The following is a 279,610-nucleotide window of genomic DNA, read 5'->3' as shown; positions in this document are numbered from 1 at the left end:
TGTAAACTATGCATGAACTATGCATCAAAACCCATGATTTTGAACATTGTCCCTGTAAAGGATAAATAAAGCATAAACAGCTGAAGAGTAGATCATTAGCCGAACCCCATGCAGGCACCACACTGACAACTGAAACCTTGAATGCATATACTGGGAATCTGCTGCACATTTCCCAGTGCACATTGCCATTAACATTCACAACTTTTAACTCAAGAAACATTAAGGGAGAAAAAGACCATAGGGCCCATCCACATCAACTGCTTCGCTCTCCAATCCCCACCGCTCCGTACTTTCTTGCATTCAGATGCTGTCCTTGTCTCCACTGGGAGGCTGTTCCATGCAACCCCCACCGTTTCTATAAAGAAATACTTTTCTTATATTATTCTGGAGTCTACTCCATTTTCCCCTCTCATCCCATGAAAGACACCTGCCTCCTGTGCATTGATACCTATATCATATCTCCCCCATCCCACCTTTCCTCTAAGGTATATACTGTACGTTTGGATCTCCAAGTCTCTTCTCATATGCTTTACAATGAAGATCACTGCGCATGGGCTGTAAGGGCAGGAACTGGGCTTCCTGCAGGGCAGCATAGTACTTGCATCTGGGCATCACATGCTGTCTTCCTGGGTGAGGAAGACATGGCTTGCCGTCGATTTCCCCCATTACCCTCCCTTCCTACAAGTACCCTATTGCCTTTCCTCACTTTATAGAAACTCGGGGCGTGCAGGGTGCCATTATTATTGTAGCAATAGGATTAAAAAAAGATGAAACCAGTGAGGATCAAGAGGGTCAGGGCAAACAGATGGGGGGAAAGGAGGATAATGCTCCTTGGAAATTAAAAAGGGCAATTTTAACTAGTAAATACTGCAGATCCGTGCTTAAAGGAACAACAGCATGACTTTTGGTTGGTGCTGACATTTTAATGAATAACAGAACACTGGGAATGTTTAGCCATGTGATGTGACTGGCTGAACAGCCCACAGTACTTTCTCATCTATGACCCTCTTTTTTTCGGTTCAATTCACCTTCTTTGCATTTTTCCCATTTTCCCCCTCATCCCAGTAAAGAAATGCTGACTGTGTAACTTTGTGCATTTCTTTTGCTAACAGATTAAATCAAGCAGCACAGATACCGTCCTTTGAGTGTCAGTTTAGCAGAATCCACCTCCCTTCCTACTCTGTACTGGACACAGACATGAAGGGCTGTTCAGCTTGGAGAAGAGACGGCTGAGGTGGGATATGATAGAGGTGTTTAAGATCATGAGAAGTCTTGAACGAGTAGATGTGACTCGGTTATTTACACTTTCGAATACTAGAAGGATTAGGGGTCATTTCATTAAGTTAGCAAGTAACACATTTAAGACTAATCGGAGAAAATTATTTTTCACTCAATGCACAATAAAGCTCTGGAATTTGTTGCCAGAGGATGTGGTTAGTGTAGCTGGGTTCAAAAAAGGTTTGGATAAGTTCTTGGAGGAGAAGTCCATTAATGGCTATTAATCAATTTTACTTAGGGAATAGCCACTGCTATTAATTGCATCAGTAGCAGGGGTTCTTGTTAGTGTTTGGGTACTTGCCAGGTTCTTATGGCCTGGTTTGGCCTCTGTTGGAAACAGGATGCTAGACTTGATGGACCCTTGGTCTGACCCAGGGTCCATTAAGCATGCTCTTATGTTCTTATGCTAGTTTGGGGGATTGCAGGGTTGATTTCAGCCTCTTCCTCTGAAATTATAAAAATACTTTCCTTCCTCGAGTCTGCGTTTTAATTCTTTGTGCTTTATTCATACTTTTCTTTAGCCAGTGTGACAGCTGCATGGGGCTTGGATGAAGAACCCATTTTCAATAGGAGTGTGCAGGGCCGGATCCAGGCTAACTGGCACCCCCCTCCCCTGGATAAAACCAAAAATATTTATTTGCAAAATAAATAATGAAACCTCCCCAAAATAAAGTACAATTGCATTTAAAGGAGTCTTGTAGGAATCTTTTTTTTTTTTTTAAAGGAATATTACATGAATCTGCTTGCTGCTGCTGAGGTACTGTCAACACTATGCTAATTAATTTAATTAACCTAGTACCCATTTATCCAAGGGGCTCTCTACTATGTTTACAAGAAATATGGCAGCAGCGGTTTCCTGGTCCCCCACTCAAGCAGCTGCAGCTCTGTGGTATTGCGAGTCAGAAGTGTTTGAGGTGGGGGCCAGCGCCGGCGCAAGCACTAGGGGAGCTAGGCCTGGGCCTAGGGTGCTGAGCATTAGGGGGCGCGGGTGGCAGCCGCAAAAGGAGGGGAAATTCAAATCCCCACTCCTCTTTGTCGCTGCCGCTGGTGAGAGGTAGGAGTCAGGGCTGCGACCGGGGGAGCAGGGGGTGGCTCAGTAATAACATAAACTTTCTCCATTACCAGAAACTCTTGTGTCGAACACAAAATCCTGCAAGAAGCATGCTTAGCACCTTTATAGCAAACTTTCCATTCCACACCAGACCGACTTAACTCCCAGGGTTCAAATAACAACAACCCTACTGATGAAAAGGCAGCACTGCAACACCAATCTGCCTTCTGTTAGGAAAACAGAAGGCAGACTGCTATAGAGCCCTACACCAAAATTACACACTCACAGGCCGATCGGTGCCCGTCAAACAGGCATTCATGATTGAGTGCCTGCTCTCCAAACATGCGCCGATGCACCGCTCCTGGGCCCCCTATTAAATATTAAAATTAGCTGCTGCAGTAAAAAGGAAGCGCTAGGGGAAAGGGGGGCATTGGCCGCGCGGGAAATTTTTGCCACATAAGGTTTAGCTAACAGCCTCACCTATATGTACTTGTGATGAGCGCTATTAGCTCTGTGCTTGATTGGACTCACGTTTTGGACGTGTCAATCCCTGTTTTGCATCAGGGGTTATGGGCGCACGTCCAAAACGCACATCCAATCGTGTGTTGAGCTGTGCGCTGGTATTGCATTGGCCTGTCACAGGATACCTCACCTCAGTCATACATGCAGAACACAGACCGACCCTCACCAAATACAGTACAAACACCATAAAGTATAAATAGAAATGTGCAGACAAATACCCATTCACTTGACACCTCACTATGCATTGCTTCTATCTATGGAAGCCGTTACCCGGCCGAATTTCCTTGACAACGGAACCCGTCCAGTTACATACCGAGGAATTTGAACTACTAGCATTGGAGAAATCCATCAGCAGCATATCAAATAAAACCCATTAAAACTAGTAAGGAAAATTTGATTCCAGTCAGCCTGAGATTGTTGTGGTGTAGTCATAGATTGGGGGGGGGGGGGGGAATGTGCCCAAACTCTCTCCTCTCGCTTATATACACACGCTCTCACACACATTCATTCTCATTCACATTCTTATGCTCATTCACAAGCACACACTCATGATCTCACACATTCTCCACATACACACACACTCATGCTCACTAACTCCCACGCACATGCATTCTCAGATGTTCACAGACACATTCCTTGACTTTCAAGCTAATTGACTCACACATGCACACACATGCTCTGACTCACATTCTCACACACACATGCTAAGTCACATGCAAGTCTCAGATGCGCACAAATACAGTCCCTGACTCCCATGCTCCTTCACACCCTTGTACACACACACTTCCTGACTCACTCACACACACACACACACACTCTGACTGCCTGACACACATTTTCACACACACTTCCTGACTCACTCACACACACACACACACACTCTGACTGCCTGACACACATTTTCACACATGCTTCCTGACTCACACATTTGCTCTCTCTCACTCTTTTCCCTTCATAAAAAAAAAATACATATTTTTACTTACCTTGGGGGTCAGGAGGGGCAATTCAGACATGGTGGCCCCAAAGAATAGGATCTGGTTTGACTCTGCTGCTCCTCCAGACTTGAAGGTGGTGTCCCTTGGCGTGGGAAGGAGAGGAGGGTGTTTGGGGGGGGGGGGGGGGGGTTACTAGAAGGCCTCTATAAACAGGGGATTAAAAAAATAAGTAAATAAATAGAAACCTGTGTCCTGGAATGGTGTTGGGGACCTGGGATGTGATGATGGAAATCCAGGCTCTGGGGCAATGGTTGGGGCTGAGCCAAGAGGACCAAGAAGCATGGGACTGGCTCCTTGAGGTGGCTACTGGAGTAGACTGGAGGGCACAGAGAAAATGCGTGCAGGAGCTGGAGACAGGGGAAAACTGCTCTAGTGGGGAAGGGCCTGCTCGAGAGGTCAAGCAGCATAAGGAGGAGGCAGTGGAATAGCTGCAGGCCACGTTGGGACAGCTGTTGGAGCAGGTGCCATGCAGGCCAAAAGGGGTGGCTGTAGGCTGTGACTGTGCAAAACCTGCGGGAGCCAGTGACAGGGCTTCCTGCAGTCTGATGGGGATGCAATGTCGACTGCAGGAGCCAGAATAAGCCCTCCTCAGCCTGAAAATAGGAACAATGAATATGGTGATCACATTTGCCATGACCTGGAAACAGGAACAAGTGAGGCGACCAAATTTGCCGATAACACTAAATTATACAAAGTTGCTAAAAAAAAAAACAAGGATTGTGAGAAATTGCAAGAAGACCTTGCAAAACTGAGAGACTGGGCATGCAAATGGCAAATGAAATTTAATGTGGACAAGTACAAAGTGATGCACTTAGGGAAGATTAACGCAAATTATAGCTCACATTAGGAGTCACCATTCAGGAAAAGGACCTATGCATCATCATTGATTATTTGTTGAAATCTTCTGCTCAGTGTTCAGCAGCAGCTAAGAAAGCAAATAGAATCCTAGGGATTATTAGGAAAAGAATGGAGAATATCATAATACATTTGTATCGCTCCATGGTATGGCTTCATCTTGAGTACTGTGTGCAGTTCTGGTCACCACATCTCAAAAAAGATATTGCAGAATTAGAAAAGATATAGAAAAGGGCAACCAAAATGATAATGGGGGTGGAACAATCCCCCTATGAGGAAAGGCTCATGAGGTCAGGACAGCAGGGAGATATGATAGAGGTCTATAAAACAATGAGTGGAGTGGAATGAGTAAACAATAAGGTTGTTTACTCTTTCAAATATTACAAAGACCAGGGGACACAGAAAGGTGAATTTTAAAAGCTTGGCATATGCATCAATTGGGGGCTGTGCGAATAAGTTGGGCTCATGTGTGCTGCGCAGATTTTAAAAGCCACCCAGATAATCACGTAAATTCCGCAGCGCGCACATCGCGAAAGTTTTCAAAAAGGGGTGGGGGATGGGCATGGGCATGGGCATGAACCTGAGCTGTGCGAGTAAATACTTACATGATCTGGCCCCCTACCACTTAACTTTACTTCTGCTCTGGGTGATGCGTCATTTAAAAAATAAAGAAAAAGAGCCTGATCTGCAGGGTTTTAAGGGTCGCGGATAACCTGGGGGGAGTGATGGCTATTAAACTACAGAGGTATGGAGGACGTTTCTCTTAAGTAGGTGAACTGGGGATGAATTGGTAAACCTGGAAATAGCCCAGGTATCCTTCCAGGCCACTTACCTTCCGGGTCTGGACAACGTAACGGCGGCCCGCCTAAGCAGGGTTTTTCACCCACACGAATGGACTTTAAATCGAGAGGTGGCCCTCACCATTTTCCATCAGTGGGGCTTCCCAACAATCGACCTCTTTGCCATGGAAATAAACCGTCAGACATGGATCTTTTGCTCAATCTACCTCAGCAAACTTCGATACGCCCCGGATGCCTTCCTCATCCCGTGGACGACGGGCTTACTGTATGCCTACCCTCCCATTCCGCTAATATCAAGAACAATTCAAAAATGCATTCAGCACATAGCGGACATGATCCTCATAGCTCCAGAATGGCCGAGACAACCATGGTTATGCGTATCTCATGCGACTTTCCATACGCCCACCAATATCGCTGGAGGACCATCCGCAGCTGTTAACACAGGAAGGAGGCTCCCTCCTCCATCCAATGAATCAATCCCTACATCTCACGGCGTGTCATTGAAATCAAATATTAAACCACTTGGGCCTACCTTCACAAGTAGAAGATATCCTCATTGCATCCAGGAAGCTTTCAACCAGATGTAACTATGCTGGCAAATGGCATCGCTATCAGACCTGGTGTAAGCTACAGAACCTAGATCCGTTCTCCTCCACCGCCCTACAGTTACTAGAGTATCTTCATGCTTTATACCTTTTCCTATCTTGAACACACCAGCATTTCTTCTTTGACCATATAAGGTATTTCCTCTGCCTTTCTTTCAGGCCAATACAGTAAAGACCAATACAGTAAAGGCCACTCTCCTGTGCGCGCGATTCAGGGGGGGACAAACATGCAAATTAGGGCCCACGGTAAAAAGAGGCGCTAGGGACACTAGCGCGTCCCTAGCGCCTCTTTTTTGATGGAAGCGGTGGCTGTCAGCGAGTTTGACAGCTGACTCTCAATTTTGCCGGCGTCAGTTCTCAAACCCGCTGACAGCCACGGGTTCGGAAACCGGAAGGCGGCAGGCGGCAAAATTGAGTGTCCAGTTTTCAACCCGTGAGCTGCGGGCCGATTTAACATTTATTTTTTTTTAATTATTTTAAACTTCTAGGACCTCCGACTTAATATCGCCATGATATTAAGTTGGAGGGTGCACAGAAAAGCAGTTTTTACTGCTTTTCTGTACACTTCCCCGGCACCGGCAGAAATTAATGCCTACCTTTGCATAGGTGCTAATTTCTAAAAGTAAAATGTGTGGCTTGGCTGCACATTTTACTTACTGAATCGCGCAGGAATAACTAAAAGGGCCATCAACATGCATTTGCATGTTGCGGGCACTATTAGTTTTGGGGGGGTTGGACGCGCGTTTTCGACGCGCTATTACCCCTTACTGAATAAAGGGTAGAGCTAGCGTGTCAAAAGCACGCGTCCAAACGCAGGATAACAGTGCGCTTCATATCTTAATGAAGGAAATCTCCTGATTGTTCAGCGTCTGAGGTTCAATACACAATCCTTCAGCATTTCCTCATTAGGAAGAGAGAAACAATACTTAACTTATTATTATTCCTCAGCACCCCCTTGCTCGCCAACCCCCGCATTTTATAACATGCGGGTGCATGTTATAAAATCGGGCATACATGTGCGCCCATGGGCTCTTTTTTAAAATTGACCCCTATATATATATATATATATATATATATATATATATATATATATATATATATATATATATATATATATAGTAAATTTCTATTGATAGATATCAATACATGACTGTGAATACCTCCGCTGTAACCAATCTATGTTTGTTTCTTGGTTGAGTTATAATAATGAATGTCACCTTGTAAACCATTGTGATCTACATATGAAATGACGGTATATAAAATGTCTAAATAAATAAATACAGTAAAAGTTTTAACTTGCCATTTCAGTCACTGTTAATGTTTTTTCTGCTGCTGATTCCTTGGATTTTTTATGTGAAACATGCTAATTTTTTCACTTCTAAAGTCGTTACTCTCTGTTCCTCTTTTCCACAGACACATGATTCTTTGATCAGTAACGACCTTAATCCCAATATACTTTGGGATCATTTCACTGAAACCTCCTCCTAGAGCAGTATGACTGGAGCCACTGTGGTAGCATTCACATCCTGGTCCAGCTTGTTCAGAGCAAGATCTAGAACAAAACTAGAACATAAGAACATGCCATATTGGGTCAGACCAAGGGTCCATCAAGCCCAGCATCCTGTTTCCAACAGTGGCCAATCCAGGCCATAAGAACCTGGCAATTACCCAAACACTAAGTCTATCTCATGCTACTGATGCTAGTAATAGCAGTGGCTATTTTCTAAGTCAACTTAATTAATAACAGGCGCACTGCCTCCATAACATGCAAATTTTCTCTCTTGCATATTCATTGTGGATATCCTGAAAACCCGACGGGCTGGTGGGCCCCCAGGACAGGGTTGGGGACCACTGCCCTAGAGCATTGCTTTTATTGTAAGGTTTCTAAACTAATTTCTGACCAAATACCTATTACTCCAAAAGCTCCAGTTACTAGAATACTGCCTTATATCCCTTGTTACTATGAATGCTGGAGTTGCCATTGCATGAATGGGTATGTCATCACTGCAGTCTTCCTAATCCTGCAAACCCCTTTTGGAGATGTGAAAAATGCTATGTACTGTAGAAAACAGCTGCTTTGAACTTCACATGGCAGGCCCAAAGATAGCAGCAGCCAAGATGGACTTTCCTCAGACAGAGGAAAGCGTGAGCTCACCCACTTACAGCATAAGGTTTTAGACACTGACATTTAAAAGAGCTCTTGGGATTTTAGAAGCCTTTAAAGTTGAAACTCTAGTAACTGGGTTATAGTTGCACTCATCTGATGTAATATTTTCCTTCCAAGAAAGTCTGCAACATATTAATAAGTGAACGATTTTAAGAAAAGAATTGTGATCCTTTGAGTTGTACCTAGATGTTTATATAATGCTGAAGCTGCTTGTTGAAACCTGTTAGAAACAAAAAGGGACATTTTGATTCTTACTGATAATGGTAACCGCATGGCTTCATACAGTGTACAATTGAAGTCAGTACTCTTATTGCTATAAAGGACTAGAAGTTCTTTACTGGTTGAGTATTGTTTAGAAAACTGTTAAATTACCTGTCATCCTGATTTGACTTACACCTATTGAAAGGAGGAAAATAAAGTAGCTTCAGTTATTCCTTTGGATTTTTTTTTTTTTTTTAAACTGGTACCTTTTTCCCTGCCTCTGGAAGACGCCTTAACATGGTAGGATTAACCATCATTTAAATAATTAGTAGAGAGGTAGGATTGTGGGAAGGAGTGGTAGGGCCTTCTCCATCAATTTTATGTGCACACCAGGTGTCATGGAGATAACGTCGAACCTCTAGCCCCCAACTAAACCTTTGGCACTGTGCAGCTGGGGTATCTGCTGGCCCTGGGATCTCACAGGTAGTCTGGGATTTGCATGAGAGGGCTTTAACTTCTAGGCACATTGCTGTGCACGAAACTAAGAACTTAAGAAATTGCCATACTGGGTCAGACCAAGGGTCCATCAAGCCCAGCATCCTGTTTCCAAAAATGGCCAATCAAGGCTACAAGTACCTGGCAAGTACCCCAAAACTAAGTCTATCCCATGCTACTGATGCCAGTAATAGCAGTGGCTATTTTCTAAGTCAACTTGATTAACAGCAGATAATGGACTTCTCCTCCAAGAACTTAGCCAACCCATTTTAAACCCCAGCTACACTAACTGCACTAACCAACAAATTCCAGAGCTTAATTGTGTGTTGAGTTAAAGAATTTTCTCTGATTAGTTTTAAATGTATTTCTTGCTAACTTTATGAAGTGCCCCCTAGTCCTCCTATTATCCGAAAGTGTAAATAATCGATTCACATCTACCCATTCTAGACCTCTCATGATCTTAAAGACCTCTATCATATCCCCCCTCAGCCATCTCTTCTCCAAGCTGAACAGCCTTAACCTCTTCAGCCTTTCCTCATAGGGGAGCTGTTCCATCCCTTTTATCATTTTGGTCGCCATCGCAACTATATCTTTTTTGAGATGCGGCGACCAGAATTGTACACAATATTTAAGGTGCGGTCTCACCGTGGAGCTGCATCAGCAGTAACATTTGTGTACAACTGTGGGTTAAATTGTGAGATCTGTCAAGCAAACTTTAGTACATCAGCTCCATAGTCAGGACCGGTGCAAGAGTGTTTAGCAACCTAGGCCAATCTTTGGTCATGCACCCCCCTCTCCAACTTACCTATTGGTGGCAGCTCCAGCACAGCACTCCCTCCTACCTGTGACAGTGGCTCCAGCACAGCGCTCCCTCCTACCAGTGACAGTGGCTCCAGCACAGCGCTCCCTCCTACCAGTGACAGTGGCTCCAGCACAGCGCTCCCTCCTACCTGTGACAGTGGCTCCAGCAGAGCGCTCCCTCCTACCTGTGACAGTGGCTCCAGCACAGCACTCCCTCCTACCTGTGACAGTGGCTCCAGCACAGCGCTCCCTCCTACCAGTGACAGTGGCTCCAGCACAGCACTCCCTCCTACCTGTGACAGTGGCTCCAGCACAGCGCTCCCTCCTACCAGTGACAGTGGCTCCAGCACAGCGCTCCCTCCTACCTGTGACAGTGGCTCCAGCACAGCGGTCTCTCCTACCTGTGACAGTGGCTCCAGCACAGCGCTCCCTCCTACCTGTGACAGTGGCTCCAGCACAGCGCTCCCTCCTACCAGTGACAGTGGCTCCAGCACACTGCTCCCCGTTTTTAGCAGCATTAGATCTGGCACAGCAGCCTTCTATGCCTTGCGCTGGCATGATTTTGCCGCCCCTGAAATTTTGGCACCTTAGGTGACTGCCTAGTTTGCCTATTGGAAGCACCGGCCCTGCCCATAGTCTGTTCACGCCTCAGTGCCTGAAGGACTAGGTTGTTAGCAATCAAAGATGCAAAACCCACAAGACAGAATCAGAACCGGAATCTCTCTGTGATTGCTCCTGAAAGAGCTCTGGCCTGATTTCTCAAAGTCACATTATACAGAGAAGCAGTCCAGAAATAATAGCAAATGGCTAGGGGCACTTCCGATATCCCAACCCAGTCCTGCAGGCATCTTTCTCAAGCTGCTCAGGGGGCTCTCTCTCTCACTTTGCACATGCTGGCTCCCTACAGCCTCTCTCTAAGCTACTTTCACTCTCAGCTCCCAGAGGCAGAAGAGTGTAGTTCCTCAGATAGTCTAGATAGCAATTACTATTGTTACCATGTTATTATTTAATGAATTTTATGGCTGTTTACAGCGAGGGGCTATAACCTTGACTAGACTCAGGCAAGGTACATAAAACCACTTACAATGCTTCCAGAAGTTTACTGAGGCCCACCCTGCAGCACTACCATTGCAGTCCTGAGAAAAGACTTACAAGGACAAAAGACCACCAGGACCCAGCTTCGGACTTAGGATGAGACCACCACATTCAGTTTATATGCAATATTAGCCAGGCTCTGAGCTCTGATCTTCTGGCATTCATTTTTCACTAACAATAAACAATAGCTATGTATTCATTAGGTTTAATAGTGAAGTAAATACACACTGATGTATGTTTTACACTCTGGCTTCTTAGAAGAATAAGGATCCTATTTAAAAGAAAACTCCTGAGGGCCAGTTGACAGGAGACTTCAATTTGATTCCCAGACCAAGCTTCTATTTATCTAGACCGCAGGAGCTGGGCAGGTAGCACTCACAGCCCCCATGGGGCAAGAAGAGGGGGAAAGGATCCTATTGTCAGCACAACAGTGACACCTGTGGGTGGGATTCAGGGTGTATCTGTACCAGGTTCCAGGGGGAACTGCAGTCTGCAGCCCTGCTTTCAGGACAATCACTGTTAGGGCTGGGTTATAGAGGATGGAAACTGACCCAGGAAAATCCCCTTTCAGCCACAGATGACGGCCTATGATACCTCAGCCTCAGAGCACAGAATTATCAGGCCTCCCCAATTTTCAGGCATTGTCCCTAAATTAGAAACATTGACTTGGACTGATCCATCTTCCCAAACTGGCTGTTCAGGCCCGTCAAGTTCCTCCAGATTAAAGATGCTACTAACTGTAAAACAACAACAAAAACCCAGACAACCCACAGGTCTTAGCACCTGCTCTGTCCTCTGAGGTAACAGATGGGAGGCTAATTGTGGCACCAAATTGGCCAGGTCCTTATAGAGCCTTTTGAGGAGGTAGAGAACTAAGGGTTCCAGGCCCTGGAGAAGGCATAGAGCTGCAGATCCAGCAGGGCAAATGGGGGAAGCAGTTAAGATGTTAAACTGTTGTCTGAGGCCTGTAAAAGTGGATCTACTGCAGCTAGGACAGAAGGTACTAGCAGCAAGAGGATAAGAGCTGTGCCAGGCAGGTTAAGATCCAAACATGAAGAGACAGATCACAGAGATGCCAAATTATCCAGTTCCAGGAGGGAGATTTTAAACCAGTCCTGGATTTCTGACAATCCCATTCTGATGTGTTATGGAACCTGCAGCACTTAATTCAGTGGGTAGATTCAGGAACTACAAATACAACACAGCTTTGGGATGTGAGTTCAAAATCAGGAGTGGCCAAAAAGTCTCCCTCCTAGAACTGGCTAACTTGGCAGCTCCGTCTAGGCCCATTGGCGTAGGAGACCCAGCAGAGGAGACAGATCTGTGGAGCTTGCCCATAGACTTTAGTTGTGCAGAGGGCATGTGGAGCGTGATTATCTATCTCAGTTTCTGTGGGGCTGATGTAATAAGGTGCGCTAAAATGTTTTAGCATGCATTCTTCAGCGGAAAGTTAACTCTAGTATGTAACAGGAATTCTAACTCCTAAAAAATGTACGTTTAAACCAGTAATAAAAACCAACGCTAAAATTAGCACGGGGTCCTGCAGATCCCATGTAAAAGAAGGCATTAGCTGAAAGAACTGAAAAATGAAATTGCAGACCTGCTTTTGGTGATTTGTAAACTATCATTAAAATCTTTTGTCTATGGTACCTGAAGACTGGAGGGTTGCCAAGGTAATACCTATTTTTAAAAAGGGATCCAGGAGTGAACCAGGAAACTACAGACCAGTGAGTCTGATGTCTGTGCCAGGCAAAATGGTAGAAACTATCATAAAGAAAAAAATTGCTGAACATATAGATAAGCATAGTTTAATGGGACATAACCAACATGGATAAAGCCAAGGGAAGTCTTGCCTCACCAATCTGCTACTTTTTTGAGGGTGTAAATAAACATATGGATAAAGGTGAGCCAATTGATAAGAGTATCTGGATTTCCAGAAAGCATTTGATAAAGTCCTTCATGAGAGACTTCTTAGGAGTCTAATTATAGGTACATGGAATACTTTTCCTGTTATTAAAGCCTTTCTGTCGGGATGCCCTAACTCTAATGCTTCATTAGTATCCTTCGAAGATACCTCCCTCCAAAGCATGTGCTGCCGAGCGACTGTCGGCTTTCCCCTTTGTTCTAGTTTAAAAGCTGCTCTATCTCCTTTTTAAAGGTTAGCTTAGCGCTAGCAGACTGGTTCCACCCTGGTTAAGGTGGAGCCCATCCCTACGGAAAAGACTCCCCCTTCCCCAAAAGGTTCCCCAGTTACTTATAAAACTAACTCTCTCTTCCATGCACCATCATCTCATCCATGCATTGAGACTCCGGAGCTCTGCCTGCCTCTGGTGACCTGCGCGTGGAACAGGGAGCATTTCAGAGAATGCTACCCTGGAGGTTCTGGATTTCAGCTTTCTACCTGAGAGCCTAAATTTGGTTTCTAGAACCTCCCTCCCACATTTTCATATGTGGTTGGTGCCCACGTGTACCACGACAGCCGGCTCCTCCCCAGCACTGTCTAAAATCCTATCTAGGTGACGCAAGAGGTTAAAAGATAGAAAGCAGAGAATATAGAATAAGTCTAAATGGTAAATTTTCTCAATGGAGTGGAGTGCCCCAGGGATCTGGTCTGGTACTTCTGCTTTTTAACTTACAGTATCTATAAACTACCTGGAAATGGGAACGAGTGAGGTGATCACATTTGCCAATGACACAAAATTGTTCAATGTTAAATCACAAGAAGATTGTGAAAAATTGCAAGAGGACCTTGCAAAACTGGGAGACCGGACATACAAATGTCAAATGAAATTTAATGTGGAGAAGTGAAAGTGATGCACTTAGGGAAAAGTAAACCAAATTATAGCTACACAATGCAGGGTTCCGTATTAGGAGTCAACATTCAGGAAAAAGATCTAGGCGTCATCGTTGATAATAATTTGAAATCTTCTGCTCAGTATGCAGCAGCAGCCAAGAAAGCAAATAGAATGCTAGGAATTATTAGGAAAGGAATGGAAAATAAAACAGAGAATTTCATAATTCCTCTATATCACTTCATAGTGCGACCTCATGTTGAATACTGTGTGCAGTTCGGGTCACCACATCACAAGAAAGATATAGCAGAATTAAAAAAGGTACAGAGAAGGGCGACCAAAATGATAAAGGGGATGGAACGATTACCCTATGAGGAAAGGCTAAGGAGGTTAGGACTCTTCTGTTGCGCTGGAGGTGGACACTTGGCCTGGTACGGCCCTCTGAGGAATCCCAGAAGGCGCCTGCTGCCAGGAGGCAGAGCACACAAGGAGACAGAGCAAGCTGGAGCTTCACCAATAACGACCTGGGGTCTTCACGGGTTGAGCCCTTCGATTCCCGGGCTGCCTGGGCTTAGGTGGGCCTCTAGGGGTCTCCCGGAGAGATGGTGGAGAGGTGTGCCCACAAGGAATAAGGGTGCGCGGCTGATGTTGAAGAGGCGAGCTAGGCTGGAACAGAAATCACCGGAGACCACAAGGACGTAGCAGGAACAGAGGGTCCTCCGGTCAGAGTAGGCAGCGCCTATTGGCCCAGCTCGAGGATGGCCTCTGGTAGCGTCAGAGCAGGCGGACCTGGTGGTCACAGGAGAAGCAAAGAGAGTGTCTGAACATAGCGCAAGGGTCAAAGCCAGGGTATCCTTCTGAGAATGGTCAGCCAAAGCAGGAGTCAGTTCCAGGTATCAGTCCAAGCGAGGTCAGAGGCAAGCCGAGGTCAGTACAGTGAATCAGTCCGAGAAGGGTACAACCTGGGATGCGGGAAGAAGGACCACTCAGGACGAAGGAAGACAGGAACAGACGCTGGAACTCAGGAACACTGGAACAAGCACGAAGGTGGCAACTAGCTCACACTGAGTGTGATGACCCGTTTGCCAAGGCGAAGAATGAAGCGTTGAGCCCTGCCTTTTATACAGGGCTCAGGTGACATCACTGCTGGGCGCAACAGAGCAGTTTTCTGCCACGGTGCCTTTAAAGGTTGGCCGCATGCGCGCCTAGGGGCCGACTGTAGGAAGGCGTGGCGCAGGCCTCTCCGCACCATGAGGTCCGCAGAGCACTGAAGCAGGAGGGAACCGGATCCAGAGTTGTGGAGGCCGAGGAACTGGGAGCCCGAGGGCACAGGCGGCTAGCCACGACCGCGGGAGAGACCGGAGGAGCTGTCAAGGCTGGGTCTAGAAGGTGAGCAGGGTCGGCCGCAGCCCTAGCGCGTGCAACATCTTCACCTTGAAGACGAGATGGCTGAGGGGAGATATGACAGAGGTCTTTAAAATGAGTGGAGTGGAGTGGAAGGGGTAAATCGGTTGTTTATTTTTTCAAAGAGTGCAAAGACCAGGGGACACAGAATGAAGTTACTAGGTAATACATTTAAAACTAATAAGAGAAAATATTTTTTTACTCATTGCATAATTAAGCTCTGGAATTTATTGCCAGAGCTTAAAAAAGGTTTTAACAAGTTCCTGGAGCAAAAGTCCATAAACCATTGTTAAGGTGAAGTTGCAGAAATCCCCTGCTTATTCTTAGGATAAGCAGCTTGGAATCTATCTACCCCTTGGGATCCTGCCAGATACTTGTGACTTGAAATGGTCACTAATTGAAATAGGATACTGGGCTTAATGGACCTTTGATCTGACCCACTATGGTAATTTTATGTCATGTTATATTATGTTATTCCCTAGCAATGTAGGAAAGTGCATTAAAGGGCAGATAGTTTAAAGCACATTTTCTTACACTGGAAATGTATCTCCTGGCTAAGAGCAGGATTAAAACTTAACTCACATTTCTGGGGGCTATATTATATTATACTATGGCTGCGACCAGTGTGGCAGTGTCTAGCTGTTTCTACCAGACTGGGCACAGCAATAGAATAACTTTGGCCACCAGAAATGTGAGTTTACTCCTTCTCAGACCCAGGAGTTTAATTTCCAGTGTAAGCTCTTGGGGCGGGCACCTAAAGGTGAATAATACACCAATGCTGTGCATCCCAGCTTTGGTAGATGCCCATCTCAGAGATCTTAAACTTTGTTCAACCAGCTCAGGGGTGGCCAACTCCACTCCTCAAGAGCCACAAACAGGCCAGGTTTTCAAGATGAATGTGCATGAGATAGGTTTGCATACAATGGAGGCAGTGCATGCAAATCCATCTCCTGCATATTCATTGTGGATATCCTGAAAACCTGGCCTGTTTGTGGCTCTTGAGAACCAGAGTTAGCCACCCCTGAACTAGCTGTAAGTGCCCACCAGAGAGCAAATTCTTGTGTCCAAGGCCATTTTGCATGGATTGGAAATTAAAATCAAAGCATAAACTCTCTTGGGCGAGCATCTGCAGTTAAATAGGATGACAAAGTTGGATGCACGGTGCCAAAGTGCACACTAGTTAGCTGAAGATGCCTTCCTCAAAGAGCTTCTGCTTTGATTTTTCTTGCCATGCCTTGCCAAACTGACACTGTATGTGAGGTTGGTGCTGTGGGAACATTCTCTCTCTCTCTCATTCAAGGCCATTTTGACAAGGAATGGCAAATAAAAAAAAAGAATAAGCTCTCTGAGGAAGGCACCTACAGCTAGATGAACAAAGCATAGGCTGTCTGGGTTGGCACCCTCAGCTGAACAGTACACTCTTCAGCGCTGTGCACAAACTGTCCAGCTGTTCAGGAAAACAAAGAAAGCCTGTAACTGGAAATGTAACTACTGGATCTGAGGTGGTGTAAGCTCTCTGGGGATGGAACCTGCAGCTGAACAGTACACCAAAGTTGGGATGCACACCTCCAAAGTGCATACTATTCAGCTGAAGATGCTTTCCCCAGAGAGGCTATGTTTTCCTCGGTTGCAAACCCCAGAGAGCTTACAGTGGAAATATAAAAACTATTTTCCTCTTAGGTGGAGTAAACTCACATTTCTGATGGCCAAAGTTATTCTATTGCTGTGCCTAGTGTGGCAGAAACAGCTAAATTCTATCATGTGGGCACAGCCAAAGAATATCATGGCCACCAGAAATGTGAGTTAACAAAATACGGGAATAAGGAGGTAAGTACTTGAAGTTGGAAGGAATGTGACCAAAATGGCCTTGCATGCAAGACTGGCAATGGTCATCCCAACTGGGGCATAATCTCATATACAAGTCCATTTGGGCAAGGCATGCCAGGTGAAATGAAAAGGTTAGCTCTCTGGAATGGGCAACTATAGCCATTAGGGATGCACAGCACCAAAGTGCATACTTTTGGCTGTAGGTGCCCTCTTTAGAGAGCTTATCCTTTGATTTAACTTGGCATGCCCTGTCCAAATGGTCTTAAGAACATAAGAAAATGCCATACTGGGACAGACCAGGGGTCCATCAAGCCCAGCATCCTGTTTCCAACAGTGGCCAATCCAGGCCATAAGCACCTGGCAAGTACCCAAAAACTAAGTCTATTCCATGTTACCATTGCTAATGGCAGTGGCTATTCTCTAAGTGAACTTAATAGCAGGTAATGGACTTCTCCTCCAAGAACTTATCCAATCCTTTTTTAAACCCCAGCTATATTAACTTGCATGCAAGACTGTGACCAAGTCAGGATGCCCAATGTCAATATTGCATGCAAGATCATTTTGGTCAGACTCCTTCCAGCTTCAAGCACTTACCTCTTTATTCCTGTTTAAAAGCACTTTTTTTTTTGTATTAGTGCAGATTTTTCAGGTTAACTCACATTTTAGCTTTTTTTTTTTTTTCACTTAGCCTGGTTTTTGTTTTGGTTTGTATTCCATTATCCTGCAGGGACCCCTATTTTTAATGCACTTTAAGTAAACCCATACTAAAATGTATCTCCAATTTTAGCACAGGTTTGATTACATCGGCCCCTGTATCAGATATTGAAGGGGTGGGATGATGAGTGGGAGCGGCAATGGAACAAGAGAGGTGATTAGTGGACGGGGGAAGATGGGCAGTGGAACTGGGGAGGAGGCAATAAAGGAAAGGAAAGGAGGCAATGGAACAGGGAGAAAGAGGCTGATGTCACACACTCGTTAGCCCTTCCCACCCTCTCCCTGTCCCAAAACAGATATTCACCCCAGCATGCCTTCCTACCACTCCCAAATACACCCTGCCCAAGAGCCTGGCCTGCTGTTCTCTCCCTCTCACCAGGCTCTCCTCCCCCCCCCCCACCCCCCCGAAAAAAAAACAAAAAAACTTCAAGCACTACAGGTACTAAGGAGAAGACGATTCCCACATTCATCCACCAAAAATCCGTTAACTTGTCAGGGCACGAGCGGGGCTAGGGCAGCTTGCAGCTGGATGGGAGGCTCAAGTTTGAGGGAAGGTCAGTAAGACAAAAAAAAGGATAGAGGACAAATCTCTTCTGACCCTGTTCTTTGAAATTCCCTAAACATGGATGGGACAATTCATGTCCTGCATAAAAGGTGGGAATGTTTCTGAAATGCTTATTCGGAGAGAACAGAGGTGGATATACCTTCTAAACAGTTTATCCCCTCAGGGCCTCAATAATGAAATTGAAGGGTGTTTCTTTACTTAAAATTGTGTGGAATTTTTGCTTCTATATGTGATCTACGTTTGCACGGTATTTTATTGGTTCGCTTCACGGAAATGCTGGCTTTTGATTGGATCCTTGGGTTTCGCGCTTTTACATATCAGCGTTTGTCTGCTTGGCTTGCTCTCCCTGTACACCTTACATAACAATGAATAAGGATGGCAGCTCTGTATTTTGAATGTATTTATTCCCCAATTTTTGTCCTTGGTTTTGATAAATGTCTTCTGGTTCATTTTAGATTGTAAAGCCTTGCTTCTCTGTCCCTTCCGAGGCAGCCTACGGGCAAAACACGGGACCCGTGTCGGGGGACCTGCCATTTAAGCCTGACTTTTGTTAACACAGTGGAGCTGCCGATTCTCATTTAAAGTATTAAATATATTATGGAAATACAAGGGCACACTTGATACTGCATCTTTCTTGCTCTGATGTGTGTTGACCTTTCGGTGCAGTGAATTACTCCGTTTTTCTTTGTGGATTCTACATAAAAGTTTAAAATGTCCCCTTGACTGTCATTTTTAAGCTTCTTTAAGTTGTTTCCCTTCAGTTTGTCAGGTGCACTGAGAATAGTCATTGACCAAGGAGTCACACATGATATCGTACAAACCAGAATTGATTGGTCAGTGTTGACAGCATAACTCACAATCACACACTACATCCAAACGTATCTGAGGGTGCATGAATTCATTTGTGACATTTGCCAGCCCAGCTGCACGTAGTAAAAAGGACATTTAATGTATACAGAATAGGAACTCACAGTGTTAGCTTTCAAAACACATACAATATGTGATAAGTACATTTATTTTACTGATATTAATTTTATGGCTTTAAGTCTACAGCCTGCTAAAAATCAAGCCTTACACACCCATACAGTACACACTGGATACACATTCAGTACCTTGGAAGCACTTTTGACTGTGCTATACAAACTTAGGGATATGATGGATGGGACTCCTGCCCCCATCCCCTGATTATATACTATTAACATGAGCATTTCAGGGAGGCAAGCAGTGTGCACCCAAGCACCTTAATAAAAAAACCCAAAACAAAACCTGGCAGTATATTAATGTCCAAAACAGTTAAAAAGCACAAAATTTCAAATGTTACTGTCTGGTGCTTGAATAGATCTTCATTTTCAGCTCAGGTAGCCTGTACCTCCCCCATCTGAAAAAGCCAAACCCTATTTTGAGAAGATAACCATCATGAAAACAGAGAGAATGAAGATGGCCAGGATGATGGCAAAACAGATGCGCACATTTTCTGCACAGGAAGTGGGTGGCGCGAGGGGTGGCTGGGTCTCGGACAAGGCCAGCTGATGTGGGATTGATGCTAGGTGGACATTCGGAAACTCCTGCATGTGCAATCCAACCCTGACCTGCGAGGCGTTCTGGAACCTGCCGCAGTAGGGAGAAACCTCGTTGCTGATGGTGAAAATGGAGGGCTGGTGGCTGGCGCTGCGCTGCTCTGCCTCCTGGAAAATGCGGAAGCTACCAGAAGAGCAGCTGAAAGTGTTGCCGGATACGCCGTCCTGGCCGGAGCTGGGGCCCAAGTTGGCTCTCGTGTTTCGCTTGGACGACATCCACAGCAGCTCTTTGTCCGTTCTCAGCGCTTGGAGTCCCTCCTCCGGCACCAGGGTAATGGTCCTGCAGAAAGGGCAGGTGATAAAGGAAACCACCATGTTATGGCACACCAGCTTCCTCAGGCAGGCGAGGCACAGGCAGTGTCCGCACAACAGCGCCTTGGGGGCCCTCGAGTGAGAAACGTCTTCATAGGGCTCGTAACATATCCCGCACTCGGTGACCGCCACATCCTCCAGGGCTTCTTTTCGTGGAAAATCCATCCTGAGCAGAGGGTCCTGAAGTTGTAGATGGGGTCTGTCTCTGCATAACCCCGCTGAAGACCTCTGTGAAAACAGGACAGCTTATCGGGGGGGGGGGGGGGGGGGCCTTCTCGCAGTACACAATGTGACATTTACATCAAGAATCCTTTAGTCCTGAAACGATGGTACTCTTTAACACCACTGAGCAATAAATTCATTGGCATTGCATCATGTTTTTTGTAATTTATCTTCCAAGCATGATTTTCCTGGTTTCAAGCACTGGAATCTCTCACAGAATGGCAGGACACCTTACAGACACAATGTCTGCTGCGTCTTCCCCGGTCTTTGCAGACAAAGAGCCAGCAGCAGAGCTCTGAGGGGATGTAGCCCATGCCAAAGTACAACAGCATTATTGGGACTGGCACAAAGGGTGCAGGAAGGCAAGAGGTCTTCCGAAGAGACGGAGCTTAAATATGTAACTGGCTGACAGGAGGGAGGCAGGGCTGCCTTCTTGTGCAGGTGGACTTGGGATCAGGAAGAAGTGTTTGCACTGAGATAACAGCTGGGGAACAGGAAGAGGTGGCCACCGGGTTAAAGAGGCTGGAACAGCCTGAACTTTGCTCATTCTGTTTAGGAATGAATATCAAATGTGACTTGGTAACAGCAGGTTCAGACTTGCTGGTCTCTCATGCCAACCCCCTTTGCCAGGGACTAAAAATCAAAACAAACTGCTCGCTGGTCATTCTTGTGTGCAGGTGAAGTGAGGAACGACAACCTTTCAAGTATACTGGACTCCAAACCATTCAAAGCTTTAAAACCTAACATAAAAATTGTACACTCAGAAGGGGCACCCAACTAGCAACTGCTATAACTTTAAGAAGTGGACTAGCTCTGTCCTTTTGTCTACTTCCCGCCACAACCCAGGCAGCTGCAGGTTTTCTGTATATTCTGCTTCACTTGGAAAAACATTGAAAATTAGTTTTTCCTAATTTGTGCGTTTATTAAAATAGGAATAATTTTCAGTGAGCGATTGTGTATCGTAGAAAATACCAAGGAGACCAAAACAATCAAATACTTATATATTAAAAAGATGTACCTTTCATTTTGTTCTTTAACATAAGGCACGGGGGTAACCTGCACGGAGCAGCAGTTGCTGCCGTGGGAAGCTTGCTGGGAAGACTGGATGGACAATTTGCTCTTTTTCTTTGGACAATACTATGTTACTATATGTATAGGTTCAGGATTAAAAAAAAAGTCCTCCCTTCTCCACCCACATCATTTAAATGGATTTCAATGCATCGAGTAATCATTAAAAATGTAGTCCATTGCATGTTCTCTGATGTAGGGCTTTGCTTTTCCTTTGCCTTGACTTATCTCTGGATATATCTAGAAACAAAGGAGCCACCTCAGACCTAATTCTGACACCCTTAGCACTGTCTCCGTCCTGCTGGCTTTTTGGCTGAATTAATTTCTTTCTTTCTGATGCTCTGGAGATTACCAGGCCGATGCAATACCGTGCGCTCAGTCTGCTGCGCTGGTTAACCTGTGGTTGGACGTGCGTTTCAAAACATGCGTAGCCAATCGTGCTCATCACGTGTAAATTCATGTCGATGAAGCTATTAGCTATTATCCACTTAAGTAAAAAGTAAATGCGTGCCTGACGCGCACATTTTTAACTCTCAAAAATTATTATGCCTTCCCTGGAGCAGGCACTGAGTCTTGAGGAGCCCCTAAAGTTAACAGAAAAGCAGAAAATATTGCTTTTCTTTAGTTCCTCCGACTAATTATCGTGACTATATTAAAGTTGGAGGAGCCAAAAAAGGAGTAAGGTAAAAAAAAATAAATCTTTTTTTTTTTAATAATTAAAAAAAAAATGTCTTGCCAGCGGTCAAGTTGGGAAAACAGACGCTCAATTAACAAACGTCCAGTTTTCCTAACCCATGCACGGCCACTTCCCCCAGCACCTCCTTTTTAACGCAGTGGCTCATTTGCCTATGGCATCGCACGCCCGGGAGAGGTGGATGGGCGCACGATCACGAGTGCCCGTCCTTTGTGTGCTGATACTGCATTGGCATCAACCAGGCCTTTATGTGCATTGTGCTTGTATCATTAACCGCCTGCTCTGAATTCCCTTTGACAAAGGTGATAGCTTTTTATTTATCTGGCTCAGCTAAGTCTATGCTACTTATAGCAAAGACTTATTCTAAGGGAAGAAATGAAAAACCTTTGCCAGTTTTACGATTGTCTGGAGTTGTCCAGGGTTTTCTTTTATTAATTGGTCAGAGATTGATATAGTTAGGGAGAAGAGTGACTCTGCAATTTGTACTGAAATATTAACAATGTATTGCTGATCATTTTTTTCCAAGCAGAGAAAATTTTTTTTTTATTTGAACTATGTTTAAGCTTTTAATAGTTGAAAATGCAAAAGATAAAAACTTTACCTACTACTGTCTGTGGTTAACAGGCCCTTTTCAGGAAGGCTTTTCCCGAAAAGCACAGAAGGGGAGAATCCCTCCTATTAGAGAGCGGCCCTTAGAGGATTACGGGTTTTTTTGTGACTCTGCTTATTAATATTTCCCCTTTGTTTTCTCTCCTGTTATTTCTTCTGTGCTTTTGATGAATGGCTTATGGTGAAAGGGCTTTGAAAGCCCTCTGAGGATAGGGCTATACCTACAGTGCCTGAATGTCATCTGTTCTGAAATGCCAAAAAGTGGAATATATATAAAAATAAATTTAAAATAATAAAAAAAAAAATGAAGTGAGGGAGTGGACAGAGAGAAGACATTCTGTCAACTCTTGGGCATGAAATGCCTTTTGTGGCATTGGCCTGATAACATGGGGTTATCAGGGTTAGGGTTGGCAGGGGGGGGGGGGGGAACATTCTCTCTAAATCTCAAAATATTAATAAATATTATTTACCTGGCCTGTGGCTGTGGCTGTGGGTGCAATTCCTGGATCGGGTTTTCCACTCTCAGAGTCACCTGGAGATGCTGCAGAAGCAGTGGGGGAAGGCAGTCTCAGTCACTGGCGGCACCTAGTGGCCAGACTGAGGAACCGTGATCGCAGGGTTACAGAAGGAGCCCTGCTTCATGGCCATGGACTGGTACTGCGCGGACTAAGGTAAGTTGGGAGGGGATATCAAATAAGGGAAAAATCCCTGGGGAGACATGGGTAAGGGCTCCTGGTGGCAGATTACACCCTGGAACTGAATGAGCTAGAGATCCAAAGGAGGAAACTACAAGGTCAATAAAAAACCAGAAAAGAATAAAAGACTGTAGTGTGACAAATTCTTCGGCACTGTAGGATATAATGTGGTGAAGCAGGATAAATGTTACAATATACCAAGGTATGCATTAACTTTATCCAATTACTGACCTTGCTTTCATTCCATGCATTCACACTGATGTACTACATGCAGTTAGTAAATGAGTATACTTACATATGTATTTGGGGAAGCTTTTAATGTGCAATTTGTATTTTATTTGTTGTAATCCCCCCTGAACAGACTCTGGTAAAATGGCAGACTCTAAGTATTGTAAATAAATAATAAATAAAACACGTTCTGGGAACATCTCTGCTAACTCCTTTCAGATGGATTTTGCATTGTGTTGCTGTATTTTGAACCAATAAATCTTTCATTACTAAAAGGGTCACAATTTCTTCACATAGTTAAGAACTCAACTTGAAATATTTCCGAGGTAATTTCAGAGTTGAAAGTTACTGTACGCTATTCACATACATAGCTAGAATGCAGTTGTGTTTTGTTTTCTTAAACTCTTTATTTATTCAAACTTGCAGACAAGCAAGACACTAATCATAGAAAAAAGAAACCACAATGCTCCCTGACAGTGCCAGAAGGTACAGGTGTACAGGTGTACAGACAGGCTTATGTAAAGAAAGATACAAGCTGTTATGACCGAAGCCTTTCCAGCAGTACGTTTCCATAAACTCCATGCATGTAAACTACTAAGAGTTCCAGGCGAGAAGTTAAATAACTACAGCAAGGCCTCTTCTCCTCCCACGGGCCCATATTAGCTGTTCCAATTTTATCATACTTAGACATATTATTACCCAAAGCAGAAGTCTATTTCTCAGTTAGCACAAGTTTGTGAACTTGTCGTTTTCAATGGGATTTCAAAGGTATGGATTTCCCATGTGAGGCACTGGTGAATCAAGCGGTAGGTATAAGTGAAAACCCAGTTTCCTCTGGTATGCATCCCATTTATTAAACAACCCCACCCCTAACAGACATATCAGGGCTGTAAGTTTAATCGGATCAGTTAGAAATCCTATGTCGTATCCTGCCCCAAAATATCCTAATGTGCACACAAGGTCACCAAACATGCAGGTATGAGCCCTCTTCTCCGCATCCACACCAACACAGACATGAGAACCGAGCATAATAGAGCGGGTACCTATGTAGCCACCACACTAGCTTATACATTAATTCCACCCATTTGCTACATATAGAGACCCTGTGAGTGACCTTCCCTAGCCTTTTCCAGTCACCTTCGCTGAGCGAGATCCCCAAATCTGCATTCGTGTAGCTTAAGAGGAGTGATGGGTTCCTTCACCTCATCCATTAAAATAATACTTCTATACAGGGGCGATAGCAATATCACTCTGCGGCGCTCTTGCGCAGACATCAATGCCAACTCAACCTGCATGACAAGTCTTCTAATTACAAATTCCACTTTCCACCCTACAAAGTTTAGTATGTATATCATTAAAGATCGCCCAAGAGCCCTCATCTAGCTCAGAACTCCCATTTGAAATCTTCAAAGGAAATCCATCCCTCCTCATCCCAAAAACAATCCAGGAAACATAATCCATTTTCTCACCATACACCCACTATATCAAGAAAGGTTGCTTTTATCAATATTGGGATTGTCCTTGATCAGTGATAATGGCAAGGCTGGTCTCTGGCATTCCCAATTTTTCATAAATGACTTCTAAGTTTTAATGGTTTGTGCTACGATAGGATCAGACTGCAACACTCACCTGTAGAATTAAGCAAAACTATTTTAGTTGGTGACTTTAATTTACACATTACATGCCCTACCCCAGTTACAAATGAATTTCTGGACTCTATGATTGGTCTAGGCTGGGAACAACTTATCAAGACTCCAACTCATATTAAGGGTCAAATACTTACTTTAGTATTTTTCAATCCTCTTTTTGCCACACCAATTATAAAGGAAACATTAATTACTCCCATTCCCTGGTCTGATCATTCTAAGATTCATTTTTCTTTGAACATAGATCATAACAAACATAAGATTAGAAAACAGTCTACTATATCTAAGAGGAAATTCATTAGCACAGATTCCTTCATAGAAGCTGTTATACCTAACTTGCCAAATACTCTATCATCTAATATTGAAGACTCAGTAGCAAACTGGAACTCAGCCATTACATCAACGTTAGATATAATTGCCCCACTTAAACAGATTTGATTTAACAATAATAAAAGAAAATCAACGCACCATGGTATACAAAACCCTTACACTCTTTTAAAACACTTCTTAGAAGATTAGAACGTAAATGTTGATGCAAAAAAACACCTGAAACAAAAACCGCTTACTATTGTACCCTATGTCGTTACAACAAGGAAATAAATCAGGCTAAGAAACTTTATTATGCAAATAAAATTTCTAAAGCCAATGGAAACCCTAACACATTATTCAATATTGTAAAATCTTTAACTACCTCTCACATTGAAAACTTCATTGATTATGACACTACTTTTTGTAACAAAATAGCCAATCATTTCAAAACAAAAGTCGTCAATATATTTACAGAATTCTCACAATTACCTATCCAACACACACCAATAAGGAACCCAATTATCAATGGTCAGAATTTACGCCTGTTCTTGAAAATACGATTCAAACTACGAAAAAACAAAAACCTTCTAACTCTCCTGAAAACCTCTGCTCTGGAGCTTTCTTCAAAGCTATAGGTCCTCATGCTTGCACTTTTCTCAGTTTATTAGTAAACCAGTCACTAGAAACAGGAAAATTTCCACATAGTCTGAAAAAAACCTCTATTCTACCCATCATTAAATCCAAAACAAAAGACGCAACTGATCTCAACAATTTCAGACCCATTGCCACTTTAACCTCATTAGCTAAACTTATTGAATCAGCAGTTCTATGCCAACACTCAGATTTTCTATCAGAAAACAATATCCTTCATATCAATCAACATGGCTTCCGAAAGGGACATTCCACTGAAACCCTTCTATTAGCTTCCTTTGATACTTTATTCCGTGCTACATCATAGTCTTTCTTGATATTTCAACAGCATTTGACACGGTTGATCATCAAATACTCATCTCAGGTCTTAAATCCATAGGGGTAGATTTTATAAATTTGCGTGAACATGAACAAAAGTACGCTGGATTTTATAAGATACTCGCGTAGCTGCACGTATCTTATAAAATCCGGGGTCAGCGCACGCAAGGGGGTGCACATTTGTGCAACTTGCGCGCGCTGAGCCCGGCGCGTGCTGCCTGTTCCCTCCGAGGCCACTCCAAAATCGGAGCGGCCTCAGAAGGAACTTTCTTTTCACCACCCCCCACACCTTCCCCTCCCTTCCCCTACCTAACCCACCCCCCCGGCCCTATCTAAACCCCCCCTACCTTTGTTGGCAGATTTACGCCTGCTGAAAGCAGGCGTAAATCTGCGCGCGCGCCAGCGGGCTGCTGGCGCGCCATCACCCGACCCAGGGGCTGGTCCGGAGGCCTCGACCACGCCCCTGGGCCGGTGCCATGCCCCCCAGTCCCGTCCCAACCGCCCCCTGACATGCCCCGGACACGCCCCCGCCCCACCCCTTTTACGAAGCCCCGGGACTTACGCGCGTTCTGGGGCTGTGCGTGCGCCAGCGGCCTATGCAAAATAGGCGCGCCGGATTTACGAGCGCAGGGCTTTTAAAATCCGGCCCATAGGTATTACAGGTACAGTTCTAAACTGGTTCTCATCTTTTCTCACTGGACGCCCTCAACGAGTCAATATTAATCATCACTCTTCCAACTCCTACACGATCCCGTCCGGAGTACCTCAGGGTTCATCACTATCTCCCATACTTTTCAACATCTGTCTGCTTCCCTTAAGTTATATTCTATATTCTTTAAATCTACAATTCAAAATCTATGCAGACGATATCCAGTTTTTAGTTCCATACAAAACATCCTGGTCCGTTACTCTATCTATGGTTTCTCTTTATCTATCTAGTATTAGTTCATGGCTTTCACACAATCGTTTAAAATTGAATCAGTCAAAAGCTGAGATTGTTCACCTAACTTCTATTTCAGATTCTTCAGTTGGTCCACCTTCACATCTGGTTACAAATGGTACTTCAATTCCGATATCACATTATGCTACAAATTTAGATCTGTGTTTATGATAACTCCTATCAATGAAACAACACATTTCTTCAGTGACTAGAAAATCATTTTACAAATTACAACTTTTAAAACATCTCCGCCCTTTGCTTTTTCATCATGATTTCCGAACTATTCTACAGTCACTAATTTTCTCTGGCCTGGACTATTGCAATGCCCTTTACCTAGGTTTACCTGATCTCTCTTTGAAATCACATTACACCAACTCTGCAATCCCTCCACTGGCTACCCATAAAATTCAGGATACAATAAAAAGTACTCCCTATTATTCACGGCTTAATATACAACTCTTCTTCTACTTGGCTCTGTTCTATGCCCCGTATCCACAAACCCGTTTGACATTTAAGATCTCTAACACAAAATCTATTAGACATTCCATCACTACAATTAGCAAGACTAGATATTACCAGAAGGAGAGCATTTTCAGTAGCAGGACCCTCCCTCTGGAATTCATTACCTAATCCACTCCATTTATTATCAAATCCATTACATTTTAAAAAAATCTCTAAAACCATACCTGTTTCAATTAGCATTCAATATTCCATCAAATACACAGTAATAATTACGCAACCCTACCTCCCCCTTTGTACTTTTCCCCCTTCCTCCATGCTTTCTCTTAACACTACAAAATTATTCACCCCTCCCCCCTCTTTTTTTCCTTAGATAATTATTTACCCTTCCCCACACACACACACACACTTTTTTCTTTCCCTATTTTTAGGGTAATTGACTGGCACAAATCTTTCTTTTCTCTATTAAGAGTCCTTTTAATTTTATAAAATTTCTTTACTTTGATTGTTTACTATACAGATTTTGTGTAATTTTTATTCTTTTTTAATTTATGTTTGGTTTTACATTATCTTTGTGAACCGTTTTGATAAAACTTCCATTTGAAAAACGGTATATAAATACTTTTAAATAAATAAAATAAATAAAAATATAACAATGCATATTTTAAGTCATGCTGCCGCAGAACTCTCTTAATAGGTGCAAAGCCCTCACACTTATTTTGTAGGGCCACCAAGAAGTCATGGAAGAAGATGATCCTACTTTGCCGATATAAAACTTCTCCTTTGGCTCGGGCGGCCTCAAGAATTTTCATCTTATTAGGATAATAGTAAAGCTGCCTAATGACAGCTCTAGGCCAAACTCCCGGGCAGCAATGTCACCCCTCTACCTCCCTGTTTGGCCACAGATTTTTTGGGGGGCAGCCAGCGACCCTTTAAGACAATGGTGGCCCTGTGAGGTTGGGAGCCACCATCGCGTTAAAGGGCTGCTTGCCACAGTCTTTTGTGTCGCAGTATTTAGCCCTGACACAAAAGAACGCGCCATCAAGCCGCAATGTTTTTTTCAGGGAAGGGCCCCCCCCTATTGCATCAACACCCGGCCGCACTTTTAGATTTTTTTTTTCCTCTTGCTGCATTTTAAATGTGCGGCAGGAGCCTTGGGACCCGCGATAGTAGGACCCCCTCCTGCAAAAAAACATTGCATTTTGATGATTCTAGGCCTTAGATGGTAAGCACTCAGGGGATTGGGAAATATCTCTAGTAGCTGAATGTAACTCGCCTTGAGCTAATAATGAAAAAAGGTGAGCAATTAATATAATACGAGGACAGTGTGGAATGGGGCTTGGGATATTACAGAAGCAGACCAACATATGGCAGAGAAAATGTCATCTTTTGTATACAGTAAACACATCACTTAACATATTGAAAATGGAAATAAATGAAAATGCAGATGTTCAACGACATTCCAAGTAATTTTTATTAGTTTTGGTAGCTTTCAGGGTTGAAAGTCACAGTGCTGCCCATGCGAAGGAGGAGTAGCTATTAGATATTCTAGGAGACATCTCGATACACAAATACACATTGCTAATTTATATACATTCAGGATTCATAAATATGTTTTATGTCAGAATCAACGTGACAGCGAACGGTTAATAAGGCAGTCGTAGCAGCAAGGTAAATGGGAAACTTATTTATCATTTCCAGTTAGCTGTAATTGCAACACAAAATATGCTTTGTATAACAATCATGAAGAAACAAGTATCACATCTGCTATCCCTCAGTTTTGCCACTTCTTGCTTGCTAAAACCTGGAAATCTTACCATAACAAAAACTTACAAGGCGGCTAAACTCTGTACTGGGAAGTGTGTTACAAATAACCACAGCAAGACAACTTACAAGCTTTAAGTAGTTGTTGAATGACTGTACAAAGATGATGCAGCTCTCCCGTGAAAGCCGCAATACAACATTCAGTCTAAGACTTGTAAGACATAAGGCGAGTATTATCAACATTAGTTGCATGTTCATTTGACAACAGTGTGTTGACCTAATATTTTGCAGGGACGCAGGCAGAACACCATAGCAGAAGCCCGTGAACAGGCACTGGAGCTGCACATCCCGTGTTTGGTACATAATGACAGAGAACGTTAGCACTGCACCATCTAACCAGACCTTGCTTTTCAAAAGGAACACATGCAGGGTTGGTAAATGGGAACATGAGACTCTCTCTAGGTTATCAATCTTGTTACCTCAGTGCTACTTTCTGCTACCTCTTCTAGCAGACCCTTCTTTTAGCTTATTAACTGTGGGTGGGTTTTGTTTTTTACATTTCACATGATAGTTTGAAAGTTTTAGAGCCCAGATGTGCACACTGCAATAGCTTATGTCAGTGTGCAGCAGCAGAAGTATGCAAATTAAAGCCACAGAAACAGCAAGAAGGGCCAAACCTGTTATTTTTATCCGATGTGGTATCACAACTGTAAACAAGTGCCAGTGATGTTCAGACTTCCATGTTACCAACCCTGGCAGCGTCTCTAACATTGCAGAAAGGACCTGCTCATGATGTAGAAAGGCCGTATATCAAGACGACAATAAATTAAACTAAAATAATGAACATGATAAGGCACAATGCACAGTATAAGGCAGACAAATGCTCAGCTTTAGTCAACTGACACTTCTTATACCATAAGAGCCTTTACTTGCAGCACTCAAATTTTAAGGAAACTGCTGGTGCTTATTATTTACCAACCCTAACCAAAGTCATAGAAAAAGTGGTCCTGGCACAATTAACATCTTTTTTTTTTTTTAAACTGAAAATCATATCCTTAAACATCATCAAAGTGGCCATAAGCACAGAAACTTTGTTAGTTTCTGTGCCTGATTTTGTTTTTCGAGAACTTGATGCCAATCATGCAGTGACTGCTATATTCTTAGATTTATCAAGGACATTGGATACTGTTTCTCATGCTATTTTATTAACTCAGAAGAGGAAAATTTGGATAGGTGGGCAAGTCTACCAATGGTTTTCCTCCTTTCTCTCGGGAAGGAGTTTTCAGGTAGACAGGAGATGATGAGTCAACACTGTATGATTTGGTAGTGGGCATTCCATAAGAATCAACTTTTGTCAGTAAAATTGTTCACATTTATCTTCATCCTCTTGCTCAAATTTTAGAACAATGTACTCCATTCTTTAAAATCTATGCAGATTATATCCAGGTATTTTGTCTTTTCTGCTCTGATGTTATTACCACTTCATCTCCAATTAATTTATGTTTAAGCTAAATAAAAACTTGGATGATAAAGCCATCAATTAGTGCTGAACTTAGACAAGACTAAAGCCATGTGGATCTCATATAAATGTCGGCACCTGTAAATTGTTGAGGAATTTTACTTGAGGCAGTTCAATTCCTCTTTGTTGACTCTGTACATAATATCTAGGGTTCTATTTTGATTCATTTATGACTTGTAATTCCACACATCCAAAAGCTTTTACGAGCCAGCTTTTATAAGCTGTAACTTTTTAAAATATTTAAGATATTTGTTACCTCATAACCACTTCAGGACAATTGTCCAAGTTTTCCCTTTTGACAATGATTGACTGTGGCAACTTCTTACTAATCGGACTTCCAAAATATAGAATAAAGGTAATTAAACTACTTCAAAACACGGCTGCACATTTAATTGAAAATGGAAGACCATTTGATCATATTATACCAATGTTTGTTGACCTCCACTAGTTACCAGTAGCTCAGCATATCAAATTTAAGGTATTAGTTCTGGTATTTAAAGGAGTTAAAGGTGAAGGTTCCTTTTATTTGTCAAATCTAATCTCTCAATATCAAATTTCTCACCCTTTGCGATCTGCTAATACTGTGAATGGCGGTCCGCGGGCATGTCCTGCAAATGGCTGCACTTATCTCCGGGTCCAAGGCTGTACCAATGCCACCTGACACTGGGGTAAAGTCCCAAGGATGGACGCAGCACACTTCTGTGCTTCTCCTGCTCCTACCACCCTGCCTGATGCTGATACGGTCCCCCTTGCAGGACATCATTCTCCCTGTGCCTCCAATGCCGCAGCTGCTCATGGCCCTCCCTAGGTGCATGGCAGAATGTGCCTCTCATAAAGGGCCAGTGGTGGGAATGGAGGAAGGATGCCCTTGAATGACATCACTGCCTGGGGACTATTTAAGGACCACTGTTGGAGAAATGCTTTTCCTCTGCGTACTTGGTTGCTGATTCTGCTGTGTGCCTTTTCTGAGTTCCTGTGTCCTATTCCTGGTTTCTTGGCAGTCTGGTTTGTCTTCTGAGTTCTTGTCTTTGTTAATAGTTTCCCCTTCCTCTGTCTTCTGTGTCTCGTCTTGCTCCTCTGGTTCCTTGTCCTCTTTCCTCCTCATCTCATCCGATTGGACTTCTGGCTTGACATTGGATTGGACATCTGGCTTTGCTCTTGGAATAGACCTTGACACTGCTTGATCTCCGCCTGCCCCGACTAATGCCTGCTCACCATTACTGCTTGAAATCTACCTGCCCTGACCACTGCCTGAACCATGAAACTGAGTGACCTCTACCCACCTCTGACCATAGCCTGAACCTGTCTCCATTGCCTGCTGCCTGTTCCGACCACTGCTTTTTTCACCGTGCTGGCCTGCAGCCTCTTCTACATGATGGATCTTCACCTCCACAGAGCCCCGCACCTAAGTCCAGCTGGTCCCAACACCCAAAGGACTCAACCTAAGGGGAACAAGGGCTGGTACTGGTGAAGCTCCAGTTGGGCCTCTGTTCCAGACAGTTCTACCTGCTGATAGTTGTGACCTGCATGGCTCCTCCCTGCAGGTTGTGCCAACTCCACCTCGGCTTAAGGGTCCACTTCCTGAACAGATTGCTGAGGCCATGTACCTGAAGGATGTCTCGGGCCTCCAGGCCATTCCAGGCCTAATACAGAGGATCCAGCAACAGCAGCAGTTTCTTGAGCTTCTGGCGAGTTCCATGGAGCATCTCACCATCTGTCTAGATGCCACAGCGACTTCCGCTGCTTCTTCAGCTGCAGCACCTCCAGCTGTACCTACTCCATCCATTATCCACTTACCGTCTCCACCCCGGTATGCAGGGAACCCAAAACAGTGCCGGGGATTCCAGAACCAATGCTTTATGCACTTTTCTCTTCAGCCAGTACTGATCCCCAATGACTCAGTCAAGACCACCTTTGTACTCTCCTTATTGAATGGGAAGGACTTGGCCTGGACCTCCACAATATGGAAGAGAGTGGACCCTTTTCTTCAGGATCTGCAACAATTCATTAAGGCCTTCAAACTAGTCTTTGATGAACCCGGCCATCTAGCCACAGTATTTATTTATTTATTTATTCATTCATTCATTCGACTTTTCTATACCGTTATACAGAGAACCAAGTCTCTAACTCTATGGTTTAACACAATAATAATATCAAAAACAATGAAAAAATAAAAATAAATTAGAATAAAAATTACATAAAACCAATCAATACAAATAAAATCTTACTAAGAGTATCTAAAATCATTACTTAAATAGAAACAGTAAATCAAACAATAAAAGCAAAATCACATCGTTAACTCTCGGTCTGGAGTTTAAACTGCACTTTGTGAATTAATCCCATAAGCTTGCTGAAAACACCAGGTCTTTAAGTCCTTTTTAAATGTTCTCAGTGGGTTAGGATCTCCTTCACCTTTGCCAGGGTTCCTGAACCGTGATGGACTATGCAATTGAGTTTCAGACCATGGCTGGGGAGAGAACACTGTCCGTAGTATTTTCATGGAGGATTTATCTTCGTGAATCTAAGATAAGCTAGCTGCACACGAGCTCCCCAAGTCCCTGGATGGCCTTATAGACTTGGCTGAGAGAATCGACCACCACCTTCAGCAATGGACTAGAGAGCTCGTCCTCCCATTTTTAGCATCCTCTCTCTCCACCACCAACCGCAACCATGGTCCCAGCATACCCAGATGAGCCGATGCAACTGGATCACGGGCGCCTCACCCCCGAAAAGAGGCTTCGCCAACATTGATTGGAAGTCTGTTTTTATTGCGCCGGGACTGGGCACCAGCTCACACGATGCCCACAGAGGCCGGGACTACCAAGCCTAGGATCTAGTGAAGAGGTGATCCTAGGCTTCATGACTCCAGCTCCTCAACTGACACCCCCAGTAACTTTTGCAGTGGGCAACCAGGAGTTTCCTATGTTAGCCTTGGTTGACTTGGGTGCCGGAGGGAACATTATTATGAAAGCCTTCGTCAACCATTTGCAGCTTCCTACAGTGCCCTGGAAGACACCCCTTGTCATTTCATCCATTCATGGGGCACTTCTGCCCTGGCGGATCACTGTTGTTACAGCACCCCTGCGCATGCGCACAGGCTTACTGTATGTAGAAGACATAGTTCTCCATGTTACTGATAAAGCAGTACACCTCATTTTGCAGTGCCGTGCCTTCTGTGGCTAGGACTCCACTCTCTGCAGTTTGATTGGGCTTCACTACAGCTGTCCAGCTGGGCCATCATTATCGCAACTCCTGCCTGCAATGAATAGAACCACCCCTCCATTTGCCTTTAGCAGCCAGCCTAGTGGAGTTGCCCCCACCGTACATTGACTACACAGACATCTTTTCCAAAAGGTTAAGATACCAACCAGCCACCAAGAACGTTCAAACTGATGCCCTATCCCGGTCCTTCCTGGCAGAGGACACTCCAGAGCCTCCCAGACATATTATTGATTCTGCCCAGATTCTTCTGGCCACCACCATGACTGTCCCACCAGGGAAGATGGTTGTTCCACACAAACTCTGAGAAAAAGTGTTACAGTTGTCCCATGACTTCCATGTTTCAGGTCACTCTGGATAGGCCTGAACTCTCACGATGCTCCAGCAATACTACTGGTGGCCCCAGATGCAGAGAGATGTTCGGGTCTATGTGGACTCCTGTTCCACCTGCGCTCAGCAGAAACCGTTGGAGGGATGACCCTGGTGGTTGTTACAGCCATTGCCAGCCCCCAGAGAACCCTGTCCCATTTGTTTACTGACTTTGTGATGGACCTCCCTCTCTCATAAGAACATAAGAAATTGCCATGCTGGGTCAGACCAAGGGTCCATCAAGCCCAGCATCCTGTTTCAAACAGAGGCCAAACCAGGCCTCAAGGGCCTGGCAATTACCCAAACTGCTGCATAATCTTTTGGGTCATAGTTGACCAGTTCTCAAAAATGGTTCATTTCATCCTGTTTCCTGGACTTCTCACGGCCCTGGAACTGGCCCGACTATTCACGCATCATCTTTTTCACCTGCATGGTCTTCCAAAACACATTATCTCTGACTGTGGGGCCCAGTTTACAACCAAATACTGGCATTCCCTTTGCAAAAAATTTAATATTTCCCTGGACTATACAATGGCATATGATTCCCAAGTTAACAGCCAGTCTGAACAGACCAACTGCACTTTGAAAAGCTTCCTCAGCGTCTATGCAAATGATCATCAAGATAACTGGGTCTCCCGCCTCTCGTGGGCAGAATTTTCCCACAACTCCCACATCAAAACCACAAGGGAATCACCCTTTCAGATCATGCATGGGAGACAACAGTCACCACTGTTGGCCATACCATTTACCATCTCTACACCGGCAGCCCAGATGACAGCTCAAGAGCTCCAGGATCTCTTGGTTCGCACTATGGAAATGCTTAAAAAATGCAGCCAAAAGTGCCAGAACTATGGATGCACACACTGTAGGCCAGACCCACAATTTAAGCCAGGGAACAAAGTCTGGCTCAGCACCCACAATGTTCGACTCCAGATGCCCTCCATGCGACTTGCTCCCTGCTACTTTGGACCATTCCCGGTCTTACATCAGCTGGGCCCAGTAACCTAGCAGCTACGCTTACCAGCCTCTCTCAGAATCCATAATACATTCCACATTTCCCTTCTGAAACCTTTAATCCTCTCATGGATCACAAGGAGACCACTGGAGCTTCAAGAAGTCTCCTCGGAGGATAATGTTACTTATCAAATGAAAAAGGTTCTTAAAGACAACGCAGCAAAAGATGGGAGTATATTATTTTTTGGGAAGGATACAGCCCAAAGGAAAACACGTGGGAGCCTGCCTCCAATATACTGGACAAGAAGGAAGTGGGCAGTGGAGTGCCTCAGGGATCTGTATTGGGACCCTTACTTTTCAATATATTTATAAATGATCTGGAAAGAAATACAACGAGTGAGATAATCAAATTTGCAGATGACACAAAATTGTTCAGAGTAGTTAAATCACAAGTAGATTGTGATAAATTGCAGGAAGACCTTGTGAGACTGGAAAATTGGGCATCCAAATGGCAGATGAAATTTAATGTGGATAAGTGCAAGGTGATGCTTATAGGGAAAAATAATCCATGCTATAGTTACACAATGTTGGGTTCCATATTAGGTACTACAACCCAAGAAAGAGATCTAGGCGTCATAGTGGATAACACATTGAAATTGTCGGTTCAGTGTGCTGTGGCAGTCAAAAAAGCAAACAGAATGTTGGGAATTATTAGAAAAGGAATGGTGAATAAAACGGAAAATGTCATAATGCCTCTGTATCGCTCCATGGTGAGACCGCACCTTAAATACTGTGTACAATTCTGGTCGCCGCATCTCAAAAAAGATATAATTGCGATGGAGAAGGTACAGAGAAGGGCTATCAAAATGATAAGGGGAATGGAACAGCTCCCCTATGAGGAAAGACTAAAGAGGTTAGGACTTTTCAGCTTGGAGAAGAGACGACTGATGGGGGATGTGATAGAGGTGTTTAAAATCATGAGCGGTCTAGAACGGGTAGATGTGAATCAGTTATTTACTCTTTCGGATAATAGAAAGACCAGGGGGCACTCCATGAAGTTAGCATGTGGCACATTTAAAACTAATTGGAGAAAGTTCTTTTTTACTCAACGCTCAATTAAACTCTGGAATTTGTTGCCAGAGGATGTAGTTAGTGCAGTTAGAATAGCTGTGTTTAAAAAAGGATTGGATAAGTTCTTGGAGAAGTCCATTACCTGCTATTAAGTTCACTTAGAGAATAGCCACTACCATTAGCAACAGTAGCATGGAATAGACTTAGTTTTTGGGTACTTGCCAGATTTTTATGGCCTGGATTGGCCACTGTTGGAAACAGGATGCTGGGCTTGATGGACCCTTGGTCTGACCCAGTATGGCATGTTCTTATGTTTCTGAGAGACTTCCATACCACACATCCTAAGAACCCTAAAATCTTGGGGGGAGGGTTTGAAGAGAGGGTACTGTTGCGACTGGTGGTCCTCCAGGCCCAAGGCCACTCTAATGCCGCCCAATGCTAGAGTAAGGTCCCAAGGATGGACACTGCAGACCTCTCCTGTTCTTGCCGCCCCATCCAATGCCAATGCGTTCCCCCTCGCTCTCACAGCAGGCCGCAAAGCTCCCTGTGCCTCAGACACCGCAGCTGCTCACAGCCTTCCCTAGGTGCATGCATGCCCGAATGTGCCCCTCTTAAAGGACCAGAGGAAGGGCACACTTGGATGATATCACTGCCTGAGGACTATTTAAGGCCCACTGCTAGTCGAGTTCTTCTCCTCTGCAATAGGTTGACTATGTTCTTTGTTCCATGTCTCATTGGATTGGACTTCTGGCTTTGACCTTAGATTAGACCTTGATGCTGTCTCTGTTGCTTGCTGCCTGTCCCGACCACTGATCGTCCTGACTCTGCTTTCTTCACTATGCTGGCTTGCAACTTCTACGTGACAGATCTTCACCTAAACAAAGGCCTGCATCTAAGTCCAGCTGGCCCCAGCACCCAATGGCTCAACCTAAGGGGAACAAGGGTTGGTATTGGTGAAGCTCCAGTTAGGCCTCTTTTCTAGCTAGCTCTGCCTGGCAACGGTGGAGACCTACAGGGCTCCTCCCTGCAGGTGGCGCTAACTCCACCTCGGAGTACGGGTCTACTTCTGCCACAGCTAACTCATTACAGTTATTTGTTCCATCATTTAAAAACACTCGACTTGCTGTCACTTGTGTCCATGCATTTTCTATCATTGGACCCCTTCTCTGGAATGAGTTGCCTAATCAATTACATCTTATTTCAGATATAAAAATTTTCTGTAAGTATCTGATGGCTTATCTTTTTCAGGAAGCTTTCCCCAGTTGTTAAATAATACTATTTGTGAATTTACTGTTTTGTTTGTTTATGTGATTTTGTTAATCAGAATGATTTACTTGAGTTAAGCGATTCATAAATATTGTAAATAAATACATAAATTTGTTCTTTATTAATCAGCACTAATTTTGTGGCTTGAAAACTAAGGAATCTGAAGGATCTGTTGAATGTTCACAAGTGCTGAGGACAAAGGCACTTTGGTGGGACAAGGTTAATTTTAGGGTCAGCATTGTCTAGTAGATTATCTTGATTGAATCATGACTCATGTTCCTGTTCCTCAAGAAAGGGATGAGTCATGTACTGCTCTTAGAGGGACATATAATGGATAGTAAATGGAAGAATTAAATGTAGGGAAATGTGTCTTCCTCCTCTGCTCATAGGAAGTCGCCATATTTTATTTATTTACAAAAATTTTTTTAAACTGCAATCTTACCATACTTGTGCTCAAAGCAGTTTACAGCATCTATCATCCATACACAGATAAATATCATAGCATCTTAAAAAGCAAAATCTTTAAAAAAAATTAATTTAGCCTCAAAATGGGAGAGGAAATGTAAGTGAGAATAATGAAAAGTGTACATGATGGCCCCCTGATGACAGCCATTTGGGAAAAATGAGGTTGTGCATTTTGGCTTACTGATGAGAAATGGATGGGAAGATGCACTCTGAAGTCTTACTGGTGACAGCTAGAGGGGAAGCAGTAAGAGGAGCTGCCTGATGAGTGCCAGATCAGAAGCAGTAAAGACAGAGGTCAAGATGATGCTTCTTTCTGACGAGAGCTGGTCAAGAAGGTGGAAAGGAGCTGCTCAGAATGGCTTTCATTCAAGAAGCAGATGGTAAGACAACAGTAGTGAGCACACTTGATGATTCCTGTCATGAAAGCCAAATGAATGAAGACAGCTCTCTAAATTTAGAATTTTATTTTGAGACAGATGCGTTAGATTCGTATGAATTATATTAGGATATAATTGAAATGCTGCCAATGTTACTATGAATTGTTATATCTCTGCACAAAAAAACAAAAGGGAAGTCACAAAGAAAATTTGCATGATAGCTCCCTGATAGGAGTCAAATGCAAGTTATGAGAAGAGAGGCCATACAAGATAGTTCCCTGATGCCAGCTGTGCATGACTCCAATAAGATTAAAACTGGCTGGGTAGGGCAGAGAGGATAAACTGAAACCCAAGATTAGCAACCTTGCCTTGAGAATTTCTCATGAAGATTCATTTACATAGACCCAGTATCTAATGCTTGTGAAAGTGAGAGGTCTATAAGTGAGCTGAAAGGAGACTGGAATGGTAAATTTCTAACGGGCGTATAGGCGCATATTTACACGAGTGTGTCAGCGAGCGTCCAGAAACACTGCCATTTTATAACATGCGTGCTATTTATAACAGCAGAAGTAAAGTTACATAGCACTGGACCTGAGTGCGTGCATGTTATAAAATAGCTGACGCGTGTATATGTGTGCACCTAATTTTAAGTTTGTGTGTGCCCAGCAGCATAAGTAGGCTTATGGATGCGCAGCTGCCTATATTTTAAAACAGATGAGCGGCCAGCGAGGACCAGTTTCACCAGTTTATCCACCAATTTGCCCAGTTCTCCTAGGTCCTCCCAACCCCCAAGCTTATACAGCCTGCACTCTCCACCCCCCATAACCCCAGATCCCTCAAACCCCTCATGCCTGTATTTTCTTTCTCCACAGCAGAAGTTATGTGGCACTGGACCTGGGAGCACGCCCAGGCACGTAGATGCTTGCATGCACATCTCTTAGCCATACCCCGGAACACCCCATGCCCTATTCCTTTCTCTTCCAATGCGAGCTGTGTGTATCTACCTGCTTTATAAAATAGAGCAGACATGCACTAATGCTAGATGAGTGCCCATCTCCTGATTTCGGCATTCAGCCAGCTTTTAAAATTCACCTCATAGAATGTAACTAAGCTCTCTGCTTTGCTTTATGAGAATCTTACCTTGTGATATAAAACCTTGACCCTGTCCATGGTTTACAGATGGAACATGATAAAGCTGCAGAATGGTTTGAATGGCACAATCATTAACCGTACCATTTAATCTAGCAAATATGTTCCTCTAATTACTGAAACTGTTTTTCTTTTCAACTTGGCTGAATCTTAATGCGTAAGCAGGTGAGACTAATAGCCCTGACTGGAATCTGGCCTCTCAGAGCAAGTTTTCTCCTCTCTGCTACCAAATTCCACACGCACAACTCCGTCAATGCACCTGAATCCTGCTCTGTAGCACCCCCGTTATTCCACTGCGGAGCCTCAAACAGTTTTGTCCATGCGCCCGAATCCTGCTCTGCAGCATCCCTGCTAATCCGGTATTGAAAACTGTACAGCTCTGCCAATGCATCTCCGTTCTTGCATGAACCCTACTCCAGAGTTGTAGCACCTTTTGCTATTCTAGGACCAAGACCCTCACAAATGGCTCTTTCAATCTACTTCAATTCTTACCTGTTCTAATACCGACACCCACGCACTGCTCTACCAAGCTTGATTTCATTAGGAAACATTCTGATACAGTATAGTAATATTTAGAAGTCCTAGCAAAAACGCAAGCATTCATATAGCCAGGTCTGTCTAACAGGCTACGCAAGGGACCAGATAGACCCTGCAGTTTTCAGCCTCCTCTCTGCTACCATGTTTGTAAAGGGCAGCTGTGAGCTTGCTTCACAAACGTGGTAGTAGAGAGGAAGATGGAAACTACAGGCCAGTTAAGCCTTGCCATGGTAGCGGGAAAATTAATGGAGATTGCCAAAGGAAAGGATAGTGAACCATCTACAATCCAGTGGGCTGCAGGATCTCAGGCAACATGGTTTTACCAGGGGAAGGTTGTGTCAAATGAATCTGCTTTTATTTTTTTGATTAGGCTGATTGATATGGTCCCGCTTAGCAGGCTCATGAATAAAATGTATTTATCTATTTAAAATGCCTTATATACCACATATAGGGGTAGATTTTCAAAGGGTTACGTGCGTAACCCTCTAAAAACCCTTCTGCGAGCGCCGAGCCTATTTTGCATAGGCACGGTGGCGCGCGCAAGCCCCGGGATGCGTGTATGTCCTGGGGCTTTGAAAAAGGGGCGGGGGCGAGGCCTCCGGCACAGGCGGCCAGCGCACACAAGGTATGCCTGCCAGAGGCAGGTGTAAATAGTGAAATAAGGTAGGGAGGGGGATTTAGGTAGTCTGGGGGGGAGCAGAAGAAAGGTTCCTTCCGAAGAGGGAACGGGGAAAGCCATCGGGGCTCCCCTAGGGCTCGGCGTGCACAAGTGTGCACCCCCTTGCGTGCACTGACCCCAGATTTTATAACATGTGCCCAGCAGCGCGCATGTTATAAAATCGGGTGTACATTTGTGCACGCGGGGTAGCGTGCACAAATGTACTCCGCGCGCGCCAATATGAAAATCTGCCCCTCAATGATGTAACCTAAGTGGCATGCAGCATAACATACATAATAAACAATAAGACAAACCTACCAAACACTGTAAAACAGATTAAAACATAAGGCAAAACAAAATAATCTAAGGGAATTGGCTTAAAGTATCAGCCAGAAAAAAATATCTTAAATTGCTCATAAAAACTCTTGTAATCAGTTATATAGCACAGCTCTTGTGACAAGGTATTCCATGCAATAGGATCCACTACCAAAAAAGCCCTGTGGCAGGTAGACTGTAAATGTATTTCCTTTATAGTAGGGACTTTGAGCAAAGCTTATCCTCAGAGTGCAACAAGCACAGTGGAATGTATTTAAAAGATGATCAGTTAGGTAAGAGGGAGTTTGTCAGGGAAAGCTTTATAAAGTATCATTAAAAGTGTAAACCCCATGTGCTGGGCTATAGAAAGACAGTGTAAGTCTTTAAGAACAGACAGAGGGGCCGATGCAATTAAAACGAGATGAAAGTGGGTGGGTGTTGAGTGTTCAGCGCCCGCTTTCCTAATGCGCTGCCAGGCAGCCCTCCTGGGGGCGCCATGCAATATTTAAATTAGGGATCGCATTGTCAAGGAGGTGCTAGGGGAGCTTGTGCACCCCTAGCGCCTCCTTGACAGCGGAAGCCCGCGAGCTGTCCGCCAGTTTAGAAAACGGACGCCAAATTTATCGGCGTCCATTTTCCTAATCGGTGCATAGCCAGGGGTTCGGGAAACGGGTGCTTGTTAACTGAGCATCCGTTTCTCCAACCTGATAGCCGGCACTTTATTTATTTATTTTTTTTACTGTTTCAAAGTCTTTGTTCCTCCTAATTAATATCGCAACAATATTAAGTAGGAGGATGTACAGAAAAGCAGTATTTTTTGCTTTTCTGTGCAACCTTTGGGAGTGCTCAGTAATTAATGCCTGCTCTAGGCAGGCGTTACTTTTTGAGCATAAAATTATGCATTTTAGATGCACTTTTTTGTTGCATTGCGGATGATTCCCTAATAGCCTCATCAACATGTATTTGCATATGATGAGCGCTATTAGTTTAGCTGCGCGTTGGATGTGCATTGTGGAGGCGCTAATCTCCTTATTGCATAAGGGGATTAGGTAGTGCCTATATATCCTAAGTCCAACTGCAGTTAAACAGTGTGCTCAGCTGAGCACGCTGTATTTCATTGGCCCCTTAGTATGTTCACGGACAGGACAAGACATAATCAGTCACTTCAAAACGCCACAGTGCATTTGCAGGGCCCTATTGTGACAAGATAAATGACTGAAGGCCTGGACAAAAGTTGCCCGCTGGGAGAAGCCCGGAGTGGGTCCTTCGGAGTGGAGAAGGAGCCTTGTGGTTAGAGGAGCGGGCTACAAATCAGGGAAGCCTGTATTCAAGTCCCACTGCTACTCCTTGTGACCTTGGCAATTTACTTTACTTTCCATTGCCTCGGGTACAAACTTAGGGCCTGATTTACTAAAGCTTTATGGTCCCTTTTTTTGTTCTGTAATTGGTGAGGGTCTGACTGTATTCTGCTAGCACAGGAATGGCCAACTGGCTTCTCATGAGCTTTATGCACTGTCTGTGACATCAGTGAGTCTCCTGGAGTGTGGGTGCCAAAAGTGTGCACATGTGTATCTGTGTCCGAGAGCTTGTTTGTGCCCGAATAGTTTAAATAAATGTGCCATTTTAATGAATACATTTTTATGTGTTCTGTAATCCATGGAATTTCAGGCATTTTGCATCAAATTAAGTAGTGCTCACAGGGTAATGTATGCAAACATTTTTGCTCACAGCAACCCAAGGCTTAGCGAGAATATTACTGGTGACCCTGCAGCAACGGTTTCCCCCTGAAAAGTGCTGCATCAGGGTGTGGTTGGTTCTCTCTCCTCCTGATGTAGCTTACAAAATTTAGCCCTCCCCCCCCCCCCCCAACTTTTCATGGCAAGGCCTGACGGATAGCACAACCGGAGCAGAATGGGGAGTTTTTCCCACGCTCTTGTGCAGATATCTTCCGCCAATTCAAACACTTACCAGGCTCGCAGGAATGGCTAAATTGTCAAATTCCTGCCCCGGTCCAGCACAGTCCCCACAGTTGCCTCGATTCATGTGCTGGCAATCCAAAAGGCTCTATCACCTGTTTGTTTTTTTTTTTCTTTTTACACAAACTTTAATCACCCAATCATGCATGATATAGAAATGAGAAGGGGGAGGAGGACAAAACTAGGAGAAGCCACAGAAAGAGTGTGTGGTGGGGGAAGAGTTCTCACAGTGCAACAGCACAGATCTAGATCCCAAAGGAAACCCCCTGGTCATAAGGCTAAGCTCCACTGGGGGAGGAAATCACAAGATAGCACCCCCAAGAGCCACTCAGCCAGGGGAGGGAAAAGACTAAACACCCTAGGAGCAAGCTAAATCCAGCTTTCCTCTTTGCCTGGCCTAAGACCACAACCAGATCTCAGAGACAGCACAGGTCTCTGCTGCAGACAGAGAATACTGGCAGGCCAAGTGCAGCACAGGATCTCTGTAAAGGTGATGTCAGCAAGCCTTTTCTTCTCTATCCCCATACTCTGGGGCTGGGGAGCCTAATCCATGGTGGGCCTGGATAATGAGGAAGAGCAAATTAGAACCTAGAAGTGCTGTAACCATCTTCTCCATCTGCTTTACTAGTCAATCAGACAGGCTCTTCCAATCCATCTGCTTTACTAGTCAATCAGACAGGCTCTTCCAATCCTAGCTTTGCCTCATTTAATGTATAGAGCTGTAGTTCTGATTTTCCTATGGAAATCAAAAGGAAAATTGGAACAACAAATCCATGCATGCCATGGGGGCAAAACCAGTCCTGGATCAGTCTATTTGATTAATCCGGAGTGAGGTGGCAACCTTCCTCACCCTCGTGTGGCTCCTGTCTAATAAGGAAGAAAGAAAATTCCTCCTGTCCTGAATTTTCACTGGGGAGCAGCACTGCTACCCTGAGTCTGAAGGAAGCCATGGCCCACTATTCAGGGATCAAATAAAATGCCTAAAATAAAAAGTCACTGTGCCAGTGGCAATGGCGAGCAAAAAGTGTAAAGACATTGGTTTCTGGTTAGTAAAGTGAGCAGAGACAGTGCAGGATGTATGAAAGCTTCAGGGAGCTCCCTGCTGGTCCCAGGTCTCTGCAGCTTCTTAGATGTCCATACTGCAAAAGCTTCAAGTCCGAGAGCAGTCACAGAAACCAGCAGCTTTAAGGCCATTTTTAACATCTATCAACATAGGGACCCTCTGAAATATTCTCATTGCTTTCTGGAAGCAGATATTTCCGGAATCAGGCCAAGACCGAGAAAGGGACAAAAGTGGAGCAAGAACATTGGCCAGGAGAATTTGACTCAGCCAACCTGTGCACCCCGGTGAGAGCACCTGCCATGCTGGATTGGTTTCTGAATCTGTTCCTTAAAGTCCAATATTCACGGCGTCACTCGGCTCAAACAGACTTTGTGTGCAACTAATCCACAGCGACTACTTTAAAGCATGTATACCCAATGGAGTCACAGCATCCTGCTTTTAAGCAGCAACTTAAAAACCTAGGACTTGATTTACCCAGAATTAGTCTCTATAGGCTCAAAATATGAGAAAGGCCTTAGCAGCTCAGGCTCTCAGTGCCCAGCTAGGCAGGCTCTCTCCCCTGCCCAGACGAACAGTGAAGTCAGAGTGTGAGTAGGTGATAAGGGTGCACCTGTCCTGTAGCTGCACATCTATAATGTGAGCCGGGCAGGGGGGAGTATCCCTGATTATGATGACAGATTTACACCTCCACCGTGGATAAAGAAAGTCAGAAATATACTAAGTAATTTCTACTGTGTTTCCAGATTTAAAATAACATGCAAATAATTAGAACAATTTAAAACAATGATGTGAACTGTAACAAGTGACTGATCTCCCTTTGTTTCCTAGTGACACTGACATTCAGACACACACATTTTAATTTATATATTTATTTATCTAGATATACACATACACACACTCGCTCATACATTCATATGGAAAATTTTACCATTTCTTCCCTCATAACAATGTTACAATGAAATCGGATGAAAAGGTTTTTTTTGCTAGAGAGATTGATCTTCTGTATACTTCTGAGGTCCAAATGCCCATGACAAACTCTTTCAAACAAGATTATATCTTCATGTTGCAAATATACAATTAAGATCCTACTTATATTATGGTAGAGATCTAATAGAGAATTCACAATTTGTGCAAAATCACAATTAGTAGGACAAGATCAACTCTTTCCTGAAATTTTTTTCTGTTTTGTCTGCTATTCAATCACAACTATTTGAGGGTCATTCTGCAATTTAGGTAAGACTATGTATAACATAATTTGGGCATACATTTTGATATATATATCTCAAACATTTTAAAACTATGTACTACTACTTAATTTTCAATTTCCCTCACTAAAACATCTTGGTTTTATTCCTGCATCAAATACGGTTTTCTTTTAACTGCCTCTGGAGCGATTACTGCCATGGTATCAGCAGTGTTAACATCCAAGGATAGGGAACTGAAATAGCAGGGGACTAGAATCTGGGGATAAAATAGTTAACAGCTGAAATGATGTCGGTGGTGTCTTACTCTACTAGAAGACTTTGAGTTAACTTGTACCAGTCTGAGGGTGGGATTTGATGTAAACGTCTGGGGATTTTACAGTGAGCAGGTACATCAGTTTGCGGCCCTAGCTTAAAACAATAAGAAACCTGGAAGCTGGAGGAAAAATTTCAAAGTTTCCCGTCATATCAAGAATGTTCCCATTCTTTTCCTGACTTCTAGAGCTCTTATTATTTCAATTCACAATCAAAATAAAGACAAATAATTGGTTTACAGGCAAAGTTTTCTGATCATCTCTAAGATGATCTGCTTACAGCTGGGGAGCCTGAGAAATAGGGGAAGGGAGGGGAAGGGAGGGGGCCTTTTCACAGCGATTTCCGTGGGTAGAAAGCAGTATAGCCGTATTAATCAGCCGTCTGAAACCCACCCTATCTCATCGTTCTGTAAGGTGAGTACACATTAGTCACGCTGACAGGAAGTCTGCATACAGGTGGCATTTTCAAATCTTCACCTGCTCTGTTCCAGCAACACTCTAGCTGCAGTAAAAGCAGGCGCGAGTATCTGTGTGTACTTTGTGCATGTGGCAATTTTCAAAACAAAAGTACAAGCGCATCTTTCCTTTGGAAATTGGTGCATAGCTTGCAGGTAAAAAGTCCAAATGGTCTGCGTCCCAGTGCGGACAGGTTGAAAATTGCTCACAAATGGGTAGAATTTTAAAGAGTTGTGCCCTCATATATGCGCATATATGGGCGGTGAGCGAGCAATGTGGATTTTAGAAAGCTGCAAATTACGTGCATATGTACCTGTGCGAATGTGAGGAATAAAGGGGCAGGAGAGAGTTGTGGCATGCGTGTAGCATGGGCGTTTCAGGGTGGGGCCAACACGTATGCGCGCAACTCCGTATTTTAAGACCAAAAAACCACAGCGTGCATACGCAAGATGTCCGAGTAGCTTTATCGCTGCTCCTGATGAGGAGCAAGTCTGTAGATCTTGAGTTTTAGGGCTTATAGGATAAGGAGAGTGTGCTCCAGGTCAACTGGGCGGCATGCAGGATGAAGAACCAGAGGGGTATGAAAGACCTCAGTATTAACTGGACAAACTGGTGGACTAACTGGAAAACTGGTGCGCGTGAGCATATTTTAAAATCCGCTTACATATTTGCCTAAAAGCAAGTGCGCATACGATTAAACATTCCGGTGTATCTTCACTTGCGCACCAATACATACATGTATGGGCACACACGCTCTTGTATTAAAATGACCATCAAAGTGAATTGCTCATGGTACCATGTCCATGGCAGAGGGACTTTGAGCCAGAGGCCCTTAGGTTCTGCTCACCTGCATTTCAAATCTCGAGCCAGTAAATCCCAGCTCATTCTGGAAGAGCTCTTCCTGGGCTTTCAAACTAAGAACACAGCTCACTTCCTCCGCTAGAGGCATTTCATTACAAATACACAAACGCTTGCAAAAAGAAAATTGCAAATGACCAATAAAGAACATGTATTTTATGCAACAAAACATGGCAGACACATCGATTTAAACACAAATTCAGACTTCCCAAAGCCTGCCCATTAAATTTTGCCCTTTGGTATGTAATGTGGAAGTCAGTCAGTCAATATAAAGTAGGATAGGAGGGTTGAAAGATTAACTGAATGCACCTCCACACCAATGATAAACAAAAAAGCTCTCCACAAGAACAGTCAGACATCTTGGAACAGGCACTAGGCATTTAAGCAGCAGTACCTCATATCCAGTAAATACTTAGGCTGAGCCAGTTTATATTTTCACAACTCCAAAACACATTGGCTAAATCCTGATTAGTAGGGATGGGTTAAAATGGCTGACAGCAGGCCTTTCTTTCCTCTCTCCCCTTCTTGAACTCATTATGCTCGCTGCCAACCCATAGGAGGCTATTTCAGGCCTGAGGGGGTAGGTGCAAAGGGGATCCTTTTGTTGCTGTTTGTGTTTTCCCCTAATTTTTCCCTGTCTTTGAACATCCCATCCACAGACAGAATGCCAAACCAGCACTGGTAATCCTCACTAGCTTGAGGGCTAGAGAGTCATCTCCTCTGGGTGCACGCTCAGCACTACCACAGTAGTACCTGCCTTCCCTCCTTCCAGGGCCGAGTGTGCCTGCACCCGACTGGCCGTGTACATCCAAACCCAGATCCCCCTGCATCACAACTGATGGCCAGAGCCACAAAGTCAGCCCAAGCAGGATCTTTTCAAATGAAGATTAAATCACTTCCAGTATCGTTCCCTTGAGTTTGCTGCAAATGTAAATTTTACAGTGAGTGAGAGAGACTGCTGCTCTCAAGCTGAGGGACACACAGTCTGAGCTCCATTCTTTAGTAAAACAATCTCACATAATCGGGATAAAAATACAGAGGGAAGCCTATGTGCAAGGCTGCTTCTTCCCATCCTACCTATTCTGACACTCTTCCCAGTGTCGTCCCTATCAGAATCCAGCCACACAGCTGCTAGTGCAAGTGCAGCTGTCGCTGGAATCCATGGGAGGACTCTCACAGATCCAACAGTCTCAGAACCCACCACAGGGCTCCGGCTAGACGCTGTGATAGATACGGATGCGCTGTTCAATGTCTTTGCGGCAGAGGGGACAGGTTTTCAGCAGGTCGCTGCAGGTGCGGCAGCAGCACACATGTCCACAGCTGAGGAAAATCATCTCTGCCTGAAGTGGGGAAGAGAGAAACAGCATTAGATAGCTTTAGTATTAGGATCACTTGAAGGTACTAACAGAAGTAAAACTGACAAGAAATTAAGCTCTGGAGATCCAGTGTTAAGATAATGAAGCTGTGATTTTTAAGATTTCTTTTTTTTTTTTCTTTTAACAGGAAACTAACAGGGAAACTTTCATGGAAGAAACCTGGATCATTATTTCTTGGAATAAAGATTCATCTTTCCCCTGCTCCAACAGCCACTCAGGTGACAGAGAAAAGTTACTGAGTATGAGGCAAGAGGTTGTGTCTATTGGTGCTAATTTTAATTTGCATTATCCATCTAAATGTAAAATTAAGTTTCAAGAATTGATATATTTTTCTTTTGTGATCCTGACCATTTTGGCTAATTTTTTGCAAAAGCAGAAGGCAAAAGGAAAGGAATCTGTTAATCATTGGAATTAGTATGCCTTGTGCTCTTATGACTACTGATGCCATGTATATATGTATATAGTTTTATATATGTTTATATTTACAGTTTTCAATATTTATTGATCTATTAATTTGCATCGCCTAATCCCCCTGTTATTCTGTACTATTATTTCGGTTTTATGTAAGGGCGCCGCCCAAATGTTTTTGTTCTTTGTGAACCGATACGATGTGCGAACGGATATCGGTATATAAGAGACCTTAAATAAATAAATAAATAAATAGATTCTTATTGTGACTCCCTCATTTTTAACTTATTTTTCTTTTCTTTGTACTGCTTGCTGCTGTTTTTTTTTTCGTTTCATTATTATTTGTAGTAATGGACCTACTAGTATCTCACCTCGACAAGAATGACCTTACTTCTAGGTCCACTAAGCAAATAAATGCATGTTATATCTTCTCTTTCTTATGTATATGCATTAAAGGTTCACTTTATTATTTTGTTATGATAATTTTGCTTATTTTCAAGATTTGTAATGTCTTCAATGATGTGAAATTTAATAGAGTGAACTTAAAAAACAAGTTGCTAGCAGGAATTAGAAAGTAGGCACAACATGATCTATAGACTACAGTTAAGCTGCCCACAGACAGTGCTAAACGAATGCGGCCTTTAAGATTTTTACTACTACAAATTTCCCTTCATTTGGATTTAAATCTACTATTCACCTCAGACCCGACAATATACTCTCCTGTATATGGATTTACACTTTCCATTCTTCTCAACCTGTTATCTCTACCCCTTTGGAATAATTTGGTGTACATGGCATTACATTACTCTCTTCCATGATACAAAACTGTGTTAAAAACATTTTGACCTTTAGACAGATGATTGACTTTAAAGGCTTACAAGATAAATACCTCCTACCGGAGTCAGATGTCTTTTATTATCTACAGCTGCGCCACTTTATGCAGAGGGAACGGATGGAATATGATTTAGCAATGGGAAAGACTCAATTGGAGCATTGGTGTGCCCAGGCAGACAATTTGAAAGGGGCAATTTCGCAAGTTTATAGTTATATGAACAAAGACCCCAAAGACAAGCCAGCCTTTATGAGGGCTTGGGAGGAGGATTTGGGAAGGTCTCTATCGGAGGCTGACTGGGACGCTATTTTCCTTGGTACAAAGAACAGCTCTCCCTATGCTGCTTTGAGTGAGAACAGTTATAAGGTGTTATTGCGGTGGTATTTGACTCCTCTCCGCATCCACCGTTATTCTAAGATTAAGGATCCACAATGTTGGAGGGGTTGTGGCCATATTGGGTCCTATTACCACATGTGGTGGTCATGTCCAACCTTAGTACCATACTGGCAGTTAATAAATACCACTATAAATCAGATAACGGGGCTACGGTTCACTTTAACGCCGGAACAAGCATTATTAAATCTGCCAATAGAGGGTTCACGTGAGCAGGGAAGAATCACGTCATTGCTACTTATTGCGGCTAGATGCGAGATAGCCAAAAGTTGGCGGTTGAGTTCTGTCCCTGCAATTGCTGATCTTAAATCCCGGGTGAATAAGCTTCACTCACTACAAGCTAACATTGTTGAGCGGCAGAAGAAACGGATGCAATGGCAACCGCTGAGAACATGGCTGGATTCCACCGAGGATTAAGGAGGGTGTATTACCCATGTTTGATATATAGTACTGGCCCTTTGTCTGTGTTCAAGGGCTATCTGGCGGACTAATTCCCAGGGGGTCCCATACATACTTTCTTTTGCTTGTCTTTTACCTTGATTGTGTTCTACTAGATGGTTGTGCAGGGGGGGGAGGGGGGTCACTGAGGAACAGACAGTTCCATAAATGTTGTTGTTTTATATATGGGAGCAGTTTATAGTTCCGCAGCACGATATTTACAACTTGGAAGAAATGTATGTAATTAATATAATGTTTAAATGCCCATATCGCTGTTTGCTCTTATGTATTTGTATTTTGGATTAAGTGGAGGTTGTACACTGTCTTATATAAATTTCCAATAAAATATAAATTACAAAAAAAAAAACCATTTTGACCTTGCAATAAGACAAAACTTTCTTATGTAAGCTGTTCCTCCCGATGCAGCCCATGTGAAACATGGTCCCTTGTCGGGGGACTGATTTTCCAATAAAGATTGCTGTGTACGCATCTTAAAGGCGATATTGCATTTTGTTATTTGGTTTATTACCTACATTGTCAAGTTTGTGGACCATATGCAACACACCTTTTTTCTTTGTGTTGACCTAGTGTGTTTGCTCTCCTATCTGCAATCCTTCATGGCATTTGCCAAAATATAGACACAGAGTGACACCTACAGGCTGATGGCAGGTGCACCTGTTTGCTGGTCATGTCCCTCAATCAGAAGGCCACTACTGTGACATGTGAGCTACCTTCCCAGATAGGCAGGCTTATGTGGAGTCAAACAGCAGACAACTAGAAAAAATATCCACTGAGTCCCAGCTCAGCAGTCCCCATCGACATCGCAATGAGCAATATCTGATTAAGTTGAAAGATCAGAAAATAACAACGTATTATTAAATAATCAAAAAATGATTACCTCCCGTTCCATGCACACCACACACTCGGACTTCCTGTCCTCCATGTGAGGCAGTGGTGCTGTAGGAACCACAGTGCTGGGTTGATCTTCGAGAGGCGACCTTGGTTCTTGAGCACCAGCAATGAGCATATCAGTGGCCTCTGGCAACTCTGCATAAAGCAGAAAATCCTCCATAATAAACGTACAATGACATCACATTAACACCATCAAATCTAACTTGGGGTTCTCTGTTCAGCAGGGACAAACCAGGAAGTTACAGTACTTGCATTTGCTATGTTCTTTAAAATAAGACCATGCTCGTTTCTTGACTTTATTTCCCTTTTTTCGGAGGGTTCGCTGTACCAGAGCTACCAGCAGTAGGAGCAGTTGACAGTAGATGTCAGATGGGGGTGAGGACCAAGATTAAAGATTCGTTTAGGATGCCTAATAACCTTGTACTGGCCCTAGCCACCAACTGCTCTGTGAAGAAATATTTCTTCATGTTACTCCTTTGGAGCCTCTTATCATGACTTCCTCTTCTGTAATTTGCTTTCCATCGAAAAATAATTCTTATGCATTATTTACCACATGAAGTATTCAACTGCCTCAATCATAGCCCCCACCTCCGCACTCTAGGGTATACATATTTAGGTCCTTAAGTTTCGTTTTATATGGCTTTGGGCACAGAATCTTTCCCTCTGGATTGCTTTTATTGTACCCAGAGCCGTTCAGAAATATGGACTCCAGAATACTCCACAAGAGGTCTCATGAATGACCTGCACTCGGGCATTATCCCCTCCTTTTTTCTACTGATTATGCCTCTTCCTATGCATACTGTATCTGAATGTAATCCGCTTTGAAATGGCTGAAAGGCGGAATATAAATAAATTAAATAAACACATGTAAATAGTATTCCTCTTGCTCGGGCAACTGCTCCTTTGCACTGCTTTGCTACTTTGAGATCAACAAATTTGATCACCTCAAAGTTTCTCTCCTGAATGGTGCACATTATATCACTGCCATCATACACTGCTTCCTTGGATTTCTGCATGGCAAATGCATGAATCTGCATGTTTTTGCCTTGAATCTTAACTGCCAAGCACTTAAATCACTCCTTAGCTTTCTTAGATTGCTCCTCATTTTGTCTGCTCTCTCAGAGGTGTCCACTCTCTTGCAGATCTCGGTGTTATCTGCTAAAAGGCAAACCATCCCTAGTAACCCCCCCCCCCCCCTTCTAATGATGCTCATGAAAATGTTGAACAGAACTGGTCCCAAGATCGATCTCTGAGGCCCCTCACTGATAATCCTTTCCTTGAAGTAAATTCCATTTTCCACTACCTTCTGTTTCCTATCACTCAACCATCTCAGGGATTACCCCTAGGCTGCTCAGTTGATTTATAAACTCCTATGTGGGATAGAATCCAAGCAATACTACATCCAGCATATACCCCTGATTTAATCCTCTGGTCACCTGGTTAAGGAAATTGATCATATTCATTTGACATGGTCACCCTCTGGTAAAACCATGTTGTCTCGCAACCTGTGGGATTAAACATACTTTACTATCCTTTTCTTTAGCACAGTCTCCATTAATTTGCCCACCATGGTTTTGTTTGATATAACAGACAACTGAATTATCTAATCATTATTTATTTTGGTAGTAGTAATATTTTAAGCTTGGTCCATTTGATTTACAGTTCTCCCAGAAAGGCAAAATAACAGTTATCTTCACAAAAAATTAATGGTAAATGATTTTAAGACCAAAAATGATCAAACTTTCTTGCAGCATAAACAAAAAAAGTCTCCTTGTATTAGATTCCAGGGGTCACACTGGACCTATTTCTCAGACTTTTGCCACAGGCAAAGAATTTGAAAAACTCTTTGAAATAGCTTGGAACTACAGAGTTACTTCTGTTTGCAAAAGAATAGAATTGTTGAGTTTTTAATCAAAAAGCTTAAGGAAAATAGGGACATTTATCTTTATTATATGTAATTCCAGAGAATAATCTGATTATTCTCTTAGGTTACTCTTGCATATCATAGAACACATACATTTAGTATACATTTTGAAATCCCTGTGAGTATTTTACTCTGTTTACTTAGGACTTAACATTACCTACTTGCCCCTCAATTTTCAGAGGGAGGGAGTTTCCTCCTGAAAATTCACTTGCAAACCCAAGGATACTGCCTGCAAGCTCCCCACACAGACTGAAAATTATCCCCCAGATTACAGGTTATTGGTTATTTTAATTGGCCTGCCTGCCCCTTGTGCTGCTACACAATTATTCAGCACTCCCAGCACACCTCGTCCTCACTTGAACAGTGGAGGAGAAACAGATAAAACCCATAATACCTGCTTTCATCTGAGTCCTGGCCAGTATTTCCTGAGCTTGTCTGAGGATTTTATGCTGCAGTCCAGTTTCAATAACTCCTATCTGAGGCAAAGAGATATTTTTGTTAAGTTGGCTTTAGTGTGTCACAAAGTCCTAGATTCAACTGGGTGAATAAGAACAAATGCCCAGCTTAATATTCATGCCATGCAAAGCCCTACGAGAAATACAACTTCAGCAAAGCTCACTCCGTTCGGCAGGATCTATGCGATGTCTAATATTCACACCTAAATCTGTGCTTCCAACTGCTATGCATGAGGCTTATCCCCAACCCCCACCAGACCTCATGCTGACCTCACTGCCCTCCTTCATGGTTGGCAACCTCACATTTCCACTTCACTTCCAGCCTGGTACCTCATTCTGCAATCAGTTTCCCAGCCAAATTCATGCTGTTCCCGCGTGTTCCGTTTTCAGCAAAGTTCTTAAAATGATAGGGTCTCGCCTGTCTCTCTCTCTCGCTCTCTCAGTTTGACTGGATTCTCGTACTGGCTTTCATTTTCTCTGGCACGCTGGATAAAAATTCTTTATAAATGCATGTGACATAAAAGAAATTTAAACCCGAGACAGGAGAGCTTTTCTTATCTATTAATTTTCATTCCATGAATCCTGCTATACCAGTCCAGTCCAGTCCAATCCAAACAGGCAGGTTATTTTCCCCTCCATCAGCAGATGGAGGCAAACCACATAGACTTTCTCCATGACATCACTTATACTATGTATAGATGGTGCAGCACAAAGAGACTTCACTATATCCTTGACAAAACACTGAAAAGAAATTGCAATAACAAAATAAAAAAACCCAAAATACTTCTAACATATTTGGAGAGAACAAACCTTAAGCATCACTCTCCTGTTCAAGAACTGTTAGAAGAACGGCAACAAGAGAGAAAAAGGATGGCAGCAACAACAGATAGAGAGGAAGATCTGATCTGCAGATATACATCCACACAGAAGACGACAACTGAGGACTCACGACGACTCAAAGCAGGCCCCAGGAGGGTCCTGGACTGGTGCAGCAAGATTCATGGAAAGAAAATAGGTAAGGAAATGTCTTCTTCCTGCTGCACCAATCCAGTCCAGTCCGAACAGATGGGAAGCACCCAAACCCCACTAATGAGGGGGGGGGGGGGGGCAGTTAAGGGCTGCTTTGAGGAAATGAGCTCCAAACGCTGCATCCCTCTTAGCTAGAGCATTCAAGCAGTAACGCTTCACAAAGGAAGGCAGGGATGACCCAAGCTGACATCCTGCAAATGTCCTCTGACGCCACAGCAACCGCTTCTGCCTAAGAAGACTGAGCCCTGCTGGAGTGGGCATGAATAAGCTGCCCCCTAAACAAACATGCAGAAGAGATTTTGTCCTTAATCCACCAGGCTATAGTAGCCTTGGAGGCCGTTTTGCCCTTAGAAGTCCTGCAAATTACACAAACAGAGAGTCAGTCTTACGAAACGTATTGGTCACCTCCAAGCAGCAGAGGAGAACCCAGCAAACATTCAGAAACCTTGAGCCCTGTGCACCCCTTGACACTCTTCCTTAGAAAATGCTGGCAGAGTGATAGACTGATTCAAATGAAAGACCATCATCATCTTTGGTGAAAAGCAGGGAGCAGGACAAAAAGACATTGAATCAAAAGCTTTACCAAGAAAGGATCCCTGCAAATCAGAGCCTGAATCTCTTAAATACAGCCAGCAGAATAATTTGCCTTCAAGGTAAAATCCTTCAGAGAAGCCTATTTCATGGGCTCAAAGGACGAAGAGACTGGAGTCTTTAACACCAAACTGAGGTACCAAGGGTCTGAAGGGAGGACGCAACCTCTTAATTCCCCAAAGAAAATGGACCACATCTGGTTGGGCTGCTACTGAAACTCAATGATCTTATCCCATAACAGGAAATAGCCGCAACTTGAACCTTCAGAAAATTTAAGGCCAAGCCCTTCTCCAACCTTGCCTGAAGGCAGACTAAAATGCAGGGCGTATCAGTTTGCCATGGAGAAGTTGATCAATGCTTACAGAATGCTTTGAAAATGCACCAAACTCGAATATACGCCAGAAAAGTAGATTTATGAGCTTTCATTACATGGGAAATTACAGAATATGTCCTCTTCAAGCATGACCTCTTCAAGAGCCAAGCCATAAAACGGAACAGAGACAGATCGAGCATGATGATCAGACCCTGCACTAAAAGCCCTCGAGTGTCTGAAAAGGGCAAAGAAAGCCTTATCAGATCTGTGCACCACATCTTCAGGGGCCAATCCAGTGCTACAAGAATCACATGGACTGCTCTCAGCTTCATCCTGTGCAGAACTCTACCTATCAATGGCCAAGGAGAGAAGACGGAAAGGCAGCTTCCCTTTGGCCAAGGCTAAACCAGAGTGTCTATGCCCTCAGCGCTGAATTCCCTGCGACGACTGAAGAAGCAAGGTACCTTAGTATTCTTGTGAGTAGCCATCAGATTCATGTCAAACAAACCCCCACCTGTGAACCACTCATTGAAAGGTGTCTTGGCTCAGCTCCCATTTTCTTGAGTGCAGAAGACTTATAATCAGAAAGTCTGCTTGAACATTCTCCTGGCCCGCAAAATAAGCTGCCGCTAAGAGTTCCAGTTTCTCTTTCACCCAAGGAAACAAAAGATTAGTCTCTTTTGACACTCCCCGAATTCTGAGTCCACCCTGTCTGTTCACGTACAATACTGCTATTGCATTGTTGGACAACACTCTAATCGCTTTTCCCTTGATCAAAGGAAGGAAAAGGCAGAGGGGCAAACTTATCTTTTTGGTTTCCAAGTGATTGATGGAGCAGGACACCTCCTCTGGAGTCCAGACTTCCTGGCCCATCTGCCCCAGACAATGGGCTCCTGCATCCATCATGACTAGAATCCAGGAAAGAGCCGAAAGACTGATACCCCGCATCAGGTTTCATGGAATCATCCATAACAGAAGATTGTCTTTTACTGACACTGGCAACAGGAGATGCAACTTGTAATCCTGGGAGGTGACCAATGAGACAAATGTGGAAACTGCAGAGGTTTCATGTGAGCTCTGGCCCATGGAACCAGGGCTGGAACTAAAATTACTGTGCTGTCCCACACTCCACACACTGTTCATTCAGTCTCTGACTGGGCCAACCACAAAAATTCCCAGCTCCTTCCCATAATATAAATTTTAAAACTGTCATCTCCTCCAAGCCCAGGGTCTTCATTCTCTCCCCCGCAACCCATGGCCAACGCCTTAGGCGAATATTATAGCTTGTACATCCCCCTCCCCCAGTCCTCTCCACACACTCAGTTATGCATTTATAAAAGACTTTATATGAAAAAGATCAAAATAGAGTATGCTGAGGTAAAAATATTACATGCACTGCTGTGATGCCAACCAGAAATCCCTGCAAAAAAAGACACCTGGAACCCATATGGTACTAGGCCTATTGTAACATCTGACCCTCCAAAAGCTCTAAAACACTAATATTCTTCCTATTGAGCTGCACATGTAGAACACTAAATACAGAACAGAGCAACCATAAAGTACAAACAGCAACATGTAGACAAAAACTGAACTGGAAACCACAAGGAATCAGACTCTGTATGTAGTTCGACAATGGAAAATACCATTCCTCAAATATCAGATTAAAGAAATATAATAAATACATAATCAAAGTAGTAAAAACATACTAATAATATTTCAAAAACAGGAAAAAAATAGAAGAGCAAATAATTAAAAACCTGTCTATAATTTTTTTTAAATGTCCCAAACACCAATAAAATATTTCGAAACAGCAGACACATCTAATAACACCCCCAAAAAAGAAAACTAATTAGGATAAAAAAAATTTCACATTCTCCATACCTGGGAACTTTTGATTTACAGTCACCCTGAGATTGTCATGGATTAGTGGGAGTGGGGTGCACAAAATTTCTCCTCACACAAGTTCATGCACATCTATGTTTCTCCAGCTTTTCTTTGGTTGGGATCCACCAGCAATCCCAGGCCCCCCTCTTCACTTCAGCTACTGGCATTTTGGGATCCGCTTACAGCCACATTCTCATACACACAAACAAGGCATGCTTCCATTCTCTCTCTTTCTCTCTCACACACACATATACACATACACACAAAACATACAAACATACACACACACACAAAACATACAAACATACACACACACACACACACAAAACATACAAACATACACACACATCCCAGCCAGGCTTCCATTCACCTTCCCCTCCAGACAGGCTTCACACCCACTCAAATCCCAGGCAAGCACACACTCACCCATCCCATGCAGGTTCCCATTCACATGCACACACACACTCCCACCCATCCCAGGCAGGCTCCCATTCACACACACACACATACGCAACCCAGGTTGGCAGAGTCCAAGGAGCCTCTTTTTCCTCCACTGCTGCTGCCACCTGGTGCCTCCTTTGTTGGGGAAAGAGAGCAGGAGTTGTTCTAGAGCTATAGCCTGTAGGAGTCCGCTCTGTGGCTCCTCCTCCGTGCTGGCACGAGATGAGCACAAAGACGTTTTAGCAGCATGGGGCTGGCACAGGAGGCGGAGCTGCAGAAGTGCCTCCCCTTTTCTTCCCCTCCCAAGTCATGTGCATGCTCTGAGTCGTGGCGTGCAGGTCTGTCCTCTTTTCTGCCACCGGTGGGATCAGGTCCACCAATGGCCACAGAGGCCCTTCACTTCTTCCACAGCCAGTGGGATTGAGTCCATCGGCAGCTGCACAGTCCTCTTCCTGCTCCATTTAGTAGGTCCTTTCTTCACTTTCACTGCCGATGCCTCCCGGGTGTGCCATCCCGTGTAATTGCAATGTTTGCACATCCGCGGATGCCAGGTCTGCATACAACAAGATCCAGAGCTGCCACTATGGAGCCGAGGAGCTGCAGATAATTCTAGGTCCTTGGGCTCGCCAGAGTAACAAACCTCTGCAGCTGCTAAATTAACTTGTCCACCCTTTCTGACATTAGGTATACATGACCCAACTTTGTATTGAAGGGCACCCCCCAGGTTTTACAGAGATTGAGAAGGGGTAAGATGGCTCTTTGTGACATTAACTACCCAATCCAAGTTTTCTAAAACTTGAACTACTCTGCTGGGCATCTAAACACCTTCTTTATAAGACGTTGTTCTGATCAACTAGTTGTCCAGGCAGATATGGACCAGGACACCCTTCTTGCTGTAAGAAAGCCACCATCACCACATTCATTTTAACATCTATGGAGTGATTGCTAGATCAAAGGGGAGTGCTTGGAACTGAAAATGCTCCTGCAGAATACAAAAACAGATTCCTCTGATCTTGCCTTACAGAAATATGGAAATAAGCTTCAAACTGGTTCAGTGAGGCAAGATATTAACGCTGATGCACCGCCATAAGCAGGGAGTGAGGAATTTCCATCCTGAAATGAAAGATTTTGAGACAGCTATTTACTCTCTTCAGATCATGAATGGGTCTTTAAGAACTGTCTTTTTTGGAAACTACAAAGTAAACTGAATAGCAGCAAAGGCCCCTCTCTCTGAGGAGAACCAGAACCACTGCTTTCAACAGCTGAGCCACATGAGAACCTCGTGTATTGCCTTTTCCTTGACGGCTGAAGTGCAGGGAGAAACCATAAAGGTGTTTGGAATGGGCAGATAGAAGTTTGAGGGCATAAGCGAGCCAGATCACCCACTGATCTGAGGTTATTCGGGTCCATTCCTGGTAAAATTGCTGTAAGCAGCAGAGTGGACCTGCTGAGATTCGCTGAGAAGACTAAGCAACGACTGAGACAGGGGCTAAATACAATCTTGGTTTATGGAAAATGAGACAGGACTGACCTTGCCCTTCGAATCCTGTGATCCTCAAAAGGAATAAGAGAAGGACTGCCTTCCTGCCATATAGAGCCTACAGTCTCGAAGCTGATCTCAATCTCTGTTAGATTGGAAGAAAGAAAGAGTGTGACTTATTCTCAGTAAGCTTCTGGGGCTTTGGATCCATCAAATTCTTAACCAGCTGCTCTAGATCTTCCCCAAAAAGAAGGTTTACTTTAAAAGGGAGCTTCCCTAGCTGAGACTCGACCAGGAATCTGCAATCCAGTTACGAAGCCAGAAAAGCCTCCCGGCTGCCACCGAAGAGGAAGTTTGAAGAAGATCATAAAGAGCATCAGCTAGGAAAGCTGCTACAGGTTTCATTCTCACTCACCGTTTCCTCACTCTCCATAAGCTGCAGAATCCAGAGCAAGACTACCCTGACCACAAAGCTGCCACTAATCAAAATCTGCACTGCCAGAGATTTGGACATAAACAGATGCTTCAGCTCTATTCTCCAATCCTTAAGAGAAATGCTGCCCTAGACAGGGTTCGTAGTCTGTCTCGGGACTGCTGCAACCAGAGTATCTACTTGAGGCAATGAAACAAGCGTTGCACAATATTCCTTTATTTTCAGATGCTGTGCAATGCTTGTTTCAGATGCCTCAGGTAGATCCTCTCCGGGGTCTTCCATTCAGCTAACACCGTCTCTTCAGAATGGAGAGGAAAAGCTCTGTAGGACTTGTAGACCTCTTTAATAATGGGGTCCAATCCTGGTGCCTCTTCCACTATTGAATCTACTATCTGGAGACAAGAAACCACTTGATCAATCAGAGGCACAATTTTGCCTTAGCAAAATATTCAAACAGTGGCATATTCTCTATCAAGAGAGACCTCACCTTTCTCTCATGCAATCCACCTGATTATCAGGAGCCCTTTGAAACTCCTCTGGGACAGGAGAAGGTGAATCCACTGACCTTCTGGGCCTCTTGGGAGGAATTCAGCTCCCTATCTGAGGTTAGGGGCTCCAGCAGAAGACCTGCACTTGCCATCAGGCTTCTGTTTTGCACAGAAAGCCCGATGCAAAACCAGAAACAACTCAAACGAAAAATCTCCATACTCACTAGGCTGACATAAAGCAAGCTGATTCTGAAGTCTCTCAATGATATCCAGAACCAGGAGAGCCTCGAAATATACCCCTGCCCCTCAAAACTCAAATGTCTGCTGAGGGGCTGACACATCCACAGGAAGCTGCCCTAAATCAGCCAATGCTCCCGCCAAAAACGGCACTCTAGAGACCTCCTCAATAGCCTGCTCATATCATGGAACCACTGGGGATGGAACTGTGGATCCAGCGCTCCACCAGCAGGGAAGAACGCTGGTTCCACAGGCAGCTTGTGAGCACTGCCTTGGGATCTCTCTTCAGCATGAATGCACCACAAGCAGAGAGGCCCCATGGCACACACCAACCTCGTGGAACTGCATGCCCTACAGCGGTGGCTGCTCTCCAATTTGTCCATATAGGCCCCGTTTCCTCCTAATGCCGTAGCAAAAACTCAGTGCCACCAAAAGGGGCCCCCACCTCCTCTGTGTAATACACAGACCCCGCGGAGCAGGGAAACTGCGATTAGGTCTGCCACTAAACCTGACGACTCCTCCTGAGAGGTCCTTAACAGGCAAGGCTCTGTATTGCAGAGGCCTTTTTTATTTTTCAATTTTGTCTTAAAGCTGCATGCAGTCAGAAAGAAGCTGGGGGGGGGGGGGGGTGGAGAAGGTGGGATGAAGAATTCTCTCTTCAGCACACTGAAGCTGTAAATTCACAGCCTGTCCTTGAAGATTAAAAAAAAATTCCCTCCTTTTTTTTTATTTGAGAGAGAAATTCCCCTCACTGCTCAGGCTCTACCAAGTCCCCTCTGGGTCTTGGAATCTCTTCAGTGGGCTTGCTCTCCTGGACGAACCAGGAGCCTGGCCCTTAAAGCGTTAGTGCCTTCTGGAAATCCTACTGCACCACCAGTCCTACCATTTGGTGAAGGCAGAGTATACTGGAGATTCTCTGTGCTATTCATAATGGTGGTGATGTGATGGAGAAAGTCTTGTGTGCTCTGCCTCCACCTGCAGGTCGGGGAAAATAACCCACCTATTTGGACTGGACTTGTGTAACAGGATAAAATGACATGAAGCTTATTAATACTAATAATGATAATTTATAATTAATACAAAATGAGTATATGCAATGCTGTAGAAAACAAGATGTTCCACCTAGAACTATAGGAGCCTATTTTCCAGGATGTGTGTATGCACGTCAGCAGTCCAAACAAATGTGTGGATCCCCCCAAAATATATATACACCCCCCATCAGAGACTTCATGTCACATCTATCCATCCCCTACTCCCCCATATCTCCTGAAAGACTGGTGCGGATAGGACACCAAAGGTAATAGAGGGTGACACACAAACTGAAAGACACAGATCTTGTAAGCTTTTTTTCCCCTTCCTTTGGAAAGTAAGACTAAAAAGCACAAAATTAGAAGCTCCATGCTTGTCCATGTTTAATTTTCCCTTAAAAAAGCTCCGCCCATGCTTAAGGCTACCTTTTTTCCCCTAAGTTTTGATCACACAGACAGAAAGTATTTCTTCATGGAGAGAGTGGTGAATGCCTGGAACGCCCTTCCGGAGGAAGTGGTGAAGACCAAAACTGTGAAGGATTTCAAAGAGGCGTGGGATAAACACTGTGGATCCATAAAGTCTAGAGGATGAGAATGAAGTGAAGAGGCATGGGGGCAGCTTGCGGGAGTGATGGCTACTACCTGGAGATTAATATCCTATGTCAATAAACATACACACGGTTAATGCAACTCCAACATTGCTGTATGCTTCAACGGCAAGAGGAAATGTGAAAAAAAAGGATTTGCATCCACAAAAAAGCAGGGGAGTAGCATGCTTGATACGCTGTTACTACTCCAAACCAAATAAGCCTGATACTTCACTTTCAATATCCAGCATAGTTCTCTGCTTCAACGGCAGGGGGAATGTGAAAAGATGATTTATATTCGGACAACAACCAACAAGGACTGAGTTGCACAGGCTGGATAAACATGCGTGGGACTGGCTTGCTATGATGGCGGTTACTACCCCTAAACAATTAGCTAGATACTTCACTTAGATGCAGCTCCAGCACTGCTAACTACATTGATGGCGGGAGTGGAAGGGAAATGGATCGATGGTGGGGGTGGAAGGGAAATAGATCGATGGTGGGGGTGGAAGGGAAATAGATCGATGGTGGGGGTGGAAGGGAAATAGAACAAAAAAGTCACTTACAAGGGACAAGAGTAACATAAGTATGGGGAGAAAAAAAGTGAAAGCTTGCTGGGCAGACTGGATGGACCGTTTGGTCTTCTTCTGCCATCATTTCTATATTTCTATGTTTTAACTTGTGGAAAAGAAACTTCAATAAACCAAAGACAGTGCAACCTAGCCAGTAGTGAATTGCCAACATATTATTCACCTGGGTCCGGCTTCTTGAGGAGGAGGTTGGCAGAGGGGACCTACTCATGCATTCCCTACCTTTTGGAGGCTGTCTGGCGTCATTCCTTTCAGCATTTCCAAGGAAATACGATGATGGGCAAAGATTGGGAGATACTTTTCGGCTGAGAGTTTTCTTAGTAGATTCATCAGCTCTTTCTCCAACCCTTCTTCCTACAAACCATGAGCACAGTTCTGTTGCACAAGACCCTCAGAGTACATAAATGTTATACAGAGCAATGTTCAAAACACATCACTTATTTGCATAATGTATTTAAGCACTAACCAATTACAAAGCTGTTTTTACAGTGCTTGATGACATCACAAAAACCGTTTAAGCTGCACATACGTATTCAATGTAATCAGCTGAAGCTCCTTATTTGATAAATATATTAACCATTTTCCTATCCTCTTCCCCCTATGTAATAAATGCCAATGCAGTGTTTGTCAGCCTCTTCTTTCTTCCATCAACCATGCTTTTCAGGGCTTTCAAATATTCCCATATGTGGGATTTCAGAAAAATGTATAAAACATATTCAGTCACAAATTATGGGTTTGATCCTATTTATGCCTGCTTATTAATTTGTAATCCCATAAATAGGTCCAACTGACGACAGAGACAGATGGGGGTCATCGAGATGTAAAAATGCCAAATATGAATTAAAATACACCAAGTAAATTACTGTAAGATAGAAACTAAACTAAAAGCGTTACCTAGAGCAGGAGCAGTTTAGGGGCACAGGGAGGCTGAGTACTATAGATTAGGTAATATAAAAGTTCAGGAGTTTAAGATCAGCCATTTGGGAGATAAAAGGAAACGTGACACCATGGATGAACTAAAATGAGCTCCAGGCTCTGACTCTGGCTGGCTGGCTGGAGCATCTTATTCCCTGAAGGAGGGAGTATTAGCTCCCAAACGTTCATCAAGAAATGTATTCAATTAGTCCAATAAAAAGGTAGCATCTTTTTTTTTTTTTGTTTCAACTTTTATTTCCACGCATCTTCCTGTTAGGTGGGGATAAAGCAGGGCAGTGGGAAGAAGCAGCAGAAAAATCTTACCGCTTTCTCATTGCTGTTTTACTCTGGAGAAAATCTGTGAATTTATCATGAACAGAAGTGGAATCCATAACAAAAGGAATTCCACCATTTTTCCCCCTCCATTATGCACATTTTCAGTGGCCCTTCCCTAGTACATCATTGCATTCAGTTCCTGGGTTCACATCTACAGTGGCAGCTCCACGCACAGGATATGATGGCACTTGCTTTGTATGAGTCACAGCATTTCTTACCTGCAGTTTAAGAGACAGGGGCTTTTGGTTTAGTAACCGCTGATACTGTATTAACCAGTAATTCTCCTGTTTTGCTTCACTTTTTTCTTCCATCTCCAGCTGCAAAGAAGCAGAAAAATTCTTCATTATAAAAATCTGCGTGCTGATGTTAGAACATGCTCATAATGTCTTGTGAAGGGAGCAAGAGTATTTGGCGCCCTAGGCAAACCTTCAGTCATGTACTCCCTACCTATTGGCGAGAGCTACAGCAGAGCATTTCCTCCTACTGGCAGCAGTGGCTCCAGGTAATCTTCCTTCTTTGGCAGTATTGGCTCTGGCCATAGCACCCCTATACGTCCCTCTCTGGTAGGATTTTGCTGCCCTCTAAAGTTTGGCGCTCTAGGCAACTGCCTAGTTTGCCTAATGGAAGCACCAGCCCTAGGCAGGAGGCTCCTGCTTCATGGGCTTGTACTATGCATTCTCATGGAAATACAAAGACTCAACACAGAGGAGTAGCCTAGTGGTTAGAGCAGTGGGCTATGAACCAGAGAAACCAGGATTCACATTCCACTGCTGCTCTTCATGACCTTGGGCAAGTCACTTTATCCTTCATGCCTCAGGTACAAACTTAGGGAGTCATTTACTAAAGGTTTTGATCCATTTTGAATCTAGGGGACAAATGCTTAGTAAATAGTACCTTTAGATTGTAAGTCCCCTTACAGTACATGAATGTAATCTGCTTTGAAGTGGCAAAAAGCAGGCAAATAAAAATAAAATAAATAAATGTTAATGTTTCAGGACTTGGGCTCAAACAGCATGCTGTATTGGTCTAAATAGTAGTAACAGGCCCGGGTACTTTTCAAACTTCTATGGGACAGTTTTTTTGTTTTTTTTTTTGACCCAGCAGTTTTCTCCTGCCCTGAATCAGGAATAGGATCTGGTGCTATAAGACTTCATACGCAACTAGCCAGAGATTTTTTTTCCCTATTTTATATCCTCTCCCAACTTACTTTACAGGCATAAGGGCTCTTTCTGAAACCTTGCAACCATAGGCTCTCAATCCATACATTAGGAGTCGCTATTGTGTGAATACCATGACTCTCTATGTATCTGCAGTACCCCCAAGTCCTAGCCAATGCAGAGAGCGGAAAACCTGTGCTAGGTATCGAATCCAGGTTCCTCCACATGGCAGCGAACTGGGACAGTTTTATTAAGTGTCATTTCTTAACATTGGTCCTCGTTTCTACCATTTTACTTAAAAGATGTACAGGATACCCAGCCTACCACTAAGCATGGATAGTAAATCAACCTTCATGCCTGATCACCTGAACCTACCACCATGAGATACTTTACTCTTTGGTAAATCTCAAGCTCAAAGTTACTAAGGTGACTTGGACCATTCTTAGGTTTACAACTTCTACTCCAATATGCACACTCTCTTAATGTGTGGCTGCCTGTGTCAACCTAAAGGCCATCAAACGCACCAACAATTCTTGCAGTTCCTCTTCCCTTTGTTGCTTCTCTTTGAGAAGTTGCTGTAGGAGGTAGCCAAGTGCTCTCCGCTGCTCTATGATCACTTCCTACAATAGAACAGCAAGAAAATAACTTTTGTTCCAGGATATATACCCAAATTACCATTTGACAACTGTAGATCATTTTACCCCAAATATTCAAGACTAATTATAATCCAGCAAAGCAGGTACAATTTCATCTTTCATATGAATTTACAGCTAGGAATTTGGTTATTATATTCATCTATAGATAGTGGCTCTCTTCAGAACTTGGTGCACAGCACCCTGAGCCTAGGCATGAGGCGGCACTGTTGAGTAATGGCTGGGATTCTCTCCCTTCCGGGGGGTTGTGACAGGTACCTCTGCAGTATCCTGAGCCCCTATCAGAGAACCAGGAGTTGAGTATGTGAACTGGAGTTTCTTGCATGGCAGTGTTGTGTACATCTATTGGACCAATGGACTGGCCCAAACTACTATTTGAATGATTTAACATAGTAACATAATAAAGTACGGCAGATAAAAGACCAAAACGCACATCTAGTCTCCGTAGTAGAGATTTTGTGCGCATCTTCCCACCCCCATTTCAACCATGTCCCCTTCAGAGTTGCAACTGCTGGTTTATCCAGATTACCTCATGCCTTCCAGGAAGCACAGTGCAGCCATATTACTGCTGCCTTGGGCTGAAACTTAAAGTGATCAAGCCTTTCATCTCCTTTACCATGAACAAGCAATACATCTGAAAGTGCTACTTTCTACCCTGTGACTTGGCCAATCGCTGAATATCCTGGACAAGTTAGCAGGTATATTTATCTGGCTGACTTGTTCAGCTGGATCGCGACTGAATATGGACCTCAAATAAATTAAAGAACCCTCCATTAATACACAACATCCACAAAATTTCCTCCAAATGAGCCAAAAAAACAGAAATAGATTGTTTCCAGCGGGTTCTAATAGGACAGACCCATTGCACACAGACATCCTCCTCAACTCAATCCCTTACAAACAGGGATAACTGCACAGCGCGGCAATTTCTACCCTTAAGAGAAACATGGGGGTAGCCTGCACAGAGGGGCAGTTGCTACCTAGGGAAGCTTGCTGGGCAGACTGGAAGGCTCATTTGGGGTTTTTCTGCCATCATTATTAAATTGCTTTCACAGCATTAGAAAAAGATTATACTATTGATAGATGAGTTGAAAAATGACATCCATTGTTCATAGAAACTGAAAAACACTGTTAAAAGATCTCAAAATAGAAAAATCATTCTTCTGGGGGGATCCATTATTAAAGGCATTAACATGGAGACAAACTTGAAAGGTTACAAATATGTCACATGCCTACCAAGATCCTCAGCTTGCAAGAATACAAACCAGATTCTTTGTACTATTACAAAAGAAAGGAATTCTGACACTGATCTCAAAGTCCATTTGGAAACCAATGACCATAAATGGAATCGATAAAGTAGAGAGTGATTTCCAAACTTTAGGGAGTGGGCCTCCCTAAAGTTTGATGCTTTTATCCTCAGCTTTTATCTGGCTAAGTGGCGCCAAACATCGGGGTCTTTATTTCTCAAATCCAACAGTTTCTTACACTGAGGGGCATTTCTGCGAGTTATGAATCTGCAATTAAAAAAAAAAAATCATAGAACCCAAACCAGCTTATCAAAACCCACTTACAAGTTTCAATATGGAGTCAACTCAAATCACAATCAATTTGATTGTATATATTTGGAAGTAGGAAAGATTTATCTCTATAAAAAAATGGTGTGTGTACCACTGGGACTGCTACATGCTATAGAAAATAATAAGCCTTGTCTGCGTCCACTAAACTAGGGAAACTCTCATGAGACTTTTGGTAAAGGAGAAACCCTAGGGTACTATTTTCAATGCTTCCTCAGGGATCTGGATATATAATAAACTCACGGTGCAGATAAAACAATACGAAACCAAAGCCAACAATTTAGAACAATCTTGTACATGAATGTTTCACAAAGTGCATTAAGTCTTGAACCCTACTCTGGTGGAAGAGTTGAAGATGTGAAAGATAACTGTGGATGGCAGGATGAGGAAAATATTGGCAAACGAGTGGATGCAACCATCAAGCATAACTGAAATTTAAAAAAAAGTTAGATACATCATTTTGCCAACTCAATTAAAAAGTCAAAACAATATAAAGCAAGTTTTCTTACCATAAATGGTGTTTTCTGTATATAGCAGGATGAATTAGTCATGACCTGTGGGTGATGTTCTCTTGTGGCGCCGAACAGACTCATCTCTTCAAGCTAGCGGAGCTTTGAGCTCTATTGAATATATGCAGGAGTTCCTGCATAGTTATTTCCTCAGAGCCTCCTCTGTTTTTTTCAGAGCTTGTTAGGTAAAGTAGTCTACTCTCCAGGAGAGAGGGAGGGCATCTCCTGGCTAATTCATCTTATCTACGGAAGACACCATTTACAACAGGGCTTCCCAAACCTATCCTAGGGACACCACAGCCAGTTGATTTCTCAGGATATCCACAATGAACATGCAGGGGATAAATTTGTATACCATGGAGATTCAGTATATGTACCATTTATTTCATGTATATTCATTGTGGATATCTGGAAAACACAACTACCTGTGAGGTCCCCAGACAGGTTTGGGAAGCCCTGGTTTACGGTAAGAAAACTTGCTTTTTCCATCGATAAGCAGGCTGAATTAGCCATGATCTGTGGGGAGTCCCCAGCTGAGGATTGCAGTTTACCTTGTACACAATCCAGACTCCACCGTGGAGAGGACAGTATTGTGAAAGAATATAATGTACCACTGCCTTTCCACTATACTGTCAGATGCTATAAGAATGTCCAGGCACTAGTGAGATATGAAAGTGTGTACTGAAGACCATTTGGCAGACTTGCATGTCTTTGAGAGGTTCTTCTCTTAAGTGAGTGAAAGAGGAGGCCATAGCTCATATCTGGTCAGCTTTTCCTGAATTATCAAGACTCGTTTTGCTACGGAATAACAATGTTGGATGCAGTTATTTATCCAGTTTGACAGGGTGTGCTTTGCCACTACAATATACAGTTTGTTGGAATTGTAGGAATCAAATAGTTCTGATGACTTACGATGAGGATGAGTTCTGCTTTTGTAGTATGAGTGTTCTCTTGCAGTCTAAGATGTGAAGTGACTTCTCCCCTTTGTGAATATGCAGCCAACCTTCTCATGAATTTGGTCACTAATGGATATTGTGAGATTAGTGTATTGTCTACAGGTTCATGGCAGGCCGCAATTGCACTTAAATATACATTGACAGAAAAAGTTGCTAGTCTAGAACTGGATAATAAATGGACATAAGATAAGAGATGTCAAGGCTTGCATGAGAAGGATCTAGGAAATTTTGGGTGCACCAATGAGTATATCTTCACCATTTGAAAGCATAATTACATCTGGAGGAAGGTTTCCTTGCTGAAATTACATCTTCCATTTTTTTTGGTAATTTTTTGTATTATTGAGCATTCAACATCCATGCTGTCAGGTTGAGGGATGGTAGAGACAGATGAAGGTAGTTTGCTATTTTCTTGTGTTAGCAGAGAATGGTTAGACTCCAAATGAATTGGAGAATGGAGCGGCAGTTGTATCAGATATGGGTACCAGATCTGTCTTGTCCACATTGGAGCTATTAGAATCATTCAATCTCAGTCTCAAATAAGCTTTTACACATCCTTGCTATCAGTGGTGGAGGCAGAAAAATGTATACAAGGTCTGATCCCCTAGAAGGAAAGCGCCTTGTGTGACCTGCAGAGGACTTGGAAGAATGGGACAAAATTGATCTAGTTTTCAATTGTGTTCTGATGCAAAGAGATTGTTTGCCAGACGACCCCACACTTTGAAGAGTTTGCTCACCGCTTACTTTCAGAGTGTCACAGGTGGAGCTGAGTGGAGTTATGAGTAGGCGGAGTCAGAAGAATACAAGTAGGAAAATTACCTGACCCTTCTCCCTGGTACAAATAACAAATATAATATAGTAACAAAACTTGCGCTTATGAGAACGCCAGTGGAACTACAAACAAATTATATATCAGCACAATAAGCAAGAGTAAATATCTTAATTCCCCAATTAATAGGGAAGATTTTATTTTTTCAAAGGCCTAGCAAAAGCTGTTTTACGTTCCTGGTAAAGAAGAAGCATCTCCAGGCTCTCCCTAACTAGTGAATCAACTAAGCAGTTCTTGTTTGGAGACACATCAATCAGCGCTGGAGACTCCTGGCTATAGCAGAGATTTGTCTTGCTATCTTATCAGCTCTACGCAGGGAATCTGAATCTATCATAGGTTTTGTTGGGGTTATATGCCCTTTGAAATGGGACATGTGCGTTTGGTTTTCTTTGTGTAGCCTTTCATAATATATTGCCAAACTACTGATAAGAGAAACTGACTGCGTATGTTTCGGGACCACTCATAAATGGTAAAATTCTTAAGTTTTGTGCATATTCCTTATTTCTCATGTGTGTTACTATGTGACTACTATCTAAAATATTCTTTAAACTTATCATAATCTATAATCAAAATAATATCTAGAATAATATCTGCTTTAGTATTAAGTGGATTATATAATAAATCAGATAGAAACACTACTATGAAATCACTATAAAAGTAACTGTGAATACTGTATGTAATTCTATAATATATTTCTCAATAAAAAATTTTACTGAAACTAATCTGCGTATATGCCAGGTGCTTCCAGCCTCAGCTCTCTGCACAACCTACTGATGCAACCAGCCAAGGTCAAGATTTAACTCTCAATAAGCTAGCTGGTTTTAAGTAAGTAGCAGTCTTATGCTATTAATTAATTCAAGTTTCCATTTTGTGCTCATTAATGCTTGTGACCTTGGAGCTTTTTTTGCAGACTTCTTGTTTGAAGAAGGGTATGCTAGGGGAAAAAACTTTGAAGGCTGTGTGTAGGCAGTAAGATGTGCCAGAATGCTTTTACTAGTTCCTAGTGAAGGGAGTAAAAGAACTACTTATCATCCCACATTGTGTGTATGTGGTATCTCTCATAGCAAAATATTCAGTGTTCCCTAACAAGCTATGTAATGATCTTGTCCACAAGTTGCTTACATCTTCATTCACCATTCAGAACATACTTTTACCATCACATCTTGTCAGTTCTAACCTCTGATCATACTTCCACACAAATTTGGGGCCTATCTGTTCGCTTTCACGTACATCTAGAGTCTTTGCGTCCTCTGTCACCTCATGCTAATACACTGAGTGACTACTCGTGTGGATGAAATAATTTGCTGAAATAGTCCGCCAGCAGGTTGGACAGCCTAGAAAGATACAGTATGTGGCTTGAAGAGTGGCTTGATGGTCAATCGCTTATTGCCATATTTGAAGTGTTTCCTGCCATAGTAGCCAGGAATCCATACTCCTAGAACATGGCTACCTGATTGTCAGTTTGGATAAGAATTATTTTCCCAATAAGATGAGTAAATGCTAAGAGCGTGCTTTTGATGGTTCTGAGCAAGAGTAGATGGATTTGAAAAGGTTTTCCCGAGGGAACTAGGTGTCCTAGGTCTGACAGGTTTGCATGTGCACAACCCAGCCCATAGTTGAAGCATCTATTGTTAACATTGTCTGATCGGAAAAAGGATGGAGTGGTGTTTCCTCTACTTCCACTCAGCTTAAGATGTAACCAATATTAACTCTCTTTGAACTATATTTAATTGTATTGTATAAAAAAAAATATATATATATAGATAGATAGATAGATAGATAGATAGATAGTTAAGTTATGGAACAATATGAGAGGTCTAGATCGGGTAAATGTGAATTGGTTATTTACTCTTTCGGATAATAGAAGGACTAGGGGGCACTCCATGAAGTTAGCATGTGGCACATTTAAAACTAATCGGAGAAAGTTCTTTTTCACTCAACGCACGATTAAACTCTGGAATTTGTTGCCAGAGGATGTGGTTAGTGCAGTTAGTATAGCTGGGTTTAAAAAAGGATTGGATAAGTTCTTGGAGAAGAAGTCCATTACCTGCTATTAATTAAGTTGACTTAGAAAATAGCCACTGCTATTACTAGCAACAGTAACATGGGATAGACTTAGTTTCTGGGTACTTGCCAGGTTCTTATGGCCTGGATTGGCCACTGTTGGAGACAGGATGCTGGGTTTGATGGACCCTTGGGTCTGACCCAGTATGGCATGTTCTTATTTTCTTAATGCAGGTTTGAAGCCACCATCGGAACTCCTTCATTTCTGGAGTGGCTACAATTACAGTGTGCAATGGTTAAAGCACCTGGTTCTATTGATTCCATAGTCCCCATTGAAGACAATGCATGTTTAGGTGGGTTAATGGGCCAATATGTATTGCTGCTGCCATGTGTACAAGGGCTACAAGTACTTGGCATGCAGTGGAAATTTGAATCGATAGAAGGTTGTTGATTAAAGAATGCATATTTGCTCAATCAGAGGGAAGAAACACCCTGTCCTGGGTGGTATTGATCAAGGCTCCAATGAACTGAAGGCATTGTGTTGGAACCAGATTGGACTTTTTGTACTTGATGAGAAACCCAAGGGTCTGGAGATGCTTGATTGTTTGTTGTAGCATGTGAAGCACTGTGTTGCAGCATTATGAACCAGTCATCTAGGTATCAAAAGACTTGGATTCCCCCCGTCTTAACATAGAAATTACAGCAGAAAAAGACCAAACAGCCCATCCAGTCTGCCCAGCAAGCTCTCACACTTATTTTCCCATACTTATCTGTTTCACCGACCACCAAGTTCAGGGCCCTTGTTGGTAACTGATTCGAATTTCCTGTCACCACCTGCTGTTGATGCAGAGAGTAATATTAGAGTTGCATCAAAGGTGAAGCATAAGGCTTAATGGTTAAGGGTAGTAACCACCGCATCAAGCAAGTTACTCCGATGCTTGTTTACACAGACTGCACAGATCAATGCTTTGTTGGATGTTGTCTGAATTTAAATCCTCTTTTCCACATTCCTCCCCCCCCCCACATTAAGATGGGCTTCTACTCTTATAAGGCACTTGGGAAAAAATCTGGGGACAGCTGAGAGTCCAGATGGGAGGATCTTGTATTGATAATGAACACAGTCTATCTGGAAGTGACTAGTGCCAAAAAGATCAAAGGATGGAGGAAGCAGCAGGAATGCTGCTATTATTTATGTTCTTATATTGTGTTTTCAGTTTGTCTTATTAAAATATGAATTGTTTTAATAGATTTTGTTATATAATGTTAATTATATTGTATCTTTTGGATTGTATTATACAGGATTTTATATATATTTTGTTTTATTAATTTAAATTTATTTTGATACTACTTGTAAATTGCTTTGACCTTTGGAATAGTGATCGATAAATACTGTAAAATTAACTAAATAAATGTGTGTATATGTCTCCTTGAGGTCTAGAGAGCACAGTTATTCCCCCGGTTGAATGAAAGGAAGAATGATGCTGAGGGAATTAATTCTGAATTTCTTCCGATATAGATACATGTTCAAGTTCCAGAGATCCAAAATGGGTCTCAGATCTCCTGATTTCTTTGGAAATAAGAAATATCTGGAATAGAAGCTTGTGTTGTAGTCCGAAGTTGGGATCTGCTCTATTGCTTTTGTAGGAAAAGGTGTTGATTCTCTGCAAGAAGCTGAAGTAGCTGTGAGGGGTCTACCAAAGAAATAGATGCGGCAAAAGCAATAACTGGGAGAAGTGAAATTGGTACCCATGCTGGATTATCTGGAGCACCCGTTGGACAGTGGTAATCACTTTCCAAGCTTCCAAAAACATTTAAAATCAGCACCCCAATGGGTTCATTCTTCAGAACCGGAGAAATAAATTTGGAGTTGACTTAGATTGAGCCTGCTGAGTAGCTTTCAGCTGGCGATGTTCCCTCTGACGAGGTCTAGCAGGTGACTGTTGAGATTGCTGCCTGTGAGGCTGTAGAGAACAAAGGTGATCATGTTGGAAGGGGCAGTAGCTACGTCTGTTATAGTAAGGCTTTTTGTATGAATAGAAAGGTCTCCTGTCTGTAGTGTGAGGCTCCGCTAATGTAGATAAGACATTTTGTTCTTTGATCTGGGAAACAGACTCCTGTGGTTTTTCCCTCAAAAGAGACTGTCTCCCAAACAAAGGAAGTTAGAGTTATCATGAACATCTTCACGAATGGAGCTCACATGTAGCCAAGCTATATGTCATGCCCCTATTGAACAGACTGAGGTCCTGGCCAAGATATCAAATGATTCATAGATTGCCCTGAGGAGGTGTCTAATTGTTTCCTCTAAGTCTAAAAGAGGCTGGGGAGTGAAAGATGAAGGATTTTAGATCTTGAATGCAGTTATGAATATATTGGACCATGTGGAACTGGTGATGTGCTATTTAGGAAGCCAACATGGATCCTTGAAATTTTTTTTTTTAACCAAAGTTATCCAGCAGAAAATAGTCTTTGCCAGGTGGAAACTTAAATGTAACCTTGATTTTTTCGCTTTCTTAAGCGATGACTCCACAACAGATTGATGTGGAAGCTGGACTACTCCATAGCCAGGAGACTTCTGTATTTGAAATTTTAAATCCAGCTTTTAGGTTGCCATGGTGCCAGAGTTGGGAGTTTCTCACATCTTCATCTGATGAACATCTAGAGTTGCATGAGTCGGTAGAGGCGGTGGCTCAGAAAGAACATCCAAAATGTGCAACAACCCCATAACATCTTTTCGAGGCTCTGGGTCTTTTCATATGTGAATGCCAGGAATGTCCCATTTTTTTCAATAAATTTGTAGTACATCAGGTCTTCTGGAGGAGACGTATGAGCTGGCAGATGGGTGGTGGTGGGTTAGAAGGTATACTCATAGAACTGCCTGGGTACTCCCCAGGGGATGGCTGTTTGGAATAGCAAGGTGACGGTGATCGAGAAGAGAGGTGCTGGTAGTGTGGCTGAATCAGCGATGGTGGAAGGAGAGACCTATCATCCAACCGGAAAGAATCTGACGAGATGAATTAGAGGGGGTAGAAGTGGAGGGGCTCCTGAGACCATGCATGGTAGCGATTGAGTCACCAATGGATGTGATGGAAGGGTAGAGTGTGGAGGTAGGAGCTGATATGAAGCGCATGGTTCAGACTGAAAAGTGGCAAAAAATCCCCACAACTATTTTGGAGAGTTGCGGGTTACTAAAATTGGCTGTTGCTGAATTGTGGATGGTCTAGTTGATGTCAAGGATAGTATTGAACAAACTGAATCTGGGTTTTCCAGTTGTAGTCCATGAGTAAGAGACAACAGCGCCCTGGAAAAGGAGGCGAAAGTTGGAGAATCTCTTCTGGGTGGAGTGGTCACCTGGCTACAAGATAAAGAAGCAATGTTGCTCTCAAAATATCCCACTCAGCCTGCAGATGTTTGCGAGCTCTGAGGCTACAAGATAGCAGGTTGTTTTTATTTTGGTAACCTTTAGGAGCTGTGATGCGAAGATGAGGTAGAATGAGCCAAGGATTGGTGACTTCACTGTGGAATGTGTCAATGATAATGCTGATGCACCGTGGGAATGCCTTGATGGTGAAGGGCTTACATGTTTCGAAGTATTGTGCATCACTTTTATGTTCCTTGATACGATCAATGCTCACTGCTTTGTTTCAGGTGGTGCAATGCACCTTGCAATATATGCTTTGATGTGCCATGTGTTGGGTGCTTTGATGCACCGTGCATCGGGCACTCCAATGCAGTGTGTTTGGACTGCTTCAATGTTTGATGCATTGGTCATGTGGATATATTGGTAGAGTGCAGCATAATATGCTTTAACGCACTGGTCTTGGATTGTTCCAAAGTTGTTCCCAATGCAGGGAATTGTTCCATGTTTCTTTTCCACTTTGAATTTGATGCATTTTGGTCCCCTTGCCCCGCGGTAACCCACTGGGCCGAAGAAGGTGTTTCTGAAGAACAGTCACTTGAAATGCTGACCAGGGAGCCAGCCAAAGCTGCACTTTTGAGAGGATGATTTGCTTCGACTTTCATGGCCCTAGAATGTTGGGCACAACACAATGCAGGAGCAGAAGCCTGCACTTCAAATATTCAACGCCAAACAGAGGGAAGTGCAGGTAATGCAATAAGTCCCCTCAACTTCAGATTCTTTTCATCAAAGGTTTCTTTTTATTTTTACATCGGCAACTCCATTGCTTAGACAAGCACAGAATTTAAGAAGGGTCCCCCAACACGGACCCGTGTTTCGCCAAACCCGGCTGCGTCGGGAGGGACAAGCATTTAGAGACAGGGATTCTTCAACTTTTAATCGCTGTGCTTTGCTTGTCTCTAAATGCTTGTCCCTCCCGACGCAGCCGGGTTTGGCGAAACACGGGTCCGTGTCGGGGAAACCCTTCTTAAATTCTGTGCTTGTCTAAGCAATGGAGCTGCCGATGTAAAAATAAAAAGAAACCTTTGATGAAAAAAATCTGAAGTTGAGGGGGACTTATTGAATTACCTGCACTTCCCTCTGTTTGGCCTAGAATGTTGGGACCACAGGGACATCCAACCATAGACCAGGCAATTAGGCTGGTCAAGGTCTGGACCCAAGCAGTGATAACAGAGATTGTGACTGTCTGGTTATGGACATTATCTGTCTATTGCTGCATGATTTGAAACCACTTACTGTGCGCTTCTTTTTGGCAGGCATTGATGTTCTGTAAAAAAAAAAAATCTTCTTTCCTTGTAGATGTTCTGCCTTTTATGGTTTTTTTTTTTATAGTGGCACTTACAAGTGCTGTTTTGGTTATGCTGCAAAGGCAGAGAGGCAATGAAGAAATTACAAAAAAGAGTTTCACACAATTTTGTGAAGAGAGAATGACAATCCGTTCGTATATCAGGTTGGACAAAAAAATTGACTGAGGCGGCTCTGAGACAATGCCTGCGTATGCTTAAGCAGAGAGCTCAAAGCTCTACTGGCTTGAAGAGATGAGTCCATTCAGTGCCACCAGATCATGGCTAATTCAGTGTGCTTATTGACAGAAAAATAAAAAAAGAACACAGTAAAATGGAGCATATTTCAAGTGATTGTGGCTGGAGTTATTTACTATCCCTTTATTTAAAGTCCAACTAGGGTTTCAAGAGCCATAGTCTTTCCATCATAGGCTCCTATCGATCACATCCCTTGCCCTGTCCCTGGAATATAAAACAGCAGAGTATAACTTTGCCTATTCCTCTGGGGCCAGAAAGCGATGGCATTCCATAGGTCCTCATTTACTGCAGACTTTCTCCCAGTCTATGGCTTGGTAAATAGTTTCCATAAATAGGGAGCATCATTCATTGAGCAAACAAATGTGAAAATGCAAAAAGTAACATGACATGGTGATAGTGCATTGCAATGGCTATTATGGGAAAGAGCAGGAGACCTACTGGATGCATTTGCTCTCCTCTAGGTTCTGCATGGCGGACTATGGGTCAGTCTGAGTACAAATTCATGCAAGACCTCAATAGCATGATACTAAAGGGGAAAATGGTTACAAGAGTTATGGGAAATCACTGCCTGTGGGTACGAAGAGGACTTATTTACACTTCCCTGGGATGCACAACATTTAGGAGGTAACTTTCAAAACTGTACGGGTAGGTGCAAAGTCTGCAATTACTTTTACCTTTGCACCACTTCTCAAAGGGAAAGTATGACCACTCTTTCCCTTTAAAAATTGTCCAGGGAAAAAGTACCCACAAAGATTTGCACCTGCTTTTTCTGCAGGTACTTTTTCCGGCCAAAACTACGTGTGTTGTTGCCTCCCCCCAGTCTAACCCTGCCCTGGGAATGCCTCCACAAAAAATGCAGGTAAAATTAGGCACAGAGTAGGCAATTTTCAAATAGTTTTTTTACCTGGGTACATGGATTTTGTAAATTGCCCTCTTGATAACCAGGGAGTCATTTTTTTCACTGAAGCAATTCTCCAAGAGCCTTATTCCAACCTGCTCATCTTTTAACAAAAGTCTAAGTTGTGGAAAAGAGTTTGAGGTGTAATTTGAAGACACCGAAGGTTCTCAAACTTTGGCTACTCTAGTGTGCACCCTAGCCTGGAGTATCCAGAGAAGCCAGGAAAAAAACAAAACCTGCAAAGAGAGCCAATGGAACTAAGTAGCCTGCTCTTCACTGCCCAGTGACAAGACGGAATGTCTTAAACAGAGGGAGGAAGCATTGAGCCCAATTATTGGAGCCCTACATACCTGTAGTGTCTCTGTGTCCAGTTCTTGCCTCCTTAACTCCAGCTGTGTCAGCTGCAATAACTCAGTTTCTATTAATTTAATCTAAACAGAAGATGAAACAGGGATTTTTACTTACATTTTCAATTACTTCATTTACTCTGCTTAGTCTGGACTGCAAGCATTTGATATCCATCTGCTTCACAGCACTTTCCCTGGCAAGACTGGTAAACATTAAGGATGTTTTCTTATGTTTATAGCACAAAGTTTTCTGGAAAATAAGGCCTTTCAACTTTCCATACCTTTGCTTTTGGGGTCTATCTTACCTTCTTTACATCTAGTCATTAGTTTGAAAAGCACTAAGCAAAGTTTCTTTCGCACCCATGTTCCTTGCTATGATAATTTACAATACTGCTCGCATCCACCAATTAAGCATTAAAGGGTCAGAGACTTAAAATGGACACAAAACTAAATGCAGCAAGTCTGCAAGTCAGTTTGCTCTGCATAATTCTGAAATAGTATATCGCATGCCCGAGTGTTTAATTTCCTACAGCTTTTAGAAGGGAAAACAGTTGCCACACAAAATCTTTGTGGACTTTTTGCCCAATCCTTAAAGTTTGCCCCTTTAATAGCAAAAGATGCACAGGGGATTTTGAACAAGTCCCTCAATTTCTTCTTTTCTAGAAAATTAAAGCCTTGGGAGAAAAATGTGCTATTTTGAAATTATGCAAGGAAACGGACTCTTCTTGCTCAGTTCTTAAATCTGGCTCTAGGATCAAGGTCTTGTCATTCCACTGACGTGACAGATCTAAGTCAGGCAAAGCATTTGGTCAGCTTGGCTACATTTCTGAATCTCAGTTCACAAATGCAGCAGAGCATATAGTTGGAGTCAAATTCAGTCATTCATATCTTAAAATTACAATCCCATGCTGTACTACCTGAAACTTACCTGCAGCTTCTAAAGTCAGTGTGATATTTCTCTGGGCAGTTGGCAGGTTTGTTCTGTGGACTGGGTGGCCATCCCTGAATGGCTAAATGTCTGGGAAAGCTGCATTGAGAGCACCGAGGCTGCCTATGGCTAGCGCTATGATCACTGGCTCTACTCATGGGAATGCTGCAGTGGGGCTGTGATTCTCTCCAGTTCTGCTCGTTATTAGCTGGCTCACATTTATCTTGGACCTACCCCTTGCATCTCTGGTTTGATCGTTAGAATGTTTTATACATTTGCATAAAAAGGGCTTTACAAGTTGGAAAAGCCCAAATCGGTCAAGAAAGATGGCTAATTCAAGGTATTTCTCGCAAGAAAAGCTCATCACTCTGCAGAGCAAAATAAGAATTAGGCTCTATGTGAACTTAAAGTAATATAATAGTTGCCTGAAGATAGAAGTCATTTGGATCACCTAGTCTGCCCAGATGTCCTAGACTACTTGGTGACAGTCCCTAAGCAGTCTCTAATATTCTCTCTCACTTTTTCTTACCATTGCTTTCTGTATCTGTCCAAAGCATGCTCAGATTCTGTTAGAGAGTTGTGGTTATACTTCTGTTGATAGGTGATTCCTGGCATCCACTAGCCTCTCAGTAAGGAAATAGTGTCTCAGATTTTTTCTGAACCTGTCTCCAACTTTATATCTTGACCCCTTGTGCTGGAGGCTTTCCATAGAAAATACTTCCTTGTACTCTGTTGACACCTGCTAAACAGCAGAATGTTTCTATCATACCTGCCTAACACCAGCATCTCTACCCTATTACTTTCTAGACCAGGGGTGTCAAACTGCAATCTTGGAAGCCTGCAAAATGGTTAGGTTTTTAAGATATCCCTGCATGATTTATATGCATATGCTGCCGCCACCGTGTGCAAATATACCTCATGCATATTCATGGATGTCCTGAAAATCAGACTCATCTGCAGCCCTCCAAGTTTTCAGTTTGACACCCCTGACCTAGAAAATAGAAGGTATACTGTATAATTTGGAGTTTCTCTAGCCTATTTATGTAGGACTTGTATAAGAAGCCATGCAATATTTGGTACTCTTTTTCTGAACTACTCCCATCTTATCGATGTACTGAGAAAGGTGTAATCTCCAGAACTGAACACAGTATTCCAGGTGGAGCCTCATAAGTGACCTATGCAAGGACAATATTACATCCTCTTTGTTTCTGTTGTTTCAAAGAGCGAGTGACCATCTTGTTACATATATACTTCGGACAATTCTAGCTACGCTAATTCTTTTTAGCTTCTTCTTTCTTACTGATCAGGACTATGAATACCCAGTCCCAGTGAGCATGAAGCATGTGGTCTGCTTAGCAATCACTAACCGAACATCACACAAATCAACTTTTTCTATCGGATCAAGGCATCCCTCCAGAATATGCTCAATCAACCCCATATAAAATGATGAAACTAATGCCCTGAGATGGCCACAACCCTTCTTCCCTGAACTGAGCTTGGTGCCGCTGATAAGACATATCATGAGACTCCTGAAGAATTAGCATTGGCAATGGGACGTAGTTAATTGGTCATGCAGTACTATCCTGCAAGTTAATAAAAAAAATTCCTGCAAAATTTCAGTGGTTCTGGCCTTTCCTTGTTGACAATTTTCTCTTGGCCATTGTCTGTCGCAACTGTTGATGGCAACAGGCTCAATGTCGGGCATGAAACAATGCAAGCAGATTAATAATGAAAAAAAGCAAAGAAAACAAATAATTGCAAATAAAATATATGTTGCAATGTAAAATTATGGTATGTTTAATGGAAATGTAAGAGGAGGGTTTATTTACTATCACCTCAGCAGGATGCTGAGCCAGGCTACAAGCTGCAAATATGCAATCTTCGATCCAGTATACTAATACAGGCAACAAATCCTGCACAGTCCTGTGGCAAGCTATGCCAGGACTTGTCTGCTACCTTGAGCAGAACTAAAAGACTTTTGAGGTTAAAGCTGAACGATCATAGCCTGCCTGAAAAATTCCTGCTCCATAGTGTTCCCCCATATCTGCCTTTGAGAGGGTGAGGAAGGGTAGATAGATTCTCTTGTCTTTCATCTAGAGGGTCATTTGCATTTTTAATCAAAATCCCAGTGTGAAATCATGTCTCTGAAATTGTGTGCCCTAGAACACAAATGCTACACACTGAAGGAATCAGATTTACTAATGGTGCACAGCAACTCTGTGTGACAGAAGAGTCCAGGGATATGTGAACTCAATTTGATACATAAAATCCATTGCTAAGATTACTTAGCAAGCAGCTGGCCTTGAGTTTGCTTTAGTAATAAGGTGTTAATGGAACGCATGATGGTGTTAATTTATAGTTTTATGCATCTGCCAACCCAAGATTGTGTCCCCTTTGATTTTTTTTAATGGCACTCTTCCATTCCCCCATGTGTTTAGGGTATCACATTTACATCCTGAAATTAGTAACATATCATCAAACCTAATTTCTAAATTCACACAGCTAATGAAATCATAATCAGTGTCATTTGAATATGATGATTTCTTCCAGTTGGAGGACTGGTGGGTTGATGGTTTAGTTTTATTAATCTTTTCCATAGCCAAAATATGATTTTATAGCCAAATTTGCAGCCTGGGATAAGATGACTATATACTGTCATAGGAAAGTATGGCTACTCTTTACAGTGAGTTTTTACAGCTCCCAACATTTATTTGTTGGATCTGATATAAAATCTCTTGCATCTCGCCCTTTGGCTCACCTGGTTCCTAATTTGCTGGTGCATTAAATCTTTCTTCAGCTGAAGGGCTTCGAAGGCAGCTTTCTGAATTGCAGACTAAAACAGAAGAACATTTAGTTCAGTAAACATGGCACAGACCTATCTAGAGAGCTAAAGTGACCATGGAAGTTCAGAAGGGGACCCTGAGACAAAGCTCAATTCGGAAATTCACAGAGAACATGTGAACACAGGCTACACAGGTCTGTTTAAGCCTTGCACAAGTTGGAATTCATTCTAGCCTAGCATACTAAGGAAAGAGGGAGTAGGAAATTATTTATAAGGCTAGAAATCCCTTGGTCAGAATGAGCATTGCTTAGTTTTTAGGTTTCTAGGTGCTTCAGCATTAAAAAAAAAAAAAAAAGTGAACATTCCTCACTTTTTTTTTTCTTTACACATTAGTTTTCTACCCAGAGCTTCCACTCTCATTATGAGATGGAAGTAATTGGGACCAGACGTGATTCACATTCTGCCTTAACATAGAAGGTGCAGGGCTGAAAGACTAAAGCTATTCTACTGATATTAATGCCTCACTCACAAAAATTACTGTGACCTGTGAACTGCAGCATACAAGAAACTTCCTTCAGCAGTTACTCTAAAGAGTACCCTAAGGAATCCGCCGCTCACTGTGCCAGCAGGTAGTCAAATAGGTAACCCTGATGTGTACCTGCGTCCACTATGGAAACATGCCGTGCAGTGCTCCTCCTCCAGCTATTTCAAGGACCAACATTGGGCTCAGAACTGGCATTCATGGCCAGCATTCCATGGAAGTGCAGCTGTGTCAATGACCAACCCTCAGGATTGTTGTTACCAAATACATGTGAACAATACAGGTGAAGAAGAAGAAAATTGGTTCTTACCTGATAATTTTCGTTCCTGTAGTACCACGGATCAGTCCAGACCATGGGTTATGCCTCCCTTCCAGCAGGTGGAGACAGAGAAAAACTTGAAAGGCACCTTCACTTAACCTGGTGTGTTTCCTGCATCCCTTCAGTATATAGAGTATCAAAGCAGAATAAGACTAGCAATGAATCAAGCAAGAACAGAACTTTAAGAACGAACATATAAACATGTAACCTGTAGCTTTCTTTCTTAGTATGCTGCAATAACATAACCTGAATATGCACGCACAGACTTTACAGATCCCCCTGTTACCCACTCCTAGTCTTTGGGTGGGCGTCTGGACTGATCCATGATACTACAGGAACAAAAATTATCAGGTAAGAACCAATTTTCTTTTCCCTGTACGTACCCAGATCAGTCCAGACAATGGGATGTACCAAAGCTTCCCTAAACTGGGTGCCTACCAGAGGCCAAGGAGGGAACACGTACAGGAGAACTGAGGTTGGCCAGGGAAGTACTAGCGCATCAACCCCCTCTGCACTGTGATCTCTCCTGCGACTGAAAAAACGAGGAGCCATAGCATTGTCCCGCATTGCCATCAAGTCCATGTGGGGAGTCCTCCATCTGCGAGAAATGAGATCCATCACTCTGTCCGAGAGTTCCCACTCTCCGGGATCTATGTGCCTCCAACTCAGGAAGTCTGCTTGTATGTTCTTCCCGGCGATGTGAGAAGCCGCTAGCATCGTAAGATTTTGCTCCACCCAAGCCATGAGTAGCTCCGCCTTCAGCTACAGCTTGACTTCTGGTACCTCCTTGATGGTTGATATAGGCCACTGTTGTCGCTTTGTTGGGCAGGACGCGAACCGCCTGATGGCGTAATCGGGGGACAAAGTGTTGCAAGGCCAAACAAACCGCTCTGGACTCCAGGGGATTGATCGACCACCCGGACTCCTCTGGGGACCAGCTGCCCTGTACTGAAAGATACTGGCAAACAGCTCCCCAGCCAGAGAGTCTGGCATCTGTGGTCACCACTATCCAGTTCGGAACTTCCAGATCCACCCCTTGAGTAGGTTGTGTGGGCAAAGCCTCCACCCAAGACTGGACCTGGCATGATCGGTGAGTGGCAGAGGGAATTGGAAATTCTTCGACTTGGGATCCCACCGGGAAAGCAATGCTTGTTGTAACAGTCTCATATGAGCAAAGGCCCAGGGAACCACCTCCAGAGTAGATGCCATCGAGCCAAGAACTTGAAGGTAGTCCCAGGCCCTGGGCAACGGAAGTGCTCACAAGCGACAAACTTGCCCCATCAATTTGTTCATTTGGTCCGTCAGGAGAAAAACTTTCCTGACCGAGGAGTCTAACTGGGCTCCTAGAAATTCCAATGTCTGAGAGGGGACAAGATTGCTCTTGGCCTGATTGATTACCCAGCCTAGGGATTCCAAGAGTGGTCACCTTGTGGATCGCTTCCACACAGCATTCCCTTGACTTCACCCTGATGAGCCAATTGTCCAGGTAGGGATGAATGAGGAGGCCTTGTCTCCGGAGGGACACTGCCACAACCACCATGACCTTGGTGAACGTATGAGGTGCGGTCGCGAGACCGAAGGGCAGAGCGCAGAATTGGTAATGCATTCCCAGGACCATAAATCCACGATCCAGATAGTGTATATTATTTGAATCGTGTAACCGAAGATTTATTGGTTCCTACTAGCTAATTTATAATCCTAACCCGACTTATTTATATGACTAATAGAATATCCATATATGAGATATACTGTACTATCTTAAGTTAATCTTTAGGTATGAGAAAAATAATAAAGGAGGGATAACTGCTGTTTGTTAACTTTTAACTGTGTGTCGGAGTTCTTTTCTTGTCCGTTAGTATTCCTTACTCCCCACTCTTCCTTCCTTACTCCCCACTCTTCCTGTGAAAAGCTTTTTTGAAGAGCCATGTTTTTAAACTTTTTTTAAAGAGTTTTAAATCTTTCATTAATCTTATTTCGAGTGGCATTGTGTTCCATAATATTGGACCGGCTAGGGATAGTGCTCTCTCTCTTACTTGCGTCAGTTTTGCTGTCTTTACAGAGGGTATGGTTAGTAGAGCTTTATTGGCTGATCTTAGATTTCTCTGGGGAACATGTAGTCGTAGTGCAGTGTTTAGCCAGTCAGTATTTTCCTCATAGATTAGTTTGTGGATTGTGCATAGTGTTTTAAATTGCACTCTTTGTTCAATTGGCAGCCAGTGTAATTCGGCAAAGCAGCACCTTGCGGAGACCTGGAAGCCAAAAATGCTGTATGCATAAGGAGGACAAAATCTAAAGAAAAGGAATCAGAATCAACGTCCTGTCCCCCTGGTAAAACAGGATCCTCCTGTAAAGAATCCTGATCAAAAGTATCCTCAGGACTGGCAGGGACCGGCGACAGTGCTGGGGGAAGCTCCCCCACCCCCATAGCCCTTGCCTGAGCTTCAGCAAAGGTGTTTAAGATGGCTGCCGTCCCTGCACTGAGGGGAAACGGATCAGCCAGAAGCTCCCGTGGAGCAGAGCGTTTTTGAGCCCCTTGAGGCTTGGCTAATGCTGCAGACCCTGAAAAAGAGCTGCTTTCCCCTCCAGGTAGGCAGTGGGAGCAAATGCCGGCCCTAGAAAGCCGCATGGACGATTCTCCACATGCCACACACAAAGATGGCCGCGGCATCGTGGGGGGGGGGGGGGACAGCCCACAACACGTGAAAAACGCTGCAAAATTTCTCAAAAACATGGTGATTCAGATTATTTATTTAGCAACTTTTTTATACCGACATTCGTGGGGACATCATATCGGTGGGGAGAGGTCCTGGATTGCAGCAGAGCAAAAAAGAAAACTTTTGAAAATTTTTTTTTTTTTCTTTTTAAACACTCAGTATCACCACAGGGTAAAAGAGGGACTAGACCACCAGTAATCTCTTCCCCAGCATCTTACCTGGCTGGAGCCCTGCGGGTTTACCAACCCCAGCTCCAATAACCTGCCACCAGAGAGGATGACCCCGCAGGATCTAGCAACCCTCTGGGAGGTTTGGGAAAACAATCCCCTGTAGAAGAGCTTCTCTTTTTTTTTTTTTTAAACTTGCTTGATTCAAAACTTATAGCTAGTTCCCTCTTAATTTTAAGGGATAGCCTAACCCCAGAAACAGGGCAAGACTGCAGTCTTTGCACCACCTCCATTTGCTGGAGACAGAGAAATACTGAAGGGATGCAGGAGGCACACCAGGTTAAGTGAGGGTGCCTTTCAAGTTTTTCCTCTGTCTCCACCTGCTGGAAGGGAGGCATAACCCATGGTCTGGACTGATCCGGGTACATACAGGGCAACACCAGAATGTCTTAATCTAGGATTTAAAAAACAAGGACTGGTTCAACCAACTATATCGACAACCTTAGGTCAGCTTGTTTTCTTGTGAAGATGCACAGTTTATCTCAGCAATCAGTGTCTGCACTACCAGCTGCTTCACAGTTTCAGCCAAAAAAGAGTGGCTCATTTTAGCTCTGCCTTACCTTGAAACTCAGTTCACACAGAAAAGAGACCCTTTTCTGCAAAGGCAATTTGGTCCTACCTCTTCTAAAATGTGACTAATGGCTTTGTTCTGATCCAGCAGTTGCCAGCCCAAGATTTGCTGAAACTTCTGATCCATTATCGTCATGCTGTTAAAGGAAGAAAGGGCCAGAGACTGGATTATTTTCCCTTATCAGTGTGTTTGATTTAATTTGTCACGGCTGCCAATACTGTATTAAAACTTTGGAAATAGCCCAGAAGAAATACACACATTGCTTCTTTTAGAGATGTGGTGTTATAAATATGTGGGGAAGAGATTGATTAGCATGTAAATTAATTTATTAATTCCATAAAGCAACCTTAATTAATTAATTCCATAAAGCAACCTTTAATTTATAGGCAGCTGTCACTTTCACACTTAAAAAAAAAATAAGAATAGCTTGCTTGTTACGGTGGTTACTACCCCAAACCAAAAATGCGTGATACTTCACTTTCAATGCATATCCAGCATAGCTCTATGCTTCAACGGCAGGGGGAATGAAGAAAAGATGTTTTATATTCAGACATCTACCAACAAGGACTGAATTACATAGTCTGGGTAAAACAAATAAGCATGGGTGTAGCTTGCTTGTTATGTCGGTTACTACCCCAAATCAAGCATGATACTTCACTTAGAATACATATCCAGCACAGCTCACTGCCTCAATGGCAGGGAGAATGAAGAAAAAAGATTTATATTCAAACCACCAACAAGGACTGAATTGCACAGGCTGGGTAAACAAGCGTGGGAGTAGCTTGCTTATTACGGTGGTTACTACCCCAAACCAATTAGCTGGATACTTCACTTAGATGCAGCTCCAGCACTGCTATCTACGATGGCGGGGATGGAAGGGAAATAGAACCAAAAAAATTATTTAAAGGGACAAGAGTAACAAAAGTATGAAAAAAAAAAAGTATGAAAGCTTGCTGGGCAGACTGGATGGACCGTTTGGTCTTCTTCTGCCGTCATTTCTATGTTTCTATAACTGAACCAAATCACTGTGAACCTGGAAGATGTGGAAGGCCTGACTGACAAACTGAAGAGTATTAAGATCACTTGGACCGGATGGTATTCACCCCCAGGGTTCTGAAAGAACTAAAAAATGAAATTTCAGAACTGTTAGTAAAACTTTGTAACCTATCATTAAAATCATCCAATGTATCTGAAGATTGGAAGATGGCTAATGTAACCCCTATATTTAAAAAGGGATCCAGGGAAAGTTATAGACCGGTGAGCCTAACTTCAGTACCGGGAAAAATCATGGAAACTGTTATAAAGAATAAAATCACAAAACATTTAGATAGACATGGTTTAATGGGACACAGCCAACATGAATTTACCCAAGGGAAGTCTTGCCTCACAAATCTACATTTTTTTGAAGGGGTGAATAAACATGTTGTCAAAGGTGAACCGGTAAATGTGGTATATTTGGATTTCCAGAAGGCGTTCGACAAAGTCCCACATGAGAGGCTTTTGTGGATTACAAATTAGTTAAAAGACAGGAAACAGAAAGTAGGATTAAATGGTCAGTTTTCACAGAGGAAAAAGGTAAACAGTGGAGTGCCTCAGGGATCTGTACTTGGACTGGTGCTTTTTAATTTTTATAAATGATCTGGAAAGAGGTACAATGAGTAAGGTAATCAAATTTGCAGATGACACAAAATTATGCAGAGTAGTTAAATCTCAAGCAGATTGTGATGAATTGCAGGAGCACCTTGAGAGAGGAAGATCGGGCTTCCAAATGGCAGATGAAATTTAACGTGAACAAGTGCAAAGTGATGCATATAGGAAAAAATAACCCTTGCTGTAGTTACCCAATTTTAGGTTCCATCTTAGGAGTTACCACCCAGGAAAGAGATCTAGGCGTCAGTGGATAATACATTGAAATCGTCAGCCTAGTGTGCTGTGGCGATCAAAAAAGCAAACAATGCTAGGAATTATTAGGAAGGGAATGGAAAATAAAACGGAGTATGTCATAATGCCTCTGTGTGCAATTCTGGTCACCGCATCTCAAAAAAGGAAATAGCTGCACTGGGGAAAGTGAAGAGAAGGGCAACCAAAATGATATGGGGTATGAAATGGCTGCCCTATGAGGAAAGGCTAAAGTTAGGGCTGTTCAGTTTGGAGAAGAGACGACAGAGGGGATATGATAAAAGTCTATAAAATCATGGAAGGACTCGAACAAGTTAATGTAAATCGGTTGCTTACTCTCTCAGATAATAGAAGGACCAGGGGGCACGCCATGAAGTTAGCAAGTAGCTCATTTAAAACTAATCGAAAAAAATTATTTTTCACTCAGTGCACAGTTAAACTCTGGAATTCATTGCCAGAGGATGTGGTTTCAGCAGTTAGTGTTACTGGGTTTAAAAAAGGTTTGGATAAGTTCCTAGAGGTTAAATCCATAAATTGCTATTACAATAATTAATATGCAATAGTAGCTTATGATTTATCTAATGTTTGGGTACTTGCCAGGTGCTTGTGGCTTGGATTGGCCACTGTTGGAAACAGGATACTGGGCTTCATGGACCCTTGGTCTGACCCAGTATGGCATTTCTTATGTTCTTATATGGCTGATAAGAAACCTTTGCTCTGTTCCTATAAGTACACATCAGATAATACATAAGACGTTGCCATACTGTGTTAGTCCAAGTGTCCATGAAGCCCAGTATCCTGTTTCAATCAGTGGCCAATCTAGGATACAAGAACCTGGCAAGTTCCCAAACAGTAAAAAGATCCCATGCTACTAATACTGGTAAATAAATAGTGGCTATTCCGTAAGTCATCCTGATTAATATCAGTTTATAGACTTCGCCTCTAGGAACTTATCCAAACCTTTTTTAAACCCAGCTAAGCTAACTGCATTATCCACATCTTCTGGCAATGAATTCCAGAGCTTAATTGTGCATTGAGTGAAAAAGAATTTTCTCAGATTTGTTTTAAATGTGCTACTTGCTACTTCATGGAGTGCCCCATATTTCTATTATTTAAATGAGTAAACAACCAATTCACATTTACTCATTCTGCTCTTCTCATGATTTTGTAAACCTCCATCATACCCCCCCAATCAGCCACCTCTTCTCCAAGCTGAACAACCCTAACCTCTTTAGCCTTTCCTGATAGGGGAGCCATTCTATCCCTTTATCATTTTGGTCGCCCTTCTCTGTACCTTCTCCAGTGCATCTTGAAGATTTAGGTTAATTATTGCTTTAAGAAAAATGCCTCATGCTGATTAGTAATTGGAGTAACAAGGCCTGAAGAGGAAAAAAATGTAATTGTCAGCCCAAGGTTGAGAATGGCAGAAATGAATGTGAGATAAGGAAGGTGCCAAGAAAGTTAAACAGGCTGAGAAGCAGAATGTGTGATGTCTGAGAGGCTCATGAAGGAAAAGTACCAGCAAACGTAGGGGATGAGCGAGAGGAGGGCTAGAAGCATATGAGAGCCATGTTTAACAGTGTATAAAAATGTAATGCAAATTTAAAACGATGAGCAAACAGCATGGCACGAGAATCAGTATATTCTGTAATCGTCTCTATTCACTCCGTGAAGGAAGCACAATCTTGTTCCTTCGGTTTCCACCATCTTGATTTTTGTATGTATGCATGAAATAAACAGATACTGCCATTTCTTATAAGATCTCTAGCCTACTTACTAAACGTTATGCTTTTGAAACTGAAAGTCTGTTTCATCACTGGTAACTCTGGGGATGAGAAGGCGGGGTAAGTTTCAAGGTATTTTAACATTTTTAGTAGTAGAGGATGGTTGAAACAAGCCACTGTTAGGCAGATAGTGAACTCCCTGAAAAGTTCAGGTAATGATTTGAACTCCCTGAGTAATGCAGCGCTCAGGAAAATGAACAATCTATATCTTTTTTGAGATGCGGTGACCAGAATTGAACACAGTACTCAAGGTGCAGTTTCACTAGTTGCATTATAGCATTCCTTGTTTTATTCACTATTCTCTTCCTAATAATTCCTAACATTCTCTTCTTTTTTGACCAACACAGAACACTGAGCCGACTATTTCAATGTATTGTCTACCATGATGCTTAGTTATTTTTCCTGGCTGGTAACTCCTAACATGAAAAGGAAAATTAGTTCTTACCTGTTAATTTTCGTTCCTGTAGTACCACGGATCAGTCCAGACCATGGGTTGAGCCTCCTGTCCAGCAGATGGAGTCAGACTAAAACTGAAAAGGGTATCCTTTATCAGGACAGAGCCTACCCTGCAGCCCTTCAGTATAACCATTGTTAAAGCAGATAAGAACTAAGGTAAACCCCGAAAATAGATCAAGCAAGTAAACAAGACTCAATAGAGTAACCAACGAAACAATTATCAACAAGGAATGGACTCTAAAATAGTGTTCTTGCATATCCTTGGTCATCAATACAGATGCTTCTGGTGTCCTGAATAGAATGATAGGTGATATACATCCAGAGACCTGTAGAAAAAAACTTCGAGCGGCCGGCAGAAAAGAAGGAAAGAAACCAGGGAAGGGCATCTGGACTGATCCATGGTACTACAAGAACGAAAATTAACAGGTAAGAACTAATTTTCCTTTCCCTGTACATACCCGGATCAGTCCAGACCGTGAGATGTACCAAAGTTCCCTAGACCGGGTGGGACCTAGACAGACCCGCTTGAAGCACCTGCCGCCCAAAAGAACCAAAGACTGGGGCATGCACATCTAGACAGTAATGCTGAGCAAAGGTATGCAGGAATGTCCATGTAGCAGCCCTGCAGATCTCTTGTGGAGAGACTGACTCTCTTCCCACGAAGTAGCCTGAGAACGCAAAGAGTGAGCCTTCAAGCCCTCAGGAACTGGCCGGCCTCGGCAAAGATAAGCTGAGGCAATCGCTTCCTTCAACCACCGAACAATACTAGTCCTGAAGCCTGTTTGCCCCTATTTGGACCACTCCAGAGGACAAAAAGATGATCTGAGATTCGAAACTCATTGGTGACTTGCAGATAACGGATTAACACACGTTTCACATCAAGCCGACAAAGATCGCCCCATCGGGAAAGAAAAATCGACCTTCAGCAAAAAGGAAGGAACAGTCTTGAGAGAGACTCCTGAATCTGAAAAACGCAGAAAGGGCTCCCGACAGGACAGCGCTTGAATCTCCAAAACCCGACGAGTGGAACAAATAGAAACTAAGAAAATTGCCTTGAGCGCAAGATCCTTTAGGATAGCCCGGTGGAGAGGTTCGAACGGAGCCCCACAGAGAGCCTGGAGGACTAAATTGAGATTCCAGGATGGACATGTGGGACAGACGGGGGCCTCAAGTGTTTGGTGCCCTTCAAGAACAGAGCAACGTCCGGGTGAGACACCAGGGTATGCCCTTCAACTCGACCAAGAAGAGAACAGAGAGTGGACACTTGGACGCACAACGAATTGAAGGAAAGACCCTTGAAGAGACCTTTCTGAACAAAGGAAAGAACCACGGAGACCGGTGCCAAATGCGCCGAGACACCCGATTCAGAACATGCACTCTCAAAGACTTTCCAAACGCAAACATACGCCAAGGAAATAGATGGCTTACGCGCCCGCAGGAGAGTTGTAATTATCTTCTCCTTATAGCCTTTACGTCTCAGACGTCTCCGTTCAAAAGCCAGGCCGCTAGACAAAAGCGATCCGCCAGGTCGAAAAATATGGGACTCTGTCGAAGCAGATGAGGAAGATGGCCGAGTCGAAGAGGGCCGACTGACGCCAGATTGACCAGATTCGTGAACCACGGCCTGCGGGGCCATTCTGGAGCTACCAGGATGACTGGCCCCTCGTGAAGTTCTATTCTTTGTAGCACTTTGCCCACAAGAGGCCACGGAGGAAACACATAGAGGAGGACGTCCGAGGGCCAGGAAAGAGCTAGAGCATCCACTCCCTCCGAACAGTGCTCCCTCCAGCGGCTGAAGAACCTGTTGGCTTTGGAATTGCCCAAGGTCGCCATGTGGTCCAGGTGCGGGGGACCCCACCTGCTGATGATCAAATCCATGGCTTCGTCAGAGATCTCCCACTCTCCCGGATCGAGATGCTGGCGACTCAGAAAATCGGCTTGCATATTCTCCTTGCCCGCTATGTGGGAGGCCGCCAGGCAATCCAGGTGACGCTCTGCCCAGGCAAGGAGCCGGCTGGCTTCCAGGGCCAACAGTCAACTCAGAGTGCCCCCCCTGCCGGTTGATATAGGCTATCGTAGTGGAGTTGTCGGAGAGGACCCTCACCGCCTTGCCTCGGAGCAGGGGTAAAAACTCCTGTAGGGCCAGGCAAACTGCCCAGGCTTCCAACCGATTGATGTGCCAATGGGATTGGACTGGCGACCAGTATCCCTGTGTGATCTGAGACTGACAGACTGCTCCCCAGCTGGAGAGACTGGCATTCGTAGTGACTCTGATCCACTGTGGAGTCCGAAGAGGCATTCCCCTCAGAAGATGTGGAAGCGAAAGCCACCACTGTATGTCGGCGATGATAGAGACTGAAAGCGGAAGAACCATTTGAAACTGTTCAGACACCGGCTGCCAGCAGGATAGCAAAGCTCTCTGTAACGGTCGCATATGCGCAAAAGCCCAGGGGACTAGGTTGTTGGTGGAGGCCATAGTCCCCAGGACCTGGAAGTAGTCCCACGCCATCGGGCGCGGAAGCGAGATAAGGTTGCATACCTGGCCAATGAGCTTGAGCGCCCGAGGACGGGGCAGAAATATTTTGCCGACTCGAGTATCGAACCGGACCCCAGAAATTCCAACACCTGAGAAGACTGGAGATGGCTTTTGGGGAAGTTGACTATCCACCCGAGAGAGGTAAGAAGAGCTAGAACCCGGTCGACCACCTGCCTGCACAGAACCTCCGATTTGGCCCTCACGAGCCAATCGTCCAGATAAGGATGGACCAAGACTCCTTCCCAGCAGAGAGCTGCCGCCACGACCACCGTGACCTTGGGTGAAGGTGCGCGGCACGGTTGCGAGACCGAAGGAAGCGCCCGGAACTGAAAATGCTGGGCCAGAACGTGGAAGTGGAGGAACTTCTGGTGTTCGGAGCGAATTGGGATGTGCAAGTACGCCTTCGTTAGGTCGAGAGAGGCCAGGTATTTGCTGGGATGAACCGCGCTATGACCGCCCTCAGGGTCTCCATATGGAAATGAGGTACCTTAAGGGCCCGACTGACCCTCTTGAGGTCCAAGATCGGGCGAAAGGAATCTTCCTTCTTTGGCACTATGAAGTAGATGGAATACTGGCCGGCGCCAAGCTCTTCCTCTGGGACCGGGACAATGGCACCCAGCAGCTGGAGCCTGGTAAGGGTTTGGGCCACCGCATCCCGCTTCAGACGTTCGCAAGGACAGACTACATAGAGGTCTGGCAGATCTCGGGAAAATTCTAAAGCATAACCATCTTAGATAATATCGAGAACCCACTGGTCCGACGTGATCTTGACCCATTCCTCGAAGAATAGGGAGAGGCGCCCCCTAGATTGGGAATGGAGGAGTGGGTTGACCGAATTTCATTGGGAAGCGGGCTTCGGGGTGGTACGCTGAGATGCCCCCTTGCGGAAGGGCTGGCGACCTCGAAAGGGCTGAGACCAAGACTGAAACCTGGAAGGATAACCCCAAGAAAAAGCACCACGTCCTCGAGCCATATATCTACGTTGGCCCCAAAACCAGGAACGGGAGGGCACAAAAGCTCGGGATTGTTTCGGTCGGTCCTCCGGCAGCTTATGAACCTTGTTCTCAGCCAAGGAATCAATGAGCTGTTCAAGGGCCTCACCAAAAAGCAACTTACCTTTAAAAGGCAGACTGCCCAACCGTGCCTTTGACGCTGGGTCCACCGACCAATTGCGTAACCAGAGGAGCCTTCTGGCAGAAACTGCCGAGGCCATCGCTTTTGCCTGGACGTGGAGAAGATCATACAGAGCATCCGCTCCATACGCAATGCCTTCCAACCGTTCAGCCTGCTCCGCCTCAGCAGACGGGAGGTCCTGGGTGCCAAGTAACTGCTGAACCCACCTAAGGCCTGCCCGCTGCATGAGACTGCTGCAAATAGTCGCCCGAACTCCCAAGGCCAGCTCCTCGAAGATATGCTTAAGGTGGAATTCGAGCTTGCGATCCTGTACATCCTTTAAAGCAGTCGCCCCCACCACCGGAATTGTGGTGTGCTTGGTCACCGCGGAGACTGATGACGAATCCACCGTGGGGATTTTCAACATTTCCAGGCATTCCTCTGGGAGGGGATAAAGTTTGTCCATGGCCCTCCTGACACGGAGCACCGCCTCGGGAGCTTCCCATTCCCGGAGGAGTAGCAATTTGTGCATAGGGTGAAAAGGAAAGGCAGAAGCCGGAGCCCTGAGTCCCGCCAGGACGGGGTCCATGTGCTTTGGCAGCGCGGCAGTAAGAGTATCCGCCGGGGGACCCTCAATCCCTTACTCCTGAAGGACAAAAGGAATGATGAGTTCCAACTCCTCTTTCTGAAACAAACGGAGAACCCTGGGATCATCCCCCTCCAGAGGAGGGAGTGTCTCGCCAAATCCAAATTCGGATCCGGATCAGGGGTCCCCAGAGGCACCGGAGGGTCTGGAAAAGAAGGGGCCCCGGGACCACCCGCACCCAGACAGACCCCTGCGAGTTCGGAGCCGCAGGAGCGAGCGGAGGGTCCAACCGCCGGAGCTTGGCTGGCAGGGGACCTGGGGAGGGGTCCTCCTCCGCCTGCAAGCTGACCAGATAGAATTTGTGCATGAGGAGCACAAATTCCGACGAAAAATGTGGCCTAGACTTGGAGGAGGGGAGGGGGGTCAGGGACCACGTCCTGGGGCTGCACAGGGCTCAAATCGGGAGGAGACCCCCAAAAATTTGCATCTTCTACGCTGAGCAGCTCCGAATCGGGAGCTGCTGAAACTCCCAAGATGGCCACCGTTCCCGCGGTTTGCCGACCTGGGAATGGCCTTGGCCACGCGCTGTATGGAGCGACCCCGGGCTGGATTTGAGCGCGCTGCCTGGGAGGGACCTTCCCCACCTGGTAAACATGAAGAACAGAGCCCCTGTGCGAAAAACGCGTCGAGGGTTCCCCACAAGCCAGGCAGCAATGTGATCGCGGCATTCTCACTGAAGAGGAGCCGCGATCCGAAGAGAAAATCAGCTGATGAAGCAACCCTTGCTGCCGGAGGAGCGGAGGCAGATGACTGAACCCTGCACGCTCCTCTATTAACACCAGGCTGCCGGAGAAAAGAAAATACTCTGCCCCCGAAGGCAGAAAATACTCTGCCCCCCAAAGGCTTGTGGAGAGATTTTTTTTTTTTTTCTTAAACTGAATGCAGGCAAAGGTATCTGCACTGACAGGGAAGAAACTCTCTTGAACGAAAAAGGCAGCCAGGTGAGGGGGGAGTGACTAGACCGCCAGTTTCACCTCCAGTAGGAGCACCGGAAAAGGAAAATTAGTTTCTTACCTGATAATTTTCGTTCCTGTAGTACCACGGATCAGTCCAGACACCTGGGTTGTGACTCCGCACCAGCAGATGGAGACAGAGCAAGACCTGTCGGGTTCAGCTACATATAGCAAGGTGCCACCCACAGCCCCTCAGTCTTACGTAATGTCAAAGCAGAAAAGGAACAATCAGACTATCTAACTAACCTGCCCTCAACAAGGGTCAATTCTCAAAAACCCCCGACTGGAACAGAACTCCCAGAACCAGAGGAGCGAACAAATATAACCGAATTAAAACCTAATCGAACGAGCGGACTCTCCGTTACTTCAGAACAGATAACACGGGCGGGCTCCTGGACTGATCCGTGGTACTACAGGAACGAAAATTATCAGTTAAGAAACTAATTTTCCTTTCCCTGTATGTACCCGGATCAGTCCAGACACCTGGGATGTACCAGAGCCAACTTACCGAGGGTGGGACCCAGAGAGTCCCGCTCGGAGTACTCACTCTCCAAAACCCCCCGAAACAGCGGCCTGTACATCCAGCCGATAATGTCTAGTAAAGGTGTGCAACGACTTCCAAGTAGCCACCCTGCAAATTTCCTGAGGCGACACCTGAGAAGATTCCGCCCAAGACGCCGCATGCGACCGCGTAGAGTGAGCCCTAAGACCCACAGGAATAGGCTTCTCTCGCATAATGTATGCCGAGCCAATGGCCTCCTTGAGCCAACGCGCAATCGTTGTCCGAGACGCCGCACTACCCCTCTTTGGGCCGGAACACAACACAAAAAGGTGGTCTGAGACATGGAAAGGGTTTGTAACCTCTAGATAGCGAAGGAGCACCCTACGCACATCCAGCTTCCGTAAATCTCTCTCTCCCGGTTCCGACCGCTCCCCAACTGGAAAAGCGGGGAGCTCAACCGACTGATTCAAATGGAACGCGGAGACCACCTTCGGCAGAAAGGAGGGAACCGTCCTTAAGGATACTCCAGAATCCGAGATCCGTAAAAACGGCTCCCTGCATGATAGAGCCTGCAACTCCGAGACTCGCCTCGCTGAGGCGATCGCTATGAGGAAAACCGCCTTTAGAGTAAGATCCTTTAGAGTCGCCCGCTTGATCGGCTCAAACGGCGACGAGCACAAGGTGGAAAGGACCCAGTTAAGATTCCAGGATGGACAAGGATGACGCAACGGAGGACGTAGATGTTTAACCCCCCGAAGAAAACGAGCGACATCCGGGTGAAGTGCCAGAGACACCCCGCGCACCTTCCGCCTGAGACAACCAAGTACCGCCACCTGGACCCGAAGGGTACTACAGGAGAGACCTTTCGAAAGACCTGCCTGAAGGAAAGCTAGGACATCAGAAACGGAAGCTGCCATAGGATCCACGCTGCGATCCCTACACCAGTCCTCAAACACTGCCCAGACCTGGACGTAGGCCAAGGACGTAGACTGTTTCCTAGACCGCAACAGGGTTGCTACCATCGCATCCGAATACCCTTTATTCTTCAAGCGTTGCCTCTCAAAAGCCATGCCGCGAGACAAAAGTGATCTGCGTCATCCAAATAAACGGGGCCTTGATGTAGGAGGACCGTGGACCCCCGAAAACGAAGGGGAGGTTCTACTGCCAATTGGAGGAGATCCGCGAACCGTGGCTATTCCGGCGCCACCAGAATCACGTCCGATGAGTGCAGCTCTATGCGCTGAAGTACCTTGCCTATCAGTGGCCACGGAGGGAACACATACAGCAGCACGTCTGTTGGCCAGGGGAGAACTAGCTCATCGACGCCCTCTGCTCCCCTCTCTCTCCGCCGGCTGTAAAATCTTGGAGCCTTTGCGTTCTGAAAAGTGACCATCAGGTCCATGTGTGGCGCTCCCCACCTTTCGCAGATGAGGTGAAAAGCTTCCTCCGACAGCTCCCATTCTCCTGGATCCAGATGATGATGGCTGAGAAAGTCCACTTGCACATTGTCGACGCCGGCGATGTGAGACGATGCAATGTTGCTGAGATTTCTCTCCGCCCAGCACATTAAACGTTGCACCTCCTCCGCCACTAGCCGACTCCTCGTCCCGCCCTGGCAATTGATGTACGCCACAGTAGTTGCATTGTCCGACAACACTCTGACCGCCTTTACCTGAATTAGCGGAAAGAAGGATTGTAGCGCCAGGGTGACTGCCCAGGTCTCCAAGCGATTGATGGACCACCGTGATTGAGCTGTGGACCACTGACCCTGCACCGACCGTCCAATACAGACCGCTCCCCAGCCGGAGAGACTGGCGTCCGTGGTGACTACCGTCCAGTCGGGCACGAGCAGGGATACTCCACCCGTCAGATGTTCCGGATCGAGCCACCAGCAAAGACTGGCCCTTGCCTGTTCCGTGAGCGGGAGCGGGAGATAGAATTCTTCCGACGCCGGCTTCCAGCGGGAAAGCAACGCTGATTGCAACGGGCGTAGATGAGCGAAAGCCCAGGGAACCAAAGCTAGCGTTGACGCCATAGAGCCTAAAACCCTCAGGTAATCGCACACCTGAGGAATCTGAAGGGACAATAACCGGCTCACTTGACTCTGAAGCTTGCACACATGCTCCCTGGAGAGAAACACCTTGCCCTGCTTCATGTCGAATAGAGCCCCCAGATACTCTAAGGACTGGGTGGGGACCAGACGACTCTTGGCGAGATTGACCACCCAACCCAGAGAGCGCAAGAGCTGTAGGACCCTGTCGACTGCCTGCCGACACAGTATTTCGAACTTCACACGAATCAACCAGTCGTCCAAGTAGGGGTGCACCAGGAATCCCTCCCTCCGGAGCTGAGCTGCCACCACCACCATCACCTTTGTAAACGTGCGGGGAGCGGTGGCGAGACCGAAGGGAAGAGCTCTGAACTGGTAGTGCCTGCCCAGAATGCAAAACCTGAGGAACCTCTGATAAGACGGCTGAATGCCGATATGAAGGTACGCTTCCGTGAGATCCAACGAAGCCAGGAATTCGCCTGGGCGAACCAAGGCAACCACCGACCAAATCGTCTCCATTTTGAAGCGTGGAATGCGAAGACATCTGTTGACCCCTTTCAAGTCTAAGATTGGCCTGAACATGTCGTCTTTTTTGGGCACGATGAAGTAAATGGAGTACTGGTCCTCTCAATGTTGCCTGGGGGGGCACGGGGGATATCGCTCCCAAGTCTTCCAGGCGCCGAAGAATGTCCCTCACCGCTACCCACCTTTCTGGGCATTTGCAGGGTGACACGAGAAACTTGTCTGTAGGAATCCGTGCAAAATCTAAAGCATAACCTTGACTTATCACACTGAGGACCCACTGGTCCGACGTTATTTTGGTCCATTCCTCGTAGAAAAGTGCCAATCTGGGTCCTACATTTGGCACGACTGGCGGGAGCTGTGGAGAGGAATGGACCTACCGCGTTTCATTGGGAAGCCTTAGACCCCGTGCCCAACGAGGGTCCACCTTGCTTCCCAAACCGTTTGCCACGAAAGGAGTGAGGTCACGAGGATGATCTGGAGGAGCCTGAACGATACGAGGAACCTGACGACCTCTGAGGACGCGACCTCCTGTTCCCACGGAACCGGGACCTACTGGAGAAAGAGGACCGAGACCTGGGCCTGTCCTCAGGCAGCTTAAATGCCTTATTCTCACTGAGCGACTGCATCAGGTCATCCAACTGCTTCCCAAATAACAATTTTCCTTTAAATGGCAGCGAACCAAGGTGGGCCTTAGAAGACCCATCCGCCGCCCAGTTACGTAGCCAAAGGAGACGGCGCAAGGAAACCGCCAAGACCATGGATCTGGCTGAAGTACGCAGCAGATCACATAGGGCATCCGCGCTGTAAGCAATCGCTGCCTCCAAACGATTCGCCTGAGTGGATTCCTCCTCGGAGAGACCTGCAATGGCCTGAAGCACCTGGGCCCAGCGCAGGCCCGCCCTCAGGGCAAAATTATTACAGATGGCTGCGCGAACCCCCAGGGCCGACACCTCAAAAACCTTCTTAAGTTGCAGCTCCAGCTTCCTGTCCTTGAGTGCTGTGGCCCCAGTGACCGGAATCGTCGACCTCTTCGTTACTGCCAAAACCGCTGCGTCCACTCTGGGAAGGCGTAGGAGCTCCAGCGCATCCTCTGGTAGTGGATAAAGCTTATCCATGGCCTTACTCACCTTCAGTCCCAACTCCGGAGTATCCCATTCCCGGAATAGTATGTCTGATGCCGAGAAGTGGAACGGGAAAGCCACTGCCGTACCCGAGAGTCCCAACAGCACTGGATCCATTTTGGCCCCCGGCCTGGACTCCACCGGTGGGGCCTCCACCCTGAGTTCCTGAATAATGGCCGGAATGAGCGGGCCCAGCTCGTCCCTCCTAAACAAGTGTACCACCTTCGGGTCATCGCCCTCCACCACCGGCGTTCCTTTGCCAGCACCAGGCTGGGCTGGCCCCTCTTCATTCGCCCCAGCCCCCCCCAGGGGCCCTACAGGCGAGTCTGCCTCGTCCGGCGACGTGGAGTCGGTGTCCGTGTCCTGAGGGACACCCCGCAAAGGGCGCTTCTCCTTAGGGGGGTCCGGGTTTTTCTGGGACCTATCCCTGGATTTCCTCTTCCGGGAACTCGACCCCTTCCGGCTGAAGATTTTGTGCTTCAGCACTTTTTGCAGCAGGAGCGCAAAATCCAAGGAAAAAGAGGCCTCCGACCCAGAAGATGACTTCCCTAAAGTATCAGCCATCGGGGACGCAGCCCCCCCGGAGGGCCGCTGCTGCGGTGAAAGCGCGGGAGGCATGCCGCGTGAAAGCGCGGGTGAAAGCTGTGGTGAAAGCGCGGGAGGCATGCCACGTGGCTTCCCTAACGGCACCAAAAATGGCCGCCGTTCCCGCACTGAGCGGGAACGGCTCTACAGACCCCTCCGTGGTTTTCCCGATGCGCGGCGGCGATCGCGCCGGCCGAGACACAATTTGAACAAATGCCGCCGAGCCGCACGCGCAGCAGGCAGACCCTCTCGGCATCTGCCGCGCAGCTGGAGCGCCCGCCAAATACTAAAAACTAAAGTAAAAACAAAAACTACCGGGACGTGAACGCCGAAGAACGGAGAGGCGGCCCGACAAAATAACTAAAACAAAACAGTTTTATTTATTTATTTATTTTCCTACTTGCTGCTGCTGTCCCTGGTCCTGACTCTCCTGCTCCAGCGGGGGTGAGTGAACCGGGCTCCCCAGTGTCACCCCTGGCGCTGCTACCAGCAAAGACCGAGTCCTCGACCCTCAGCAGCGGCCTCAACCGGGGGGGATGGTCCCCTCAGAACCATTCAACCCCCCTGGGAGGCTCCCAGGACGAGGAACACTCTTCTGACCTGTCTGTCTTTCTGTTTTTTGTTTTTTTTTCCTTCTTTAGTATTTTTTTTTTTTTTTTTTTACAACACAAACTTCCACTATCACAGAATCCCTGACTAGCTAAACCATTACAATACACCCAGGGATCCCAGAGGCTGTGGTTGCAGCTGCCCCATCTGCTGGAGACAGAGTAAGACTGAGGGGCTGTGGGTGGCACCTTGCTATATGTAGCTGAACCCGACAGGTCTTGCTCTGTCTCCATCTGCTGGTGCGGAGTCACAACCCAGGTGTCTGGACTGATCCGGGTACGTACAGGGAACAGGGGCTTAGGCTATGAAAATACAAGGGGCCAAGCCCGCCTAAGCCCCGCAAGAGTGTGGAGACAGTGTTGTCTCCAGAGAACAAAACAGAGTCAATTCCCTTCTTTTTCATTTTTTTTTTTTTTTATTACCGGAACAAAATAAAAGTACTTGCTTGATCCGCTAAGGTAAATACCCAAACTGGGAAAGGGCTACTAGCCAAGATCAGGGAACCGCAGGGTGAGCCGATTCATCTGCTGGAGACAGACAAGCACTGAAGGGCTGCAGGGTAGGCTCTGTCCTGATATAGGATACCCTTTTCAGTTTTAGTCTGTCTCCATCTGCTGGACAGGAGGCTCAACCCACAGTCTGGACTGATCTGGGTACGTACAGGGAACCTAATATTGTATAACTGTGCGCACCTGTCCACATTAAATTTCATCTGCCATATGGATGCCCAATCTTCCAGTCTCGCAAGGTCCTCCTGCAATTATCATTATCCACTTGTGATTTAACTACTCTGTATAATTGTGTGTCATCTGCAAATCTGATCACCTCACTTGTCGTTTTCCTTTCCAGATCATTTATAAATATATTTAAAAGCACAGGTCCAAATACAGATACCTGAGGCATTCCACTGTTTGCCTCTCTCCACTGAGAAAACTGACAATTTAAGCCACCTTCCAGTCCTCAGATACAATGGATGGTTTTAATGATAGGTTACAAATTACTAATAATAGATCAGAAATTTCATTTATGAGTTCTTTTAGAACCCTGGGATATATACCATCTAGGCTGGGTAATTTGCCATTCTTCCGTTTTTCAATCTGGCCTACTACATCTACCAGGTTCACTGTGATTTGGTTCAGTTCATCTGAATCATTACCCTTGAAAACAATCTGCGGAACAGGTATCTCCCCAATATCTTTCATTTGTAAACACTGAAGCAAAGAATTCATTTAGTCTTTCTGTGATGACCTTATCTTGCCTAAGTGCCCCTTTATCCCTTGATCATCTAATGATCCAAATGACTCCCTCGCTGGCTTCCTGTTTTGGATATATTTAAAAAAAATATATTATATTGAGTTTTTGTCTCTAGAGCCAGCTTTTTTTCAAATTCTCTCTTAGCCTGTCTTATCAATGTTTTACATTTAACTTGTCAATGCTTACGGTTTTTCCTATTTTCTTCAGATGGACCCTGCCTTCCAATTTTTGAAGGAAATTTTTTGGCTAAAATATCCTCTTTCACTTTGCCTTTTAACTAAGCTGGCAGTCGTTTGGCCTTCCTTCCACTTTTCTTAATGTATGGAATACATATGGACTGTGCTTCTAAGATGGTATTTTTAAACAATGTCCATGCTTGTTCTTCACTGTTGCTGCGGCTTTCAGTTTTTTTTCTATTTTCCTTATTTTATTAAAGTCTTCCTTTTGAAAGTTTAGTACTAGAACTGTAGATTTACTTATTGTTCCCTACTAGTCATTAATTCAAATTTGATCGTGTTATGATCACTATTGCCAAATGGCCCCTCCACTGTTACCTCTCTCACCAGATCCTGCATTCCACTAAGAATTAAATCTAAAATAGCTCTCTCTTCTCTTGTTTCCTGAACCAATTGCTCCATGGAGCATTTATTCTATCCAGGAATTTTACTTCTCTAGCATGTCCTGAAGTTACGTTTACCCAGTCAATACTGGGGTAATTGAAATTTCCCATTATTACTGCATTGCCAAATTGGTTAGCTTCTCTTATTTCTCTTAGCATTTCATCATCAGTCTTATCTTTTTGTCCAGTGAGATGGTAGTATACTCCTATCACTATACTCTTCCCAACACACATGGGATTTCTACCCATAAAGATTCTACTATGTATTTAGTCTCTTGCAGGATTTTTATCCTGTTGGACTCTATGCCATCCCAAACATAAAGCACCACCTTGCCCCCAAGTTGATCCACCCTTTCATTCCGATATAATTTGAACCTTGGTATAGCACTGTCCCATTGGTTATTCTCCTTCTATCAGGTCTCTGAGATGCCAATTATGTCTATCTCTTCATTCAGTGCTACACATTCTAACTCTTCCATCTTAGACTTCTGGCATTGGCATACAAACGTTTCAAAGTATGTTTTTGGTTTGTATGAACAACCTGCTTTTCAGTTGACAGGGATAATTTGGAATCTTTTAACTTAGTGGTTCTTTACTTATTGGCACATTGACTTCTTTTGCTTTTATTGGAACTTCTCTGTTGGGATGCCCTAACTCTCATTTCATTAGTATCCTTTGAAAATACTTCCCTCTGAACCACGTGCTGCTGAGCGACTGTCAGCTTTCCCCTTTGTTCTAGTTTAAAAGCTGCTCTATCACCTTTTTAAAGTTTAGTGACAGCAGCCTATTTCCACTCTGGTTAAGGTGGAGCCTGTCCTTTCAGAAAAGACACCCCTTCACCAAAAAGTTGGCTAAGTCCTTACAAAACTGAATCTCTCTTCCCTGCACCATCATCTTATCCTTGCATCGAGAATCCACAGATCTACCTGCCTCTGAGGACCTGCGCATGGAACAGGGTGCATTTCAGAGAATGCTACCTTGGAGGATTCTGGGTTTCAGATTTCAACCTAAGAGCCTAAATTTGGCTTCCAGAACCTCCCTCCCACACCCTCCTATGTTGTGGTGCCCACATGTACCACAACAACCAGCTCCTCCCTAGCACTGTGAGATCTGCCACCTTCACACCAGGCAGGCAAGCTATCAGGCGATGCAATACAGCCACCAGCCACCCTACTATCTACATTCCTAATAAATGAATCACCAACTATGAGGCTGACCTAATCCTTCCTTCCTGGGCAGTAGCCCTGACAGTCTCATCCTCAGTGCGAAAGGACAATGCATGACCTGAAGAGCAGGTCCTTGCTACAGGATCACTTCCTGCTACACCATGGCAATGCTCTTCGACCAGGTGATCTTCCTCCTCAAGGCAGCACCAAGGTTGCCAGACTGTAGTTGGGATTTGGCTACTATGTCCCTGAAGGTCTCCTCTATATATCTCTGTCTGCCTCAGCTCCTCCAGATCTGCCTTGCTAGCCTCCAAAGATCAGACTCGTTCTCTGTGAGCCAGGAGCTCTTTGCATTAAGAGCACACATACAACTTCTCACCATCGGCTAAAAAATCATACATGTGGCACTTGATGCAAAAGACAGGAAGGCCCTCCCCCTTGCAGCTGGATTACTGCCTTCATCTTATTTTTGTTGAGTTACTAGTTAATTTAAGATCTAAACATATCCAGTGTTACAGTCCAGTGGGAAACATTTTCTATAGTGTGGGTGGCAAGATTCTAAAATAGATGTCCAGTGGAATTAAATGAGGCAACTTCAACCAAGTATTTAAGAAATAAGTAACATAAGAACATAAGAAAATGCCATACTGGGTCAGACCAAGGGTCCATCAAGCCCAGCATCCTGCTTCCAACAGTGGCCAATCCAGGCCACAAGAACCTGGCAAGTACCCAAAAACTAAGTCTATTCCATGTTACCATTGCTAATGGCAGTGACTATTCTCTAGGTGAACTTAATAGCAGGTAATGGACTTCTCCTCCAAGAACTTATCCAATCCTTTTTTAAAACACAGCTATACTAACTGCACTAACCACATCCTCTGGCAACAAATTCCAGAGTTTAATTGTGTGTTGAGTAAAAAAAACTCTCTCAGATTAGTTTTAAATGTGCCCCATGCTAAGTTGCAATGGCCACGGATTATCTATAAAATCTATTTCAGTTTTGGAAATAAAGGATTACATCTTGCACAATATTACTGTCTCAAAGTTTATAGTATAATCCTTTTCCCCATCTATCAGGATAATGATGGGGACAGTTATACCTGGAGCAGGCCTGATTGACCATTTCCTGCCGGCGAGATTCATAGGCCATCTGAATGAGTTTGTTCTTGTAACTCTCCTCTAGCATCTGCCTCATAGCAGCTGGAAAGTAGAAAAAATATTAACCATCAAAAGAAAACAGCAACCATATCTAAATCTGAGATGCCTTCTAATGACCACCTTCAATTCTTTTGTACTTGGATAGTTAAAGAAAACTGTGCCTTCTCTGCATGATTTCATCTTGAAAATATATTTGAAATTTATTGCTACAACAAGATGACTAACCAACAAAGTACAAGCATACTTTTCAATATGCATAAACACATCTGATCTTCAAACACACACTCCCAGTCTTCAGACATGCATTGTTTGTGTCTGAAGACTGGGAGGTTATTCAGAGCAAAAGTACATGTGTACTTTAACTCATGTGCAATCAGAGCGTAAAATATGTTTGGACACTTTCTGAAATTTCAAAGTATGTACACAGTTTTCTTTGCAACCAAAATTACACCCCCACACCACTCCATTCTACTCAGGAATGCCTCCTTTTACTTCTGGAACACACATACTTTTAACTAGCAGAAAATCCACTTAGGCGTATTCAACTGCCCACGCAGAACTCCTGATTTTTTCTGTTGATAAACAGGCTGAAATAATCATTACACAGGGGGTGATGTCATCCAGCAGCACCAAATGGACTTGTCTCTCCTAGACTGTAGAGCTTTGAGCTCTACTGAGCATGTGCGGGAATTCCTGTTTGGGCATTGCTTTGTGAGCCTCTGCAGTCAGTCAATTTTTGTCCATGCACAAGCATATCCATGTACTCAGTCTCTCCAGATAATCTTTTCTCTGAAACTTTAAACTTCAAATTTAATACTTTACTTCAGCTATTATTCCTGATACTTGCAATAGCATTTTTCAGAGTTAAAAATAAACACACTCTTTGCCTCCTCAAATGTCTGTAAAAATAAAAAAACAACCTTGAGTGGCTTCAAAAACTGTATTTGTGATAAGGTTATGTCCTCTCATGGACAGGCATGAGCTAAGCTATTGATGCTTGACCTGGATCATGACCAGGCAAATTTGTTATGCCTGCGCATGGATGTCATTGTATTCGCAGTGCTCTAGGGCAAACAGGATAGAGGAAATGCAGGAACCTCTTCAGAGAGTCACAACAGATCCTCTTCCTGCAGTGCAGCATTGTCTGCCGAGCTGGGAAAAGAGTTGAGTAGGAGCACCTCAAAAACTCTCCTTTCGTATCAGGCCGAAACCGCAAGGTCAAGCAATACAAGTCACCCTGCATTGAAGAAGAAATGGCATCATTCCATGGGGCTGTCAGAGCCTGTGTCAAAGAAGCAAAAGGCCTCAAAGCATGGTGCATTGACACTGTCAATGCACAGAGAATTGTCACTGTTAACATGAACAGCATCGGCGTGCTCACTGCACGACGCATCGGAACATGGTGCATCGATTCAGAACAGGCAACAACAAACAGGGAAGCTGAACAGGGCACAAGGCTGGCTAGGAGATCCTAACAGGCCCAGAGGCCATAAGGTAAGGTAAGGAGGCCCAGGGGGCCACAGAGCAAGGCAGAAGGCCCAGATAGGCCACAAGGCAAGGCAGGAGGCCTGGATAGGCTGCAAAGCAAGGAAGGAATCACAAATATGGGAAAAAAACAGAACAAAACTGGTATCTAGGAAAATAAGGTATTTATTATATTTAATCTAGATTGTTTGGGCAGGTTTTTTTTAACAATCTGGATTAATTATAATAAATACCTTACTTTCCAAGATAACGGTCTTGTTCATTTTTTTCCATATTTGTGGCTATACTCGACTGTTTTCTGCTTTGTTTTTTTGAAGCAAGGAAGGAAGCCTGGGTAGGCTGCAAAGCAAGGAAGGAGGCCTAGATAGGCCACAAGGAAATACAGGAGACCTGGGCAGGCCACAAGGCAAGACAAGGTAGCGAGAAGATGGCCAGGTCAAGGAGCAAAGGTGAATTGATGAAGAGGCATTGAGCAGGCTGGGTTAAGTAGAGCTTGGGTGAAGTAGGATCAGTGAGGCGGTAATTGGCAAGTTAAAGAGCAAAGCTCACTGATGACTCCTGGTGGAGAGACGACTGCGCAGCTGGCAGAACCTTGGCAAGATAGTAAGCGAATCTTGCTGGAGGCCTCTGCTGGTGGGAAGGCATCATAGCAGGTAAAAACCAGGGCAGGGTGAGGCTGCACAGCAGATGAAACCATGACAATATCAGAGACAATTAATGAAATACAGTGTATTTGCTGCTCTGGCTAAGAGTGAACTAAGGTATCCAGCCTGGATGACCCTCTTTCTCTTCTGCTCTATGCAGCGGCACTATGAAAAACTCAAACCTGCTCAGGTTAAAACTTAAATCCATTTTTACCAAATTCAGAGGGTAGTGGGAGGTAATTTGGCTTGGTAGTTTCTTTCTACTCCTTTGGGCTTCCAACTCAATCAGAATTGGTCTCTACTAAGCTATGGCACCATAAACTTTCATTCACACTTACCTGGGATTTTTTCCCCTATTTTATATCCCCACCCAGCTCAATCAGCGCTGTCACTGAAGTGACAGTTCTTGGCCAGGCAACACTATCTCCCAGCCTTCCTGGCTAGCCCAAGGAGCAAGGTGCTGGTCTTGGAATCAAGCCCAGGTCAGCTAATTGGTCAAGGACATCAGCAACAGAAATAAAACATTCTGAGTTTTGGATTCAAGTTTCACTATGCAGTAAATGAGATTGTAAAAATGGTTTATACAATAAAATGAGTAGTTATGCCCAGTCAATAACTCATGGTTTCTATTTTTGCAGTATAACATCCTCAGAAGACCACTTTAATGTTTCTGGATGGAATGCCTCCAGGCAATGCTGCTTCTGACTTACAGGCAACTTCGCGTCTCCGCAGATTTTCTGTCTCTTCTTGTGTTATTGCCATGAGCTGTTCCATCTTTATCCTAGGGGACAACCAAATTCATTTACACTCTGGTTATCAAGCTCTAGTCACTTTATCCAGCACAATCACTGGTGAACAGTTTCATATGAGGAGAGCATACACTGTACTCACACTGCAGCAGAGCCCGCTCTGAGGTAGTGTCCCTCCTTTCCTCCATGCTCTTCCCCTTCTCATCCCTCTGTCCCTTAAAGCATTCTCCCCACTTCACTTTCTCTCTCTCCAGACATTATCCCTCTCCCTTCCTTAAGGCATTTTCTCTTCTCTTGTTCTCTTTTCAGGCATTATATCCTTTTTCAGGCATTCTCCTTCCCCTCTCTATCCAGGCATTCTCTTCCACTTCTCATGCACATCTTCTCTTATCCCCACCCTACTACCAATTTATATTAATATGCAGTTCAGACATACCACCCAACTATGATGTTTTGTATTTTATTTGTATAACATACAAATTCTGGAGTCCCCTTAGTAACAGCAACACAAACTCTCCACTACCAGGCACTTAGCAGAATTACTTACTTATAACTGGTGTTCTCCAAGGACAGCAGGATGTCAGTCCTCACACATGGGTGACATCATCTGATGGAGCCCCGCATGGAAAACGTATATCAAAGTTTCTAGAACTTTGAATGAGCCTCACTGAGTATGCTCACTGCATGCATTATACCACACGTCCACACGAGGTCCTTTCAGTCTAATAATTTAGCTACAGAAAATTCATGAAGTGGAGACCAAGGGGAGGTGGATGGGTCTCATGACGGCTGAAATCCTGCTGTCCTTGGAGAACACCTGCTACAGGTAAGCTCTGCTTTCTCAGAGGACAAGCTTGATGGCAGTCCTCACATATATGTAAATTCCTAGCTACAGATGGTTCCCCCCCCCCCACCCCCCAACAAAAAAAGGTGGACAACAAACACAATACTAATAGGCACAACAACATGTTTGTTGGCATCAAACTTTTTTATATGTATGTACCCTAAAGAGGGACAGCCTAGAATAAAAATAAAGGGCCCTAGACAGGAACAGAATCGGGTTCTACACTTCAAGCAAGTTCCAGAGGACAGATTGGCCAAACCTGCTGTTGCATTGGCCATCCCTGTCCAAACAGTAGTGTGATGTGAATGAATGGAAAGAACTCCATGTCGCAGCCTTGCAGATCTCCTCTATGGAGACTGAACGCAAGTGAGCTACAGTCACTACCATGGCTCGGACAGAGTGAGCCTCGATATGGCCCATTAGAGTCAAGCCTGCCTGGGTGTAACAAAAGGAGATGCAATCTGCTAGCCAATTGGAGAGCGTCTATGTGGCAATAGCAATCCCCAGCTTGTTCTGATCAAATGAAACAAAAAGCTGGTGAGCTTTCTATGGGCTTCTGTCCACTCCACATAGAAGGCCATGGTTCTCTTGCAGTCCAAACTGTCAGGGTTTGTTTAGCTTGGTAAGAATGAGGCCTGGGGAAAAATATTAGAAGGACAATGGTCTGGTTAAAATGGCATTCCAACACCACCTTAGGCAGGAACTTGGGGTACATCCACAAGATCATGAAAACATTTAGTGTAAGGTAGATAGTCTTACCAAACTCTGAAGCGCACTGTGCACTAAAGTCACAGTCACCAAAAATATGACTTTCCAGGTCAGGTTCTTCAGGTCACAGAAGCGCAGTGCTGCAAAGGGGGCTTTCAGCAGCAGGGACCAAACCTTGTTGAGGTCCCATGACACAGCAGGAGATCCTATGGGAGGCTTCAAATGAAGCAGACCCCGCATGAACTAAAGGTTGCACAGAGATGGGCTTACCTTCTACATGGTGATGAGATACGACAATTGTATTAAGATATACCCTAACCGAGTTGGTCTTAAAACCAGCTTCCGAGAGATGTATAAGATAGTCAAGCCATTTTTGTATGGAGCAAAAGATGGTATCTAGGGCTTTGCACTCACACCACACAGCAAACCTCCTCCACTTCAGTCCATAGGACTTTCTAATGAAAGGCTTTCTGGAAACAAATAGAACATGTGACATATCTTCTGCAAGGCCAAGTGGTTGCAGGATCAGCCTCTTAGCATCCAAGTGGTGAGGAAGAGGAACTGGACAGCCGATCTCTGAAAGCCTATAGAGGGTACCGAATTGCCTACAGCTCCAGGAAGTTTAGCTGGTACTGATGTTCTTAGGCAGACCAAGAGCCCTGGGTGCAAATCTCATCCACGTGAGCCCCCCAACCCAGAGTGAACACATCCATATTTAGGCCAATTTGAATCAGAGGAGTTTGAAAGGGAACACTCTGCACCAGATTGGCATTTTCCCGCCACCAGGTCAGAGTCCCAGAATGGTGGCATATCTTAGATGCAGTCCTGAAGGTCTTGCATGGCTTGTAGCCACTTTTACTTCAAGGTCTATTGGGCTCTTCTCATTTACAGATGTATCATGGTGGCAACATGACCGGTTGTGGCCATGTGGTCCAATAATCTCAACAAGTGCCAAGCTGATATCTGCTGGCTCACTTAAATTTCTAAGTCCATGGTCATCAGGATGCTGGTCCATTGCTGTGGGAGGAAGGCTCTGCCCTAAGTAATGTCTAGCAGAACTCCAATAATCTCCAATTGAGGTTATGGGTTGAGGTGAGACTTTGGGTAGTTGATGACAAACCCTAGTAAGTCCAATACCTGGATGGTCATGCATATGGACTCTTTGGCTCCTGACCGTGATGCACTCTTGACCAGCCAATCAACCAGATACAAAAGCACATGCACTCCCAGCCTGCGTAGGTGTGCTATTACTACAACTAAGCATTTGGTGAAGACACTCAGGGCAGACGCAATCCCAAACCGTCGCTAGTTAACAAGACTGTGGATGGTGGTGGAGTAACGAAACTCCGTTTACAGAAGAAAAGAGAATGTATGGGAAGAGCTAGGAAAACAAAGTGTACAAGGCCATGGGGCTGGATGAGGTACATTCCAGGATATTGAGGAAGCTCAGAGATGTGCTGGCAGGTCTACTGAAGGACCTGTTCAATAGATCCCTGGAAATGGCAGTGATGGCACAACATTGGAGATGAGTGATGATGGTCCTGCTTCACAAGAGTGGGAGCAGAGGCTGAAAACTACAAGCGGGTTAGCCTCACCTTGGTGGTGGGAAAATTAATGGAGAATCTGCTGAAAGAAAGGATAAGGAACTAGCTACAATCCGGTGGGTTGCTTGACCCGAGGCAGCATGAATTCACCAGGAGAAGGTCCTATCAGCCAAATCTGATTGATTTTTTTGATTGGGTGACTAGAGAATTGGATCAGGGAAGAGAGTTCGATGTGATTTACTTGGACTTTAGTAAAGCTTTTGATAAGATCCCACACAGAAGGACATGTGAACAAAATGAGAAGCTTGAGAGTGGGTGCCAAGGTAGTAGTGTGGATTGCAAACTGGTTGACTGACAGGAGACAGCATGTAATGGTAAATGGAACCTACTCTGAAGAAAGAACGGTGTTAAGTGGAGTGCCACAGGGATCGTTTTTTGGACCAATTCTGTTCAATATCTTTGTGAGTGTCCTGACAGAAGGAATACAAGGTAAAGTTTGTCTATTTGTGGATGATACTAAGATCTGCAAAAGAGTGGACACATCTGAAGGAGCAGAGAGAATGAAAATTGATTTAAGAAAACTTGAAGAGTGGTCAAAGATTTGGCAGCTGGGATTCAATGCCAAGAAGGGCAGAGTCATGCATCTGGAGTGCGGCAATCCAAAAGAGCTCTATGTGATGGGCAGTGAAAGACTAATGCGCATGGACTGGGAAAGGGACCTTGGTGTGATAGTGTCTGATGATCTGATGATGGTGAAGCAATGTGACAAGGCAATAGCTAAAGCCAGAAGAATGCTGGGCTGTATAAAGAAGGAATAACCAGTAAGAAAAAAAAGAGGTGATAATGCCCTTGCACTGGGCCTTGGTGAGGCCTCACCTGGAGTACTGTGTTCAATACTAGTGCCCATATCTCAAAAAGGATAAAGTCAGGATAAAGGTGGTCCAAAGAAGAGCAACCAAAATGGTAAGAGGTCAGCAATGGAAGATTTATGAGGAGAGGCTGAAGGATCTGAATATGTACACCCTGGAAGAAAGGAGGTGCAGGGGAGATATGATACAGACCTTCAGATATCTGAAAGGTTTTAATGATGCACAATCGACAAACCTTTTCAATTGGAAAGAAATCAACAGAACTAGAGGTTATGAAATGAAACTCCAGGGAGGACGAGACAGAACCAATGTCAGGAAATATTTATTCACAAAGAGGGTGGTGAAAGCCTGGAATGCCCTTCTGGAAGAGATGGTGAAGATGAAAACAGTCAAGGAATTCAAAGGGGCATGGGATAAACAGTGTGGATCCCTAAAGGCTAGAGGTTGTAAATAAAGAAAAGAGTGCATGGGGGTAACTGAGGGTAACTTGCTGGTGTGGTAGTCGCTACCCTAAAGAGATAAGTCTTGATACTGTTAATGCAACTCCATCATTGCTCTCTGCTTCAACGGCAGTGAGAAAAGGGGAACTGGATTCAGACAGGAACCAACGAGGGCCCCCGACTTTTATGGTTTGGGGCAACTAGCTGATGCAGCACTTACTACCGTTAATCACTAAGCCTGATATTTTTTATGCAACTCCAACACTGCTCTCTGCTTTCACAGCAACGGTTAAGGGAAATTGGATTCAAACAGCATCCGAAGGCCCTGACTTTTACGGTCCGGCAAACTGATAAGTATGGGGGTAACCTGCACAGTGCAGAGGATTCTGGCATAAGCTTGCTGGGCAGACTGAGTGGATCATTTGGTCCTTTTCTGCTGTCATTTATATGTTTCTATGTTTCACACGGCAGGACGCGGTATTTGATTTGCCAGTTTCCCACAATGAATCTGAGATACTTTTTGTGACCAGAGAATATCTCAATATGAGTGTAGGTGTCCTTTAGATCGAGGAAGCATATCCAATCCCCTTTTTGTAGAAAGGGGATCAAGGTGCCCATCTGCCTTCTTGATCACAGGAGCCACTAACAGCAGGTTCTTCCAATCTTCAACAGAAAGTCCTAAAGACTGGGACTGCCATGATCTTCTTAGGAAGCTCTACATACTGGAGGATATCCTGCATCTCGTGTCTGGAATTTTCCTCTGTCTGCAAAGTAAAGGGAATGACTTTCACCATCAACCACAAAAATCTTGTGAGGAAGAGATCCTCAGGTGGGGAATTCCTTCTATCTAGGGAAGTGAAGGTTTGGAGGGGAGACCCATTGAAGCTCCATCATCTGAACCATCTTCAGAGTCCCAGTACCCCCAAGGAGTATGAGGATGCCGACCCACTGTGACTGACAAGGGAGGGATCCCTGGGTGTTCTGTCCCCGGCCAGAGGGTCGGTGACCAGTGTGGGCCTAGACCCCAAAGACCCCCATTCCCTCAGGGGGGTTTCCTCTCCTGAGGAGAGTGGGATAACCATCGGGTTGAATGCTGCTGTCTCTGAGGCCCCTCTGGGCTTCGAAAAGTTAATGGGTACAAACACCAATGCTGGAGTCTGTAAAGTGCCAAAGGGAATCAAGCAGCAGGTTAAGAATCAATGATGCCACACTCAGTGCCATCACTGCCCAACACCAAGGTCCTGCAGCATCTTTTAGATTGCCAGCTGCACACACCTCTCCTCAAAGATCACTGATGCCAATACTGATTGGGAGGCAGAAGGAGTGACCATGTCTTTGAAACCAAGAGGAAGATGAGTGGCTGATACCAGGATCAGTTAAGACCATGGCGAACCCCCAGGATGCGCTCTCCTCACTGTGGGATCACTTTGGGAGGTTTTCGGTATACATTGGACCATTCTCGTGCTTGGCACCATGCACTGAAGGCTTATCTTGATGGTTGGCATGGGTCTTTCCTAGTGCAAGGCTGAAGAGGTTGAACCTTAGACCTTCATCAACAGGAGGAGCTTGGTGATGGCCTGTCTCCAGGTTCCTTGCTGGCCATTGAAACCGAGGGAGCCGATGGCCCTCTCAATGCCTCCACGTCAATTGGTGTGGCTCCATCGTTCTTTGAGTCGATGGCTCAGTCTTCTGGTGCCCAAACAGATCAATCCATTGACATTGACATCAAATAGAAGTGGGACCAGCATCCTCTAGGGGCTCATTTTGGCACACTTGCGACACTCCAGACATCATGCAATGCACCCAAGCAGAGGACTCATTTATCGTGAGGATCTGTGATAGACAGTCCTCCTGCACTGGGTGCACCGCTGGAACTCTGATGAAATAGTGTCACAAAACAAAAGGGGTGCAACATTGAACTCAATGGCGGAAGATAGTTGATGGCTGGCGGGCACCAATGACACCACTGCCCAGAAGGGAACTGATTGCAAAAGGAAACAAAGAAATGGTTGAAAAACCTACCTCAGGAGACTATTCAGGAAGACTGTGGGAACTCACATCAAAAAGCGAAGAAAAAAAAGAATGAAAACAATCGGAAATTGCAAAAATAGAAAAAAATGCAAAGATCATACTGACGTGAGACTACAACTGTGACCACTGGACTTAGCAGGAAAAGAAAGACTGAAGGCATCAAGTGTGGATCCATGGTAAAATGCATGCCATGGGCATACTCAGTGAAGCTCAGTCAAAGTTCTAGAAACTTTCACATAAGTTTTCCATGCTGGGCTCCATCGGATATCATCCATACATAAGGACTTCCATCTCACTTGTCCTCAAAGAATGAGGTTGATATTCAGCACCACTTAGTCAGTTAAGTTCTAACTTAGCCAAATAAGGGCTGTAGGAATATTTGGCTGCACTGAGCAGCTGCCACTTAGCTGGCTATTTATCTGACTAAATAATTAGCCGGATAAATGATGAGCAGGATGGAGCATTTTAGGGTGGAGGTACTTATCCAGCTAACTTAGGGCCTCATTTACTAAGTATTTTTCCCTATAGCCACAGAATGGGAGAAAAGCTTTAGCCAGATAAGTGCCAATTTTCAGTTTAACGCAGCTTACTTAGCCGGATAAACCTAGTGCAACTATTTCGCTATCCTATAATTAGCCAGATAATTTAACCGGCTAACTATAAGATAGCAGAGTGTGGCCACACCGCTGGATATCTCGGCCAAGTTAGCCAGATAAGCTTATCCGGCTAACTTGCTCAGCCAGATAGTAGCTAAATATCGGTCTCTTTGAAAGTAAAACAAAACCCAACAAGAAAGATTCTGAACCTATAAAACATCTGCCATAGCTTCACTTCCTCCCCAAACATGTCTTTGACATCAGTCATTCCCTTTCATCTCATTTCTCTGCCTCTCTGCTCATTCAAAGCTAGAATACACCCCTACTTCTCCCCATTCCAGTTCTTGCTGCCTCAGCTTTTCACCTCCCTAATTCTCCTCTCTGGCTCCCTTGTCCTTAACCCAAATTGCTGCCTCCTTTCTGGCTCTCTTGACTGTCACTCTCCAACCATCTTCCTTCAAGCTCTCCCATCCCCATCTCTTTATCTCTCCTTGCCATTTCTTCATATCTTTTGTCTTACACCCTACCTCACACCCCTCACCCCTTGTCCATTTCAGTCCCTATTGTCATTTCTCACCTACAGTGCTTTTCTCCAATCTCACCCTCCTTCCCAGCCCTCTCTCACCTTTTCCCCAAGCCTCACATTCCCCCAGCTCCTTTTTCTCACTCCCTAAACTCCCATTTCCACCATCTATACTCACACCTTTATCAACCCTCATCTACTTTATTCTGTCTTTCATCCCATCACCAGCTCACATTCCTTCTGTCACTCATAATCTCTCTTGAATCCAGTCCCTTTCTTCTGCCAATCTGGGTCTTCTCTCCCTCTTCATTCCCCCCCTTAGGGGCTGAGAATTAGTGTGTTTTATAGGTTCAGACTGTTTCTTTGTTGTGTTTTGCGCTATTTTTAAAGAGGCCAATATTCATGAAAGAGGAGGGTTAAAAGGGGATGAGCATTTGTCTGTGTGAGTGTGTGTGTGTGTGTGTGTGTGAGTGTGAGTGTGTGTGTGTCAGAGAAGGATTTTGTGCTGGGTGCTTTGGGTGGGAAATTAGAAAGGGGAAGCAAGAGAGAGTGGGATAAGAGAATAATAGGGTCATCTGCCTCCTCTTCCACTGCCTTCACTGCAATTCAGATCCTCTCTTCTTTAATGCAGGTTTCTAACCCCCAGATCCTGTAACTTTCCTTCCTTCCTACCACTTCATTCTGTACAGATCCTGGAACCTACCCACCCCAACCTTTCCACCTCCCTCTTCCCCCATCCCAGATTCCTGATCTTTCCCCCCACATCTTGTCCATTCTCCCATTCCTCATCCCTGAGATCTTCTCCCTTTATTGATACTTGAGATCCCTTTTCCTCACTCAATAAAAAGAAAATAAATTATACAAATACAATCAAGGTTATTTTTATAATGTAAAATACAAGTTGGAAATGTTTGCCAATGTTCTTCCGAATTTTCTAACGTTTGTCACAGAAACTAACCCTGAGCTGCCTTAGTCGTTCCGCTCCCTGTTGTGTGACCTTATTGGGGGGAGCGAGCATCCAGGGCCGGAGAGAGCAGGAATTAAGGCCCGTGCCAACTAAGAAAAGTAGGCCCCTATGTAAGGTTCTGATGTGATACTTAATAAGAGAAATTGTTTTCTAAATTTCCCAAATAATTTTTATTTATTTAAGAAGGTTTTACGAGCTTTTTTGTTAGCAAACTCTTCAATTACAATTGAAATTTTTATTTATACATGTTAGAAATAGATATATTTAGCTTTTTTTTTTTAATTTTGCCTAACAAAAGTAGGCCCCTTGAACACTGTAAGCCCTAGCCAAATGGCCATGCTGGCACCTCCTCTCTCCTGGCCTGGGAGCATCATCACCAGCAATGCCTAGGGGGGGCAGCAAAATCCTAAATCTGTCACTGCCTCCTCCCTCTATCTCAAGCCTGATCTGGTGCTGTGTCTTCTTTTCTAAAGTCTGATCTGTTGCTACAGCTACCCCCTTCTTCCTTCCTTCACTCCTATGTCCTGCTATTGCAGACTGTCTCTTCTTTTCCCCTCCCTCTCAAGTCCCTGTCTGACACTTCATCCTCCTTCCCTCCCTCCTTTCCAGGCCCAGTTGGACACTTCTCTTCTCTCCCAGGCCTGATCTTCCTCCTTTCCTCCCAGAGCTCCTGCTGCAGCCACTACCTCCTCTTCTCTCCCTTCTATTGTCCAATCTGCTGTTGCAATTGCCGTCTCCTCCTCCTCCTTCCCACTCAAGCCCATTTTGCTGCTGCCACCTTCCCTTCCTGCCAGACCACAATCTGCCACTGCAGCTACCTCCTCTTCCTTCCAACCAACCCTGATCTATATTGTGCGCACAATCGATTAGTGCATCAACAGAGGCTGGCATTTCTCTTTTTTTTTATGAATTATTATGCGTACAATCGGTTAGTGACTCAGTCGTACATTGGCAGGATTTGTATCAGAGATCGTGTATAGCTAAACAAGATATTTACTTTCAAGGTGATCAGGTCTTGCAGCATTATTACTTACCTCTCATTTTCTAGTGATTTCAAGATTTCAGTGCTCTGTTTCTGTCTACAAGACAAAATGAAATGGTTGACCATCAAGAGCTGGATATCTTCAGATATGAGGTTACTGCAACTTCAAGATGCTTACAACGGGCTTGATTCATGAAACTCAGGATTTAGAAAAATCTGTGTTGAAAATGTTTTCCCTGAGTTTGCTAAATAAAAATCATCACACCCTAAGTTTTAACACGTGTAAAAGATGAACTCCCCCTGGGGCTACATATCTGGGAAAGATGTTCGTTGCTTGCATCCCAGTGTCACATGCTCTTTCACTTAACATGGATTAATTCACTTTCCTGTGCATTAAAAGTTAATATGAACAACAGTTTAATACACTTAAAACCTAGTGTGTGCAGCAGTAGCTTAGTACAGGAGTGCATGCAAATATATCTCATGCATATTCATTAGGGATATCCTGAAAACCCGACTGGCTGGGGGGGCCCGTAGGACCAGTTTGAGCACCCCTGGCTTTGAAGACACCATAAATATATCAGAAGCAAAAGGAAGTAAATGCAAACCCCTCCTTCTGTCCTCACCAAAGCATTATAAACTATCACATTCAATAATGCTAAATCCCCAATTGCAAAATCCTGGATGGCATCTCAATCCATTCTGTGGTTTGTCTGCTGAAACAAGGTCACAGTCAGAAAAATGGATGGACATAATCTAAGCATTAGGCATCTGTCAATTTTCTTTTACTTGGTAACACCTAAAAATGCATCTTAGAGGCCCTGTGTATCTTTAAAAAGTCACATAAACCCCACCTTTTGCATGGGTTTTTAGATTAACCTCCACTTGGAATTATGTAAAACATTATCAGCTTCCTTGTAATATGAGTGAACCTTATTATCTCCTTTCCAATATTCAGAGTTGCTCTCCCAACATTACCAAAGAAAGAAACGGTGGCTAACCAGACCATCCAGAAATATAGAAGTCCAAAAAGGAATGGTAACAGATTCACTTGTCCAGCAAAAGATGAATACAAATTTTTATGAATGCATAGCCAAAGAGCATTCCAAGGGTGAAATTTATAATCCAGGTTGATGGTCCCCTGACACAGATTTTATTTTGAATAAATTGCATTGGGAAGAATATCTATCAGAAGCCTACAACATGTTCACCAATATTTTACAGTGAGGATGTCCTTTTCGGGTAGTCAAGCGTACCTTCAAGCACACCTTCTATGTGAACCAAGACCTTATTCTCTAAAACAGGGGTCGGGAACCCATGGCTCGCGAGCCAGATATGGCTCTTTTGAGGGCTGCATCTGGCTCGCAGACAGTCGCCACACTTTCCCACTGACCCAGCTGCTCCCCGGTCCTCCTCCGCCCGGGCTTAAAATGCTGTCAGCCTGGGCGGAACACGGCAGGACAGCTGGAGTCAGCGGCACTGGTGTGCTCTCTTCGCCCCCCCCCCTCGCAGCCCGGAAGAGGAAGTGAAGAGTATCGGGTGCCTGCGCGGCAAGAAGAGGCCACGCTAGTGCGCTCGGCATCGGCCCGAAGAAAAGAAGACTGCAGCGCGGCTCAGAGGAAAATGAAGAGGTTCAGCTGCTGCCGATGGGACTCCGCCTCCGCGAGGGCTGAAAATGAAGAGGTTAGCGTTGGGAGGAGGCTGCTGCTGCCGCGAGTTCCCGGGGTGAGGGAGAGAGAGAGTGAATGAGCGAGCAAACACACATGCTTGCTCGCTCATTCACTCTCTCTCTCCCCCACCCCCACCCCGGGAACTTGCGGCAGCAGCAGCCTCCTCCCAACGCTAACCTCTTCATTTTCAGCCCTCGCGGAGGCGGAGTCCCATCGGCAGCGGCTGAACCTCTTCATTTTCCTCCGAGCCGCGCTGCAGTCTTCTTTTCTTCGGGCCGATGCCGAGCGCACTAGCGTGGCCTCTTCTTGCCGCGCAGGCACCCGATACTCTTCACTTCCTCTTCCGGGCCGCGGGGGGGGGGGGGGGGCGTGTGTGTGAGAGATGCATGTATGTGAATGATTGAGAGCCTGTACATGTGAAAGAGAGTGTCTGTGATTGAGAGCCTGCCTGTGAGAGAGAGAGCATGAATGTAAGTTTACAATTGAGAACCTGTATGTGTAAGTTTGTGATTGAAAACCTGTTTGTGTGAAAGAGTATGTGTGTATGATTGAGATCCTTTGTGTCTGAGAGAAATCATGTGTATGTATGATTAAGAGCCTGTGTGTATAAGTAAGAGAGAGATCATGTGTGTCTGTGTGTGATTGAGAGCTGGTTTAGGTGATGGAGCATGTGAGTATGTGATTGAGAGCCTGTGTGTAAATGAGAGAAAGAGAGGACATGTTTGTAAGCATGTGAATGAGTCTGTGTGTGAGAGAAAAAGACAGCATGTATTTATGTGATTGAAAGCCTGTGTGTGTGTAAGCGTGAAAAGATAGACAGCATGTGTGTAAATGTGTAATTAAGAGCCTATATAAGTGAGTGAGAAAAAACGTGTATATGTGAGTACTGAGAGCATGTGTGTATAGGTGTGTCATTGAGAGCCAGTGTGAGAGAGAGCGCTGGTATGTGACTGAGAGAGGAGAAAGTTCCAAGCAAACCACCCCACCTCCTGCTAATTCAGAACAATCTCAGGACACCTGGATATCAAACGTTCCCAGGTATGCAGAGCAAAAAAATGTTTGTATCCTTATTATTTTTCATTACTGGGTCTTTGTGTCTGCTATTTTGAAATATTTTGTTGGTATCTGGAAATGTTTTATATGTGTTTTTAATTATTGGATATTCCACTCATTAGCTGTTTCGAAATATGTTCTTTTTGTTAGTACAGTTTTACTGCTGATGATTTTATATTTCTTGATTTGTTTTATAAGGATGGGTGATGTTTCTTTTTTCCTTTGTTACACTGCATACAGAGACTCTGGCTTGTTGCAGTTTCCAATTCATTTTTTTCTGTATGCTTCTTGTTATGCGTTTTGGTCTCTTTATTCTATGTTAGGTGAGGGACAGCACGTGATTCAGGTGAGGTTTTCTGCTGGCGTGTAGTTTCTGTGTAGGACTCTATAGCAGCCTGACTTAGTCCGTTTTCCTAATAGGAGATGTATTGGTGTCTTAAGGCCTGGTGTAATATTTTCAGAGACTTATTGTACTTTAAAAGTGTGATCTTACATAAAATGCACACATTTACTTATATTTAGTTTTAAACATATTGTATGGCTCTCATGGAATTACATTTTAAAATATGTGGCGTTTATGGCTCTCTCAGCCAAAAAGGTTCCTGACCCCTGCTCTAAAACTAGCTCCCCTGATCAGCACCCTGGTCACCTGTGTTTTAACCCTATTCTAACATGAGCAAATATATTTGCTCCATTATCCGACACCACTGGACAGTTTTAAGTCTTTATCCGGTTTTTCAAAAATATTTACGAGATATTTTAGTCACCTCTGAATCTTGGCTCCTGGTTCCCTCTTCACCTGCACACAATGGACATGTGCCCTGTGGTCATTGCCAAGTGTGCGCCTATTCCCTGACACGGTCTACTTTTATTCACTCCTCATTGGGGAAAATCCTTCACATTACGTTTTACCTCTGATTATGCCACAAAGGGGGTGGTTTATGTCATTTGCTGCCCCTCCACATTTCTTTATGTGGGCAAGATTTCTTGTAGCATTACAACTCGAATATATGAACATTGTTTCCATTTATGCTTAGAATACACAAAATAAATAAATAAATAACATTAGAATGCTCCCTTGGTAAAGCATTGGCATGAGGCACAACACACCTGTCTAATCTCTGCTTTTTTTATAATTGATATATGTGTTCAATTGGCCCACAGTGAAGATTTTTCATGTTGTCTTTTACGAGAACAAAAGTGGATACATACTTTCAACATAGTCTCCCCTAATGGATTAAACCTCAGTATTGAGTGGTCAGCTTTTCTCTAAATATTATGCCTTTTTTTATTCATATTCCTCTATCTATAGACATCTGTTTTAAGCTGCAGTTTATTTAATGTTTATTGTAATTCCCGCTGTTCTTTCTTGTTGCTGTTTTTGTATTTGCCGATTGTATCCATCCAAACTATACAGTCTTTGCTGTCAATTAAATATCACCTGTTTCCCCTGCTCCTATGTTCCCCCTCCCTCCCCCGGGTCCATTATATTACTCCATTTTGAAAATCTCTCTGATTTGAAATGTGCTGGTGTTTTGGCATGTTGTTTGATATGGTTTACATTTGCCTCTGTTTTAATATCTGTTATTGTACATGTTTTGAATTCCATGATATGCGTTTTTAGATTGTTTTTTAGGAAATGTCTTGCGATTTGAAGTGCCACACTAATACTATTAAATATGAACCCGTTGGGTTATTATTGAACAGCACATTTTAAAAACTGGCTCCTGTTGGACTCAGAACACCTAGGAATTATCTTTAAGGACAACCCCTTGGAGCTCTAAAGATAAGCAACAGTTCTCCACTAATTCTTCTTTCCCTGTACGTACCCGGATCAGTCCAAACTCCTGGGTTCTGTCCACTCACCAGCAGATGGAGGCAGAAAAAGTTCCAACTGACTCCGCCCCTTCCGTGAGGTGCACCTACAGTATTGTCAGTATTTTTCAGCCTCCAGCAGATGGTGGAGGTGCAAAACCTACAGTCAGGATTTTAGTCAGTTAGTTTTGAAAAATACAGACAAAATAGATATTTTTGTTCATAAAATTTATCTTTTTCTTTAATGAATTTCTTATTTTACTTTACTTTAAAAAAAAAAAAAAAAAAAGGAAGTTTTTTTTCTGGAAGGAGGGCAAGCGGAGACTAGCCTCCCAGGGAGTTGGCAGGTCCTGAGGGGACCATACTCCCTGCTATTTGAAGCTTTTGGCTTTAGGGGTTAAGAACCTTTGGCTTCAGTTTGCTGCAGCTTTTGGGGTGATACCGGGGAGCCCGGTTCACTCACCTCACGGAGCAAAGGACCCAGCTTCTTTCAGGTTGTATTAAAAAAAAAAAAGAAGAAGTTATTTATAGCCTTTTTACTTTGCCGGTCGGACTCCCCGTTACCTCTTTAGCTGCTTTGGGCGGTCGGCAGGCTTTTTTCTTTCACTTTCATTTTCTCCTCAGACGGTTCATTTTTTTTCACAAATGCTGCGCGGTCCAGCCTTCCGCGCACGTGTGGAGACGTGCGGGCTAGAGTCTCTCATGACGGCCTATGCTCCTCCTGCCTCCCTAGGGGGAGGGATCTTCAGGGGCAGCTGGGGGTGTTATTTCTTCCTCGTTCCATCACTCTGTCAGACCGGGATGAAGCTATTTCTGGCTCTGTTCAAGCTGCTCCGCTCGCAGCCGGAGGGGGGAGGGGTTTCTCCTCCTGCTCTTTCTCCACAGCAATTAGCCTCAGAGGGAGGTGATTGTTTTGCTAATTCAGCTGCTGCTGCTGAGGAGAGTCCTGAGGGGACTTCAGACTCCTCTTCTTCATTTTCTTCCGACTTTATTATATTTTTACATAAGGAATATTTTTATATAAGGCCAGAAAGTCCTCAAAAAGGAATTCTGAGGGGATTTCTTTTTCAGTACCATTGTTTCAAAAAGCAGCTTCTAAACGGAACAGATCCTCACGGGGGATGGATGTTCCCAAGCTTAAACGCTCTCTTAGGACTCCGGTGTCTCGGCACTTACTTGACACTTCTTCTGGTACCTCACAGTCAGACCACGGGGACCCAAGTGACATTCCTCCTCAGGACCCTGATTCTGCTGTTGGTCAAGATCCCTTGCCCTCTCAGGGTCCTCATGTGGTCGAAGGCGATGATCCTAAGGTGGTCCGCCTCTTAAGGAAGGATGAGCTTCTTCCTCTCATTCCTGCGATTCTAGAGGAGTTGGGAACTGATTCCCCACCAGAGGATTCTCGTATGGGTTCAATTGACCCTGTCATGGTTGGTCTTTGTGGTCCCACTCAGTCTTTTTCTTTTCATCTTTCAGTCACAGACTTATTATTTTGTGAATGGGACACCCCTGACTTGGGATTAAAGGTCAGCAAGGCCATGGATTAGCTATATCCTCTGCCTGAGGATGCTTTGGACCTTTTGCGTGTTCCCAAGGTTGATGCAGCGGTCTCTGCTGTTACCAAAAAGACTACAATCCCGGTTACCGGTACTACAGCTCTCAAAGATCTTCAGGATCAAAAGCTAGAGGTTCAATTTAAAAAGATTTTTGAAGTTTTGGCTCTTGGAGTTCGAGCTGCTATGTGCAGTAGTTTTGCTTTAAGAGCAGGACTCCGCTGGGTTCAACTCCTGCAGAATAATTCTTCTCTGAGTCCGAGGCTATTCAAGCTGGGCGTTTGGAAGTCGCTGTTGCTTACAGTGCTGACGCTCTTTATGATTTGTTACGTACCTCAGCCAGATCAATGGTTTCGGCTGTCTCTGCCCGCAGACTTCTCTGGTTAAGACACTGGTCTGCGGATGTCTTTTCAAAAGCTCAATTGTGATCTTTACTCTTTAAGGGTAAACTTCTCTTTGGGAAGGATCTTGAGAACTTGATTCATTCCTTAGGAGAAAATAAGGTACATCGTCTGCTTGAGGATAGGCCCAGGACAAGGGGATCGTTATCTTCCAGATCCCATTTACGAGGAAACTGCAGGTTTCGCTCCTCCCGCTCTTCAGGTTCTTCTTTTCGGCAAAAGCCTGCTAGACAGCAATCTTGGCCTCAGTCCTTTCGAGGACGTCGTTATGGGAGACCTGGTCCCTCCCAGTCCTCTGGTGGAGCGAAAACTTCTCAATGAGATGAGGCCGGTCCGTTCCTCGGTTCCGGTAGTGGGAAACAGATTGTCTCTCTATTTCGAGGAGTGGGCCAAAATAACATCGGATCAGTGGGTCCTTACTGTGATAAAACAAGGCTACGCCTTAGATTTTGTATGGCGCCCTCACGACCATTTTCTCATCTCTCCATGTTCTTACACTCAAAAGTGTCAGGCGGTGCGGGGCCATTGTGCCGATACCTCCATTGGAGTACCTCCATTGGAGTGACGAAAGGGCCGTTATTCCATCTACTTCGTCGTACCCAAAAAAGACGGCACATTTCGTCCCATTCTGGACCTGAAAAGAGTCAATCGATGTCTGAGAATCCCAAGGTTTCGCATGGAAACCTTAAGAGTGGTCCTGGCATCCGTTCACAAAGGCGAGTTCCTAGCTTCTTTGGACCTGACCGAGGCATATCTTCACATAAGAATTTGGTCCGACCATCAGAAGTTCCTGCGGTTCTCGATTCTGTGGGATCACTTTCAATTTTGCGCTCTTCCTTTCAGTCTCGCCACGGCACCCAGGACCTTTACCAAAATAATGATTGTAGTAGCCGTACAGCTCCGAAAAGAGGGATTCTTTGTTCATCCCTACCTAGACGATTGGCTCATTCGAGCGAAGTAGGAACATCTCTGTCACTTGACTGTGTCTTGAGTTCTTTAGCTTTTGGAGTCATTGGACTGGGTTGTCAACCTGGCAAAGAGCCACTTAGTACCATCCCAGTCCTTGGAGTTTCTGGGAGCCCTGTCTGACACCCAGCGGGGGAAAGTTTTTCTCACGGAACAACGGATTATCAAACTACAGTGTCAGATTCAGGTCTTGTTGTCCAAGTCTCCTCCCAAAGTCTGGCATTATCTTCAGGTTCTAGGCTCCATGGCCTCCACTTTGGCCTTAGTTCCGTGGGCATTTGCTTATTTGAGACCACTTCAGTCAGCATTGCTCTCCTGCTGGAATCCGGTGTCGGAACAGTTTCATCTTCCCCTTCCTCTTACAGACTCTGCTCATTCCAGTCTCGATTGGTGGCTCCTATCGCAGAATTTGCATCGTGGAGTGGACCTAGAGGCTCCAGTTTGGACAGTAGTCACGACGGATGCCAGTCTGTCCAGCTGGGGGGCAGTTTGTCTCGACAGGTCTGTTCAGGGGCAATGGTCACCAGAGGAATCTCGTTGGTCAATCAATCATTTGGAGACCAGACCAGTGAGAGTAGCTTTACAGGCCTTTCTACCGCTTCTTCAGATGAAGTCAGTCAGAATCCTTTCCAACAATGCGACGACAGTGGCTTATATCAACCGCCAAGGGGGAACCAAGAGCCAATTGGTCACGTTCGAGGCTCAGCTGTTGATTGCATGGGTGGAACAACATCTCCTTCGCATTGCAGCGTCTCACATTGCCGGGCTCGACAACGTTCAAGTAGACTTTTTCAGTTGCCATCGTCTAGATCCCGGGGAGTGGGAACTTTCCGAGCAGGCGTTTCATCTCATATGTGAAAAGTGGTCCACGCCGAGCATGGACCTGATGGCAACATTCCGGAACTCCAAGGCTCCATGCTTCTTCAGTCGACGTCGAGAGCCAGGGGCAGAAGGAGTCGATGCCTTGGTTCTTCCCTGGCCAATGAACATTCTGCTTTGTGTGTTTCCTCCTTGGCCTCTCATCGGCAAAATTCTTCGGCGCATAGAATCTCATCCCTTGGAGGTGATTCTGGTAGCTCCGGAATGGCCGAGACGTCCTTGGTTTGCAGACCTTGTCAACCTCATAGTGGATGATCCACTTCGTTTTCAGAACCTTCCGAATCTTCTCTGCCAAGGTCCTGTTTGTTTGGAAGAGGTAGAGTGCTTCTTTCTAACGGCATGGCTTTTGAAAGGCGGTGCTTAAAAGATAAGGGTTATTCTGATACGGTGGTTGCTACTCTTCTCAGGTCAAGAAAAACCTCTACTTCCCTGGCTTATGTCAGGGTTTGGGGAGTTTTCAAATCCTAGTGTGAGGAGACTCAGGTGGTTCCTACTCGGGCTTTGATTCCTGACATTTTGTCTTTTTTGCAGGCTGGTCTGGCTAAGGGCTTATCTTGCAGCTCTCTCAGAGTATAGGTGGAAGCTCTAGGTTGCTTCCGTGGGAAGATAAAAGGAGTTGCCCTGGCATCCCATCCTGATGTGGCTCATTTTCTTCGGGGGGCAAAACACTTGCGTCCTCCTTTCAAAAATCCTTGCCCTTCATGGAGTTTAAATTTGGTTCTTAAAGCTCTTTGTGCTGCGCCCTTTGAGCCTCTAAAGAGGGCTACTCTTAAAGACCTTACCTTAAAGGTGATTTTTCTGGTGGCTATTTCTTCGGCCCGTAGGATTTCTGAGCTTCAGGCTTTATCTTGCAGAGAACCATTTTTAAGAATTACAGATTCTGGAGTTTGTTTGAGGACTGTTCCGTCCTTTCTTCCAAAGGTGGTTTCTTCTTTTCACTTGAATCAGTCAATTGATCTGCCATCTTTTCCTGATTCACAGCCTTCAGATCCTCAGTCTAGAGATTTGAGAAAGCTAGATGTGCAGTGCTCTCTATTGCGTTATCTCGAGGTCAATAATAGTTTCTGCATGTCGGACCATCTTTTTGTGCTCTGGAGCGGTTCCAAGAGACGGCACAAAGCATCTAGGGCTACTATAACCCGATGGCTAAAAGAAGCTATTGGTTCGGCATACTTACTTCATGGTCTGTCACTTCCGTCTGGTCTTTGTGCTCACTCTACTCGGTCTCATGCAACTTCCTGGGCGGAATGTCAGCAAGTATCTCCGCATGAGATTTGTAGGGCGACGACTCGGAAGTCTTTACATACTTTTGCTAGACATTATCGCCTGGATGTTCAGGCTCCAGGATCTGGGGGTTTCAGTGATGCGGTGATCCAAGTGGGACTCTCAGGGTCCCACCCTAGGTAAAGGAGCTCTGGTACATCCCAGGAGTCTGGACTGATCCGGGTACATACAGGGAAAGGAAAATTGGTTCTTACCTGCTAATTTTCGTTCCTGTAATACCATGGATCAGTGCAGAGTCCCGCCCATTTCAGTGTGGAGATAAAGGAGAGTCCGCTCATTCTTGTTATTTACTTTGCAGTTAAGTATTTTCACATAATATGTTTGTTATATGTTGTTAGGTGCTCTGCTGCCGTTTGGGTCAGTGAGTCTGGTTCTTATGGAATGTTATCCCAGTTTATAACAGTTAGCTACTTAGTTGGGTTTTTCTGCTTTGTTACATTTAAATACTGACATACTGTAGGTGCACCTCACGGAAGGGGCGGAGTCAGTTGGAACTTTTTCTGCCTCCATCTTCTGGTAAGTGGACAGAACCCAGGAGTCTGGACTGATCCGTGGTACTACATGAACGAAAATTAGCAGGTAAGAACCAATTTTCCTTTTACCCCCAGTGGGTAGCTTTTATTTGCATAAAAAAATTTACTTAAAATATTGTTGGGACCTCAAATCACTTTTCCTAGGAAGCAATCATTTGCATAAAAACAGTTGGGATTTGAAGGATGAGAATTTATCTCAGACCTATGATTATAACTATCAGGCCAATACAATATCATATACGTAAAAAACATGTGTCCAAAGTAGATGTATGTTTTTTGAACGCATGCACATCCACCTCTCCTGGGTGTTCGATACAATATGAAAATGAGCTGCCACGCTAAAAAGGATGCACAGTGGATAATTTGTGCATCCCTAGCCCTCTGCATTGGGTGCCAGGAGAAGTGGCTGTGTATCCACAAAAGCCTGGCCAGGCAAAACACAGGATCCGTGTCGGGGGACCTGCTAAAACATTGTAATGTGTTTTACAAAAATATGTGGAGTTGCCGCTTCCGAGTACAACTTCTACAATAGTATATTGAAATTATCGTGTGGACTCTTACTTTATTCTGCACTATTTCTATAATTTTGGTGGTTTCACAAGTGCAGTACTTGTTCTCCATTCTTTGTTTTCAGAAAAAAACACCATTTCCCCATAGGCTCACATGAGCTCAACTAGTTTATAGACAGTACATAAGAACAAAAGAACATAAGAAAATGCCATACTGGGTCAGACCAAGGGTCCATCAAGCCCAGCATCCTGTTTCCAACAGTGGCCAATCCAGACTACAAGTACCTGGCAAGTACCCAAAAACTAAGTATAACCCATGCTACTGATGCTAGTAGTAGCAGTGGCTATTTTCTAAGTCAACGTCAATAATAGCAGGTAATGGACTTCTCCTCCAAGAACGTATCCAAATCTTTTTTAAACCCAGCTACACTAACTGTACTAACCACATCCCCAGGCAACACATTCCAGAGCTTAATTGTGCATTGAGTGAAAAAGAATTTTCTCTGATTAGTTTTAAATGTGCTACATGCTAACTTCATGGAGTGCCCCCTAGTCCTTCTATTATCCGAAAGAGTAAATAAATGATTCACATTTACCAGTTCTAGACCTCTCATGATTTTAAACACCTCTATCATATCCCCCCTCAGCCGTCTCTTCTCCAAGCTGAAAAGTCATAACCTCTTTAGTCTTTCCTCATAAGGGACCTGTTCCATCCCCTTTATCATTTTGGTCGCCCTTCTCTGTACCTCCTCCATTTTTGTAGGATTTGATTAATAAATGCCATTATGCAGCCAGACTAGAATTTGGCAGAAATGTAGAATTTCAGAGGAAAAACCATCATACTCATGCTAAGCAAGCTGACAGATTTAATAATAAAGCAGGCAAGTGCTAATTCACTTATTTTTTGTGTGCTATTGTGTGAACGCTTCTGGCTAGTAAAGCACCATTGCTCCCTACTTGCTGGAATATTTTAATCTGCAAAAAGTAGAAAACCAAGGGCAATGAACACACACAAAGAAATGTTTCACTGGGTCTGATTTAGCATATTCCTCTACTAAAGCTGAAACAACCTTATGCATGTATGAACTTTCTAGATGAGAGAGAGAAAAAATGGCAGGTGTCCATCCAAAGTACCTCCCAGTTCCCTCTACAACTCTTCCATGAACTACCATGCATCTATTTACTAGTTTGGTCCTTTGTATGCAGTACATTTCACATCGGGTAAGAGGGAGTGCTGCTGTTTTGGGTATTTTAATTTTTAAAGGATCTTTATTTTCTAAGCCAGTGATTCCCAACCTTTTTTATGTCTTGTGTCATTACCTTCCCTCTGCCCCCCCGTCCTGCAAGCTGGCATCATCACTTTCCCTTCCCTCTTCCCCACCACACCTGTTGCAATCATTTTCCCTTCCCCTTGGCATCACCACCATCCCTCCCAAACCCCCCCCCCCCCCCGGCATCACTACTTCCTTTCCTTCCAAGTCCCTTGGCAACAGCACCATCTTCCCTTTCCTCCTATCTCCTTGGTATCAGCATTTGCCTCTCACTCCTCTCCCTACGCTCCCAGCATCAGCACCAATCTTCCCTTCTCTCCCACTCATCCTGGCATTAGCACTATCTTCCCTTGCCCTCCTTCCCACCCACCCTCACATTACTGTTTCTTCCCCAATCTGGATGGCAAGAGGAATCCAGTGAGCAGCTCTTCTTATCTGCTGCCGTCCCCGTTTCCTCTGAAGTTGGAAGTGCATGGGTCCAGCAGATCTGATGAGACTGCAGGGGCTCACACAGTTCTGTCATCAGAGGAAAGCCAGCAGAGGAGATGGCAGCAGCAGATAAGGAGTACTGCTTGCTGACTCCTCCTCCTGTCAGGAGGCCATGTCAGAGGACCGGGGGAGGGGGAAGAAGGAAGAGAGAGTAAGACTTTACTGCTGGCAATGGTGGCTGTAACCTGTCCCTGTCTTTCCTCTGCAGGTGGACAAAATTTCATGCCACACCTGAAGTTCCCCTATGTGTGCTGCAACACACCAGGTGAGAACCTTCGCTCTAAACTTCCTCCTTCTCTGAAAAAAAAAAAAAGGGAAAAACTGGGAATTTTTATGACGCAAACCACCAGAAGGGCACAGATTAACAGAAACATCAGCCCCACTCTACTTGGGGACATCAGCACCACTGTACTTGGGGAAGACACCTGCCATGCGTCCATCTGCTAGCCATCTTAGCAGGAGTAAATATAAGGGTTAAATAGACTAATTGGAAGAAATAAAAGGGGAAATGTAGTCCCCCACCTCTGGTTCTCCTCCAGCAGCTTTTCGATTCGGCTGGAAATTCCTTGCTCTTCTTCCTTCAGCTGCACCTGCAGCCGGAGGCGCTCACTCTCCAGTTGCCGGTGGTGCTCAGTCAGGCCCTTATCCAGCTTCACCTGCTCCTGTGGCAGATAGGAAAAAATGTAGCACTAACACGAGACAGCCTAGTCACTGACTCTTGGAGTCCATGCACAGTACATAGAAGGATTGGGATGACATTTAATATGCTACTTCATGGATGGCTTTTCTACTGCTGACTAACGGAGACTGGCTCTTGCTAACATCAGGTAAACATAAGCACATGTGGTACTCTTTTCTGTTAGGTAATGGGGTAAAGTGCAGCGTGATTGAAGCCACCTCTAATTCCTGGGAGTCTAGCACAATCAGAACACAGGCTGAGCCCTGCATGCTGTCATGCAAAGTTAAAGCACAGATATTAGGAAGGGCATAAGGGAAGGGGGGTTCTAGTGGTTAGAGTCATGAGGAAAGGCTCTGGGATGCAAACTCAAATCCCTTCTACCACTGACATCCTGCGTGCCCTTAGGGAAGCCCACACTTCAGAAACAAGTTACCAGGCTCTGTACCACCAGAAGTAGTTGCATGCTGAGGGATAGGTTTCATGGATTGCCCCTAGAATCTGTGAAAAGTGTGTCTTATATGACAATACTGAGGTTCCCTCTGTTACAGAAGAATTCTCAAACTGAGGCGTGACATGTTAGCTGTGACATAACTAATTGTAGAGAATTATACTGCAATATAAAAAATATATATATTTTAGCATTTCTTTTTCTGTGGCAGAGATGGCCAATAGTATTACAGAGAAGAAAAAGAGAGGCACGACCTAAAAGGTTTGAGAAACATTATCCTAGGGGGACTGTGAAAGCTTCTTCTGGAGGGGAGCCAGCTCCAGGCAACTTCAGTAGACACCGTGAAGTGCCATTAATCAATCAGAAACTAGCTACTGCAGTCACTGCTGTGTTAGAAAAATGTAGTTTCTCAGTCAAGTGACTCTTTCCCTTGTTATTTTATTTATCATCAAGTTTTAATAAGTATGCTAGAGTATATTATAATTATATTCGTAATAAAACCTTCCAGAAGCCAACTTATGCTGCAAAGATAACCAGTTTTGCCCCGATATATGCTCTTATTTCAGAAAGTGAATGGATTATTCCATTAACACAGACACATTTTCAGCTAGACTTAGGACACGTAATTCTTTAACTCTTAAACTAAGACATTGTCCATTATAATAAAACCCAGAATCCTTTAAGGTGGGAGTTATTAACTAAGGATATCCATGTTGAGTGCTTGGACTTCAGCAAAAAGGTGAAAGCCTTCTATTTTTCACAGGCTTTTGAGGAGGATAAGCTAATTAGTGCCTGTCGCTGGTTTGCTTTGAATCTGGCTGGTGCTGTAGGTTAGGTGGTTTGATTGAGAAGGGCCACAGTTGGTGGTGGTTTGCATTTATCTGTTGATTTACGAGTAAGCTTTCTATTTTGAGTAGCTTTGTCCTCAATGATTTTGTATTTTTATGTTTGTTGTTATTGTGAGCTGCTTCAAATTCCTCTATTGTATATGTGAAATATAAATTATTGTAAGTGGATTAATTAATTAATTAATGGACAGATGGGCAAAAGGAACACCACCCCCAACATGGAGGACCAAGCATGACCAAAACATCATGTACACTTCTCTCAGTCTCCCACAAATGCACTATTCCCTGCAACCTGCCATGAAGTAGCACCCAATTATAAACAAACTATTTCCTTTATGGCTGTTCCCTGTTGTTGCACTGGGAATCAGGATCCTGGTAAACATGATAATCACCAATGTCCTAGGAAGTCACATTTCAGAACAAAAAGCTTCTTATAGGAATGGGAGCCTTAACTGCCATTCTGTATGACTGGTTGGCTATTGCTTCTCCAAAACTATGGAATTTTGTGTCATGGAGTCTTGTGGAAACCCAGTAAACAGCTCAGACTCTGCAATTATCAGGTTGCTGCAGGCCATTAATACTGGCTTTAATTGCCTGATCGATCCCCCTATAATTCAGCAGCTTGATTTGTGCATGTGCCTTGCTGGTACTCTCTCCTTCTCACCCATGGGACAGAACACTGGAACTCATTCACTTTCAGCCTTCCACCTTGATGCCTAATCACGTCTCTCCCTAATTTCTGCCCCACTGCCTTCACTGAACCACTTCCATTCCTCTAACTTCTCCTTTCCCTTGGATTGCTTTTCCATACTTCTGCTTCTTCTCATCACAATTCTGCTTTGGAAGAAGCTGCCTCTCCTAGTCTGATCTACCTCTAATCTGGCCATTTTTTTCTTTTGCCCAGAAATGACCTTATTCAGCAGCCAGACCATGGCTCCCTCCGAATGCAGTAACATGGACCCTGAATTTGGCTGCAAGGTGTCACCATTGAGTGATGGCTGGGACAAACCCTCTTCCCACCCAGCAGAGTCCTAATCTGGGAAATAAACCCAAATCCTCTGCATGACAGCGTGCAGCACTGTCATTAAACCACTAAGATGGCTAACTGTCCATCGTTAAAATGAAATTTAAAGACAAACTACTTTCTAAAATATCTTAATCTCTTAACCATATATCTTGGATGGAGATTTGAATATTTTAGATTGAGTTACTTTGCCTTTCCAAACCTGTGCTCAAGAAGAATTAAATTTCAGACAGAGTAGATCAAATAATTCAACATACCAAGCAATCATACCTGCGCCTTACTTCTCTGATCTATTACACTGCCTCACAAAGTGAGAATAATTTGCATTTTTTAGGGTGTCATCTAAACAGGTCTTACTTCACTTGGCAGGGTAAAGGAAAGAAGGAATAATATTATTATTACCCGCATGTACTTCTACAGATTAAAGCACACACAGAAAAAAAAAGACTTGCCCAAAGTCAAAGTCAGTAGTAGAGCTGGGGTTACAACTGAGGCACTAGGAAATACATTGACTTGTTCCAAGGTCACACAGAGTAGGTGTCAAACCAGAGAAATACCTCTGACTTGAAGTTCAATGTGCTAACCACTAGGGGGCAATATTGTGTAATCTGGATAGTTGCAAAGTAAGTGGGTATTTTTACCAGCATATTTTGTATCTAATTTTCAATGGGAAATTATGCAGATAGTTTCCCTTTGAAAATGATTTAATGTAAAGTGCATGCACTAAAAGTACCAATGTACTTGGCACCTGCTACTGGAGGAGAGAGGGTAAAACAGCATACATACTTTTGAAAATGCTAAGTGTACACCCTGGTTTACTCCTAAATTAAACTTGCCGAAAAGAGTTTCCCTTTTTAAAGGTACATGCAGATTTTACCCAATTTGCTTAGGATGATTTTCAGACAAGCCTAGTTACCTGTGTAAATGACTTTTAAAATTGCCCTCCAGGGCCACCATAGTAGTTACTATAATAATAAACCTAAAGGATACAATTACTGAACATTCTGCATGTTGAATGGTACAAAAGAAGGCTTCCTTAACATCCCGTCAGACCAGTCCAGATGCATGGGGTTTTGCTTTCCTACTGGCAAACAGAGATAGAGAATGAAAGTTTTCCTGACATCTCCCTATATTGTCTCCAGAATATGGTAGGATGCCAATCCTGCAGTCTGGAAATTTGATGGACAAATTGCTCCCAGTGGGGCTTAGTCCTTAAAATCACCTGCCTGGTTAAGTGAACAAGTAGGGAAGCGTGAAGGAAGGGAGGGTGTCTGTGGCCCTTTTCTAGTTTGATCCTTTCTAGTGAGGAAGATCTGATAGTCAGTTGTACTGGTTCTGTCTTTCCTATCCTCTCCAGTTATCCTGCTCTAGGGGACTAGTTCTGCTTTGGAATGGAGTGTAGAGGGGCTGTGGAGAATGGACACTGGGCTTTCTTGTCAGAGAAGTACCCCTGCAATCTTTTTTGTGTTGGTTGACTCTGGCAGTAAAGTTTAAAAAAAAAAAAAAGACATCAAAGGGAAAGGACAAGGGAAGGACAGTTGATTGTAAGTGGTGGCTGTCCTCATGACTAGGGGGATTGCTCAGAAGAGCTTGGACAGCGTTAATTTTAGTGAGCTGCATTGCTGCAACATGGCCATGCAGGAAATGCTGTAAGGCCTGTGGGGTAGTGCATGAGCATGTCAGCAAGGGCATATCTTGCACTTGTACCGAAGCAGAGTTTGCAGGATACCTCTTCCAGGAAAAAAAGGAAGACTGTGGCCTCTGTGGAGATCAGGTGCAGGACCCGATGCAGGCCTGTCTGGGAGGCAGAAGGAGGGGAAAACCTAGCAAGGGCAGGAACAGCAGCCATTTTAAAGATCAAGTGTCGGCAGTGGTAGTGGAAGTCTTTACAAAGCCTCCAGTGCTGCCTCCTGCGGGGGGGGGGGGGGAATCCAGTTGGATCATGGGAGGAAAGAGAACTGGACTCTTGGGCAGAAGACTGGGTGGCTCATTCTTTTTTCATGCCATTCTCCCAGGAATTTGTGCTGCTGATGCACCAGGTCTTTTCAGTCAAGGAAGGCAAGATTCTGGATGGATCCATTTATGTTTCAAAGGCTCCCTCTGCCATTCCTAGGTGTCCCACAGGTCAAGAAGGCCAGCTGGGAGTTGGACAGGGCCTCTGCATCGTCAGATGCAGGGTTGCTGAGGGAGTTAGCTGCTGTACAGGACATTGAGACTGATGATCAGGAGGGAGGTTCCAGGTGTGGAGGGAGATGATCTCTAAGTGGTTAGTTTATTCAAGAGAGAGGAGCTACCAGATAATAAACCAGGCTTTAGCAGAACTGGGCACAGCAGAAGAGCAAGTGAATGAAGCCCACCAAAAGGGGAGAGGATCCAATTTTGGAAGGTCTCAGAAGTCCATCTAAGGCTTTCCCCTTTCATAAAGTTGTAAAAGCCTTAGTCTCTGTGGAGCGGGAAACTCTGGAGGCAGGATTAGAGATGAGCAGAGCCATGGCTAAACTATACCCCCCTTCCTAAGGTAGATGCCTTGGTATCTGCAGTCAGAAAAGACCACAATCCCACTGAAAGATAATGCTGCCCTAAACAATATTAAGGTTAGAAAGACAGAGATCCATCTTAAACAGGCCTTTGAGGTGTTTGTCTTGGTGCTGTGGACAGCAATTTGTATTGTCTTGGGCATGTTTACACTGGGTGCAGCAGATCCTGGTAGATGGTACTGAGGAAGGATTTATGGCAGAGGAAGCAGAGAGGCTGGAGGCTGTTCTCACAGAGGGATTCTCAACAGGCCTTAATTTAAATTCAAGGTGCTACCAGAGGAAAAGGAATGTTTTTGCAGAGGAATTTCAGATGTGAGTCTCAACCGTTTTGCACAGGCAGAAGAGGCTCAACAGGCAGTAATGCGGATAGTGCAGGAGGGTTCAAGACTTCAAAATGAGATTCAAAGGGTTCATGTTCCTCCACAAAATGGAGGATGGCAGTCCATTTTATAGCAAGTGAACCTGTGGGTTCTTTCTATCATAAGAGATGGTTACACATTAAAGTTTTCACAACCATTAGTGATCGCCATTATGGTATTCCCCATCAGTCAGTGCTAAAAAAAAAAGAGGAGGCTGTAAGATCCACTCATCACCTACTGCTATTGGCGGCAGTGATCCTAGTACCAAAGTGAAATGGAGTCTGGGGCATTGTTCTATTTCATGATTACCAAGAAGGAAGGCATATTCAACTCAATTATGGATTTAAAGCAGGTGAATAAGCCCTTAAGAATGTCTCATTTCTACTCGTTATTTGGTGATCATGGCAGCATGAAAAGGAGAGTTTCCTACATCCCTGGCTTTTTGGAGGTGTATCTACATGATCCAATTCGAAAAGATCGTCAGAGGTTCCTCAGATTTTCTGTCCTGGGGGGATACCTTCAGTTTCAAGCGCTTCTGTTCAGCTTAGTGATGGCGCCAAGAATTTCCTCCAAGGTTATGGTGGTGGTTGCGGCAGCCCTCCACACAGAAGGCATTTTGGTTCATCTTTACCTTGATGACTGGTTAATTCGAGCAAAATCGGAGGAGGAATGTCAACAGTCAACATCTAGAGTAATGTGGCTATTACAAAGTCCGGGTTCGGTAATCAATTTTTCCAGAAGCGAGCTATTTCCTATGCAAATTTTGGAGTATCTAGGAGCTTGTTTCCGCACACAGGAAGCAAAGGTGTGCTTAACTGCAAAAAAGATTGCCAAACTTCAGGGGTAGGTTTACAATCTGATACAGATAAATGCTCCAAGGGCTTGGGATTATCTACAGGTTCTGGGGTCTACTGTGTCATCCTTGGATCTAGTTCTATGGGCGAGAGCACACATGCAGCCTTTGCAGAATGCTCTCCTCTTGCACTGGAATCCTCGGTCTCAGGAATATGATATTAAGCTATCCCTTTTGCAGGCAGCCAGGGTCAATCTGTCATGGTGGATCAGAACCTATCCAAGGGAATGGATTTAGAGACTCTGGAATGGACTGTGGTAATCACAAATGCTAGTCTGAGTGGCTAGTGGGACTCATTGCCATGGAGGATGGTGAAAGGTTGCTGGAGGTTATTAGAAGCATGGTCCATCAACTGTTTGGAAACAAAAGCAATAAAAAGAGCCTTCCTAGGTTCTCTCCTTAGTCAGAGGGAAAGAGGTGAGAGTGTTTTCCGACAAATTTATGGTGGTGGTGTATATAAACCGGCAAAGGGGAACCAGAAGTCTGACAGTTTTACTAGAAGTGAGCTGCTTTTTCCAGTGGGCAGAGAGTCACTTACAAGATCTATCAGCATTGCACTTCGCCAGGGTGGAAAACGTCCAAACAGATTTCTTAAGCAGACACCCCTTAGATCCTGAGAAATGGGAATTATCAGACACAGTCCTTTCCATGATCCTATTCAGGTGGAGAGTACCTCAAATGAATCTGATGGCAAAAAGAAACAATTCTAAGCAGCCTCAGGTCTTAAGTTGGAGAAGGGAATCAAGATCTGGATGTCCTATTGTAGTTTCCTCCCTTGGCACCTGTTAGGAAGAGTTATTCAAAGAAAAGCAAGGCAGCAGGTTCAAATAATTCTGGTAGCCCAGGCGACTCATTGTGATTCAGCCATATTCAGGGTTTGCTGCATCAGAGACTAGTTCTAATGGAACATTCGACTCACTTTTGTCTTGTGGCTTGGCTACTGAGAGGAGAAGGAGGTGGAGCAAAGATTATTCACTAGAGGTTGTTGCTACCTTGCTTCAAACAAGAAAGAAGTTAACCTCTATATCTTACGTCCAAGTTTGGAAGGTGTTTGAGAAATGGTGAGCTGAGGTGCAGATTTCTCCTGTCCAGGCTTTGGTTCTTTCGAGTCTGTCCTTTTTGTATTCATGGCTAGATCCAGATGGATCTAGCCATGAATTCTCTGAAGGTGCATAAAAATGGCAGCTAGTTCCTGTTACAAAGGTAGAATGCAGGGGATATCCTTAGCTTCTCACCTGGATGTAGTGCAGTTTTTGAAGGTTGAAAGAATCTTTGTCCTCCCTGTAGGAAATTAGTCCTTTCCTGGGATCTCAATTTGGTGTTTAGAGCCTTGTATAAGGCTCTATTTGAATTCATCAGAGAAGTGTCTCTGAAGGATCTCATGCTGAAGACAGTTCCTTCTAGTAGCAACCTGCTCGCACAGTAACCTGCTGAAAGCTTTGTTGGGCAGAGATCAGTTTCTTAAATTTTCAGAGGATGGAGTTTCTATTCACATGGTGCCATCTTTCTTGCCTAAAGTGGTTTCCTAGTTTATTTCAGATCAATCAGTAGAACTGCCATCCTTCAAGAAATCTTTATCAGGAAATGGATTCAGAGAGCACCCTTAATAGATATGTTTAGAATCCTGATAAGATATTTGGAAGTGACAAAACCATTCTGAAGATCAGATCATCTGTTTGTGCTTTCTCAGTGGACAGAAGAAAGTGGAGAAGATGTTCAAGGTTTCTATAGCTAGATGGATTAAAGGAGGGAATCGCTGCTGCCTATATATCTAATAAATAGGTGGTTTCTCAAGATCTCAAGGCTGATTTCACTAGGGCTAAAGTGGCCTCTTGGGCAGAATTTCATTTGGCATAGCAGCAAGAGATTTGTAAGACAGCTTCTTTGCATATTTTCTCCAAACATTACAGGTTGGATGTTCAGGCTGGAGATGCTACCTCTTTAAGGACAGGCATCTTGAGACTAAGCTTCTCAGGTTCCCTCCCAGAGTAAGGGTGGGTTTGGGTACATCCCATGTATCTGGACTGGTTTGGGGGGATGATAAGGAGGGAACATTTGGTTCTTAGCTTCTACTTTTGTTTCCTGAGGTCTACCAGTCAATGGTCCTACTCGTATAAACCTTCATCCTGCTCAGAATTTTCACAGTTATTGGATACTTGCTTTTGGTTTATGTTCCTCTGAATTAGGAGAGATCAGGGCTGGTTGGGTTCACATGAGAATTTTTCTTCTCCATTGCTTGTAAAGGCGGGGTGGGGCGGGGTCAGTTTATTGTTTGTTTACCTTTGATAAAAGCTATAGCAAACTACTACAAACCAGGTTCCTGCCCCCACAAGGTTATCATGTATTGGAGCCTTACAATGTGGACCAAGTCTTGTCTGCATCTGAGTGATGTGTTTTGGAGCTGTCAAAAAGGGGTTTTCAACCCTGCAGAGACTACAAGTCGCTGCAGCCAAGGTGGAGGAATATAAAAATATATCAAAAAAACCCTGTGTGCACTCCTGTGAATGACAAAATGTTCTGCAAGAATAAGCATCCAGCACTCACAGTGTTAACAAACTGGGAAAAGGGCTGTACTGTTTAGCCTGCCCAGAGAACAGCACTACATAGCCGAGAGGAGGAAGCCAAAGGAATGCTGGAAGACCTTTTAAGGTAGAAAAGGCACAATTTAGCTGGCTCTGTATGCATGGGGCAGGGACAGCCAGGAAATGAGGAGTGCATCTGGCACCCCTGCAATCAATTCTTCTCCTGAAGAGTTAATTATAGAGAGGAAGAGACAGAAGTCTGTGCTCTGAGGAAATAGAGAGACAGACAGCTGTTCTTGCTTCATATCCGAGCTACATGTAAAATCCCAACAAAGGACAGAGGAGCCAGGAGCTGAGAGACTGGGAGACTTCCTTTCCAGAGATATCCAAGCCCAGGAACACATGGCTGGATCACCCTCCTAAGAGACTGAGTTAAGTAATCTAAACTTTGCACAGAGAGTATCTTAGAAGAGGAGGGAGAAGGTTTATTTCCTTGCCTTTTGTCATCTATCCAGCTCCAACATAAACATAGACTTCTTCATTTTCTTGATTTTTTTTCACACAATTTTGTGTTTGGGATAGGGTACACCCTTTACAAACTGGTGATATTGGGGTGGATCTGTTTCTTCCCCTTCCCCCCGTTTTTTTGGGGTTTTTTGCATACTTGGGGTAAAGATAATTTTTGAAAGCTGTGTACTTCATTGCTTCCCCCCCAACCTCTCTATTAGCGTTCCTTATTATTATTATTATTATTTATTTAATTATTTTATTTTTACTATCCATATGAGTATGTTGGTTGCTTTGGCTAACAGGCCATACCCAGTGTTATTTTAGCACTGCTTGATATAAATAAGAAAACTGCAAATTTGTATTATACATAACTACTTTACTTTTCCCATTTAATGTTCCGGTTGGATTTACCGTCTACTTACACAATACTAGTAAAAGGGATAATTACTGTTTTATTCTGGTGCGAAGATTTTATCTGGACTGTGATGCCACAAATGAGAGGTTGTTTGGGAAGGGCACAGAATTGTGGTACCAGGGTGACCGGGACCCTGTCTCATCTCCCACTCAGGCTACGAACCCAAAGATAAATCATATTAATTTCTCATGTGGTACTCCCCACCCCAAGCATAGGGGTAATTCAGAGTCTGGACCAAGTGTGTGTGTGTGTGTGTGGGAAACAAAGTGATTCTGAAGTGCTGCATGTGGCATAGTTTCTTATATAGGGCAATGTCAGCAAAGCTTTAATTCTCCATTTCCATCTGTAAATAGGTTAGCAAAACCCATGCATCTGGTGGTCTGGTAGAAATCAAGGAAAGAAAATTAGCAGGAAGAACCAAATTTTTCCTTTGCTGGGAGAAGGGGATGTTAAATCCTTGGTAAAAAAAAAAAAAAAAAAAAAATCAATCCTTCCATGCCACCCTATTCGTCCTTCTCACAAACCAGTGGCCTGCCTGCATCAGTTAAAAGAAATCCATAATCAGCACAAGTAGTTGACAGCTCATCTATTGATGATGCCCACTGGGGATATCTGTTCAGGACGTACCTCTTTTACTGTCTGTAGCATCTCATCCTTTCTGAGGTTACTTTGCTGGATGAGCTGAGCATGCTCTCTCTGGCCCAAGTCCAGTTGACGCTCAAACTCCAGTTTCTCCAACATTTTTTGTTCCTGAAATGGTACAAGAACAGAAACAATATGGTTTTAGGAGAGCTTTGAAAGATGTCATTGTTTCAAAACAAAGCTAAGGTACTACAGCCTGATTATGAGGTTTTCTTGGTAATGGAAAACATTCATTTGAGAAGGACTATCTTTAAACAGGGAATGGTTAAATTCATCGCTTCCATTTGGCAGGGTAAACTATTTCCCAAAAAGTGTTCAAGCATCTAATTTATTTCCTATATCCAATTCCCACTTCAGTGATTTTTCACATGAGTAAGGATTACACAAAGCAATGGCAGCAAGAGTCACCAAGTACAGTCACCCTGATTTATATGTAAAAGTTTCAAATCAATTTTAAGAGGGCAGTTTTCCAAAGAACCTGCACTGATGCAGTCCGAGGTTAGTTTGCACACATTTTCAAAGGGGTTTTACCTGGTTTGTTCTTTTTAAATTATGTTGGATTCCATGTAGTGTTATTGGGGGGGGGGGGGGGGGGGGAGGATAATTTAATTTTTTTCCATTCTATTTATTATGTGGTAGCTGAACAGAATCTTAGTTTTTATTCCCACCCGCACCACTTTCTTTTTCTCTTAGATAAACTCCCCTAATTTTGTGGTGGGCAGGCTTTCCGTACAGTTTCTCTTTAGACCTGTGCATAATTTCTCTTGCTGTCTGATAGGTTATTAGAGTTCTTGTGTTTTTGCTGAGTTTTAGAGAAAACACCATTAAAAATTTTAGGTTCACTGCTTGGAAATCATTTGGTAACTTGCCTGCCTAGTGTGAAAGTACCCATGGACCTACCTGCAAGCACTGCCAGCTCATAGAAAATTGCACACTATATAAAAAGAGTCAGAGAGAGGGGATTTCTGCAAAATTTCATGGCTTTCTACGTGTATGTGTGTGTGTGTGTGTATATATATATATATATATATATATATGTGTGTATATATGTGTGTGTGTGTGTATATATATATATATATATATGTGTGTATATGTGTGTGTGTGTGTGTGTGTGTGTGTATATATATATTTTTTTTTTGTTTTTTTGTTTTACAAATTCAGAAAAACAAAATCTTTGGATAAAAAAAGAAAGTTGACCTAAAAAGAGAGAAAGAAATAGGAATTAAAATGTGCAAACCCCTCCTCTCTGGTGAAGATTCTTGACCCCAAGTCTGAGCACATTTTTGCTAAACTCAATGCAGTAACTGCAAATGTTGAGTCCATTGCTCAGAGCCTCACTACCTCAGAACAGTGAATCTCCGAATTGGAGGATTTAACATGGGTTGACATTACACAGGAGTACCCTGAAAGATAAAATGGGGCGCTATGAATCCAAGCCTCCCTAAACTGGGCAGAAACCTGCAAGATCTGGTCGCAACACATGCATGCCAAACAGCTTTTTGTCTGGTGCCCAAACATTAAAACAGTAGTGCTGGGCAAAAGTGTGTAAAAAGACCAAGTGGCCGCCCTACAGATCTCCTAAGGGGAGACCAACTGACACCCGGCACATGACACAGCCTGGGCCCTAGTAGAATGGACCCAAAGACTGGCCCTTGCAAATGTATGCTGATGCAATTGTTTCCTTAATCCATCTAGCAATAGATATATCTTATATGCTCTCTGCCCCTTGTTAGAACTACTAAACAATACAAAAAGATGGTCCAATCTCCAAAAACTATTTGTGACCTTCAAATACCTCAGAAGAATTCTGCAGGGATCCTGGTTCCCTGGTTCGCAGTCCACTGTTTTACCTACTAGGATACCTGGAAGGCCAAAGGAGCAGAAGAAAACCACTGTGCCACCCTTCTCCCCCCCCCCCCCCCCCCAAAGGATCAAAAATCCAATTAAGCCATTCAGGTTTTAAGAACATCTTACCTTTCTCTTTTCATAGTCCAAGAATTTGCTCTGGGAAAGAAACCAATAAACAGGAACCATCAGATAAAGTATTTATGTAAAAAAGTATAAAGTTCCTTCTATAGGCTGTGCACTGTCTGAAAGTAAACTTGACCAAACCATGCAGCTAAAGCGAGTGCAATGCAAAATCATCTTTGTCCTCACCACATAGAATGCATTATCTTGTCTCAAGCTATCAAACAGTTTTTTCGGGGCAAATAAGTTCCAACTTGATCCCATAAATCCCTCTTCACTGCCATTTCTGGCAAGGTTCCAGCAGTATGAGGCTTTAGTCATAGAAATGTATTTGGGAGGGATGTTTCATTAAGATTGTCCACAAAGGAAGTCAAGATCGCACAACTAAGTATTTTATAACAAGTTGGCTTTGTATTTAAAATATTGAAATGAAAATTCCTCTCCAGCCAGTAATCGAACAGTCCAATTGCCATTCCACTGCACCCAACAACATATCACCAAAAGATATCAGTCAACCTAGCAATTTCCTGGGCTAAAAGTCCCTAAGTTTTACGGTAGGGACACCAGTACAGAGTACATGATTGCCTACAGTACTAGTTCTCAACGGGGTACGTGCACCCCTTGGTGTATTTGGAAACTTGTCAAGAGGTACATTACCTATTGCACAGGAGAAGAGAGCCTCAACTGCAGGAGACAATTACCTGCCATAGGAAAAGCCACCCTTGTTGCTCTCAGTGATCCACTACCAGCATTGATCTGTATGCCCTCCCACCTCCCAGATCACCTGTGGCATCTCCCAGTCTCACAGCAGCTGGGAAGCAGGCAAAACAGCCATCCCTAGCATCAGACCAGTAGGAGAGGTAGCTAATTGCACTGATAAAGCAGCAGACATCACAGTTAACAGTGAAAGCACTATGCTGCTTGTATTCACAGCTGCTGCCACTGTCTGCCTATTGCCTGAGCATCCTAATTATCCTATGTAGCCTTCACAGTGGTTAAGTGGAAAGAGAGACAGCCTCAGGGACAAGAAGTGCAGCACTTTCACTGCCCCAATGGTGCTTGCTGCCTCTCCTGAGTACCACTATTCCCAAGCTTGTGGAGGATACTTTGCTTCTGCTCTCAGTTGCCATGAGAGAGAGAGAGACAGCAAGGCTGGGGAGCTGAAGAGATGGGAGCTGGGAAGAAGAAACAGGAGTGATATTAGACAGACAGTGACGATAAAGAACAAGAACAGGGAGATGGGGAAAGAGTGTGGAATGATAATGTGTGTGTGTGCTGTGACAGAAGGCAGAAGCTAGAGAAAGAGAGGGGGGAGTACTGGGGTGGGGGGAATAATCACACAGAGCAAGAAATAAGGAGAAGGGAGGGAAGGCTGAGATCCAGCAAAGAAGAGATGGAGGTCACAGAGGCATCAACTGAGAAAGAAGCAGGGAAAAAGATGAATAGTGGGAGATAGGAGAGAGAGAAGGAGAGCGAAAAGAGGACGAGAGGTAGTTGAAGATGACAGATTAAAGAAAAATATGAGAGAGAAATAGATGAAGAAAGGAGGAGACAAGCATAGCAGGAAAGTAAAAATGGAAAGGTAAACCAAAAAAGAAAGTATGACACCAAACCAAATGAAAGCAGAGAAGAGACGGGGGCGGGGGGGGGGGGGGGGGGGGGCTTAAAACCACCAAGGCAGGGAAAACATTTTATATCCAGTTTAGGTACTGGAATAGGACTTTTTGAAGTATTCATTTATTATATATTTGTCATGATTTTGACTGCTAGGAGCCTCCCCGTTAACAAGGGCCCTCACTGAGCCACGCTCTGCCCTATTCTAGCTGCTGCCTCGAGGGTTGCATGACAGAGCAAGGCCAGATCTATAAGAACCTCCCTCATAGATTCCTTGGTGCCTCATCATGAAGTCACCTCGACTCCTTGCTTTGGCCAACCTAGCCTTGCCTTGTTTCTATGAGGCCTTCGCAGCCTTCTTTGTCTTGCCTTGTTTCCATATGGTCTTCTTGTCTTGTTTTGTTACCATGTAGCCATAGAGGCCTTCATGCCTTGCCTTCTCAGTGTGGCCTGTTTATGACTTCTTGTCTGGACCTGTCTTGACCCTGTTTGGTTGTTTGTTTCTATAGTTCCTGTCTGGGCCTTGTCTATTGCCAGTCTTGCATTTATCTTGTCTTTCTATTGGTTCCTTCGCCTGTATCTATATATATCTTGCCCTGTTCTTGTGTTCCTGTCCTATCTGGGCCTCCCTGCAGCCCTCCTGCTTCCCTTGGGTTTCCCAGTGGGTCTAGGTTTCCCAGCAGCCTAGCCCATCTACATATCTTTCCCTTGACAGTGTTCCAATGTGGCCTGTTCAGGCCTTATATTGTTCTGCTTGTTCAAATATTCCTTGCCTGTCTGACTGGTTCCCTGTGGGTCTCTCAATGGCCCTTCTGTTCCTGTGGGCCTCCCAGTGACTTTCCTATGCCTTGTCTAGGCCTCCCAGTGGCCTACCCTGCCTCTGTGGTCCCTGTCTGGTCCTTGTCTTATCTAGGTCTCCCCGTGGTCTATCTAGCCTGTCTACACCCTGCCGGATATTTCTGTTACAGTTTAGCCCATGTTTTACCCTGTTCCTGACTGAGTGTGTATTATCTTGTTCTTACCTGTGTGTTTTACCCTGTTCTAGCCTCGTCTCACTATGCTCCTTCCCTGCCCAGCCTAGCCTTGCCTCCCCATCTAGCCTTGTTCCCCTGTCATGCTTTTGCCTTCCATTCTCAGTCAGCCTTCTTTGGACTGATCTTCATTGCTGACTCGGTCTGTCTTTGGACCTTGCCTCTTTTTGATCTCTGCCAGCCCCAACCTTGCATCTGTTTGACCCGCCATGCACTGTTCCAGAGACATCCTGCTATCTGCCTGAACCTGCAGGCCCAACCCAAGGAGGAGGTGGCTGGACAGGCTGAAGATCCTGCCCTGCTCTCCTGTAGAGTCCTGTATCGCTCTTGCTGGGGTAATTCAGTCTGCCTGACCGTGGCAATATTCTATGGCAATTTATTCATAGTTTTAAATTATGTAAGTATTGACAAATAGTACTGTTGTAGACTTGTTAGCTTTATTTTCTGCATGTAGTATGTATGCCTAAAATGTGTCATATACTATCTTTGGCATTTTTTTATGTGGAGATAAGTGACATGGATAGCAGTGTCTACGTGTAATATTCCTTCCCTAAGGAAAGCATAAAGTAAACTAGAGTTGTCTGGCACGCCGTGTCGCAGCTCCTTCTGTTTGCCCTTGAACTTCAAAAACTGGTGGCAATTTGTCGGAAAGAGATAATAAAGTATTGCAAGAAACATGTCCTCCCACTACCTCAGCACCATCAGCTCTACTGCCCAGGTGTCACTTCCTGCTAAATTTGGGTTCAAAAAAGGTTTGGATAAGTTCTTGGAGGAGAACATAAGAACATAAGAAAATGCCATACTGGGTCAGACCAAGGGTCCATCAAGCCCAGCATCCTGTTTCCAACAGTGGCCAATCCAGGCCATAAGAACCTGGCAAGTACCCAAAAACTAAGTCTTTTAACTGTCCATTAACTGCTATTAATCAAGTTTACTTAGGGAATAGCCACTGCTATTAATTGCATCAGTAGCAAGGGATCTTCTTAGTTTTTGGATAATTGCCAGGTTCTTGTGGCCTGGTTTGGCCTCTGTTGGAAACAGGATGCTGAGCTTGATGGACCCTTGGTCTGACCCAGCATGGCAATTTTTTTATGTTCTTATGTGTCTATACTTGCTATTTGACAGGTAAATGCCAGTTGAAAAATAGGTCCAAACATCACTGAAATGTAAATGTAGAGAGCCCCTTAAGATCTCCATTGAATCTGGCCCTAGTCTAAGACCTGAGATAGGGAAGTAGAAGTGGAGCAAACTACTTGCCACAGCATTGCTGTGAGGTTGCTACACTGGTAGGCCCCTGCCTGCTCAAGAGCAGGTAGAGTGGAAGATCAGTGTGCCATTTTTGTTCAGTTTGAGGAAAGAGCTCTTTTGGTTTGCTCATCTATTCCTGGTAGGCCAGGCCTTACACCCTGGCAGCAGAGGATAGTAAGGAGAAAGCGACCGTACCTGCTACTACTTCTTAACTTGTTTGGAGTTTGAAAAGAATATTGGGACTTTATTTTTTTAGATTTTCCTTGATCTCCTAGTTCTGGCTCAGGGAGGAAATGTCCTGGCCCTGGGAAGGATATTAAGAGAGAAACCCTGTTTTTCCAGTTCACATTTAGTGGTAGGAAAGAGGTAGCTCTGCCTATTGAGAAGCCCTTTAGTGATGTTTGTGTGTTCTGACTTTTTGTTTTGAGAGGAAGTTTTACCCACTCTTTTTACCCAGGAGTGGAGAGAAAGGAGTTTCCCTGCTATGCTAAGATTTGGATTTTCAACCAGAAATGTTCAGTTAACATCAGAATGGAGAGCTGGATAAGTTTAAAGGATTTCATATGTAGACCCTCATAGGAGTCTCTGCCCTTGGAGGAAAATGACTTGGAGAAATGGAGTGCCTGGAGAACATCAGTAGCCTCAGAAAGACTGCTCAGCACCTGCCATACTGTGAGACACATGCACAGATGAAGAGAAGTTTGGGGAATAAGTCTGGACATGGATGTAAGAAAGAGAACATGTAGCTGGTGCTGGCTGATTAAAATTGAAGATCTACTACAGTTAACTTTAAGCTTGGAATACCCATCTAGATTGTCCAATCTGATGATATGGCACCCAGTAAACATCTATTTTGAGTTAACACCCATTGAAAAGGCTTTCATCCATGTGCCCTGCTGGTCTACCTACCCCTTTTTCAGAGGAATCCATCCCTCTAGGGCTGTTGAGAATTTGAAAGAACTTAAGACCGGGATCAAGTGTGACCCTCTGCCTTCTCAGCACAATACTAGAAGAGGGGCTACATAAATATAATATTTTCTGTTAATTTTTAACTTTTTGAGACCCTGGGGTACACAGACCTCTCAACCTCTTGAAAGAGGTATACAAGTCATAAAAGTTTAAGAACTACTGGTCTATACTGCCACTATCTGACTGTAAGCTTACATCCCAATTATGGATATTAAAAAAAAATAAATAAAAAATCCCCACTTCAACCCATGAATGCCCTCAATACACAAGTTGTACTTGTAAAGTGCTTCTTACTAACCTGCAACTCTGTTTCTTCCCTGATAGATTCAGACCAGGTCCCATCTGTAATGTCTGCTGTGACTTCTCCTCCATCACTTTCCAGGACAGAGAGCAGATATTGGGAAGGAGGGCAGTACTCAATTGCACATTCTGCAAACACAAAGGACAAGAATATTGTCTCATTCTGTGACACAACCACCCACATTATTTCAGAACTGAAGCTCCAAACTACTTGGCCAGTATCCATCTGTTCTTCCCGTTGCCTGGAGTTGTGAGCAATATGACTTAATTAGCATAATTCTTCCTAGGTATTCAATGCCGATTCATTGATAAAGAAAAGCTTGAGTATCATGTTCTATATAGCACTGTACAAGCATATGCAGCAGGGGAGAATGTTAGATATAGTGTACTTGTATTTCAGTAAGGACTTTGACACGGTTCCACATAGACATCTTATAAATAAGCTGGGCGCTCTTGGTATGGGCCTTAACATGACCGACTGACTGGTTGAATGGGAGGCAACAAAGGGTAGTGGCAAATAGAGCTCACTCTGAGGAATGGTGCATTATTAGTGGTGTGCCGCAGTGATTGGTCCTGTGGCTGATTCTTTTCCATATTTTTGTAAGCGATATTACAGAAGAGTTATCAAAAAAGGTTTGGTTTTTTTTTTGCAGATGATACCAAATCTACAACAAGAAGGTGTAGAAAACATGAGGAGATATCTAGCAAAGCTTGAGGAATTCTCTGGAGTCTGGCAGCTAAGATTTAATGCTAAAAACATCATGCATTTGGGTTGCAAGAACCCAAGGAAGTGGTACAGTATTGGGGTGAAATTCTTCCATGAAGTAAAAGAGCAGGATTTGGGTATGATTGTATCTGATGATCTCAAGATGGCCAAACAAGTGGACAAGATGAGAGAAAATACAAAAGGATGCTTCTCTGTATAGGGAGAGGAATTATAAGAGGAGAAAAAGGGAGGTGATACTGCCCTTGTATAAGTCCCTGGTGAAACCTCATTTGGAATACTGTGTACAGGTCTGGAGACTGCACCTTCACAAGGATATAAAGAGGAAGAGACTAGGGGATTCATAAGGAGGCATCGCATGGGGGAACTCCCGTGCACGATCGATAGAGGCTTTGCTGAGTTCTGAGAACTTGGCCCATGTCTGTGCTGTCTCATGACATCACCCACGTGTAGTGGTTAATTCATCCTCTCTACAGAGAACTCTGCTTACAAGTAAACAAACTTGCTCTATCTGAAAACATTACATCGTCTGGAAAAATTTCTGTTATCTGAAAATTAGTTAGCTTCTGAAATAGCTAACTAACTTAAGGCAAATTTTGTAATTTATATAGAATGGGTACTATTATTCCATATGTGAACTTCAGAAATTCTGTCTGGTACATGATTACAGGAGCTCTCCTTTAAGCTCTTCCTCTTTAAATATATTTATTTACTAGCCGTTAAGCCCGTAACAACGGGCTCGGTCCATTCCTTCCCACTCCCTCCCCTCATTCTCCCTCCTCCTTCACTCTCTCCCCCCTCCCTCTCACCTCCCCCCTCCCTCTCACCTCCCTCCTCCCTCCCTCTCACCCTCTCCCTCCCTCTCACCCCCTCCCCCCTCTCTCTCTCACCCCCTCCCCCCCTCTCTCACCTCCCTCTCTCACACCTCCCTCCCCCTCTCTCTCACACCTCCCTCTCTCTCACACCTTCCCTCCCTCTCTCTCTCTCACACCTTCCCTCCCTCTCTCTCTCTCACACCTCCCTCCCCCTCTCTCACACCTCCCTTCCCCTCTCTCACACCTCCCTCCCCCTCTCTCTCACCTCCCTCCCCCTCTCTCTCACCTCCCTCCCCCTCTCTCTCACACCTCCCTCTCTCTCTCTCTCACCTTCCCTCCCTCTCACCTCCCTCCCTCTCTCTCACCTTCCCCTCCCTCAATCCCCTCCCCTCTCTGATCATCCACAACCGGCAGATCTCGGGGGGGGGGGGGGGGTGTCCCTCCCGCGCGCGCGGCGCTGCTACTTCTCCTCCCGCTCCTGCCGGCAGATATCGGGGGAGGGGGGGGCTGTCACTCCCGCGCGCGCGGCGCCACTGCTTCTCCTCCCGCTCCTGCTCGTCTTCGCTACTGCTCCTCCCACTCCTGCTTCGCGGCCGCCGCCGCTCCAGCTTTTCACCTTCGCCGCCGCTCCTGCGGCCCCACCGCCATTTTTTTTTTTTCGGGCACGCACGGCTCTGACCGACGTGCTCGCCCGCACATGCGCGGTAGAGCTGCTCTCTACTGCGCATTTGCGGGCCAGTCAGAGTCCATTTATAAGGTAGATTAAGACATTTTATATATCATCGATCCATGTAAAGATCACAATGGTTAACAAAGTGACATTCATAATTATAACTCAATAAACAGACAAACAAAGACTGGTTACAGGACTGGTATCATATCTATCAAGTTCAATTTTTTAGTACGTATTAAAATTAGTCTTGTGCATATGGCAACGAGTACAGATAATTAAAATGAAATGATAGTTTTCACATCTTAGTCAGTGGGTTGTTTTGATTATCTCACATTTTCTTGTTTGATTTATTCTTCATGATTCGATTATTATCTTTTGTCCTTCTTGTCTTTGTGGTTCTGTATGATCTGATATTTTTAAGTTAAATTATATGCATTTTTGAATAGCCATGTTTTTAATTCACATTTAAATCTTTTTCTATCTGGTAAAAGACATAACATCTCAGGCAGAGAATTCCAGAGCTTTGGGCTCACTATGGAAAACACTCGATCTCTTGTTTGTGGCAGATTTGTGCTCTGTATTGTGGGAATAGTCAGTAACCCTTTATTTTGAGAACTTCGTGTTCGCTGAGGATAGTAAGGTTGTAATGTCACTACTAATAAGCCGGTGTTATTGGAATGAATGATGTTGAAAATTAACATTAATACTTTATAGTAGATTCTTGATTGTACTGGTAACCAGTGCAGTGACATCAGCGAGGGTGTAATGTGACCATATTTCCTGGTTCCTAATAATATTCATGCTGCGGTATTTTGTAATAATTGTAATGGTTTTAAGTGGCTTGCTGAAAGACCTAGTAGAAATGAGTTACAGTGGTCAAGGTTTGAGAAGATTAGAGTCTGCAATACTGTACAGAAGTCCGCAAACGTTAAAAGCAGTTTCAACCAATGTAGTATACGCAACTTGGCGTAACCTATTTTAATTTACTGATGTGCATTTTCATTGTGAGATTCTCATCTAGCTGTACACCTAATCCCACATTTGTTGAAAATTACCCAGGACTAGGTCAAGTGGTTTTACTATTGATGTATTTCTACTCAGCCAAATGATTTTAGTCTTTTTAGGGTTTAATGTTAGTTAAAGTTGCGAAAGTTCTTGTTGTATTGCTTTCATATAGATAGAAAGTTATGAAGCTATATTGTCAAATGATCTGGAGAATGAGGTGTAAAGCTGTATTTATTTATTTATTTATTTTATTTAAAGAGTTTATATACCGGGGTTCCTGTATAGTATACATATCACCCCGGTTTACAAGGAACCATAACTATCGCTAAAGAACCGTAACTATCGCTTCATTTAGCAGTTTACATTGAACATAATTAATTTGAGAAAACAGGAAAAGTATATAATATGGTTAAACAGTTAATAACTAAAATGCAGGTTAATAAGTAAATAAGTAAGTAAATAACATTGAACTTGATAGAATCTGGTAACAGGATAAAATATAGTGTTGCATATGATTAAGTACAGTTTCGTATTGATGATAAAAGCCTATAAGATAATAAAAGCCTATAAGATAATAAAATAGTATGTTCATTTCTATATACTAAAACCATGAGAATAAATATACAAGATACTAAGCCCATAAGGAAGTCAGAAAGTATGTTCAGTCTAGACCAAACCAGATGGAAGAGTCCATTCTGGGCAAGAATGGAGAACGAATGACCTAGAAGAGAGGGAGCACGTACTTCCTTGTGTGTGTGAAACAGTATTGATTAGTGTTCCGGGATGAATCTTCCTGATTTCGATGGAGGATCGTCTGGTTGAGGAAAGGCTTGTTTGAAAAGCCAGGTTTTGAGTTTTTTTTGAAAGTTAGTGGGTATGATTCTAGCCAGAGATCTGGGGGAAGAGTGTTCCATTCAGAGGGACCAGCAGTGGATAGGGCACGTTTCCTTAGGGCGGTCTTAATAGGGGGGGCGTAGAGAGAGCTTTTGTAGGCAGATCTTACAAGTCTGGAGGATTTGTGGAAACGAAGAGGTAAGTTAAGATCAAGAATCAAGAATGTATGTCGTCAGCATACAAGAAGAAAATGATTCTTAGATTTGTCAGTAATTTACACAGTGGGAGCATGTAAATATTGAATAGTGTTGCTGAAAGGGGTGAGCCTTGAGACACCTGTATCACACTGGAAAATATCAGATATATGGTTGCCCAGTTTGACTTGGAATGCTCTGTTAGATAAAAATGAAGAGAACCATCTGAGAACCCTACCACTAAGCCCAATGGTTTTCTATCTGATGGCATAACAGGTTATGGTCCACAGTGTCGTAGGCGGACGTTAAGTCAATTAGCACAAGACAATAAGATTTATCTGGGTTAAGTCCTCGTAAAAATGAGTTCATTAATGAAAGGAGTAATGTCTCAGTAGAGTGATGATTCCTATATGAAAATTGAGAACATTTTGATCTTCCAGGTGATTTATAAGCTGGGTTAACATTACTTTCTCAAGAACTTTTGCGAGAAAAAACAAGTTAGATATTGAACAATAGTTGTCCCAATCATCAGTTCTACCATTCTTATTTTTTTAGGATTGGCTTTATCATAGCTTGTTTTAACCCATTTGGAACAGCTCTCCTTCTGAGAGAGACAGGTTAACTAATGTTGTGATTGTCTGAGTGATAACCTTGTGTATTTGTTTCAAGGAACTAACTGGTATTGGGTCTCGTGGGTGAATGGTAAGTTTAATTTTAGTAATGATTTGACTAATTTCCAGTTTTGGTACACTGTCAAACGTGGTCCATTTAACCATGCTATTAGAATCTTTAGGTGCACAACAGAGAACAGATAGGGAATTGTGTTTTCAACTTACTTATTTTGTCTAAGAATGCAGTGGCATATTCATTGCAGGCGGCCTTTGTGAGGATGTAGTTTCTTGATATGGAGGATGTCAGGTCTTTAATTCAATTTTTAACAACCTCAAAGAGTAGTTTAGAATTAAATATAACCCCATTGATTTGCTTAGCATAGTAATATTTTTTGCTTTATTGGTTAGTGTACGGTATTTTGTAAGGAAAGATTTATATTTTCCTAGGGATTCAGCAGATGGGCATTTCCACCATTGTTTCTCTAATTTTCTAAGGTTCTGTTTAGTGCTTCTTAATTCACAGGAACGTAAGAAAACAAGATATGCCATACTGGGTCAGACCAAGGGTCCATCAAGTCCAGTATCCTGTTTCCCAACAGTGGCCAATCTAAGTCACAAGTATCTGGCAAGTACCAAAACATTAAATAAATCACAAGCTACTATTGCTTATTAATTAATAGCAGTTTATGGATTTTTTCCTCTAGAAACTTATCCAAACCTTTTTTAAACCCAGTTACATTAACTGCTGTAACCACAGCATCTGGCAAAGAATTCCAGAGCTTAACTGAGTGAAAAATAATTTTCTTCAATTTGTTTTAAATGAGCTACTTGCTAGCTTCATGGAGTGTCCCCTGGTCCTTCTATTATCTGAGAGAGTAACTAACCGATTTACATTAACTTGTTCAAGCCATTTCATGATTTTGTAGACCTCTATCATATCCCCTCTCAGTCTCTTCTCCAAACTGACAAACCCTAACTTCTTTAGCCTTCCTCATGGGGCAGCCGATTCATGCCCCTTATTTTGGACACCCTTCTCTGCACTTTCTCCAGTGCAACTATCTTTTTTTTAGATGTGGTGACCAGAATTGCACACAGTATTCAAGACGTGGTCTTCACCATGGAGTGACAGAGGCATTATGACATCCATCCATTTAGTTACCATTCCCTTCCTAATAATTCCTAACATTCTGTTTGCTTTTTTGATCGCCATAGCACACTGAGCCGACGATTTCAATGTATTATCCACTATGACATGTAGATCTTTCTTGGGTGGTAACTCCTAAGATAAAATCTAACATTGTGTACCTACAGCAAGGGTTATTTTTCCCTATATGCATCACTTTGCACTTGTCTATGTTAAATTTCATCTGCCATTTGGAAGCCCAATCTTCCAGTCTTGCAAGATCCTCTTGCAATTCATCACAATCCACTTGAGATTTAACTATTCTGCATAATTTTGTGTCATCCGCAAATTTGATCACCTCGCTCTTCATACTCCTTTCCAGATCATTTAAAATCACCGTTCCAAGTACAGATCTCTGAGGCACTCTACTGTTTACCTTTTCCACTGTGAAAACAGACCATTTAATTCTACTCTGTTTCCTGTCTTTTAACCAACTTGCAATCCACAAAAGGACATTGCCTCCTATCCCATGACTTTTTAGTTTTCTTAGAAGCCTCTCATTGTACCAGAGTTTATTATGTTTGGAGTTATTCTTTTCTTTGTTAATAGTTTTCATCTGGAAAGGATTAAGGTTTTCAGCAATGTCAATGACAATTTTATCCCAGGAATCAAAAGCCAATCTGAAATTGGTTTGATTTATTTTCTATTGCTTCAGCTAGTACTTCCATCTCTATCTTTTTCCTGAAGGCAAAAGTGTGCTTATCTATTTTATTATGGATTTGATTGGCGATAGCAATTTCTGCCTTTATTAACTGGTGATCAGACCAGGGCAATATTGTGTGCGGCGTATTGATTAAGAAATTACTGGTATTTGCAAATATTAGGTCTAGAGTGTGATCCAAATCTCTGGATAGTTTTTGCCTATACCACGCTTAAAATAAATCTCGTTCTTAAGCCAAAGAATGTTAGTATCTTAGTCTCTCAAATGTGAGTTAGTATGTTAACAAGGGACTTATAGCTATTAATAGAAAGATACTAATAGCAAATCTCAACTGGATCTTTCTGCAGCCTTTCATTGCAAGCCTTTAAAGTGCAGAAACCTCATCAAAGTTACTGCATATACATTGCTGTAAGAGAGCGCTTTCAGCATATTTTCAACCCATCATTGTAAAAAAGAAATATATAAAGAATTTTTTTTTTTAAATTTATAAGTTTTCTGATATAATGCAGAATATTTACAAGGAATAATGAAACATGAACAATAGAATAGTGAATCCAGGCCTAAGTTTAGTAGCCTTAGCTACATCCGGGTACATATCAACCTTTAAATTATGAAACATATTGTTCCTCTTCAGAAAATCGATTTTAACAGATAATCTCAGTCTGACAGGAAACTAACTGAGTTTAAAATATCTCTTCTTTGCTTGGTTTTTTTTTGGTTTTTTTTTTAAAGTACAGCGGTCAAATTAGAAAAGTCCAGCTATGTTTGTGCTTCAAGTAATTCCATCCCATCTAATTTCTTATACGGTGGCATATAGTAAATTCTAGATATTGGGGGAATTAAATTTTCAGGTACATTCAAAAACTCCAAAAGATACTTTTTAAACATTTCCAAAGGTAATCACAAATTTTTGTTTACAAAAATGAATAAGCTTAAGGTTCTTACATCCTAAGGATTTCTCAAGGGCTTCAACCCTATACTGACTTTAAGAATATCCTTTAACTAAAGAGTTCCCCAGATCCTGTATTGCTGAAACTTTACCTTCTAATGTTTCAACTTTTTGTTGCACTGTAGAAATAATTCTGATTGTCCTGTACGTGACCAAAGAGAGACTGATATTGTGAGAGGAAAAGGAACATTTGATTAAACATGCCATTGATTACATCCCAGATGCCTTCCAAGAAAAAACAGAGATAGCTTAAAGTAGCCAGTCTCAAAGCAGCCTCACTGTCCACTATAATGGATAAGCTCCCCAAATTACCTCCACTTAGCTTCTCAGTGACTACATGGGTCCCAGCAGAATCCTCTTGCATACTGGACACCGATGGAAGGACGCCAATGGAAGGACTCCTCTAACCACCATAGCAGAAAGGTAGTCATCTGAGCTTGACGACAAACCCTGGAACTCCAAAGGCTCATTGTGCATACTGCTAGGCTGAAGCAGTGATTCCTGCTACTCTGGCAAAAGCAAAACCTCAGGGGCAGATTTTCAAAGGGTTAAGTGCGTAAGATACGCATGTAACCCCCAAAAAGCTGCCCCAAGCTGCCCCTGTGCGCGCTGGGCCTATCTTGCATAGGCTTGGCGGCGTGGGCAAGCCCCAAGACGCGCATATGTCCTGGGGCTTCGAAACAGGGGCGTTCCGGGGGCGGGGCCATGGGCGGGACAGAGGCCTCTGGAACAGCCGGGAGGCAGGCGTAACTTTCCCGGTAAAGGTAAGGAGGGGGTTTTAGATAGGGCTGGGGCGGAAGGAAAGTTCCCTCCGAGGCCGCTCCAATTTCGGAGCGGCCTCGGAGGGAACAGAGGAAGGCTGCCTGGCTCAGCACGCGCAAGTTGCACAATTGTGCACCCCCTTGCATGCGCCGACCCTGGATTGTATAACATGTGTGCTGCAGCGCACGCATGTTATAAAATCGGGCGTAGATTTGTTCGTGCTGGGTTGCGTTAACAAATCTACACCCGCGCGCAGGTTTAAAGATCTGTCCCTATGTGTCTGTAGAGACTGCGGGAAGAACCTCTTCGCTTGCAATTCCCAAAGATGTGGCTTCAGAGCTAAGTTCGAGCGGCAAAAATGCTGGCCACAACAAAAAGTGATCCATAGGATCAAAAGAAGAGAAAGCAGAATCCTCAGCAGGGAACACTCCAGCCTTCTCCTTCCTTTTGCCCATGGAACAAGAGGAAAACTTGAAAGATAAAAGAGGCAGCATTTAGAAATTTTCTGCCATCTTGACTCCTAAGAATATTTCTTAAAACTTCTGTTTAGCTGTTTCTTATCATTGTAATCAATTTATCTATTTTTTTTGTATTTTACATACTTTGTACTTCATACTACATCTCGTCTCTGCCTTTTCCCTATTCCTACCTGAACAAACAGACCAGTCGTTTGGAATTCACTTCTGGAATGTCTTCGCTTAATGCAGGGCTTCCCAAACCTGCCCTGGGGACCTCACATGAGATAAATTTGCATATACAGAGTCTCCATGGCATGCAAATTTATCTCATGCATATTCATTGTGGATATCCTGAAAACCTGACTGGTTCTGGGAATCCCCAGAACAGGTTTGGGAAGCCCTGGCTTAATGTCAGACTTGGTGCAATTTAGAAAATTAAAAAACTTATTTCGTGAAGATTTTAATATAACTGAATAATTATTTGGAACATTTTATTTGCTCCCATGCCTATGTTTTTACTCTTCTAGTAACTTATTACAACTGCTGGTCTTCTCCTTCTGGGCTTTGTAATGTTCTATAATTGCCGGATCACTGTGTGTGATTGAATTGTTATATTGTTAGCATTGTGATTATTTTATGGAATTTTATGAGTGTTCCCTGCCGCAATCTTTTTGAAGAATGGAGGTAATAAATCATGTAAATAAATACAATAAAATCAAGCTCAGTAAAGACTAATCATGCTTATATTACCTTTGCACAGGAACTGCTGGATAGACTCCATACCCTCAGTGCAAACACCAGCTGGAGGATAAGTCATGAGGGCAGCATCCAGAGTTAGGGTCTACAAAACAAACAACACAAACCTCTAGTCTTTCATCAGCAGGAACAAAATTAAAGATTTTCAATCTACAAACCATCCTACTATATTACAATATGAAAGATAGCATCTCCAAGCACAGCAGCTCCACAAACTGAGGTGTCTTTAACAAAATGATTGCCTGAGAAGACCCTGCTTACTGTCACCAAACCAGGAAGTTTCTCATCCTACAGCCTTTCATGGGTTCCATCTCCTAAGCACCAGCCTGAGTACTTCCTTATATGCTAGATGGCAAGGGTGGCCCCTGTTTGCTTTAACATATGCAGAATTTGAGAGCTGTTTTAAAGAGTTGACAATAATATCTGAAAATGTACTTTTACAAGAAACACAGTACAGACTTCTTTGGATGAGCTATATTACCCCGATTCGAGCACACCAAATGAAGTTCGCACCATCGCCACAATGCTTGAAGTGTGCTTGTGGTGATGGTACCTTTTTTCACTGTTTTTGGGATTGTACATCAGAGTTCATCGCCGTTAAAACCTATAGAAAATGACTGCATAATGCCAGTATCAGAGTGTAAACCTGCTGCGCCACATTGTAGGACACGACCAGATTCAGAGGCAGTGGGTAGCTCTGGACTCGGTCTCTTGCAGCCATGAAAAGACTGGCCCATTTCCAGAGCCTGCAAGGAACATTATCACCGTCTACTAGGCCTGTAACATCTAAAGGCTTGAGACTGATCGGACCTTCTCCAGAGCAGAAAAATGAGAGAAGGGAGCAACTGCTATCTTCGGGAAGCTGCTGCTTTCTCAGATCCTCAATAGCCTAAAATGACTGCTCCTGTTCTGAACCAAAAAGTCTCTTACCTTGAAGAGGTAGCTTGCCTGAAATAAGACTTAGACAATGACTCTGCCATCTAGTTACAGAGCCAGAGGGGCTTCCTAGCTATTAAGGGTAAAGCCCTTGATTTAGAGGAAATCTGGAAAATATCATATACAGCAGCAGCCAAGAAAGCGATGGCAGATTCCATCCTAGCTACCACTGCCTTCTCCGGAAGCTGCTGAATCCAGCGCAAAAGGCCTGAGCCAACAAAGCACTATAAAAGAAAAATCTTGGATGGCCAGGGCTGCCAAAGTAAAAAAAAAAAATGCTCCTACAGTAACAGAATTTCTCTGTCCTACGGATTTTGTTTTAGTGAAGTACTACTTTTTCTCTGGACATTGGTTTGCCCAAAGTTGTGCTAGAAGTGTCCCCTACCACCAGCTTCGAGGGAAGACAGCTTTAGGAGATTTATGCATCTCTCTAATAATGGTGTCTCAGGCTCAGAGAAGAGACCATCTGAGCTTTGAGAGCCACAATCTCTGCTTATGGCAACAAGTGAACTAAGAAAAACAATGTCCCTATCAGAGGGGAGTGTTCCTTCTGCACCAAGACAGTAACAGCAGAATCTGGCACAACCTCTAGGAAATGCTCCCTCTAATTTATGAAAGGTTAGTGCGCAAAAGTTTTCTTTGTGCAGCTTTTTACAAACTAAGCTCAAATTTGTGCGCTATGAGCCATAATAGAAATAATATCAGGATTTCTTAAGTGCACTGTTCAAGACATTTGTGCATGCACACACGCACAGCTTAGAGGGAACAGGGGCTCTAGATCTCCCTGTGCCTACTCTGGGTCTGTTAAGGGAAAACCCTGCTGCTCCCTCAGACCTCTTGCTAAGGATTTGGATACTCAGCTACGACTGAGATGCAGAGTCTAAACTCACTGGCAGCCTACTCCTGCTCCCAAGGTTTATGTAATGTACAGGAAGCCTGGTGTAGGCAGTGACAGAACAGAGGAGAAGATCTATTCCTAGGCTAGAAAGAGCCTCTTTAAAAAAAACCAAAAAAACACATCCACCCATGGAGGCTAAAAGCCGGTGGATCCCTGAAGCCTCCATGGTATCTAAAGGGAAGCTGCCCAAATAAAACCTCTATAAGAGAGAAACCCAACATGGCGACCACGATCGCCAAACCCTCTCCCCCCGCCAAATGGCCACTTCCCCTAAAGGGGTTGCAGATAGCCCTTCTGAGGCCTTGTAAGATGCACCAAGAACATCCACTGCCTTGACACAGGCTGCACAGAGCGGCAAAAAAAGAGGGCTGCAGCCATAGGCTCCTCCGTGGCAGCCATGCTCAGACTTTCCCCATGAGTGGGCCCTGCACTTCCCTCTCAAGGCCGCACAGCATGAGAGCAGGGCCGGTGCAAAATGTTTTGCTGCCCTGTGCAAACAATTACTGTACTGCTCCCCCCTCCCCACTGTTCATTCATTGTCTGTCCCAGGCCCACCAAAAAAAATCCCAGCTCCCTTCAGCGATACAAACTTTGAAAACTGATAGCATCCCGCCCCCCTCCCCCCCAGGTATTAGATGCCCTAGGCGAACCTTATAGCCTTGCATAATGCCCCTCCACCTCCCAACCTCCCCCCTCGGCCTGCTCCATACATACAGTTAAGAGTTATGCATTCATAACAACATCTTACGTAAAAATATCACATTATATTTACATGCACTGCTGTGATGCTCAGTAATCCTGTAAACACACACTTGGACCCCATATGGTATTAGGCCTATTGTAACGTGTGTTGTGTGAGAGCAAGACCCTCCGAAAGCCCTAATACTCTTCCTATTAGGAGAATACCTCACCTCAGTCACACATGCAGAACATAAATAGAGCAACCATAAAGTAGAAATATAAAATGGGACAAAACCTGAACTGGAAACCACAAGAAGCCAGACTACCTATGTAGTGAAACAATAACAATCAGAACCCATCACCATTCCTCACACAAACAATAAACAAGAAATAAAATAAATACATAATGATAATAGTAAAGACATGCTAATAATAATAATATTCCAAAATCAGATGACAAATAAAAGACTGAATAATTAAAAACACATACAATTTTTTTTTTTTTTTAAATGATCCAAACACCAATAAAATATTTCAAAATAGCAGACACATTAAATAACACCCGAAAAATAAAATTAAAAAGGATTTTAAAAATTCATGGTCTCCATACCTGGGAATTTTTGATTTCCAGTCACCCTGAGATTGTCGTGGATTAGTGGGCGTGGGGGGCACAGACTTTATCCTCTCTTTCTTATAATTACCTACACACATACACATGCTCATACACACACATACTTCCTCTCAGACAAACCCACAGGCATTTCCAGCTCTTCTTTGGTTGGGGATCTGCCAGCAGCCCCGGGTCCTCCTCTTCATTTTAGCTGCTGGCAGGTTGGTATCCGCCTGCAGCCCCATTCTTTCTCTCTCTCTCACACAGACACACAATCCAGGCAGCTCCCATTCTTTCTCATACACACAATCCAGACGATCTCCCATTCACACCCACACCCCCCAGGTAAGCTCCCATTCACATCCACCCAAATGCCAGGCAGGCTCCCATTCTCACACACACACACATACTCTACCCATCCCAGGAAGGCTCCCATGCATACACGTGCACATACATACATATTCAAACCCATCCTAAGCAGGCCTGGATTGTCATCTCACAATGCACAAGATGAGAATACAAGAAGTGCTAGCCTGCAAGTATTGCATTACCGCGGGGCCAGCATGTAAAGAACTACAGGACGGGCTTCTTCCGCCGCTAATGGAATGGAGTCCGCTGGTGGCCGCATGGGCTTTCTGATTCTTCTGCCGCCAGTGGGATGGGGTCCACCAGTGGCTGCACGGGCCTCCTGCTTCTTCCACCATTGATAACTCCTGACGCCGCCCACCCGGGTGTGTCTCCCTATGCAATTGCACAGTTTTCACACTTGGTCACACTGGGCCTTCATGAGAGTCTCCAAAACAGCTCAAATTGCACCGTCCAAAAAGAAAAAACGTACACTCCCCAAGCAGAAAAGTCAAACAGCCTCTTGCTTTCCTCTGCCAGCACTTCAAATGCCTTGGCTTGCTTTTTTTTTTTTTTTTTTTTAAATAGGTGCAGGCTTTGGAGCAGAGGAGGGGGCAAAGGCAATAAGAGAACCCCCCATAAAAGAGATTCAAAACTGCTTCTGGGTCTTTTTTAAAATATTTTTCAATGGACCGCCAAAGGAGAAGAAGTTAAAATATCTTTCCCCTACTCTTCTCTGGGACTGGGAACCCCGTCCATGGGCTTGCTCTCCTGGGCATAACAGAGGCCTGTCCCCAAGACTCAGTCAGTTCCTGAAGAAATCCTGCTGCACCACTTGTGCTGGACACAGAGAAATATTGAGATGTTTCTGTGCTGAACCACCTATAATTAATGGTGATGATGTCTCCCAGGAATACTGTTTTCTCTGCCTCTATCTGCTGGTAGGGGAACATAACCCCACTCATCCTGACTGGACTAGTGTAACAGGATGAAACAGAATAATAGGTATTCAGTGGAGAGATGCATTTTAAAGGCTATACTTATTATGTAGCCAAAGGGTATGGCTCATTCTTTTCACTAAGCAAAACAGAACCTATCAATGAAAGCGCATCTGTGTGTGTGTGAGTGTGAGTGTGAGTGAGAGTGAGTGTGAGTGTGTGAGTGTGTGTGTATTTTTTCTGAAATCCAACAAGGGAAAGGCAAAGCACCCTGCACTTTTTACCTCCAGTGTCCGAACATGAGCTAGCGTCGAAGGTAACTCACGCAGCCGGTTCTCACTAATATTCAGGGTCCGCAAACTCCGTAGCCCTCCCACTGTACTGGGCAATCCCTTCAGTTTATTGCCTGCACACAAGAAAATCAGGAGGTAAGTATAAAAAGAAACCCAACTACACATCTGATTAAGCAAAAACAAATCTTGATGTACACATGAACTTTCAGCTAGCACCTGAAGAAGGCACTGTACTTTAGTTTGTATTCACTTTTAATTTAAATCCAATGCAGAGAAAATTCTATTAAAGTGAACAACTGAGGGCAGCAGAAATTCAGCTCCAATGCCCTCACACTGAACGGGTAGGAGTGAATTATGAAAAAAATAAGGCAGAAACGATGCAAAGCTGAAAAGCGAGCTCCCTAAAGATATGGTCTTGGAAAAAATAGGTCCTAGCAGACTACAGTCTCATGGTGCAGTATGAATACTGAGCCAAAACTGAAAACATTATCCTGTCATAAACGACCTATTAATATGCTTCCATTATTCCACAACAGCAGCAGTTAAATAACCAAAGAGCATTGTGATATAAACCAGGCCTTCTGAGAGCAGCTCTGGTGGCAGCGTTTACTTAGACAAGCACACAGTGAAACAGAAGAGAGGAGCTGCTGAGCTAAAGCCATTATCCTCGATCAATGGCCCAAGAACTTGGGAATTCAACCCAGGTCTTTCCTCTCCATTCCCAGTAGTGCTGTGCCAGCCTCGAGCCACTGATTTCATCAAATTTGAATCTCAAGTATCTTCTCCTGCTTAGTCAATGTGGAACAAAACTGCATCAAATTGCTTCTCGCCCTCATTATGAGTAGGAGTCACACCAAGGGCTGCGAAGGGAGTTCTATTCATGGTTTCTGTTACTAATCCTGCTACAGGGTTTTCTGAGCTGCACTCCCAGTTCCTGGGTCTTGTGAGCTGTGCTCACCATGACTGCATCTTGTGAGCTGTGCTCACTATTCCAGTTACTGGGTCTGTAGAGATTTTTTATCTGTGCTCATGGCACTTATTACTTGGTCTTATGAGCTATGTTCCCCATTCCTTTTATAAGACCCTGTGAGATGTGCACAAGTTCCCATTACTCCATCTCGTTTGAGCATCTTCATTCTTATCTCAATAACTATCTGGCCCAAGATTTCATGCCTGAGATCTTCAGACAAGTTTAGCACCTTGCCAATATTTTTTTTAACTCAAATCTGCTAGCAGAGATGTCATCGGACCAACTGTTTTAGCATTTACCACACTTGCAATTGACAGTTTCGAATTGAATTTTTCTGGGTCCATCCTATTCACCTTTCCTGCAGTCATCCTGTTTTGGTGCCTGAATATATCTGGTCAATATTTGTTTGCTCAGTAGGTGCCAAACTTTGAAGCAAAGTCAAATCATTCTGTACCTTTCACATTGAGGGTCTGCAACTGAATGAGGTTTCCTATCGATTCTGGAAGAGATGACAACAGATTTCTTTCAACATTTAAAACCTAGGGAAGAAAAAGAAGAATCTGGTCAGGTATGAAGAATATATTCATGATGGCTGAATTTATCCTTCGATATTAGCAGTTTTAAGCAAATTGGGACCACTTTTGTTGGGTCCACCCGATAGTAAACTTACATGCATATAGTCTGAATGCATGTTAAGTTTAACTACAGTGAGCAGAGGTAATCCTGGGGAAGGGATTGTACTTATCGGCATACTTTTGTATTTTCAAAGGTATGCAGGTAATTTTTCACCAAACAAAAATCTATGCCATACATATTAGCAGGCATAAATATGTTTGGGTAAATATGAGAGAATAATTTTGTACTTACCCTTTGAAAACTAGTGAAAAAAGTCTGTGGGTAAAAAGTACCCACAGACTTTAATCCAATCTAGACAGTTACAAAATAATCCCTTTATGTCTTAAATCTGCTGCTATAATTTTGACCAAAATTTTGTTTTCAAGTGTCTTGGATATGTACCTCATCTCAATTGATAAAGTACTTGACGTTGTCTAAAGGAGGTTAATTTTTATAGCCATTTCAGCAAATAAAATATTGCTTTACCATTGTCTTTTACAAAACTCGCCACATGATATCAGGGTAAAGGTATATGCATAGGGCTTGCAGTTTGAAGAGGCATTTTTGGTGGGGGGGGGGGGGGAGGGGGAGAATTATGGGCATATTTTTCCATTTTCAAAAAGTATGCTTTTATTTTTCCCCTGAAAAAAAAATACTATGCGCACACAGTAGCAGGTGTAAGATATGTGCAGGTTGTTTTAGTGGGATAATAATCAAAGAGAAAGTACATGGACACTTTCCCTTTGGAAACTGGTGAAAAGTCTGCAGGTAAAAGCCCTACTCTTTGCCAGTAGCCATTCTCTATGTTTAACCTATGTGTAGCGTATTCAGGCCTGCTGCGGCCTTGGGAATAGTCCAGGAACACAAGGAGACTTGACTAGTCTAGTTATGGTGCAAGCATTTATTTACAGTGCTGCATCTTACAGAAACAATAGTGGCTCACCTTGCATCAGATAATATTGTCAGGTAAAGATACGCCGTACAAATATACTAGAAGGTCCTATCAGCTCCCCGAGGCCTCCACAGCTTTGTAGGCCTGGGTTCTTATGGTAGGACTGGGTTAGAAATCTGAATTGAGCTCCTTAAGGTAGAATGCAGGAGTTGTCGGTACACTCCATCACACCATGCTTTTTTGAATTCAGTTACAATTTTTTTTGTCTCCACCACCTCCACTGTGAAAAGAACATCAGGATATATTTTTTCATGGAGAGGATGCCTGAAATGCCCTACTAAAAGGGGTATTGAAGACAACAGTAATAGAATTTAAAAGGCATGGGGTAAATAGGGAATCTATACAAGAGGATGTTAATGAAGTACTAGGGTAATCTGCACAGAGTGGCAGCTCAGCCCAAAAACACAAGTTTGCTTTCCTGCAAACAGGATTCTCCATAGTCTGTACGATGAATTAGCCATAATACATGGGTGATGTCATCCGATGGCACCAATGTGGACCCAGCTCTCAGAGCTCAGTAAAAAGTCTTACTGAGCATGCACAGGAGTTTCTGTGCATGCATACTGCCTTGGTCTCTTTCAGAACTTAAGTTTTAACATGGTAGTTGAGTCTCCAGGGAGGCAGACTGATGTATTCATCCTGCTGCCTATTAAGAACCCTGTTTACAAGTAAAGCAAACTTGCTTTCTCCATCGACAAACAGGAATAAATCTGCCACAATGTGAGATAAATCCCAAGCTGAGGGTTGAATTGTGGAGCAATTGCTTGAAAGATAACCCAGCTCCACCAGGTGGTCAGTGGACTACTAGGTGAATAGGCTGTGCAGATCTAATTACCTAAAGTTACTGTCTCCTTAAGACTTGCTGTCCAGATAGTAATGGGATGTGAAGGTGTACACAGATGGCCAAGTAGCAGCTTTGCAAATGTCTACAATAGAAATGGCCTTCAGATGAGCCACTGAAGTCACCATGGCTCTCACCTGATGAGCCTTGATAAAGTATGTAATCTGAAAACCAGCTAGCATATAATACTCTGACTCTCCCAGGTTAAAGCACCATTAAGCTTTAACCCGTATGCCCTATGGTATCACTTCATATTTATTTCCTGCCTTATCTTCTTTCCAGCTTGTTGCAAGCTTCCAAGTTCTCTTCCCTGTTGATTGTAACTTTGACTCATTCCTATCTACTGTTTATCTTTCGTTTACTTGAATAGTTACCCCAGTTTTTATTCTTGTTAATTGTAAACCGATCCGATATGGTTATTTACTATGAAGGTCGGTATATAAAACTGTTAAATAAATAAATAAATAAATACTGCAAGAGACAATCTGCTAGCCAATTACACAGTTTATTTGGCAATTACCCTTCCCAATCATTGGAAACAAAAGGTCACAAGCGGTTGAGAAACTTGACAGCGAGGTTACATCCTCTTTAGGTAATATGTCAAGGCTCTCTTGCAATCCAAAGGGTAAAGAATTGTTCTCCTTTGTGCTCATGCAGTCTTGGCAAGGATGTTGGCAGTCAATAGCCTGGTTAATGTGGAAAGCAGATACCACATTCAGAAGGAATTTAGGGTGAGTTTGCAGAACCCCTATCACCACTCCCAGTGACTGTCCTAAACACACCTGAATTCTGGCTGTTACCACCTCTAGCAGTAAGAACACATCACCCCCCTTAGTGAAGAACTATTTCCTTACCTGAAGGGATGTCAACTGACCAATATCACCAGGAAGCAATGTCAGCTGATTGTCATGGAGATCCAATACCTAATGAACAGAAAAAAAAAAAGGATACTATTCTCCAAAACATACACAAAACCAAATAATCTTCATCTGGCAATAAATCTGCATGCCCAATTGGTATATATTGAATGAATTTAAGTTATCATACTAAACACAAGCATCCTTGGAAGGAGAAAAGGAAAAAAATGGATATTCTAAACCAAATTATTTCTCTTACTAAATCAAGTGTATTTAATATACTATCAGCCAAGACCATCACATTAGGCACTACAGGTTATAAAATGCCTTCATTGCCTTATGCATAATCACCAGTTAGATTATTAAGGCTTTTTTTTTCTGGTTATTTTTTTTGCAAATGAAATTCCTCTTATGTATTCATTGAAGTCTCATAGCAAATGCTTTAACCCCACTTGTTATTTCAGTTTTCCAAGTCAGATTAACTTATCTGTTCTGATCATTGAAATATATTCTTCTCAAGATCTATTAATGAATGTTTCAACCCAGACATGGATCCGTGTTTCTAAGTGACTTTGCATTAGAGAATCTGCTTCACATCCACCATCGAAATATCATGGATACATTGCTTACACTTCCAAAACAGCATTTTGTTCATTTTGGTACCAAATCAAATATAAGCTGTGTATCCAGGATATTTTCAATGAGAGATGTGAATGTGATTACATAGTATTGATAGCAGAAAAATACCAAATTTTGTCCAAATACCAAATACCAATTTTGTCCAAATACCAAAGTCTGTCCAACAAGTTTCTTATGGTAGTAACTACCACTCCATGCAGGTTACCCTCAAGCCTTATGTGAAGGATAGTAATACTACCAGCAACATTTTTATGGTATGAGCAGCCTTGATAATTTAGATAATACTGCTTGAACGTGCTTTGCTTTAGGACGTGGCAGTAGAAGCAGCCCTGCGTTTTTTCCCTGTCTGCATATCAGTACCTAATTTCATAAAAGTCAGGGTCCAATGTTGGCTGAATCCAATTACTATTTTACCCCTGCCGTTGAAGCAGAGAATGTTGTTGCAATTGCATCAAATTCATGAAAGCTAATTGGTTAAGGGTAGTAACTGCTCCATGCAAGTTACCCCCATGCACCCTTTTCTTCATTTCAGTGCTCCAGCCTTTAGGGATCCTCAATGTTTATCCCATGCCTTTTTAAAATGTTTGTTGTTTTTAATCTCAACACCTCTTCCAGATTCCAGGCATCCACCACCCTCTCCATGAATAAATATTTCCCGATGTTGGTTCTGAGCCATCCCCCCTGCAGTTTCATTTTGTGACCCCTAGTTCTACTGTCTGCTTTCCAATGGAAAAGGTTGCAGGTTAATACATCATTAAAATCTTTCAGGTATCTGAAGGTCTATATCATATCTCCCCTGCATCTCCTCTCTTCCAGGATATACATATTTAAATACTTCAGCCTACTCATAAGTTTTCCGATACAGATCCCACACCATTTTTGTCGCTCTTTTCTGAACTAACTTCATCCTATCTCTATCCTTTTTGAGATACAGGTCACCAGAACTGAATTCAGTACTCCAGGTGAGGCCTCACCAAGGACCTGTAACAAGGGCATTATCACCTCCTTTTTCCTACAGTTTATTGCTTTCTCTATGCAGCACAGCATTCTTCTGGCTTTAGCAATCACCTTGTCAGGTTGCTTTGCCATCTTCAGATCACCAGACACTATCACCCCTAGATCCCTCTCCCAGTCCATGCATATAAGACTTTCACCCCATATCATATATAGTTCTTTTGGATTACCGCACCCCAGAAGAATGACACTGCACTTCTTAACATTGAATCCAAGTCTATGACCACTCTTCAAGCTTCCTTAAATCACTTTTCATTCTCTCTACTCCTTCAGGCATGTCCACTCTTTTGCAGATCTTAGTATCATCTGTAAATAGACAAACTTTACCTTCTATCCTTTCAGCAATGTCGCTCACAAAGATATTGAACAGAACTGGTCCCAAAACTGATCCCTGTGGCACTCCATTTAACACAGTTTTCGCTTTAGAATAGGTTTCATTTATCATTACATGCTGTCTCCTGTTAAATCAACCGGTTTATAATCCACTCCACCACCTTGGCGCAGACTCCCAAGCTTCTCATTTTATTCACGAGCCTCCTATGCATATTGTATCAAACGTTTGCTGAAATCCAAGTAAATCAAATAGAGTGCTCTTTCTTGATCCAATTCTCTAGTCACCTAATCAAAAAAATCAAATTTGTTTGCCAGGACCTTCCCCTGGTGTATCCACACTTCCTCAGGCCCAGCGACCCACCGGATTGTAGATAGTTCATGCTCCTTTCCTTCAGAAAAGATTCCATTACTTTTCCCACCACCGAGGTGAGCCTACCAGCTTGTAGTTTCCAGCCTTCTTTCTTCTACCCCTCTTGTGTAGCGGGACCACAACTGTTCTTCTCCAGTGATACGGCATCACTCCTGAATCCAGGGATCTATTGAACAGTTCTTTCAGCGGACCTGTCAGCACATCTCTGAGCTCCCTTAGTATCCTAGGATGTACCTCATCTGGACCCATGGCCTTGTCCACTTTCAGTTTTCCTAGCTCTTCCCATACCTTCTTTTCTGTAAATGGAATTTCATCTACCCTACTCCCATCTACAATCTTGTCAATCAGCAACAGTCCTTCTTCAGAGACTTCTTTAGTGTGCATTGAAGTATTTGTTTAATATTTCTGCCATTTCTTAATCTCTCTCCACACATTGCTCCTTGTCACCTTTCAATTTCTGAAAAAATGTTTTATCACCTCACTTTACCTCTTTGGCTTGACCTTTTCCTTTCCTATTTCTTTCTTAGTATCCCTCAGTTTTACTGGTTATTCTTCCCTGTGTTCCTCTTTTTGGATCCTTTATATTATTCTCTTTGCCTGTATTTTTCAGCCACCTTCTTTGAGAACCAGATCAATTTCTTTTTTCTCTTACTTTTGTTTACTTTTCTAACATATAGATTTGTTGCCTTTGTAACAGCTCCTTTTAATTTGGCCCACTGTTGTTCTACCTCATCCATTATTTCCCAGTCTTCAGGAACATCCCCATTTTGACAAAGCCCATATTTTTTAAATTCAAAACTTAGGTCTTCAGGTGACTTCTCTGTATCTTATTTGCAATATCAAACCATACCGTCTGATGATCTCTGGTGCTCAGGTGGGCACCTATCTGGACATTAGAGACATTATCCCCATTTGTGAGCACTAGGTTGAATATCACACTCTCCCTTGTGGGCTCCATTACCATTTGTTTGAGCAGAGGCCCTTGAAGGGCATCCACTATCTCTCTACTTCTTATAGATTTTGCAGAAGGAATACTCCAATCCACATTCAGCAGATTAAAATCTCCAACAAGCAACACTTCTCTCTTCTTTTCCACCTTTTGGATGTCTTCAACCAGATCTCTAACCATTCGTCTGTTTGAGCTGGAAGTCTGCAGACCATACAGATGTAAACAGAATTACCATCCACTTTTTTTTAATTTTTAGGACAGCCCATAATGCTTCTTCCCAACATAAAAAGCTAATCCTTCCCCTTTTCTGTCCCTTCCTCATCAAGCTTGGGATGGCTGTATCCCAATCATAAAACTCAGTGAACTAGGTCTCCAACAGCAACTATTTCCAAATCTACTTCTACCATTAAGGCCTGCAGATTTGAAATTTTATTGTCCCGATTATGAGCATTTTTGGTCATAGCTGTCCATTCCCCCTGATGCAGAGCTGCTTCGAAACACGGACCTGTGTTAGGGTTGAAGCATTCGCTAGAGGATCTTGAGAAGAATATATTTCAATGATCAGAACAGATAAATTAATCTGATTTGAAAAACTGAAACAACAACTAGGATTAAAACATTTGCTATGAGATTTCAATGAACTCGTAAGTGGAATTTTATTTGTAAAAAATAACCAAGAAAAAAAATGTATAGTCTTGAAGGACTCAGACTGATGATTATACATAAGGCAATGAAGGCATTTTATGCCTGTAGTACCTAATATGGTATCCTTGGTATAAGAGTATATTAAATATATTTAGGGACCTTCACTTTCTTTTTTAAAATTTTCCCAAGAATTTATCAGGGTTTATTATGACAAGAACAAAAACAGGAGAAAATCAGTGGAAAAATGTGACATTATTATGATGGATAAATATCGGAGTTTATTTTGGTGGACAGAAGCCAGAACAATAAAACAATATTAAGTAGATTCTCCCACTCACCAGTATCTCTATCCCTGCCTACCATGTCCCTTTCTCTCTACTCCCCCCAATGAGAATCTCTTTTCCCTCCCCCCATTGCAACAACATTCATCTTTACTGATAGTGGCTCCAGGATTTTCCTCTTTCCTTTGTCAGCATGCTTGCTGAGGTTCCCAGGCTCTGTAGAACTATATTTCTTTTTTGTGGGGCCAGAGAGCCTGCTGGAAGGTGCTTCTGGTGGGCGTCACACGCTTCAAATACTACATTGGCAGTACCAAGTAGCAGGCACTTTGGCTGCTATGGGAGAGGGGGGAGACGGGACTTGAAATGTCACATCAGTGGCACTGGAGGGTGAGTGTTTTTGCTGGTAGGGGGCAGGACTTGCAAGGGCTTTGACCCACACTGGTTCCAGCAGTTATTGGAGGCCTTAAGATGCTGATTATAAGTATAACTTAAACATTAATCATGCAACTACAGTGTAATAACATGGTAACATTTTTCTGCAAGTTAATATGTAACTGATATCAAACACAAATTAAAAACATTAGAAAAAGTCTATATTGCCTATCTAGTCTGCCCAGCCACATGAACTGCACAGCTCTACAATCCCTACCACTCCTTCAAAGACTCCCTGTATTTGTACCATGCTTTCTTGAATTCAGATATTATCCTGGTCTCCACTGCCTCTACTGGGAGGCTGATCCATGCATCCATCACCCGAATCTATCTACTTTCAATCTCATCCCAGAGCCTCCTACACAATCATGTCTTGGAGATATTTAAATGTCTCTATATCTCCCCATCCCACTTTTCTTCTAGATCATACATGTTTAGATCGTTAAGTCAGTCCCCATATGCTTTACAGTGAAGATCATTCTCTGGATCGACTCCACCTTTTGAAGTGGTGGTCTCCCAAATTGTACACAGTATGGAAATCTCACCAGGAACTTACATTTTCTGCTATTTCTCTCCCTATGCACTCAATCACCTTTTTGTTTTTTGCCCACCTTGAGATCATCAGATACAAATACCCCCAGATTTTCACTCTTAATTCAAGCTTAGAAGAATTTCACTCCCTAGACTGTACCATACTCTTTGGTTTTTCCAACCCAAATGCATGACTATATATTTTTTTTTTTTAGCAATAAATCTTAGTTCTCAGACCCTAGACCAGAGGTGGGCAATTCCGGTCCTCGAGGGCCACCAAACTGATCAAGTTTTCAAGCTATCCCTAATGAATGTGCACGAGAGATATTTGCATACAATTGAGGCAATGTGCATCATCATCATCATCATGCAAATCCATCTCGTGGATTTGCATGATGATGGTGGCAAGGTGGGTGTCACGGTGTGAGACTTGACCTGAAGGGTAAGTTGTAATCTCAGCATAACTCAGGTACCCAGACAGTATGGGTCACGCATCTGAATGTATACCTGCCTTTTGGGATGAAGAGGGGATGGAACCATCAGAAGAGACATTCTCTTCATGTGGAAGAAATCCTTTCCTGCTGCTGGGGAGCAGATTCCCATGAAGGGAATCCAGTGCCAATACTGCAGCAAGAAGCCAGAGTTCAGGACAGCTCCCCACATGCCATGACGTACCTCAACTGTACGGTAGCACAAAGTGGTGGAGAGAGTGCTCTTTCCTAATGGGATCCTGGATCCAGCAGGATACAGAGAACAACTTTAACCGGGTTGACAACATACATGTGACCAGACCCCTGTCCCATACCTGTGATCGACACAATGGCACTATCAGGGTCTGGGCAACAACTTCCTGATCCAGGAACCCCTTATTCTCCCTACAAGAGTGAGACACCATTGCCAACTTATGGAAAGAAAGATTGGGGGGGGAGGCCACCGCCACTCATCCCAGTATTCTGTTGGCGATGGAGCAAGTCACCGGTTACTGAACAGTCAAACACTACTGACACCATGGCAACCAGGTACAGAGATGTCAGCCAAAGCAGTGTAGCTGAATCTCGCTGCCCCTCATAGGGGACTCGCAAGGAGCTCCTCTGATTCATGCCAATCAAAGGCTGTAACATCAAAAAGCATAGCCCTTGCAAGAGAAAGGAACTTGCTATGGGTTGTACCCCAGAAGCTTCCTAGTAAAGGGGATCCAAAGTGTAAGCCAATGTGGAAGGGGGCTTGTGAAAGCTGATCTCCTCACCAAGGGGGAGGTATCCCAATGCTATAGTTCAGGTACCCACCCCAAATGGATGGGCTCCGCAGTAAATAGGAGTGCATTCTTGCTTGAAAGACCAGAGATATCTCTGTGCACAGGCAACTACAGTGCACTAGCCCGTGATGCCTTCTGTCACAAGATGACATACATATACCAGAGGGCACTGGGTAATGGTTGTGTCTGTGCTTAATCTCAGCACTGCAACTGCAGGGTCTTGCACCTGTGCAACAGTGCTCCACCTTGCTGACTGTGCGCATATGCGCCTAATGCCTCAGAGCTGGCCCTGGCTCTGCTTTGGCATTACAGCCCATGCCACAGTATACTCCATGCTACAGCATGAACCGGCAACTAAGCTACCGGCACCTGCAGCAGTGCACCATGAAAAAGAGCTGACCGTCGTGAGGTGTGCAATGGCACCTATCCTATCAGTGCTGCACAGCACCCAATGGTGCCAGGCATGCAAAGGCACTGGATGATGCCCAATGGTGTCACTTGACAAGGGCCACAGACAGGAATCTGCAGCCTCTGCACTGGTGTGCTTAGTCTGGGTGGTCCAACCTTGCTGTAAGGCGCTTGACGCTGTCAATGCCCCTTATGGCACCTACCATGTTCGATGGTACTTGCCAAAACGTCAATGGAGTTGACTGCGCCTATGGTGTCAATGGCAACACAGATGTCCAAGGCACTGCCGAACTTGGCAGCATCTATCAGCACCCACGGCGCTCAGTGGCATAGATGACTCCTGCTGGCACCCAATGGTCAACTGTGCCAGAAGCACACACAGGGCTTGACAATGTCAATGACACCCATGTTGCCACACAGCTTCGATTGCGCCCTATGTCACCAGTGGGGTTCTTCAATGGTGTTGAAAGTACCCATGGCTTTGACAGTGCCTATGGCACTTGTCGGCATTAATGGTGCCTGCAGGCCCCTGCACCCAGCAAAAGTGGTCACATCCATGGTACCAATGGTGAAGATTAACTTGGGCCCATGGACACTAGTTCCCAGAAGCGTAAGGAGGATGAGCTCTCCTCCTCATGGGAATGTTCCGGTCCTGGATTCCTTTGCTGTCTGAGCCACCACCAATGTCCAGAGATCACATGAAACTTCATGGAATTCCTGCCTGGATGGGAACTCAGGCAAGTCCCCAGGCTAGAGGCCTAGCCGGACCACACATGGACTGCAAACTGCATGTCCTATAAGGCACTAATAAAGGCACAATAAACAGACAAAGTGAAGGAGAGGACAACATGAACAAGCTGTGGGCACAGTATTACTTATTAGGGAAAGAAAAAAACATCCACCAGGCTATCCTGAACACGAAAGCCACCATGAGGCCGGCAGAGAAAACCTTGAAAAAAGGAAAAATATTGAAATAAACACAAACTACTGAAAGGTACATAAAGAAAAAATAAAGACATGCAGGACCCTAATAGAAAAAATGTTTCTGTAGCTTCAGAACTGTCACTGAAATAGCTGTGAGGGAGAGATCAAAGAACCATGTCTTACGGGCTCTGCAGAAAGAAAAAAAAAAGACTGAATGGGTCCTGCCTGGGAGATAAGGAGGTGACTACAGCTGCACATGCTCAATAGAGAATACTGAAAGCTCTAGAGCCTTTAAAATTAAAGTTCTGTGCTGGGCTCCATTCAGTGACTTCACCTATGTGTAAGGACTACCATCTGCTTGTCCTCGGAAAATAAGGTGATGGATATGAGCAACTTGGCTGAGGTAGAACGGTTTCTTATTTAATTATTTCAAATATATCTATGCCACATATCCAGAATTTCAAGGTGAATTACATTATGACATTCATAAAAATCCATATAAAACAAATAAGCAAGACAAAAAAAACAAATACAATAAACCTATAAAGAGAGAAATACAATTAAATTCATGACAGGATGTGGACAAAATCAATACAATAAATACTTATGACAAAATAAAACAATAAAAGTGGTATAAAACATAAAACATACAAAAGTAGACAGCTGAACCATAATGGTGTGCATGATAAGATTCATACTACTCTGTTATGCTAAACATTTCCTTATTTAAAAAAAAATAATAATTTAACTGCTTTTCTGAATGTAGCATACAAGTTAAAATTCTAATTACATCAGGAAGAGCATTCCATAGCGTTGGTCCTACAACCAAGAAAGCACACTCTCTCCAACTAAGGCCTGGATTCTCTAATACGCCGGGTTCTTTGAATCGCGCGGTAAAGGAGGGCGGGGGTCGGGCCTGCGAAAGCCCTTTCCTTTTGTTACCTTTTCGCTGTCCGCGATGTCTTCGCGGCGTCCGCCCCAGTGCCGTCTCGACTCCTCCCGTTCCGGTCTTGATGCCGCCCCGACTCCGCCCCCATTTAGTGATCGCATGCGAAAAGGGACTTTTCGCGTGCGATCGCTTTGGAAAATAACCCCGTAAGTCAGCTATGGGAGTTGCTCCTTTAACTCTGCAGTAGAATCCCCGATTGGGAGCCAGGAGGTTGCAGATTCAGATAAAACTGTGATGTGCAAACTATGTGTGAAAGCTTCACAGACTTCTACATATGTAAGAGCTACCTTGGAAATAGTGCTTTCTTATTATGAAACAGTAAAAAAAAAAAAGATACGAGTAACATGTCTCATGTACAATTATTTAATTTTTATAATTTTTTATTTATATTCTGCCTTTTGTGACTGGTCGGCCACTCCAAAGCAGATTACATTCAGATACTGTTGGTTTTTCACAATCTAAGTATGTACCTAAGGTCATGGAGGGTGAAGTGACTTGTCCAAAGTCACAGAGTGTCAGTGGGATTTGAAGCTGATTAAGCTGATACAGTAAGAATCAAAGAAGGCATCAGTTTAAAATCTCCCACATAGGAAGATTTATTCAGCTTTCCCCATGATCCACATAGGCTTCTGAGCTGTTTTTTAAACACCGGATATGATTATTTTTATTTGTCAAACTTTCCAAACATTTTTCTGCCAGAAACTTTCCAAACTTAACCTGAGTGAATCGAGCCATAGGTTTCTGTAACATATTCATATCACCAATATCTGAACTTTTCCTGCAGCTGCTCTTTGCTCGCTTTGCTGTGGCTGCCAAAGCAATTTGCATGAAGAAAAACAGTAAAATGATTACCTTCAATGTCCCAAGATCCAGAAGGTGGCAAGATTTTGGAACTAGGTAAGTCAAGTAATTTGTGTGAACAATCAATACCTGTTAAAGAGAAATATATGAATGAGTACATAAGATGTGCCATGTTGGGTCAGACCAAAGGTCCAGCAAGCACAGCAACAGTGGCCAATCTGACCTTTAGGAAGTGCTATCTACAATGGCGGGGATGGAAGGGAAAATAGAACCAAAAAAGTTAGTTATTTAAAAGGGACAAGAGTAACAAAAGTATGAAAAAAAAAGTGTGAAAGCTTGCTGGGCAGACTGGATGGACCATTTGGTCTTCTTCTGCCTTCATTTCTATGTTACCTGGCAGATCCTAAACAGTAGATCAAATTTCTTGTTGCTTTCTCCCAGGGATAAGCAGTGGGATTCTTCAAGTCCACCTGGCTAATAACTGTTTATGGGCTTTCCCTCCAGAACTTGTCCAAATACTTTCTAAACCCAGTTATACTAGATGCCTTGCCCGCATTCTTGGGCAACAAATTCTACCGCTTAATTGTGCGCCGCTTGAAAAAATAAATTCTCCAATTTGTTTTAAATCTGTTTCATGGAGTGTTCCCTAGTCTTACTACTATTTAAAAGGTTAAATAATTGAATGCCCGACACTTAATATTAATTTATTCACTCCTTCACTATCTGGGCATTGGGCCCTCCACTGTCACGTGACCGTGAAAGAACCAATCCTCTTACAGAAGACTGTCCTTTCAGAATTCTGAAAGGTGACTGGTCCTTTCTCTGACACGTGACAGTGGAGGGACCAATTGGCTGCCAGTGAGGGGACAGCCCTGCCAGAAGAGGTAAGGTCTTCTTATGCAAGGGCTTTTGGGTGAGGGGAGAAGAGATATGGAGGGCTCGGAGTTTCACATGGCCGAATTTAACTCTTTAAGGGGAGCAGGAGGAGGAGGACTGACCCAATCCAGGCCTAACCCAGACCCTGCTCTGCTTCCTCAATGTCTTTATAGATGACATGCAGGGAAAGAAGGAAGGACTTGCCGGGCTGGCCCGAGTGGGCCCTCTTTACCATGGGAAGTTTAACTCTCAAATCTGACCAGGCGTTAAATTTTCTGTGGCAAAAGGAGATACGTTAAGGCAGCTTCCCACTAGCGCATCCCTTTGCATTGCAGTGTAATAGCTAGTAAGGCTTATTACCATGCTTATAAAACCAACAGCGCTAACCTTGCTGTTGGTTTTATAGCATGGGTTTTTCCAGTGCTAAAACCCCTATTATGTACTGGGGTTAGGTTAGTGCCATAAAACACAGCTAAAACAGGAGTTAAAACCCATGAAAAGGTCAACACGACTTATTACATTGGCCTCTATGTTATTATGTCACCTCCAGAAAATAAATAATCCATGCAGGAGAAAAAGAAATCTGAGCAGCTGTGGGAAAACAATTAGCAATCTAAAGAGTCTTTATCAAAATGGATCATGCATTCTGGCTGCAAGTTAAGATTCAGACCACTTTCTCTCAACACAACTCAAGCACCCAAGCTGCCAATATAAATAAGCATGGGACCCACTGTCAAGAACACAAGATGTACTTCTGTTTTGGAGCTGCAACAAGATACAAGACTTTAAAGGAGAAATTAGGAACAGTTGTAATAATAATTATATTCAGGATCTTAAACAATTTGAACCAAGAACGTACACTGAAAAGGAGGAGATGTGACTCAGCGGAGTCTAAATTATTTGTAGACGAAAGATCAGAACAGGTGTGCATCCATCACAATAGAACATGCAAAATGTCAACTCAAGACAGTCCTACTGCAGGACATACCAGAGATTAATAAGACCTGTAAGCAATCCACGTTATCTTTTCTTTTGGCCAAGTATGGAAGATGATATGCGATGCAATGTAAGCAGCTGTGAGATGTACGAGTGAATCCAGTAATATAAACATCCTGTGAGTTTGTTGCAGCCCTTGGATGGACTCAGTGAAAGTCACAATGAAATCTAACATGAATAAAATTGGCAAAGACAAACAAACATGGGAATAATGCAAAACTTATATGGTAAAATTACTTACCTGATAATTTCCTTTCCTCTAGAACAATCAGGCCAGTCCATAAGAAGGGGGTTAGGCATGCCAACCAGAAGATGGAGATAGAGATCAACAGGCTCACTGATGTCATCTCTTATATATTTCTGTGCTGACACTAGCCTGCCAATATTTTCTGTAAAAGCTAACTGTGGACAACTAGAAAGCATACTGCACATTACTCTCAAGCTCTACTTTCTTTTTCTCTCTTTTTTTTTTTTTTTTTTTTAACTTCCAGAAGAGCAAGAAAGGGAAACCAGCAGAAACACAGAGAAGAACAGTGAGAAGTTGCTGAACTATACATACTCACCAGGAAATAAAGTTCTGGTTTGAAAACTTCTGCAAGATGCCTTCCATTTCAAATTCTAAAAGACTGAAAGAACCACAGACAGCCACAAATGAGTATGGGGAGGGTTCATGGATTGGTCTGACTGTTCTATAGGAAAGGAATTTATCAGGTAAGAAGTAATTTCACCTTCTTCTTCACTCAGTCAGGCCAGTCCATATGAATGGGATGTAGTAAAGCTACTTCCTTTCAAGGTGGGAAGCTATCCCAGCCCCATGCAGTACTGCCGAGGCTGCTTCCCTAACTCAGATATCCAGACGGCGGTGCCTGGAGAAAGCAGGTACGGAAGCTCATATCACTGCTCTACAGATCTCTGAGGGAGATACCAGCTATAGCTCCTCCCACAAGGTAGCTTGCACCCTCACAGAATGAGCCTAAACCTGTTTCAGCAGAGGACCCCCCCCCCCCCGAGACCATGTATGCTGCCGTAATCACATCCTTAATCCAGCACGCCACCATAAATCCCAGAGACTGCCTCGCCTTTCTTCACACCACCATATAGCACAAAAAGATAATCCAATTTTCGGAACTCCAATGGACGGAAAAGCACAATCCTACGTCTTCCTCTGGTTTATCCAATAAAGGCAAGGAAACAGACTGATTCAGGTGAAAATTCAATACCACCACTGGAAGGAAGGAGGAACCATATGAAGTTGCATCCTATTCCTGAGTAATCGCCAGGAAGAGTTTCCTGCAAGAAAGTGTCTGTAACTCAGATATTCTCCATGCTGAACAAACAGCGACAAGAAACACCATCTTCAAGATAAGAAACTTCAAGGAAATACCTTTGAGAGGAGAAAACTGCTCTCCTGCCAAAAAAGACAAAACCAAGTTAAGATCCCAAAGAGGAACCGGAATACAAAGAGGAAGTTGAATACAGTTAACACGCCACAAGAACCGAGACACATCCAGGTGAGATGACAGCATGAGATCCTGAACATGGCCTCTATAGAAAGAGCTCGCTGCAACCTGCACCTTCAAAGTATTTAAGGGCTAAACCTGTAGAAAGGCTCTCCTGCAGAAAATCCTAAACTAACAGTATGAAGGCTTGACCTGACTCACAATTACGGCCAGAACACCAGTCTTCAAATAGCCTCCAAACATCTACATAAGCTAAGGATGTGAAAAACTTCCTTGCTCTCGGAGTGTTCACTACTGCTGCTGAATAACCTCTCCTCATCAAATGCACCCATTTTAGGGCCAGATCATAAGAAAGAATAGAGTGTGATCTTCGTGAAACATCAGACACTGGCAAAGCAAAATCTTGAGCGTTAGGAGTCGAAAAAGACTGCCACACAAAAGACACCACAGATCTGCATATCATGGCTTTTGGGGCCAATTGGGGCCACCAGACTCGAATGGTCCACAGTTCTCTGAAGCAACCTGCCTACAGTTGTACTCATAAGTTTACTTACCCCTGGCAGAATTTATAAGATGTGTAGCATTTTAAGAAAACATGAGTGATCAGACAAAATACATCTCTTATTTTTAATGTTTCAAATTAAAACTATTATGCATTACTGAATAGCACAATCATTAAACAAGCCATAGCAATAAGGGAAATAATAAAGTGATCCTGTTCAAAAAAAGTTTACATATTCTTTAGTTCTTAATATTTGAATTGCTCCCTTTTGCACCAATGATAACTTGTAGTCCTTTGTGATAATTGTGAATGAGGCCCTTTATTTTCTCATGTGGTAAAGCTGTCCATTCCTCTTGGCAAAATGCCTCCAGATCCTATAAATTCTTTGGTTGTCTGGCATGAACTGCATGTTTCAGTTCTCCCCAAAGTGCCTCAATGATGTTGAGGTCAGGAGGCTGTGATGGCCACTCCAGAACCTTCACTTTCTTTTGCTGCAGCCACTGAAGAGTTGACTTGGCCTTATGTTTCAGATCATTGTCATGTTGGAAAGTCCAAGTGCACCCTATGTGCAGCTTCCCGGCTGATGAATGCAAATTCTCCTCCAATATTTTCTGATAAGATGCTGCATTCATCCTGCCATTAATTTTGATTAAATTCCCTTTGCCGCTGTAGCTCATCCCCTCCAAAACAGCAGAGATCCACCTCCATGCTTCATGTTAGGGATGGTATTGACTACTCTCCAAACACAGCGTTTATGGTTGTGACCATACAGTTCACTTTGGTCTCAAAACTCCAAATTATTTTGTTCCAGAAGTTTTGAGGCTTCTCTAAATGCTATTTGTTGTATTGTATGCGGGCTGTTTTGTGGCAGTGGTGCAGCAATGGCTTTTTTCTGGCAACTCTATCATGCAGCCCTTTTTGTTAAAGAATCTCCTTATTGTGCATGCTTAACACCCATACTACTTTCTTTCAGAGAAGCCTGTATTTCAGTAGAAGTTGCTTATAAGAAAATTATTATTTACCTGCTAATTTTCGTTCCTGTAGTACCATGGATCAGTCCAGACAGTGGGTTATGTCCCCAATCCAGCAGATGGAGTCAGCACAAGCTTTGAGGGGGCGTATCCATATATACTACTACCCCCTCTGCAGGAGTTCAGTATCGAGTATATCAAAGCCCGAGTAGAAACCCCCGAAGGATCAAGTTTGTGGAAACAGATAATGAAAACAATTGTAACCGCAACAAGTAACTGCAAACATCCTACCAACTTGTAGGGAGCTGTGAAAAACAGCGAAAAGAAACAACTGTGAAGACACAGAACACTGCGAGCAAGAAGCAGCGCAGAGCTGAGCAGGATCAAGAACCCAAACGCGGTGGGCGTCTGGACTGATCCATGGTACTACAGGAACGAAAATTAGCAGGTAAATAATAATTTTCTTTTCCCTGTACGTACCTGGATCAGTCCAGACAGTGGGATGTACCCAAGCTTCCCTAAATCGGGTGGGGTCCTGCGAGGCCTGCTCGGAGAACCTGCTCGCCAAAGTGTCCAGAGACCGAAGAGGCGAGGTGCAGACGATAGTGCCTCGAGAACGTGTGTAACGATTTCCAGGTGGCTGCCCTACAAATTTCCTGCGAGGATACCGAGCGAACCTCCGCCCAGGAAGCCGCCTGAGAACGTGTAGAATGCGCTACGATTCCGGGTGGGGGAGTCCGACCTGCCCCAATGTAAGAAGCAGCAATGCCGGCCTTCAGCCATCTGGCAATGGTAGTCTTCGAGGCCTGAGACCCCTTCTTAGGACCGGCCCAGAGTACAAAGAGATGGTCAGAGGTTCGGAACTCATTTGTAGCCTCCAGATAGAGGCGCAGAGTGCGCTTGACATTCAAGAGACGGAGAGACTTCGGCTCTGAGGAAGAGAAGGACAGCAACTCCACCGTCTGGTTCACATGGAATGCAGAAACCACCTTCGGAAGGAAGGAGGGAACGGTGCGAAGCGAAACTCCAGAGTCGGAGAAACAGAGATAGGGCTCTCTACACAACAGAGCCTGCATCTCCGAGATGCGTCGAGCGGAACAGATGGTCACAAGAAATACAGTCTTGAGAGTGAGATCCTTTATCGTTGCGCTGCGCAGCAGCTCGAACGGTGGTCCCGACAGGGAGCAAAGCACAAGGTTAAGACTCCAGGAGGGACAAGGGTCCCGTAACGGAGGACGCATATGCTTGACACCCTTGAGAAAACGAGCAATGTCAGGATGCTGTAGAAGAGAGCCCCCATCGCTCAACAGCGAACCAAGGGCGGCCACCTGAACCCGTAGTGAATTATAGGTGAGCCCTTTTTCCACCCCCGCCTGTAGAAACTGAAGGATCTGAGGTACAGAAGCCTTAGCGGGTCTCGTGGCCTGGCTGGTACACCACAGCTCGAACACCTTCCAGACTCGAACATAGGCCGATGTCTTTCGTGTCCGCAATAGCATGGATACTACCGCCTCCAGGTAGCCCCGACGCCGGAGGCGGCGCCTCTCAAAAGCCAGGCTGCAAGACAGAAGAATTCTGCCTGCTCGAAAAATACCGGGCCCTGATGTAGGAGCTGGGGGAGGTGCCCCAGCCTGATTGGCCCGTCGATCACCAGCTGTATCAGGTCCGCAAACCAGGGTCGCCTGGGCCATTCTGGGGTGATGAAAACCACGGTCCCCTGATGGCTTTCTATTCTGCGGAGCATCCTGCCCACCAGGGGCCATGGTGGAAAAGAAAGATATGGCGGCCACGGGAGGACCAGGGCATCCACTCCCTCCGCGCTCTCTCCGGCGACTGAAGAAGCATGGAGCCTTGGCGTTGAGAGCGGACGCCATCAGATCCAAGTGGGGGGCCCCCCACCGATGGACGAGAAGTTGCATTGCTTTGTCGGAGAGAGACCACTCTCCGGGTCCAGCAGTTGACAACTGAGGAAGTCCGCCTGGACGTTGTCCACACCGGCGACGTGCGAGGCTGCTAGCCGGACGAGATGACGCTCCGCCCATTGCATCAGCAGCGCCGCCTCGAGCGCGACCTGCGGGCTGCGCGTGCCTCCTTGTCGGTTGATGTAGACCATGGTGGTAGCGTTGTCCGATAGGATTCTGACTTCTCGGTTCCGAAGAAGCGGGAGGAAATGTCGCAGAGCTAGCCGGACCGCTCTGGTTTCCAGACGGTTGATTGACCACTTCGCCTCCACCGTGGACCACGTCCCCTGCGTGGCGCTTCGATCGCAGACTGCACCCCAGCCTGCTAGACTGGCATAGGTGGTCACCACCACCCAATTTGGCAGATCGAGGGACATGCCACGGGCCAGGTTCGGCGGATCCAACCACCAGCCCAGACTGTCCCTGGCATTCTGTGGGAGCGGGAGAATCATCTGATAGTCCTGCAATACTGGTTTCCAACGGGAGAAGAGCGCCCACTGTAAGGTCCTGAGGTGCGCGAAAGCCCAAGGTACAAGGTCGATGGTGGACCCCATCACTCCCAGGAGTTGCAGGTAGTCCCAGGAGGTGGGCTCTGGTAACGCAGAGAACCGTCGTGTGTGATCCCGCAAGGATTGAGCTTTGTCCTGGCGCAGAAAAACTTTGCCCAGTAGGGTGTCGAAAGTTGCCCCCAAAAAAAACCCAAGCGTTGCGAGGGCATGAGGGAGCTCTTGGAGAAGTTCACTACCCATCCCAGGGAATGTAGAAACCGTACTACTCGAGTCACCGCTGAGAGTCCATGATCGAATGACTTCGCCCGGAGGAGCCAATCGTCCAGATAAGGATGAACCAGGATGCCCTCCTTCCGGAGAGCTGCCGCCACAACTACCATGATCTTGGTGAAGGTGTGCAGCGCCGGCGCCAATCCAAACGCGAGAGCCGTGAACTGAAAATGCTGGTCCAGAATTTTGAAACGAAGGAAACTGTGGTGGTCCGGGCGGATGGGAATGTGCAGGTAGGCCTCCGTTAAGTCCAGGGAGGCGAGGAACTCCCCCCGATGCACCGCCGCAATCACTGACCGGAGCGTTTCCATGCGGAACCGAACGACTCGAAGGGATTTGTTGACTTCCTTGAGGACTAGGATAGGCCGGAAGGAACCGTCCTTCTTGGTACGACGAAATAGATGGAATAGTGGCCCGAGCCCACCTCTCCGAAGGGCACGGGCGCAGTAGCGCCTATCTCCCGGAGTCTGTCCAGAGTCAGCTGCACCGCTCCTCTCTTGAGGTCCGAGCCACAGGGGAAAAGATGAACCTTCCCTGCGGGGGGCGGACAAATTCCAATGCGTAGCCGTGTTTTATGGTATCCAGGACCCACTGGTCCGAGGTGATCCGTGCCCACTCCGCTTAGAAATACGTTAGTCGGTCCCCAATCCTGGGGACAGGGGAGTGGGCGAGACTGGCATCATTGTGAAGACTTGGTATAGGGGTTCCCGGTTCCGGGAGTAGTGCGTGCGGGCCGATGCCCGCGGAAGGCGCGCAACCAGGGCTGAGACCTGGGGGCGGATGGCCGGGAGCCCGTCTGTCTGTAGCCCCTGTAGCGCCGTTGCGCTCTGGCTCTGGTCCGAGAAGAAGAAAACGCTCTGGATGGTCGAAACCTATCCTCCGGCAGCCGATGAACAGCGTTCTCCCCCAGGGACTTGATGATCTGGTCCAAATCCTCCCCGAAGAGGAACTTGCCCCTGAAGGGAAGAGAGCCCAGACTGGACTTAGAGGACGTATCAGACGCCCAATTGCGTAGCCACAGTAGTCATCGTGCTGCCACTACCGAAACCATGGATCTTGCGAGGACCCGAAAAAGGTCGTACGAGGCGTCCGCCCCATACGCCACTGCGGCTTCTAGCCGATCTGCCTGGGCAGCCTCATCGGACGGCAGGTTCTGAGACGTGAGGAGTTGTTGCACCCAAAGGAGACTAGCCCGCTGGGCAAGCGAACTGCACATCACCGCCCGCATACCCAGAGCGGAGACCTCGAAAACCCGCTTAAGGAAAACTTCCAACTTACGATCCTGTGTGTCCCGCAACGCCGCACCTCCCGTCACTGGGATAGTCGTCCTCTTCGTGACCGCCGACACTGCGGAGTCCACCTTTGGGACCTTGATGAGGTCCAGAAAATCTTCGGGGAGCGGGTACAGCTTTTCCATAGCCCGGCTGCTCTTCAGGGAGGCCTCCGGGGTGTCCCATTCCCTGGTGAGAAGTTGTAAAAACGAGTCATGAATGGGAAAAGCCCGAGCCCTCGGCCGGAGTGCCGCCAGGACAGGATCTCCCTTCCTTGAAGAAGTGATGACAGCGGGAGCTACTGGGGCAGGCGGGTCTGGTGGCGGATCCAAATCTAATTCTTGGATGATCTGCGGGATGAGGTCGTCCAGCTCTTCCCTCTGGAAGAGGCGTAGGGTACGCGGATCATCCCCCTCCTGTGTGCCATCCCCTTGTCCCCCGTCCGGGAGGTCAAGTCCATGTCCCGCTGGGTCTGGCACCGCCCCCACTGCCGCGGGCGTGGATCGGACCCGGGTAGGAAGGCGGGAGGCCCCCACTCCCGGAGGGTCGGGGGGGGCCGGCGTCGAGGGCGACATCCGAGGGATCTTAGGAGGGGGGGGGGGGGGGGTCCCACAGGTGCTTCCAGCCCCTGCAGATAAGCGGTATGCATGAGCAGGATAAACTCCGGAGAGAACCCCGGCCTGCTCGGGTGCGCTTCGGGGGCGGCGTGGTTCCTGCTCCCTGGCTCTGGGTGCTTGGTTCCTGCACCAAAATCGGGGGAACACCCCCGCTGGTAGAGTCCTCCAGGGATCCGTTCCCCCTCGTGGCCTCCAGGGATCCGTTCCCCCTCGTGGCCTGCGCCTCAGGGCGCTCAGAATGTAAAATGGCCGCCGTTCCCGCCAAAAATGGCGGAGTGGCCGGCCCGCACCGCCCGGGCAAAAAAGAGAAATCAGTCAGGGACTGTGAGGTACCTTCCCCCCCGGGAAGGCATCATGCACAGATGCCCTCCCGGGAAATCCGGGACCCCGGGTCTCCGCAGGCCGCACAGCAGGACGGCCGCGGCATCGGGATCGCTGCAGGAGAAAAGAAAAAGCCACGGGGGGGGGCCATGCGCACAAAGGCGCCGCTGCGGGGGGGCCTGGTCGGCCCGCACTGCCCGCTGTCTGAAAATAGAGGAGGGTGCCGCGGGGGGGGGGGGCCTTCCTGGCCACACGACCCGCCCCAGACATCTTTCCCTAAATGGCTCAGCAGCCCATGAGGAGCTGTAAAATGGCCGCGGGTGAGGGAGTAAAGAGCGAAGAGGCCGGCTCCACCGGCTTTCGCGGGCACCAGGGGCTGAGCTGTAAAGGAAAAAACTACAAAGGAAAACAAACTTACCCCTGGCTGCAACGAGAAATAAACAGCAAGGCCGCAGAGAAGAGACAAGGAAGATAAGCCACTCCCCAGAAGTTGAAAGAACTCTGCCTTTTTTTTTTTTTTTTTTAAACTTAATACAAACTTGATACAAACTTGATCCACAGAAAAAGACAACAACAAGCCATAATCAAGCAAGAAAGTGAAGGAAAAGGAGGGGAAGCCTGATTCCCCTACTCGCATCTGCTGGAGTCAGAAGATACTGAACTCCTGCAGAGGGGGTAGTAGTATATATGGATACGCCCCCTCAAAGCTTGTGCTGACTCCATCTGCTGGATTGGGGACATAACCCACTGTCTGGACTGATCCAGGTACGTACAGGGAATGGTTTTTCTTTGCATCCTGACACATTTTCCTGGCAGTTGTGTCTGAAATTTTTCTTGGTCTGGCTGGTCAGAACCCACAATTATCCACTTCTTGATCACAGTTTGAACAGTATTGATTGGCATTTTCAAATCTTTGAATATCTTTTTATATCCTTTTCCTGATTTATAAAGTTGAACTACTTTTGCTCGCAGATGCTTTAACAGTTCTTTTGCTTTCCCTATGCTTCAGTAACCAAAGTCAGTGCAGCCCTGGATGAAATGTACAAGGGTTTCTCAAGAGCTAAGAAACTGACAATTTATATACAATTACAATCAAAGCACAGGTGTAGATACCTTCTTTTCATTGCCATCTCAACCTGTGAATGTCAACTTGAGTGTATTTTATCAGCGCAAACATTCAAGGATACACAAACTTTTGAACAGGATCATTTTATTATTTTCCTTATTGCTATGGCTTGTTTAATGATTGTGCTATTCTGTAATACATAATAGTTTTAATTTGAAACCCATTAAAAACAACAGACATATGCTTTTTTCCGATCACTCGAGTTTTCTTATAATGCTTCAAATCTTACAAATTCCGCCAGGGGTATGTAAACTTATGAGCACAACTGTATCTGAGCCAAGGAGTAAAAAAACATATAGGATCTCTTCCCTCAGCCATTCCTGCAGTACAGCATCGAGGCTGGATGACTGCAGATCCCCTTCTGCGACTGATGAACCAGGCATACTTTTGGCATTTACACCGTATGCCATTAAATCCAGTAACTGTTGACCCCATTTGCCGATAATGAGATTGAAGATCTTGGCTGTCAGACACCACTCCCCCAGGTCCAGGGTATGACTGAGAAAATTGGCCTGCATGTTGTCCGCCCCTGCTATATGGGACGTCAAAGCCTGTAGTTGCTGTTTGGCTCAAGGAAGCAGCAGCAGCAGCAGCAGCAGCAGTTCCATCTCCAAGGAGACCTGCTGACTTTGAGTTCCTCCCTGATGATCTATGAACACCACCCCTGTGGCATTGTTGGACATAAAACTTTTATTGCCCACTCAAGCAAGTGGGGCATGAAATCAAGAAGCGCCAACAGAAGTGCCTGAGCCTTTAGGCGGTTGATGGACCAGGACGTTTCTTCGGGAGACTAATTCACTTGAGCCTTGAGTTCCTGGCAGTGAACTCCCCATCCCAACAGACTTGCATCCATGTTCACCACTATCCAAACTGGGGGAACCTCTGTCTCTGGGTCTAGATGCCCTCAGTCTAGCCACCATTGCACCACAGACCGATGCTTGAAGCGACAGCCAAATCTAGAAGTCCTGGGCCTGAAGTCTCCATAGGGAGACACAGGCCTTCTGAAAAGGACACATATGGGCCCTGGCTGATGGAACTACCTCCAGAGTAGCTGCCATGGAGCCCAGGGTCTGACGATAGTAAACAAACAATGTCAGACTTCTGGCTGTCTGTAGCCTCCGGACCTGCTCCCATATATTCTGGATTCTTTGCTCTGGTAAAAACACTCAACCTTTGCCAGTATCGAAGCAGGTGAAATAATCTTCATGAATCCAGAACCTTGGCTATCAAGTTTATTATTTCATGTCTACTAAATGCTCGCTTAAATTATTTTTCATACACTCCCACACACGTGGTCATAAAAATGCTGTACTGACATTACCAAAGTGCTACATTTATTAACAGAACAGTTACAGCATGAGCAGAGGTAGTGCAAGCTTTTCCCCAGGCACACACAGGCTGCAACAGTGCAAATTCCCCATACTGCTCTACCAGTGTGCCTCTGTACTGGTTTGGATGGACTTCTAGGGTGAGAGGGGATTTAAATCTCCATGCCTATGCAACCTCTGCCTTTATGCTAAGACTACCAACAAGGGTATCAAGTAGTACCAAAGTGTGATGGTGGTTTTAGTGATGTGGATAATGCCTACTGGGACACAGATTGAGAACACCAGTTCACTGCATGCCTTTCAGATAATAAGAATTTTTAGTCACTATAAGGGCAATATTCAGAAGTAATTATCCGGTTAACTCAGAGATTAGCCAGCTAAATGAATATTTGGGAACTTCTCTGGCTAAATTTAGCTGGCTAATAAGTTAGCCAGCTAGAATTTAACCAGATAAGTTAGGGGCTTTCTGGGGGCATAACTGGGAGGAGATGAGTTAGCCAGTTAAGTTAACTCCGATATATTCAGAATTAGCCAGTTAAGTCTGGTCGGGGCAAACAGCTGTCTTAAAGTTAACTGGCTAAGTTTAACTGGCTAACTTTAAGATAGACGGCTGTATTCAATAGTACCGCCACATTATTAAATATACCTCTAAAGTTAGCCAGATAACTTTATCCGGCTAACTCTGCTATCATGACAGTAACTGAATAAGTACCCCTATAGACCTAAGTCAGAGCTGAACTAGAGAAAGACTCTGTATCCCTGTGCCCATTTCCCAAGCCCTCCAGTCCTAGATGTGACACACCGATAGCCCCTGTCACATGGTAAGGGCAAAGGGCCATCGGCACCATTTTGATTTGTGGCAGCCAACGGCCCGAGAGGGGGACATCGTTCCCGGGACCTCCGCTGGACCTCCAGGGACTTTAGGCAAGTTTTTTTTTTGGGGGGGGGGGGGGGATTGTAAATAATTAGATCTGAAGGGTTGGGGTGGGTTTAGGGGGTTTTTTTCTGTGTGCCCTTTCTCCCCCCACCCCCAAAATGATAAGAAATCCACACGAATTTTTGTGGGGTTTTCCTATCATTTTTGGGGACCCCCGATACATGACAAATTATGAAATATCATACAATATTTTAATTCATCATAAAAACACAATGCACATCCCTACTCTGTATCCCTGTGACATTTCACTGATCTATCTGGTGCTTTCTGAAAAGCACCAGATTGAGAATGTCTGATCTATCTGTACCGTATACTATCAATCAATCAACATTATTAGTCCATTATTGTATGATGGCCTCAGCTATACAAATAAAACATCTCAAGTGTCAGATTTCATTTTCACACTGCAGTTATTGAGCTGCCTTCTCCACACATATAAATTATTACTTACACAGCAAAATACTTCTTTACCTTTTTTTGTAAGACTCTACATGTTGAAAAAACACCATATGGAATCTGCAAAAATATAAAAAGACAGGATTATATCAACCCTTTTTTTGGGCCTGGCAATTTCTTCCTATCCCTTTGAGCTTCCAGCTCAATAGGAACTGATCCCTACTTGTACTGTTGTTCCATGAACCTTCACATTCTCAACTACCTGAGGTGGGGCAGTTCCCCAGTCCCTTTTATGTAGCCCAGACATTGTAGAAACAATCCTTTGTCCAGGGAACATAGATCACATTTATTTATATTTATTTTAAGTTTTTTTATACCGATTTTCCTGCATAAAATGCATATCAAACCGGTTTACAATGAAACAGAATGAGCAGGAAGTAAAATTCCTTAGTCTAATACATTTAAACATCAATAATGAAATAATTTTAAACAAAGCAAAAAGCTAAATAACATTAATAAAAGTTAAATTATTAACATAAACATAATTATATTAGAAGGAGCACAAAGGTTAGCATGAAGGGGAGCACACCCGGCACGCGACGCCTGGTGTAATTGTGCCGTTAATCGGGTCGCCGCTGGCTGGTCGTCATGACGTGGGGGGGGGGGGGGGGCAAGTCTTCACATCGCTGATTTTCTCTTTTAACATCTCAGTTCATTTTTACTATTTTTTTGTGTCTTTTTCTCACAAGATGTAGTTTTCTTTAAGTGCCCGATGGTAGTGGGCTGCCCCTCTGTAACAGCGCCTGGTGGAATCGTGCCGTTAATCGGGTCGCCGCTGGCTGGTCGTCATGACGTCGGGGGGGGGGGGGGCGAGTCTTCACATCGCTGATTTTCTCTTTTAACATCTCAGTTCATTTTTACTATTTTTTTGTGTCTTTTTCTCACAAGATGTAGTTTTCTTTAAGTGCCCGATGGTAGTGGGCTGCCCCTCTGTAACAGCGCCTGGTGGAATCGTGCCGTTAATCGGGTCGCCGCTGGCTAGTCGTCATGACGTCGGGGGGGGGCGGGTCTTCACATCGCTGATTTTCTCTTTTAACATCTCAGTTCATTTTTACTATTTTTTTGTGTCTTTTTCTCACAAGATGTAGTTTTCTTTAAGTGCCCGATGGTAGTGGGCTGCCCCTCTGTTTGATCATCAGGTTTTACAATTGTATGATCACTGGGACATGATTGTTTTTAGCAACAGTGCTGAAAAATGTTTGTGAGCCTTACGTATAATAATGAGACTTACAAGTTCTTACCATGATACTCTTCTTTGATTGAAACCAGTCTTTTTATGCAATAAAAAGGGTATACATTCTGTATTTCTTGAAACATAATGAGGTCAATATTCAAAACTGCCCATTTAAGTAAACTGGCTGTATATAATTTATCCGGCGAAGTTACAAGGTATATTCAGCGGCACAGCTTTGCCGCTGAATATAAGCGAATATATTTGTGCTTAGCCATATAAGTTATAAACGGCTATGTTTAGATCTGCTCTGTGGCACTTATGCGGATAAATATTGCTGAATGCATTTTGAAAATTGACCTCAGTATATAATGTAAGAACAATAACTCAGAATCACTGGGAGTGAAATAGTAAGTGAACCTCTAGTTTCCTTAGTGTAATTAACTAATTAGAATCAGGTGCTTAAATAATTTGATAACAAGTAAACCACCCTGCAGAGTAAATCTGCACAACTTGAGTTTGGGCATCCTGTCCTATATAAAAGCCCAAAAGGTTGTGAGTTTGGACATAATAGTAGGAATTCCTCATGCCTCGATCAAACAGAAATTTCAGAGGATGTACAAAAAAAAAAAAAAAAGGGAAGTTGATGCTCATCTGTCTGGGGCTCCATTTATCCTCTGGCAGACAGACTGCAAATGGAAAAAAGTTGAAGACAACAGTGAATTTACTCAGAAGCAGTCATCCTCCCATGATCACTCAAGAGCATACCATAAAATCATCCAGTTTAGTTAGGTTTGTTTTTGATTAACTTGCTTTCATATAATAAATTAAAGCAGTGATCATTATCAAAATAAACACAGAGTTGAAATAGTTCTGTATGGAAGATTGGGCCAAAATTTCTCAAGAGTGATGTGAGAGCCTGATCAACAGTTACAGGAAATATTTAGCTGAAGTTATTGCTGCTCAAGGTGTTGCTGCTAGTTACTGAGTGAAGGGTTCACATACTTTTTCACACAAGGATACTTATTGTTGAAGCTTTCTGTTGAATAAATAATCAAACTATATCTTTTTTTGTCAGAGTTATTAATTCAATGGGGTTATCTTTCTCTCTTATCAGAGTTTAGATTATATTCAAAACAAGATTAGATACTAAATTGTACTAACATACAGATCGTACTAGGGGTCAACAACCTTTTTCTTAGCACTGTATTTAAGTCATTAGTTACCTTGAGATACCTCAACAACACTATCCTTTCATCTAACAACTTGAGCTCCCTCACGTGAGGAGTGGACACGTCCACCTCGGGAAAAGTTGGAAGCTCCACTGTCTGATTCACGTGAAACAGAGATACCACTTTATATAAAAAAAAAAAAAAAAAGAAGGTACCATCCTCAATGACATGCCAGAGTTCGAAATCTGAAGGAATGGATCACGGTAAGTCAAAGCCTGCAACTCAGATATTCTCCTAGCTGAACATATGGCCACCGGAAAGACAACCTTGAGTCAAATCCTTAAGCGTCGCCCTTCTAAGTGGTTCAAAGGGGGCCTCACACAAACCTCTGAGGACAAGATTAAGATTCCAGGATGGACAAACTCTCCACACTAGTGGATGTAAATTCTTCATACCTCTAAGAAACCAAATCACATCCGGATGAGCAGAAAGAATAGAGCCTTCTATTCTGCCATGAAGACATCCCAGAGCTGCCACCTGGACTTTAAGCAAGCTCAAAGACAACCCTTTGGCCAGACCTTCTTAAAGAAAAGCCAAAATATCAGGAACTAAAGACTTAAGAGGCTGAGCCCCGTTAGCTGAACATCAGGACTCAAAAACCTTCCATACCCTCACATGCGAAAGATTAGTAGACTTTCTCCTGGCCTGCAACATGGCAATGACAGCCTCAGGATAAACCATACGTCTCAATCTCCGCCTCTCAAAAGCCAAGTCACTAGACAAAAGTGAGCAGCCTGGTCTGAAAATATGGGTCCCTAACGAAGAAGGCCCGCTAGGTGACCAAAGCAAATCGGGCCATCCACAGCCAAGTTGATCACATCCGTGAACCATGGACAATGTGGCCATCCCAGAGCCACTAAGACCACTTCGACCTGATGCTTTTCTATTTGACGCAACACCTTGCCCACAAGCGGCCACGGAGGAAACACAAAGTAGAACCTCTCGAGGCCGAAGCAGTACCAGCGCAGATGCCCTCGGCCCCGTGCTCTCTTCTCCTACTGAATACCCGAAACACCTTCGCATTCAGACGAGTTGCCATTAAACCCATGAGCTACATTGGCGGACTCTAACAACTCCCACTCACCTGGATCTAACACTGTACAACTCAAGTAATCTGCTTGAACATTTTCAACCCCGGCGATGTGGGACGCCGCTATTCGCTCCAGGTGTTGTTCCTCCCAAAGAATCAACTCTTGAGATTCCTGGGCCACTGCTTGACTCTTGGTCCACCCTGCCAATTGATATAAGCCACCAAGGTTGCATTGTCCAAGAGAACCCTCACTGAACAATCTCTCACTAATGGCAGAAATTTCTGTAAAACTTAGTGGACCATTCTGGTCTCTAACCAATTGATAGACCAAGCAGACTCTCTCACAGACCAGCAATGCTGAGCTGACTGTTGCTGACAAACTGCTCCCCAACCAGAGATACTGCCATCAGTAGTAAGCATTACCCAATCCAGAACTTCAAGGTCTATCCCCTGAAGGAGACTGGGGCCTAGAAGCCACCAGGAGAGACTCTCCCAAGCAACTCCTTCGAGGGGCAAAGGAAGATGAAACACCTCCGAGAACAGGTTCCACCGTGCCAAAAGAGTCCTCTGCAAGGGTCTCCTATGAGCAAATGCCCACGCCACCAAATCCAGGGTCGAAGCCATAAAACCAGAATCTGCAAATAGTCCCAGACCTTGGGCATTATCAACCCTAACAAGCACCAAATCTGCCCTTGCAGCTTCTGAACACGCTCGACCGAAAGGAACACCTTGCCTGACAGAGTGTTGACTTGAGCACCCAGATACTCCAAGAACTGCGACGGTTGCAGGTGACTCTTCGCCAAAAATTCATCACCCAGCCGAGCGACTCGGGAATACTGATAACCATCTGAACTAACTGGTGACAAAGAACCTCCGACTTTGCCCTGATAAGCCAGTCGTCCAGATAGAGATGTACCAGAATTCCTTCCTGATGCAAAGCCGCTGCCACCACCACCATCACCTTGGTGAAAGTGTGTGGTGCTGTGGCCAATCCGAAAAGAAGGGCCTGAATCTGAAAATGCTGTCCCAGAATCATGAAGCGCAGAAAACGCTACGAGTCTGGATGAATGGAAATGTGTAGGTATGCTTCTGTTAGATCCAGAGGTGCCAGAAACTCTCACTTGCTAACTGCCGCTATCACTGACCTTAGGGTTTCCATCTGGAAATGCGGAACCTTGAGCACTGCATTTACCTTTTTTAAATCGAGAATTGGCCTTTACCACACTGAGAACCCACTGGTCCTGAGTAATCCTGGCCCACTCCTCATAAAACCGCGATAGGCAACCTCCTATAATAGGAACAATGTAGTGGACGTGCCTTGCATCATTGCGAGGACTTAACTCTGGATGCACCACCCCCAGCAGTGCACTGGAAGGATCTTCAGGCATCCCAAAAGGACTGATCCCAGGACTGTCCCCAAAGAGAAAACTGCCTTTGCGGACCTGGTGCTGCTCTTGCCGGACGAGTCCTCCTATCAACCCGAAAACAGGAACACATATGAAAAAATCTCTTTCCCTTAGGCTTATCCTCTGGTAACCCGAGGACCTTATTGTCCACCAGAGACTGCATCAACTGCTCGAGGTTCTCACCAAACAAGAGCTGACCCTTAAAAGGCAGTGAGCCTAACTGCGACTTGGAGGAAATGTCCGCCAAGCAATTGCACAGCCAGAGCAACCTCCTGGCGGAAACTTCTGATCTCATAATCCAAGACGATGTACAAACCAAATCATACAAAGCATCCGTACTATACGCCCAACTTCGGTAGGCTTTCTTGCATCTGCTGCACCCAGCACAGACAAGCACGCTGCATAAAGCTAGTACAAATAGCAGCACGCACACCCAGAGCCGAGACCTCAAAAATCCTCTTGAGGTGCACTTCCAATTTACAATCCTGTACGTCTTTCAACATTGTGGACCTACCAAAACCGCAGCATCAACTTTAGGCAGGGCAATGTCTGCTCAGGCAAGGGATAAAGCTTCGCTATGGCCCTTCCCACCTTTAAACCAGAAAGGAAAATTAGTTTCTTACCTGATAATTTTCGTTCCTGTAGTACCAAGGATCAGTCCAGGACACCTGGTTGTGACTCCGCACCAGTAGATGGAGACAGACTAAAACTTGTGGGCGGAGCCATATATGCTCCTGTGCCAGTCACAGCCCCTCAGTCATACGTAATGTCAAAGTAGAAAAATTCCATAAGGTAACCATAGCTAACCAAACAAACTTGCTATTTAAACGGAAAAAAATTCCAACACCCCTACAGGAACCAGGCGCCCCAACCGGGAGAGCGACTAAATAAGGGGTCAGCGTACTGAAACACAACAATGAGCGGACTCTTCGTTACTGCAGCGCAGCACTGTGGGCGGGATCCTGGACTGATCCTTGGTACTACAGGAACGAAAATTATCAGGTAAGAAACTAATTTTCCTTTCCCTGTACGTACCAGGATCAGTCCAGGACACCTGGGATGTACCAGAGCTAAATTACCGAGGGTGGGAAGCAGAGAGTCCCGCTCGGAGCACCTACTTTCCAAAACTCCCGGAATCAGTAGCCTGAACCTCCAACCGGTAATGACTAATGAAGGTATGTAACGACCTCCAGGTAGCCGCCCTGCAAATCACTGGAGGCGACACCTGCGAAGACGCCACCCAAGAAGTCGCTGGAGACCGTGGCGAGTGAGCCCTGAGGCCCCCAGGAATCGGTTTTCCCCACACGAGGTATGCCGAACCATGCCGAACCAATGGTTTCTTCTAGCCAACGGGCAATCGTCGTGTGGGATGCTGCGGTCCTGTTCTTTGGACCCGAAAAGGAAAACAAATGATCCGCTATCGGAAAGAAATTCGTGACCTCCAGGTAGCGTAGAAGGGATCTTCGCACAGCAAGCCTCTTTAAGTCCCTCGCTTAAGGAACAGAGGAGCTCCCGGCCGCAAAGCGGACAGCTCAACTAACTGATGCCGATGAAAAACGAAATGACCTTAGGTAGAGAGGAAGGGATCATCCGAAAGGATACCCCGAGGCGTATCTCTACAGGAAAGAGCCTGCAACTCTGAGAAGGGCCGCGCAGAGGCAATCGCCACCAGGGATACAGTCTTTAATGCGAAGACCCTAAGAGTTGTACGCTTCAAGGGTCAAACGGTGCCGTGCACAGGGTGGGAAGAACCCAATGAGGTTCCAGGACGGGCAGAGGAAACGCAACGGAGAACGGAAAAGCTTAGCCCCCCCGGAGAAAACGGGAGACATCAGGACCCGCCAGCAACCAAGCGCCACCACTTGGACCCGCAGGAACTGCATGCCAAGCCTTTGGCCAGACCAGCCTGGAGAAAACCAGAAGACCAGATACCGAAACGACAGTGGGAGCCACACTCCGCTGCACGCACCATTCCCCAAAGACTACCCAGACCCGGCCGTACGCCAAGGACATAGACTGCTTCCTGGACCGCCGCAGCATAGCCACCACCGCGTCAGAGTAACCTTTCCTCTGGAGCCGAGGCCACTCAAAACGCCATGCCGCGAGACAGTAGGGATCCGCATCCTGCAACCAGACGGGGCCCTGACGGAAGGGCCCCCGCGACCCCCTGGAGACGCATGGGACGCATGGTAGCCGCCCCCGACAAACTGAAAGAGGTCCACGAACCACGGACGGCGAGGCCATTCCGGAGCCACCATGATCATGTTGAACGGGTGCAATACTATGTGGCGCAGAATCTCGCCGAACATCGGCCACGGAGGAAAGACGTACAGCAGGATATCCGTCAGCCAGGGAAGCACCAATGCGTCGACTGCTTCTGCTCCCCTTTCCCAAAACCGATTGAAAAATCACGGAGCCTTCGCAGTGCAGCCTGTGGCCATCCAGTCCATGTGGGAATACCCCACGTCTTGCCGATGAGGCGAAACGCTTCGTCCGCCAGCTCCCATTCCCCGGGGTCCCGACGATGCCGGCTGAGAAAATCCGCCTGGACGTCGCCGATCCCGGCGGCGTGAGAGACTGCGACGTTGTCGAGATTTATTTCCGACCAAGCCATCAAGAGCCTCGCCTCCTCTGCTACCTGTGGGCTTCTCGTCCCTCCTTGGTGATGGATGTGGGCTTCTCGTCCCTCCTTGGCGAGTGATATAGGCCACTGTGGTTGCGTTGTCCGACAAAACACGGACTGCCCATCCCCTCAGCAGAGGTAGGACCGATTGCAGCGCCGGACCGCTCTGGTCTCCTGTCGGTTGATAGCCCCTCGGGCTGGAGACGCTGACCATAGGCCTTGAACTGACTGTCCTAGACAGACTGCTCCCCATCCGGAGAGACTGGCATCCGTGGTCACCACTGTCCAGGTGGGCACGAAGAGTGACACTCCAGAGATCAGAAGACTGGAATCGAGCCACCAGGCCAGGCTGGATCTCGCCCGGCCTACGAGTGGAAATGGATGGTAGAATTCCCCCGAAATCGGCTTCCAGCGGGATAGTAAGGACGACTGTAATGGCCGTAGATCAGTGAACGCCCCAGGGACCAACGCGAGAGTGGAGGCCATAGGACCCAGGACCATCAGGTAATTGCCGACTCGTGGTAGGCGTAGCGACAGCAAGCGCCTCACTCGAGACTGCAGTCCGCACCTTCGGTCCCGCGAGAGGAACACGCCGCAGTCGAAGGTATTCCAAGGTCTGCGTGGGTACCACTTGACTCTTGTTGAAAATGACTATCCAGCCTAGAGACTGCAAGAGTTGTAGGCCCCTGGCCACCGCCAGCCGACACTGATTCTCGGACCTCGCCCGAATCAACCAATCGTCCAGGTAAGGATGAACCAGCACCCTCCCGGCGTCGCTGCGCCGCAACCACGACCATTACCATCGTGAACGTACGAGGCGCCGTTGCCAGCCCCAAGCGGGAGAGCCCTGAATTGATAAAACCGTCATAGGACGCAGAACCTTAGGGATCGCTGAAACGACAGTTGAATGCCTACGTGAAGGTACGCCTCCATGAGATCTAGTGAGGCCAGGAACTCTCCTGTACGCCCCGAGGCGATCCCCGACCAAATAAACTCCATTTTGAAGTGAGGTACACGCCGGCTTCCGTTCACCCCTTTTAGATCCAGGATTGGTCTAGAAGAGCAGTCTTTCTTTGGAACAATAAAATAAATGGAGTAACGCCCCTTGCCGTGCTGACTGATCGGAACGGGGAAAAATGGCTCCCAAACTTTCCAAGCGCCGGATGGTGTCTAGCACTGCTGCCTTCTGTTCGGGAGCCTTGCACGGCGAGACCAGGAATTTGAGTGCTGGGGAACGAACAACTCTAATGCGTAGCCGTGCGTTATCACATTGAGGACCCCTTGGCCCGTAAGTTATACTGGCCCATTCCTCGACAAACAAGGGTAACCGCGCCCCTACCTTGGAAACGACGTGCTGGGGCTGAGGTGAGGGATGGGCCGGCCGCGTATCACAGTGAAGACTTGGGCTCCTCCCTGTCTACCGAAGCGTGTACTCCGAAAAGACTGCTGCCATTGAGGGATTCGGGAGGAAGGTGACCTATAGGAAGGACCTGTAGACCTTTGAGCACGCGAATTCCTGGGCCCTTGGAAATGGGATCTGGCCGAAAAGGAGGAGCGCGCCCTGAAATTTGTCCTCGGGCAGCCGCTTTGGACGAACCATCTGCAGCTCAGTTACGTAGCCATAGCAGGCGACGCACCGATACAGCCTCCACCCCGGACTTAGTGGATGTACGCCGCAACCCGTGGAGAGCATCTGCCCCATACGCAATTGCTGCCTCCACCTATTTGCCTGTGATGCCTCTGCCGCCGACAGACCTGGGTTCGACTGAAAAACTTGGGGCTCGCGCGTATAGCGAAGTTGGTACAGATGGCAGCCCGCAACCCAGGACAGACACCTCCAAACTCTTCTTGAGTTGCACTTCCCGCTTCCTATCCTGTATATCCCGGAGAGCCGTGGCTCCTGTAACCGGAATGGTCGACCTCTTCGTCACCACAGAGACTGCGGAATCCACCTTCGGCAGTCGAAGGAGTTCCAGCGCACCCTCGGGTAGCGGGTAAATCTTGTCCATGGCCTTACTGACCTGCAAGCGTAACTCCGGCGTATCCCATTCACCGAACAGGATATCTGTCGATGAAAAGTGAAAAGGAAATGCTACTGCCGGCCCCAAGAGACCTAAGAGCACCGGATCCATGTTTGCCTCTGGACGGGCCACCACCGGCGGAGCCTCTAATGCCAGTTCCTGAAGAATTGCTGGAATTAGCGGGGACATTGCCTCCCTGCGAAAAAGCCGCACCACTTTGGGGACCTCCCCTTCCACGGCTAGTGTCCCTTTGCCCACGCTGGGCTGGACGGGACCGTCCGCAGCCGCCTCCTCGGCCCCCATCAGGGGCTCCTCTGGAGACTCTGAGTGAACTGGAGATGAAGATTCCTTCTCCGACTTCTGAGGTACGCCACGCGGCGGATGCGTCCACCGCGAGGGCTCCCAAGAGCCCTCCGCAACAGCCATAGTGTTCTTCTTCCTTGGAGCAGACATACGGGTGGCCCTCCCCCGCGACGCCCCTCCGGCTGCGCGTACTATGCTTACAATTGAAAAGAAAGAATCCTGCACCACAAAATCAGATGACAAGAACCCGAATCTGAAGAAGAAGCCTCCGTGGTAGCCACCGGGGAACGAGGCCCCCCCGTGGGGACCCCCCCCACCGGACCCCGCTACGGAAAAAGCGCGGGGGGCAGAGCTGAATCTCCTGCTGTGAACCGAGCAACTTCGCGGCTGGGAATTAAAATGGCCGCCGCACTCGTACAGAGCGGGAAATAAAACAAAAACCTTGGGGCCTATCAGCCGAGCCCCCCCGCGCGGCGGCGATCGCGCGGTTCAGGACCGGACCCCCGGAGGCGATCCGGGCACTCCTCCTCCGCCCGTGAGACAGGAGCTGCAGAGACCTTGCCGCGATAAGCATGCGCGAGCCGAGCCGCAGGCCGACCCTCACGGCAGGCCGGTGATCGCGGCGAAAAACGGGCGGGAAACGCAGCGAAACAAAAAAATTTCAAAGTCGGCGACCTCCCTCCTGCTACCGGCGCCCCCCCCCCCCCCGAAACGGAGTGGAGACGCGAGGAAACGGAGAGCCGGCACAACAAAAACAAAAACCCTTTTTTTTTTTTTTTTTTTACACAGCTTGCAGCTGTCCTTGGTTCTGGAGCCCTTTTCCTGCAGGGGTGAGTGAACCGGGCTCCCCGGTGTCACCCCTGACGCTGCCACTAGCTCAGCCGGGTCCTCGACCCTGGCAGCGGCCTCAACCGGGGGAGGGTAGTCCCCTCAGGACCTCTCAACCCCCCTGGGAGGCAGGGCACCCAACTAAGAATTAAAAACAAAACCCAATTTAGTATACAAACCATTAGGCCTAACAAAAACTAACCCAAAAAACCAAACCTGACTAACCACCAAAATCAGGTCAGGCAGGGCTGTGACTGGACCTGCACCATCTACTGGAGACAGAGTAAGACTGAGGGGCTGTGACTGGCACAGGGGCTTATATGGCTCCGCCCACAAGTTTTAGTCTGTCTCCATCTACTGGTGCGGAGTCACAACCAGGTGTCCTGGACTGATCCTGGTACGTACAGGGAATCAGGAGTTCCCCACTCTGTTTCCACCAGCTTCCTAATGGACTTGTGATATGGGAAGGCTGTCTGGGGACCCTGAATCGTGTCCAGGACTGGATTTGCCCCCTCCAAATCAGAGTCCTCCTGGGGCATTTTAACCCCAAGTACCTGAAAAGCCTGAGGAAGTATGGCATTTAGCTCCTCCTTCCTAAAAAGACGAAATACCTTCGTTCATCCCCCTCGGGGACTGGGATTCCCTCAGGATCAGCCCCCTGACCCACCCCTCCTGCCACTGGATCTGCTGGTAAATCTTGGCCAGGAGGGTCGCCTGTCCCCACTGGAACTACATCAGAATCCTCTGACTCATCCCCACCTGGGCCTGATCCCAAAGGAGGACCCAACAATCTCTGGACAGAGGAAACACGTTTTGTAACAGATCAATTCTGCCTTGGCCCTACAGAACAGTCCCCCCGTGGCTGGGACCGAGAATACATACCAGCACACACTGCCTGCTGCTTGGCAATATAAGCTTCATGCAGCAGTAAAACAAAGTCAGCTGAAAAAGGACTTGAAACCCATTCCCCATAGGATAGGAGCTAGGGACCGGCAGCCTGGAACTCTGCTCCTCTTCCAAGTCCCCCTGATTGCATCAGGAGACAGAATGGGCCAGAGGCAAGTGCAGAGGAACATCCCCCCTCCCCCCCCTCCCAACGCTGAGCAGGAAGGGATCAGCCCTCTGGCCCGAACCTCAGAACAGTGCAGAGGCGGGAGCAATGGATGTCCAATGCTTTTTCACTGCTGCCAGGTCAACAGATGAGCCCTCCTCGCCCTCTGAGCATCCAGCGCCAACCTGAGCCAGCTGAGATGCGACTGTGCCGAGCCACATATGTGGCATGCTGGCCTGCGGCCCATCGTGATCGGGGATAAAGTTGACTGAGAGCACAAACAGAGAGAAAAACCTACCTCAGCACTAAACAGCCCCAAACAAAAATACACACACCAGTCGCCAAAGGAAGGAGGAGGAAGTCGCTCGCACAGCAGAGCTGCGCTACTGCCTTAAGCTCCTTTTTTTTTTTTTTAAACTTTATTCAACTCCCCAACGCTTAAACAGAGGCTTCAAAGAGGAAAAGGACTGCCTCAGAATAAAAGAATGTCCCGAGCCTGCAGCTGCCTCAGCGGCCTCGTGAAGGGGAAGGATCTGGACCACCAGATTTACACCCCACAGGCGCATGGACTGAGCACACACAAGGGTCACCAACTCCCGAAACGTCCACCTCAACTGGACAGGGAAGAACCTATTAGGATTTACAAAAACCACCTGGGAGGAAGACTCAAAAACAAAAAATTGCCCAGACTACAGAACTGCAGGTTTTGTACCATCTACCATCTGCTGGAGACAGAGAAATACTGAGGAACTGCAGGTGGCACATATGGTTAAGTAGTGTCAGTAAAACTTTCTCTGTCTCCATCTGCTGGCAGGGAGGCATAACCCCAGGAGTCTAGATTGATCTGGGTACATACAGGGAACTTATGATAAAGATTTATTACAAAAGAATAATCTTAATAGACAGATAAGACCAACTTATTATGAGCTTGAGTGTGTTATAGAGGGAGGGACTACTGCACATTTATGCCTCTGTTATTTAAAGGCACACACATATGCATCCACCTCTAAGAGTGTATTTGTGATGGTAATTTGATAAGCTCTCAGTGTCTTGAAATCAAATATTTTAATACACCCAAAAGACAGATATAGGTATTTTTATGAGACAGTTACCCCTTGATAATATTACCTCTGATAATTCACATTTAGATATGTCGAGAATATCATCTGCACCCGCTTCTTTTGCCTAAAAGATAAAGAAACATTGTTAGCTCAAATATGCAGCTAAAGGAGGTAATTTTAAAAGAATTTACATACATGAATGGCTTTTCAAAACTGCTACGATATATGCTACTTTTCCACTGTATGTTGCATCTTTTAAAAGCATTTTTACATGGTGAACAGTGTGCTACTTGTTGAATTTGCCCCAAAATATAATTCTTTATGTACCAAAAGTTCTGGACAATCCCAGACAATTTAGCAAAACCACCTGGAATTACACCAGCACTTCAATGAGTGAAAGTTTGCTTAACTTGTTTTGGCCCTGCCACTTCAGAATAGATTAATGAAGCCACAAGGCATTAGGTCATCTACATTGCCATGTAAGGATGCAGGGAAATTCTTGTTTCTTTTTGTAGTCATTACCCAACACAGCAATGCTCCAGGTTGGTTAAGAAGAAATGTAAGCTTACCTGATAATTTCCTTTCCTCGAGTCCTGCTAGACCAGTTATTACTTCTGGGACTTCTCCAGAGCCGCCAGAGATAGAGGACACACTTTTCTCCCTTGTGACATCATATCAGCTATAAGGGAGGGGTGGCTTGAGGCAGTTGCCAGTAGCTTTCTATCAAAACAATTACCCTATTCAAAAGGGGAGAAAACAAATCAGTGATGTATTGGAGAAATTCCTTGGCTCGGTCTCCATGATTGCCAACCTCAATTGGTGTGCTGTTATTATAAGGAGGACTATAAGCATTATATTTGGATGTCGGAGTATCGTTTAATTTGAAAGTGTATTTTGCATTGATTTAAGTATTTCAAGCCTGGTAGCACTGGGGTATAATATATCGTTTTGGAAAATCAAAGCTTTTAGATAAATTACAGACACTTTAGAAAATTTACAGAGACTTTAAAAAAATTTTTTAATAAAAATCTAGGATGGAAGGAAGTTGATTAGTTTATGATTATAAAAATACTACACAATTGTTGAACAGGTTGGCGACAGCGCTGAAAATGATATGAAACTAGCAACCCTTCCTTTAACATTTTTTTGAATAATGTTTTCTTTAGTTATATAGGTCTATTTCTGATTTTGTGACAACTGTTATTATATACATAATTTGTTTGTATAGGTCCCTATTTTTTTCCTCCATATGTGTTACTATTACTTTCTAAGAGGGAAATAAACCTAGGACTTCCGCCCCGACCCTGAGAAAAGAGAGGTTTGTAGGCATGAGAATGGAAAAGAAAGAATGAGGTAAATGCTTCCATACTGCTGACGCCTAGTTGCAGCAGCCATTTCTGGGTAGGTCCTGGACTGGTCTAGCAGGACTCAAGGAAGGGAAATTATCAGGTAAGCTTAAAATTTCACCTTCTTTATCTTCCTGCTAGATCAATCATTACTTGTAGAAAGTATCCAAGCTAATACTTTCTAGGAGGAATGCAAGTGCTGGCCTTAGAATATTTGATCCAAATACTGCATCTGCCTTTGTCCGTATATCCAGACTGTAACGCTTGGTAAAGGAATGTAAAGAATCCCAGGTGGTCTCTCTGCAGATATCTTCTGGGACCACCAATGATGCCTCAACCCATGACACCGCTTATCTACCAGCAGAGTGCGGCCAGAGAGAGGCTGGAGCTTGTTTAAAGTTACTGGCAATGAGCTATGAGCTTTCGTTAATGTCAACTGACGAATAATAAATAACTTGATCTAGGGACATAGATACCATTATTTGGTATTACTTTTCCCCAGTTTCTGTGAAACTAAAAACATTTTTTCTGAAGTGTGTTTATTATTGTTTTTATTATGTATGTATTTTTGCTCATCGCCTAGGCCTATTCTGTGTTAGGCGATCAATAAATTTTAATAAATGAAATGAAATGAAAAATGCAAGCCACATCTCCCTTATAGCTGACAAGAAGTCACACGGAAGAAAACAAAGATGTGTCCTCTGCCTCAGGTAGCTGTGACTGGTCTAGCAGGAAGATAAAAATTTGAGTTTAAACAAACTTTCACTCACTGAAGTGCTGGCAAAACTCAAGGTGGTTTGGCTACACTCTCTGGGACTGGCCAAAAAACTTATACTGCATAAACAATTATATTTTGGGACAAATTCAACAAGTTGGACATTATCACACAGATCTCAGACATGGCTTTTCAAAGTGTTAATATCTTATCTTTTCTATGTCTGAAGGAGCAGTATCAAAATGGATTACTAATGAGACGCATAGCGTACCGCAAAATACCATGGGAGCATTTTGCAATTAAAAAAAGAAATATTTTCAATCCATTATTTTCAATTTAAGATGTCTATTCTGTCTTTCTAGTTATTAAGCCACTTTAAGGGGGATTACAAAAAGTGCAAGTCAAGCAAACACAAATATAAGAGTAGCACATATAATAGATCTGCATTATAATACATAAACAATAGTACACATCCTACTAACCCAAAATGATATCATCTAAAGTCCCCATTAAAGGAAACCATTCACACATATGTTACATTTAAACATGATGGTAGAAAAAGTCCATACAGCCCATCTAGTCTGCCCACCCATCTAATTTATATAGTCCAAACAATTTCCATCACACCTTCAGAAATCCCTTTATTTATCCTATGCTTTCTTGAATTCAGATACCGTTTCTGTCTCCACCATCTCCACAGAGGCGCCGTGCCATGCATCCCACTACACTCTCTGTAAAGAAATATTTCCCAAGATTACTCCTGAATCTCCCCCCTTTCACCCTCATCCCATAACACCTTGTTCTAGAGCCTTCCTCTTCCATGCCTTTTGTGCATAGAAACCTTTGAGATATTTAAATGTCACTATTATATCACCCCATATCTTGCTTTTCCTCTACAGTATATATGTTTAGATCTTTAAGTCTATCCCCATATGCTCTAGAACTAAGACCACAGATCATTTTAGTAGCCACCCTCTGGACCATCTCCAACTGCTTTATATCCTTTGAGGGTATGGTGAATTGTGCACAGTATTCCAAATGTCTCACCAATGACCTATAGAAAAGCAATATCACATCCTTTTATCTGCTGACCATTCCTCTCCCTATGCAGCCAAGCATCTTTCTAGCTTTTGCCATCACTTTAGCTACCTGTTGGTCATCTTAAGATCATCAAATACAATCACCCCCCTAACCTGCTCTTCTTTTATGCTTAGAAAAATTTCACCTCCAACATTGTACCTCTCCCTTGGGTGTTTGCAACTTAAATGCATTATCTTGCATTTTTTAGCATTAAATCTTCCAACTTCCTCCTGCTCCTTTTATTTCCAATGCAATCAAAACCTGTTCCTCCTCCTCCTAATAACCCAGCCATTGCAGAGACAGTTCTTGGTAGGAAACCACAAATCATGGTGCCCTTTGAATCCCAAGTCAGGGGCACCCTGAATATCCTCCATTGGTGGAGCTTTTTCTACCAGGTCAATGATTTTCCTATTATGTTGATATCTTCCTCTAATGCCATACACTCTAATTCTCTCATCTATGCAGCGATCGCATAGTACTGGTTTTCAGAAAAATGCTTTGACAGCATCGAAACAACATTCTGTTCTTTTATACTCATACTTGGCTACCCCGTTTATTGCTATTTGATTCAGCAACAAAGTTTTTTTTTATTTGTCTGCACACAGAATTATAACCATGCTCGGGTTCCGGATCGTAGCTTCAAATGCCTAAATAACACACGTGTGGTTGAGAGGATCAAACACATATAGGTAATCATTTACGTGGCTCGCTTGTTTGCTCTGAGGTGTTGTACATTGGCTGTTTTCATCATTTATTGTCCATTCCATCCTCCACATGGTCCACTGCGTTCTTAGCAGAATTTTTTTTTTTTAAATATATTTTTTAATTATTTTTTATTTTTAACCTTATTTTTTAATTTTGGTTTTTAATTCTTTTCAACTAAAGACCAGTCGAATTCAAGACCTTTTTATCCTTTCAATAGATTATAACACCAAGTTGCTCTATCTGGATTCACAAGTAGTGATGACTGCTTATTGTACCTTTGACTGTACTCTCAAAAAATCTCATCTTGACCAATCTAACATTGCCAACTTTAGACCTATATCCAATCTCCCCTTCATAGCCAAAATATTAGAAAAATTAGTTAATCAGCAACTCCAAGAACACCTTGAAAAACAAAATACTTTTTCCAGCTCAGCATGGTTTCAGAAGTACTCTCAGCACGGAAACCCTATTAATATCTCTCTCTAATTTAATCCTAAAGGATTAGACAATGGACAAAAATTCATCCTTATTCTCCTTGATATTTCTGCTGCCTTTGACACCGTAAACCATAGTATTCTTCTGAAAAGACTAGAGGAAATCGGTTTATGTGATATCACTATCAACTGGTTCACATCATACCTATGCAATAGATCGTACATAGTCAAAACTAATTACAAGGAATCTAAACTAATTCCTCTTCCACATGGAGTCCCTCAAGGTTCTTCATTATCTTCAACACTTTTTAATATATATTCACTCCCACTATGTAAACTCCTATCTGATCTTAAATCATCATATTACATTTATGCAGACGATGTTCAAATTATTCTCCCGATAAATAACAACATTTCTAATACTCTTAACCTTTGGAGCACCTACCTCACTACAATCCAACATCTATTAATACAATTGGCCCTCACTCTCAATCACAATAAAACAGAAATTCTCTATATCTGTAATAAATCCTCACCTTTAATTGACCTCCATCTTAATAACTATAAAACTAACAAAAAAATTCTACTCAATATAAGAGATCTAGGAGTCAATTTAGACTCAGAACTATGTTTTAAGCAACATAATAATATCATAAAATAAGGCTTCTACAAGCTTCAAATATTAAAAAGGATTAAACCTCTCCATCACCATGGATTATCACATTATCTTGCAAACCCTTTTATTTTCTAAATTAGATTATTGTAATGCAATTCTTCTTGGATTACCTGCTTCCACCATTGCCCCACTTCAACTCTTACAAAATGCTGCGGCAAGGTTACTCAGCAACCTCAAAAGATCAGATCACATTACTCCAGTTCTAAAAGACCTACACTGGTTGCCAATACTTTATAAAATTCAATACAAGGCCTTATCTCTTATTCATAAAACTTTGTATAATAACAAGACAAATTGGAAGGATACAACATTTTTCTTCCAAGTTTCAAAAAGAAATTTACATTCCACAAACACTGGTCTCCTTGAAGCTCCCTCTCCAAAACTGTCCCGCCTCACTTCAACAAGACAACGTGCCTTCTCAATAGCCGGACCACTCTTATGGAATACCCTTCCAACTGATCTGAGACTTGAATCATCCTCACAAACTTTTAGAAAGAATCTAAAAGCATGGCTTTTTCAAAAAGCATTTATAACATGATAAGAAGAATTAACACCTAATTCTAACTTATTTATCTCTCTTTTTATTTCTCCTTCTCTGTTTTATTATTTTCCGTTTTACTTTCTATTACAATGTAATATCTCTAATTTTTGTTATATGTAAACCGATGTGATGGCTTTAGTTGAATGTCGATATATAAAAAACAAATAAATAAATTACATTACAGTGAACTAGATTACAGTTACATTTAAAGCATTATATCAAAGTCTTTACACAGATCATATTTCTAGCAAAACTTCCTAGTTTTTGAATGAGTTTTTATTTGCAGGGTTTTTTCCTTTATCTTTTGCTTCTCGTATGCTTAAAAAAAAGCACACAACTATGGTATTTGGCAAGTCCGCAATGAAAACCTCTTTTCTAGTTGCTATATATACAGGGGCTCTGATTTATCTTGAGAGAGAGATGAACAACAATACAGTTAATAAACAATCCTTACTAAACACATTTGGTACTCAAGACGTTTTCGGGCCTCATCACTGGGTCTTCGTCTTCGGAAAAACAGCGGCATCTTCCTCTGCAATGCAGACACCTGTAAATTAGATTTATATTTTAGATTACACAGTATTTCTATGTTTTACTAACTACATTTCAAGTTCTATTTTTATGTATGTACGTATTTTATTGGAAACCGCTTTGATCTACCTCCATTGAAGAAGCAGTATATGAAAAATTTTAAATAAATAAACCAATCATTAGTGTACACAGTCCTCTACAAGAAAAGCCACAAGGTTAAAATGGCTTTGCTCCATAAATTAGAGCAAACAGGGTAAAGAGACCTGCACTATATCTAATCGTTCAGAATTAATTAGCCAAGACAACAAAAATCTAGATTGGGTTGGTCTGAACACAATAGGGAAGGGCTTCCTCTGCCAAGCCAGACTGCACATCATTTACATTTCACAGTGTACTCCAAGGAGAATGGTCTCAGCTGAGGCTCTGCCAGTTAAATGTAGTGCTGCACTCCAGCTTTCCAAGCTACTAATCTAAAACAGGGCTTTAACTGCAAGACAAACTGCTCCCTGTCATTGAATATGCAAAAACTACCAAAGAGTGACAGTTAAAAGAAAGGTTCCAGGAGGAACTTGTTTCAGTCGTTAGGGCAGAAATTCCAGGGCCCTAATCTGCATTATTTTGAATTTTAGAGCATTTATGAATCGCTTACAGATTCCATTAAATCTCACAAAGCAATGTACATCTTAACAACAACTGGATATCAGACTACAGGAATAGAATAGGATAATACATATGGAAGGGAACAATAGGAACATAAGAACATCCTGAACAAAACACAAACTACAACCATATGGGCAACCTAGATGATAGCAGTATTGCAATTTAGTGGTCATCTAAATTCTGAGCCCTTCAATATGTTACAACAATGGAATTTGAACCGCTAACAAGAAGTTAAAAATGGATTAGACATTAAAGAAGGCAGGGCTGGTGCAGGGGTATTAGCCCTAGGTGAGCCTTCTGTCTTGCGTCCCCCTCCCCCCATCATGCCAACCCCCCTGGTCTCGGCCCTGGCAGGATGGGCACTGCTCGTGGCCCACCAAATCTCTACTCCTCTGCCGCGAGCGGGATAGGTTCCACTCATGGCCCCACATGGCTGCTCTTTGGCACCCCCTAAGGGTCAGCGCCCAAGGCAACCGTCTAGTTCACCTAATAGGATGTGCTGGCCCTGAAAGAAAGTCAACCGAATATGAGTGGCTATATTCTCTTCATAGGAATGTCCTAGGACTGGTGGTCGAGAAATTATTTTTTATTTTGCTCAAACTGATGGAAGGTCTAGCTAGACAACCAAGCTTTAGCATTTTTATGGAAAGTGGGGTAGCAGGCTTCAAGACAAATGTGCTGAGGAATCTCATTCCATATTTAAAAGCGTAGCAGCTAAAGGCACTCTGCCTTGTGCTGGACAGTTTGGTAGCAGACAGACAATCATGGGGGGGGGGGGGGGGCAAGAAGGGTCATTCATGAGGAATGGAGTTCTCTAGAAGGGTTGTAGTGTGGTAGGAGCCTTGAGAGATACTCTAGGGCCAGTTTGTTCACACATTTGTATGTGAAACAGAGGATCTTGAATTTAATCCTGGCTTTTATCGGGAGCCAGTGTAATTTGATTAGAATGGGCCTTATATGCTCAGATGTTTTGATGCCCATCAAAAGTCTGGCTGCAGTGTTTTGAATGAGCTGCAACTGTTTCATGTTAGTTTTGGAGATGGGAGGGAAGAAATTAGGAAAGAAATATCAGTGTCAAAAAGGCATGCATTTGTTGCCTCAGCTACAAACCAAACAGCATCAGGCATTGACTGATGTTTTCTAATATATACCACACACTGTCAATCAATTGAAAGTATAACCCCCTCCTCCCCAGTACACCTGCACCCCATTAACTGTTTTGATGGGAGCAGGTGGCAAGACTGAATGGTGAATGTGGTTCTTTCCTGACAAGTGCATACCCCACCCCCATGAAGATCTCTCTCTCCTCTCCACCCCATCCAAGTACAGTCCTCTTCTTCCTCCTTCCCACTCACCCCCATCATTCTCATCTCTTCTTCCCCTCACAACACAATCCTCTTATGCACCCTAATCACTCCACTCATTCTCCTCTCTCTACCCCAGCTCTGTTAGTTTCTTGTTATACTCACCTCAAACTCCTGTTGCAGCATCCTCTGTCCTCCCAGTCTGTTAGGCCAGAGAACCTGGTCACCTTCTGTAAGTCTTCAGCCCCCAAGACCCTATAAGGAGCGAGGGGGCAGTGCCTAGCCACACTGTTCCGGTGGAAGGCTCCTCACTTTGTTCTTCAGTTGGCAAGGTCTCGGGAGCCTCACCAATCTGTTGCTTCAAACTACCAGCTCTTCCTGCTGTTCTCCTTCTGGGGCAGCTTTCATCTATCCTTGCTCACAAACTTACCCGCATAACTTTCCACTACCAGGAAAGGTGTGCACACAAGTTCTAAATACGGAACACCCAATAACCATGAGGCATATAATATACAATTTATTGAAGCCTTACTTAGAATAATAACCCCCCCCCCCCCGGCAAACCCCTATAATCTATCTTTTTTCATGTTATATGTCTACCATTGTAATACTTCCGTTTAGTATTGTTTGTCCAACTTGTAAAACTTATTATAATTATGAATATTTTACCTGTAAACCGTTATGAACTAGTGATTCTCACATGGAATGGCGGTATATAAAACATTTAAATAAATAAGTAAATAAATGCATACATATCATCCTCAAAAAGTAGAGACATAGGATAACCAGGGCAGGAAATATATTTTGAAAATGTATACACTGGCCAAAACATTAGAAATCCTGATCGCCATCATCTATAAACTACTCTTATCACAATCCCCATCATCTTCCTATATAAAATTCCTAACCTTGGCTGATTCTGTTTAAGTTGTCAGATCAGGGGTTAGAAATTCCTGCTCCCTCTTGACTGGCAGTAACCCGATCATTTTTGAAACTCGCAGGCTATTCATACTAATCTCACAATGCATGAGATAAGCATGGTCAGCCCAAAAGCTTGCAATGCCAACATTCAAGAGGGAACAATGTGAGAGTGGGAGAAGAGGTATATGGCAACTGGATGGGAGATTGTTGCTGCCCATTTTTAGCACTTGGATAAAAAATTCTTGCTAACCCATTTTCAATTGTTTAATTCTGTTAAAATATATTTCATAAAATTCACAAGGTGACAGCTTTCACCTAAAAGTGTGTATATATATATATATATATATATATATATATATATATATATTATGGGGTAGATTAATAAACTATTAATCAATAGAGAATTTTCACTGCTTGTTGCCAGCATTAGTAGCATGGGATCTATTTAATATATGAGTATTTGCCAAATACTTGTGACTTAGATTGGCTGCTTTTGCAAACAGGATACTGGGTTTGATGGACCCTTGGTCTCACCCAGTATACCTTATGTTCTTAAATTTAAATGCCATTAAATTCTAAACAGCACTAATCAAACAGCAAATGACAAAATCAAAACCAACTTCTATTTCGCCAAAGAACGTAACACATTAAAAAAAAGAAATTGACATAATAAATATCACAGGGTTGCCAAGACACTGAGATAACAACAATAGCAACACAGTACCGCAGCCATCAGAGCTGTCAGCCACAGGGAATACACAAATTTAATTTAATTAATGCATTTCTACCCAAAACGGCATACAAAAATGAGCCACGATAAGAACATTCAGCAATACAAGATACCAAACAAGCGAGGATAACGTTCACTTAACAAATATCATTGCCCGCACCCAGTGCAGACCATGAAGCCAAAAGGTCAGCAGACGCCCAAGACCGCCGCACCATGCATGTAATGTTGCAGCTCCTGTTCCGGGCTGATTATATAATATAACGCTCTTCTCCCGGGATACCGGGGAGAAGCTGACTTACCGGAGGAATAATAGGAGCGCTTATCGCCAGCTTCCGTCCCCGTCCAGCCCGGCACCCTCTTCCGCCCTGCCTTCCTTTCACACTCTCTTCATCTGCACCGAGCAGGCGGCTTCCGGCATCCCCTCCCGCATGAGCCAGACACCACCATAGAGACAGGCTCCCGCGTGGCTAGAAGGACTTTAGCCAGTGTTTTACACTTCCCCTTTCCGTTAGAGAAACCTCTACAATATAAATAACAATAAATAAATAACTCTTTTAAAAGGCGAGCAAGTTAGATTGGAGCGACAACCCAAAATTAAAAATTAAGAGAATGGAGTTGTTGGTGGGGTTTTTTCACACAGAGGCATTGGGGCACACTGTACAAATTAGGGGAGGGGTACCTGGACCAGATTAAATAAATACAATGGTACTGCTTGGGGATTTAGGAGCTAAATAAGCCTTTGTTCTTCTTAGAGCGGCGTGGAAACAGGTACGCGTCACTCACCGCTGTTCTGTGACACTTTCCATGTAGCAAATATATTGTAATGTATGAGATCTAGAAAAATAATCAGAAACAGCCATAGGCTTGTGATGTATGTAGAGAGCACTGAAGCTCAAGCTCGGGAAAAATATCTATATTCTTACCTACAAACAGACGTATGGGGAGAATGAAATAGAATAATAACCGTACACACCACAAATGAATGCTATAAGAGCGCTATCATCATGACCAAAATATCCATTATGGTTGTACAGTATTTTAGTAGCATGTACCGTCCTATATTTTCCTTCTGAGGAAGAAAACATCCAGTCTTTCATTATTTCGGTACATGATCGTATTTTTTCTAATTATGTCTTAAAATTTCTTCTCATCTTGCATAAACTGGCATTTTGGCTTGCTGTGTTTTTAATAAGGATTAGTCTATTACAATATGGCTTTCACATATAGTCAGTCATAGACAAATGAGGAAATGTGTTTTGTTTTTATTAATTCGGAGTCACAAGGAACCATTTCAGGCTCACTTCAGCACACTTACTAAAGCTGTGGCCACAACTCTCTTCCCATTTCCTTTTGCCAGTAATTCTCGCGAGAATGACCGGGCTCCTACGTAATCATAAGACTTCCGTTCTCTCTTTCCTCTTGGTATCCTGGTAGAGGTGCAACTATTTTTTTCGGTCGTCCCGAATCTGGGTTCATCCGACACCGATACCGGTCCCAACCGAAGCAAGTCGATTTTAGCTCCCCGCGGAAATGCCTCCCAAGTTCGATCCCAACGAAATTAAAGTCGGTACGTGAGAGGGAGGAAGGAAATAAGCGAATAATGTTGGGCTGTAGTCGGCCATGCTGGGTGCCTGTGTTCATAAGTCCAGTTCCTTCGTCCTCCCAATACAGGCTGGATCCCGAGGTGTTCAGGCTACTAGTTGCTACATGGTGATCCGTTATTGATCCTCGGCATTTTTTTTCTTTTTTTGTTAGTAATTGCATTTATTGCTAATCGGACCACTGTTTGCCTAGTATGCTCTCTGTTTCCGAGGTCTATCCAAGGGTTAATCTTATGTGCACTAAAATGCTATTTTGTAATGGAAAAACATTTTTCAAATTATGGGGTTTCAAAGAAGGAGGCGCAGGTTGGGTATCACTGTAGCCTTACACGTGGTTCTTATGTAGCAGCTCTTCATGGAGACTCCGAATGCATTGAGATTTTTGTGTGGGTGTAATTACCTTCATGGCGGTTTCCAATTAGAAGTACAAACATTCTTCATCATAAATCACAGGTAGTGTATCACTGTAGCACAAAATATTTCCGAATCCGGTTATGTTCTGATACTTGTTTTACTTATGATCCTTTCCATTGAAAAGTAAAATCCGTGATGGTAGACTGCTTTGACAATGGTAACATGTTTATCTCTTGTATGGTTTATTCCCAAATACTAACAGAGTATGTTAATCAGATAACAATTTAGCATATTGAGGCGAGAGATACTTGTGTACAGCCTGAAGCTTAGATGTGTTGTAGCAACTGATTTTTTTCCCCTTGTGAAACACGACATTAAAATTCTGCTGGGAAATAACGATGATAGATAATATGCAAAAAGGATCATAGATCACTTAGTAACGTTGCCTTTTTAAACTGTGATACTATGACTTGAAGTGTAATTAGATTATAGTTTTAATGTAATGTGGGCAATGAAAGCATAGTTTTGAGTGCAATAGTATGTGTATTAAAAATATCAGGTGCTACCTGTGGTGGTGCAAGACAGAGTTGCTCCATCTGTATTAACTATTGGCCATAAAATTGAAATTTCTCTCTTTCAGGGATTACAGTTGGGCACATTTGAACAGATCTGTATATTTATGGATGATATTTTGTTTATTGTTAATCCTATTAAAGTGTTTTATTTTGAGCTGGCTTAAATTGTGCGTGCCAGCAGGCGATCTTCCCCGGCTTAGTGGCAAATAGCTGCTGTACTGGCAGTCTCCAGCCCCTCCCTGCCCCCAGGACCGCCCCTTGATAGAGGCCTGGCTCTTGTGCGTGTAAGGGTTACTTGTGGCTGGGCCTCTTCTAAAATGTGCACAGGGTGCGCAAGGCTGGGCTGCGCGCATAACAAGTTGGTTATGCACCTTGACCAGCAGATGGTGAAGGAGCAAACAGACTTCACAGTATATATACCCCCTACAGTGATAGCCTGCCAGTATTTTAAAGTAAAGGAGAAGTGAGGGAATAAATGGTCCCTCCCACAGTTGAGAATTCCTGAGGTGATTTACGTGGTCCCTCAGATGAGTGCCTCGGTCTGGTAGCTGGTTTTTCAGCTGGCGTGGACTTAGCTGCTTAAGCAGTTGGAAGGCAGCAGATGCAGGAAGCCAAGTGTGGTACATGCCCTCTTCTCCCCCCACCCCCCCCCAGAGACCGGCACTGTACTCAGCTGGGTAAGCCTGAGCTTCGGTAAGTGTTTTTTTGTTTTTTTAAAGATTATACGGAGTCTTAGATTTTTTGTTGTGTAGGGCTTTCTTCCTTCTCCATGCATCGGCGTTCATCCCGCTCTGTGGAGGGCGGGGGACTTGAGCAGCTTCCTTAGGCTAGGTCCCACTTTGAGGCTTTTCGTTGCACGCCGCTTAGTAGGCCACAATGGTATTTCACCTGATTTCTACAGGATTGACAGTCCCATCATGATCATCTAGCTGTGTGTCCAGTTCTTGGATGCACAGTTGGGCCTTGTAGTCTGTGTATCCACGTTAAGTGCCGCCTTGGTGGCTGCATGTTTACCTCTGTGCGCAATTTGTACTGTGTGCTTCAGTTTTTTTGTGATGCTTATTTTTGCGTATCTAGATATGATGCCTAAGTGTTGAACACACAATTTTGTACGCTTAGGTTGAGCATGCATTAAAAAAAAAAAAGACACCTGCCTCTTGGCTGCTGCTCAGTGCATTGTCGGCCATAATAGTGCCTGTGTCTCGGAAGGCTTAGCGTCCTTCTTGCATTACTTGTCATATTCTGGGCATCTCAGCCAGGAGTGCCTGCTAATTTGTACCCGTGCTTTTTGGAGGATTAGGGAGACTTGTCTTCCTCTGCTTTCACTAAGCCTGGTTCTTCCCAGCTGGCTGTGGGTCTGGGTAAAGAAGACTCAGGTGGAGTGCCTGATTTTGGAACTCCCTTAACTGGTTCCTCAGCAGGAGACAGTAGCTCAGTGAGTATTATTTCGGTACCTTCTGATCTGGATGCTTCTACTTTTTCATGGGTAGAATTTTTTTTTTTTCCAGGGATTGCAATCCTTCCTTCAGGTGCAGTCCTGTCCAATGCTCCCACAGCAGAGCTGCAGATAGACATCTTATCTGGACCTTCTGTTAAGCGCCAGGACCTCCAGATCGAGATTCAGATGGCGTAGATAATGGTGTCAATCCTGACTCTCTCAAGACAGCAAAATTCTCCCCAGATTAGGACCGTATAGAACTATGTTATGGTTCTTTCATAAAGATGTACTGCCAGCTTTGATTTTCCCAGACCTTGAAAATGCTTTGAGTTCCTGGGGTGGATTCAATGTTTGGGCCAAAGAGAGATCTGTGATGAAAGTCATTCAAGAATTGATTGCTCTTGAGTGAGGTGCCCCAAAAGCTAATTTCAAAGGGATCCGGTTTTAGAAGGCCTATAACCTCTGGATGTAGGGGTAAGAGAGTACTTATGTTTTCCGAAGGTAGATGCACTTGTGTGTGCAGTCTCCAAGTGGTCCACTATGCCCGTGGAAGGCAGAATGGACTTGAAGGAAGCTCATGATAAAAAGATTGAGACTATCCTTTAAGCATTTGAAGCAGTGGCAGTGTCCTTGCAGATCACTTGTTGTGCCTTGGTGGCTTGCTCTTGTTTCTCTCCCAGGAGGTTGATGTCCCTGGAGTAAATTCCAGGGCAGTTATGGAACCAGCTGCTGCCTTCTTGGCAGAAGTGGGCTATGATCTGGTTCATACTTGGCCGCTACTAACAAAGTCACCCCACTGGCTAAGCGTCAGTTATGGTTGAGATATTGGTCGGCCGGCCGATATAGCCTCACCAAGTTTCTCTTTAACGACTTGCTTTTGTTTGGAGCGAGTTGGAGAAACTGGCCAGTAAGTGAGGCAAATCTCTGGTTCTTGTTTGCTGGAGGATAAGAAGCAGGAGCAGCATTCCTTTAATATGAGAGGCCATGCTAGTGGAGCCAAGCGTTTTCGACGCCCATAGAGGAGTGATCTTTCAGAGGACTCAACCCTTCGATAGGTCTCGGGGCTTTCATCCCTGACAACCCAGAAGAGGTGTAGGCTTGGGTAGTGGGAAGTCCCTGAGCCTCTCAATGAATGTTTGCCGACCCACCCCCAGGAAAAGGAGAGGGGGATCTCGCTCGTGCTCTCGTAGGTCGAAATCACATCTGATCAGTGGGTCCTGGAGGTGATACGAGAAGGCTATGCAATGGAGTCTCCCTGCCATTCCCCGATGAAGATGCAGGCAGTGTAGGGGTACACTGGTGAGGCTCCTCAATCTGAGGGCTGTGTTCCCAGTGCCCAAGTCTCAAGGAAATTTGGGGCAATATTCCATTGATTTTGTTGTGCCATAAGGAGGGCTCTTTTTGTCCCTTCCTGGATCTCAAAGGCGTCAACCGTTCTCTGCGAGTGAAGCATTTTTGCATGGAATTTTTGCGCATGGTGTTAATGGCTGTGCAGTCGGGGGAATTTCTAACCTCTTTTGGATCTGTCTGAGATGTATCTCCACATTCCTATCTGATTGGAACACAAATGCTTCCTGTGGTTTGCAGTCCTAGGATGCTGCTTTCAGTTTCAGGCACTGTCCTTTAGTCTGGCCACTGCTCCCCGAACCTTTTCCAAGGGAATGGTAGTTGTTGCGGCAGAGTTGAGAAGGGTGGAACCCTAGTACGCCCATATTTGGACATCTGGCTGATTTGCGCCAGGTCACTGGAAGAGAGCCGCCTGGTGACTCGCAAGGTGATTTCCCTGTTGCGGTAGTTCGGCTGGGTATTGAACCTGGCCAAAAGCAGTCGTCAGCCTGCTCAGTTGTTGGAATACCTCCAGGGTTCGCTTCATCTCTAAGCTGGGCAAGGATTTCCTGCTGGAAGCTCAAATTCAAAAGCTGCTGGTGCAGCTCCTTCTGTTGAACACACTGTGCCCAACCATGTGGTCTTACCTGCGGGTACTTGGTTTAATGGCGGTGACCCTGACCATGGTGCCATGGGCAAGGGCGCATATGCATCCTCTGAAGCACTCCGTGCTGTCTCAGTGGAACCTGCAGTCTCACAACTATTCGATTCGGCTCCACTTGCTGATGGTCTCCTCCCAGCTGAAGTGATGGTTGCTGGTGGATCATCTAGAGAAGGGAGACTCCCTAACCCCACTGGACTGGCTATTGCTGATGACTGACAGACGTGAGTCTCCTTGGTTGGGGAGCTGATAGTGCAAGGATGCTGGAATACAGAAGAGTCTCTGGAACATCACTCAAGCTGGAAGCCAGGGTGGTCCGCTTGGCATGTTTATGGTTCAGCAACACAGTGGTTATGGCAGAAATGCATCTCCAGAGGATCTCAGCCTTGCACATAGCAGGAAGAGATAATGCAAGGACAGACCTCTAAGCAAAGAGAGTGGATCCAGGAGATTGGGCATTGTCAGACAAGGCATATCAGCTGATTCTGGATCGCCAGGGTCTTCCATTCCTAGACCTCCTGGCAACTTTGTGCAATGTGAAAGTTCTGCGATTTCTTCAACTGCAAGAGAAATCAAAGTCCTTGGATCGATGCCCTAGTGCAGGAGTGCCAGAAGGCAAGTTACTGTATGCCTTTTCTTCATGGCCTGTGTTGGGCAGATTGACTCAGATTCATCACCACAGAGGGATGGTGCTCCTAGTAGCTCCAGGCTGACCCGGGAGACCATGGTATGCAGATGTGCGGAGTCTCCTGGTGGACTTGCCTCTTTGACTTCCCAGCACACATGATCCTGTTGCAGCAAGGACCTGTCGTTCATGAAGATAAGACTCACTTTTGACTTGCCTGTACGGTCCTTGAAAGGGCTGGCTTGCTGACATAAGGATACTCTGTGGCAGGGATTTTCACTTTACTGAGAGCTAGAAAGTTCTCCACTTCCTTAGCCTATGTGTGGGTTTGGAGAGTGTTTGAGGCCTGATGTGAGGATCCGAGGTACTCTTTCTTCCTTGGTCAAAAATCCGCTCATTTTGGAATTTTTTGCAGGATTGCTTGAATAAAGGATTAGCTTGTGTTTCCTTAAAGGTGCAAGAGGGCCATTCTTGCCTGTTTCGGGGGACAGGTTAAATGGTGGTTCCTTGTCTGTTCTCCTGTTGTGGCTGTTTTCTGAAAGAAGTGAACCATCTTAGTCCTCTAACCGTTTCCGGTGCCCCTTTGGAGTCTTAATTGGTAATAGTTTTTTTGGCAGGCCCTGCATTTAGACCACTACGTACCCTGTCCTTGAAAACAGTGTTCCTCGTTACAGTTGCTCTGCGTGTAGTGTTTCCAAATTCCAGGTCTTGTCTTGCCGTCAGCCATTCCTTCATATGACTCCAGGAGCAGTACCGCTGTGTACTGTTCACCTTTGGTAAAATGGAAGGGTCACTGAATTTCACTTGAATCGGTCCATCTCTGCCATGTCTGGATAGAGATGCAGAGAAGTATCATCTGTTGCAACCCTTGGATGTCAAGACACATTAGGTATCTGGAGGTTTCTAAGCCTTTTCTTTAGGACAGTCAGATGAATCCAGCTTCTCTCCCTTGGTTGCCGAATGATTGTATTATGGTCCTCCTCCATGGTTACAAGTTACAGGGATTACTGGTAAGTGTTCGTCCAGTCCCTAGACTAATGTTTATACATTCTTGTCTGTGCTCAGTGTTGACTGTTGGCTGTGTATTGAAATAGTTATCTGTTTTTAATCAAGTTTTTATGCTAGTCTCTCCACAGTTGCTTTGAAGAAAATACTGGCAGGCTGATGTCACTGCAGGGGTATATATACTGTGACATCAGTTTGCTCCGTCTCCACTTGCTGGTAGAGGTGCATAACCTGCTTGTTCTGGATTCATGACTGTCCTAAAGAAAAGGAAATTATCAGCTAAGTAGTAATTTCTCATGATTCCTTTGCAAGTGTCTGTGTAGGTTGAATATTTCCTATTTAATAGATACCTTTCAGAGGCAGTTTCAACCTTGGATGGAATTACCTCTTGTCCCCTGTTTGCACAAGGTGCCTTGTTTTAAAATGGCTTCCTAAACTTTTAAATAAGATTCAGATGGTGCCATGTTGGATCACTCGTAAGGATGAGTTAAGGCTGAAATTTTTGATCTCTGGATTTTTATAGTTGGCTAAATCAAGGAGAATTAGCTATTGGACTTCAGTGGCAGATGGGGGGGTATGATGGATAGAATCTCCCAGACCTGAGATTCTATAATGTTGCGGGACAGATGTGATGTGAATGTAAATGGTTAGGAGGATCTTATACATTTTGCACTGGGGGGTGGGTTTCCAGCCACTTGCAGGCCGATGCAATACAGACACGCAAAAAACATGCATTCAAACTGGATGCATTGTTTAACATGTGCACATTCCCCTCTTCTGGGCACTTGATGCAATAGGCAAGTTAGAGGTTACCTAAGGGTTTTCAAAGGTTTATTGAAATAGCTGTTGCTCTAAGATATTTTAGCTATTGAATTAAGTCTCTGACCCCCTCCTGCGGGACTATGGTACATTTTAATATTGGGATTAATTTGGAACTTTTAGATGAGCATAAACCATTGGCTAGATAACCCCCCAGCAAGCTTGGGAAAGCTCTTATGCATGCATCCCAGTACAGTTAAAGAAGATTTGTAATGCATTTTGTGTGTTTTGAATGTACGGATATGGATGTGTTGTCTTGTATCTGTATATGACTGTGATTTGTTACAGCTATAGGTCTTTATCAAAATAGGATGAGATGCATGGTGGCCAAACTTCTTGTATCTGTTCTTAATGTTCAATTTTTTGTTTGGTTTTTTTGTTTTGTTTTCTGTGTGAGATCACAATTTAAAAAATATTTTATTCCGTGCTAAAACGAATGCACCTTATTGTAGACATTTTGAGAGCCAAACATGTACACATTTGTGGCTGAGAAATTTTTTTTTTTTCTTTCTGGGTCCCATAATTTCCTCCTGTTTACCATAGTGTGTGTGTTTATTGCTTTGGAATAAAGATTCATACCTCCTATGACAACACTCCTGTTCCCAGGGCTTAATTTGTAGGGGAACGGCCTGGAGCAGAGTTCCAGCACTTTAAGACTGAGGCAGAGCAGCTGGGGTGTTCTGCTCCAGACCCTCCCCTTCAGGCAGCCTGCAGGAAAAAGTAGGAGAGGGGTTAAGCTGAAGTGGAGAGAACAGCCACTCTGCTCTCTAATGGGCCGATACATTAAAAATGTGGGAGAGCGGGCAAGCGCCCGCTCTCCCAGCGCGCACACAAACCACTCTCCTGTGCGCGCGATTCAATATTTTAATTTTATTAAAATTAGGCCGGGCGGTAAAAAGAGGCGGCGGCTGTCAGCGGGTTTGACAGCCGACGCTCAATTTTGCCTGCGTCTGTTCTCGAGCCTGCTGACAGCCATGGGTTCAGAAGCCGGCAAAATTGAGCGTCCGGTTTTCCAGCCGTGGGCCCATTTAAAATTTTTTATTTATTTTTTTTTTTTTTTTTACTTAAACTTTCGGGACCTTTGACTTAATATCGCCATGATATTAACAAAGGGTGCACAGAAAAGCAGTTTTTACTGCTTTTCTGTGCACTTTCCCGGTGCCCGGAGAAATTAGCGCCTACCTTTTGGGTAGGCGCTAATTTCTGAAAGCAAAATGTGCGGCTTGGCTGCACATTTTGCTTTCTGAATCACACGGGAATACCTAATAGGGCCATCAACATGCATTTGCATGTTGCGGGCGCTATTAGGTTCGAGGGGGCTGGACGTGCATTTTGGACGCGCTGTTACCCCTTACTGAATAAGGGGTAAAGCTAGCGCATCCAAATGCCGGCTAACAGTGTGTTAATTCAGCCCCTTTTTTTGTATCTGTTACCAAGGCTTAATTTCTACTGGAACAACATGGAATGGTGTCCTGTTTTTTTTTTTTGGTTTTTTTTTTCCCGCCAGGGACTCGTGCAAGCAGAGTAGAGCTGGTAGTGTAAATCAGTTCCATTTTCCCTGCAGAAACAGAGCAGAACCTATGGTGGCATGTATCTTTTCTGGCTCCCCAGAGGAAGCAAGGCAGAGTGTGTTGGAGCTGCTTACCATGAGATGGGGCAGCCACATGGCCTTGATTTTTTTATGCAATTTCCTGGCACAGTTGAAGAGGCCCTGAGGAGTAATGGCCAAGGTCAAAAAGACACAAGTTGCCTGTCAGCCCCATTGCTTCTGCCACTATTGGGTGTGTATTCTTCCTGGCTAAGTTGCTACTTAACATGTTGGCTTCCAGGCCCTGCTTATTCTGCAGTTGGTGACCTATACTAGTGTAGGGGGAATGGGCAAGAATGAGGGAGGGAATGGTGGGTATGGGAGAGTGAATAAAGGAATTGGAGAAAATCAGAATGAGGGTGGAAGAAGGGCATAAAAGTATGGAGGGGGGGGAGTGAATGAGGAAATTGGAAGTGTAAGTGAGCGAGGGGAGGTGGCTAGATCTGTGAAGTGAGAGTGAGGGGAACAGGATCTGTGAGAAAGGAGTAAGAAATGCATAGGTTAGAGAAAATGAATGAGGGGAATAGAGAGGGGGAGGGTGTGTGGTGGGGGGGAGAGGAAGAAAGTGAATGAGAAGAAAAGATGGTACTGCTCCCTTACATCTCCCCCCAAGGAAGCAAACAGGATGCACTTTTGAATTCCCAATCCTCCTTCACCCTGTCTAAGGAGAGCAGGTGGTGCATGCCAGTCTGCCCCCACCCGGATAGAGGATAGCCAGCTGAGTTCACCAAAAAGAAGGGGCCTGTGCCTTACTGGCCAAGGAGGGAGAGGAGCAGGGTTGCTGGAGAGGATAACTTTTTGTGCCGGAAAGCGAAATATAAAAATCTAAAATAAAACTTACCAGAAAGGGGTAATTAGTGTCTATTGGGGTGGGGATGGTTCAAGAATCTGATTGGTATTCAGGTTATTGAAACAGAGAGCTGTCAGGCATGTTATAGTTGAAGTCAGAATGAAAGTGAAAAATGAAGTAATGAGGCCTTCCTCCGCAGACAGGGTGGTGGGTAGATGAAATGGTTTCCTGAGGGAGGTGTTGAGAGCAAACATAATGGCAGACAAGCATGGAGAGGAGCTTTAATACTGCAGAAAGTGCATATAGGAGATGGGCAGGAAGGGAAAGTGAGCAAATAAGCTTCTCTCTTCTTTCTATGGAGTATTGAACATATAGGGATCTATCTGCCAAATTTACATGGTTTGTGGGGTTTGTTTTTTTTCTTACAAGCAAAATAAAAGTACTTAGCTGAGGAGATCTTGCCTGCCTGGATGTTGTGGCTGGGACAATTTAAAGCAACATCCCCTAACACGGCTGCTGCAAAGTATTCTATCTCTGTCTTTCTCAGTCATGTCTAACTTGGAAGTGTGAAATTGTTTTCCTTTTTTTCTGAAATCTGACTGCATGTGCCATTGGAGAGCTGTTGGTTGTGTAGCAGTTCTGGTGATTGGCACTCTTCCTTCCCTGAGAATCAAGAAAACTGCTGCTTTTGTTGCATTTATCTTATGGTATTACTTTAGGGGTGTGTATGAATAAGTATGTAAAGTGGTGTCAGTTGGAAGCCACCCGCCACTATGCCTATCTGATTAGTGATTGGTAGAGTCCAGTGGTGAGCTGAGAACAAAGTCCTCCTTAGGAAACAGGGCTGGTCTTTATGCTGTGAACAGTCCTGTGCCGAAAGGTTGGGGATATGCTTACCTACTACAAACCTTGCAGAGTGCTCGCTGCTGTGGAGTTGTTTGCTAGCATTACATGAATGCGTGTGTTAGAATTGTGAGTGCATAAAAGACCATACAGCTTATGTAGCCTGCCCATCCACAACGGTAGTTCCCTGTACGTACCTGGATCAGTCAGACTGCTGGGTTTTGCCTCCCTTCCAGCAGGTAGACAGAGAGAAACTTGTAAGGCACCCCCTCTTAACCTGGTGTACTAACTTGTACAGAGCAGCAATTAGAATCCTAAACAGTGTGGGATAATAGTATTGGGTGAGGCTGAGGGGCATATCTGGCAGGACCATGGATAAAACCTCTAAATATGGGGAGGGCATGCTAACAAATGGTGGAAGCCACTACTGTAACAGGTTTTGGGCATAGTGGGGAGGTCAGCTAAAAGATGTGGTGAGAAATAGGCTGTTTGGGTCTTTATCTGCCACTTATGTTACTCTGTTCTGTCTCCCAGGTTCAGCTCATTTCACTTAGATGAGAAATTAAATGACAATAGTATTGGTATTGACTGATGCATTTAATAATCTCTAATGATGTAAAACCTTAAGTCTGTTTTCTTTTGTAGTGTACCTGAGATGCACTGGTGGTGAAGTTGGTGCCACATCTGCTCTGGCTCCCAAGATTGGACCCCTGGGTTTGGTATGTATTGTGTACAGTGAAATACAGTCCTTGAATGAAATGGTTGTTTTCCCAAGCATGTTTTGTTAAAAAAATAAATGGGTAACCTAAGTCCAGCCTGGTGACTAGCTGGCTGTGCTGGTAAATGGAAAACCTGGGTCCAGTTCTGGTCTGGCATGCCTGTCCTCAGATGGGCTAGAGCTGGACTTGCTCTTGAAGTGGGAGTTGTGTGTGTGTGCCCACCATAGGTAGCTAAATAACTCTAAAATAATTGCCTTTGCTTTTGGCCTCTGTGTGGGGATGGGAAAGGGCACTACATAACTTCACTAGTACCAGTGAAGGGGAATTGCCAGTGCTGACAAAACATTACATTTCCAGAGAGAATGGAGAATTCCAGTTGAAAAAGCATCTCATTTTACTCCATCTCACCTCCTGTTGGGCCTCTGTAGAAGCAGTACAGACAGCAAAATGGATGAGGTCCATAGTCTGGATAAGTTTAACATTGAAGGTATATTTAATAGTGTAGCTGCAGTATTGAATATAGCCAGCTAAAAGTTAGCCGGCTAAGTCATCCAGCTAACTCTGAATGTCAGAGTTAGCCGGTTAAATTAGCCAACTATCTCAACTCCTCTTGGAATGCCCCAACTTATCTGGTTAAATTCTAGCCTCCTAACTTCTGAGTTGGCTGACTAAATGCTTTTGAATATGGACCTCCATGTTTTTAGTACTGTCTTCTCCCTAACCCTGTTTAAAGTGTGCTACAAGGTGAAGAACAGTCCTGGAAACACACACTCTGCTGCTGACCTGGCCAGGATGGGCCACTGCCAGCTGCAGGGCTGCTCTTCAGTAAGTAGTGGGAGTGAGGCTGCTGGTTGCATATGCCTCTGCTCTGCAGTGCCCTGAGGTGAGGCAGAAGTGCCACGACGGAGTACTGAATAACTGCTCATCTGGCATCAGTTGTAGGCAATTGGGACATGGGGCTTCATGGTTTCAGCTGGGTGTTGTACCTCATAAGCACCACTTAGCATGCTCGTGCCTTTGCAGGCTACTTTAAGAATGAACTAACATTTGGGGGAAAAAATATACAGTACTGGAAAGAGGAAAGAGCAGTATCTTCTATTTCATCCTGCTATGCTAAACCAGTCCTTACAAGTTATGTCTACCTACCAGCAGAAGGAGGCAGAGCGACTTTATTTTATTTTTTATTTTTTATTACATCATCACCACCACTGCTTAGAGGTCTGCAGCCGAGAAAGATCCAGTATTTTCCTCCAGCTGATAGGACTCCCTGGTGGTGCAGCAGTGACACAGGCATAGAGCCAGGCCACTAGTTTGTCTAGCAGTGCGAGCCTATTTAGGGAGTTTTCAGTCTCGGAGGGGACTAGGTAGAGTCTGGTGGAGGTGGGATCTCTCCTTTAAAAAAAAACCAAAAACAAAAACAAAAATGAGAGAAAAGGGAGATAATTTGTTTTATTATCTAGTATTCTGCTGTCCCCCTCACACCTTTACAGCTACTTCAAGGTTTCCCTGGAAACAAAAAAAAAAGTCCAGGAACAAGCTGCAATCTTGCTTAAGCCCTGCACCTGGGGCAGAAGAGAGACTGGCTGAGCAAGTGACCTGCTCCTGTCAAGTGTTTAAGTGCTGGTGGGTGATGCATGTGTTCTTTTGCCTCTGCTGTTTAGGGCCTCCTGGAGGGGTCTGCACGTGACAACTACAAACACAGCAGCAGCAGTCCTTGCACTGCTCTTTCTGTGGGGCTTCTCTGGCCTGTTTGTTTTGCATCGGAGAGATCACTGGTGGGGGGAGTATTACGAATCAGCCATTCCAACAGCCACAGGGCTGAGCTCCTCGGGGAAAGCCCAGGGGCCTTTGTTTCCAGTGGTGAGTGCAAGAAGCTCATCTGAGCAGGGGGGGTGGTGTCCCTATCCTCCCCGAACTGGCTGATTCTCAAGACAGATGAGTCTCTGGGGCTGGGGAGCTCACTGTCAAGAGCTTGACAGCCCAGGAACATTGGACAGAAATAGACCCTCTGGAACATCAATCACCTGGAAGCCCTGGCAGTCAGATTGGCATGTTTACAGTTCAGCCACAGACTCTGGGGTCAAGTGGTCCGCGTGATGTCGGGCAACGCAATGTCTGTAGCCTACATTAATCACAGGGAGGAACCAAGAGCCAGCAGTTGCCACAGGAGATAGACCTCCTTATGGAGTGGGCGGAAGTACCTCCACAGATCTCAGCCTTCCACATTGCAGGAAAAGACAATGTCAGAGCAGACTTTCTAAGCAGGGAGAGTGGGGGTTGTCGACCAAAACATTTCAACGGGTGATAGATCGCTGGGGCCTCCCATCAGTTGACCTGCTGGCTTCATCTCACAATGCAAAGATTCCTCTATTCTTCAGTCACGGAAGAGATCTGTTGTCCCTGGGAATCAACAGTCTTTCGTCCAGATCTGGCAGGAAGACTGGTTGCTATATGCCTTCCCTCCATGGCCCTTACTGTGCAGGGTCATTCGCAGAACCGATTTTTCCACGGGAGACTAATCCTACTAGTATCTCCAGATTGGCCCAGGCATCCGTGGAATGCGGACATGCAGAGACTCCTGGTGGAGACCCCCCCTGTGTCTCCCACCGCACAAGGACCTGTTGCAGCAGAGACTGGACCTTCATGAGGATCCAACTCTTTTTTTTTTTTTCTATCTTTAAAGGGCTTGCCTGATGAGAGGATATTCTACGGCAGTAATGTCACCTTACTCCTCGCTTGGAAATTCTCCATGTCCCTAGCGTATGTGTAGGTCTGGAGAGTATTTGAGGCGAAGAATGCGGTGTCCCCCCTCAGATGGTCAAAATCCCTCTTATTCTGAAACTTTTGCAGGATGGCTTGAATGAAGGTTGGCCCTTAACTCCTTTAAGGTGCAGGTAGCAGCTCTTTCCTGTTTCAGGGGTGAGGTGAGTGGGTCTCCCTGTCGGCTCATCCTGACATAAATGGTTTTCTGAAGGGAGTGAAGCACTTTAGACCTCCCTTACAGTGGCCGGTTCCCTTGGGGAATCTTTATTTAGTACTGGATTTTTTGGCAAATCCTTTTGACTGCTGTGCAGTCTTTCCTTGCATTTATTGTCTTTGGAAACTGTGTTCCTGGTGGCTATATACTCAGCATGTCGCATCTCTGAACTGCAGGCATTGTTGTGCCAGGAGCCATTCCTCCAGGGGCCTTACGGCTATGTACAGTTCCATCCTTCTTGCCCAAGGTAGTATCAGTATTTCATTTGAATCAGTCCATTTCGTGGCCATCCCTAGATAAACTCAAGGATATGGAGGAATATAGTCTCAGCCATCATTTGGATGTCAAGACTCCTAGTGTGGTATCTGGAAGTCTCAGAACATGTCCGAAAGATGGACCGCCTGTTTGTCCTTCATGGTGGAAGGAAGCAGGGCAAAGCAGCTTCACAGGCTACCATAGCTCGCTGGATTTAGGAGATGGTCACAGGAGCCTATGTGGAGGCTGGAAAGCCTTCTCAGATTCCTGACCCGCAATGTGAGCCATTGACTAGTTGCAGAATCCGCTTGACCCAAGAAAAAGGTCAGTCACCTTTAACACACTGACTTCTGGTGCCGCTTTGTCTGTTTACATAGTATTGTCCATCTTTGCTTCCATGTTATAACAGCTTTCCCCAAACAAGGCAGAGAGTGTCACTGGGCAATCTGACCTAATTTAAAGTCTGTTGATGGAGCGGATAGCTACCAACTGAGACAACAGGCTCTGATCCACTTTGACCAGACAAGAAGCTACACACCCTGACAGACTTGCATCTGTCAAGACTAAAATCTAAAAGGGGTTCAACAGCCTGCGCCATTGTAAAAAGTTGCTGAGGGATTGTCCACCAATGAAGACCATGCCTCACTGACACAAGTAAAGGAAGCTAGACCTCACCAGAGAGAAACTGAAAAGGTCTCATGTCATCTCTGGCCTATGGAACGAGAGGCTGCCATAGAACCAAGACGCTGAAAACAATTTCAGGCTCTCGGGCCTGGTAGAATACCCAATTTCTGTACCTGTAGGAGCATCAAGTCTACTCTCTCCACATTGAGACATATGCAACCCAAGAAGGAGTTGAAAAATGTTCCCAGAAATTCTAACAGAGGAAAAACTCGCTTTTTACCCAAGTAGACCACTCAACTCAAGCCTACTAAGACTTTGGACTGCTCTTTGGACTCTTGAAATCCTTCCTGGAAGGACTTGGCTCTGATCAACCAAGTAACCAGATAATAAACCATGTCATTAAACAATTGTGTAACTGTTGCTAACCTAAATGGAAGCAACCGGAACTGGAAATGTTCCTGTAGGATACAAAATATAAGGTGCTTTAGATCCTCTTGTCAGGTGGGGATATGAAAATAAGCCTCTGACAAAACAAAAACAAAGTCTGCTGCACCACTTCTAAGAAGTGGTGATGATGTCACAAGAAAAATAAATGTGCTCTGTCTCTATCTGCTGGAAGGGGGAAATGCATAAGTAAGGACTGGACTGGTGTAACAAAATTCATGGAAAGAAAATTTAACAGGTGAAAATGTATCTCTTCCAGGGAGAGGTTCCCTTGAAATCTCATTATAGGTGAAGTGTCATTATGACTCTTTTATTTATGGTTGGATTATATTTCATTTCAGGCTGCATTTTGTGCTTTTGATAAGTTTAAAGTGAAAAAAAAAAAGAGCAATGCCTGTTCTGATTTGAGAAATAAATTCTGCCGGTAAATGTCGGGTTTTTTTGTTTTGGGTTTTTTTTTGTATTTGTAGCATCTTTGCACTGTTTCTGTGTATCTACAATTGATATCATGAACAACCACATAAATTAGTGAGTCAATTTAATTAAAGCTATGCAGACAGTCAGTACTCATGGTTATTGCACCTTAAACTGTTCAGTATTCCACAGTCCCATTGAGCTCTTCCGTGCCACACAGCAGTGCTGACCTGTTCCCACTGTGCAATGTACTATTTGAAGGTTTAGCTGAGACAATTGTACTAGTTTTGATTTGAAAACCTTTGTTTGCAGTCTCCCAAAAAGGTCGGTGATGATATTGCTAAGGCGACTGGTGACTGGAAGGGACTGAGGATCACCGTAAAACTCACTATCCAGAACCGGCAGGCTCAGGTACAGTCTTGCATCCTATGCGCCTGCAGTCTTGTGCCACACTTGAGTTTTGGCGCCTGTTGTATTTAAATGCAGATATAAGTTTAATAGTTTTCCTGGATTCTGTTGCTTCCTCTTTTGGTCTTCCTTGGCTTCCTTTTTTCATTAACTTAAATCTTCTTTCTGGGCCAGCCCCGTGGCTAAGTTACAAGCATTACCAAGCGGAAGACTTGGGATTGATTCTCAGGTGTGACTTCTCCTTCTGTCCAGTACGACTGGTGAGCTGCAGAGGCAATATTTAAAGCCCTGCATAAGGTGTCAGAGTGGAAAGAGTCCCTGCCATTGTACAAAGGTAACACCCTAATGGCAGGTCTTAAGGCTCATGATTGCAGGCTTCCAGAGAGAGTATTCGTGCATGGCGCCAGCCAAGGATTCATGCTGCAGTGGCTGGTCTAAGTGAGTTGGGGCAGGCATGTAAAATATGGGCGAAACACCTGGTGATTGCAATAAAAAGCTTATGGTGCCCTAGCCCAACAGGCTAGTTCTGGTTCAAATGGCAGCTCAAAGGAACAGGACCAAAAAAAAAAAATCAGAATTGGAGGGGAGGGAGGGGTAGATTTCTTAATGACAAACTGCCAGTTGGATTATTGTAAAAGCCTTTTGCCAGTACTGTTTGTTACTAGCTACCCGCCACTGTGCCTGTCTGATAAGTGATTGGTATAGTCCAGTGGTAAGCTGAGAGCAAACCCCTCCTTAGGAAACAGGGCTGGTCTTTATGCTGTGAGCAATCCTGTGCCGAAAGGTTTGGGGATATGCTAAACTTAAACTTACTCGGTAAACTAGACTTTGTTTTCTATAGTTGTAGCAAATGAACTTCCTTTTTAACATTTTAATAAAAGAATCTATAGAAAATGAACATCTCATTTCCATTAACCAGTTTTAGCCATTTTTTTTTCTAAGATAACTGGATATGAATAACTGCTGGAATTCTGCACATGTGCACTCTGTGGGCTAATAGGTGTCACTAAATTGTGCAGTAGCTGCCATTTTCCCCCACACAGGCTGTGAAGGGTTAAGTATATCGTATCCCTTGCTGAGCCAGGAATTAGAACCCAAGTCATCTGTAGTGTGGCGCATGGCATGGATACTTGAGCCATCATGCCCACCTCTTTGACAAGTCTTCTAATCCACACTAATAAATCTGAGATGAAGTTCTCATTGCATCTATAGTTGGGCCGGGAAGACAAGGAAATAGCTGAAAAACTAAAAGAATTATTTATCTCTGTCTTTACTGAGGAAGATGTTGGGTCACACCCACACTGGAAACATTTTTTTGATGGTGATGACTCTGAAAGACTAGATGGAATCACTGAAACTAGAGGATATAATAACTGACAGACTAAAGAATGACAAATCACTTGGACTGCATGGTATTCAGCCCAGATTTCTGAAGGAACTAAAAAACTAAATTGCAGGCCTCTTTCTGGTGATTGCAACCTAACCTTTTAAAACAGCCACGGTACCAGAAGACTGGGGGGGGGGGGGGGTGGACAAACGTGTGCCAGTTTTTAAAAAGGGCTCTAGTCATCTGGAAAACTATAGACCAGTGAGTAACTTCAGTTCCAGGCAAAATGTTTAAAATTTTTCTTAAAAACAAAATTGCTGACCATGTAAATAGACATGGTTTAATGGGGGAGAGTCAACATGGCTTTTGCAAAGCAGTTTATTAGATTTAAATTTTTTATTTTTTTTTTGAGTAAATATGCAAACAAAGGTGAATGGGTTGATATAGTGTATTAAGACAGACTCTTCAGGAAATTTGTACGGTCATGGAATTGGAGGCTGTAGGTTCCTAACTGAGGATAGGCCTACATGGTAAGCTTTCTGAATGTAGAAAGGTCATGAGAGTGCCCCAGGGGTCTATACTGGGACCTGTGCTAATTATCATATTCATACATTATCTGGAGAAAGGCACAAGGAGTGAGGTGACCAAATTTGCAGATGAGACACAATTGTTTCAAGTCATTAAAACAGCAGCATCTTCTGAAACATGGCAGGATTTTGAGACTGGGCTTCTAAAAGCAGATGCAATTTAATGTGGACAAGTGGAAAATAATGTAAATAGGGAAAAATAATCCCAAATACAAGTACATGATTTCTGTTCTGGGAGTTGCCACCCAGCAAAAGGACCTCTTGAGTCCTTGTGGCTAAAACTTTGAAATCTTCTGCTCCAGTGTTCAGCTGTGGTCAAAAAGGCAAATAAAATGTTAAGAATTATTTGGAAAGGAATAGAGGACAAAACTGAGTGCCCTTGTATAGTTCCCTGGTATTGCCCCATCTCAAAAAAAGACATAGCAGACATGGGAAAAAGTACAGAGAATAGTAACAAAAAACAATAAAGGGGGTGGGAAGAGCTCCATTTATGGAGAGAGGTTAAACAGATTAGGGCTTTTTAACTTGGAAAAGGTGACTGAGGGGGGATATGTTTGAAATTTTATAAAATCATAAGTGAAGTGGAATGGGTAAATAGGGAACGATGATTCCCTGTACGTATCCGGATCAGTCCAGACTCTTGGGTTTATTCATCCCTGCCAGCAGATGGAGACAGAGAAATGCCTCGCTGCAATTTACAAGTTGTAGGAAGCATTTATTTATTTCGTTCAGTGAACAATCCGGCTATGGAATCTGTTGCTGGAGGCTGTATTCAAAGCAACTAAAATATTGGAGTTCAAAAGGGGATTGAACAGGTTCCTCAAGGAAAAATCCCTAACCAGTTAGCCAGGTAGATGTGGGAAAGCTGGCCCTTATCCCTGGGAGTGAAAGATAAGAAACAAATCAACTGTTGGGGACCTGAGTTGGCCACGATTGGAGCAGAATGCTGGGCTCTAGGGGCTTGGGCTGATCCAGCATGGCACGTCTTATATTAGCTATGTTTAATAGCTAAACCAACAGAGTATGTATCTTAAGGGGAAAAAACCTACAATTTATTTAAATCCCATGATCGTGATTGTTCAGCCAAGTGAACTTAAATTCAACCTTCCTGAGTGCTGTGTATTAAGACAACGTGCTCTTTTTCCCGTAATCGGTACTTATTCACGGGATCAAGTAAAACTTACTTTTACTGAGCTTGTCTGTAGGACCTTCTCTGCAAAGGCATGGCTGGGAGTGTTGTGCTTTGAGATTTTGGAGGCATTGGCACAAGGAAGCGGGGTGTTGCACCCTCTCCTCTGTAAGGCTCTAGCTTATGGGATATCTGACACCTGGTTTTGTTAATGTGGCTTTCCTATCTTTATAGATTGAAGTGGTTCCGTCGGCCTCTGCTCTCATCATCAAAGCCCTGAAGGAGCCTCCGCGTGATAGAAAGAAGCAGAAGAACAGTAAGTATCCTAGTCCAGGCAACAGGGAATTTTTTGGTTATTTTTGATAATTGTAAGGAACCAAATTGGAAGGTTGAGGAAGCCTGGTGTAGTGAGTAAACTTTTTTTTTTTTTTTTTTTTAAAGTTAAATGGAATGCCAGCTAACTGGTTTTTCTGATTTGTTTCCAGTTAAACACAGTGGTAATGTCAGCATGGATGAGATTATCAACATTGCTCGCCAGATGAGACACAGGTCCCTAGCTAGGGAGCTCTCCGGTAAGCACACAAGCTTTCCTTTAACTGGAGTAGTCCTCACCATGGGGGAAATGGGAAATTCACAAACAGGGGAACATTGTCAACACAAAAATAGATAAGTGGATATGGTATCTCAAGATTTTTTCATAGTGATTTAACTAAATATCTGCAGACACTGTAAGTATATTAATATATCAAACTTTTACAAAAGGAAGTGGTCATCATAAGGACACACAGAGAATGAATTTAATACTGTTATAGGTTGTGATTATCATATGCCCTGAGTTTTTTTTTTTTTTTTTCTTATGTATCAGCAGTGAACTTTTTACTAGCGTGTAGCCAGATGGACACAGGACCAGTGGGTTATGTGCTTCTCTGCTAGCAATGGGAGACTGAGTCAGATTTTAAAGCTGACATCACACTAGATGTACCCCTGCAGTGACCTCCGCTCCTCAGTATCTCTCAATCTCCCTAGCAGATGACACTATCCCCTCCTAGCACGGTACTAGCGAGATTACAAAAAAAAAAAAATAAAAGAAGCATTTTAATTTAAGGTTTAGCCCCATTCTCCTGTGGTGATACGTTTAAGGTTTATTTGTGCTTATATACCGTTGTCTCGGCATAGCCTTCACAGCGGTTAACATAGCAATAAAACACAATAAAAGAAAATTACAAACAATAATAATAATAGAAGGTAAAATTTAACAAGTAGGAATAAAAGATACGTAAGGGTCCCTCCCCTAGTTGAGAATTCCTGAGGTGATTTCCGATCCCTCAGAGGTGTGCCTTGGTCCAGCAGCCAGTTCCCGGCGTGGACTTAGCCGCTGCAGTGGGTGCAGAGCATGGCAGTGAAGGCTGAAGGGCCCCCCCCCCCCCCCGGCAGCTGGAAACCATCTCTGCACTCTGCCAATAAGTAAAAAAAATCTTCAATCCAGAGAAGAAGGGCTCCAGCGAGTCTCCTGCTCGGCGCGCAGTACAGACTCCATTCTTGATTCCGGCGAGGTGAAAAGGGGGCTCCGAACAGGCTAAGCTCGGTGACCCTCGGCGGTGCCATCTTGTACGCAGTGGGCTGCTGCGCCATTTTCCCCCCTTTGGCCGTCGGTACGCGCAGGTCAGGCCAGCCTCTTGGGCACACAATGGGTACTTTTACAAGTATCCAGGCGCATTATCTGTGCGCGCCAGGCACCAAACACAGAGGCGATGGCCCCAGCAGCAAAGAAGCTCAGACAACACTCCTTTTGCGTGGCCTGCCACATCAGGGCAGCACAGCCCAACCTGGAGTCCTGTCTGTCAACACTGAGGAAAGCCCAGGGAGGACTAGATTCTCAAAAATTCCAAGTCTGTTCTATCCCAGTTGGAAGACGGTTCGGCTATGACTGTATCCGACAGCTCCCTGGAACTGAGCAATTCCGAGATGGTGTCCTCACCGTGAATGGGCACTTCAGTAACCCCTACTCTGGCTCCCCAAGAGATAAACATGGACCCAGGGGGCCTTCTCTTGGTTGGAATTTTTCCAGGGTCTACAAGCCTTCGTTCAGGCGCAGTCAGCCCTTGCCACGACCCGGGTGGATCCCCAGCCGAGGGCTCCCGATCTGTCCGGGGGTCTCAAGTCATGCCTCACTTCACGAGTATCCCTGACAGGGACCCAGACACAACAGATGAGGGCTCACTGGAGGAAGGAAAAATCCCTCCAGGCCTGGAACCATACAGAACCATGCTTCGCTTCTTTCACAGGGATGAATTGCCAGCCCTTGTCTCACAGACTCTGAGGATTCCAGGCACAGACCCTATGGCGGAACCCCATCCTGGCGTCCCTTCGTAAGGCCTTTTTTCTGTTTCCCAATGCTGGAAGCCATCCAGGAACTAATTGACCTGGAATGGGATGCCCTGGAGGCGAACTTTAAAGGAGGGTGGGCCTTGTACCCTCTGGAACCCACGACCAAGGAACACCTGCGTTTCCCGAAAGTGGACGCCTTGGTCTGTGCCGTCTGGAAGCGAACAACCATCCCTGTTGAGGGAGGGGGCATCATTGAAGGATGCTGAAGATAGACTATTAGAATCCATCCTTAAGCAAGCCTTCGACACGACAGCAATAACACTACAAATCACTTCCAGCTGCGCCCTGGTGTCTCTCCCTCTCCCCCCTCTAAATATGGGGCATTATTCCATCTATGTTATCGTGGCCAGGAAGGACTGGCAACTGCCCCCAAAACACAACACTCTCAGTCCTTAAGAGTACCTGGGGACCCGGTTCGACACCAAGCAGAACAAGGTCTCCCCACCCCCACCCCCTGAGGAGGAGGAAACTGATGGACCAACTACGCCGATTGATGACCAGGATGCACCCCAAGGAATGGGGTTCACATGCAGCCACTCCAATACTTTTTACTGTCCCAAGATTACTAGATTCGTCTCCACCTACCAACTGAGGTATACTCTCGGCTCCAGTGGTGGCTGCGGGAAAACCACCTAAGCAGAGGCATAAGCCTATCCCCACCAAACTGGCTCGTACTCACCACAGACGCGAGCCTCTGAGGGTGGGGAGCCCATTGCCAGGAGCTGACGGACCAAGGAAAAGGCAAAATGGAACATAAACCGCCTGGAAGTGCGAGCGGTCAGACTAGCGTGCCTGCAGTTCAGCTATAGGCTCCAAGGGCAAGCGATTCGAGTGATGTCGGACAACGCAACAATGTTTGCCTACATCAACTGCCAGGGAGGAACTGGGAGCCAGCAGGTGTCTCTGGATATAGATCCCCCTCACGGAATGGGCAGAGGTAAACCTACAAGGGATCTCTGCCTCCCACATCACAGGATAAAACACCTCAGCGGACTTTCTCAGTAGGGAAAGCCAGGTCCTGGGGAGTGGGCACTGTTGACCAGAGGTTTCTTTTTTTTTTTTTTGCAATTGGTATTTTATTGAAAGTTGAAAACATGAACATTAAGCAAACATATTAACAGGAATACAGCTTAAAGAAGAATACAACTCAGAGTACAAAGAGCAATGAAATATCCGCTGCCAAAACCAGCAGACATGTTGCACTCTAAATGAGCTAAGTAAGGTTTTATTTTTTCAGCTCCAACCCCCCTCCCCCCCCCCCCCCCCCCCCTTTCCAGGTACATACACAGGATCAACATGTTAAGCAAAAAGAGGACTGTATTGGCTGCAATAAAGAGGTATAAAAACGAAATAAACTGTGTCAGATTTTTTTTTGTCCACCTTCAGAAGTGTGTCTGTAGATCATCCTACCCTTAAGTACTTGGCTAAGGTATCCCAACGCTATTAGGCCATCCCCGGAGTAGGACCCTTCTGAGTAAGTAGCCATTGGGTCAGAGGGTGCCATATAGCTTGAAAGGGTTTCAAAGTATCATTTTTTACCGCAGTGAGGTACGACAAATGATACTGGCTATGTAACCTGTGCAGGACCTCTGCCCTGGATGGGATGTCCGGAGATTTCCACACCTTAGCTAAGGTAGCTCGAGCAGCAATATATACTTGTGTAAGGAATTTATGAGTATGCTTAGGATTGACCAGAGGTTTCTAGATGTTAGTAGATCGCTGGGGTTCTCCGGCCATGGACCTACTGGCCACATCTCACAATGCCAAAGCCCCCCCAGTTCTTCAGCTGCAGGTGAGAGCAGCACTCCCAAGGGATCGACCCCATCATCCAAACCTGACTAGAGGAGGACGTACTGTATGCATCCTGCCCCGCCCCCTACTGGGCAAGATCCTCTGCAAGATAGAACACCACAGAGGGCTAGTCCTACTAGTGGCTCCAGATTGGTCCAGATGCCCGTGCTACGCAGACATGCAAAGACTCCTAGCGGGGATCCCTCTGTACCCCCCCCCACAGAGGGACCTTCTCCAGCAGGGCCCCATCCTTCACGAAGATCCGTCTGTTCTCTCTTAAGGTCTGGCCTTTGCGAGGACTCACCTGAAGAAGTACAGTTACTCAAAGGCCGTGATCGCCACCTTGCTCTGCGCACGGAGGTTCTTGACATCCCTGGCATACATACGGATCTGGAGAATATTCGAAGCCTGGTGCAAGGACAGCAGGATGCCCCTATGAACGGCAAGATCCCCATGATTCTGGAATTGCTACAGGAAAGTTTGCTACCCTCAAGGTTCAGGTAGCAACCCTCTTCTGCTTCAGAGCCAAAGTAAATGAAGATGGTCAGTCTGTCTACACTCCCGGACTTGGCCTGTTTCCTAAAAGGGGTTAAGCAACTCAGACCACCCCTAAAGTGGCCGGTCCCCCTATGGTATTGGACTTTCTAGCAGGGCCTTCCTTCAGGCCAGTGCGCAGTCTGTCACTACGCCTTTTAACGCTAAAGATGGTCTTCTTGGTTGCAGTATGCTCGGCCTGTCTCATCTCAGAGCTACAGGCACTATCCTGTCGGGATCCATTCCTCTGCTTTACTCCAGGAACGATACAGCTTCGCACCAAAAGTGGTCTCGGTGTTTCATTTGAATCAATCCATCTCCCTGCCATCACCGGAGGGACATAAGGACGCCAGTCTTTGCCATCTAAATGTCAGCAGACTCCTACTATACCTAGAGCAATCTGAACCAGTGTGCAAAACAGATCGCTTATGATCTTCACAGCGGGAAGAAACAAGGTGAAGTGGCCTCATGAGCGACTATAGCTCGCTGGATCAAGGAAGTAATCAAGGCAGCGTATATAGAGGCAGGGAAGTCTTTACCTCTGCAGGTTAAGGCTCATTCTACTAGGGCCCAGGCAGTATCCGACATCTACTGAGCTGCGACATGGTCTTCTCTACACAACTTCTCCAGGTTCTACCACCTTGATGTCCAGGCTCGAAAAGATGCAGCCTTCGCAAGGGCAGTGCTTAGTGGGCCACGGGCAGCCATCTGCCCCATCCAAGAGTAGCTTTTGTACGTCCCACTAGTCCTGAGTCCATCTGGCTACACATTAGGAAATGGAGAAATTACTTAACTGATTTCGTTTTCCTTAGTGTAGACAGATGGTCTCAGCATGCTGCCCAGGAGAAGAGCCAGGAAGGCAAACCTTGATGCTACACAAATACGGGTAGGCTGTTACCCTACCCCTAGTTCAGGACACCCACATGACAGGTGTCGGCATTGTATGAGTGGGGCACTGGTGGTCTCCAGTTTTTATCAAGTTTTTAATCAGTCTGTGGCTTTTCAAAGAGAATACTGAGGAGCTGAGGTCACTGCAGGGTTCTAGTGTGATTTCAGCTTTGAAATCTGACTCATTCTCCCATCTGCTAGCAGAGGAGCACGTAACCCACTGGTCCTCAGTCCATCTGTCTACACTATGGAAAACGAAATTATCAGGTAAGTAATTTCTCCATTGGTCAAACTGCCAGTCATATTCTGGAGAGGTGCTGGGGTGACAGGTCTTCTACAACACCTTGTGTCCAAAATAGAACTACTGTCTACCTGCTTTATGACTTTGTAGTATTTGTATACATCTTAACATGCTATTTTTTTGGGTTGGCCTTTTATTACAGGAACTATTAAAGAAATTCTGGGCACTGCTCAATCAGTTGGTTGTAATGTGGATGGCAGGCACCCTCATGATATAATCGATGACATTAACACTGGAGCTGTTGAATGTCCAGCTGTAAGTTTGTGGGTGGGGTTGTTCTTTCTTTGGTCAAAATAATCAAATCTGTGTTCATTCCTTTGAGCTTCCAGCTTTTTGGGGGGAAAAGGGCTGTGTTCTGGTGCCATAAGCCTTTAGTTGCAGCTACCTGGCAATTTTTAGCTTTACTCTTTTATGTCCCTTCTAGTCTAGTAATTACAGCAAAAGTGGTAGTAGCTATCCCCATTATTCAGTGAAGCTTCTTCAGGTGCTGTGAAGGCAGCTTCTGCAGGATCCCTATTCCCAGCTTACCTAGGCAATGGAAGGCCTAACCTGGAAGTTGAACCCAGGTCCCTTTGCATGATCATGCACAGCACTGCTGCTGAGCTGGCCCCAATTCTCTCTAATATATTAGTTTTATATAGTTTTAAGTCTGGATTGAATTTGCAGTGTTATACTTGTGGGTTTTTTCACTGATTTTATTTTTTTTTCTATCCTCAGAGTTAAGACTACATCAAAGAAGAAATTAAAATTTTAATTAAAGTTCTAGTGAAAATCAAGTTGTCTGTTTTCTTCTTGGTCACAAAAATTGACTATTTCACTGTATTGTGTTGGTAAAACAGCACTCTCTGTATTGCAGCAAATGTTTGGTCAAACTCACCCTTATTGGAGTAGAAATGAGGAAACTAAAGCAGGAACAAAGTCATACCAGCTGTGGTGCTGCTGCTATCTTTCCTTTATACTAGCTGGTTTCAATAGAGTAGCTCCTGGGCGTTTTTGGCCTCAGGTCAGGCATTCTGAGGGCCTGGGCAGTTAAACCAGAGATTTGCAGTACTTTTTAACTGTTTCCTTCCTGGAACATGGAACCCAGGCTTGCTTTGGAGCCATTTTTGGGTTTTTTTTCCCACGGGTTCCACACTAGTGCTCGGCCTGACCGATTTTTGTCCTGCTGGAAACCCCAGGGCAGCAGTGGGAGAATATCTGCCATGTGTGAAAGTGCCCTGGTGAAGGTCTGTAGGGCCTCTGGCCTGGTTTTAGAGTTGAATGCTCGCTCTCCTGAGCTGCGGGCGGGGTCAGAAAGCCTAAGAGCAGGCCTGGGGCACAAGCAGGAACAAAAACTAAACCCCCAGGATTGGAGGTTACCCAGGAGAAGGAAGCTAAGGAAGTGTTGTTGTGTCTCTTCCCCCCCCTTCTTTTCTGCAGCAGTGGTAGAACCGGGCCAGGGCGACCCGAAGGCCCCAACTTCGGATTCCAGTAGCGATGATGTGGGACCCAGAGGATTCTCCCCAGAGTTTGTGCTACTTAATGCATGAGGCCTTCTGGCTAGGAAGGCTGCAAAGAGGAGGTCTCAGGACTACGCTGGTGGCTCTGCCAAGCATCTAAAGACTCAGTTTCTGCCTTCTCTGGGCCCTTGGGCAGCCATGCCCCAGGGTGACTCAGATGCCAGCGGGGATGATCTGTTTTTGCTGGATGCCCTTGGAGAGGATGTGATGACCCTTGCGTGGTCCAGCTGTTTAAGCAGGAGGAATTGCATCCCCTTATTCCCCAGGTGCTGGAGGAACTGGGGCTCAAACTGTCATAGGAGGATTCGGACAGTGAAGGGGTCAACTGGTCCTGGATGGGCTGTGGGGACACCCCTCAGCCTTCCCAATTCCTGAAAACCTGACTGGCTGGTGAGCCCCCAGGACAGGGTTGGGGACCACTGTTCTAGAGCCTTCATTTTTCTTGGGTGGTGTTTATCGTTTTGAGTTATTTGAATGTCTTGTCTCCCCTATCTCACAGACAATGCCATGTCAATAGTCCAACAAGCACAGAGCGTAGTGCTGTTCCTTTATTTAAAACATTTATATTCCACACCCTCCAAAAAATCAATGCAGTTAATATTAAAATGTACATGAAACACAAACAGGTGGTGTTTTCAATTGCTTTATCCTAGTTCAGGCTAGTGCCTTTAGAGTAGAAACACAAACAATGGCAGAAAAAGGCCCATGTAGTCTGCCCCTTTGTCCAATTCAGGTAGCACTACTGTGAAGCAAAAGATCTGAGCACAATTCATAGCATACTTAATTCCTGAGGGAAAGAAAAAAAGATGTGTTCTAAATATCAAAATCAAAGAACATATAGAAAAACATAGCTTAATGGAACAAAGTCAGCATGACTTTACCCAAGGAAAATCTTCACTTTTTTGAAGGCGCTAGCAAACAGATAGAGGTGAACCAGTAGCTGTGGTATATTTGGATTTTCAGAAGGTGTTTGACAAAGTTCCTCATGAGCGGCTTTAGGAAAAGTAAAGAGTCATGGGATAGGTGGTGATGTCCTTTCGTGGATTGTAAACTGGCTAAAAGACAGGAAACAGAGTAGGATTAAATGGACAATTTTCTCGGAAGGGAGTAGGCAGTGGAGTGTCTCAGGGATCTGTATTGGGACCTGTACTTTTCAATATATTTATAAATGATCTGGAAAGAAATATGAGTGAGGTAATCAAATTTGCAGATGATACAAAATTGTTCAGAGTAGTTAAATCACAAGCAGATTGTGATAAATTGCAGGAAGACCTGAGACTGGAAAATTGGGCATACAAATGGCAGATGAAATTTAATGTGGATAAGTGCAAGGTGATGCATATAGGGAAAAATAACCCATGCTAACACAATGTTGGGTTCCATATTAGGAGCTACCACCCATGAAAGAGATCTTGGTGTCATAGTGGATAACACATTGAAATCATCTGTTCAGTGTGCTACGGCAGTCAAGAAAGCAAACAGAATGTTGGGACTTATTAGAAAGAGAAAGGTGAATAAAATGGAAAATGTCATAATGCCTCTGTTTCGCTCCATGGTGAGACTGCATGTTGAATACTGTGTACAATTCTGGTCGCTACATCTCAAGATATAGTTGTGATGGAGACGGTACAGAGAAGGGTGACCAAAATGATAAAGGGAATGGAACAGCTCCCCTATGAGGAAAGACTAAAGAGATTAGGACTTTTCAATTTGGAGAAGAGATGGCTGAGGGGGGATATGATAGAGATGTTTAAAATTATGAGAGGTCTAGAACGGGTAGATGTGAAACAGTTATTTACTCTTTTGGATAATAGACTAGGGAGCACTCCATGAAGTTAGCATGTGGCACATTTAAAACTAATTGGAGAAAGTTCTTTTTCACTCAATGCATAAAAACTCTGGAATTTGTTGCCAGAGGATGTAGTTAGTGCCGTTGGTGTAGCTGTATTTAAAAAAGGATTGGATACGTTCTTGGAGGAGAAGTCCATTACCTGCTATTAATGAAGTTGACTTAGAAAATAGCCACTGCTATTACTAGCAACAGTAACATGGAATAGACTTAGTTTTGGGCTACTTGCCAGGTTCTTATGGCCTGCATTGACCACTGTTGGAAACAGGGTGCTGGGCTTGATGGACCCTTGGTCTGACCCAGTATGGCATGTTCTTATATGAGAACACTGAAGTAGTGGTAAACTGGATAACATTTAAAATAGCATAATAGTAGCAGAGGCTGGAGTACTGCAATTCCTAGGAAGGAGCAGCATGGAAATGAGATGTAGAAAAACAACTTGGAAGTTGATGTACAAATACTTAGTTTAAAATTCAGATCCTAAAAGCTATCATGGTGTAAAAGGACACTGATATGGTTACTGTAACTGAAACATGGTTCAGTAATCAATACTGGGAGATGAATATACAAAGAGGCTATTAAAAAAAAAAAAAGGGCAGGGAAACCTAACATGGGTAATGTATAGGCCTTTTACATAAAAGTAAAAGGTAGAAAACAAACATAATGTAGACTAAGGTGCTGGTGATGGGTGACTTAAATCTTTCAGGGAGGGCCACTTGCTGAATTGGCTAGATCCAGCTGACTACAGGAATCAAAAACATAAGAATATGATCTGCCCAGCCTTGCTCTTCATGTGATGCTCTAGAGCAGAGCTTTCCAAACTGTGTGTCGGGACACGTTAGTGTGTCGCCTGCAGTGTGCAGGTGTGTCGCGCAAGCCCGGTCAACTCTGATGCGAGTTTGGGCTTTTTTTTTCTAGAGATTCACTTTTTTTTTTCAGTTTATGGGTTGCTTATTATTGGGTGATTTTTGCTGTCAATCGTGTTTTTTTGGGGGGCTTGGTGGGTGGAACGAGCCCAGCCATCCTTGCATTGGCTGCTGCTGCCGATGAGGCCTGGCCATGAGGAGTACTGACTGCAAGCAGCAGTGTCTGGTGATCATGGAAGGGAGTGAAGCACTTAACTGGCAACAATCAAAAAGACGAGGTACATGAGTGTGGGGGCCAGACATGTGCTGGGGGGAGAGAGATGAGTGAGTGGGGGGCAAACGTGCTGGGGGGACAGACATGTGCTTGAGGGGGAGAGATATGTGCTGGGGGGAGGAGAGAGATGAGTGTGTGGGGGACAGACAATTTGTTTTATTATTGTTTCTCATAAATTATAACAATAACATGAATCTTGGAATATATATTTTTAATATAAATTTAAGGTTTTCATGAGATAGGTTGTGTCGTGAAACATTTTATGTATATATTTAAGGAAACATACATAAATTGTCGAAATATGTTTCGTTCGTTTAACCTTTAACCTCTTGTTTACTAGTAGACTGAATTACCGTGTCGTGAAATTATGTTTGTCTAAAAAGTGTGTCACCAACATGAAAAGTTTGGAAAGCTCTGCTCTAGAGACTATGGTCTCCTTTCTTTTGGGAACTTTTGTACTTGCCCCAGCATTTCTTGAATTTGGTTAGTCTCCCTGCAGAGGTAGTGGAGGTAATTTCATTTCACATACCCTTTCCCTGAAGAACTATTTCATGATGCTGCTCCTGAGATGACTAAGCCTTTAGGCCGGGGCTTCCCAAACCTGTCCTGCGGACCCACAGCCAGTCGGGTTTTCAGGATATCCATAATGAATATGCATAAGATACATTTGTATGCACTGCCTCCAAAACATGAAAATTTTCTCTCATGCACATTCATTGTGGATATCCTGAAACATTTTCTACAAAAATCCATCCAGTAAGCATTTGCTGGGCACACTAAAAGGATGTCTCCTCCTTTCCCCTCTCAAAAAAAAAGTGAATATAAATGACTGGTTTATTTTCAGTATCTTCTTCAGTCTTCTATAGGCATAAAACTACCACTTTCATGCTACCATAATCAACTACTGCTCTATAAATATGTAGGGGTAGATTTTCAGACGAGCGCGAACAGCCTACTTTTGTTTGCGCTCCAGGCGCAAACAAAAGTACGCTGGATTTTAGTAGATACGCGCGTAGTCGCGCGTATCGGCTAAAATCCTGGATCGGCGCGAGCAAGGCTATCGATTTCGTATAGCCTGTGCGCGCCGAGCCGCGCAGCCTACCCCCGTTCCCTCCTAGGCCGCTCCGAAATCGGAGCGGCCTAGAAGGGAACTTTCCTTTGCCCTCCCCTCACCTTCCCCTACCTAACCCACCCGCCCGGCCCTGTCTAAACCCCCATCCTACCTTTGTCTCCTCCTTTCCCCTCTCAAAAAAAAAGTGAATATAAATGACTGGTTTATTTTCAGTATCTTCTTCAGTCTTCTATAGGCATAAAACTACCACTTTCATGCTACCATAATCAACTACTGCTCTATAAATATGTAGGGGTAGATTTTCAGACGAGCGCGAACAGCCTACTTTTGTTTGCGCTCCAGGCGCAAACAAAAGTACGCTGGATTTACGTACGTAAATCCCCCCGCTGGCGCGCGGGGATTTACGCCTCCCAGAGGGAGGCGTAAATCCCCGCGCGCCAGCGGGCCTCCTGCGCGCAGGGCTGCGACCTGGGGGCGGGTACGGAGGGCGTGGCCATGCCCCCGGGCCGTAGCCACGCCCCCAAAACGCTGCCAACACGCCCCCGCAACGCCGCGCGCTCCGGCCCCGCCACCCGACACGCCTCCCGACACGCCCACTCCGAAAACCCCGGGACTTACGCGAGTCCCGGGGTTCTGCGCGCGCCGGTGAGCCTATATAAAATAGGCTCACCGGCGCGCAGGGCCCTGCTCGCGTAAATCCGCCCGGTTTTGGGCGGATTTACGCGAGCAGGGCTCTGAAAATCCGCCCCGTAATGAATAATTTACTTCAGACTTTATCAGCTCACTAAACCATAAATATCAACTTCTTGTGAATTTTAAATGAAAACTTATATTTTCAAATTCAACTTTTAAATAGCTCAAATTTTTTTATTTATTAAAACAATCTCAGCTTCATTTTGTTCTCTTACCTGCTGAGCTGTTTGGAATTTACTTGCAAAAAAAGTGTCAGGTAGCTATCATACATCTGTATCATAGGACAACTGCATAATTCGATTATATAAAGTTATGAATTTTATGTATTTCCTGCATGATGTCTTGAGTACATTCTGTATACAGTATATATGAATGGGACTTTATTTGCAAGTTGGAAAGCTATGACCACAAAAGCTCATAGTCTGGGCAATTTTAAATGTCATAGCTTTCCAACATTTCTCCTGTTGAGGTATTTTGAAAAGATTTTCCCTTATGAACCTATTATTATTGTACCATGAATATACACTGAATAAACTGCAGAGTTATCCCAGGACAAGCAGGATGCTAGTCCTCACATATGGGTGACGTCACTGACGGAGCCCTATTGCGGGAAAACTTTCTGTCAAAGTTTCTAGAAACATTTGACTGGCACTGTGAGGCCACTGAGCATGCCCAGCATGCCATGATATTCTCTGCCACAGGGGTCTTTCTATAGTCTTCGTTTTTCCACGCTGCTGTGGCAGCCTGTTCATGAAGAGATGCCGATTGCTGAACCTCTACAGGGCTCTGTGGAGGATATACCAGCACAGCCTCCGCTCTGTCCACACCAGTTGTAACACCGGAATTGTCTGATTTTATCAGACAAGCGGTTCTTCAGGCACTTAAGGAACAACAGTTAACTCCGGCGCCTTCGCCAATGCCGGTGCCTTCAGCACCGACGCCGATAACCCTACTGAAGCCGGTGCTCGCATCGAAGCAGATCCCTGCATCGGCACCGATACCGACGGTTCCATTGATGCCGATCTCGACACCGATACCGTCGACATTTTCGAAACCTCTGCTGGGGCACCCATCGATGCCAACCCCCATGCCGTTGATGCCAATGACGCCCGGGGACCTGGGACGACCGGAAATGGCACTCTTCCAACTTCTCATGAAGAAAATTGAGAAAGTAGTCGATGCCCTTCCATCAAAACCGTCAGAGGATACTTCTGCAGAGATACCCTCTGATGATTCACAACCAGGACCTTCGGGGCTCCATCATCCACCAAGATCCTCCTTGCTACCTCCATATCAGGATGATCCAAATGACACTTAGGATGATAACCACACAGATACATCATCTGAAGATTTTATATCAGAGCCTTCACCTCCAGATCAAAGGAAAAAGTCTCCACCAGAGGATTTATCCTTTAACATCTTCATTCAAGATATGGCAGACACCATACCCTTCACATTGGTTGCGGAAGAGGATACCAGACAGCAGACATTGGAGGTACTCCAATTTGTTGACCCTCCAAAGCAGGTATTGGCCATACCTATTCATGAGGTTCTCCTAGATCTACAACATCGACTCCGGGAGCACCCATGCTCTGTACCTGCTGTCAATAAACGAATGGACACTACGTATCTGGTACAATCTGTTCCTGGATATCAAAAATCGCAGCTTCTTCATCAGTCAGTAGTGGTGGAATCTGCTCAAAAGAAATCAAAAAGATACGTCCGCATTCTTCGACTCCCCCAGGGAAAAATCATAGATTTTTAGACTCCCTGGGTAGGAAGGTATACCAAGGAGCTATCCTGAATACCAGAATTTCCTCCTACCAACTCTACATGACTCAGTATCAGAGGAATCTGTGGAAACAGATGCAGAAGTTCACTACATCTTTACCACAGCAATATCAGGATGCAGCCCAGGCGATCATCCATAAGGGACTTGAAGCTGGGAAGCATAAAGTCAGGGCTGCTTATGATAGCTTCGAAACAGCTTCCAAGACAGCGGCTTCTGGGATTTGTGCTAGGCGCTGGGCATGGCTTAAGGCCTCTGACCTTAGACCTGAGGTCCAAGATAAACTGGTCGATTTGCCATATCTTGGAGACAACCTATTCGGTTCAGAGGTCCAAGACGCTGTGGCACAACTGAAAGAGCATACAGAAACCCTGCGCCAACTATCACTAGTTCCACAGGAATCTGCCACACAGCCATCTCGCCGTCCTCCACAACGTGAACCCAGATGTCCATTCTACCGGCAAAGACATTACTACCCTCCAGCATCGAGGGGCAGGTCCACTAGGCCGCAGCAACATTCTCAGTCCAGACAAAGAAGGACTGCTCGACCTCAGCCCCCCGCCACAGACTGGACCAGCTGCGGGGTTTTGAGGCCACAACCAGGGAACAAATCCATCTCCTCAACCCTCGAGCAGATTTACCAGTAGGAGGCCGAATATCCTACTTTTACAACCAGTGGATAACCATAACAACAGACCAATGGGTACTTCCCATAGTCTCTCGAGGTTACAAACTCAATTTCCTTTCAATTCCAACAGATTCTTCTCTGAGACCATAGCCGCAGGACGAATCTCACATAATTCATCTACAAGCAGAATTATCCACTCTTCTGAGAACCAGAGCTATACAACTAGTGCCCCGGACTCAGCAGGGCAGAGGATTCTACTCCCGTTATTTCCTCATTCCAAAGAAAACCGGAGGCCTACGTCCCATCCTCGATCTCAGAAATCTCAACAAATTTCTGAAGAAAGAAAAGTTCAGAATGGTCTCTTTAGGCACCATGCTTCCACTTCTTCAAACAGGAGATTGGCTTTGTTCTCTGGATCTTAAAGACGCTTTCACTCACATCCCAATATTCCCTCCTCATCGCAAGTATCTGCGCTTCATGGTGGGTCATCAACATTTCCAATACAGAGTACTGCCATTCGGACTTGCCTCTGCTCCCAGAGTATTCACCAAATGTTTGGCAGTAATAGCAGCACACTTGCACAAGGAAAGTGTCCATCTCTTCCCATATCTGCACGACTGGTTCATCAGAAGCCAATCTCAAGAAGGAGCTCTGGCTTCTCTCAGTCGAACAATTCCTCTACTTCATTCCATGGGCTTTCTCATCAATTATCAAAAGTCGCATCTCACTCTGTCTCCCCTGCTTCAATTTATAGGAGCAGAATTGAACACCATCCTCTTAAAGGCCTTTCTACCCGAGGATCGGGCAGAGACACTTTCCCTTCTGGCAAAATCCACTTACTCACAGAAATAAGCGACAGCTCATCAGTTTCTAACCTTACTAGGCCACATGGCCTCCACAGTTCATGTCACTCCTAGGGCAAGGTTAGCCATTAGCGTCACTCAATGGACTCTAAGGTCACAATGGATCCAAGCCATTCAACCACGGTCCTCTCCAATTCAAGTAACCCACCAGCTCCGTTCATCGCTACTTTGGTGGGTGAACAAGGACAATTTGCGCAAGGGCCTACCCTTCCAACAATCTGTCCCACAAGTAACTTTAACTACAGATGCATCCACCTTGGGTTGGGGAGCCCATATAAACAATCTCTAAACCCAAGGTACTTGGACAAAACTCGAAGCAACATTTCAAATCAATTTCCTGGAACTTCGAGCTATACGTTATACCCTGCATACGTTCAAGAACTGCCTTTCACACAAGACTGTTCTGATCCAAACGAACAACACAGTAGCCATGTGGTACATCAACAAACAGGGAGGTATGGGTTCATACCTCCTTTGTTAAGAAGCTGCACAGATTTGGGACTGGGCCCTGCCACACTCAATCTTTCCCAAGGCCACTTATCTGGCAGGCATTCACAATGTACTGGCGGATCGACTCGGTCGTCAGTTCCAACCACACGAATGGTCCTTGGATACCGCAATAGCGACCAGGATATTTCAGCGTTGGGGGTTAACCAACAATAGATCTCTTTGCGTTACATCTGAATCGCAAAGTGGACAAATTCTGTTCTCTACACAAACAGAAAAACCAGCCAGCCAAGGACGCCTTTGCTCGCCCTTGGAACTCAGGCCTTCTATACGCGTATCCTCCAATACCGCTCATAACCAAAACTCTAGTGAAGCTACAACAGGACAAGGGTTCCATGATACTCATAGCCCCGTATTGGCCTCGACAAGTATGGTTTCCCACACTTCTGGACCTCTCAGTCAGGGATCCCATTCGTCTGGGAGTAGCTCCCACTCTCATAACTCAGGAGCAGGGTTGGTTGCGCCATCCCAACCTTCAATCCCTATCCCTGACAGCATGGAGGTTGAAAGCTTGATCTTACAACCACTCAGTCTCTCAACCAATGTATCTCAAGTGCTTATAGCTTCACTTAAACCTTCAACACGAAAGAATTATTCTTCGAAATGGAAAAGGTTTACTTTGTGGTGCAGGCAAAAGAGTATTGATCCTTTCACCTCCCCACAACTTCTCTACTAGACTACTTATACCATCTTTCAGACTCTGGTCTCCAGACTTCATCTGTAAGAGTCCATTTAAGTGCAATCTCAGCTTACCATAACAAGATGGGAGATGCACCAATATCCATACAACCTCTTTGTCAGCAGGTTTATGAGAGTTTTAACTCAACTTAAGCCACCAATTCGGCCGCCAGTCACAGAATGGGACCTGAATTTGGTCTTAACAAGGTTCATGCGTTCTCCTTTCAAACCCATGAACTCCTGTGATCTTAAATTTCTCACATGGAAGACTATCTTCCTCATAGCCATTACATCAGCTAGAAGGGTTAGTGAGTTACAAGCACTTGTCACGTACTCACCCTATACAAAGTTCTTACATGACAGAGTTGTTCTCCATACACATCCAAAATTCCTTCCCAAGGTAGTCAAGGAATTCCACTTGAACCAATCCATAGTTTTGCCCACATTCTTTCCAAGGCCTCATTCTCACCAAGGGGAACGGGCCTTACATACCTTGGACTGTAAGCGTGCGCTAGCATTTTACTTAGACCGCACTGCAGTCAATAGGAAATCCACTCAGCTCTTTGTATCTTATGATCCAAACAAACCGGGTAAAGCAGTGGGTAAACATACTCTATCCAACTGGTTAGCAGATTGCATACAGTTTTGTTATGAAAGAGCAGGCCTTCCTCTCCAAGGGCGAGTAAAGGCACATTCAGTAAGAGCAATGTCAACCTCAGTAGCACACTCGTTCAGTGCCAATTCTTGACATAAAAAGGACGACCAGATTCAGCCTATGGACAATCTGTCTTAAAGAACTTGTTTCCGGTTTAATCCCAACTCCTACATCCAACCTGCTGTGATCTTCGGCTGACTCATTTTCACCAACAATACTTCACTGTTGCTTCACTACAAAATGACTCAGCCTCTAGCTTGCTAAACACCCATATGTGAGGACTAGCATCCTGCTTGTCCTGGGATAAAGCAAAATTCCTTACCTTGCATTAGATGTTATCCCAGGACAGCAGGATGTAGTCCTCACAAAACCCAGCCGCCACCCCGCGGAGTTGGGTATGTTACCTTTTATTATTTTATTTTTGTTAAAGCTTATTGCTGTATACGAGACTAGAGAGAGACCCCTGTGGCAAAGAATATCATGGCATGCTGGGCATGCTCAGTGGCCTCACAGTGCCAGTCAAAAGTTTCTAGAAACTTTGACAGAAAGTTTTCCCGCAATAAGGCTCAGTCAGTGACTTCACCCATATGTGAGGACTACATCTTGCTGTCCTGGGATAACACCTATTACAAGGTAAGCAATTTTGCTTTATAGAAGGTTGCTGACATGCTAAAACGTAGGCCTGGGACTGGATGCAGGCTCACGCTGGGGACTGGATGTAGTGTACAAGCTGAACTAGGGACAAGGGCAAGGACTGAGAAATGGACAAGGTGGTGCAAGATAGAACAAGGACTGGACAGGGCAGTGCAAGGCAGAATAAGGATTTAATTAGACAAGATGACTAGTTCCCCTGAAGCAGCGAGCAGTTGAGCTCAGAGATATGCTGGCGGGTCTGCTCTGTAACCTGTTCAATATATCATTGGAAATGGGAGTGGGGCCGAGCGATTGGAGAAGAGCGATGGTGTCCCATTTCACAAGAGGGGGAGCAGAGAGGAGGCTGAAAACTACAGGCCAGTTAGCCTCACCTCTGTGGTGGGAAAATTAATGGAGACTCTGCTGAAGGAAAGGATATTGAACTATCTACAATCTGGTGGGTTGTGCGATCTGAGATAGCATGGATTCACCAGGGGAAGTTCCTGTCAGATGAATCTGATTGATTTTTTTGATTAGGTTACTAGAGAATTGGATTGATGTGATTTACTTGGATTTTAGTAAAGCTTTTGATACGGTCCCACATAGAAGACTCATGAATAAAATGAGCTTTAGAGTGAGCAGCAAGGTGGTGACATGGATTACAAAGTGGCTGATGGATAGAAGGCAGGATGTGATGGTAAATGGAACTTGTTCTGAAGAGAAAATGGTGTTAAGTGGAGTGCCACAGGGATTGGCGTTGGGAACGGTTGTGTTCAATATCTTTGTGAGCGAACTAGGGGTCACGAAATGAAACTCCAGGGAGGATGACTCAGAACCAATATTAGGAAATATTTCTTCACAGAAAGGGTGGTGGATGCCTGGAATGCCCTTGCAGAGGAGATGGTGAAGACAAAAACAGTAAAAGATTTCAAAGGGACATGGGATAAACAGTGTGGATCCCTTAGGGCTAGAGGATGTGAATGAAGAAAAGAGTGCATGGGGGTAACTTGCTGGTATAGCGGTTACTACCCTTAACCAGTAAGCCTTTATGGTGTTGATGCAACTCCATTATTGCTCTCTGCTTCAATGGCAGGGGGGAAAAGGGGAATTAGACTTGCACAGTCTGGGAAACTAATAATTATAAAGGTGGCTTGTATGCCCAGTAATTACAACCATAAACTTGCTGGGCAGTCTGGATGGACCATTTGGTCTTTTTCTGCTGTCATTTCTATGTTTTTATGTTTCTAAGAGATCTGCCAGGTACTTTCAACTTGGATTGGCCACTGTTAGAAAGGGCTTGATGGACCCTTGGTCTGACCCAGTATAGCATATCTTCTGTTCTTATCTCCCATGCTAAACGGTCAGAAGTGAAAGGGCTGGTTAATGGGGATTTTCTCCTTCAAACTCCCCCCAATAAAGAGCATTCCCTTTCTCTGCCACCTCAAAAGATCTCTCCAAGACATTATCACCAAATTCGCCTTTCTCTTCCCCATCTGATGAATGACACTGGTCCCTTCAGGGGCATTCCTGACTTTCCCCTGCCTTATAAATGATGTTAGCCCTATTAAGAAGCATTCACTTCCCCCCCCCCCCCCCCCCCCGAAGAATGACATCTCCCCCTAGAGTCTACCTAAGATCACACCACTCCACCTCTAGAATGGTCACTTACTATTTTGGAACTTCCCCCTTCTTTTCTGGCAGGAGGGACTGCAGAGCCTGTGAATGAGGCTGTCCTGTATATCAAATTGTGCTAGAGAAGAAGGGACACCGCTGGAAAGGTATGTGACCATTCTGGCATGATGGATCTTAGGCAGCCTCCAGAATAGTTGATGCCCCTGTGGGGGCCTACGTTATTCTTTAGGGAGAGGCATATGTCAAAAGGGGATTGTGATGCTGTGTGCATAGATGTCAGAATAGTGCTGGGGGGCTGCAGAGGCCATAGCTCCCCAATATTTTCACAAGTAACTTTGCCTCGGAGATCAGGGACCTTCTAAATAATGCATTGGTGGCAGCAGGATAGCACTTGACACATTGTTCTTCTGCCTACCTGCCCAAGAAGAGAATAATTGGTGGCAGAATGAGCACTGCAATTGCATCCCTGGATCTCCTCACTCACCCACTCATTTAGATAAACAGGAGGAGAAGACGATCAGCCTGGTACTTCTTTTTCCTTCGCCCCTACCAAGTTTGAGCATCATACTTTGAATCATGTGGGGCCAGCAAGAGAGAAGGAAGTGCCAGAGACTCTGGCTATCTCCTTACCCTATTTACCAGGAGTGGGTGAGTGAGGGGATTCTGGGGGCACGGGGGGAAAGGAGTGACCCAGTAATCAAATGGGGTGGGGATTAAATCTACTAGTGATCAGGAAGGATGGAGAGACTGAGTGTACTGGGGATGTGGAGGATGGGGGAGAAGGGAGGAAGGGACAGTGAACTGGGGATGAGAGTAGAGAAGGGAGGGAGGGTGTGAACTGAGGATGGGTGGAAAGGAGGGAAGGATAGAGTAATCTGAAAATGAACGAGTGAAGATTGTGGGGGGGTGGCAGTGAAGGAGGTGCGTGAGAGGATCAGAGTGAAGGAGGGGAGGGGGCTTGTGGGGAACATAACATAAGAGATTGCCATACTGGGTCAGACCAAGGGTCCATCCAGCCCAGCATCCTGTTTCCAACAGTGGCCAATCCAGACCATAAGAACCTGGCAAGTACCCAAACAGGATGAAGGAGGGCAGGGGATTGAGCGAGGGAGAGCGAAGAAGGTGAGTGAGGGGATTGTGGAGAGGAGATAGTTGGGGAAGGGAGGCGGAGACAAGGGCAAGGCCGGTGCAAGGGCATTAGGCACCCTGGCAAACCTGCCTTGTGCCACCTCCTCCCCTCCCCCCCCCCCCCCCCCCCCCCCCCCCCCGATCCAGGCCCTGGCCTTGGCCGAAACATACAAGTAAAAATTATGCAGCAATAAAATTAAGAAATATAAAACATCAATAACAGTAAAACCATTCTAGTAAAAGGAATATTTCAAAATAGCAGACAAATAATTACAAAATTAAAAAATAAATGTTCCAGCTCCAAAACAAAAATTGAAAAATAGCACACACATCAAATATTAACACCCAATGATTAAAACTAACAAAACTATCTGGGAACTTTTAATTTCCAGATGCCCTGAAATTGATGGGGTGGGGAGCAGGGATTGTTGTGCACAAACTTTCTCTTTTCTCTCATATATATACATACATAATTATACTCATGTGTTCTTTTTCACACACAAACACACACATTTGCTCTCTCGCTGTCATACCCTCTGTCCCCCACATACACATGCCCTTATTCACTCAGACAGGCCCCTTCTCACACCACACACACACTTAGGCTCCTTGTTTCATTCACACACGTACTTTTACACAGACTCCTTCCCTCTCACTAACACCATCATTCTCTCATAAACACACACAATCCTTTCACACACACACACACACACCCTCATACAAGCTCCCTCTCACATACATATTCCTTCATAAAGGCTCCCTCTCTCACACACACACCTTCCCTCTGTCTCTCTCTCTCTCTCATACACTCCCTCATACAGACACTGTCTGTCTCTTGCACACACACACACACTTCATACAGGTTCCCTCTCTCACTGGCACACACACCCTTACACAGGTTCCCTTTCTCACACACACACATGCACTCTCACTCCCACACACAGGCTCCCTCTCTCTATCTCATACACACACAGAGGCACCGCTCATGGTCTGCCAAGTCTGCTTCTCAGCTGTGAGCAGGATGGGCGCCGCTTGCAGCCAACCAAGTCTCTTCTATCAGCCACGAGCAGGATGGGCGCTGCTCACAGTTGTTGAGTCTTCTCTCAGTGGCGAACAGGATGAGCTCTGCTTGTGGCCTACCGAGTCTCTACTCCTCTCGGCCACCAGTGGGATGAACTCTGCTTGTGGCCCCACATGGCTGCTCTTTGCCGCCCCCAACTGGTTGGCGCCATAGGCGACTGCCTAGTGGATGTACCGGCCCTGGGCAAGAAGCAAGAGCAAGGTTTGTGGAGAGGAGAGGACTGAGGGTTGAGGATGGGGTAGGGGATGAAAGCATGTGGGGGTGGGGGATAGGGGGAGAGAGGAGGGCTGAAGAAGGGGTAGAAGAGAGAGAGGTGGGATACTGGAGGGGGAAGTGCTGGAGCAGGAAGGAAAAGAGAGGGCCTAGGAGAGAGTACTGGTCATCGTTTTTGTTGGAGAGTAGCATTATGCTGGGGCCACTGAGCCTTTGTTGTTTTCTTTGGAGGGGGCAAGCCTCTTCTCTTTCTACCCTGCTCCCAGCTCTCTCCTCCCCAGCATTCCATCTCTCTTCCACATCCACCTCTCCCCTCAACCCCTGTCTCTCTCCACTCTTGCTCCCTTCTGCCTACCCCATTGCCCCTCCTTTCCCTTCTTCTCACTTCTCCAATCCTTTCTCCCTTCTGCTCCCTTCCTGCTCCTTTCCCCTGCTCCTACCCTCTTCTCTTGCTCTTTCTTCTCCTGCTGCCACCACCCCTATCCCTACCACCACCTCTACCCCTTAGGGAATAGCCACTGCTATTAATTGCATCAGTAGCATGGGATCTTCTTGGTGTCTGGGTAATTGCCAGGTTCTTATGGCCTGGTTTGGCCTCTGTTGGAAACAGGATGCTGGGCTTGATGGACCCTTGGTCTGACCCAGCATGGCAATTTCTTATGTTCTTATGTTCTTACCCTTACCCCCCACAATAAAAACTACAAAAAAAAAATACTAGCACAACATAGTACCGTATTATGTTGGGGCCGTGGATCTTTTATTGTTTTTCTTGGGAGTAGAACTCTCTTCCTGGCCCCCAGACCTCTCCTCTTTCTCTCCTGCCTCCCCTTCAGCTCCTTCCTTATTTCTTTTCAGCACCCCACTTCAGTCCCTATCCCCCTTCTTCAGTATCCCTCCCTTCTCCCCCATTCAGCACCCTACATCTCTCCCCTATCTTCTTGCTTTCTCCCCTTATTTATTTATTTATTTATTTAACTCTTTTATATACCGACTATATTAAATATCTTCAAAACAAGAGCCAATAAAAACTTTTCATGGTCATATTCGTGTTCAGCACATCAAGATACTACCGAGTAGGACCTTTTTAGGTCAGTAACACTTTCATTGTTGCCCAGTGTTGCCTGTCACCGGCCCGATGGTCTCTCATGTGACCCGGGACTCGACGAGATTGGGAGTGGGTTTGCAACGGGGAGACTGGGAGGAAGAAGGAACTGGCTTCTCACAAGAACTACAAACAACTTTATCCCCTATCGATCAGAGACCTCCTGTAAACCCTGCTGAGGTATACAACCGGAATATTTCAGACTCTCCGGAACAGCGAGCTGAAAGTCTGGAGCTTGGCTTGGGGCCCTCTGTAGCGAGGGAAGCCAGGGAATTGCAGCGTTTTCTCGCGGAGCAGGAGGCGCTTTGGGCAGCACAGCCACACCACTTACTGGAAGAGAAGTACAATCTTTTCTTTTTTCCTACTAGGAAAGAAAAGTTAAAACCTGATGTGATTTCCCTAGACATAATTTGGGATGCCATACAAAATGTTAACGACAACCTTTTTCAGCAGCTGTTTATATAAATTGGATGGATAATAGAGTCAACAGGAAATAAAAACAAAGTAACATCTCTGGAGGGAAAATTAAAAGATTCCTTGGATGTCCAACAAAAATTAATTAAAGAAAATCAGCTATTATGAAATCGTATGGAGCAGTTAGAAAATTGTTAGAGGGAAAAACTTGAGGTTTATTAATTTCCCTAAAGATCCGCTGGTTACTCCGCGTGATATGTGGACAAAATATCTATCTCAAATACTGAAGATTCCGGAACAAGCTTTTCCACCCATGTCAAGGGTATATTATATTCCATCTTACAAGAAGAATCCTGATCTAAATAAGGGCTTTCAAATTCTTTTACCAACTACACCTGAACTAGAACTTGATGTTACAAACATATTAGAATCTACGCGGAAAGATCAAGTTGGACCTGCTACATTGATTGCCTCTTTTCTGTTAGATTCAGATAGAGAATGGTTACTTCGTAAAGTTCTTCATACTTGGGATGAGCCCTTTTTGGGGTTAAAAATATCTATTTTTCCTGATTTGGCAAGGCCCATACAACTGAGGAGAAGGCAATTCCTACAACTGAGATCCCAAGTCCTAAGTTTGGGTGCAATGTTCTTATTGAAATACCCGTGTGATTAAGTATAGAAATAACACCTATATATTTTTTGTTCCAGAGCAGTTGGAACATTTTTTGAAAAATAAAAATCCTATTATTAATGAACCATCTGAGCCAGACATGGAGTGAGTGCACAATGTCCTTAGCTTAGCACAATCATATTAAGGCAACCCGTAGACAGATCCGTTTAAATTTCCACTGATAAAACTATAATTTGCCTCTGGTTGTGTATATCTCCTCCCTCTAATTGAGGACTATATGCAGAATGTGTTATGATTTTAATTGTATGCTTCAATCTATAACGATTGTTGGACTTTATATTGTCTGCTTTCTAATTCAAGTTTATTTTCTTGAATTGTAATGTAAACAGTTATAAATAAAAAAATTAAAAAAAAAGAAATGCAGCAATGGAGAAACAGAGACATCACCAGTCCCCATAAATCATTCATCAAACAATAAAATCAAGGAATATAAATTAATCTTATTAGTAAAACCATACTTGGAAATATTCTTTTTATAATGATCTAAGGAATAGAATAACATCCAATAATTAAGAGCTCATACAAAATTTAAAAAATTTCCCAAACAACAATAAATTATTTCAAAATGGCAGACACAGACATCCAATAAGTTAAACTAATAAGGATGGAAAATTTACCACTCTCCATACCTAAAAACATTTTATTTCCAGTATCCTGAGTAAGGCATGGATTAGTGAGGCAGCACAAATTTTCTTCACACACACACACACACACACACACACACACACACACACACACACCTCCCAAAAAGGTTCCCATACACACACACCTCCCACACAGGTTCCCATACACACACACATACACACCCACACAGGTTCCCATACACACCCACACTGGTTCCCATACACACACACACCCACACCCCAGATAGGTTCCCATACACACATACACATCCCAGACAGGTTCCCATACACACATATACCCACACCCTAGACAGGTTCCCATTCACACACACACACACACACACACCCCAGACAGATTCCTATCTCTCCACACACACACACACATCCCAGTCAGGTTCTCATGCACACAGAAATACACACTCGCACACACACCCCAGATAGGCTCCTATTCACATACCCCCCCACCTCCAGTCAGGCTCTCATTCACATATCCCCCTTCCAGTCAGACTCCCATTCATCCCAGTCAGGCTCCCATTCACACAACCACATTCCCACACCCCAATAAGACTCTCATTCATTCATTCACACACACACACATTCCACCGGGAGCCATTCTGCTGCTCCTCCTCGTGTGCCGGCTCGTGCACTAATCAAACCACGCGAGCCTAGCACTTCCTCTATGTTGATCTTATGGTACCTACTGCTGAAAATGTGCTACATGTATTTTGGGAAGTAAACAATGGCACCAAAAATAGGAGAAATGGCTCCTTCTTTCTTTGGCCGCCGGTGAGATGGGGTCCACCAGTGGCCTCATGGAATGATTCCTCTTCCGGGCCACCAGTGCGATGGGGCCCTGCTCCCAATGCCACCACACCGGGTGTGCTGCCCTGGGCAATTGCATGGTTTGCACACCCGGTGGCACCGGGCCTGTATCTGTCCTCCTAGATACCCTGTGTAACCTACCACACAGATTCAAGAACATTCAAATTTCATGGAAGACAAAGCAAAGTAGACATTATGCTCAGGGCCGGATTTACACATTTCTATGCCCTAGGCCAAAGCACAATTCTGCGCCCCCTCCCCCTCAAAAGTTGATTTATAATTTTCAATTTAATATGTAATCCCTGTCAGTTATTCAAAACATATTTAAACTTGCAACAAGTGAACCCAGAAGCAAAATAAAACAGACCAAAACCAGTAAAAAAATGTTCAGCCCGTGGGACCCGCATCGCCCCGCGGAATTTCTTCTACCCGACCCGCGCTGAAATATTTTGAACCCGGCCCGCAGGTTCAGGTCGGGCCAGCCCGCAAAATGCAGACGTCTGCCTATATAACCCATACGAGGTACGACGATTACTTCTTTGGTTAGTTCAAATTATTCAACCAGATGGCGTATTCGATACAAAAAACAATGAATAAAATTGACATAAAATGCAGAAGATTTACATCGATTCTCATCTGACATTACAGAATTTTATTGAAATGTTTTGCATTTTGTGTCAAACTTACATTACACCACGTTAAATGATGGTGCATAAACAAGCCATAAGTTGTGTATGTTTCATGTTTTGTAATAAAAATCGCAGCCCCCTTACAATTTGGCGAACACCACTGTCAACTTTTTCTGCTTATGGCTTTCAGCCCTGAGTTAACAAAACAGTATATAAAAGTAGTAACGATATATTTTACGTACCTATTATCAGTAGATATGTAGAAGACAAGCGATATGAGCGTAATGAATTACTTGGAATCACTATTGTAACACCAAATCTGGAATTTTCCTTTTTTTTTTTTTTTAATTCTTTATCACTTTTCTAATACAATTGTATTATAAAGTATTACAGGAAACATGTTACAGTACATTAGATAGAAACAAGTTACATCATTTTAACCAAAATTTAAGAAAGTAAACTCCTAATGTAGTAACCAGTTCTCATTATAATTAACACTAGGGGGGAGAATATTCGAGGCTACTTAGGAAAATTTGTCATGCAAGGCTTAACCTAATAACGGATGTTGTATTCCTTTAACTATACCTTGAAACCTACGGGGTAACTTGGGGAACACTGGAATCCAAATAAACCCTTAGTTCCTCAGGAGAGAAAAATATAAATGTATCAGATTCTTTCTTAATGATACACTTACAGGGGTATCGTAACAAAAAGGTATCCCCTAGGGATATCACCTCCTGTCTCATATTTAGGAATCCCTTTCGTCTCTTCTGCGTTATTTTAGATATGTCCGGAAACATGCGGACCTTACTGCCATCTAACAAGGTATTTAAATTTTTGAAATAACATATCATTAATCTACTGATATCCTGTTCCAGTATCAAGGAAATTAAAAGAGTGGAAAAATCAATGATCTCAATGGCAGAAGATTCCAGAAAATTAGTCAAATTTTGAAAATCAATAGGGGGAGCCACCCGTTCATTTAAACGATTTTGTGCATTTGACGGAAGGAAATACATCTTATTTATTAAAGGAAACGGTGTCTCAGGTAAATGAATTTCTGCAAGATATCTCTTAAAGGGATTATAGGCATTTCCCCCATTATTCTTGGAAAGTTATTTAATCTTAGGTTAAGACGACGGTTTAGGGGTGTGAATCGTGTGATTGATCGTCTTAACGATCGATTTTGGCTGGGGGGGGAGGGAAATCTGATCGTCGTGTTTGTTTTTTTTAAAATCGTTAAAAATCGTAAATCAGGGGAGGGCGGGAAAACCGGCACACCAAAACAACCCTAAAACCCTCCCGAACCTTTAAAACAAATCCCCCACCCTCCCGAACCCCCCCAAAATGTTTTAAATTACCTGGGGTCCAGTGGGGGGGTCCCAGCGCGATCTCCCACTCTCTGGCCACGGCTGCGTTAAGAGAAATGGCGCCGGTGGCCCTTTGCCCTTATCATGTGACAGGGCAAAGGTAGCGCCGGCGCCATTTTGGTTCCTGGCTCCCGACATCACGCGTGCAGGAGATCGCTCCCGGACCCCCAGGGACTTTTGGCCAGCTTGGGGGGCCTCCTGACCCCCACAAGACTTGCCAAAAGTCCAGCGGGGGTCCGGGAGCGACCTCCTGCACGTGGGCCGTATTGCCAATATTCAAAATGGCGCCGGCGCTACCTTTGTCCTCACTATGTCATACGGGTGACCGTCGCTCCTGATATTTCTGTGGATGGGGCAAAGTGGGCAGAAACTAGGCATGCACATTTCTCCCTGGCCACACCTGGGAAAGCTTACATTTACAGTTGCTCGGTATAGCTGCAAATTAATCTATATTTAGCCCCTCTGCTTGGGGAAATTTCCTAACCAGGGATCTAGTTCCCTAATTCCAGGGGTAGGTGGCTAAAACTACTTAGAAAATTGGCCTCCTAATGCCTATTCCTTTGAATCAATTAATTAACCACAACTGTACAGTTAAGAGTATAGAACTCAATGAGCTGATGTTGCCTTGTTATAGTGGTGCTGGTGATCCTTTTTATTTTGGTTTTTAATACTAAGGTTTAAACTGTGAAACCAAAATAGATGAGTGTGAATCAAATCCATGCCACAATGCCGGCACAAGCAGTGACCACGTGGGCTTGTATACCTGTACCTGCTCTCCAGGTTATGAGGGAACACGCTGTGAGAGCCAGCCATGTAAAAAGGGAGAGAAGTGCAAAGATCTTATCAATGGGGAAGAAACATATCCCTTTGTGCTTCATGCTATAGAGCCTCTTCTGTGGTATAGCCTCAGATGTATTTCTTCATATCTGGCTATTTGCCTTTCATTTTATTTAAACTGTAGGCCACGGAATACTCATAGTCAAAGTTTTCTAAACATTCTACCTATCAAAATATGGTTATGCTATATGAGTTCATATCTGCAATATTTCTGTTTAAAGGAATTTCCAGAGATATGCTGCATATGTGTTTTATGCACTGTGTATGCTGCACAAATGTGATTCATACTATATTGTGGAAGTCGACTGTAGCCGACTTGCCTTTAGTGGATTTTAAATCCCAGTACTAAGGGCTGAGCTTTTTCGGATTTTGTATTCTGCCAAGTAATTAAACATGGAGTCAGCTAGGCTGCAAGACATGCAAAGAAAGTCCTTTCAAAACTTGTTTACATAACCTTGGTGCAGATTTGCTTGGATTTTTAAATTGGTCTTTGTGACATCAGCTCAGTAACAATGGCATTGCTGCTTTATTTCAGGTATCAGTGTGATTGCAGTGACACAGGCTTTACAGGAGAGGACTGTGAGATAGATGTCCTGGTGGTATGCGCTTTTGGACCATGTCTGAACATTGCCACCTGCCTGGAAGGAGTCAAGAATTACAGCTGCGTCTTCTGGCCAAGTAGATCATGATAAGAACAAACTGAGTGACCTGTCAGATCACTTGAATATGAGATAACATCAGCTGAAGAACATTTTTTATTAAATTGTTTGACATTTTCTGTATAATGATGCAATGTAAAATTGATTGTTACTTTTCGCCCTGTGACTCTCTTTAGTTATATAGGCGAGGAGTGTGAAATAGATAAAGATGAATGTATGGAAGGGCCCTGCCGGAATGGAGCACTGTGTTTTGAAAGATCCAATCAGGCTTATAATGGAGATCTGCTGGAATTAAACAGAGAATTCAGCTATGTGAGAGCCGCAGGATACATCTGTCGATGCCAGCCAGGATTTGCAGGTGATTTGCATCTCTGCATTGTATGAGTAGTGCTAAGCAGAAGGGTCAGTTGACATTCATTTTGAAACATAGTTCTGCTGTAACATTAGAATAACATGGCCTACTGAAACAAAATAAAGATTACCATAACACATCTTAATGACTGGCTTGAGAAGTGGTAGGTGGTATAGAGACATGTACGGTATTCACTTGGCTGCTGAGGGTCAGCTTTGAAAGAGAGAACCACAGCTGCTGAGGCTGCTGTGGACAAACTCCTGTGTTGGTGGACAGTTAGTGAATTTTGTTTCCTATTTAATTGCTTCAGCCACAAATGGACTTCTGACACTTTGGCAAGTTTAAGAATGGAATTAGAGCTTCATGGCTAGAATGAGGAAGCAAATGTAACTGTATTTTCTCTTTTTCAGGGGAAAATTGCTCAACAAATATTGATGAATGTGAGTCATAACCATGCCAAAATGGAGGCAGCTGTTATGATTTGGTCAATGGATTTCATTGTCATTGTGTACTGGGGTTTACAGGTAAGGCATTGTTTTTTATTTATGCCTGAAGTTGGTTGAGAATGAAACTGTTGATGTGGATTGATCGGAGCTTAGTGCAATAAGAAATTACAATATAGCATTGTCAATGTGTTCTGTGTTCTGCTTTCTTAGAAGCCAATGAAGTGGGACAAATTAACTGGCATGATTATAGTCCTGGAGAATACTGTCTCTTTTATTTATGATTCTTTTATTTTGAATGTGTTACATAATTAGCAGTGATCCATTGGGAAGTCTTAACTAGTCAGGTAATTCACCTAAGGAGAAGCTGAAAATTTTTTATGCTCTTGCAGTATGCAAACCTGTTACATGACGGGGGTATTTAGTGTGCCCTTGGGCCTCAGCCCGACCCCAGACAAGTCCAGGACCGAACTGAGGTTGATGGCGTGTTCCAGCATGGCTGACGGTCTTACCCTCTACCAGGCCTGCAAGCTCCCAAGGCCAACAACATGATGATGTTGGAAGTTGAATGGTCCTCCGACCATTCCGAGCCCTTTCGGACCTGCCGCTTGGATCGGCATGGAGCAGCAGGCCTGGCCTGAAGACGAGGGCAGACGGGCCTTGACATGAAGACATGACACCAAGGTCGATGCTACGGCATCGCAGACAAAGACATGACACCAAGGCTGATGTGGACGGCATCAGAGACGAGGGCTGGAACAAGACATGACAACAAGGTAGTTGAGGACATGACACCAAGGCTGATGCGAAGACATCACGGACCAATGGTCGATGCGACGGCATCCCGGACCAGGGTCGATGCGACGCCATCAGGAACAAGACGTTGAGGGGAAGACATTTATTTATTTATTTATTTATTTATTTATAGATTCTTATATACCGCGGTACGTAAAGTTATACATCACCTCGGTTTACAGTAAAACAATAAATTAGCAACAGGCTTTACATATAACAGGTTATACAGTAAGGAAAACATTTAACAGCTACAGGCTTTACATAAATAACAGGTTTCAAGGGTAAAATACTAACTTCATTAACTATAATAACCAATATATATTCATTTTCAATAATTAAGCAGGAGCCATTAACTGTCTAAGGCAATGTCCAATGTCAAATTAAAGTCAAGAAACAGAAATTGCACAATGGATGGGGGAAAAGCGGTACAGCGGGATTAGCAGAATGAGATAAACATAGGGAGGGAAGAAGAACATGGCGCAGGTAAGGAATTATACGGGAAAACTGAATTTCAGGTTAGTTATTGATCATTGTGAGAAAGCTTGTTCAAACAACCATGTTTTGAGGCTTTGTTTGAAAGTTTTGTGGCAGGACATGACACCAAGACTGATGCAACGGTATCCAGGACGAGACAAGGAACTTGACGAAGTCCAGACGAGACAAGAAGCTGGGCGGAAGGACATTGGTATTGTCTCTCAGGGCTCCCTACACAGCCCGAGGAGGCTGGTCATGGACCACGCTGAGAACGGGACGAGCGCAGGGAAGAATCCAGTCGAGGTGGGACTCCGACGACGAAGCCAGATGTCATCCGGAGCTCCACAAAGGCTGGCAGGACATGACAGCTCAGGAGCACAGGAACGAATTCCACCTGTAGGCAACTCCATGCTCGGGAAAGACGTCATCCGAGAGAGCATGGCCTGACAGGACCAGAAGGCTCAGGAGCGCTGAAGCGAACACCAAGAAGGGCAGGACACCAGGAGACGAAACACCAGGAGACGAAACACCAGGACACCTGGACGAGGACCTCAGGCACAAAGACTTGACTTGACATGACATGACGAAACGAAGAGGAGCTCCACGAAGAAGACCTGATGGAGCTCTGGCAGACAGGAGCCTCCAGAGTGAAGTAACTCCAATGCAAGGCCTTGCGAGGCCGCTCACGTAACAGAATGCAAAGCCATGTGCCCAACGTTCGTGTTCCACGGATGGATCCGCCTTGTTCCTGAGTTTTGTCTGTGTTCCTGGACTGGTTATGGGACTGAAAATTCTTTTCAGGATTTTTGTGTACTCGACCTGCTGGAGGCGCCAGCTCTGCCATTGTTACGACCTGCTGGAGGCGCCAGCTGTCTGGATTTTTTTTTTTAACGACCCGCAGGAGGCGCCTGCATCCAGACTTTTTGTCATGTTGCCAGCTTGGGGGTTTTACAACCTGCAGGAGGCGCCTGCACCCCTACTGGTTTGCTGGGGTTTTTTTGCCCACCCTGGATTCCCTCCCCCAGGTCTTCTTGGTGTTTCTTGGTGCTTCTTGTCTGGTTTTTGTTTGTTGCCTGTTTGTCCTGTTCTCTGTTCATTGTTTGTTTTGTTTTCCACTTGTTGCTTCCCGGTTATGTGTTTCCCGTCCTCCTCATTCCCGTGTTCCTCTTCCTCGTTCTCCTTTCCCTCGCTCTTCGATCTCTCGCCTTTTGCTCCTTCGCTTTCCGCTCTCTCGCTCTTTGCTCTCTTGCTCTTTGCGCTCCCTTGCTCTCCGTTCACTTGCTCTCTGTTCCCTTGCTCTCCGTTCCCTTGCTCCCTCTTTTGGGTTTTTTTGTATTGTCAGTCGCGCGGTCTCCGCTTGCGCGGTCTCGTGTTCCCTTGGTCTCATTTTCCCTCGGTCTCGTGCTCTTTGGTCTCTCGTCGTTGTCTTCTTGTGTTTTGTAGTTTCCTGCTGCTTTGCTGTGTTTCTACTGTTCTTGCTCTGTTTCATTCTGTCCCCGGATATACCAGCTTCCATTTTTGGACCCTCGAATACCTCCATCCGGTATGGACTGATACCCTTTTCCTCGGACTGTTGAGAGGAGGTTTGAGGAGGGGGTACTGTTATGGACACTGCCCACGGGTCCCCCTGCGAGCAGGCACTGCTCACCTCATTTCTCCTGCTTGCCTGACGTGGTATGGACGCCGCCGGAGTCGGGCCTTCAGTGCGGCTGGAGCCGCGGACTCGAGTTCTTCCTGCGGCCAGGAGGCCGCCCTTTCTGTTCCGCCTCACTGCGGCCGGAGCCGCGGACTTTCCTGTCCATCTTCGCGGCTGGAGCCACCACCATCTTCAACATCCTCCGGGGCTGGAGGCCGCATCCCCGGGCTCAATTGGCTGGAGCCGCTGCCGTCATTGTGGCCTGCCTTCAGGCCCAGCCCTGCTCTTACGCGACGTCAACGCTGTGCAGGCCACTGTCCACGGTCCTGCACAAGTTCCTGCTTCTTCCTAGGCATGCGGCCGCGCCTCTCTCTAGGATTTAAAGGTCCAGACACAGGAAGTCTGCTGGCCCCACCTTTGATTGGACTTCCTGCTTGAGCCCTATATAAGGGCTGCTCCATCACTTCAGTCTTCACCTTGCATCGGAGTTACTTCGCTCTGGAGGCTCCTGCCTGCCAGAGCTCCGTCAGGTCTTCTTCATGGAGCTCCTCTTCATTTTGTCTTCATGTCATGTCAAGTGTTTGTGCCTGAGGTCCTCGTCCAGGTGTCCTGGTGTTTCGTCTCCTGGTGTCCTGCCCTTCTTGGTGTTCGCTTCAGCGCTCCTGAGCCTTCTGGTCCTGTCAGGCCGTGCTCTCTCGGATGACATCTTTCCTGAGCGTGAAGTTGCCTACAGGTGGAATTTGTTCCTGTGCTCCTGAGCCGTCATGTCCTGCCAGCCTTTGTGGAGCTCTGGATGACATCTGGCTTCGTCGTCGGAGTCCCACCTCGACTGGATTCTTCCCTGCGCTCGTCCCGTTCTCAGCGTGGTCCATGACCAGCCTCCTCGGGGTGTGTAGGGCGCGCAGTGGGACAGGGTGATCCGTGACCAGCCTCCTCGGGCTGTTTAGGGAGCCCTGAGAGACAGTGCCAATGTCCTTCCGCCCAGCCTCTCATCTCATCTGGACTTCGTCAAGTTCCTCATCTCGTCCTGGATACCATTGCATCAGTCTTGGTGTCATGTCTTCGCCTCAACGTCTTGTTCTTGATGGCGTCGCATCGACCCTGGTCCGGGATGCCGGCGCATCGACCATTGGTCCGTGATGTCTTCGCATCAGCCTTGGTGTCATGTCCTCAACTACCTTGTTGTCATGTCTTGTTCCAGCCCTCGTCTCTGATGCCGTCCACATCAGCCTTGGTGTCATGTCTTTGTCTGCGATGCCATAGCATCGACCTTGGTGTCATGTCTTCATGTCAAGGCCCGTTTGCCCTCGTCCTCAGGCCAGGCCTGCTGCTCCATGCCGATCCAAGCAGCAGGTCCGAAAAGGCTCGGAATGGTCGGAGGACCATTCAACTTCCAACATCATCATGTTGTTGGCCTTGGGAGCTTGCAGGCCTGGCAGAGGGTAAGACAGTCAGCCATGCTGGAACACGCCATCAACCCTCGGTTCGGTCCTGGACTTGTCTGGGATTGGGCTGAGGCCCCAAGGGCACACTAAACACCCCCCGTTTCTAACAGAATGCAAGGCCTTGCGAGGCCACTCATGTAACAAAACCTTTATGACTAATGCAGATAAACATGGCACTATTGTTATTAGCAGGCATAGATGCAACATTTATTACAATAGTTTCTCTGTTCATCATTACCTCTGTACCTGATTGTAATTTCTCTTGAGCTTGGATTTGGAAAAAGTAAGAAACTAAATCTAAAAACTAATAATAATTTGTCAAGTTATGGATTCCTTAAGAGAGCAGGTAAAGGACAAACGTAGGGCTGTGTGAATATCATCGATTACAAGACTTTGCTACGGTTATTGGGAAAAGTCTTAATGAATTAGGCCCATAGTGTTGCAATCCAAGCAGATGACCTGCTGAGTGCTAGAATATACCTAACATGCAATGTACAAGCATAAGTTTGACGGAAGGATTGTTGTATGAGGACCAATACAGCATATGCTTTTAATACATGTGGGATTTTAAAAAGAATAATCATCCTCCTGATGCAGGACTAATGAAATCCAGCACTGTGTCAGTGATCTATTGGATCAATATTGTATTTTTCAAGATAAGTTGATTCTTTTGTGACATTCTATTTTGATGACATAGATTTGACCCCCATTTTTTAAATTTTGCTGGTCATTTGACTTTATTTGCAAAATAGGAAAAGGATAAAAAATATCAAGAAACACAATATATTAACATGCACCAATAAGGTTATTTCATCCTATAATATGTTGTATTGATGCTGGTCTGCATAGTGGTCTTCCAAATACTGTATATTAAGGTTTCACCTTATTTGACATTGGCCTTAAGAATATTAATCGGGAGAATTGTTTTATGGTTGTTCACAAGTATAAGTGCACCAACCTAATGAGGAGAGCTTTAAACTAGTCTGACTGGGGGATGGTGACAAAAGCCTATAGGAAAGAAAACACATACAGGCCGATACAATAAGAATCGCGGGAGAGCGGGTGCCTGCTTTCCCGATGCGTGCCCAGCCACCTTTCCAAACCTGCTGACAGCCACGGGTTAGGAAAAGGGATGCCGGTAAAATTGAGTGTCTGTTTTTCTAACCTGCTGACCTGCGGGCAGATTTTTTTTTTTTTTTAGTTTTGGTTAATCTGATTTAATATCGCTAGGATATTAAGTCAGAGGGTGTACAGAAAAGCAATTTTTTCTGCTTTTCTGTACACTTTTCCGGGTAGCTCAATGGCTTGGCCGCACATTTTACTTTCAGTATCCTGGGTGACTAATAGCCTCATCAACATGCATTTGCATGTGATGAGCGCTATTAGTTTTCAGGGGGGTTGGCCGCGCATTTTTCGACGCGCTAAACCCCTTTTTCCTGTACGTACCCAGATCAGTCCAGACTCCTGGGTTTTGCCTCCCCTCCAGCAAATGGAGACAGAGAAAGTTTTACTGACACTGACACTTAAGACGAGGTACCACCTGCAGTCCCTCAGTATTTCTCTGTCTCCAGCAAATGGTGGAGGTGCAAAGCCTGCAGTCTGACTAGAAAAAAAAAAGTCAGAAAGGGCACATAGGCTTCTGCCTTCGCCTCCCAGAAGGTTGTTAGACCCTGGTGGGGTCATCTCTTCTGGTGTGTGATGTTTGCGAGCAGGGGGTTGGATCCCTGGCCTGACAGGGCTGATACCTGGGGGTCCCGGATCACTCACCCTGTGGGATCATCGGAGCCCGTTGCTTCTTAAGAAGCCTGCTACTGCTTTTTCTAAGGGAAGTGCCCCTTTTTCTTTTGTTTCTGTTGTTAAAGTTTGCTAAAAAAAAAAAGAAATAGAGAGAGAGGTTTGTTTCTTTGCTTCGGGGGCAACGCGTTTTCGCTTTTCTTCGGCCCCGTCTTTTGGCAGCTAACTTCTGAGCATTTGTTCCCTCCCACCCTGACTCCTTCAGCCTCTCCCCATTCGTTGCGCTCGACCCGGTCTCATTTGCAGATGCCGCGTGGTGTGGCCTGTTCTTCCTGCAGGGATGTGCAGTCGCGTCTTTCTCGCACCGGCCTTTGCTCCCAATGCCTCCCCTGGGGGAGGGCTGTTGGGGAGCAATGCAGGTGACACGGGCAGTGTTCCCTGCATCTCGGGGAAGCAACATCCAGCACTGTCGGCTCCTGAGAATCCGTTCTCGCTAAGCACGAGAACGGCAGCCATATTGTTTTCGTTTTGGTCAGCAGGCTGGGGGCCCTCCTGAAAGCATTGAGGACCCCGGGGATCAATCGGATTTGTCTTCCTCCTTTTCTTCCGATTTTGTGCTCCTGCTCCATAAGGCTTATAAGGCCAGGAAGGCTGCACATCGGGGTGCTTCCAAGGAGGGCCCGGAGCAGCCTGCCAAGAAGTCCAGGACCTCCACAGCTGCAGGGACCCCTAGGGTCTGGCGGCTTCTGATGACTGCGGTGCTTGCGGCTGACACGGATTCTTCCTCAGGCACCTCCGATACTGAAGGGGCCCAGAGAGCGGATTCCCAGGAGTCAGAGCCGGGGGTTGGTCCCCTGGATCCGGATCTGTCCCTCATGCAGGGTTCGTCCCTTGAAGGTGATGACCATAAGGTAGTCCGTTTATTCCATAAGGAGGAGCTGAGCTCATTCATTCCAGTGGTGTTGGAGGAGTTGGGCATTGAGGTCCCACGTCAGGATTCCAACCTGGGGCAGTGGATCTGGTCATGGTTGGCCTCCGGGGTCCCACAAAGTCCTTCCCGTTCCATAGTTCAGTCAGTGCTTTCCTATTCCAGGAGTGGGATACTCTGGACACCAGTTTGAAGGTCAGTAGGGCGATGGACAGATTGTATCCGTTGCCCGAGGAGGCGCTCTATCTGCTCAAGGCTCCAAAGGTGGATGTTGCAGTTTCTGTGGTCACCAAGAAGAGCACCATTCCAGTCACCAGAGCAGTGGCTTTAAAGGATCTTCAGGATAGAAAACTGGAGGTACACCACAAGAAGATCTTTGAGATTTCCGCTCTTGATGCTCGGGCCATCATGTGTGGCAGTTTCATACTGCGAGCTGGTCTCCACTGGGTTCAGCAGCTGCAAGGTGACAAATCTTTGTCTGAGTCCGAGGCCTTCCAGGTGGAATGGTTGGAGGCCGTCATGGCGTACAGTGCTGATGCATTATATGATCTTCTCAGGACCTTGGGCACTTGGGCACACATATACACATGTGAATCAATGCATGCCCAGAAACGCTGACATTTTATAACGCATGCATGTTATAAAATAGCCTAGGCACATGTATGTGTGCACCTAATTTTAAGCTTGTGCATGCCCAACAGTGTACATTAGCTTATGGACGCGCAACTGCCTATATTTTAAAGCAGACGCACCAGTGTTCTCCTAGGTCCTCCCAAACCCCCTGGTTATATAGCCTGCACTTTAACCCCAGTTACCTCAGACCCCTCAAATCCCCCATGGATGTCTGTCATTTTTTTTAACTTACACTTCCTTCATAGCAAAAGTAAAGTTATGTGGCACTGGACTGGGCGTGCACCCAGGTGCGTAGGTACTTGTGCACACATCTCTTGGCCCTGCCATGGAACACCTACACCACGCCCCTTTTTTTTCCAATGCAAGATGCACATGGATCGGCACTTGTACGTGTATCTGCCCGCTTTATAAAATAGGGTGGATATGTGCTAGTGCTAGATGCGTGCCCATCTCCTGATTTTGGCACATGTCCAGCTTTTAAAATTTACCTCCAAGACAGCAGTACAAGTTAGTGGGTGAAATTCTTATGTGTGCAAAAAGCAAGAATAGGGTATGGGAGTGATCATATCTAATGATCTTAAGGTGACCAAACAAGTCAATAAGGCAACAACAAATGCTAGAAGGATGAGTGGTTGCACTGGGTTAGTTATACCCAGAAGAAAAAAAGAGGTAATATTGCCTCTGTTTAAGTCTCTAGTGAGACCGAATTTGAGTACTGTGCACAGTTCTGGAGACTGCACCTTCAAATGAATATAAACTGGATAGCGTTGATCTAAAGGGCAGCTATTCAGATAGGGGCGGATTTTAAAACCCCTGCGTGCGTAAATCCAGCAGGATTTACGCGCGCAGGGCCCTCGCGCGCCGGCGCACCTATTTTGCATAGGCCGCCGGCGCGCGTAAAGCCCCGGGACGCGCCTAAGTCCCGGGGCTTTCGAAACGGGGAGGGAGGGGGCGTGTTCGGGGGCGTTCCCGAAATGACGCGGCGTTTCGGGGCGGGCCCGGGGGCATGGCGCCAGCCCGGGGGCATGGTCGAGGCCTCCGGACCACGCCCCCGGGACCGGAGGATGGAGCTGGGCTGCCGGCGACGCACGCAAAGTTACGCCTGCTGAAAGCAGGCGTAACTTTGCCGACAAAGGTAAGGGGGGGTGGTTAGATAGGGCCGGGGGGGGGTGGGTTAGGAAGGGGAAGGGAAGGGAAGGGAAGGTGGGGGGAGGGCGAAGAAAAGTTCCCTCTGAGGCCGCTCCGAAATCGGAGCGGCCTCAGATGGAACAGGCAGGCTGCGCTGGGCTCGGCGCGCGCAGGTTGCACAAATGTGCACCCCCTTGCGCGCGCCGACCCCGGATTTTATAAGATACGCGCGGCTACGCGCGTATCTTATAAAATTTGGTGTACTTTTGTTCGCGCCGGTGGCGTGAACAAAAGTACCGGCGCGCGTATTGTTTTAAAATCCGCCCCATAGTCAATAATCTTCATCATAAAGCGTGTGGGGTCAGACATAAAGATCTAAACATTTATACCCTGGAGAAGAGGCAAGAAAGGGGAGATATGATAAAGACATTTAAATATGTCCAAAAAATAAATGCAAAGAAGGCAGGCATCTTTCAACAGAAAGGAGAGGTCATGTGATAAAGATGAAAAGGAGTACTCTAAGGAAAAAACTTAAAAACCTGGCTATACAAAAAAGCCTACTATTCTTGAACTGAGTCCTTTGCTTTGCGTTCTAGTTTAATCCCACAGACACTCATATTCTGATATTTATTCTCATTATACAAAGTTGGTTTTTTTTTACATGGATTTGTATTCTTTCAGTTTTAATGTTATAATGTAAAGCAATATGCTGAATTAATGTTTGAATGTAAACCGAGGTGATGTTTCTTACGTGCCCCGGTATATAAAAAACCCGTAAATAAATAAATAAATAAGGAAATATTTCTTTGTAGAAAGGGTGGTTGACACATGGAATGGCCTCTTAGTGGAGGTGGAGAAGAATTCAAGAAAGGCTGGGACAAGCACAGAGGATCTCTGAAAAACAGGGCGGGATTGTAAAGCTGAGCCGGAGGTGTAGATGGGCAGACTAGATGGGTCATTTGTTCTTTATCTGCCATCTACATTAAGTGGGTAAGTGGCACAAATTTTTTAAAGAGTGGTTTTCAAGCTTGCGATCCAATTCCTGCCCTCTTCCCCAAGATGTCAAATAATGGTCCTGTCATTTGTGTTTTACCATTCTTCCCTAGATCTCGGGAAGTATGTTCCTCGCTCATGCGGAATTGGATGATTCTACAAATACGAGATTTTTAGGGAACCTCCTTGGATTGCATTTACTTGGTGCAATGACTTAAGAGATCATGTGAGGGGAGGTGAGAAATATTTGATTTTCTCTGTGTCTTTTCTGGGAAATATGCATCTGAATAGTCTCTTTTTTTTTTTTTACAGTACAGGAAAAATGCCATTGTTTTTATTTCTCTGGTATTATACTGCAGGCAGAGTCTGGATTTTTGGGGTTTCCAGTTCAGCTTTTGTCTCCATGTTTCTCTTTCTAATTTGTGGTCAGTTATTCTGTATTTGGTTAGGGGACAGGTATGTGTGCTGTAATGAGGCTGCAGTGATGTGTGCAGGTCTGGAAAAAATGACACATTTGAAATGATTTTTCCATTTTTTTTCTGATGGTCAGAAGTAAAAAAAAGTTAGAAATTTTGGAAGCATTTATAAATTTTACATCACAGTCCTTGACTTTTGATCTTATTCTTTGTCAGAGAATGGTTTTGTTTGCTTGCAGTATCACAGAGGGAAGGGGCACAGGAAACTCTGTTGGCAGCCTATCTGCAGGGCGGGAAGATTTTGCCCCATATGCTGTTCACAAAAATCTGTCAGTTCATTTCTTTTCTGGGGTTTGCATTAGTGTGATTTTCTTGCCCTTAAGCATTTCACAAGGAGGATGGTGGAGGGAAGGGGGCACAGGAGAGACAACACAAATGCATTGGCCCCCAGGTGCCGGAGACCCTTGCTACACCTCTGAAACAAGGCACAGGTGTGGATACCCACCCTTCATTGCCATCTCAACCTGTGTGTGTCAACTTGAGTGTGTATCATCAGCCCAAACATTCAAGGGTATGTAAACTTTTGAACAGAACCATTTTATTATTTCCTTTGTTATTATAGATTGTTTAATGATTGTGCTATTCTGTGATACATAAAATAGTTTAATATGAAACACATTAAAAATAACAGATATGTTTTGTCTGATCACTCATGTTTTCTTAAAATGCTACACATCTTACAAATTCTGTCAGAGGTTTGTAAACATGAGCACAACTGTATATGTTTTGGGTGCTGGAGAAATTTGGGATAACTGGTCCCTTTCTGCGTTTGATAAGACTCATATATGCTTTGTCCCAAGTCAGATTGTGAGTCAATGCTTTGGTATCTCAATTTTTTCCTTTGTACTGTTGTTCCCGATAAGGTTGCTCACTCTCTCCATTATTGTGTTTGTTGTCTTAAAATTAAGTCATCATTTGTTTGTTTGTGGATGGTATGTTCTTATTTCTGAGTAAACCTTGGGTGTCATTAGTCCTTGTTTTGGACTTATTCAACTTATTTGGTAGTTTTGTAGATCTGAAAATAAACTTTCGAAATCTGAAGCTATAGCTGTTGATGATTATGCTCGGCATACTTGGCAAGGAGATTTTCCATTGAGTTGGGCACCAAATTAATTAAATATTTAGGGATTAGGTTACCTCGGGATAAATCTTTGCTTTATCAGATGAATATTAAATCATAGATTAATAAATTGTTACAATTACAAGCTTGGATTGATTTACCACTATCACTATTTAGCAGGTTGCCTTGTTTAAAATGATCTTCTTTCCGAAATTGTTGTATAAAATGCACATGACACCTTGCTGGTTTTCTGTTAACCATATCTACCTAAATGCTCTGTGATTTTATTCTTTATAACAGTTTCCATGATTTTTCCCAGCATTGAAGTCAGGCTCATCGGTCTACAGTTTCCCAGATCTCCCCTGGAGCCCTTTTTAAATATCAGGGTTACATTGCTTACCCTCCAGTCTTTAGGTACAATGGACGATTTTAATGATAGGTTACACATTTTTACTAATAGGTCTGAAAATTCATTTTTTAGTTCTTTTGGAATCCTGGGGTATATGCCATCCAGTCCTGGGAATTTACTGCTCTTCATTTTGTCAATATGGACTACTACATCTTCCAGGTTCACCATAATTTGGTTCAGTTCATCTGAACTATCACCCTTGAAAATGTTCTCCGGAATGGGTATCTCCCCAACATCCTCTTCAGTAAACACTGAAGCAAAGAATTAGTTTAGTCTTTTCATAATGGCCTTATCTTCCCTAAGTGCCCCTTTAATCTCTCAATAATCTAGTGGTCCAACTAACTCCTTCGCAAGCTTTCTGCTTCGGATATAATTTTTAAAGTTTTTATTATGAGTTTTTGCCTCTACGGCCAACTTCTTTTCGAATTCTCTCATAGCCTGTCTTATCAATGTCTTATATATTATAACTTGCCAATGCTTATGCTTTATTCTATTTTCCTCTTAAGGATCCTTCTTCCAATTTTTAAATGAAAATCTTTTGGCTAAAATAGCCTCTTTCACCTCATTTTTTAACCATGCCGGCAATCATTTGGCCTACCTTCCACCTTTCTTAATGTGTGAAATACATCTGGACTGCACTTCTAAGATGGTGTTTTTAAACAATGAACTTCAAAACCACAAAAGCAATACTTCCACTCAAGAATTAATGATCTTAATCACCGCAATTGTCAAAGTTGGATCTAATAACTTTTTTATTTTTTTTTTACTTATTTTATAACTTCTTTTTTTATAAAAATATTAATGTGGAGAAAAAGACCTTAGATCAATAGCGAGTGAAGTCCAAACTGCTTAAGGACTTACTACATGCATCTCAATCATTGGTCATAAAAACCTCTGACCTTCATTTTATTCAAAATCAAATGTCATTTTTATGAGATTTTGGTATATATATAAAAAAAACTTAGCTCATAATGATATCCATTCCCATCCACAGCATCTATTTATATTGCAGAATATGGTTTGCAGAGAAAAGATTATAGCAGGCACACTTAAAGGCTGGAAACAGCTCAATCAGATCATGTACTAACAATTGTCAATCAAAAAAGAACCGCCCCTGCACTGTTGTCAAAAGGAAATCCTTCAGAGAAAAGTCGAGTGATAGAAACTGTCATACAGAGGATAATTTCCCATATATAGACGTCAGAGGGAAGTACAGAACAATGGTAAGTGAAGCAGTCTGGAAAAGTAAAATGCTAACAACATTCAAATGCGAAATACTGGTGGGTGAGAGAGAGAACACCTCTGTAGAGTCCAATATGTAAGTTTACTTTTTATCAATAATAAAAAACACATCCCACTTTTTTATATAAAACTTTTTTTTTAGATTTTTTAATTTTAATCTTCTAATATTTCTTTATATATTGCATATTACAAAAAAACTTTATAGAAGCGCACCATCTAGCCCAACATATATTCAGAGCAATGGTGAAAAAAAGAGGGGAAAAACCTCAGACAGTGCACCCACAAGATGTCAAACTGACAATTTTTAGCAGTGCATAAAGCCACTTAAAACTGCTATCATTGAAAAAAAAACACCTTTATTTATATAGCCACATGACCATTGCTTGGGACCGAAATAAATTTCACTTATCTTTACTTTTAAATCCCCCCCCCCCAAAAAAAAAAAATTCTGATTGCAGTGCAGACTCTATGTTATATAGTTCTTTTGAGCACAATGCAATTCAATCTTGAATAATATTATTATTGACTTCAGTACTTATCTTTTCAGGGCTTATATAGACTTCTGATGAGCAGAAAATGCCGACATGGCCATGTTTCGCAATTTGAACTGCTACTTCAGGGCAGATCCACTTGTTATCTGACTGACTGTTCTGAGCTATTCCAGACTTAGAAACGGTGGCCATAATTTAACACTGCAGACTTAGCAGAGTGAAACACTATTAACACCAAAAAAAAATAAATTCTTTTCTTTCATAAATCTCCCTGCTAACATACATGGCGCTGGCAGGAGATCGACTGCAGGAGGTCGTTCAGCGGGGGTTCCGGACCGCCGCTGAACGACCTCCTGCAGTCGATCTGCCGGCGCCATTTTCCGTACGGAAAACGATTCGCGGCAAGAAATCGCTCCCGGAACCCCGCTGGACTCCCAGGAACTTTTGGCCAGCTTGGGGGGGCCTCCTGACCCCCACAAGACTTGCCAAAAGTCCAGCGGGGGTCCGGAACGACCTCCTGCGACGAATCGTTTTGGTCTATGGCCGCCACCATTTTGCGGTGGCCATTTTGCAAAATGGCGCCGGCTGAAGACAACACGATGCAATTGAGGAGGCCGTTCCGGACCGCCGCCGTTCTGGACCCCCGCTGGATCCCCAGGTAATTTAAAGCATTGGGGGGGGGGGGTTCGGGAGGGTGGGGGATTTAATTTAAAGGGTCGGGGGTGGGTTTTAGGGGGTTTAGTGTGCCGGCTCACGATTTTAACGATTTTCACGATAGTTTACCCACCCAAACGGCAACAATACGATTCCCTCCCCCTCCCAGCCGAAATCGATCGTTAAGACGATCGAGGACACGATTCACATCTCTATCATAGTATATGTTCCCATGAAGTGTATGGGCTGAAGGTAGATACATTGTGTACTTCTCCCCTTACTGTTACATCAAAATGTTTATTTTTTTGTGTGGAAATCTGCCAGTGCTTTTTTTTTTTTTTTTTTAACTGGTTCTCTGCTTTGATACTAAGACTTGCCCAGAAGCCCATAGTGCCACCCACTATATATCATCCAAAGGAAGGGGAAAAATGATAATTTTAAGCAAAATATTTGCCATCTTAATTCTTCACCTGTGACACTACACTTCAAGGTCATTTTTTCTAAAGCACAAATGTTAGCAACACTTTTTATAAATAATTCAACTGTCAGTCAATTAAGATCCTTAGGAATCCCTTTTTGGTTTGATTTTGATGATTTGGGGGGGGGGGGGGATAAAGGGGGACCTGGCACTTCCTTCCCGCTCCTTTGTACTTCCAGCTCAACTAGAACTGGGGCTGAGATCTGTAACCATGATTCTTTGCAACAATACAGGATTTTTTCCCCCTCATTTTATATCCCTTCCCAACTTGCTTTGATCCAATGATTGTGCCAGCCATCTTCAGCTGGGGACCATGCAACAGAGTTCTTTCCATATCTCAGCATGCATGGGCTCCAAGTCTGGCCACTAAGTGGCACCATGAGTGGTGACTGTGGCTCTTTCTGCCTTTGAAGCATCTTCAGCCCAGGTGACTGGAAGCAGAAGGCTTGAACCGGGAATGGAACCCAGCTCTCTCACCTAGGCTGTATATGATGCTGCCATTGAGTCTCACTTTTACTTCTTTAATGAGAAGATATTATTAGTGCTTAGAGATTTTGACAGCTTCCCCTTTGTAACCTCTCCCATCATTATGAATCTATTAAAATCAGGCTTCCAACAAAACCCCCATCAAAAGTATATATATACACGAAGGTCTTGCTTTCACATTATGCTGGTATAAAGAGAGCAGATGTCCAAGGTGACTAACAATGTTGAATTTGAAACTGGGGGCAGATCCTTAAGAGTAGTGAGAAAATGTGTGGGGTTTTTTTTATGTACGATCGTGCCATTGGAACTGCAGTCTTTAAAAAAGTAATCTACAAACATTGATAATGGCAACTTCAGTCTCCAATCTCATTGAAAGTTATGATAAAGCGTTACAAGAACACATGCGAGCTAGTGAGAGCAATTTCACCTCACTTTGAGGCAAGATAAGATCTGTAAGTTCAGACAAGATGAAAAAAGGTTATAAATCAGGAAAGATTTATCCCTGACAAGCTGACAAAAACCTTTTAAAAAAACAAGTTGCATTCCAGAATTATTCTGATGATTCTTCAGGTTCTGATGAAGGAACAAGTGAAGACAAACAGCTCTCTCAACCCAATTGACCACCTTTTTTAGAACCAGAACAAGGAGTGAATCGCAGGAATTTCCAAGACCAACGTCTTCCTCGCCTACCACAAGATCATTTATGTCCAAACACTTGATCTCAGGTTCATCTAAATCTGTAGTCCTCAATCTTTTAGGTGAGTCTATCTCAGAGGAACAAGAAAGTGTTCTCAATAAAGGTTTATACTTTGTTCTGACACATGTTCATAATCAGTTTCAAAGCAGAAGAGATCTTCATCATTTTTTTCATCTATTTTAAATTTGCTTATTTTCCTCCCATTCACCAGACATGTTGCAGAAGATTTCATCCATTGTTTTTCCCAAGTCCCACTGGTTACCACCAGGCCCAATTGACTCTTCTATCAAGACATATATGGAATTGGTTATGCGGGACATTGAGATTTTGGAACATCAGCATTCACGTATCACCTACAATTTGTCTTTATCAGAGATGAACACTTTAAAATTGTTGCAAACTAATACCTCATTGATCATAAAACCTGTAGACAAAGGAGGTGCTATTGCTATTGTGCCCAGGGACAAGCATATTAAAGAAGCAAATTCACAATTAAATAATCCTCTGCATTATAAGAATTTAAAGAGAGAAATTACACCTGCCTTGATTGCCTCCATAGAAGAAATATTAGCACAAGAGGATACACAGCAATTTGTGACTAAATGAGAATACTACAATGCCCAAAATTGCCGGCCTTTTGTTTAGTCCCCAAAGTACATAAGAGATATAGGACCCCCTGGGCAAACCAATAGTATCTTCAATAGGATCAGTATTGGAGCCATTATCTATCTTTGTAGATTACTTTTTAAAGACTGCAGTTCCAATGGCACAACTGTTCAGCTTGTTCAGGACTGTTCAGCTTGGAGAAGTGACGGCTGAAGGGTATATGATAGAAGTGTTTAAAATCATGAGAGGCCTAGAATGGGTAAATGTGAATTGGTTATTTACTCTTTCGGATAAAAGAAGGATTAGGAGGCACGCCATGAAGTTAGCAAGTAGAACATTTAAAACTAATCGGAGAGTTAGTGCAGTTAATGTAGCTGGGTTTAAAAAAGGTTTGGATAAGTTTTTTGGAGGAGAAGTCCATTACCTGCTATTAATCAAGCTGACTTAGAAAATAACCACTGCTATTACTAGCATCAGTAGCGTAGGATAGAATTAGTTTTTGGGTACTTGCCAGGTTCTTATGGCCTGAATTGGCCACTGTTG

The 279,610-nt window shown here is 44.5% G+C and overlaps 2 protein-coding genes, 1 long non-coding RNA gene and 2 other non-coding genes across 9 annotated transcripts; 4 read left to right on the top strand and 1 right to left on the bottom strand.

The window, feature by feature from the left end:
• Positions 1-43,629: 43,629 nt before the first annotated feature.
• On the bottom strand, positions 43,630-212,780 carry LRSAM1 (leucine rich repeat and sterile alpha motif containing 1). 3 transcript variants are annotated; one of them, XM_029612087.1, is made up of 25 exons: positions 212,589-212,780; positions 208,598-208,690; positions 202,714-202,770; positions 189,936-189,980; positions 176,371-176,448; positions 166,786-166,854; positions 163,978-164,062; positions 162,545-162,666; positions 157,847-157,937; positions 148,226-148,356; positions 143,072-143,101; positions 141,083-141,205; positions 130,783-130,922; positions 117,890-117,934; positions 108,295-108,365; positions 105,398-105,497; positions 86,528-86,615; positions 82,084-82,158; positions 78,401-78,481; positions 66,199-66,294; positions 64,736-64,834; positions 63,489-63,620; positions 54,105-54,186; positions 51,773-51,921; positions 43,630-48,767 (listed from the first exon to the last, which is right to left on the bottom strand). In XM_029612087.1, exons 2-25 carry the CDS (start codon positions 208,667-208,669, stop codon positions 48,642-48,644), a joined length of 2,187 nt encoding a protein of 728 aa, XP_029467947.1. In that variant the 5' UTR covers positions 208,670-208,690; positions 212,589-212,780; the 3' UTR covers positions 43,630-48,641. The 3 variants fall into 3 exon arrangements, with proteins under 3 accessions (XP_029467947.1, XP_029467948.1, XP_029467946.1); XM_029612088.1 differs by having other exon boundaries at positions 208,598-208,675; XM_029612086.1 differs by lacking the exon at positions 212,589-212,780 and adding an exon at positions 210,804-211,153.
• A 910-nt stretch (positions 212,781-213,690) lies between these two features.
• RPL12 (ribosomal protein L12) lies at positions 213,691-240,822 on the top strand. 3 transcript variants are annotated; one of them, XM_029612420.1, is made up of 7 exons: positions 213,691-213,856; positions 224,560-224,633; positions 229,660-229,758; positions 233,033-233,114; positions 233,284-233,370; positions 238,843-238,955; positions 240,123-240,822. In XM_029612420.1, the coding sequence occupies exons 1-7, from the start codon at positions 213,820-213,822 to the stop codon at positions 240,126-240,128; spliced, it is 498 nt and encodes a 165-aa protein (XP_029468280.1). In that variant the 5' UTR covers positions 213,691-213,819; the 3' UTR covers positions 240,129-240,822. The 3 variants fall into 3 exon arrangements, with proteins under 3 accessions (XP_029468280.1, XP_029468278.1, XP_029468279.1); XM_029612418.1 differs by having other exon boundaries at positions 240,120-240,822; XM_029612419.1 differs by lacking the exon at positions 240,123-240,822 and adding an exon at positions 239,418-239,476.
• LOC115098425 lies at positions 223,836-223,964 on the top strand. The gene has a single exon (XR_003858513.1). It is a non-coding gene; the product is annotated as a small nucleolar RNA SNORA65 (small nucleolar RNA).
• LOC115098424 lies at positions 230,424-230,553 on the top strand. Its single transcript, XR_003858512.1, has one exon. It is a non-coding gene; the product is annotated as a small nucleolar RNA SNORA65 (small nucleolar RNA).
• A 20,986-nt stretch (positions 240,823-261,808) lies between the features above and the next one.
• Positions 261,809-272,411, top strand: LOC115098284. The gene is made up of 3 exons (XR_003858462.1): positions 261,809-262,265; positions 262,670-262,783; positions 272,288-272,411. It is a non-coding gene; the product is annotated as an uncharacterized LOC115098284 (long non-coding RNA).
• The last annotated feature ends 7,199 nt before the right edge of the window (positions 272,412-279,610 follow it).

This window comes from Rhinatrema bivittatum, chromosome 8, assembly GCF_901001135.1.
Source record: "Rhinatrema bivittatum chromosome 8, aRhiBiv1.1, whole genome shotgun sequence".
NCBI classification, from domain to species: Eukaryota; Metazoa; Chordata; class Amphibia; order Gymnophiona; family Rhinatrematidae; genus Rhinatrema; species Rhinatrema bivittatum.
The sequence above is the reverse complement of the archived record's forward strand: the minus strand, read 5'-3'. Positions and strand labels throughout refer to the sequence as shown.

What these genes read in the sequence shown, in the direction of transcription:
- LRSAM1 (XM_029612086.1), bottom strand. Translation starts at nt 210,824, where the DNA reads ATGCTGCAACAGGAGTTTGAG. An exon ending in AAATCACTAGAAAATGAGAG is followed by an intron (nt 108,366 to 117,889) that starts GTAAGTAATAAT and finishes GTTGTCCCCTAG; the next exon opens with GATAAAGATGGAACAGCTCA. An exon ending in GTCAATCAGGCCTGCTCCAG is followed by an intron (nt 86,616 to 105,397) that starts GTATAACTGTCC and finishes TTCCTTTAACAG; the next exon opens with CATGACGATAATGGATCAGA.
- RPL12 (XM_029612418.1), top strand. Translation starts at nt 213,820, where the DNA reads ATGCCTCCCAAGTTCGATCCCAACGAAATTAAAGTCG. An exon ending in TCCCAACGAAATTAAAGTCG is followed by an intron (nt 213,857 to 224,559) that starts GTACGTGAGAGG and finishes TTTCTTTTGTAG; the next exon opens with TGTACCTGAGATGCACTGGT. An exon ending in CCTAGCTAGGGAGCTCTCCG is followed by an intron (nt 233,371 to 238,842) that starts GTAAGCACACAA and finishes CTTTTATTACAG; the next exon opens with GAACTATTAAAGAAATTCTG.